At 42.6% G+C, this 243,793-nt stretch overlaps 5 protein-coding genes across 10 annotated transcripts in view; 1 reads left to right on the top strand and 4 right to left on the bottom strand.

The window, feature by feature from the left end:
- Positions 1-659: 659 nt before the first annotated feature.
- Positions 660-8,876, bottom strand: LOC306822304 (zinc finger protein ZXDC). The gene is made up of 10 exons (XM_079341223.1): positions 6,845-8,876; positions 5,564-5,716; positions 4,612-4,690; positions 4,389-4,519; positions 4,112-4,282; positions 2,799-3,565; positions 2,428-2,512; positions 1,826-1,977; positions 1,610-1,711; positions 660-1,400 (listed from the first exon to the last, which is right to left on the bottom strand). Exons 1-10 carry the CDS (start codon positions 8,757-8,759, stop codon positions 1,314-1,316), a joined length of 3,642 nt encoding a protein of 1,213 aa, XP_079197349.1. The 5' UTR covers positions 8,760-8,876; the 3' UTR covers positions 660-1,313.
- Positions 8,877-13,680: 4,804 nt separating this feature from the next.
- LOC306822988 (copine-9-like) lies at positions 13,681-149,094 on the bottom strand. Its single transcript, XM_079342326.1, is given in 21 exon segments — positions 13,681-14,422; positions 14,424-14,570; positions 15,557-15,630; positions 21,342-21,399; positions 22,563-22,665; positions 29,653-29,780; positions 42,207-42,388; positions 45,847-45,893; positions 47,041-47,102; positions 47,210-47,263; positions 47,548-47,623; positions 49,949-49,990; positions 51,514-51,618; positions 52,728-52,831; positions 55,820-55,883; positions 89,950-90,026; positions 94,326-94,365; positions 106,926-107,029; positions 121,717-121,763; positions 133,286-133,326; positions 148,757-149,094. Coding segments are annotated over 21 exon segments (1,719 nt in total). The 5' UTR covers positions 148,834-149,094; the 3' UTR covers positions 13,681-14,335.
- Positions 149,095-155,367: 6,273 nt separating this feature from the next.
- On the bottom strand, positions 155,368-175,992 carry mtmr14 (myotubularin related protein 14). Its single transcript, XM_079342324.1, has 19 exons — positions 175,147-175,992; positions 174,214-174,362; positions 172,470-172,578; positions 171,863-171,938; positions 169,132-169,192; positions 168,781-168,903; positions 167,341-167,414; positions 166,692-166,762; positions 166,529-166,603; positions 165,824-165,890; positions 165,258-165,343; positions 164,374-164,450; positions 162,963-162,999; positions 161,311-161,381; positions 161,074-161,132; positions 158,809-158,938; positions 157,701-157,877; positions 157,310-157,522; positions 155,368-155,662 (listed from the first exon to the last, which is right to left on the bottom strand). Exons 1-19 carry the CDS (start codon positions 175,279-175,281, stop codon positions 155,482-155,484), a joined length of 1,971 nt encoding a protein of 656 aa, XP_079198450.1. The 5' UTR covers positions 175,282-175,992; the 3' UTR covers positions 155,368-155,481.
- Positions 175,993-178,794: 2,802 nt separating this feature from the next.
- lhfpl4a (LHFPL tetraspan subfamily member 4a) lies at positions 178,795-208,171 on the top strand. 2 transcript variants are annotated; one of them, XM_079340575.1, is made up of 5 exons: positions 178,795-179,982; positions 198,792-199,028; positions 202,151-202,167; positions 204,686-204,718; positions 207,426-208,171. In XM_079340575.1, the coding sequence occupies exons 1-5, from the start codon at positions 179,577-179,579 to the stop codon at positions 207,477-207,479; spliced, it is 747 nt and encodes a 248-aa protein (XP_079196701.1). In that variant the 5' UTR covers positions 178,795-179,576; the 3' UTR covers positions 207,480-208,171. The 2 variants fall into 2 exon arrangements, with proteins under 2 accessions (XP_079196701.1, XP_079196702.1); XM_079340576.1 differs by lacking the exon at positions 204,686-204,718 and having other exon boundaries at positions 178,806-179,982.
- Positions 208,172-218,354: 10,183 nt separating this feature from the next.
- setd5 (SET domain containing 5) overlaps positions 218,355-243,793 on the bottom strand; it is a 31,412-nt gene continuing 5,973 nt past the window's right edge. Inside the window, exons 2-25 of one of the 5 annotated variants that reach the window (XM_079340567.1) lie at positions 234,168-234,435; positions 231,922-232,024; positions 231,263-231,525; positions 230,883-230,941; positions 230,511-230,698; positions 230,327-230,365; positions 229,952-230,242; positions 229,083-229,231; positions 228,881-228,998; positions 228,681-228,790; positions 228,314-228,563; positions 228,069-228,152; positions 227,791-227,952; positions 227,335-227,694; positions 226,983-227,243; positions 226,708-226,825; positions 226,005-226,234; positions 225,014-225,070; positions 224,403-224,879; positions 223,937-224,029; positions 221,500-221,801; positions 220,885-221,006; positions 220,723-220,805; positions 218,355-219,956 (exon numbers count right to left, since the gene is read on the bottom strand). In XM_079340567.1, coding sequence (XP_079196693.1) covers positions 219,408-219,956; positions 220,723-220,805; positions 220,885-221,006; positions 221,500-221,801; positions 223,937-224,029; positions 224,403-224,879; positions 225,014-225,070; positions 226,005-226,234; positions 226,708-226,825; positions 226,983-227,243; positions 227,335-227,694; positions 227,791-227,952; positions 228,069-228,152; positions 228,314-228,563; positions 228,681-228,790; positions 228,881-228,998; positions 229,083-229,231; positions 229,952-230,242; positions 230,327-230,365; positions 230,511-230,698; positions 230,883-230,941; positions 231,263-231,525; positions 231,922-232,024; positions 234,168-234,238 — 4,539 coding nt within the window. In that variant the 5' untranslated portion in view covers positions 234,239-234,435 and the 3' untranslated portion in view covers positions 218,355-219,407. The remainder of the gene's footprint in view (positions 219,957-220,722; positions 220,806-220,884; positions 221,007-221,499; positions 221,802-223,936; positions 224,030-224,402; positions 224,880-225,013; positions 225,071-226,004; positions 226,235-226,707; positions 226,826-226,982; positions 227,244-227,334; positions 227,695-227,790; positions 227,953-228,068; positions 228,153-228,313; positions 228,564-228,680; positions 228,791-228,880; positions 228,999-229,082; positions 229,232-229,951; positions 230,243-230,326; positions 230,366-230,510; positions 230,699-230,882; positions 230,942-231,262; positions 231,526-231,921; positions 232,025-234,167; positions 234,436-243,793) is intronic. The other 4 variants (XM_079340568.1, XM_079340569.1, XM_079340570.1 and 1 more) reach the window with 4 other exon arrangements.

Here is a 243,793-nt window from a genome sequence, read left to right as displayed (position 1 = left end):
CCCTTCATCACGCTGCATCGAGAGGATTAACGCCTGTTGTTTGTCTAAATAAGCTAAATACCCTCAAATATTCAGACATTTCTCACCAGCGCCACCAGTGAAAGAGCTTTGTGGAACCTGCAGTTAAACCAATGAGACTGTTTTTGAAAGTGTAGAATAATTAAGTGAAAACACAAAAAAAAAAAACATTTCAAAATGATCTTATCAAAGCACTCTGTAATAAAGCTTGTTTTGACTTTATATGTACTGTGTTCGAACCTGCTCAGTACTTAAAGCTTAAAGCTCAGTGTGTAGGGACGTGTGTCAGGAAGCGATCGAGAGATTGTTAAAAGACATTTTTTAACATATTTTTCATCTTGGTCCTTTAAAGGAAAACTACAAAGGCCCAATGACTAAACCCTGAGCAACCCCATATAAAGATTTAACTCAATCCTGGAAGTTAATTGTTTTCAAATATCATAGACGATCCAGTCAAAGTAGGATTAACGTTACGGTTCTCTGTACAGGCTCCTGGTCAGGTTGCAAACCAAACTGTTGTCCACACACCACACGACCCTACATGGCTCTGAAGAATCTGCATACACTGAAATGAAGTCATGATTAAAATATTTGTCCTGTGTAAAAATCAAAGTGAAATGAAAGCTTCTCCACACACACTGTTGTGATTGTGCTTTGATTCTTTAATTCATCTGCTTGGCTCTGCCAGTCTGTAAACCCACAGCTAAACAATAAATAACAGATAGATAACATTATTACAGGAAGGTGGTAACTCATTATATACCATTTATAAACTCATAGACAGACATGTTTTTAATGTGGACTCACGGCTGCCATACAAAAATAAATCTAACAGAAACAAAAGCGGGTAACTTTCCGATGGAGGAATGCACAGCGTGACGTGTCTGTAAGGCAACTGGAGCATAGACAGCACACTGCGTGTACATGTGGCACCATGAAATAGACACAACACTGTCAAAGCCCGCAGAGCAACAACAGCCTCTGGGACCTTCAACATGAGAATGCTCTCAGGTTCGATTTGGTACAAACTGGACAGTTTGAACTGGACTTTAGAAAGAAACATAATAATCATCTGGACAAATAATATCTCCTCTTCTCAAGGTGCAATATCTGTGGACTTATATCCACCCCCCGATCCCCCCCCACCACTTAATTTATCAAGTCTAAAAAAGGCTTTCAAAGTCCTGGGAAAGATTGGACATCCATTGAATGGAGTCCAATAGGTCTACATCGTCGATGTAAACTGAGGGAAGTCTGAGGTCCGTCGTGGCAGTAGACCTGCAGCTCTGTGCTGCTCACTCCAGGTCCTGAAGGTTGATTGTGCTTCCTGTGAACTGAGAATTGTCGGAGCCGTTGTCGTCCTCTGTCATCACGGACGGTTCCTGTTTGGAAAAAAAAAAAGAGGCAGGTTTTAAGTCTATCAAATAACTATATACATGTGTGATATCATTTTTAACATCAAATGGAAAGCACCTAAATCTCTTTTACTTGCAACAGATGAAATGAAAGGTCTTAGGTTGATTTGCCTTTAGTAAACCCTCCTTTACTTTGGCTGAATGTTCACAAAAAGACTTCAAAAATCTTTTCTCACTTGTAAAATGTTAACAGGCAGGTCGGCGGTGAGCTGCGAGTGGGAGCTGGAGGGCTGAGAGCTCAGCTGGAAGGCCAGGTCACCATCAGTGGCTGGGTCATCCTGCGTGGACACACAGTGATCACGTTTACACTACCTTACAGAAACCCAGGTGTTTTATTATGTCCAGCTTTATCAGATCTTCACCAAGTCTAGAGGTTTGTTTTGGGATCTCACCTGCAGCAGCTGGATCTGAACATACTGGGCTCCCGTCACAGGGTCACGAAGAGTCAGCCCCCCATTGGCTGCTGCAGCTCCTTCAGCACAACGAGCACCCAAAGTGCCCGCCTTCACCCCTTTAGTTTTCCTTTGACTGGACCCAGGGCTCCCTGGAATCACAGAGAACACAGTTTGATTGCTGCTGTCTGAAGAACATGCAGAGACATAAACAGCTAAAACGGCTAACAGCCTGTGGGTGACTTCCATCTAACAGCTTAGAAGACCCATTCTTTGAAAAGGTTTTTGAAGTGCATCAATGATTCCCATGAAAATCAAATCCCTGCCCAACAGCACAACAGAAGGAGAATACGAAATTCATTCTAAATAAAGAAACGCTCATGGAAACAAGCCGAGCTAATGTTGGTGGCAGCAGCACATTCAGACCCTTCGGACGTCCTGAATCATTATGACAGTATATAAGAAACTGGACTGTTAAAACCAAATGATAAAACATTATTAATGGATACTGAATATTGGTTTTCAAACTCAGTCTTTGCAGGTAAATAAAGCAGAATCTGATTCTAATGAGGAGCATTAACATGGGTGAGCGTGTGTCCTACCTGATGAGGTTGAAGGACCTCTTTGCTTCTTCTTCTTGGCCAGCTGGATGGCTCTGTAGTCAGTCCTGGCAGAGCCTCCACTGTCCTGAGAGACAGAGACACACAGACCATCAGATCTATAGACGCACATTCGCCACGCTGCTAGTACGTGTACATTTCCATACAACTAAAAGCAAACGTGCTGTCCTCAGACAGGTCTCCTTCGACTGGACTCGACAGACTGGACTGAATTCTGCTTCCTATTTCATCAGAAACATCAGCTCAACCTTTGATTTAGATACTGCTCTCCACAGTCACAGGTAGATAACATGTAATAGAATCCACTGATGAATATTTAGTGTCATGGCTGCTGCCTGACAATATGAACTCACCAGGAAGCTGCTTGGTGACACAGCGGTGACTTCCTGCTCTTTCTGCGTGCTGAAGCTGCTGCTCCTGGGGAAAACAAACTGAGTGAGGACTTTTCCTCCCTCCTGAGGGCCCAGCACCTCCACACAGCCCAACAGAGGCCCCGCTCCCCCCTGGCCTCCCACCTCCACCACCTTTGAGGGGGACGCCAGCAGCTCGGCGACGGGGGTCACGGCCAAGGAGGTTGTGGGCTCCACGCTCAGGGCGCTGGAGGAGCTGAGCGGATGCTGCAGAGGGGGGTCCACCGAGACACCAGCACCCTGCATGGCGAGAGCTGTGAGGGTGCTCAGGGCCTCTGGGGTGACAGTCTGCACATCGTCCAGATTAAGGGTGCCCTGTGGGGGCAGGACGTCGCCCACTGTTCCTTCTAGGCCGTGGTGGGGGCCCATGTCAGCGCTGGCGGCCAGGATCAGAGGGTCCACAGCTTTGGCCAGCATGGCGCTTGTGAGTGTGGGGACCACTGAGGTGGGGTCGATTGTGAGGATGCCTGAGCTGACCAGAGAGAGGTCCATGGTGAAGGTGCCGTTGGAGCTGCTCCCACTCACAGGAATGCCCACTCCGATGCCAGCAGTCGGTGCAGCGCCTCCAGGCACAGCAGAGAACAGAGAGCTGAGGTCGAGGTTGGGCAGCTGGTCGGCCCCTGGAGGCCCCCCAACTGCTGTCGGGGTGGGGCTTATGAGCTCGCTGCTTGGGGTCAGCGTGGGTGTGGTCTCCATCTGGCTCAGAACATCTGCGTCGGAGAGAGGGAAAGCGTGCATGTAATAACCAAAGGGTCTGAGGCCGATCAAACAGGAAGGACTTGGAGTCGGCACTCTGTCCAATCACCATTAAGGGTGAAGTTTGGAATTTCATGTGATCATTAAATAAGATGAGTGACTGGATGCTCCCTCAGCGAGCGAGGTAAAGGGTTAACGTCTCCATCACTGTCCTTCCTCCTGTCTTCAATGTGCTAGGTATTGCCTACTGGCCTAACGTTGGGATGAAAAATCCCAAGAACCATGCTTACCAGCAAAACTCTGACAGGCTACCTTTGAGCAAAGCACCACTAAAGCTCAACTAACAATGCTGTATTACATCCAGCCACCTTATAAAGTGTCAACTATAACAGAGACTATTGCTGTAAAACCAAACAAACATCAGATCCTGGAGAGATGAGAAGAACATTTGTTTCTTCATGAATTCAAGATAAACTTTGTGAAGACAGAGAGAAACAAGCGGGCCGTCCATGAACTACACCAGTTACAATATATCTAGACTTGAAGAAGCTAACACTGACCAGGACTGAGGTGGTGGTGTTTGAGCATGTGGCTCTTAAGGCTGCTGCGGGACGAGAAGTGCTTGGAGCAGTTGGCCACGGGACAGCGGGTCCTCAGGGTGCTGGCGTCCTGTTTATGCTTCTTGGAGTGGATGTACAGACTGCTGCGTGCTGAAAACCTGGCGGTGCAGCCTGAGTAAAAAAATAAAATAAACAAAAAAAATGTGACCACTGATAGCAGCTCAGAAAACATCTGAAGTTTAGCATGTTTTCAAGACATTCTGCTTTCTGTACAAACCTTCTGCGTGACACTGGAAGGGCTTGGTGCCCAGGTGGGTGATGCTGTGACCCTTGAGGTGCTCCGCCCGGGTGAAGGACTTTCCACACCCCTCTTCTGTGCAGACAAAGCGCCGGTCGTCGTCGTGTTTCCTGATAGAAAAGACAGTTACAAACAGTTCTCTCTCAAACTTTATGTTTTCATGGCACAATGACAGCATTGATAGATAGATTAATGTATTTACCGTTTATGTCGGAGCAACTTGGACATGCTGGTGAAGGACCAGCCGCAGCCCTCCGAGTCACAAACAAACGGCCTCTCACCTGGAAAAAGAAAAAGTTTATAACCTTCAACACCGACAGTGACTTTTAATCAGCAAACTCAGAGCTGAAACTGCACACTTTGTTATTCCTTGTTTTTTTAAAGCAGCTTTTTTAAAGAACACATCGGACATGATGCTGCTCGTGAAGCGTTCAGTCGAGCTGCTGGAGGTCATCAGAGGTCATACATCATTCAAAAGGATCCAGGGTCACCACAATTAGAGATGATGATGTTGGTAAGTGACGCTCAGTCATGAGCCGTTCACCAGCTGCTCCCTGTGATAAAGCTGCACATGCACCAGCTTCCAGTATCAAAGTATGACCTGCAGCGCCGACTGAACTCATGATGTCGATGTGACGAAGCACAATAAGATCCTTTTATTGCTCCCAAACAAAGTTCATGGTGAAGTAAAGGCCGACTGAAAGTCAGAGGAACTCTGATGGAGTGGAAAATCTTTGATTGATCAGGAGTTACATTTTTGAACTGCATCGGGACTTTCAGCTCAGACGGCCTCCTCATCACAATGAATCTGACAGTGAGAGATAACACCAATCACAGAACAATGCTCGGGGTTAGGCTTCTGGTGCAACCTTTACTGCACAGACAAACTGGCTCAAGAGTGGCTTCAGTTAGGAAGGTTCAACTACCGGTATTTATTTCATTTTCTAGTTTATTAAAATAAGGTTTTTAAATCTGCAGCATGCCCCCCAGAGGTCAAATGAAATGAGGGAACAAGGGGCCACACATGGCAGCATCATGTGACTGAGGAATGACTTCTCTTAGGGACAAAAAGTGCCTCAAACATCTATGCAGCCTGGATATTAAAGCGAGGTTTCATCAGAGCGAGCGCCGCAGCCTGTCCGACGTCAGCTCACCCGTGTGACTTCTCATGTGGATTTTGAGTCGACAGGCCTTGTCGTAGGTCTTGTCGCAGCCGGGGAAGGTGCAGGTGAAGTGGCCCGTCTCTCTGAAGTGAGTGCGGTTGTGGGAGAACAGGGCACTGAAGGTGATGAAGGTTTTCTCACAGCCTGCACAGAACAGAGGGGAAGGTTACTGAGAAGAACGGGGAGAAAAGTGAAGCTCAGACCGTGAACACGTTCATATCGCGACAAAAGACTGACGATGCACTGCCATATACGCTTCAGTGTTTACACTTCCTGTTTCCTTCCTCCTTTAAAATAAAGCTGCAATAACACACACACTTTAACTTAGCTCATGGTTTCACTGACTGTTCCACTGTAGCAGAGTCAGATGGTTTTATCTGAGGTTAAAAAAGCATCAATGTGACTCTGCAAAGGTTACTAAGAAGGCTGCATCATAAACTACAGTCTGTAACTACAGGACAGCAGGAGTTATCAACGGGTGGGTCAGTAAAGCTGTCATCAGTGGGTTGTAATTTAAGTGTCTGGAAAACAGATGGTGTCAAAAAGTGCCTTTTAAACAAAACTCATTTTGTTTTGTCACCTTTTTAAAACATCTGAGGTCCAAACTGCACCGTCTGTTCTTAAGAATAAACCTGATTGGTTGAAAGACATCAGAGACCAGGGTCCTGAGGTTTAACCAGTTGAGAACTACAGCTTAAAAGAAAAACCTCATCATGCTATTAGACATTTTCTACCAGCTCTAACATGTGGCCTTCAAGCTCAGCTGTGGTACTCTACTTTATCTGACTGCACACAGTGCTGAGATTCGAGAGGGGGGGGGGGGCAGGTCCATGGAGTATACAGTTAAACTCCACTGCAGTTTCCACATTGACTTTATGTTTAAACACTTGGTTCAGAGGTGACGGCTGTGTCTTTCTGTTCACAAAGACAATGAGGCTTCAGTGTTTGTTCTTCGGTCCTTATCTGTGCTCACATTTGACTTCCCCCATTTTGTTCTAAGGAGCTGTGACTGGTCCGCTACATGGGCGTGTCAGTGGTGAAACTTGTGTGGCACAGTTACAGGAAATGACTGAAGTGTAATGTCTGTTATATTGACTGTCTCTGCTCAAACTATACCAGTATTAACAGTCTCACTGTGCTTCTTGCAACCAGCTACCTTTTGGGATATGTTGCTTCATGTTTAATGTAAACAGAGTCTCAAGGCGCGTGTATACAGTAAGTTTAGTTTAGTACAGGCTACATTGAAAACAAACATGGTTCAGCCTGTGTTACCTGGGAATTCACACTTGTGGGGCCTCTGCGGCTCGAAGTGGACCCTCTGGTGATTGGTGAGTCGTGAAGCACTGCGAAACCTCTCACTGCAGATCTCGCACACAAACGCATTGTCTTGCTCGTGCACTTTGACGTGAGCCTTGAGGTTGTAGACCGTGGTAAACCGCCTCCCGCAGCCCTCAAACTGGCAGGAGTGCGGCCGCTGCTTGTCGTGGGACTGAAGATGCCGCTTCAGTTTATAGGAGGTGCCAAACGCCCAGCCGCAGCCCTCCACGGTGCACTGGTAGGGCCGTGGATCCTCAGCGTGGTTCAGAAGGTGAACCTTCAGTTTTTGACGCGTGTCGAATGTGGAGTTGCAACCTGGTTCTGGGCAGCCAAAAGAGGACGCAGACTCTTTCTTGGATCTGATAAGCTGCACAGACTGGAAGTCCCCATTCTCACAGTCTGGTTCTTTGGGGTGCGGGGTGACCAGATCAGCCTCTGTGACAGCACACAGCTCCCCTGCCTCCTGCTTAATAATAGGACAGGAGTCGAGAGAGGTGCCGAGCTCTGACAAGGTGCATTCATCCACCAGAGCCAGCTCAGAGTCACTCACAGACAGACCAGGTCTGGGCTCGTCCTGCTGGCTGGAGCTGGATACTGCCAGGGTGCTGATCTTCCCGATCGACTTAGTGCCACTGTCATAGTTCAGAAGAACAATATCCTCATGCTCCTTCATACCCAGGTGCTCCTTTAGACTTACCATGTCATCCTCTTTGTGTACATGTCCCTCTGGAGGGGCAGCCAGAGTCAGGATCCCATTTTCGATCGTCACTATGATGCTTTGGTTGTTTATCGTGATAGTTCCGGTGAAGGTCTCACTTGCAGGCGGACTAGAGGAGGCCGGGCCCGGGGTTTCGGAGTCCTGCATTCCGGTTGAATGTGAAATAAAGTCCGAAGTGTCCATTGTTTCAACGATTACAGGGTCCGCTGAAATCAAGGCACTGCCGGAGTGCGACGAAGCCTCCCTTACCAGTTTGCTCTCGTTGTTTTCAGTACAAATCTGACCACAAATCTTATCGCCATATTTGTTTGTCAAAACAACATCTTCGACGATATGCTGATAAACAGCCTGTTTGGAGGAATTATCGTTTAGGAAATTGAAAACATGTTCAGCCTTCTTTAAGACCTGTGCATCGAGACAGTTTATGTTTATGTCGTTATTAGATTCAAAGAGAATAACGTCGCTGCTGTTTCCTCTCTCCATGGAGCCACCGAGGCTTGTTTTGGAGCATTCCTGCGTCGTGTTACCTCTCATTTTATCGCCGATAAATACATCCGCTCGCTGCGTACTCGCCCCGACGTCGCCATCCTCATGAACGACATTAAAAACAGCATGTTGGTGGGGTTTCTTCTCCGTGCTGGAGCTCACCAGACTGCTAGCCTCCTGAAAGGCGACGTCCGTCTCACGCTGGTGCTGCTGCCGTAAAGCTGCAAACGGTAACGTCAACTGCCGCTGCGGAGACGGTTCCTCTTCCCCCTGCAGCGCCATTTGCATTACGCCACCGCCGCTTTCCACCTCGTATATCCAGGCGGTCCTCACACACATTTCATTCTCAATGGTTACGTTATGAAGTCCAACTCTTTGCCTGTTAACGTTACGACATACATGGCTCGCAAGGGCTGGTCGCGGTTTGACAGACGAACAAACCGCATCGCTGCCATTTTCCGCCAGCAGGTTGAACGCTGATGTCCTCTGCCCGCTGCTGTTGTTGTTGTTGTCACTGTGTGGCCTAGGCGAGTCCAACCTGCCACCCGCTTCAGTCTCGGTGGAAATAAAGGGTTGTAACGACAGGAGTGGAGATGGAGTGGTTCTGTGTAGGGCGCCATGATGAGAGTGAATGTTAGGGGCATCAGAAAGCCCCTGAATTTCCATCTTGGTATCCCTGTAGCAGCGACATGGAAAAAAGGCCCGCCCTAGTAGACGGAGCCGATCCAGAGATCTACATCACACTTTACAGCAGACCAGCCGCTGCCTTCAGGGCCAGCATGGAAAATCCACAACTCAATCTTCTCTTAAATCAACATTTTTTATTTGTAGTGAAAAATCCCAACATAAATTGTCTCGTTTTGCTTCAATTAAAGAGTAGGTCCAGGATGTGTTGTGGGTCGTCTTTATCACTGAAACACACGAAACATCACCGTTTATTTTTTCCATTTTGGGTCGTCCGCTAAAACACAAAATGTTTGCACTTTCAAGGGTTAAGGCTGATACATAAATACCGACATAAAACAATCCTATTTTCTCCATTGTGCACGTCACTACATGACTGTTAGGATAGTTGTAGAGGTAGAGTTTTCCAGACTGTAGTGTAGAATATATTTTGTACATCTTAAAAACGTAAACTACAAGAGTCCCTGAAGGCGGCAATGATAAACTACAGCTCAGTGAAAGTCTGGAGTGGATTCAGTGGCAGTGGAGGCAGCATTTTTTTTTTATCAATGAGTTGCATACAATTAGTGATATTTTCCTGCTATTATGTGTTCAACCAATAATGATCTGACTTCCGACTAAAAATGCAAAGCCGAATGTGCTTTGGATAACGTTGATTATGACTGTGTAATCCCAGGCAGTGTTTCTGCTTTGTCTTTCCACTGAGTGGCACTGTGGTACCTAAAAACAGTCATTTATCACAACCTATATATATATAAGGCACCAATGTGGGGTTAGGAAAAGTCATTTGAAAATTACACTTTGCTTTTTCAATTTTATTTTTAATTTTTCAGACGCACTGTAGCCTATGTAAACGCCTATGTTTAGTTATAGAATTACCACCAGGAACAAATTGAACCCAATGTGATGTGATTAAAAACATCTACAATGGGCTTACAAATGTTTTTAACTGGGAATTGTTGATTCAAAATAGGTCTATATCTTTCTTTTTTATTTAAGCAAAACCTCATTTAAGTTCTCGGTATACTCTGAAGAGTCTCTGGTTAAGTAGACAAAACTCATACGCCTTATAAAAACCGAATAGTCAAACTCTATTCCAGGGATATTAAAAAAGGCATATTTGTAATAATCACTTAACATTTAACAAAAGGGACAAATGTAAAAATAGCTTTAATCTGAAGGTGTTTGCGTATACCAACATTTATCATCATAATGTCAAATGCAGACAGATGTTCTTAATATGATAAACTATGAGCACATAGCCAACATAAGCTACATTTAGTCTCCTTAATTGCAGATTCTGTCACGTTCTCTCCATGTTTACAATCAACAGATGCTTAAAAATTGTCTCGTTGTCACATTGAGACATTGAGGAGAGACAGTTTCCTCCTCATTCAAACAACTGAAGTTGCAGACTGACTGTCATGATTAATGTACGTCTGGGTGAGGAAGTTGTGGGTCTGACATCACTTGTCTGTCGACTGGAAAACTTGGGATATAGTTCATAGCCAAGCTGTTGATAGATACATTTTAGGTCATCAAGAACTTAAGAAGCAAAGCATTAATGATATAAGCTTAAGGACACATATTAGTGTTAGAAAAACATGTTTTTCATATGTGACCTTTTACAATTTTTTAATTTAAACAATGATACCCATTCACATTAGGAGACATAAAGAAATTGCTAAATACCCCCCCCCCCCCCCCCCCAAAAAAAAAAAAAAAAAGTAAAAAGGACAAAAGAACCTGGACGATACCATTGTCTTTTTTTTTGCATATGGCAAAGATTATAAGATCATCAGCAATTAGGGCTGAAGAAGCATGAGACATTAACACCTGCCCTCCTTCATCTTAATGTGTGTTAAATCATCAACAAATCACACTTCTATAGACTGGGGATGAGAATAGCTTTATTTGGTTTCTGAACAAAAAGCTACAAAACACTGACAAACCTAAAACTGGTTAAAGATCAACACAAGCAGAGACAAATCAGTGAGCAACAAAATGGAAAAGACTGTTTACAAAGTGTCCTGTACATCACTTTACATTGTATATTTACACTTTTCCTGCTTACAGGCTGTACACAACACACTGGACGGGGGAGATGATGTGAGCAGGATGCAGTTTGTCAGTGTAATGAACTAATACTGTACACAATGTATAGAAAGCTCAACATGCTCGTACAAAAATATCCAGTAGGTTATGTGACTTTGGGTTAGTGTTCTCGTTGATCATTACACACGCTTGCATGCATGCTTTAAATACCGTGATACAAATCTATCCTACTATTCATATCTCCTATATGTTTTGGATTATAACATTGGCAGTTGCTTCAGGTATACTGTACACAATAAGAGTAGAAAGAGAAACACTCCTGCACAGTAACACGAGTCAACACACGTAGGAATGTAGTTTGAAGTCATTTTCAGATATGAATAAAGATACAGAGTACAATCATTGGCAGCGTATCAGCCAAATAAGCATGCAAAATAACACAGATCTTCAGTGTAATCATATAAAAATAGAGTCCTCCCTCATACACACTTGCAGGATTATGACAGAAATAAGGCCACATATCCATTTACCTTCTGATACAATGTGACACATGCTCAATAATCCAGATGATGGTGTGAGGTTGAACAAATCTTAGTTCTCCATTAAGCCTACAACACACATCAAATGTCAGGGACTAAAAGTTTTGATGGAACTACACTTTTACACGTTTCTGCTTATAAGGGAAAAGTATGGAAGCCCTGAAGGACAAATGAGAAAAAAAAATCTTGTTTCCTTTTATAACCGGATCAACATTTTTGTATCTCTCCTGTTTTTATTAAATAAGAACAGGTAACACGTTTTTGCCAGCAATATTTTTACACACTTATCTTTGTCTTCTTAAAGGTATGATATCTGAAAATGTTCATTCACATGAATCCCTCTCTGTCTGACTGTTGGCCATGCCACCAACGTTAAATGTGGACACTTTACATTGCAGCCACTACCATCGGTCTGTGAATGTGTAGGTGTAACATGCAGTGTAAATGCGCTTTAAGTAGAAGAGTAGAAAAGTGTCATATAAACTCAAGTCCATTTAAAATTCAAATAGATGTTTCTGTTAATGCAATCACATCGCGCAAAAATAAAAATCTCTCAATTTTCTTGGGTCACTTCTTCCTTTTTGCATTTGTTTTTTTTCTGGTATTTCCAGAATAAATGAAAATATTAAGTATTAAGCATACAGATTCGGATTTTTAATCTCTGAATAAACTCTAAATAGCGAGCTATGCAGGGTATTATTGTGAAACTTAGTTATCTAAATGTTTTCCTGGGCATTTTTATACATGAAACAACAAATGTATAAATAATGAGGTTTTTATTATTACATTTTATGTTGGCAAAATGTTTTACCTGCACCACAGTCATAAACCAAAAGAGAAAATATTTTGGATTAGACAAAAAATAAAAATGTTTTTTTCTCACTTTTCTCCAAAGGGCTCTCTGTAAATGATAGAAAGGCCTGTTTATTTAAATAAAGGTTTTCTACACAAGCTCACTCATGTGTATCCTTCATGCACACACAGAGCATAGCAAATAAAATCACAAAAGATGGACAAGTCTGGAAAAAAATGGAAAAATTCATTGCAAATCAGCCTGCTTATACATGAGCTGATGGGCCCTGACTGAAAGCCACCGGGAAAATGTAGCCAGATGTACAACCCCAGAGATGATGAGGGAACAGTGTACATACATTTCTAAACGCAACTCCCTGAAAACAGTCAGAGTGACTTTCACAGCAGCACTAAACACCAAACCCATTCTCAGTTTTAACTCTTTTTCTTGGTGTCTGGAGTGGAGAGAAGAAGAAAAGTAAATGTGACCATCATCAGACCTTTCACGCATGATGCTACATATAAAGTGTTCTGACCTGTGTAATGTGCACTGACCACCTCTTTTTATTTTAAAAAAGTACATGCACAAGGCAGCCTGACAACCGGAGGCCCTTCTCATGAAAGATTCAACCCAAATGACATGAATTACAATTTAGAGGAAGAGGGGGGCAGAAAACCACAAATACGTTACACATTTAGAGCTGAAATTGCAATCCTCCTGATATGGTTAAATTGTGCTGTGGCTGTAGGAAATGGACAAGCTGCAGAGGAGGGTCTGTTCTCCATCCCGAGCCAATTTCATGCCCTGATTTATCCTGCATCCAGGGGGTGCTTGCAATTGAGCCTCCCTTTGTGTCCACGTGGGATTGGTTTGGACTCCCAGATGCTCCATCTCTGAATGTTGGCCTTGAGCATTTACCTCCCATTCACATCGAACTAAAACATTTGAATTTCATGATCAGTATACAGTGATACACAACATAAATTTTCATGAAGCATAAACCGGTCCGTTGGCTCATAGGTGCCACAACCAACGAGGACAGGTTCTTATTCCTGCTTCTTTGTTTCAGACTTCCTGTGCTGCTGTCAAGCCTTTAAAATGCCCTGAGATTACACAAACAAGGAAAGGACGTCAGCCCCAGTGCTGTCTGTCATCTAGAAATGGATTGCCTGACGACTTCAGGATTTATTACTCTAATACATCCGACACTCTTCCCACTGTGAACTGGAGCAGTCATAGGGTTTTCACACTTGCAGAAAACTCCTGAAAAACTCCAGACATTTCCAGAAGGAGCTGTACAGGACTCCTCCAGTATGTGTGAACGCAACCAATCTAAATTCACCCGGAGTTTCTACTATCAGACCCCTAGAATCTGAGTGAGCTGATGTGAGAACGCAGCAGGATATTCTCCGGAGAATTCACCTGGAGCCAATGGGAGGGGGAGTGACGTATATATCCTGTGACTGCTGCACGGTGCATAGAGTGTATGCAAGCGATCATTACTATCTCCACACACATAATTAATCATCTGCATTATGTTTTCTGTTCGTCAGTATGTGGTTCTCTAGTCTTTTGTTGACATTGATTTTCCGCTAAAGTACACGTAGTGTTGATATAAAAGCAAATATTCCTGTTGTAGCATCGTATCCCGAACTCTGTCGATACATCCACTAATTTCGCCTTTTTTTTTTTTTTTTAAGGTCTGACAGCCAGGTCGGGAGAATGTGCAGAGCGGACCTCCTGAAAAGATCTGGATATTTTCAGGAGTGTACTGTATATGTGAAAACAGCTCTAGTTAGACTTGTGCAGGAGAACTTTCATTGGCAAGAAAGTCTGAAGTGACTTTTGTTTCTCATTTAGATTGTTAACATTTTAAATAAATTGTATTAGTATTTACAGAGTCGTGTGTTGCACCTGCAGAAGGTGGATAAAGACAAATGCTAACAAAAGTCAGCGCTACTCATTTGAAATGGATCCAGATTTTAATGTCACCACACTTTTCGAGGGATGTTTTCTCTCCTGGTGATGTCTATTACTCCCTCCATAATCCTGTTCATCTTATACAGCCCTGAAACCAACACACACACACACACACACAGACACACACATACACATACACACACCTCACATTGGTCGAATTTCCAAATACAGAGCCTCTTCACTGACTGCCCTCATTCAGTCCTGCATGCTGTGCTACTTTGAGGCTGGAGTTGTCGTTGTGGTGGTGGTTGAGGACATTGAGGGGGAGTCAGAGGTGGCAGGGAGAGGGGGTCGGGGTTCAATCCCTCGGCTTTTCATGAAGGACAGCAGCTGGTCAGGGATCTCTGCGAGGACGTCTTTAGCCAGGCGAGCCATGCTCAGGACCTGGTTCCCCGACCGATCGATGTAATCCCGGAAAGGGACGAACTGAGGGAGAGAAGCGAAAAGCGGATGAGGACGAAAACAAGGAAATGTACTTTACTTTGGTATGCAGCTCCTAATGGATGTTGAAAAACAGGAGTTGATATTGAACACACATTATCTAAGGCAGTTTTGCTTCTATAGTCACAGAAGTGTGGATGTTCTGTGGCATCGGCCACTCATGCGTTAAAGTCATTATTGTGCTCACAGTTTGGCAGGCAGGAGTAAGTGCCCCAATGTTTACTTAAAATTGACGAAAGATTTCACTTATTCAGAGGAATGGTGTCGGAGTCACACATGAAGGAAGCGTTTTGGTTTTGAGAAGATATTTAAAACTAGAAGATAAAGCATGACTCAATCAGAGCTTGATTTAAGAGTTAAGTCGAAATATGGTTTGGTGATTTATTATTCACTGTTTTTGTCCAAGTACAGAAGCACCTGGGGGGGAATCATTTGTTCGTCAGACTCCTCTTTGGCAGCAGCTGATATACCTCATGTGATCTGATAACTATTGGATCTTCTTCCGGTTGACCCATTACGTCACATAACAAACACTTCACGGACGCCAATCCACGTTGTCCTTCCACCCACGCTGAAGTCCTTCAGCTGACACAACGTGAACTGTGTCTTTGTCACACTATCGTTTGCCCTGTTGATAGGGAAGCTATATATTTCACGTGTTGCGTTGTTGGACTTCCAGGGTTAATCAACCTCCATCCTCCTTATCTAGGTGTGCTATTGTCCAACTTTGAGAAAAGAATCATAAATTGGTAACGATAAAAATGACTAAATCTGCTAGCTTTGTTCAAACACAATGTGGCTGCTCGTCTTGCTCATAAAAGTGTTGGTGTAACTGTCACAGTCTGAAATGTCTATTCGTTGTCGGAGGATACTGGAAAAAATAACCTGCATGCATGTTTTTGTACTGGTCACTCTTGTAATCCATCAAATGTGAGATTTAAAGGGCAGAATGTCTGCAGAGTAAACTTCACCTGGACGATGTCTCTCTCTGCAAAGCGTCCTCTGGAGGAAACTCTGACCTCATCCCCATCCAGCTCCTCCATCGCTGCAGAAAAACAAACACAACAAAATCCTCTTAAACAGAAATGTATTATTTTATAAAGCTTTTATGGGACAATTAGACAGATTGATATTTGTGTGGAAGGCTTTGGAGGGGTCTTTAAGTTCAAAAGAGAGAAATGTCATGGTTTTATTTTGTATTTCAGACTTGTGAATATTCTTGTTTCTTGTTTCCCCTGTGTGTAATGTTTTCTAGTGTGGTCCTTAGTGTTTTATTTAGTACATTCTTGTTTCTCTGTGTTCTAGTAGGTCTTGTTTTGTGAGTTCTGCCTCCAGTGTTCCTTGATTTTCTTTTAGTGTGATTATGTTGGCGCTCCCTGTGGTCAAAGAGGTTTGCTCTTGCTTTGCTGATTTTTTTTTTCCTACAGCAAATTTGTGAATTGTGTTTGATATTCTCCGCCTGCTTTCTTGTAACTGTTAATAGTGTCTCTTATTAAGGATATTTACTGTTTCTGCTTCATGTTGTCCTCGGACTCTAACTCCACAGCATGCAATTAAAGACACAAACATATCCTTTATAGAAATCATCAGTCTTCTTCCTGGTGGTCTTGTTGACTTTAGTAGGTCATACAGTGGTCTTAACATTAATGTCAGGATAGATCTTTACAGGTAATATGTACATGTGTCACAGTGAGAGAGCTCCCTCATTGAGTGTGGCGTGATCATCATCAGCGCAGTGTCAGGTGTGTGTTTGACTGATTGGCCCACATTTGGACCAGGTGTGTTAAGCTTATTTATTTCCTTGAGTTGTAGCGCTCTGTATTGACTCATTTCACCGTCAGAGATTGCACGAGTCTCTCCTTTAGGTTCTTGTGTCTTTTAGAAGTGTGTGCTTCTGCACAAGCACCACTTGACATGCTTAATGTATTTCCAGTAGCTCTTCAAGTGTAGCTTATTGATGCTGGGAATTTCTGACCTGCCTTTTTGTTTCTTTGTAAACACAGGCCGGGTGGCCTTTGTTGCATTCTTGAATCCAGCTGTTTGAGTTTCTGTTGTTCCAGTTTTTAATCAGCTGCTCAGCAGCAGCGTTTTTGTTTGTACATATCTCAGGGCTATTTAGACATGGGAGCCTTTTTGTTTGGGTTGTTACTATTTTAGTGACCACCCCCTCCTTCTATTTAACCAAGTAGAATCACTTGCAATTTTAGTGGTTATCCTCCTGGGATGACTTTAAGAACCCAGGCTCTGCAGTGAGAGCCACTCCCTCCCATCATCACAGTTACACAGGATCTACAAATCCTACTCGCTCTAAGTTGTGCATCATCTAAACATTAACCAAAGTCCCTGTAATCTGTTCAGTGCTCATTAAGTTCTTTTTCAAACTGTGGAGTTGCTGGCTGAGTGGATTGTCACAAAGGTCTTCGTTATTCTCCCTCCTAGAGTTATCAGTTAATGATGCTGTACTGGGGGAAAAAACAGTCGAAACCCCATCTGCTAAAAGTGCATTCTTTTTTCATGAATGTATCTTTAACCCAAATCTCTAAACGACAACTGAAATTGGACTTGAATTAAAAACACAACACACGCTCTTTCAAGATATCACTGATAACGAGCATTACTGGAACATGGGTGTCTTAGCAAGAGCAGATCTCTGTGCTTATTCTCTTTGAAAGGCTGTGGGAATACTCTATAAATCTATGCAGCAAAGAAGACAAGAAGTCGGCAGAAAACACTTTGCTCTTCATTTATAAATGTATAAACTTCAACGTGGTGCAAACTAAAACAGTCCTCAGGGATTCACACAGAGTTCAGACCAGAGACAGGTTGCAGGTCCTTCTGCACCACATCTGTTCCCTGCTGCTATCTTAGTGGGGGGAGAAAACAATAACCCCTCGGTAACCCAACCTCATTAGTGCTTATTTATTCTAGGAAGGAAGGTAAAGTTCCCGACTGGAAAAAAAAAACTGAGTTCTGCATCAGTCTATTTATAGGTTCCTATCAACACAGCAAACCTGATGCACAAGTGACAATCTGTGAGGAGCCCTCTGCATACTGGAGTTTAAAGGGAAAAGGAAGGGATGCTGAGGGAGGGGTGCTGATGGGGGACTGGTGAGGCTCCACATGGTGCACAGAGATGGCAGATGGTGTTGGGAAGCAGCAGGGGAAAAGAGGAGAAGAAGAGGGAAAGGAATAATTTGACACGCCTGTATGAGAGGGGAAATATTGGAATGGGGGACGGGGGATAGACCGGGGCAGTGTGAACAAGAGAGGGGAGGAGAGAAGGGCGAGAACAGAAATAAAATGAGGCTGAAAGAGATATCGAAGGGAGGTTCAGGTGTTGTTGTAAACCTTGGCATTTTGGGGGGAGGTCTGCTGAGACACTGAGCCTGAAAGAAAACCTCCTGCTGTCCTCAATCATATACTGCAATATAGACTCTCCAGTCTCAGAGGCAAACACTCAATGCTTGGGCTTCTGGCTCTGACACAGTCTGACACATAGGGACATATGTTCAGTGCATGGTTCAGGTGGAGCAACATGGAGATTCTTAAACATGACAACAGCGTTGGTAAAGTAAGCTTAAAGATAATAGTCCCTGAATAAATGGAAACATGTAGCTATAGTGATAGTCAGGGGTCATTAGCGTCATTATTAAAGTGTGTTTTCTCTCTCAAAAATGCATCTGGATTATTTACCTTTTAAAGTACTCTTTATGGTCAAGCATTTTTCAGAGTGGAAAAGGCCCTTCTCATAACCGATTTATGGAATGCCTTGTGTGTAAAGCTGCTGCTGATAGGTTTTTTTTCACTTGGATCTTCACACAGTAGGATGAAGCTTTTTTTTCCTCATTTTTATGTATTTATTTTTTATCATGATTACTATATTGGGTGGGGTTACCGTGTGGGATATTGACATTTCAATAAAGAGTATTAAAAAAAAATTATTTTCTCTTTCTCAAGAAGAAGCAATTAGAAATATTTCACACTTGTTGTCTTTGCCATTACTGTTTGCCTGACAAACGGAAAACCAACAGGTGTTGCAGTGATGGAAGCGAGCCAGAGAACTGCTTCAGGTAGAAGTGATTGTACCCGACCTAAAAAAGCCTCTGCATGTTTCTAATAAGCTCTACGAGCAGAAACCTGCTCAAACTAGGATCAATGTTGGAGATGCTTTTGAAATATGGAGAGAGGTTAGAACGCAGAAAGATTTACAGACTGATGCAGAGCCAGAGACTGACTGCAAGACAGCTCGCTAATGTTTTGAATTTAGACTGCAGTACCGATGTTAAACAGTAGGAGTGAGGTTTACATATTGCTCCCTTTGGTAGAATTACACGGAGCAAACGGCCCTGGCTGCATAGCTGTATAGCCTCTGTGCAGGCAGTACCTCATTAAATAAAAAACAACAAACTATCCCTTCAATGGAACACTGATGCAACAGAGGATGAAACGAGGGAGGACATTATGGGTTAATAAAATCACATTTTGAAAAGGCTGATCCCCACATGACACTCTCAGAGAGGCTCAGCTCTGATTGGGGTTGAGTGATGTGTGGAGCTCCAGGGAGCCGACCTGGGTGAAAACAGCAGCTGAAAACTTGATTTATCCTCTTGTGCAAACAACGAGCCTGCTTTTGAAGCTCTTAAAGCGTCACAGAGAGTAAATCAGACCCACATAAGGAGGTTTAGCATCTTGAGTGACAGAATCTGTTTAAAGTATTGTAGGAGAATCAAAGACAACGAAGCTTCAGAGGGTGTCTCTGAAGCCCTGCTTTTTTGGGCCCTTGCTGACCCAAGCGCTCTCGTACTTCAGACATGCCTGATTCAAGTGAAGCCATCCTCTTTCCAAACAGAACTCACTGATGAAATCGGTGACTGGGGTAGATGAAGCTGTGTATAAGCTCCCCACAAATGTACTGTCTTGATCTCTGCCTCATTACACTCACAGTCTCTCTCTCCTGTCATGCTCTCTCAGTTCCATCATCTCTGCTTTAATTTCTCTTCCTCTCACACTCAGGCGTTCACCCTTAACCCCAGCCTCAGTCCCGACTACTGAATAATAGGTCCCAATGAGGGCTTCTTTACTTTCTGCTTGAATTTCCATCTTTACCTTTCATCATGTGGTTATAAAACTTCAACCATTTTCCAATTAACGCCAGGCCGATAGCAATGTATTTAAAGAATGCAGATCTTTTTTTTATTTTATTGAACTGCTTGGATATAGGAGACTTCAGTGTGCACACATCAAACCATCTTGCTGGGAGGACCCAGCTGTGAATTCATCATCTGTAGAGAGCGTCACTAAAAAATCCATCAGGCTGTATCCTCCAGATAGGTGTAGAAGTAAGGGTTTATTCTTGTTGTGTATAATGACACTCTGATTGATAGTGAGGTTTCTTCAGGTACAGTCGGTCTTGTAGTCTGATGAAAGGGGTTTTTGGGACTTTGGTTGGGAGCTGAAAGGTTGCCGGCTCAAGTCCCAGGTACGGGCCGTGTCTGGTTCCAGTCCACTTCCTAAGCCTTGTCGAGGTGCCCTTGAGCAATGCACTGAATCCCCCTACCAGCTGGGATGGTATATATTGTGGTGTGTTTCCACACTTGTTCATGTCTAATGAAAAAGTCACATGTTAAAATGCTATATACTGTCATTGTATAAAACCAGGGAGAAGAGTGTGAGACTGCCGACGGGGAGAACGAGAGCGCACTTTCTTTCTCTGTCTTCTCTTCATTTTTTTGTTTTATTGTATTTACTTTATTAATCCCTGAGGGGACATTCTGGCTCTGTTATTGTAGACCTGTGGACATGCATGAATGGAGAGATACCACTGGAAGCGCCTGCTGAGCTGGTGGGGGTTCAGTGCCTTGCTCAAGGGCACCTCTGCAGTTCTCGAAAGGTTGTCTAGCACCTCTCCAGCTACCAGTCCATATTTTGGTCTGCATCAGGACTTGAACCGGCAACCGTGCGGTTCCCAACTTAGGTTCCTGTAGACTGAGGTACTGCCTTACTCTCTTCATCTTCCAGTTCATGTGTAATGAGGGGCTACAGCCCGAAAAGGCCAGGTCACATCTGACAATATATCACTATTATAAAACTATTTACTTTTATTTACTCACCTGCATGAAAACAATAGGTGGAGCCCTGACTTTATGCACAGCATATGCCAAGTCTCCACCTAGTGGTTGGTTGGTGAACTACACACACATGTAAAAACAATAAAAAAATAAAAAAATAAAAAAAACAGCCTTTGAGAAATCAGTGAGAACAGAGGAGGTAAACAGTGTGGTCTTTTTTAAAATCCTGTCAGCAGCTGCAGCATGTCAGGAAGTTTTTCTGAGATCTAGAGATATCTTTTGTGTTCGTCCTTGTGTTGACCTTGAGTTGTTTTGTCAGGTCATTTGTGTTTTGCAGAGCTGAGGTTGACATTTTCTGTCTGTGGTGTACAATAGTCCCCTGGTAAATACTGAAACACAGGGATGCATCCTGAATGACATTACACGATATTACAGGCATGTAAATGAGGAGGTTATAGAGACGATTTGCATGTTAATGTTGAGGAAGATTTGAGAGGCATTTAACAGATTGCCATTTGAAATGTTGATGATCATTGGAAATAATTTAGCAGAGGATCAGAACAGAATACATCTATTACTGACTCTTTGTACTGAAGAGATGATGTAAGCTTGAAACCTACACACACACACACACACACACACACACACACACACACACACACACACACACATATCTAGACACACTTACCATCGAACTCAGCAGGGCCTACTCCTACTATGATGATAGACATGGGCAGGGAGGCCGCCTGTGGAGAAAACACAGGAGGAGTGTGAGCCAAGCTACAGTTCCACTACTGTTTTTGAGTCTCCAACACGTGAAATGAGAGCTGAGTTTATGAAGGCTTTTTTTAAATCTTGGTTTCTCTATCCTGTTTTGCTTATCTTGGTTTTATTTTACTTCAATTTAGACAAATGAAGGGGATTTAAATATTAAACGATCCTTTGACTTTTAAATGGTAAAAGGTAGGACAACATGAGCTTGTATAGCACCTTCCTAAAAGTGTTTTAACACCAAAGGTCACACACAGTGTCTTACCAAAGGACACATCAGACATGTGGCTGCACGTTGAGCTTGGGATCGAACGGCCGACTCGACCAACTGATAATTAATCCCAGTATCACCCGATGACAATCGATTTCTTGACAGAAGTATGTCTGATTACTGCTACAGTAGGTAGCGACACTCCCCTTTTAGGAAGACACGACTGGTCCTTCTTCTGGTTAAACTTGATTACTAGTTAGCAAGTGGCAAACGGACTGCATCTCAAACTGATACACAACTTCACAGGGCTGTACACTCGTGCCTCCAGCTTAGGTGATAACAATGTTAGTGTTTTTGAAGAACTTTGATTTTAAGTATAATTTTAATTGCATGTAAACGCACCGATTTGAATTATGGACTTTAAAAATAAATGTATGTGATATTGCAGCCATCGCAATGGACAGTATTTCAGGGATTAAATCAGCTGGACTGTGTTTGAATATATAATTAATAATAATAATAATTAATATAATTTTACAGCCTTCCCCAAGTATTGAAATTCACAACTTGATGATGAACTCTTACATACATGTAGAATATGTCAAGCAAAGGATACACCTTTTAACAATGGTAGCACTATCAATGAAAGAAAAAAACACACTTGTAGCTTTAATCAAAATGAAGATATTCTCCAAATGTAAAGGCTAATTGTGTTCGACTGCGAGCTAATTCAGGGATTAAAACATTGTGAGGCCGATCACAGTAAGTTTGAAATATGTGTCTGACACTCACTTTTTGGTTACAGTGAAGTTTCTGTGACTGGATGTTGTTGACAGCTCCAGTGAGATCTTATTTTAAAGTACAGTTTAAGTTGATGCAGGATCCATTTGTGTGTTTCGTGTGCAGCGTTGTGTCGCGTGTACTCACATTGACCACGGACTCTTTGGTCTGAGCCATGTCTGAGATGACGCCATCCGTGATCATCAGCAGCACAAAGTACTGAGAGCCGTCCGTCACTTCTGCAGCACACCTAGAGTCAAACACACACACACACACACACACACACACACACACACACACATCATGTGACGTCTAAACACGCTTCACTTTGTGTTTTTCTACCAAATGGGATCAGTTCGCTGACCGTCACTAAACGAGCGTCCTCGACCTCTTGCCTCTTTTTCTCGGTTACAGTTTTTATTAATTCAGCTTGACCTTGTTTTTTCCCCTCTCCTTTGAAGAATGGAGCGGAGAGCATCGGGATGAACGGGTCCCAGTGGAGGCCGGGTCGCCCTGGTTGACTGGCCTCCTGTCCTACTGAAGCAGAAACACGAGGCTTCCTCTGCACTGCCTGCGTTTACCACTCTCCTCTGCTGCCTGCATCCGACTGAGTTAATGGAGGGTCTTTTTCACAGACCGAGCAAAAACAGAAATAGATTCAAAGAGTGTGTTCTCACATTATTCGTACTACTCTACGAGACAGGCTTTTAGGAGAAGGGATGAGCTGCTTTTAACCTTGAGGACTCCAGAAAGTCCCCGAGTGTTTGGACGACCAACTGAGCTGTCAGCTGAAACACAGCAGTCTGAATCTCAAACCTCCCGAGTGTGTGTGTGTGTGTGTGTGTCTCTGTATTTGTCCTAACTGAAGCTGTATGGTGCCAGTATGCTGCTCCTGCTTTTGCTGAGAACAAATTCTGTCCTTCCTTTTTCTCTGATGCGCTCTTGTCTGAGAACAGACCAAGTTAAATGTTACATTTTAAGAAATACAAACAGCTCACAGCTTTTGTTTACATCCAACGAGTCAGGAACTGTGCCGGAGGAACTGAACTCCCACTTTAAACCTTTTGGTTGTGAATTTGGGAAATCTCTTAATTGAAATGTCCAAATCGTAGTTCAATCAATCAATAACAATTTGTTTAGTGCTGACTCATAACAAGTGTTATCTCAAGATGATTTACAAAAGAGCATGAGGATTTATATGCAGGACGGATTTCGTCTTTGTATTCCTTGCGTTCCTTTTTTTCCACACGTCCCCGCTGCTGAGGTGGATGTCGAGGGCGGCGATGGTTGTGTGGACGACACAGTCTGATGGTGGTGGCAACATCAGCTGGTTGTTATTGTTATTACCATTCAAAGTTATGATGCTGCTAACTGTAGATGAGTCCTACAGTACCACACATATCCCACCTTACCTTAACTAGAGTCACTTTTTATGTTCGTCTTGTTGTTTTTCTTTTTACCTGTGTGCACTTTAAGGTGGATTTGTATAATGACAATAAAAGCCTTCTATTATTTTCTATTCTATTCTTGCACTTTACCTGGCATTAAAGATTTAGGGTCCTTACCTTGACCTATTTCCTACAATGTAAAACACAAGTGAAGTCACAGACTAACTTTAGTTTCAATGTAAGGTTAACAGTTCAGAGTTGGTGCAACAGGCCAGACATGCTGAATGCTTCCCTGCCGGCAAAGACTCGTCGTGTAAGATTCACATAAATCTGTGTTGTATTATGCACTTTTGTTATACATTGGCTGGTGTGTAAGTGTGTGTGTGTGTGTGTGTGTGTGTGTGTGTGTGTGTGTGTTAGCGGTAACACCAAGATCCCAGCAGGGAGACGGGAGACCCGCTGTCTGACTCACTGTTTGATTGGCTCACACACTCTCAGTCTGGCTCGAGGCTCAGAGGCGAAATGGCAAACTGTCTGTCTCTGCACGGCCTTCCTGTGGACTCGATCACTCTCTCTCTCTCTCTCTCTCTCTGTCCTCCTGCCCCTCTCAACACCTGGCCCTGATATTTTCTTTACTCTTTCTCTCTTTTGTCACATATCTTCTTCCCCAGCTCTCTCACTTTCAGTCTCAGCAGAACAATGGAGAAATGTGTCGACAAGTGAAAGTGAGGAACAAATTGCGATGTCATGTCTGAAAGCACTGCACTCATCTTCCCTGTCAGTTCAATTAACCTTCAGCAGCCTTTGCCCTTTTCATGTGCACTCTTTTTTTTCTTCTGTGTGGTCCTGGAAACTGCAAGTTTAGACATGTTGATGACACATAGATCCGACCTTTGTCATCACCAGCACCACAGCAACACCAGATGGATGTGTGAGGGATGGGCAAAGCTTCACTGGGAACATTTTAAGAAACAAGTCGACGAGATATTGATTCCCACAGAGGAGAAATCTGTGCTGACAGACCCTGAGTGTGTGCTGCTGAGACGCACCACTTTTTGATCAAGTTTCTTTGAATTGTCTGTCAAAAATCATTTTAGTATCAGCGATTGTTCAGAAGACATATAGCTGGTGAAAATGGCTCCAGTGTTTGTCATTTGGGGGCAAAAGGGGGAAAAGCATCCGCCCTCTCTGCTGTTAGAGTAACTAATGCTGAAGGTGATAATGTTACAGCCAAATGAGCAAACAGGTCTGATATCATGGACTGCTGGCAGCATTACAACATCCCTGTAAAAACACCACTGTTGTCAAAACTGAATGTTGAGGAAGAAATGATTGACGCGCTGACGTCAAACACCAACAAACAGGACAAAATAAAGTCAACAGGAAAAGCCAGGAGTGAAACTTCAACCAAACTATTTAGCTACAGAGTCTTTTATATAATCATTATAATTAACCAGAGTCATTGAAATAAAGCAACAAGCTCGTTTATACTGCTTTTACAGACAAGCTCATCAGAGTGTAATTTAAATGACGTTTTTATCAGAGCAGCACAGAAACAGTACGTCAGCAGCTCCTCCTCCTGAGCTGTCTTTAATGTAACATCTGGTGTTTCCACGGCAACAATAAACACTCCGTCTGTCATGGTGGCTCATCATGGCAACAACTATAAAATAAGTCATCAACACAACTGTTGGACATATTTGAGGTAATGTAGCTACTTAACAAACAAACAAACAAACAGGTTTAGTCAATAATTAATCCCATGTTTCAGATATGTTGCTGTACTGTCTGATAAGTTTGCACATTTTACGTAGTGCTAGTAAAAAGTAGTTTGTATTTGCTGCTCTCCAGGGACAACTTTGATCAGGAACATGTGGTTCAAACTGAGAAACAGTGGCAGATTGCTGTTAGTTGCAGAAGTTGCTTTGACTATTTTAAAATGAGCAGAAGCTTGTTTGACCTCCTCGTTTCCTCCCCGGCTCACAGAGCTGTCAGCGGGCAGGAGAGACGCTCTCATGGGAGCATCAATGTTACTACTCAACTCGGAAATGGAACACGTTTTTTTTTTTTACCCTGACAGGTTTAAAATGTGACTTTTCCCAAATCACTGAAAAATAATAAACAATAAAAGATGTAATATAGAGGCTATGACAGAAATGTAGTGAGGGGTCGCTGCTCTGCAAACAGAGGATGTAATAATATGTTTCACATTATTGTTGCTGAGATAAACTCAAAGTCAGGTTTCCACAGTCTGGGCATCATTCAGTCTGCACCGTGGTTTGCTCCATCCAACAGTGCAGGTCCGACCCCACTGGGTCTGTTTCTGAATAGATCTCAGGTTCACTTGGGAATAAAATTAACAACTTGCAAACAACAGGTTATTTTATCTTTCCGAGGTTTATTTTCTTTTATCTTTTATTTTGAAAATGACTCTTGAAGTTCCCTTGTCTGACTTCCTTTCTGGCTCTGTTCAACTTGATGCGTGCTTGAAGCGGGCTTTAGCAAAAAATAGACTTCGTATTTGGAGCAGATCAGTGTGTGTGTGTGTGTGTGTGTGTGTGTGTGTGTGTGTGTGTGTGTGTGTGTGTGTGTGTGTGTACTGCTTGTGGGTGACGGAGCTGTGCTGTGGGAACATAGACATAGATTAGAGAGAAAGTGATCAGCTGCAGAGTGCAGTATGGACGTTCTCCTGCATCCTGAACAAAATACACTTTTTAGCAGCTGTTGTTTTTAACGGTCCTTTTTTAATGACTGTACTTTGTTTTTGATGTAATGTAATATTTGAAATAGACAAAGGAGAATTTCTGTCTTAAAGTTCGATTGAGTCAGCGTTTCTATAATGGCAACGGCCAATAATGTGCTTTCAAAAAAACCTTCAAAAACAATGGTGACGTCACTGAGACTTTGTGCATGTTTATAAACAGTCGATGGTACTAACATGTTAAGAAAGAGAAGGATGTTTCTCATCAGTAGACCTCTTGAACAGTGCATTCGTTAAATAAACTACACAGAGAATCAATTGTTGTTAAAGGGGTACTTCACACATTTGCATTAAGTTTGTATCATTAGAAAACTGGAAGTATTTTTGAATGGTCGTGCATCCAGCCTTCATTTTGCCTTGAAGTGGGAAAGCTCTGTATTTCTTTTCTGAAAAGGGGCCTCCTATGAGACAAAAATCATCATTTTGGGACGAGCAGTTGAGGCTGATGGAGGAACAGGAGGCGGACTGATGGTGTCGGTGATCTCACTGTTTGCCTCTTGACACAGACATAGAGTCTGTTTTCTGCCATGAGCTTTCAGCATGCCAATTCCTTCTAAAATCTCAGAAGCAGTGGAAACAGTGGAGACTGTACAATAGAGCACTGTAGCTTCAGTTGGAGTGGCCTGCGTTGCTGTGCATTCTGGGAGTTGTTGTTTTTCGAACACATGAGCCAAAAAAGACACTTTCTGTCGTTTCTTGGTTCAAAATGTGTTGGGATCTATCGAAATTTGCTGCATGCTCAAGAAACTACAGGTGGTAGCACCTCTGTGATTTTTTAATTCGGACATTGACTCTTGATAATAACACAAAGAGGATTACATAAACAAGGGCATGAAGTATAAGGAGCGTGGCCTTTAAACAAATACAATAATGTGAATGTGTGCTTGATGAGAAACAGGGAGTCTAATTAAGAGGTCACAAAACAATGAAGAACTATAGTAGTGGAAGCATGGAGAGCAGATGGGAAACAACAAGGAAGGAGGAGGAGGAGGAGGAGGAGAGAGACAACAGGCACAAGCAGCAGGCAGAAGTGTAGAGGAAGAGCAAGGTAGAGTAATTGATGTGAAAGAAAAAAAAAAGTTGAAAAGAAAAAGGGAAAAAGAGTCTAGGAGAGACGTTTGTGATGATCTCAAAGCAGACAATATCTGGAGACACAAGACAAACAGAAGAAGAGGGAAGAGAGAGAGAGAGAGAGAGAGAGAGAGAGAGAGAGAGAGAGAGAGAGAGAGAGAAAAAAGTTTCGCGTTCTCTCTCTGAAAGGATGAGAGTTTGGAAGCTCTTGAGCCCACAACAGAACATTTCAGCACTGTTACACTCCATTTGGTTATGCAACCACAGTCACACTTAACTGGGACAGGATATTATTGCTATAAATACAATAGCAGGTAATAAGCAGCCAAAATCCATTAAAAACTTTAACACCGACTGCACTCCAAAAAGTTTTACTGGTGAAATCTAATTTGCTTTAAAAAGGAGCTTTGTTTGATGAAACGCCGCAGAGTTCAGCTCTGAGGAGGATCTTTGATAATGTCTTTGTGCCAAATGATGTTACATGAAGCACTCACTTGGGGATTGCATAGTTGTTCAATCATCAAATGATGAAGTGCACTTAATATGTGACACACAGGGTTCAAACACTTCACGGGTACGAACTGAATCACTTTTAAAATAAGTACAAATGTCAGAATTTGTACTTAAACTTTGATTCTTTTCCAAAAAAAAAAGAAAAAAGAAAAAAACAAACTTAAAGAAGTCAAAGGAACAACTCTTTGCATTCATGTATGGATTGATTGACTTCTACTGAGACATTAAGACTCCAAAGAGCCATACAGACAAAAATAAAACAGGAATGTTTCTGTCTCTTTGAGGTCTAGTTTTTTTTCTCCAGGCTACGTAGACATTAAGGTGACCAGGTGTCCCGCTTCGTGCAGGACTGAAGATACTCTTCATCACCTTTCCTCCATCTTGAAAGTTGTCCAGTCAGGCTCTAGTTTTCCAAAGTGCGACGGCCTGTTTCACATGTCAATTATTCAGCCCACACATGAAGGGCTCGCCAAACTGGCTCTATCCATGTTGGCCAACATAACTGGCACGAAACAAATACACAAGCCATCAGCTTGTTCTTTTTGGCATAATACTGTTTTCATACGCACTCCTGAGAGTATCTATTTCTCCTGACCTGGCTGCTCACATATGATCCTCACAGCGTCAGACGGGAGGGGGGTCTGCCTGAGACCGACGGGATAAAAAGATGACGGCAATAACGTCAGGGCGTAACTTTAAAAAGAATAAAGATCATTTTGCAACATGCATTCAACATAGGAGATATAGCGTTGTTTGTGAAGCAGCTGACACCCTTTCACTTCAACGAATCCACCAGCTATAATGGGTGGAGAAAGAAGAGCAATGAGTGTAATAATTAACGACATGTTTCACCTGACAAGAAGACCCAACAAGCAGACTGAATGGCAGGTAAAGAAACAAGGTAAGCAGTCAGAGCTTTCCCAGACCTGTGACTCAAACAATCCTTATGTGTTCAACTAGCTCAGACTTATCTGTTCATTGAATAAGCAATATGCAGTGTGTATTTATATATATTGAAGCCACTCATCGTCTTTGTAAGTGTTTAATGTGGATGGCAATGCAATCGTTAGTCCTTAAATATAAAAAAAAAAAACAATAATGCTGTATAGAAAAATCCACAGAAGGATTTGAAAATCTGATAATGACTACAAAGGCAGGGATGATTGACAGATCGAGATTTTCTTTGATATGCCGTCAAGTCTTCTGCACCGATATTTTTTTGTATTCATGAAATGCATACAGAAACAGCTGGCTTCCCATGATGGATCATGATAAACAACACATGCATATTAAACACATGGAAATTGGCAGAGTCTTTATGTAAGAGTGAAAGTATGTGTTGTGTGTATGTGTGTGTGTATGTGTGTGTGTGCTTTTATTGAAGTTATGATTACATGTATCTAGAACAGCTGTATATATGCATGTGTGTGTGTGTGTGTGTGTGTGTGTGTGTGTGTGTGTGTGTGTGTGTGTGTGTGTGTGTGTGTGTGTGTGTGTGTCTCACCGAGCCACCTGGTTGATGACAGGAGCAAAGTTGGTGGGGCCATACAGCTGAACAGTCCGCAGGCTCTGGAAGTAAGACTCCAGTACGCCATCGATGCCCACACAGTTTGGGTTTTCTGTATTTGAATTCTGCAAGAAAAAAAAACAAAACACTCAACTCAAAAGCTCAACAATCATTTTCATCAAACAATCAGAGACGATTTGAAGACATAATAAACATCCCTTCACACCAGGTGATGCACATCTGCAAACTCTCTTCATTTACATGTTTACACACGTTTTATTTGTATGCAAATCAAATTTTAGTACGAAGCTGTGAAACAAAAGTTTATCAGGCCAAAGTTGATCTAAACTAGGGTGACCAAACGTCCTCTTTTGCCCGGACATGTCCACTTTTTACGTCCTGTCCGGGGCGTCCGGGGGGTTTTATAAAATCATGAAAATGTCCGGGGTTCACTGTCTTTCATGGAATCATCAAGTTTGAACTTAAATTGACCGGCGCAAAATACTACGGTAGCTACTTCGTTGCGTGACGTAATTCTCGAGGCTGCTTTGTGGGCGGCTCTGCGACGTGCACATTCACAGGGAACAGCAGACAGCGGCAACACAGCTGACAGCGGAGCAGCATTGATGGCACACAAAATGCCGAAGCGTAAGTGCAGCTTCACAGATGAACTACAAAAACACTGTAAAACACTACAGCAGCTACACAGCAACAGCAAAGAGATGTCTTGCAAAGCCTTTTATGCTTATTTGTTGAGCAACTGGAAACTGCTGGGAAAGACCAGTTCTGCAGAAAATATGGATGGGCAGACAAGGAGGATGAAGAAGAAAAGCAGGATGAATAAGAAAAAAAAAAAGATTAAAAGTAGATCATGTTTGTTTAAGTTAGTATTTTCGTGAGCATTTCTTCTAATTTATTATTTATCTTGTTACCTTGAAAAGGGAGATATTAAAAGCTGGATTTTCTAACACAAAGAGTTCATATTTTTTCACATTATTTGAAAAGAGAGCTATTATTTAGTTACAGGTATTTACATATTTCATTTGATTTCATTACAGAAGTTACATTTGCACCATTGAGGCATAATAAATCATGATCATAGACCTCTGAGAAGCCTGAATTTGTCTGAATTTGTGTCTCATGGCCGTCCAGAGTGTCCTCTTTTTTGGAAATCAAAATATGGTCACCCTAATCTAAACAATATGCATCAACTTGATCAATAAAAGTACAGACTGGATGTTATTAACAGGTTTGAATGAGTTCAATCAATAGTGAATAAAGAAGATTAATTATTACAATAGAAGACCTCAACATGTGACTTGACAGAAGGTGCTCAGACTCTACGTGGTGGTTGATGGGCATAAAATAACTAATGTTGCATTCAGGTGCTCCCCAGGTGGTCCAAGTTTCCCAGTTGGGAAGTCATTATTCCCCTAAAGCCCCATTTCCACTCAGCGGTTTGGTTTAGTTTAGTAGCCTTTTTTTGAAGTTTCCACCGTAATGGTACCAACATTGTCACACTGAACCAAATGATGGACCCAAATGCAGGACTCAAAACACTAAAAAAGTTCAGTTCCTTCAATCAAGCAAAAAGTCTGAGTAATCAGAAAAGGCAGAGGTATCCGAATCAGGAGGCGAAAGGCAAGAAAACTATCCAAAAAACAACAACACAGAGACTGTATACCTAAAGGTAGTGGCCATAATGAGGTCGACCACATCAGGTAATCACAGACGCAGGAGACATTGAGGGACATTCATGAAAAGACAGACCTGAAGTGACACGCAGGCTAAGTAACCAACAAACACAAAGTGAACATAAAGATAACAGGGAAAATAAGCGCTCCGTACGTCTACCCTTCTGTTGGGGTGCGAGGGTACTGATCCGGTCCTTAAATTAAGAGTGGGCTACACTGTAATGGGCTGCTATGATGTCACACTATTTGGCGGCTATCTCCATCTGGCTTACACTCTACTTTCCATATAAGGCTGTGGAAATGCAAGAATGATCCAAGTTTACCGTACCAACCTGAACCAAACTGTACTGAACCAAAGCGGACTGCTTGGTGGGAACAGGGTTTGATTCTTTCCCGAGTGTCTGAGTTGTTGTGCTTGAGCAAGCTGTCATGTGCATTTTAGAACTTGGAGTATTGTTTTCCAGATGTGTCCGACACCGCATGAATGCACCGAATCATGTTTAAAGTGGAGCAGAATGATAATAGGCTGTCAGTGTTGGAGGAACGCTCTGCTATTGGTTGAAGATTACCTCTAACAAGACAGCTGATTACTAAATGACAGCAAGAAAGAATGACAGTGAGTGTGCACGAGATGGATGAAAACATATATATAGTCTTCCTGACTTTTTGTAAGAAGAATTTCACCTGGATTGTCACTCATGACCCTTCTGTAGCTGATGGAAGTTGCCCCCATCTGACACATCCTGACACTTCTGCTTTGTTCTGCCTGAACTCTTCAGCTCTTAAGACTGATCATTAAACTGTCAAACCTGTGAAGAGCTCTTTGATGCCTTCCTTCATTGCGAAAGAAAAAGAAAGCTACATCACAAGAGGGAAAAGATCATGTTTCACAGGTTCAAAACAAGAATGACTGACATCTCAAATGTCTTTTTGTTTCAACTCCTCAGGTATTCTTTCCTGCATCTCTGCTGGAAATGTGCAGCACATCAAAGCTCCAAGCATATTTACATATACAAAATCATTTTACATCCTACTTAACACGAAATGTTAATTATTCATTTCTGCTCTGTGGATTAACTCAGAGACACTCTCTCTGCATTTTTCATTTGTTTTAACACACTATACCTCTGTCATTCATATAAAAGTGGACTCAGAAATAAGCAAGTCTAAAACAGGTATCGAAAGCTGCGGTGAGATCCAACAAAACCAATAATGAGCCTTCTCCTGCATCACTCTGCATGAAGAGCTCATGATAAACTCTGAGAAGAGCTGTTTCTGTAAAATGTGACCGACGCAAACCAGACTGGAACTCGTCGTTTTTCACAGTTTTAAATACTGGGTACCCTGAACTGCTACCTTATCGTGGTGGGGGAGTTTGAGCACTCGAATGACCCTAGGAGCTATGTTGTCGGGGGCTTTGAGCCCCCAGCAGGGTCACCCAAGGCAAACAGGTCCTAGGTGACGGGTCAGACCAAAAGCAGTTCACAAAACCCCTATGACAGGAAGAAGATCAAGGACCGTGACGTCGCCCGGCATGGCGGAGCCGGGGCCCCACCCTGGAGCCAGGCCTGGGGTTGGGGCCCGCAGGAGAGCGCCTGGTGGCCGGGACTTTGCCCGTGGGGCCCGGCCGGGTTCAGCCCGAAAGGACGACGCGGGCCCGTCCTCCTGTGGACCCACCATCCACAGAGGAAGCCGTAGGGGTCGGGTGCAGTGTGGATCGGGCGGCAGTCGACGGCGGGGGCCTCGGCGACCCGATCACCGGACGCAGCTTCTGGCGTTTGGGACGTGGAACGTCACCTCACTGGGGGGGAAGGAGCCTGAGCTTGTGCAGGAGGTTGAGAGGTACCGGCTAGATATAGTCGGGCTCACCTCCACGCACTGCTTGGGCTCTGGAACCCAGCTCCTTGAGAGGGGCTGGACTCTCTACTTCTCTGGAGTTGCCCGCGGTGAGAGGCGGCGGGCTGTGTGGGCTTGCTCATAGCCCCACAGCTCAGCCGCCAGGTGTTGGAGTTCACCCCGGTGAACGAGAGGGTCGTGTCCCTACGCCTTCGGGTAGGGGACAGGTCTCTAACAGTCGTTTCGGCCTACGGCCCGAACGGCAGTGTGGAGTACCCGGCCTTCTTGGAGTCCCTGGGAGGGGTGCTGGACAGTGCTCCGACTGGGGACTCCATTGTTCTACTGGGGGACTTCAATGCTCACGTGGGCAGCGACAGTGAGATCTGGAGTGGGGTGATTGGGAGGAACGGCCTCCCTGATCTGAACCAGAGTGGTGTTCTGTTATTGGACTTCTGTGCTAGTCACAGTTTGTCCATAACGAACACCATGTTCGAGCACAGGGATGTTCATAAGTGCACGTGGCACCAGGACTCCCTAGGCCGGAGGTCGATGATAGACTTTGTGGTCGTGTCATCTGACCTCCGGCCGTGTGTCTCGGACACTCGGGTGAAGAGAGGGGCTGAGCTGTCAACTGATCACCACCTGGTGGTGAGTTGGATGCGCTGGCAGGGGAGGAAGCCGGTCAGACTCGGCAGGCCCAAACGTGTAGTGAGGGTCTGCTGGGAACGTCTGGCTGAACCCTCTGTTAGCGAGGTCTTCAACTCCCACCTCCGGACGAGCTTTTCACAGATCCCGGGGGAGGCTGGGTGCATTGAGTCCGAGTGGACTATGTTCTCCACCTCCATTGCCAAAGCAGCTGCTCTGAGCTGTGGTCGCAGGGTCTCTGGTGCCTGTCGTGGCGGCAATCCCCGAACCCGGTGGTGGACACCGGAAGTAAGGGAGGCCGTCAAGCTGAAGAAGGAGTCCTATTTTTTCACTTTTTTCTCATTCCTCATCTGCACTGCTGACCTCAGAGTCAGCCCCCAGCTGGACACTTTAATGCATATTGATAGTCACCTTACTGAGCACTGGTCACTTTAAAGATAATCACCCTAATCATGTCTGGTTTCATCCTACTGTTGTGTTATGCTACATCTGTAATGGCTGACATGATCACCCTAATTAGGTCAAGTTTCACTCTATTGTCTTCAACACTTAATGCTAATCTGCTCCCCAATAGTTGGGTACTCAATGATAATCACCCTAAGCACTCCTGGTTTCACCTTATTGTCTAGGACACTTAATGCAAATCACTGCTCCTTTAAGTTGGTGAGCCAATTTACATTCCTGCATTGACTGTTTAACGACTGTACTCACACCTCTGGCATAAGCTCAAACACCTCTGTACATGCACATGTAACTAGTTTCTAGAAGGTCAGCACTTTGTTTCTAAGGTTCCTTAACTGTTTACAGGTCTCTTTTAACCAGCACATGTTTTTCTCTCCTCACAGGTTATGTACATTATGCTATATAAGTTTTAAGTCTAATTGCTAATGCTAACTGCACAGGTTTAACATATAATTATGTTGATGCTTAGTCACATTGGGGCTGCTAAATCTTGTTTGGGGGATTATTGTATACAGAGGGGGGGGGGGGGGGGGGGGGACAGCGGGTGTGTATTGTAACTAATGTCTTGTGTCCTGCCTGTCTGTATACTGCTACTGGATGCCTTGAATTTCCCTCGGGATCAATAAAGTATCTATCTATCTATCTATCTATCTATCTATCTATCTATCTATCTATCTATCTATCTATCTATCTATCTATCTATCTATCTATCTATCTATCTATCTATCTATCTATCTATCTATCTATCTATCTATCTATCTATCTATCTATCTATCGGGCGTTGCTAGCGCATAGGACTCCTGAAGCAGCTGACGGGTACCGGCAGGCCAGGCGTTCTGCAGCCCGGGCGGTCGTGGAGGCAAAAACTCGGGCCTGGGAGGAGTTCGGGGAGGCCATGGAGGAGGACTTTCGGTCGGCCTCGAGGAAATTCTGGCAAACCATCCGTCGCCTCAGGAGGGGGAAGCAGTGCTTCACCAACACTGTTTACAGTGGAGGTGGGGAGCTGCTGACCTCAACTGGGGATGTAGTCGGACGGTGGAAGGAATACTTCGAGGATCTCCTCAATCCCACCTTTACGTCTTCCACTGAGGAAGCAGAGGCTGAGTGCTCAGAGGTGGATTCGTCCATCACCCAAGCCGAAGTCACCGAGGTAGTTGGCAAGCTCCTTGGTGGCAAGGCACCAGGGGTGGATGAGATTCGCCCTGAGTATCTGAAGTCTCTGGATTTGCAGGGGCTGTCATGGTTGACACGCCTCTGTAATATCGCGTGGAGGTCGGGGACAGTGCCTCTGGACTGGCAGACCGGGGTGGTGGTCCCTCTTTTCAAGAAGGGGGACCGGAGGGTGTGTTCCAACTACCGGGGAATCACACTCCTCAGCCTCCCTGGGAAAGTCTATTCCAGGGTACTGGAGAGGAGGTTCCGGCTGTTAGTCGAACCTCGGATTCAAGAGGAACAATGCGGTTTTCGTCCTGGCCGAGGAACACTGGACCAGCTCTACACTCTGCAGCGGGTGCTCGAGGGTTCATGGGAGTTTGCCCAACCAGTCCACATGTTCTTTGTGGATTTGGAGAAGGCATTCGACCGTGTCCCTCGCGGCGCCCTCTGGGGGGTGCTCCGTGAGTATGGGGTTCGGGGCCCTTTGCTAAGGGCGGTCCGGTCCTTGTACGACCGGAGCAGGAGTATGGTTCGCATTGCCGGTATTAAGTCGGACCTGTTCCCGGTGCGCGTTGGCCTCCGGCAGGGCTGCCCTTTGTCACTCGGGGTCTTGTTCACGAGTGGGGGGAAGATGGAGCGTGAGATCGACAGACGGATCGGTGCGGCGTCTGCAGTCATGCGGTCGCTGTATCGGTCCGTCGTGGTGAAGAAGGAGCTAAGCCGAAAGGCGAAGCTCTCGATTTACCGGTCGATCTTCGTTCCTACCCTCACCTATGGTCATGAGCTTTGGGTCATGACCGAAAGAACGAGATCTCGGATACAAGCGGCCGAAATGGGCTTCCTCCGTAGGGTGGCTGGGCGCACCCTTAGAGATAGGGTGAGGAGCTCGGTCATCAGGGAGGAGCTCGGAGTAGAGCCGTTACTCCTCCACATCGAGAGGAGTCAGTTGAGGTGGTTCGGGCATCTGATGCCCCCTGGACGCCTCCCTAGGGAGGTATTCCGGGCATGTCCCTCCGGGAGGAGGCCTCGGGGTAGACCCAGGACACGCTGGAGAGACTATGTCTCTCGGCTGGCTTGGGAACGCCTTGGGGTCCCACCGGAAGAGCTGGAGGAGGTGTCTGGGGGGAGGGAAGTCTGGGTGCCTCTGCTTAGACTGCTGCCCCCGCGACCCGGCCCCGGATAAGCGGTAGAAAAAAAAAAAAAATGGATAAATAGGATTCTGGGATAACGTCGATTGTGTGCGACAAGAAGTGAACAATAAGTTGCTGTGGCATCCTTAAGCATATTATTAAAATCAGCAAGAAGATCTTTAAGATGCTGATGATGAACCTGATAAACTGATGTTGTCATTCATCGTGGCGGTGATTCAACATCAGCATGTGTAAAAACAGGGCAGAGAAAAGAAGCAGAAAAACGTTCTGCAGAAAGATGGTTAAAGACAGGATCTGATTTCAAGATGACAGGGTAACATATCTCTAGAAACAACAGAATCAACAAACAATCCAAAACTAAAATCGAGGTCAAGCATATGCCCTCTGATGTGTGTGTGGGTGAGATTAAAAGATTCAGTTTAATTAAAAAAGTCGCAGGCAAACCTAGCAGAGGCATCATCAACATTAATGTTGAAGTCACCAAGAGCAATAAACTGAATAGTTTTAGAATAGAGGATTAAAAAAAATATATCACTGAATGCATTTAGAAAGGAGCTGTTTGGGCGGCAGACTGAAATGCCATAAAACAGGATGCACAGTCCTCAAACAGCAAAGGAAATGCTCTTTAAACCCAGCACCAAGTCCTCCACCTCGGCCTTTGGTCACAGGCGAGCTGCACATTGCACTATGTACAACAATTATTCATTTTTCCATTCACACAGCAGGCTTGAATAGAATTAGTGTGTCGAGTGTTAATTAGAGGCAGCTCAAGTGTTTGTTTACCACAGTGAAGGTCCCTGGTGCTTCTGTTATAGTAAAGACTTGATTTTCTTTGCATAGTTTCACAAATATTCCAACTGTAGGAAAACACTTCTGTGTGACAAAGAGAAGAATCCTCCGGCATGAATATATATCCCTATTATCCAAATGACACTAAAATGCACCCCATGCATGGAGGGGCTATGGTCCTCGAAGATGGGCGGCCTGGGATGGAACAGGGAGTTACAGTCTGTCACTAGTTGGTGAAGCTTTAGAATTGTCAAAGCTTTGTTTGGACAACATGTTTACCATTGCATGGTTAAATCGTTTTTATAATATTGATAAAATGATAAGGTAGAGATTTGTCAAATCATGCTCAAGCTTAAATGGCTGTCGGTAATCATGTATGTGTTTCCTGCAGGCGATCTGTGGTTTGACCTGGTTGCCGGTGGTGGAATATGCAGCTCAAGAATTACTTATTGTAAACTTGCTCAGAAGGACTCTTGGCATTTAACTCATGATGTAATTCAATGTGCACAAATAATATAACCAGGGGCGCTGCTTGTCAACATGCAAGGCAGGCAACCACTTGGGGCCCCATATTACTTTGGGGCCCCTGAGGGCTGACAAACTTTTATCCAAGTTTGCAATGACCGTATAAGAAACATCCCTGATGGGCCCCATCTTAAACTTTACTCACTCTGATTGCCCAGTTAAGTATACATGTTAGTATGGCACTGTCAATGAAAATCACAGAAAAAAATGAAGAGAGAAGAATGTTGGGACACTGCTCGATGTGATAGTTGCTGGGGCTTGATGATTTGATTCTATCCAAGCATCTTTATTGGCATCATTCACTGTAAATCTGAAACATGAATACCCCCATCTCCTGTCTCCGCCTCCTTAAATAGTTTGGTCTGCTCAGAGGGTCAGTCTTACACTCGGTTTCAGACCCATCGCAATTCAAGGCACATCATTCCCCACTCTGTCATCCCTGTTTCCAACTCTATCCAAGAAGGCAGACTCAGAGGGCAGAACAAACACCTAGCTGTGGGAGTGTCACCCACCTGGGGGGAGGGGTTGCTGCCCTTTGTGATGTCATGAGGGGGAAAATCTCAAAACGGCCTGTTTGAGTGCACAAAAAGTTCTGAAAAGTGGAGCAGGTTAAAGAGGATGGACTTTCTCATATCATATCGATGTCGGGTTCATAGACAGACGAGGGAGACATATTAGTGTTTGAAAAACATGGTCAAGTGTATTTTGTATAATATGTGACCTTTGAAAGGAGCTTTAAAAAGACCATACAGGTGAGTGTCTCACACTGTACTTACGATCCATTCTCTCATGGTCATATATTATGAGACAAGAAACTAAAACTTTTCATTTGACAAACTCGGATTTCTCTCCAAGCTGTTTTCAAACAAAAGATTTCTAATTAGAGTCGCCCTGGCATGACACAGCAGCAGGATTTGTCACGCTGAGGTGAACTCTAATTGGGAAAGCTGATTGAGCGGCCGCTCACAGGGAGAGGTGCAAAGTTGTACAAAGCAATGAACCTCGACAGGCCAGATGCCGATGCTCCCGTCACCACTGAGCCCTGACCGGGATGGAGCCTACAGGATCACGGCGTCGGAGGCAAAACTTGATTAAAAACGACAGTTTCAGGTAAGACTAAAAGTTCAGAGTAATAATGAAAGACTTTAACACGTGACATTGTGAAGGTTACAAAAAGGAAAAACTCCCACCAATGTTATCCCACAGCCTTTGAATAGCAACAGATGTATAAGACCCTCCTTCTCATGTTCCCTTCCCTCCCACTTTTCTCTTAATTTCCTTAAAAAAGTGACTGTCCAGGGAGATGCTCCTTTGTAAACCAACGATTATTTTTGCACTTTGCTGCTTTGCAGGTTTCTATTGTTGCCGTCTTCCTGGCTGACAAAGCAAAGCGGTTCATCATCAGATTTTCTTTGCGTGTCTGTCTGCTCACTATTCTCTCTCCATCACTGCCATACCATCAAACAGATCAACTTCTGTCTTTTATTCTTAACATGCAATGTGATTCACAGTGTTTTCTCCCTCCCACCTCTCCTTCCTTTCCTACGCCTCAGTCATCCACTTCACAAGACTACTCCATAATGCCTACAGCCTGCAGGTTTATGTAATCTTAACGATCATGAAATTAAAAAAAAAAAAAAAAAACGTGACGAGTTACATTGCTGCATGAGGCCATTGTGCATCCGCTGATCAAACAAAAACCAGGTCCCACATACGAGAACTCTTGGGATCACAGCTTTTAAACATTCAGACCTCTTCTATTGTCATCTGTAGGATTGTTGAGTGTCATTTAGAAATATGCATGAACAACAAACAATACAATCTGATATAACAATAGTGATGAAAACATAGACTGTAAATATGAATTAACGTACTCTGAGTCACGTCACCATCTGGTACTGCAGGGGGCTTTGGAGTCCCATCCATGGTGGACGCCATGCTGGGAATGGGACTCTAACTTTTTGTCGCCCTGACCACAGGCTGAGAGCTGGACCTGGGACGGGTTTTTATGGCCCTGACACACCAAGCAGACGGCAAAGAATCCTCCTCACGACGCCTTTGTCTTGGCCAAAAAGTTGCACTTGAACACACCACAAAAAACTATAGCCAATGGCCAACCACCTTTATGCAAATGACTGAGAGGAAATAACTGTCCATCAGCTGGCGGCAGTAATCTGTTGTACTATAAGAGAAGATACTTGTCACACCGCTGTCATGCACCACTCGTATTTCTAATCGAGAATAATGTCTGATGAAACGTTGTAAATGGCGCTGGCGTTGTCAGCACTTGGTTTTTTGTGGAAAAAAAAAAGAAGAGGCAGAGGGGAAAACTAAGGAGAAACCACATTAATGGGCATGGATACTACAGAAAAAAGGCAGACAGGCCGTTGTGTGTTAGGGCCCTTGAGCCTCTTGACAAACCGTCACATTGCGTGCACCTGTCAATCACGTCAAACTACAGATAAAACGTATCATTAATCAAATCAAAACAGATTCATCCCACCAAACGTGTGTGTCGATGTAGACACGAGCTCATCAGAGCAATTTGCTTTTTTGAACCGGGCTGTTAACATGTTGACTTCTGCTTTAAATCAGGCTTTTTGCATGGGTGTGTATGTGACTTTTGGTGCTTCTGCAGCCAGCCTCTAGTGGACACTTGATGAACTGCAGATTTGTGCACTTTCACATCTGCTTCATTTTTTAACATCATAGGTTGGCCCTTTGTTGAAAGTCTAATTTGATTGAAGGGACAGTTGCCCGACGTGTCCTCCATCTCGGCCCTCCTTCCTTTGAAATCAGACACCATCCAGTGGGTCCCATTTATCTAACTTCATTTGAACATTGTGGAGATAACCCTCATGTAAATCCAAAACATTATCAGAGAACATCAGGATCCATCCCAGTCTTCTGTCATAATGATCCAAATAAATATTTCTCAGACAATATTGATTGATTGATATGATTTAAAACATGTTAGATGATTATTCACAGAGAGAAGTGGCCATGTTTCATTTGTTTTGTTTGTTTGTGTCAGGTGACACTCTGGATGATTTTAAGTGTGCATCTTAAAGAGAGTCAGCGGTACACTGGCCCTCAATTAACAATAAGAAACAGGACATGTCTGTCATGTGCATCAGTGTGCCAAACAGGTTAAACTGTTCAGTATTTATCCTCACAGCTTTCTTCTACTTCTGAACATTGTATTCTCGATATATTACAAGTATTAAAAAATTGAAAAGGCACACTCTAAACTCTCTTTACTCCACAAGAAAGACGTGTAGCTCTGAGCAGAAAGATCTGCTGCTTTATTGTCAGACCTATCTTTTGTTTGTGTGTGTGTGTGTGTGTGTGTGTGTAGGTGTGTGTGTGTGTGTGTGTGTGTGTGTGTGTGTGTGTGTGTGTGTGTGTGTGTGTGTAAAGCATGATCCCGGCTGCTGCTGTGGTAACAGAGATGTGGGTCAGCAGTCATTGAAACCTTTCATACGACAGATGGACACGTCTCACATCCAGGCAGTGGTTTGGAAAGAGCTGCCAAAAGTCAGAGCAAAAATACACAATTTATAAAAAGATCAAGTTTAAGTTAGCTCACTTGCTTCCCTGCTATTGCAGACGTGGGCTTCAGATGGGAAAAAACATTGTAGATTGGATGGAAGATTCCAGTATCCAGTCCAAAATCAGAAGTACCTTTTCACTGGGTTTTATAATAAGGAAGCAGACTTCATTGTCTCTGATATTGCCTTTACACTTACAGGAAACTCCTGGTAAACTTCTATTTCCAGGACAAGCTGTGTGTGTGTGTGAACACAAACACAATCAGACTTCACCTGGAGTTTTTCATCTGCTGGACCCAAAGTATTTTTTTTCCGCACCAAGTCTGAGTGTGCTGATGTGAGAAGGAAGCAGGATGTACATTCAGCTCGAGGTGATAGGAGGGTGAAGTGACGTTTCCATGCTGCTGCACTGTGCATAGAGTGCCTGCACAAGACCAATTCGATTATCTTTTCTTTTTGTCAGTATGTTGTTCTTCACTCTTTTGTTGATAGTGTGATTCCGTTAAACTGCACGTAGCATTGACTTAAAGCCAAATATTCCCATCATAGTATGGAGTAGCGGACTCTGTTGTTTCAGCTGCTACTTCTTTCTGTCATGTCTTACCTCCGGAGACTCTCCGTCCTCCATCCTGTCTGACAGGGAGAGTCTCTGGCTGTGAGGAACATGTCCACAGCAGTAATCCTGAAATGGTTTAGATGTTTTCAGGAGTGCATATGTGAAAACGGCTTCTGAGTGTTCTTACCAGGGGGAAGGCGTGGGAAATTTTGCCGTCTGGGGGAAGTTTAGCTCCGAAGCCGTACGCTGGGAAGAGTTTGTCACTGTCGTAGTCCTGGATAATCTCTCCCACTGCCTTCAGCGCCATGGCATATGCATTCATCTGGTATGGACTCATGTAGTGTAGAGAGGTGGGCTGAGAGGGGTTACCTGAGAGAGAGGACACACACACACACACACACACACACACACACAGAGTGACAGGATGTTAAATTATTCAGGGATTATGAAAAAATGAAGGTGAATACATCTGAAGTCTTTTATCTGATATGGGCCTTTTTTTTCTCAACATCTCTGACGGATGAATACAAATGAAGACCACCGATGTACCTCCTCATATTTATGATCACTCTGAACGTTTCATACATTTATTGCTGATACATTTCCTTTTCATGGACAACAATAAATTAAGCCATAAAACAGGAAGCAATGTGTTTGAGATTTGGTCTGAATTTTCTACATTTTTTATTTCTGCACATTGCTTGTAGACAATAACTTGAAGCCTTAGAAGTGGCTTCACAGTGTAGTTTGTGTTTTTTTTCCTTTGCATGACTTTTGAGCAGCAGTTCAGGAGCGTCTTGCCCAAGGACACACAAACGTGTTTCTGCAGGAGCTGGGGATCAAACCCTCAACTTTCCAGATAATAAATGACCTGGCCCTACTAACTGAGTCACAGCCGTTATATTTAAGGCATCATTGTAAGCCAATGCTGTTCTTATTACATTCTGTATGACAATTAATGATGAATTGAGCTAAGGTAGTAACTCAGGTTGGAGGAAAACAGATTTCTGTCATCTTTCTTTAACAAGCAGGTGCTCACAGGTGAGGTGTTTGACAACCTATTGCCAGGTCAGTTCATTGTAAGGTTAGAGGGGATCTGAGGTATGAAGGTTTTACAGTGTGAAAGTCCTCTTGATGTTTGTGTTTGTTGATTTTTGTTAGCTAGTTTAAATATTCTGTAGTTTAGTGGCTAGTTTAGTGTTGTGCTGTTATTTGGTGTTTGAAGCTGCTGCAGGTAAACTGAGAGAACAGTGCCCCTTAAATACAAAACTTCTCATCCAGCCTTTGAATGCATCCTCTTCTTTATTCCTTTTATTTCTCCTGATCTTCTTCTTCTTTCTGAATCCTTCTTCTGTTTTCCTCCTCTGTCCTCTGTTGCTTTTTTTAATATTTTTTAGGCTTTCTTTTACTTCCTCGTTTTTATTTCCTGTGAGATGGGATCGTCTTCTTTATTTTTATTGTCATCAGCTTGTTGACTTTTCTCTCGTTTTTCATTTTCTTTAATTGTTTACTGCTTATTATTACCGCCGTTTGAGACCTGTCTGTAGTATCTGTTCTTGTTTCTTGTATTTTCATTTATATTTGGTCTGCAGACCTCTCTGTGTGTGGCCTGACTCTTGATGTTTGCTGTGTTGCTGTCCTGAGTTCATGTCTTTGCTATGTATGTCAAAGCACTTTGTTAACACCTGTTTTTAAAGATGCTATATTAATAAAGTTAGCATTACTATCAATATCAAAATTCTACATTTAACAAGTTTCTTCACTCATTTCGACCACCAACACGTCCAAATACTCAGCGGGTCTTTATCATTGAGATGTTAACTAATGTGCTTTTTATAAATGCTGAATTCAGATTACAGCAGAGTGGCTGAATGAGTCGACTGACGAGCGTCTCCCAGGTCTTTGATTGCTCATCTCTGCTCACACGTGAGCAGGTCTCCTCTGTGTGAAGATCTCTGCCACACTACTCTCCCTGTGTGTGTGTTGTTGAAGCTCCATGTTCCTGTTCCTTAGCATTCCACAGCCGGAGGACTTTTTTGTACTTGATTGATGAAAATCTAAGAGCAGCTCTATAACTCTTCCCTGTCGACTCGCATGCGTATAATGAAGTCTGCAGTACAGCAGAGTCATGGTATTAAGCAAGAAAATCACCATGAGGACCAAAACACCTGTCACCATGGATACTGATACTGAGTGCTTACTTATTCAGCTCATATATAGCCTTTTGCCTCATTCTCCTTTTGGTAGATTGAAGGGCTTATGTGGATGTGAGTCTCATTCTGCAGCTCTGTTTGAATTATGTGGAGAGTTTTCAACCAGCAATGGATCGCTCGCTGTTTAGTCGAGCGGTCTCTTTATGACCTGCAAAAGCAACCAAGCTGGCAGCCAGAATATGAACATATCATCAGAGCAACTTGATCATACTATAGAGTGCATTATGAGGAAGCAGTAAGAAACAGCCTGTGTACTGTTAATGTTTTAAGTTTCACATTGAGGGCCTGATTCACTAAGACTGAACATCATTAACCCCCCCATCAGAGTCATATACAGACTTTGTTTACAGATCATTGTTTAAAGTCAAGGGTGCAATTGTTTCCTGATCACTGCAAAGTTTGACATCCAGTGTAAACACTGCAGTGCATTTATCAACACATTAGTTATTTTGTCAGTGTGTGAATGTCACACTTGGGTCTGACACGCACATATCAGCCGATTTCCATACAAAGGGCCAAATGTTCCCCCAATGACATCATAATGGTCCATTTAAATATGTGTATGTATAACAGCACTGGTGCACAGAGACAGCTCAGTTATTGTACATTTAACCCTTTGCGTGTCTCTTTGACTCATTTACACAGGTTGAGGGCTCAAAAGCCTCACAGTGCTTTCATAAATCAGGCCGGGATAAGCTAGCTCAAAGAAGCAGGTATTGTGGGACATGTTGTACTCATTCTGGTGATCGGCTGGTACATAAAGGTCCCCGAGAATATTCAGATCTTAGAAAGACTGCTTTTTTCATTCGATGCTCCAGAGTGCTTACTTATTCAGCTCATATATAGCCTTTTGCCTCATTCTCCTTTTGGTAGTTTGAAGGGCTTATGTGGATGTGAGTCTCATTCTCTTTACACACTGACACTTTAAACTGTTTACAGTATTCTATGCTACACTTAGTATTTTTTGTAAAACTGCTTTTATTTTTTAGTTTATATTCTATTCTATGATTGCGAAAGTGTGTGTTTATTGTTATTATTGTTATTGCATGGCCTGCGGAACAGTCCTTACATTTCACTGCACATCTGTATGAGCGCGTGACAAATAAAAATCTTGAATCTTGAATTCTGCAGCTCTGTTTGAATTATGTGCCCTCTTATGCAGCCTTTCAGGATATAGTGACGGACCGTTGTGCATCCCTTCTGTTATTATATGTGTTTCTGCTGATTTTTAAAAATGTTACTCAGTTTCTTCTTAGTTGATTTACACAGGTTAAACTCTTTATTCTCGCTTTTATTTGTGTCCCCATATTATGCTGTGAGCTCTTCAACTCTGTAAATGAGGGAAACCTCAGTGTCTTCTGAGTCAAAATAAAGGTTTTAAACTGAGGACGGGGATTCTTCTAGTATTGTCCCAGCCGCCATGATGGAAACAAAAGTGACACTTTTCAGCTGCTTTAATTTTGACATCTTGATGGTTACGAGTTCAAACCAGTGACATTTTGGATTTTGGACCCCACAGGAGAGCACAGTTAAAATCATATCTGTGAAAAGCACAACACATTTCAGACGAGTGGACACTTCCTGCATGCAGAAAAGATGTGAAAGCTGTCGTACCGTTGGACGCTGTGAAGTCTATGGCCACAGTGAAATTGAGTTGTGTCCTGGTAAGAGATGGAGAACATCAGCATCATTCAAAAAAACAGAGATGTAATCACTGAGCCAGCGTCACCAGATGGGAGCAGATCCACAGCTGTTTAGACGAGACAGAGAAACTCATCAGCGGCTCACTGCTGTCACTATAAAGAACAAGGCAGGGGATCTGCTCACTGACTGAAACAATATGGCTCTTCATTAACAGTGCTATCTCATCCGATCATGTCTTTATTGTAGACTTCAGGATGAACGCTGTCAAAGTGTGCTGCTTTTAAATCGTATAACTAAACAACCTTTATTTTGTTGGAGGTTCTGATCCCTTGAAGCCGAGTACTTGTTGATTCGTTGGTCAATGGACTGTCAGTCTCATGGTGCATTCATGTGGTGTCGGACATGTCGGAAAAACGAGTGTCCGAGTTGTAAAATGCACACGAACACCTTCAACAACTCGAAAACTCGGAAACTCGGAAAAGAATTAGGTGTTTGACTTCCCGACTTGACTTCAGAATCGTGATCACATGGGGGGCAAAATATGTTCAGTCAATGTCAAAACTTTTTATTATTTCGCATAATGCACCTCAACCTTTAGCAGTTACATTTCACTGATCTTCTTTATAGCATCAGCACTTTTTTTGGGCCGTCGTCACAACATTCAGACTTTACAAACTGAAATAGTTAATTTTTTGTCAAACAGTTTCACGGATCTAATGTGTTTGGATTCAATCTTTTAGTGGATTTAAATCAAATCTTCAAATGGTGAGATCAAAGTGTGTTTGTTGCTGGTCTGACCTGCACACACAAGGCTGACATGTATCGTTATAAGGTCACAGTCATGTCCTACCATAAAATACATACATACATTTATTGACTCACATGAGAATTTGGATCAATAAGTGCATAAATCTAATGATCAGGCTTGACTATGTAAATCCTTTGTTCTGTACATGCAAGTTAATGATAATATCTATGTATTTAAAAGTTTAACCACTAAGGGAGGGGTGGGGAAGGAGGGAAGGCGGCGCGCTGAAAGGAAAGCTTTGTTTTGGTTTGAGCAGCTTCTGCAAATTCACCGTAAAACAGAAAACCTTTTAAAATCTGTCGCACTCCTGACTCTGATCTGACTGAGGGAAACATTACAGGACGCTGAGCTCTTACCCTCCTCTGATGAAGTCGACAAACGTGTATTCTGACTCCACTTTGAAGGACAGCAGAGTCACCTTGAGGACAGACGGAGACAGATCCTGATGTTAAATACTGCTCATCACTGATGCTGTGTCATCTGCATCCATCAGATGCTGATACAACAAACTCCCACAAGCCTTACCGTCCCCGAGTTGACATATTTCTTCTTCTTGCCTTTCTTTTTAGGGTTCAACACCTTGACCACAAAACAGGAAAACAAGACATTTGTTTTCAAAAAGTGTTTCTGAGCAGAAATGTGTCGACTATGCTCATGTTCCAGGTTGGTACTTGATGATATATGGTTCAAAGATGTGGGCTAGAATTCAAAATACAAGCTAATACCTGAATGAATAATATATAACACTGTCAGCGAGCTGCTGATGTTGTTGCAAGCTCCCCAAAAAAACGTTTGAATTTTTGATTTCCTTTACACATAGAAGAAAGTTTCTTCATTTGCTGATTCACGATGAAAACTTTTACCTCATAGACGTTGAACTGGCTTTGGCCTCTGGACAGTTCTCTGTAGCTGGTGGTGAACTCTCCGATAAAGTCATGGCTGGACAAGAGGTTGATCCGGAGAGCAAAAGGCAGAGACAAAAAGGAGAGGAGAACAGCTTCACTACACCAGCAGCATGTTTAAGACAACCGAAGCAAATACAGAGCGTGCTGCAGGGTTCGTGAACGCTAACAGAAAACGTGCAATTAAAGCAGCATTCATTAACACATTTGTCCAGCACTATTTCACAGCAGAACATTCAAGAAGGAGAGAAGGGTGTATGAAGAGTGAAAGGCTAATGAGGTCAAAAAAGCTTCAGCATGATTTTTTTCGATAAAAATGCTTTATTTTCAGATTGACCCCCCTGCCTGTTTATATTCTGTATTGATTTGATATTAATACAGCAAACAAAGGGAAAGTCTTTTTAATGAAGAGATCGCTAAATTTACTAAATGACCACATCTGCAATGCCCTCAGAAAAATTAGATTTTCATCCGCCCAACACATTATTTTCCATCTCAACATGGAAAAAAAACAACACCCTGTAGCATACGGTCTCACTGATAAATACCATCTCCTGCATGCCCTCAGATCATCTCTGCAGCTCAGCACATCACCTGAAGCAACACTGCCTGTTTAATGCTGGTATTTAAAGGGAAATCCTCAAGGAGCATCTCCCAATGGGGGGAAGGAGAGAAAAATATAACAGAGGGGGGAGGAGAGGACCCTGAAACAAAGCACTAATGAAGCAAACGTGTGGATGAATAAAGACAGAAAAGAGCACGGGAGACGAAAGAAGACACGAGTGTTAGCAGGTTGTGAGGGTTGTGAAAGATAATAAATGTTATCATTCCTTCTTGTATGTCTTAAGACATTGTCTTGTCAATTTAACAATTACTTTAAGCATTTAGATTCTTACACAGTAATTTCACACATCGCTTTCGTTTTATCCATTTATATCTGCACCTTATATTTCTATGTAAATACTGGCTGCTGGTTTTATCCTGCGCGACAACGAGCCAATGCAGCGAAATTTCGTTCTTATCTGCGCTGTAAAGTTCAAGTTTGAATGACAATAAAGAAAGTCTAAGTCTTAAAGGTTCTCCTCCTCTTCTTCAACCAGTTTTAAAAAAGCCTCAAAGCTCCCAAAACATGTGTGTGAAGTGTATTGTTGTAAATCCACTCTGATCCTGTATTTGATCACGTCTATAAACCCCTCTATTTCAGCCCAGCTCAGAACAGGCTGTTTCTGTGGCTGTAGCTTTAAATATGTAAATGAGCTGTGTCTGACCACGCCCCCTCTCTGGAAGGGCTCGGGTGTAGTCGGTGCTTTCTGGCTCCATGTCCTATTGTTTACAGTGAGAAGGCAGACTCAGAGGGCAGAACAAACACCTCACTGTCATGAAGGGAAAATCTCTAAGCGGCCTGTTTGAGCACACATTTTCTGAAAGGTGGAGCAGGCAGAAGCGGGAGGGAATGGACGTTGCTCATAATTAGGAGATTTGTAGACAGACTAGAGACACATATCAGAGTTATAAAACATGGTTAAGTGTATTTAGCATGATGTGTGACCTTTAAAGAATATTGACTTTATAATCAAAGGTTCATGCGTTTGGTATTGTAGTAGAGTTTATTTTTATTTTAGAGATCAAAACATATTCCACCTTAAAATTAAAGGTAAAGAAAGATAAAGAAGAAAAGGTGGCACATGTATGATGAGAATGTGGAGTTTGAGCTGTGTTTCATATCTTCTCACTGAGTTTATTTTGACACAATCATATACCAGTTTCAAAGTTAAGACCTTAAATCTCTTCTGATTACTTGCCTTTAGAAGTTATGTGCAATGTTCTCTACTGTACAAAGACAAAGCTTCCTTTAACACCCCCAAAGAGTGACTGACTGCTCAAATATGCAAAAGAATTACGGCCTGATGATGGGAGACTTTACTGGAACAATGAGAGACAAACATTTGCTTTGAGATTCCTCCTGTCGTGCAGATCGCAGGATAAGGAATTGGAAATCTGGGACTGGAGATTTATAAAAATACCACATTAAAATCAAAGGAACCTTAACCTCAATTTATGGAAAGAACAGACACACAAGTGCCACATGAGGTTTCTAATAAAGCCCACAAGTCTGTAAGAGGAAACCCCCGGATAGTAACCTGCTGTCACCTTCAGGTCAACTCCACTCAGCTTATATCATTTGATTCATCAACTAGTGCAGGCCAGGCGGGTGGAGCTCCAACTCTTTTCTCATATCTTATAATTTGACAGAAAAGCGGCCCCAGGACAGAACGAGGTGTGACATTTGAAGGATTCAATCTCGAGCTGAAAATGAATAAAGAAAAAAGTAAGTGAGAAAAGAGTAAGTGTGAGAATTTACCTCCCATCTCTGTCCCAGTCAAAAACGTCCACCTTGACCGTCCTGGAGGGAGGTGAGACGAAGGAGGGGGGGGGATAAGATTCACAGAAAGGAGAGAGGGCAGGAGGGTGAGAAAGAGAAGCGTCAGAGTGGAAGAGGAGAGACATTCACACAGGGACAGGAAATAAGGAGGATGACGTTTTGTTTTGAAATTCACTAAAGTTTTAGTGCAACACAGAGAAATGATATTAAAGGGCTGCCAGTAGCCGAAATAATACAAGTTGATAATGAGATACATAAAAACGTCTGAGGGTTTAAAGACTATTTTAGGTGCTGAGTATTATACAAACACAGACACACTTTCTATGATAATCCTGAGTCGTATGCTTTAGTAACTGCTCTAAGATATACGCTCCACAATCACACTGAGCTCTCTGTCATTTTCACCAGCAGCTCAGTGATGTAGTAAATCCCTTTTACTCTTGATGATATTGGCATCTTGAGGCCTGTGAGTGAGGTCTTTTAGTATCTGACAAAATTCTGAGTTGGTGTTTTTGGCTGTTGTCAGAAATTAAAAAAAAAAAAAAAAAAAAGGTGTAGGCTGAAGCTTGCTGGGATGGTTTACAGCCAGTGCAGGTGCATCAGTTCAGAGATCTGTGAGGTTGTTGCTGCAGCAGTGTTCCCATGTTGGTCTCAATAACACCAGCACTGGCCTGAGAGTGATACCACGGCCGACTGCTGGCATTATTCTGACCACCAAAGAGTCCAGCCGGTCATGATATTCAGCAGGCTTTGTAAGAACAAACTTTACTTCTGAAGACCCAAAAACATCTTAAAAGGAAGTATATTCAGCAGCAGATCACCCGTGGTTCACGACTGGTCCAGCCTCAGGACTCACCACAAACACCAACATGATAAATTGCAACCCAGATTTCTGATGTTTTTCAACCAATTTAATTTATTTAAGGAAAAAGATTAGATTTTGAGCACAATGGTACAAAAGACGATATAACAAAAGAACTGAAGAAAACAAACGTGTTTTAAAAGCTAACTTTTTTAGTGTTTTTTTCGCTTTTCGCCCTCTGAAAGCAGCTTGGCGACTCACCCGTTGACTAACACTGGTTAAGATGACAGGACACTCACAATAAACTCTGTCTAAGCTTGCAGTTTAAAAAAAACTCTGAGCTAATGTTAGCTGCAGCTTTGCTGGCTGAAAATTTTTTAACTTAATTTAAACCATAAAGTAGGTTTGGTGTTTTTTCGACCCGTGTGTTTCACACTGAAAGAACCTTGTTTTTCAATTTGAGGCAAATGCCCAGAAACACCTGGATCATTGTGAGCTGTAGCTGTATAGCTCGGCTCTCAGCCTTCTTAAGTTGTGATGTGTGCTGGAAAAAAACGGCTTTTTAACCATAAAAAAAATCTTTCATTCAGTGCTTCTTACTGCTTTAAATTATTATTATTATTAATTAATTAAATTGATATAGTTTCTCAAAGAAGAAAACAACATTAAAAATATACAAATATAATGAATGAGATGCTCTTGAAAGCATGAAGCATCTCTGACGCCTGATCTGTGTCCTCACCTGTCGTAGTCTCCATTACAGAGCGCTCGCACTGGGATGGTAAATGGCTGCCAAACAGGGTTCAGGTTGTTCTTGATCACTTCGGTCTTGTGGCAGATGGTGAACCTGAAAAAAACACAAAGAGACAGCTCGACATGGTGAGGACAGTTCTGGAAGTGAAAAATATATAAATACAATGGTTGGAGGGAGGGCGGACAGCGGAGGCTGTGAGTGTAACAGCTTCACAGGCGGCTCCTTCAGACACAGCAGCTCTTGAATTAAACCGCAGGAGGAGCAGCAGTCAGCAGAACAGTATCACGCAGGGTTTGATCCTGGACTCTGACATACTGAAGGCTGCAGTGTCTTTTTTCACTTCTCACTCTCCTTAAACTCAGACTATTTCTATCCATGTACATCTTTGTTTCAGGCAAGAACATCTGATCACTCCCATTAATGTAACATTCAACTATTTCTGATAAATTAAAGTGTCTAAGGACACATCACATCATCACCACACATAGAAATGTAGCTCTGGGAACGATTACAAACGTATCCCTAATTCCAGTCCAGCCAGCGGTGAGGGTTAAAAATGTTCCAGCGAAGGCTTTTTTCCCGTTATTCAAAATTAATGGAGTTTGATCCATAAGTAAATGAAAAAAATGTCATGATGACAAGACTAAATAATAGCAGTGTGTGTGCTGTGAGGCTATTTCTCCAAGTGGACAGCCCTGGTTTGAGTCTAACCTGTGGCTCGTCTGTCATTTCCTCCCATCTCTCTCTGCTTGCTTACTTTATACACTCTCCTCTATTGAAATAAAGGCAAAACACCTAAAAATAAATGTTTAAAAAAAAGACAACAGATCTGACTCATAAATTAATTTCTGCTCAACATTTTTAGCAGACCCCATTCTCTGGAGAGTTCACCAGTTTATGTGTTATGATCTTTACTAATGTCGCCAGCCTCTGATAAATAAGACTGACAGGATTTGGGATTTTAACTGCAGGACTAAATGTGCACATTAGAACTGTCAAGAGGGACACACACGTTAAAATCTTCGGTCTCTGTCAGAAAATCTAGTTTTCTGCATGACAGCCAAAAAGCTTGAAGACAGTTTATGGGACTTCATCCAACAGAGAAATCTAAGGGGTGAGTCTCACCAGAGGAGAGGTACGCTCACCTGAGCTGAAGGACAAACAGATGGACTGTCACTGATTTACATTTAACACACACTTACGTCCCGTCCTCATTGCTGCGGTAGAAGACGAGGAAAGGGTCAGACTTGCCAAAGAAATCCTTTTTGTCGAGCTTGTTGGCACAGAGCTGCATGGTGGCGATGTCCTAGGAGAAAAAAATAACACAACTTTGTTTGCTGAAAGCAAAAATAGTTTTCTCCTTAGTTCATTAGATCTCAAGCCTTTCTGTTTGAGACCTAACAACTTCCTCAAGGCCATAAAATTGCTTGATGGCTAAAGAGAATTGTGTCTTCAGGGCTTAAAGTACTCCAGCACCGTGCCGGATCTCCTGCATGAGGCCGTGAGGGGAAAAAATATACGTAGCCTAACAAAAATAAATACACATGGGAATGAATTGTGAATGCGCTCAGTGAGGTTTACAATAGTATGCAAGTAACTCTCGTACACGACCTAACTTTTACTAGCCAATCAGAAACACAGTAGGGCATCACTCGAGCTGTGGGAAATAGCGAGCGGTGCACGTTATGCTATGCCTGCTGTCTAGGTATATGATTAGCATTAAAGACCATTTAACTTGTAGGTTATCAATCTCCCTCACTCCGTTCCCCTCACGCATGTCACTGGACTTCATCCTCATAGTCTCTCCTTAATGGAGACACACTGACCTCATTCCATCAAAATAACTGACTATCCCTTTAAAACGGATTCCTCTTTGTGACAAAGGATTTTTGTTAAATTTCTCCAAACCATCGATGGGGCGATTCACTGTGTCCTGAGATCTTGAGCCGGAGCAACTCGAGCAGTTATTAGTTGTTTTTATGCCATAAATTATGTAAACCACACATGTCAAGGGGGGCAAAATGTTCAAAGGCGAACCTCCCTTTGAGATGAGACTGTATAATAAGGTGCGTGCGTCTGGCCACCTGGTCAGCGGCCTGAATTTCTAATGAGACAGAGGAGAGTTTTGTACTGGAGAAGAAGAAATAAGGCACAACAAGGTCAGGCAGCAGAAATGGTGATTTCATGTTTAGGACAGTTCAAGAGGTATCAGGCTGTTTGATCAATACCTCTCAGGTTGATTTGCATGAAGGATTGTGTGTGTTCTCATGTCTGTCTCCTCCTCCGGTCCGGATCAGCAGCAGGTGTGGTCACCAGGTGAATCTTATCAACTCATCGTCTCCAGTATATAACCCTGCTCTCGACTCTCATTCCCCGCCGGATTATTGTCTCCTACTGTGCATTCAACAAGACTCACCTGCTTCCCTGTCTACCTGTCAACCCGCCCGCCTGCTGCTCGTCAAGTCACTCTTCACCTCACGCGTTCGGGCTTCAGGATTGTCACGAGGATTGCACTCGCACAGCGCTCACGGATGAGCGAGAACATCACTCGTGTCACTGTCTTGTGTTTATTAAATTAACTTTGTTCACTGTGAAACTTGTCTCTGTGTCTGGGTCCAACAATCATACACATCGTGTATCATAACATTTTGTTTTGATTATTTATGCAACAAGAATCAGAGTTATTTCACTCATTTAAGACACCTCCGAATGATGTCCAATGGAGTGTTAAGTTTGGTTTGAAATTAAAAATGGAAATATCCACACTGTTATAATGTGTTTGATAGTGTTGTAGTCAAGACCACACAAACTGAGACCAAGTCTACCACTATCTTGTTTGCAGCAGACTTGTCTTGACCTTTGACCTTTTACTTACCTTCACTCAGTAAACACACTTGTCATGAAGTCACCATAATAGTCAAAAAAAGACATGAACATTGAGTTTTGCTTGACGTTAAAAGCTGAGCAGCATGTGGAGCAGTGACACCACTGACAGAAGGCTGCAGACGGCTTAGCAGCTTATTGGTCTATGCATGCATCCTATGGACAGAGGCTGAAGTCCTTGAAAGTAGACGGTCTGGGTTTGAATCCTTTGACAACATGTCATTCGCTACTTTCTGTCTCCCTGACGTCTGACTGTCCTGTCTCTCCAATAAAGGCATAACAAGCCTGAATGAACATTTTTAAAGTCAGCCAGGATTAATCTAAGATCACAGATATCTCCATCAGTGAGTCCAAGCAGACGACCTGGATAGTTTTACTCACACAGCAGCAAACACCACCAGTACTTTTTACCTCAGCTTCTCTGAGTGACATGATCTTTTCACAGCGGATCAGGAACGTCCTGTAAGTGTGCTGGCTCTCTCTCACTCGCTCACTGTGATCGTGTATTTATATCGTGTAACGTGTATATCCTGATTTGCACAATCAAATTGAATCCTGCGAGCGTCGCTGTACAAAGTTGCATTCGAACGAATACGTCATCATTTTAGAAGTGAACTTGTCTTGTGCAGAGTTACACTCCTACTGTCCGAGTGACATTTCATCCATGAAGATAAACTAACCAGCGATGTTTTTCCAGAGACAGACCTCATGAACCATAACTAACACATGTGAATGTAAACTGAGCCCTGGAGCCCTGAGGGAGTCCTCAGTATACCATCATTCTTGCTATAAAGCCTGCAATGATGAGGCCACCCTCCCCCTCTTTATGTGCATGATATATTATGAGGCTAAACTTAATTTGGTGTATACATTACAGGAAGCTGCTTCCTGAATATTCAAATAGTCACCAGCATGTAAGTGTGTACGTTTGCATGTGTAAAAAGCCCAGTGTAATAGCATGATGAGCATGTTGTGTGCTGTGTGTGCTTCTCTCTTTGATTGGAGCGTCTAATTATTTTGCCGCTGTGTTAAAAAATCGGGATAAATTATTCATGAGCCGCTCTCATCATCACTTTGAAGGAAAAGTACAAATTTACTCTCCGTCCACTCGAGGCGGGTGACAAAATTATTCTGACATCTGTGTGGTTATTTAAATTCACTGTGAAAAGTTTAGACGTGAAAATACACTGACTGTCATGGATTCACACCGCAGTGCTTAACTTTCTGACCCCTTTTTTCTGACTGTTAATTTAACCTCTGTGTGTGTGTGTGTGTGTGTGTGTGTGTGTGTGTGTGTGTGTGTGTGTGTGTGTGTGTGTGTGTGTGTGTGTGTGTGTGTGTGTGTGTGTGTGTGTGTGTGTGTGTAAGCCTGGAGGTATACACAGTATCCTGAGTATCATCAGACACTGACCCGACAGTTACTGAGCTCCTCGGCTGTGAAGATGATGGTTCCACATTTCTTCCCAGGAATCCCACTAAGAGAGAGAGAGAGAGGGTGGGGGAAGAGACTCATGAACAATGGAGAACTGTAAAAACAATAAAGACTTGCCCTGCAGTTCTTTGTGTATGCAGGAAATGATCATGGTAATTATCTGACTCAAAGCATTGTGTGAACCAAGAACTGAGGAAAAAAAAAACCAGACCTTTTTGCAATAAAGCAGTAATGCACCTACACTGTTTGTTTCAGCATAAGCATGTATTAAGAGTGTTGTGTCATTCATTTTCAAATGTGCACCCATACATGACGTGACTGTCAGAGCAAGAATATTTGCCTTTATGTCAAAGCTATGTGTCGTTTGAGAGAATCACAATAAACAACAGAGCGGAGAAAAACATGCTGGTGAACAGAAAACATACAGTAATGCAGCAGTTTAATTACGTGCAGAGATCGTCGCCTCAATGCAGCCTACATTATGTTTGTGCACAGACCGCAGGGAATAATAGGGAAGAAACATCGCCACCCTCTCCCACTTAATTCTCCTCAATATATCCTGCTTGGTGTTTCACAGATGCAGCTCATCCGGGAAAAAATCAGGACAACCAATCAAATCTATTAGAACTACTCACATTTAATGCAGGGTTGGTCATTTTTGAAAAAGTACCATGATTTAGAAAGTAGCATTCCCTCAGACCTACTCTCCCCCCCCTTAAATACAATACACAGGCTCCATTACTCCTCCTGAAGTGGACCTTAGCTCATCGCTTGCATTGTGTAGAAACTACGTCGTCTCATTCAGCCGTAAGTAAACACTAAATTAAAAAAAGGAATTATTTTACTACGGCTAACAACAAACTCACAGTATAAACTCTGTCATCGGTGACACGCTTTGAGTGTGGGCTTGTGGAGAACAAGCAGGGAGAGACGAAGGCTGTGATTGGTTCATCAGATTTGTACCTCATGGCAGACAATGAACGAGATGTTTACAGTCTTACAACTGCTGAAGATGACAGACTTCTTTCATTTTTGAGTTTTTAATTTTGGTCAGGACGTAAAGACGATGTCAACCAACATCTTCAAAAGTGTATCTGGAGAATATTACTACCCTGCCTTTAAACTATTGAACAAATGTATTTTCAGTTTACTAAATCATGAACCTGTCATTTCAGGTTCACCTTTGGCTGAGTCAGTATCTGTAGTAACAAGTCTGTAGACTGCGTTAAAGCAGATTAACAACGCTGGAAGCAAAAACAGTTTGCCCTTAAGATAAGGTTAGAAAAGGGGATCAGTGAGGAGATTAGAGGAGGGTCTGTGACTGTAAGGAAGGTTTTCTCCTCTTCCTCAATGTGAACAGGATGGACTCTCATGTTCTGCAGAAGGAGATGATACTTTGCTGCAAATGACACAGTTAGACAGTAACCTCCAAGCGTGACCCTTTTTCTCCCTCAGGTAATTATTTTTAATCTGCTGATTCCATTTGCAGCGAGTCACATTAGATCCCAGTGATTAATCACTGCAGCGGTGACATCCTAAACAAGAGGAGGTCTTCATCAGCTGCAAAGATCCCAAGATGAGGAAAAAGAGGACTTCTGCTCTGGACGCCTGAATCATCTTCTATGTGATTACAGCTCTGTTGTTGTCTCCTAGTTTCTCTTCAGGTCAGATTGGAAGTTTCAGTCACAGATGATTTATGGACCCAGCTGGATTAGAAAACATGACCTGAAGTAATTTCATGAAAAAAAGAAGAAAAGAGGAATCCCTGCAGCAGCACGGTTCTGGTTTAGCTCTTTGCTGGTGTTGTTCCTGTTTGTCCAGTCGCACTTGTAAAACTAAAATAAGAAAATCAACACATTTCAACAAATCCTCTGTCTGTCTGTCGTTCTGTCGTTCTGTCGTTCTGTCTGTCTGTCTGTCTGTCTGTCTGTCTGACAACAATGACAATGCGATTTAGGATCATCCTGGAGCTTAATCTTACTGGGATTAATGTGTTCATGCTGACAGCTCTATTCAAATTAAACGTTTGTCCAACACTTTTATTTATGCCACATTGTGTTTTTCTCCTTGTGGTATTACCTTGTCATTGGAAGGCTTATTTTTCATCATCACTGTTTGGGCAGTTGTCTTATCTTCGACCTACACAGGTCTGAAAACTAACACTCATGCGACCACATGTTCGGCTCTTTTCTATGCCCAGAACATTTCAAGCTCTGTGTGAGAGGGATTACAAATTAAAAGTTGTAAAGTGAAGTCTCAGCCTGAAAAAAAAAAAGTTTGAAAGCCTTTCTCATCATCGACTGGTAAACTCCCGGTGGCTGCGAGTCACACTCCAGCTCATAACATGACGAAGTGATTCGTTCCATCCAGTTGAAGCCGTGCTGCTGCGAGCAGTCGGCCCGATGCCGTTCTGTGATTAAAATGCCGGCTGAGATTCAAGAAGTTCGCCCGTAAAGAACCGTGACACATGAGCCGGCACAAACAAATCACACACACACACAATCTATTATGCTGCAGGGAACTACAGATGATAGTATTACACACACACACACACACACACATAACATCATCTCCTTGAGAGGCTTTTTTTTCCGTGACCTTGAGCCGTATATATCTCACTCACTCTATTGTCCATTTCTTAGCCTCGTTTGTGAACACAGTCACGTCACCCCGGCTGCTAGAGGGCAGGTAAAACCGAGACACCTTCACCTGAAACAAAAATCAATCCCAACACTTCCTCCCTCTCAGCGTGCTTTTCTTCTTAATCAATCTCCGCTGACCCTCCTACTTTACCAAAGAGCGCTAACAGTGATGTACGAGCGTCTGCAGGCTGCCACAACTCTCATAATGAGTTCTGCATGGTAACGTGGGGTGAAGGGGATACCTCTGCATGCAACACACACACCCACACACACACACACACACACACACACACACACAGGCATGCATGTTACGCCACCACTCGTCCCTGAGCATCCTCTTCACAGTCCTGCTGCAACTCCACTATTAAAGGCTCAGTGGTTGTAAAGCTGCAGCTGCACTTGACTGGAGCAAAGCAGGACTTAAAGAATCGATGCAGCAGAGATGGAGAAAAGTTCTCCAAGATGGAAGTCATCAAATAAAGTGTGTATGGATGTGAGTCGTGTGTGTGAGTGTCAGTCTTTGTCAAGTCCTCCAGCACAAGTTTCCCCTCACATTTCTTGTCCTCCTCCCACATCTTCCACAGCCTGATGTGGGTCCCCACTCCCACACATATTACACAAGCGCACACGCTCAAAGAAAATCCACCAAAAACTGTACAAAAAAACATTAAAACTCTCTTTGTTTGATTTTTAATTTGATGTTAGCGGCTTAGACAGATGAGTGACGAGCAAGAATCCTTCTTACAGGCTTCAATCTCGCACTCAGCAGATGTATAGGCCAGATGAGGAATCGTGGATGTGAGTGTAAAAAAGTGTCCTTTCCTGTTCACATAGCTGCCATGTAATGTTGCTCAGAGTAGAGCGGAGAAATCCTGCGTCTGAAAGGTCGCCACCAGAGGCTTCCTCAAACACCGGACAGATGATGTAAGATCTGAAGGGTAAAAGAAGGAACCTTGGATGGAACCTGCCGGAACTACATCCTACTTACCTGAAGAAATATACCTGGGAAAACTTCTGCTCCAGTTGTTTAACATCTGGAACTTTGAGCTAACAATGATACGTTTCATTTACCTGGGAACTCGGATCTCAGAGAAATGACGTCTGACCAGTTGTAAGTTGTCAGAGAAGAAACATGGAGAACCTTTGTTTGGTTGACTAATTCCAGGCGACAACAACAACACACATGATAATTTGTGCGGAAACAAAATCATCACAACAAGTTAAGAGAGAGTTTGCACGATTCTAACGGTGTGATTGATTTATTAATACAACAAGGTTTGAGGTACCTCATTATATCATGTGGTGTAAAAGATGCACTTTAAATACCTGCTGTATATTTTTCATCTAAAAAGTGCACTGCCTCCTTTACATCAGAGCAAACAATAAAATGAAGAGCAGAAACCAAAGTGCTGAGAAATGCACCGTCATGACTGCACGTGCCGCCACAAACATCATCCACTGCCTGCAACATGCAGCCATACACATTCAACCTTATTCATTGTGTATGCAAGCAACTCTTCAAAGTTTATTAGCCAATGTAAATGATTATTGTACTGTGTCTTTGTGTGTCCAGAAAGACGCTTATCAATAACATTTATTATTATTATTACTGTGTAAAGCTTGCTGGGACTTTTTCTTTTCTAACCAATAGGTCATAATCCTGCAGTTAAAGAAAGCGCTGATTAACAAACCTCATGCAGTCCTTCACTGAGGACAACAAGGGACCAGAAGAGGTGGAAAGTGCAATCAGGGGAAATGGATCTCGACTCATGGCTAAGTCTGTACTTCACAACTATCAACACTGTGTGCTGAGAACTCAATGGCCAAACGGGTAGCTGTCTGTGGTGCAGACTTGACATGGTTAAAACAGATGGTACTAAAGATAGCTGCACAGAAAGGTGTGTTGTGGACTTTGCTGAATGCAATGAAAATAATCACACAGGAGGACCTGTCTTATATGCCTGTGCAACTTCTTGTCTGGGTTTTACTGAAATGTTTTATAGTCTCTAATTTGACATTGACACAGTGATCATTGCAGTGACAGTCCTGTCCAACACACACTCATCTCACTTCACATTTGTACCGACTCAATGCACTGAGAAGCAGAGCTGAGTTTCTCAAATTATGTAACCTATAGGACATCAAGTGCTTGTGGAGAGTAAACAATGATGAACCAGGTCTCCCACCACTGAATGTGGGCAGCGAGCCATCAGCCTCCTGACTCAGCGCCTGGGGATCCCTGTGAGAACAGGAAACGGATGAATGTAAACGCAACACTTTAAGAGTCAGTGTGTCTGCTCGGCTTCCACCGCTGCTTGTTTAAGCTAATCGATGTGAAGTTGTATCCATGCAAGTGGAGACAAAGACTTTAAAGTACCATAATAAAAATCATTTCACTCATTTCCAGTGATGTGATGGGATGTCCACTTGAGTAACTTCTGCTCAGGCTGGGGTCACCTTTTTTATTCTGAAGGAAAAAAGGAGTGCCAGCATTTTTAAGTGAGATTATGAAGGACAGGGGAATTTGGATGGGTGATTAAGAATCACATCAGAAGGATCAATGTCAGCGTTGAGAGTGTTTCCCAATGGAGATGTTAAATAGTTCTGATTGATCAGAGCTGGGCACACATCCATTCATCCGTTTATTGTTCATTATCAGCATTTGTTTTATTCATGGTAACGTGGATGTTAGTTTAAAACATGATTACATCAGGGCGCTGGTATCCTCGTGGTTAGTGTGAGTGCCACCCTTTACAGAGTCCCCAAAGCCGGTGTCCCGGGTTCAGATCTGACCTGCGGCTCAATTCCTGCATGACATTCCTCTCTCTCTGACTCGATCCACTGTCCTATCTTGAGAATAAAGGCATAAAAAAACAAGCCCAAAAATGTATCGTTGAAAGAAAAATTTAACTTCTGGAGTTTTGTCTTCACATCTTCACATAACTCAAGTCAGCTGACATCATTTCCTCCCGACTCTTTTTTCAGCTGACACGTCTGTGTCGTGTTTAATGCCAGCCACAGAGGGGAGGGGAAAAGTCCTGTTTTCACTACAGCTCTCATTGGCTAAAGTAGCATAGGAAGTGTGTTCTGATTGGTCAATTGAGTTGTCAATCAATGACTGAATGATTTTGTGCAGAGAGGAATACGATTTTTTTGGAGGTAATGTGTTTGGATCAAGGGGACTCTTTGTGAACTCTTTACAAATGTTTTCCAGCAGTATCCTCATCTGAGGATATGTTTCTAGTCAAATTAAACATTTTATTATAGAAGTTATTAAAAAATCGTTTTGCTAAATCTCAGCTACTATCATCAGAGCTGATGGGAGCAGCCATCCTGCAATTAATACAAACGTAGCTATCTTAATCTTCAACTCTAAAACATTTGAGAAAAGGTTTCCTCAGCAGCTTCGCTGTGCAGCGACAGATTTGTTAAACATTTAACAAAATGGGTCAGTTCACACAGAGCGGGTTGAACAGTGACACACATTAGACAGCAAATCATTAACATTGGCATCTAGTATTTATGAGCGAAGATAAAACACAACTTCAAAATGTTTAAAACATGTCTACTTGCTGAGTTTTTTTCTTTTTGAATGAACAATTGGACGTTTTTCTTCTCTGAAAGAGAAAAGTTTTTCATGTTTAAAAAATAATTAACTACAGACCAGCTCTTCTTCCTCAAAGTCATCAGAGGCGTGTTCACAAAGTGTTGAACGTTGCTCTATTTTCGATGATATATTTGTGATAATATGTTATCGATCCATCAATCCATTTTCTACCGTTTATCCGGGGCCGGGTTGCGGGGGTGAGGGTAGGAACTCGAGAGCTTCGGCTCAGCTCCTTCTTCACCACGACAGACCGACACTGCGACCGCACGACTGTAGACGCCGCACCGATCCGTCTGTTGATCTCACGCTACGTCCTCCCCCCCCACTCGTGAACAAGACCCAGAGATACCTAGACCCCTCCACCTGGGACAAGGACAAGGACAATCCACCTTCTTTTGGTCAACAACCATGGCCTCAGATTTAGAAGTGCTGATCCTCATCCTAACTGCCTCACACTCGCTTGTGAACTGCCCCTCTGTTATTAAATTATATTGTTATTATTCTGTAGTGTATGTAAATCAAACACACGATGAGAGCTAATTGGTCTTTTTTTTTTTTTTTAACTAAACCCGGTAAATCCCGGTGAGGTTTAAAAAGAAAACCAGGTCAACCTATCACCATAAGGATATAATATATGTAAGACATGCAGAGTAAGGTCAAAGTGCATTGAATATATTAAAGTACACAGTCTTTCAACCTGTAGATAACTAACACAGAAATAAGGATGAGGCTGCACGGCAGTAGAAAACAGATTGGATAGCAAAACAGAGCAGGAGATCGGCCCTGCAGTGAATGATAAAAACATGGAGACCAGTTGATGGTCATGGTTTGTGTTATTTGTATTCTGATAAAAACATCCGGATTCTAACTCTTTAAATGGTAAAAGGACTGTTCTAGTGTTCTGACTTCTCAAAGCGCTTTTTACACTGCAGGTCACACGGACACATTTACACACTGATGGTAGAGGCTGCTGTGGAGTGTGACCATCAGAAGTAACTGATCCCATTCATTCACATTCATACGCCACCGATGAAGCAGCTGGGACTTGGGCTGACTTGCCATTAGACATGTGGCTGCAGGAGCTTTCCCTCAGACAACGACTCTACCAGCTAAGCTGCAGCCGCCCTTACAAATGAGTCTGTCCTAGGAAACACACTATGCCCACGTAACTCAAGTCAAACTTTCATAAAACACAGAGGTGATAAAAATATGAATCGAGATTCTAAAACTGCATATCGAATTTCTCACCTCTAATTTACAAAAAAACAAAATACATCAGTGTGCTTTTATTGTGTTCACAGACTAGAACTGCACTAGAACTAGAACTAGTTTTCACATCGTCCATGTGCGCTGCTTGCCTTCAGTGCCACGGTTTTGCGGTGAATTCAATTCATTTTAAAAACTATATTGTTCTGGCTCCTTTGAAAGTGAAGGAGCAGCAGCTCTACTCCAAGCTCTTCTGCCTGTCTGAGGCTGCTCTCAGCCACCAGCAATAGGAGACATATTTAAAATGGGACAGAGGTCTAAAAACGTCGTACATTAAAAAAAAAAAAAAAAAGGTTGACACATAGACAGGAAACTTACAAAAATGTTAGAGTTAACATTTGTGCACCATCTTCTCGATCTTAAATGGAAATCTTTTTTCTCAAGCAGAGGTCTTTAATAAACTGCATCAGAAGGCATTAGCTTTGTCATTAGCTCCCCTACATTAACTCTGCAAGACTAAAAGCTGTTGTTTTGAAAAAGCCAACAAAGACTGATGATGTCCTGGTAACTTCAACAACAACTTTTCTGAGACCAAGTAAATGAAGTCTAACTACAGTTCCTCAAGTGTTTATCTGAGGGGCTGCAAAAACCCTGTTAGTCAGAAGAACATCCATTCAGCCCATTTATACAGCAGAAATGCACGTTTACAGCCTGGTACAACAACAAAAAACAAAAAACATTTTGATCTGAAATGCGCATTTTTTACGATTTAGAATTGGAAGTAAGCATAATTTGGGGCGTGGCTGATCAGCAGGCAAGATTTGCAGTGCTGTTCATCAAGAGGCACAAGGCCCGACGACTGCAGCCAATCCGTACAGGTGAAGCGACTAGTGTTTTGTCTTCCCGCTGGGGGAGCTGTCACGTCACCCTACTTTTTATACAGTCTATATATGGTTTTTGTATTCCTCAGAATGTAGGTTAGTCCGAAGGTGCCTCCAATCACGACGAGCAAAACTGAGCCTCTTCTGCCTTGCTCTCCGTCACAGAGACGTGGACATGTCAGAGGAGTAAATCTGTGTATAAACGTGTGTGTGTGTGTACACACACAAATGCATGCAGAAAATATACATCGAGCAATCATGTGTCTGCCCTGACAACGCGTGAAGTTGTCCGTCTGTCAAAGTGTCTCTCCCTTGGGGCTTCCTGCAGGGGGGGGGGGTTGATGTTCATTTTGATTACGACGCAGGGGATTGGAGAGGCGAAGGCTGACAGGGCCAGAGGGAGGGGGGGAGGGGGGGGGTTGCTGGGTAATGTGGGCCATTGCCACACACACCCCGTGTCCCTCTCTTCGTCGTCCTGGCACCCGCTGATGGGGATGACAGGACGACAGGGCGACTGACAGCCTGAGCCGCTCTTTCAATTACACGGCTCTCTGATGAATAGCTTCATGTTCTCCAGGGAGCGCAGAGGATGGAGGGATGCAGGGAGGAGAGAATGGAAGGATGTGAGATAAGTGGGAAGCACAGAAAGGATTTGGGGTTGGAAAGAATTGAATAGTGTATGAGGCACTAACAGAAATTGGGAAACGATGGGAGCATGTTCACTGAAAGTATCGGCTTGTTTGGAAAGGGATCACAGATTGAACATTGAAGTTTGGTGTGTTGGCAGGTCAGAATGAAACTATAGGAACACGCGTTCCACCAAATCATGTTTCTCCCTTCTTTTTTTATTTTTTAACAAATTGCGGCGCACGACATGGCAAGCTATTTTTATTTCATGCATTAAATAACATGGGAAACAAAGACAAAGGATACCTGTTGCAACAACAAGAGATTAAGATGTACGTTTAAAGTAACATAAATGTAACACCCATTACTAAAGCAGAGATCAAATACTATATCCTGACTACATAAATAGGTAAGTCAAAGTCCCTCTGGGTTTGTTGAGCTCAGCTCTGTGTTCACACTGTAGATGAGATACAGCTCAAGTTATCTGCAAGTGTCTCACAGATCAACACAGAGTTACCTTTGTAATTATGATTATATGTTATGTCTACAATCATGCAGGGCTACTGTATGTCATCCAATACAACATCTGGGATATTACATGGCACAAAGGTAAGGACGTTTCTTCTAGAATAATGTCAGTGTTTGCTCTGTCTTTTGACAGCATTTTTGTTTTTGGTGTCATAAAAAAGAAGAAGGGGGAAAGGGCCCTTTTGTCTCAGCGCTAATATCACATAAGTGTTTGCGAATTCAGGAATACACTTTCAAGAATAACACTAAGAACTTGTGTTCCTGAGGCTGTGATAAATTACCAAAATTAAAATAACCGCCTCTGTCAAATACTGTCAAAGTGTCTCTACAGTGAGCGCTAACGCTCTGAAAATGTTGAACGTTATGGAGTCCCAGAAGTAAACAACACTATCTTCAGCTTGTTTCTTAAGATTGGGATCTGAAGAACCAAACAAAAGGTCAAATCTCTGCAAGCTTCAGAACAATTCCTAAAAAACAAAACAGTATGAGTTCATTTGATCATCACGAGTTAGAATGAAGAAGAACAGAAGAGAGGAACGATATTAAAGTAGTTTCTTCTACTTTCCACACTGATTTAAGCGTGTGCTTGACACAGACATCCCGCCTCCATGTCTCCTTTGTTCAGTTGCTGTCCCTGAAAGTAATTAAATAACAAGTGGCAACCTAAAAAAAGTATATTTATTCTTATTCCTCCCAGTATGTGCACATGCCTGAGTGAAGGGAAGACAGAGTTGCCTTTTTTACATCCTAAAAATAAAGGAAATAAAGTAGCTTCTTGTATTATAGAGGACATGCTCAGATCAAGAATGATTGGCTTGATTCAATATCTGCAGATGGAAATCTTTACCTGAAGAATCTGTTAATTATTAAGTTAACAAACATGACCTGAGGGCGAACAGAATCACTCTGAAATAAATCTAAAATTACACTTAATATTGTTTTAAGGTTGCCCAATTCTGGTGCCGACTTTGCACCAAGTCAAAGACCTTTCTTTTTTTTTCTTCTCGGTGTTTGGCGTTTTTACTCATTAGCAATTCATGATCACCCAGGTATCTTTCAGAAGTCTTTAACGACACTGCCGTTTTTAATCATGGGTCCAGTTATGAGCACAAGCAGAGCTTTTGTCTCAACAGGAGGTGAATCCACTTTGTGTCTTCATACAGAACTTAAAACCTCACAGGGCTGAGAAGTAAAGCCGGTCCAAACACTCCAGCTCCTTAAACAGACACACTGAGCTCTGCAGTCAAAGCCTGTTAGTAAATGGCTGTTGTGTCCCACTTAGCCAAAGCAGATCATGTCAACAACATGATACAAAGCCGTATAGATCATTTATCCATTCGTGAGCACTATATGGGAATTCATTTAAGGTTATTTTAAATAATTAATTTCTGTATTCTGTAAAATGTGGTCTTATATGTAAAATGACATGAACACCTGGAGTGACTGGTGGATGCTGCCAGCTGTCATCCAGGCGCAACCCTGATCTAACTCCAGACACTGAACTTAATTTAGAAGTTTTATTTGGCTTTTTTTTATTGAACCAGGTTAGTTTAGAGGCCTGTTTTGTTTTTCTTCACATTGCTCAAATCAGAGCAAAGAACAAGTTAGCTGAGTTCTTAAAACTGTCTCAGCCTTTTCAATCTGAACAACGAAAACTACACGTAAAACCCATCGACTGTATGAAAAATAGATGTCACCTACTAGTTATCAAAGCAGTGTTAAGAAAGCCAACAATGGCGGTCCCCGCGTTGGAAATCTCTCCTGAAAATTCAATCAGACTGGAAACAGGCAAAGAGGTGAACCTTACTCCTCCTGGCAAACAGCGCTAATTATGCAAATGAATGAATCAAAATGGAAGCGTCAGAAAAGAATTCAAGCTCCAGTGCAGTTTAAACCACGGCAGAAATGAGCTATTGATATCAAATGTGTTTTTTAATCCAGGCTGTCCAGGTGTTTATTTCTGTTTTGAAATTGGTATATTCACACACTCAAGGACACTCAAGGAACTGCAATCCTATGCACTTCTGCGATGGCTTTGTTATCCTACAACAGAATAATCCTCTTTAGTAGATCCTCATTCTCTGGGAAACACTCTTCATAACCACCTAGTTCGTTTCTTTAGATTATAGAATAAATAACTTAAAAAAAAATTCAACTCAACTCGCTCTTCCAACTCGTCTTCTTTTTCAACACTGCTTCAATATCACCAGTTATTTATCTGATTGTCGTACAAATTCTGAATGTCCATCAAGTTCAAAAAGAAAAAAAAGATTATTTGTTTTGATGGCTTAAATTCTCCAGGTTATGAACTTTGTATCAATCATCTTAAGTGCAGTGTTATAAAGTCACCTTTTGGCTTCAGGAAGTTTGTGGCTCCTTGATCAAACTTGTCATAAAAAAGGTTGCTGCATGTCGGGCTCGACAGGGGAGGAAGGTTAGAGCGGTTTGATATTTTACGACATAATTCAGAGTACAAGTAAAACAGTGTAATTGAAAATGGGTGGCATGTTTAAGAAAACTCTTTTGTAAAATCTTTAATACCAGCAGAGATGTGAGCGAGAGAGAGCGAGAGAGAGAGCGAGAGAGAGAGAGCGAGAGCGAGAGAGAGGCAGCAGGAAGACGTGCGCCCTTCTCCAGCCTCCCCTCTGAGACGGTAATGAAAGATAAAACACGTCCATTGGCCTTTCTCATAAAAAGGAGGACGATTCATTATGCATGTTTGTGTTTCATGCTTCCCACTTACCCTCCTGTGAAATGTGGCGAGGAATTTCATGCAGGATGAGAGAAGAGCTTTATAATTGGCAGTGAGGGGGCATTGTGGGTAATTCTCTTTACATTGGTTTTAAAGTGGATTATTGATGAGTTTTTCAAGCAGACGGCAACAAGAAGTGAAAAGAAAGGAGACGGACAAAATGTTGCTGTTGTCTTTCTGGAGGCTCCCCAGTTTCCTGCTGCTATGGCCTACATACAAACACGGGAGGAGAAAACACTTCAAACACAGGAAAATGACGTTTGAAAGAAAACCAGGTCAGAGTCAAGCACTTAAAAATCCCATGAAGATGCATGTTGAGCTGCTTTGTGAAGCTGCTTCCACTGACGATCACTCACACCGACATGTTGAACTGTTTCTCTTTAAGAACACACAAAGGGAGTGCAAAAATCACATTTCATGCTTCTGTTGTTTCACTGCTTCACTGTTTAGCTGTTTTTACATAAGCACTCCTGGAAATCATTTCAGGAGGTTCTCCTGACCTGGCTGTTCCTCACAGCAGGGGACTGGAGGGGGTGCGAGGGGTCTCCAGAGGTAAGACAAAATCAACATAGAAAGTTTAGAACAACATTTTGACGAACAGAAAACTTAATGCAGCCTTTTAATTATGTCCACGGAGACCGTAGCGGTCGTGTGTATGCATTGTATTTACCGTGCAGCAGTCACAGATATAAACATCAATCCACCGCCCACTGACTCGAGGTGAGTTCTCTGAAGAAAATTCTTCTATGTTCTCACACCAGCTCAATCAGACTTGCTGTAGAAAAAAATACCAGGGGTCTGGCAGGAGAAACTCTGGGGGAAGTCCGAGTGATCATGCTCACATATACTGTACAGCTCATACTGGAAAAATCAGGATTTCTTCAGAAGATTTCTGCAAGTGCGAAAGGCCTAATAATGTGATAGAGCAGAATTCCCTGACACACTGTTCTGCCTCAAGAGGAAACAATGAAAACTAGCAAAGCTTATCTTGACATAACATTTACATTGCATCTTAAAGTAAAGTTTATCAAAGTAAAAATAGTCTGAGTGTACATCATGTGCAGCATGGCCCTACATGGAACTGTTGTGTGCATATACACATACACTGATGGTCCCAAAAGGAGGAACTCAAAGCTTAGAGATTCAACACTTGTATGCAAACTTTTATGGAACCAAGAAAATCTCCAAATATAACTGATTTCATCTATCTGGATGTCCTACGAACATGTACAACCTTTTGGCTTTTGAATAGATCAAATGGAGTGACGCCTGTGAGCCAGTTCAGATGGACAACTTCCAATTTGACGTCATCATCGTTATTCACAACCACCTGGCAACACCTCGTCCCATTGGCTGTCCATTTAAGCTGCAATATTTCCAGTGTCCGCCTTAACTCTGCTGTGTAAAGTCTCCATCAGAAGGAACTAACCTCATATGTACTCATTACATACAACGCAGAATAAGCAGCAGGAGCAACTTGGGGTTAAGTGTCTTTCCCAAGGACTATCCAATGTAGCCGCAGGAGCTGGGAATTGAACCGGCGACCTTCCAGTGAGGAGACGACTGACTTGACCAACTGAGCCACAGCCGCTCATGAAGGGCCGAAGGAGCGTCATAGGGACGACTGGGAAGTCAGTATGCTCAGCATGTCTGGCTTTTTAATGGTTAAAACAAAGTTGAAGATTGAAATGTGGTTGGATTGTTGTGCAGTGTGTTAATGCAGCTGAAGATTTACTGTGTGCTTCAGGGTCTAATAAGTCCTGAAGGACGCCTCTAGTAACCCCCTGTCTGACTAGTCCAAGGAGCACTCTTTAGTTGAAGTAATGATTGTGAAGGTTCAGGAAGAATAAATGTAATAACCAATTCATCTCTGCTGCCCTTGGCCTTTTAAACAGCTTAATATGATTGTTACCGATTGTATTTCTGTTTTTTATGTATCAATAATATTATATTGTTTCCCTGTAGGTTACTTAAATACTGTTATCCCAAATGTCCTTCAGGGATAATGGAGATATAGGCTCATTTTAAACTGGCTCAACACTACTAGGCTTTTTCACTGACATTTAAAGCAAAGTGTCTTTGTTTCTAACTCTAACCCATTTCAAGCTTCCTTTTTGAATTTGAACTTCCAGGCAGCGGTTCACAATCTGTGTCAGTGCCGCAGCCACATTACTATTGTCTTATACAATATGCATGCTGTCATTTCAAGCAGTCTAGGAAGCACACTGGTTGAGACAGCATCCTATCTAGGTTAGACCCAAAGCTCAGAGAGCAGCTATTAAGTTGTTTTTAATAATAAATGCTCCACATAGGACTGGGCTTTAGATTCTAAAGGGGGCTGTAAAATACAGAGGAACACATTCATAAGTGAGAGGTGTAATCCCCGATGTGCTTATTACCCACTCCACACTACAGGAAACAGCTAATGGCAAGTTGCTGGTGAGTGTCAAGACCAAGGTGGGGAAAAAGGATCGAGGAGGTGTAATTAATGTCTTGATGTGGGAGGCTGCTTTTAGATTAGAGAGTTAGAAGTCTTGTTCAGACTCAGTTTATTTCATATTTAACTCTAATGGAGATAAGAAGTTGGCTCTGTGATTGCAATGATATATAGTAGCTGTGTGAGCCGAGATATTTAGACTAATTCACTCCTTGGTAAATAATCGATGGCTGGTTCAGTGTGCTCGCTGACTGAAGGGTTTTAAGAGGTGTTGGCCTGGAGCTGATGGCTGGATGTGAGGAAACAGACACTCTCCTGAGACACGCTGACCTCTTTTTTTGTGCTCCTGTGAAGTGTTTTGGGGTGGGGGGGTGTGGGTGTAAAAAAACAGGGTCTCCCAGTGGCAACGCCATGGACTACAGAGCCTGACTGGATCGACGTCAACAAACTTCATTCATTTCACACAAAATAAGACATCAAATGATCAAGCTCAGATAATGTTTCTGATTTTTTTTGTTGTATGTTTACTTCTGTGGTTACTTAAGGAGGTGCACCAATTTGACAGGTTGACAAAGAATTGTCACAGCACTGATTTGATCTAGCAAATAAGGAACATAAGTATTCTGACAGTATGATGATTTGTTTTTTTACTCCAGGCAGCAGATGCTCAGTCTGAAGGGATCTGTGTTGGGAACCGGAGGGTTGCAGGTGGACGTTAAGTCCCAGTGTGGACGGAGTCTGGAAGTTTTTTAGTTCTTTCTGTCATGGTTTGGTTTTGTTTCTGGTTCTTCTAGTTTCATTCTGTCCTTAGTGTACTTGTTTCCTAGTGTTGATTGTTTTCCCTTGTGTGCTTTAATGTTTCTTAGTCTTGTGGTTAACTTTAGTCCTTAGTGTGTTTCCCTGTGTCCTTGTGTTCTTCTATGTTGTCTGTAGGCTTGTTTTCCTGTTACTTGTGTTTTCAGTTTCTTAGTTTGGTGTTTAATGTTTCCAAGTCTAGTCTTTAGTGTTTCCTGTTTTATTTTGTATATCTGGTTTTGGTGGTGTCAGTGTTGGGTTTTACTTTGTACTTGTCTTCAGTGTTCTGGTCTTGTGTTCTTTGTTCCTTGTGTTTCCCACCTTCCTGATTACCCTGATGTTCCTCACCTGTCTCGTTAGTCTCACCTGCGTCTGATTACCCCTTGTCTATTTAGTCTCTGTGTTTGCCTCAGTTTCTTGTCGGTTCATTGTATTGTCATGTCATTGTCAGTGTCTTTCGTGTGTCGTCATCTCTGGTTGTTGCTTGTCCCTGCTCCCTGTGTTTTCTCCGTCTTGGTTTTTGGATTTTGGTTTTGCTAAGTAAGTTTTTGTTTTATCTTTTTGTTAAATAAATCTTTAGTTATTTTCTGCAATTGGGTCCTCCTCTCCTGTTTCCTGCCTGCTTCACCGTGACACTTTCTTGTGTAATTCACTTTTCTTACCTGAGCAGACCTGCACAGCAGCATTTCATCAGTGGGAGAGTCAAGTTACCCAGGTATTACAGCAGTGAACATGTTGAGAGAGTGAAATGTTGCTTTACACATTGAAACACTCAATCATGATGTTCTTCCGAGCTTGTATTTATTTACAAAGCTGGAAATGAATGCTGGACGTATGCGACAGGAACAAGACAGACTGAGATACTGCAATGCTGGTTTTAAGGAAACGGCTCACATTAGTCCATGCTGACCTGGCTCGTGTCTTATAGCTTATAGCAGACTGTTCCATTACACTTTTCTTTGATCTATTGTTAGAAATTTCATGGGACCCCATTTGGGGATGGGACCAGTTGGGGGTCAATCAAAACTTACTCCTCTTCCTTTTTTTTCCTCCTGTTTCATGTTTCTCTCCCATAGACAGTTAAATTCCTCTCCGTTTCCCTTCGGTGACTTTTAGTGAAAAGCTTAACAGGGCAACGGGAGCGAGTGCTGTAAGGTTTGGCCCACTTAAAATTGTGAGCCCTCAGACGCACTCACCCTTACTGGCCTTTGGCCCCAAGCAGTTGCCAAATGATGTTTGCCTCAGGCCCCAACAGACTCTAAAATCATCACTGTGGGACCCAAAGGTTGGGAAAGCCTGAACTGGATAAAAAGGACAAAATGACTGAAAAAGGGACTACAACTAAGAAGCATATTGTCTGAAAACTAAGACTTTATAATTTGGGCTAAAGTCTCTTCATATTGAGTTTGCATATTTGGTAAAAGTTTGTGACTTAACAGACAATGATGTGACAACAAATCTTTGAGATTTAAACTCTCAGTCTATGTTAAAAAGGGAGCTTCAGTATAGATGATACTTTGCTGATACTCTCAGAAACAAACTGCAGATTGAACACGCACTCAACAAAAGGTATCAGACATTACAAAGGAGCTGCAGTGATAACTGTACAAACATAAACAGCAAAACAGCTCCTTCATAGGTTTTCACTGACTCATAATTGCTACCTGTCTGGAATGACAAGTCCATTGTAGTCGGCATACAGTGTTAGTCACGAACAGTCACTGACAAGACATTATGTTTGGCCCTTACGAGAACCGTCGTCGAGGAAACAGATCAGAGATAAAAATGGAGAGAAGAGACGAGGATACGAGGCACGTCTGTGTGATCAGAAAGAAACAACACATCTCAAAGTCAAGGGCTTCGCACTTGGCACAGTATCTTTTGTTCAGATGTAGGTAGAAAGAGGCGAGAGCCTGGGGAAAGAAATATTACTTAACTTGGCAAAGACGCCAAGTGATGGCCTTATGGCAAGTTCTCTCGCTCTTCTCTCTTAAAACAGGTTTTGATTCACTTTTCTGAAACTTTCTCTGATCCCTCCGCAAATTGTCTTCCTTCATTAGTCAAACTCCGCTCCCGCTATTTTGTTCTCCTCTGGTGATTCATCCCTCTCGATCTCTTCAGGGACGGATGCACACGCTGATTCTGTGCATGCTCAAGAAATCAGCCACTCACTCCCTCAGCATGGATCCTCAGTGCTGCACAATCTGTTTGCATGTGTAGTCGTAACACACGGTAGGAGTCTGGCATACATAGCACGCGGAGAACAGGCCTGAGGCCAGAATACAATGTGACTGACAGGTGGGAGAAAATCTGAATGTGAGCTTTAATGAATGTGAGGATGCTGAAAGACTGTCAAGGATCTTACATGACAAAAAGTGCCACTGACTACGCAGTGCAAGCAGAGGTTCTTTGACGGGTATTACATGTGAGTATGCAGGTGTTGCATGTCCAAATACCGTATTCAGAATGTTTCTGTCAATCAAATCAGGATACTAATGTAATGATGCAGTGGTTAGCACACGCGTCCCCATGTATGGCGGCTTCAGTTCTCAAAGCGGGCAGCCCAGGTTCGAATACAGCAAGGGGCTCCTTCCCCCGCATGTCGATCCCCACTCTCTCTCCTTGAGTCTCTGTCCACTTTCCAATCTCTCCAATAAAAGCCCAAAAATAAATAATGTAACAGCACTTATGGGTGATGTTGATTATTGGTTTAACCCTTGGTTGTCTTGCTGTTTAGTATAACACTAAACATACTGAATTAAATAGTCGTTCAGGTGGTGGTAAGCAAAGCACGGGGACGACTTCTGCTGTGTGTCTCCAATACTTCGTCTGTCTGAAGCAAAGCAGGACAGACCGAACCTCAGCAGTGATACATCACTTGACTTAAAGCAACATCATGCCTCGTACCGTAACCATGAGCAACCTTAAAGGCAAAGTGCATCATATCAAATATATACCTATATATATATATAATATATATATCCTATAATATATATATATCAGTTTCTCTTACAATTGTATGCAGAGTACAAAATGTAAAATCCAATAATGTATGTCATCTCAACCTGAGAAAAATGAAGGTCTATAAAATAAAACTTCAAAAAAAGAATTTTGGTCACCATCTTACAATAACATTTGACCTCTGTTTTTTCACGTAAAAGCTTCCAGATTGGTCAGGTTTAAAGACAAAACAAATCAGAGGAATGAGAATCAGCTCTTGAAGATCTCACATTATCCTCATCTTTACCTTTCATGGTTTTGATCTGTGACACCTACAGCATAGTTTTGCACGATTTGCAGCTCAAAAAATGTTTGTGGAGTAATCCCAGAATGAGTCTGCAGAGGGCGCTAACGGGCCTGTTCTGCAAATAGCGATAGTTCTTAACTATGAGACCAAGAATTTCAGGAGACGGCTTCAAGCCTCTATACGTAAACCTTTTGAAACCTCTTTCAAAGGCTCCCTTCTCCAAACACTGGAGAGCAGCCATTCCCCGACAGCCCTGCAGCGTTCTGCTACATGAAGGCTTCCAGAGAGTGGGCCAATCAGAAGAAAGAGGGCACCAGGGGAGGGAGGCCAGAAAGAGATGTTGAAACGAACTATTTCAGGCAGAGGATGAAATTAGAGGTTTTCACAAACGACAGTGTGAGATAAATAAGGAGATTTTAGAGCTGCACATCCTGCCAAGCCAAGGGGAAAATTGGAGGTCTTTTAATTCTCATCTCATTGTCAGAGTAATTAGGCCTAAAATATGCCGATCACCTGCATGATGAAACATCTATATATAACCTAAACTTTCTTTCAGAACTCTCAAAAACTCATCAAGAGTTCTCATTTCAGGAATACCAGCGAGGGCGCACACAGCTGGTAACGACGCATGTTTTCTTTTCCAGCGACTCCTCACAGCATGACTATGACAGGAAGACAGTAAATGGCATGCTACGGATTCTCAAGCTAATAATTTATTCCAACAAAGATCAAACCCCTCCTACTGTGGATTTTCTGCTCATTGTTTATGCCAGTCTGAGCATTTAATGTGCCAAAAAGTCTGCTGGGGGAAAGCCCAGAAGAGACAGCTTTGAACGCAAGACAAGATGTAAAAATACTTTCAGTGACACAGAAAACTGATGAACATGACACGGAGTATACAACGCAAGCTCCCAAGATCTCATTCTCCTGCTGTTTGACTCGACTCATCAGGCCTGTTCAGTCTGGGGGCACAGCAAAAGATTCAGCAATTTTTTTTTAAATGTAACTCAATGCGTTCACGCAAGTTTTGAGAGCGGACCACATCTACAGAACTTTTTATCCACTTGAAAAAATGTCTGAGTGGCTATCTATCCCTATCTTCTCAGATTAACTCTTCACTGTAAACTACAAGGATCTTTCTGCAATTTGCATTTCTATAGATACCGATACTTTAACTTCACTTACTAAAATCCCAGTAGTGTAGAATATGCAATGACTAATATTTGATGAGCATCAGCCTGAAACATTTGATCTATACTCACTAATATTATGAGTTATTAATGTTTTTATACAACACATTTTGATAGCCAAAGGATGTTGGTTTAATACATTATTCAGTGGGAGTAAATGGCTAAAGGGTCGAGTTACAGACGAATAAATAATGTATACGAGCAGTCATAGTCTCAGTGACTTCACGCATTCTGAGGGAGAGTTTGAAAGTCAAAAGATGACAGCAGATGAAGTCAAGCTTATGATGTAACCGAAGCCAAGCTCTCAACAAGTAAATATTAAGGCCCATTAAAACAATCTGAAAAGTTTTCTCAAACTCACAGAGAGAGCCGCAGACCAAACTGCAAAATGGAGGTGAACCAGAGAGAAAGAAAACCTTTGTGGTACTTCATGGCGGAGCTATTTCTAATTCAGATGAATGGCAGACATCTTCATCTTATAATTAAATCCCAGCATTTACTCCTCCGGAATAATCAAGTAGTTGGAGTTGTTGTTGAGCTGTAAATGGCTGTCAGATTTGCTTTTACATCGCAGCTTTATTCTTTTCTTGTACGATTTCAAAAGTCGATGCTTGTCCTCCTCTCAGCTCCACAGTTTGTACCCACTTTTCTTTTTTGCCTCCTGTGTTTTATTATTTATGTGCAAAGATGTCATTCAATATTAAAATGAATCCTAAACGATGCACAGCACCGTCTGTTAGTTTGAGCATTTCTGCAACTTACTGGAGACTGGGAACATCTCAGACTGTAATCAGAGGTGCAGCCATTTGTTACAGAACTGGGGAAAGGAAAGGAATTAAAGATTGATCCAAACTGCTGTATCCGAGGTCTCTTAATCGCAGAGAGGCTACAGTTTAATTAAGAGGGTTAAACCGGTGGTCAGTGGAAAAACTCAGGAGGTAGGGAGATGTAAATGAGCGGGGTAAGTGAACACAGCACAACATATTTCATCAGAGTCTTAATCTTATCAGGGCTAAGAGGTGCTCATACTGTGGAACGTAATTAGAGGAATTTAAAATGAAGTGAGTTGCTACCGCGCTGCTCTGCAAATCCATGAGGCTGAGAGGAGAGAGAGCAAGGACGAAGCTGCTGAAAAAAAACAAAAAAACATCAAACATCCCAGACAGTTCGAGATTATCACACCCTGAAGTGATTCCACTTCCCATCACAGTAAGTCAGAGTAATAACTTGATTGATGGTTTCAGTCCAGCGGAGCACAATTTGATTTTGAACTTAAATTCATATAAAAGGGCTGATGAGAACCAAATGGTTTTCCCTACTGAGCCAGTCACCGGCTATATTTTAATGCCGTTAAGCGTGCTGTCAAAAGCACATGAAGTAACTTGGGGCGTGTCCGCCTACATCTTGCTAGTTAAACGGTGCACAGTTTAGGAAGCGAGCGAGGCGGCGGGTGCAGAGAGGGTGGTTTAAGTCTCTTAAATATACAGAAGTGTGTTTTGGGTGTAACATGAATAATTCAGAGTCAGAGTTTCATTAAAGAGCAGGACTGAATCCTGTCCCACTGACTTCACTTCATTGTGCCCCTGAACATACAGAACACAGGACAATCTGTTATGTGTTGATGGCAGACTAAAGATATAGTGCGCTGAACAACATCAGATTTATTAAATTCTCGGACTGAATGGAACAAGATCTGTAGGTTCTGTGATTTCAACAAACAGGCGGGCAGGTAAACATGCATTGACTCATTTTCTCTGCTAGAATCCTCGTCTTCAGTATGTTGCCTTACAGTGTGTGTGGGTAATGGACATTGGACAGGTATAAGAAGTATAAATCAAACTCTGTTGCATGAGAGCGTTTGTGTTTCTGTGAGTATTAGACAGAAAGCATCAGAGTTTGTGTCCCGAGGAGCGTGGAGAGCTTTCTGCTGGTCTCCATCTCTGTCCCTTTCAAACTCAATTTGAATGTATATATGAACGTGTGTGTGTCTGTGTGTGTGTGTGTGTGTGTGTGTGTGTGTGTGTGTGTGTGTGTGTGTGTGTGTGTGTGTGTGTGTGTGTGTGTGTGTGTGTGTGTGTGTGTGTGTGTAACAAGCTCAGTTGACGTGTGCAGTGAACTCATTGATGGTTGCCCATCTTTCTAATACCCCTTTAAATAGCAGAAACATGCAGGCTTTAGGCTTCAGGTGGTCGAAGGTGCAGTCAGTTTCTGTCCCATCAAGATGCAGAAAATGTCTGCCTGACCAAAACCTCATTTTAAATCACATTCCTGAATGCTTGGGGGCACATGTTCATTTTCTTTTTAATCAACTTCAGAGTCTGGCGTCAAAGGACAACTGCATCAGGTGGGGAAAAGGAAAGACACCTGCGCTGCACGCCGGCGTTCGATACATGTACGATAGGGTCCATCGTCTGTTCACACGTGACAAGCCAAAAGGTAATTAGAAAATAGAACATTTTATAATTTATTCCATACAGAGAAAAGAATGTAATTCAAGCACTATAAACCAGGTTTGTATACTGGTAGGAGGGAGAGTGGGAATGTGGTGGTGGGTTTTCCTGTCACCTTCCTCTGCTGATTTAGCCCGGACCCTCCAGCTCATATATCTCAATAAAGCACCTCGACAGCTTGTTCCTGCTATAAATTGATGTTTGCAGGATTTAATTTATTTTGGAAACGTGACTCCATCCTTGGCTCTGGAGGAGATTTAATTATGCATATATGATATAAATAGAGAGGCTGTGGTTAGGCATCATGGTGGCACAGTGACCTATGGATGGGCTAGGAAATATCAAAGTGAGAGGAAGAAGAACGAGGGAAAGGAAGACTTCCAAAGAAATTGCCAAAGAGAGGTATTTCACATCATTTTACTCTGTCTTAGAAACCGACAGAGCAAATATGTAGTTGGTATGAGAGCACAGGAGTGCAATCTCCTGCATCTCTGAGGAGTCGTTTAGAAATACATTTCAATGATGAAAAGCAATGGGAGGCAACAAAATGTGCAGGAGTCTTGTCTGATTTATATTCTGTGGGATAGCAGTGGGGTGGATGTCAATGACTTGCAGGATAGTTGTGATTAGGAAAATGGAGATGTCTGCAGCAACACGTGTGTTACTTCATACAACAGAGGGCGCACGTTGTGTAAAAGCTCCATTATGATTTGTCAAAAATGACACAAACAATGAAATAGAGCTCGAGTACATTCTGTAGTTGTGGCAAATTGTAAGCGAAGGAGAGCAAAGTTGCTAAGGGGATTTTTCGTAACCCTTACCTCAGAGATTACGCAAATTACAAGACATCGCTTAGATTAGAAGTCAGATGAGTTTCATGAACACACAGCCACAGATGTCTCTTCAACAACAGTTACATTCATCTGTGCTTTTCTAATTACCTGCAGTTCTTCCCTGACCTGACTTCAGTCCACACAAATGTGGTAATCAGAAGCACTGCTTGTCAACAGGCAAGGCAGAAAACTGCTTGGGGTCCCAGGCCAGTAAAGGGCCCCCCAATGGCATTACCTCAAAATGTGCACATTTTGCAATGACGGTAGGAAACCTCCCTAATGGGGCCCCATCTGACAGTAGTTACTTTCAATGCCTTGCTAAGTGTTGCATGCATTATTGCTGTGAAAATAATAATGGACGCTGATTGGAGGGGCCCCCAGTGAATGTTTGCTGAGGGCCCCAACAGACCTTGTGGTAATGCACTTAATGATATCTGGATGGATTTTAGCTACAGTAACAAAAGTGTTTGTGACTTGCATGTCTTGATTGTAACTCTTTCAGTCACATTGGTCACCAATACTGTAACTAGAGAACAAGATAACTGCTATAAACACAGGTAACCCTGACTACTGAAACTCTATGAAACAGAATGATTGGAGCTTCTTTCTTCCGGGCATTTTAACGATACAATCAGACGATCTGAAGACGGGAAGCTGTTCCATTGTATTCTTATTTCAGATGCCTTTGCAGCATGAGTTCAAACATAGAAGATCTTTCACAGACTGCTGACAGATGAAGTCATGTCTCTTGAAATCTGATTCCATCCAATCTCTGCGTCTTGATTGCATTTACACTAAGCTACCCGATGTTAGAGACACGAGTGCCTTGGAGCAAATAGGTTTAAGGTAACTCACTCACGCCTTTGTGCAGCTACCATCAGCCGCAACATCGTACACTATCCAACACACACACACACATGTATACTGATTAGCAGGTTTGGCTAGTTTGTTTGGCTATGAGCGTCAACTCAGAAGCATCAATAACTTTGTCAACAGAAATGTTGTTGGAAGCAGAGGACTTCTTTCCTCCAGAGTCACCTGCAGGACACGACCACAGCAGTCCAGAGCCATATCAGCTTGAACAGTTAGTGATGAGATGACGAGATGCTGAGGACAGTGACGTCCGGGAGTGGATGGAAGACGTCTCTTAATTGTTAATTGAATGTGGAACATCTACTGAAGCACATCGGATAAACTATGGGTTTCATTTGGATCAACATCTCTCAGGTTTGATACTAAAACAGTAGCATATACGTGTCAGAGATTAAACCATGCAAGTCTAAGTACACACAGCAGAACTTAAAAACTGCGAATGGCTCATTAAAATCGGGCATGGTTCCTTGCAGTACAATGTCAACTCTTATGCCAACTGTATGCCTTCTTATCCTCTGTGCAAACCAATAGAGAGATTTAAAAAAGGTGACGGCAATGAAATGCATGCATGCAATGTACAACGAGTGCAACGGACAACAGCTGTCAACATCCTGATGTTGCATTTGCAAAAACGTTCTTTACAACTTGACTTCCATGCAGCTCCTCTGCAAATGTAAAAGCCATCTAGATTCAATCTTATCTGCATTTCATAGAGCACTGAAGCTAAACCAGACCATGAATATAAGTAATGTCCTGTCAAGCTCCAACAAGGTTTTGTTAGTCGATCCTTAAACTTTGGTCTCCTCCCCTTTGGCTGCTACGGCTAAGTTTCTGCTTTAAAGGAGCAACATGTAGTTCTGACACCTAGTGATTTAAATGAGTATTGCAGTCTAAATACATAACGTCAGAGAGAGCGGTCTCCCCACACCCCTCCTCTCTAGAGTCAATGCTCACACAGATTGTCAAGTTGTGGACACTGAAGCTTCAGTGTTTAGCCAGCTCTGCATTGGTCTGTAAACCTTTCTGTTTCCCTAATATCTGATGAAATAGTGAGGTCATTTTATGATTTAATTCAGTATATTAGATATTGCTTTTTCAAACAATGTTACTATTGCTATGACTGAAGTGGACTAGTTGTCATTATTGGTGCATAAACTGATGTCATGGGGGTTTTTTTGGCAGCAGTCTCTAAGAAACAGCAAACCTAGGCAGGTAGTGCTCTGTTGTATTCTTTGTCGACTATCTGGGGAAAGATGTCAGCGTTTTGTGTTTAAGGGTTTATTGGAGGCCTACATTTCATTTCTACTCCACACTCTTCTAGTGGGTTGATCAAAGGCTCCACTTTAAGATCTGTCTGAGCTTTTTAATCCTTAAATTTTTACTTTTGCCAAAGGGAGCAGAAGGAAATAATTGCACAACTGAAAAAACCCCCCACTAGAGACGATGAAGATGGGGAGAGAAACATGGGAAAAAAAACTTTCAAGGGGACTGTCGAGGTTCATCCCCATCCTGAAACCTATCCCACACACTTTTCTCCAAAGAGCTCCCACAGGTTTAATTCAAAGGTCACTGGACTTCACATAGCTTTGTGTGATGTTTCTCCATTACAATCTAAAGCTCTGCCTGAGGTCAGCAACCACTGGCGCCGCCTCGCCAGGTAGAGTTAACAAAAAGGAACTCACGTCTCCTTTCCATGGCAACCTCCTCTCCAAATACCTCAAAATAAATATGACTCAGACAGGCACAAGGACGCACAGACGACAGGCAAATCAAAACACAAACTTCTCCGCTCTGTCGAAACTCATCCAACATATCAAAGACTAAACTCCATGCTTTGATGTAACTTTTAGATTGCAATCAGAGGCTTTCACAGAGTGAGGAAGCGTCAGGTCGGTGTCAGATGAACAGAGCTGATATTAAACGTTGGCTGGGACACAAGCAGTGGTGCCAGGGAGTGGAGTGACAAATCAATACGAGGGTCTGTTACCAGGCAAGAGTGAAGGGAATTGATCAAAGAGCTGATCTCTTGCCAGTGTGCTGTATCAGTGGAGGAAAAACATCAAGCATCCATCTACATATGGCTTTTTAATATTTAATCAGAAACACTGCCAATAGAAAGGGATTTACATCTGAGAGAAAAAAGAAACCTCATTAAGCACAAAAGTTAATGAATTGCGCCAGCCGATACGCACAGCGCTCATTAGGAGTTCTTTTGTCAAACCTCAGATGAATATAGCATGTGAAGTGTTTGATTTGGCTGAGATTAATGGCATAACTTTGTCAGAAATATGCATTTGAGGACAAAAGGGAACACGCAAGACGCCTTGTAGACCTGGACCCTAAGCCCAGGATGGACAGAGAGTGAATCAACTACCGCTCTCAAGGACTGCTGACCTCCAGTCCCCCCTCCTCTGCTTTTCACTCTTTCACATTTGAGAGCAGAGAGGATTTCAGAGTCGCTGCACTGTAAATATAAAACCATGGAGAACGGCTTGAGTTTGGCTCTCTCTTCACCATATTCAAAACTATTTGAATTTGTAATGTGTGAGAGCACAGCGGAGGAGAAATTGTTGGAGAGTGGAGGAGCCTCGGGTCCAGTGCTATGTCATTAAATAGTGAGTAAGATAAGAAAAAAGGGCTTCTTGATTGTACTCTAGCTGGGTCAGTGGTAGAAATAGTGTTAATATGCAATAATATCTTTAACTTGGAACACGTGGAGATAAACTCTCGTGAACTCTCAGCTTGTAAAAGTCAGAGTCTGCTTGGAATAAGAACACTGCATTTCACTGACCACTAATATAAAACAGTTCACGTGGTCATGACTGTCCTACTTCCACTTTCACAGACACCTACTTTCCTGGTTGCCATGGATACCATTCAATCATTGTAAGGCATTTCTTCTCTGAGACATCCCTTGATGTCAGCAGGCGGTAAAGTAAAAATAGCAAGAGTATAATTCAACTGCAATGACAACGTTACAGATTATAGAAGGCTTCACATTTTATTGTGGTACTGTGCACACAATTTTCACAAGTTTGATGTTTTACATCGATCTCAAAGAAAGATTTTCAAAACTATCCATTTGGATTCAAAGGTATTTCATGCCAGAAAGGCAACAACAAAGAAATGGACAGTTACTCCACCAGTGGTAGAGGAGGAGGCAGGATGTAGTTTATTAAATCTATATAATGGAGCGGATCACTTATTGTCTGAGGCTTCAGAAAAACTAATTTATCTTTGGACACATTGAAATCTTATATCTCCCCTAAACTCCAGTCTTCTGTTTAAACTTGCTTTACTTTAGTTATGAAACCCTGCACACTTATATTTTCTATTAGTTTTCTTATCAATGGAAAATCACATGTCTTAAATAGTATTTTTAGTTGGTTTATTTTGTTCTGTATAAATGTACAAAAAAATTGGGAAAAGAATCTGGGAATTTGGGAACTGTCCAGCTACGAGTAAAAAAATGTCTGTGAATTTGTGTGATTCCAAATAAAAAGTATTTCAATCACAATGTGTACACAGCTGCAGAATATAGACTGTTCTAACGAGGCCACATTCAACCAAATCTAGAATCAAAGCAGGCGACCAGTACTAAACAAAACTTTAAAAAAAGTTCAGTTGGAGGCTTTAACTCTTAAAGGTGTGGTATGCGCATGTTGTGGATAAAAGAGCTCAGATGTTGCATTCAATGACAAAGTCCTGCATATAAACATAGCAAAGAGTAAATAACCCTAATTATAAAGGTAACACTTCTTTGACCACCTATCTGTAATACACTTGCAGGTTAAATGAGCCATCCATATATTCCTAAAATAAGGCTTGAAGGTGACGTGCAACTTTCCATCTGTAGATGTCACATTTTAGTGCCAATCTCTCAGACCAATACAAAACCATCTCAGTGCACCACCTCCCCTCCATCTCCCTCAAGATGAGCCACACAGTCAGTCACATAGCTGCCATATTCTGTGTTCTCGATGCAGACTCGACCGCTCGTCCCTTCCCGCCAGAATCGAACCAAAAAACCGAGGTGCTAATTGAACCGTGGGCTGACTGCATTGTTGCCTCATGCACCCATTAGTGTCAGGATAGTTAATCAAACCTGCGACCGGTGCATGGTTGTCTGTGCGCCCTGCTCTTGTATTTTGATCCCCTACTGTATATTAACTAAGAATCTGTCCATTGAGTCTTGACCATGTGCGACATGTTGGCACTACTTGAAGCAGAACTTGATTGTGGAGTACATTATAAAAGCACAGGAGGCGGTTCACTTTAAGTCAGCAGGCGGTTGATTGCTTTTACAGATTCATAGTTCAGCGTGCGAGACGCCTTAGGTGTGTAAACAGTGAGTGTGTGTCGTGACTCGGTCCTCCAGGTGGGTTTCCCTCGTAATCCTGTCCTCCACGCTTTAAATGCCACGGGCTCTCTTCCTCTCCCCGCCCAACATCTGAAAATAGATCCAGTCCGTGGCTCTGATGTCATCTTAAGCAGGAGAATAGAGCAGTGTGGCGGAAATGGCTCACCCATCCTGATTTTGAAAGAGCATAACGTACACTTCATGCTGTCAGTTGCCTTGGAAACCCATCTGCCATTCAGGTGTACACATCTTTGCTTTGAGCTCTCCCATCACATTCCATTGCCTCCTTAAGGTCATTATTCCAGGCAGCTCATGTGATATGAAATATGTTTGAGTTTTGCGTGTCAGTGTGTTGGAAGCCCAGGAGGTCTTGTCCCAGCAGCAGAGGATGGACTCTTGAGTAAACCTTTAGTGCTACTACTACCGACGTCCAGCAACCACCATCAGACTGTGTCGTCCCCACAACCATCGGCGTCCTCATTCATGCACGGCCTGCTCCGACCTCCACCTCAGCAGTGAGGAAGTGTGGACGACAGGAATGCGAGGAATACAAAGGAGAAATCCTTCCTATATATTTTCCCATCTCCCCTCTGAGGTCTTCCGCCTGCTCTTTTGTAAAGCCCCTCAAGATTACAATAATTAGCACTAGACAAATAATGACTGATTGATTGATGTACATTTTAATCATTGTATGCTATTCACATTCTTGACTGTACAGTTAGTGTGTTACTGGAGCAGTCCTCTGAAGTGGAACTTATCTGTCACAAGCTATAAACGGGCACGTTTTTCGCTGTGCAGAGGCAATCACACAACAGCTCTGAATAATCACTGATTTGTTTAATCAGCTTGTCACCAAAACTTTCAGCCATTGTTCTGCTGATGGCCATGTCAATCTGTGTATTTACAAGAGGGATGAAAGTGGGCCTTCTCTCTCTCCCTCTTTCTCTCTGAAGCTCATGTGATTCTGCACTCTTGGTTTCGTTGCGTCTCCAGAGGGATTTTTTTTGGTTATATGCTGCATGGTGCGGCTCAGTGAGGTCCTCGCGTGCGCTCGCTCTCCCCCTCTGTCTCTCTCTCTCATGTGCACAGCAATTTTTTTGAATAAATATACAATACCATAATAATAATAAATAATAAACTTGGGCAACCCACCCTGGCATCATGATGTCATATGTGAGAAACATTGTACACCTTAAGCTTCCACAATGCTATGCTAGGCTAACACACCCTGCAATATGAATTGTGCACACAAAGTAATCTTTCTTACAAAAACATCTAACAGTACTCGCTGGCATTTAATCAAACGTTTGCATGAGTTTCTCAGAGAAGCTGTTTCTGGGTTTAATGTGAACATTGTCGCTGCTTCTTATATATATATGACTGTTCACCAAGAGAGAGTGTCTTCTCTCCAGGTCGCAGCCTCCTGAAATCAATAACCCTTCTCTGCTGCTAAACACAGTTTTACTTCGTAACACAACCCATGTCCCTCATATCCTCACTTGAGGAGACTCAGCCAACAATCCCACACACACACACACACACACACACACACACACACACACACACACACACACACACACACACACACACACACACACACACACACACACACACACACACACACACACACACACACACACACACACACACACACACACACACACACACACACACACACACACACACACACACACACACACACACACACACACACACACACACACACACACACACAAAGTTGCTCAAACCACACTGGCATCCAAGGGCACCCAAGCCTCTCCCTCTCATTGACAAGCTGTCTGAATTAGGAAAGGCTCCCGCAGGCTTCAACAAAGATAAATGACGGCACTGGAGTAGAAAGCTTTGACAAACACACGAGGCTCTCAGAATGAGAATATGATTCATAGGTGGCTGATTATTAACACTGTGCTCTATGGCCCCAGAGCCGTGTTTTACTTTCACTTTTGATGTTGTTTATGTTTTCATTTTAGCCGTTGGCTTTCACCAATCAATTACTTTTATGATAGCCAAAACACTTCCAATGTGGCAGAAGATTTATTTTTATTTTACAGCATGGTCCGGGCGAAGGCTTTTCAGTTATCGGCTGCAGGTTTGTCGAGAACTTCTGGGGAAACTGGTCAACTTTCTAAATTAGAGCAGAAAAACCTGCAACTACAAATCTTCAACTATAGCAAATCTGAACATTAAAGAATGTAACACACAGGCTGCAGCAAGAATCGTCTCTGAATTTGAAGTGATTCTGTGGATCACACGAGGCATCGTGTGGATTTTCTTTTCAACTCTAGACCTCAGGCTGCAAACCCTCACAGACCAATTGTTCATTATTTTTCCAAGAAACCTTTAAGTCGGGCACCATGACTTGCTTTATTAGGAAGGTATTCTTCTGTGTTCACTTTGCAACCACATGTAATGCTCTTGATTTAAAAAGGCTTACTATGAGGCATTAGGGGCAGACTTAAAGAAACGCATTGGGAAACACCTCCTTCATCTCTCAGCTCCCCTTTCTCCTCTTACCTCCACACTTCACCCCACCCTCCCTGTTTCACCACGAAGTGTCAGTGAGGCAGACAGCCACAAACAAGTACTGATGAATATGTCAAAACAAGATTCTGCAATCAATTCAAATTCTAGATCATCATCTCAAAGTTGATCACGTTGTTTTTCTTTTTTTTACCTTTAGATAATCTTTATGTAAAATCTTTACATAATTCGTCTGATGTTTCTGATTTATTAACTGATGTAATATTTGTTCATTGTCTGAAACTTTTGTGCTGCTTGTCTTGGCCAGAAAAAGAGCTCTTTTATCTCAACGAGATTAAACTCAAAATGGAATATCATCCAAAAAGTTTGTAGGTCTTTACAGTGACGATAAGAAAGACATTTTGTTGCAGTGGGCTCGTTGTAGTGGAGCATTAAAAAAAGTATTTACATAGAACAATACTCACAGATTTCTGTCATAATGAGATCTTATTGGTCAGAAGGCTTTTTTTTTCTTGTTCAAAACTTTCTCCAGAGCAGTATAGGTATTAAGCATGAGTTACCATGGCGATTTAAACCAGTAAGTGAACCACCTCAGTACATAAAACCAAGAGTTAACCCTTACGTTAACTCTGTATCAGATAATCCTGTTGCATAGTTCACCCAGTGTCTCTCATTGGTTTCCACCTCTCCTCCAAGGACTTCAAAATGATCTTCATACATCAAGCATACATACACAACCACACATACACTTATTCATGTGGCTACTCAGCGAATCACAAATGACGGCCCTAATTATAGATGGAGCATGCTGAATCCCCCGAGGCTCTCCAGCAACATAAACAAGAGGCTTGACGAAACGGTAGCCTTATCTGGTTTCATAGTGTCAGCCTCAGGGCAAACTCACAGCTCTCCCTCTCTGCTCTCACCACAGGGGAGGAAGCTGCCACTTTATCAAACCTGCTGTCAGAAGCTGAGGTGGTGACGACGCATCAATCAACGACAGGCAGGTGGTGCTCAGTATCTCATCGGAATTGATTCTCATTTTTCTGTAGAGTGGCAGAGTGATTTTTTAAAGTTTAATATCTCCATTATTGAATGTGCTCCTACATTTACACATGGGAGCATCCAAGTATACTTATAGCTTTCTAGTACTGGTCCAGGCCTGGTTGAAGGACACCTTAATGATATGTGAAGGAGCCGAGGGCTCCCTGTATACTCTCTCCACCCGTCCGTCGCTACTGCAGAGCCTTCTGACCTCCTGATGGAGAGAGGATGGGATCAGGTCAAGGTACCGGAGCAATTAATGCCATACAACCTGCAAGCAGTGCCATAAATGTCCATAATGACTTCCACAGTAACTCGTAAATCTGCATTAAATTCAAATCTCTGACAGGCTGACAGTTAGCCAGCTGATCCAACGGGCTCATCAAAGGAATGTAAAGGCTGAAGAGGGATGCAGGGATTGACAGAATGAGCTCCATCTATCTGGCTCACATCACTCACATATGCAGATATCTTATTGCCAACTTCCACCAGATGTGTGTTCAGTCCGTCTCCGCTGCGTTACTGAGCTGGTAGGTTTTAATTTTATTTCATGTGTGTGCTTCCACTTGCTCCGCTGTGCACGACGCATCAATTCAGCACAGAGAAGAACAAGCAGGACGGGAGGTCTTACACCCATACAACATCAAAATGTCTTTTTTTATTGTCAGAATAAAACACTATGTTTTGTTTGTTTATGCATCGATAAGGTTTATATAAAGTTTTATACATCATACACAGTGTTATCTCGTACTGTTGCGAGTGCATCTGTAAAATTACAGCAGGAATTCCTCAGTGTCTCCACACTCCAGCTGTAGGAGCCATAACGACACACGATGCACACGTGTCTGGTAGAAGTTCGGAGTTCAAGATACACAACCTGCTGCCAGCTGATATTCAACTATCTCAACTACGCACACTGCCATGTTCTGCAACACGTTTTTGATCTTCAATCATAACAGAAAGAAGTGAATTTGTCTCATGATGTACAGTTTTTTATATTTGAACGCAATTAAATATCATGAGTTAGTTATTGACAGAGCAGACAAATACACCGTAGGTATCCTGTTTGGTAACACCACAGCTCTAAACTACAAAACACTCCAGGAGCTCTGTCTATTGGAAGCTATGGGGTTGGACAACGGAGGGTCACCAGTTGTAATCCCAGTACTAGTACTGGTGTAGATATTGTTGCTGGGTGATGCCAGTTCCTTTTCTGAGTACAGAGTTCAGGACACAACACCCCAAACTGATAATGGTGCCCAGTGTGCCGCCCCCTCACCCTCAGATTCCACTGGATCCTTGAGTAACATGTTTGTTCTTTCCCATAGTTTTTCCCATCAGACGGCACAAGCCTTACCCTTCTGGATCGGATTCTGAAGCGTGGTGCAGCAGATTGCATCCACAAGAAGCTAGACTTACAGGTTCATAAGATCCCACAGGAATACACAGAACAACATGCCTTTCCAAGGTTGACTGTTTGGATGTTATGTTGATATACTGATGAAATAGACGGTCTGTACATGGTGTTTTATTTTGAAATTGTTTGCATGATTTGTGCCTTCCTGTGGCTGACTTCCTGTCTGGGCTGATCTGCTCTGCTCGGCTTGAAGCGTGCTGGCAGCGGACACCGTTATAAAAGACGCAGCAGAACAGAGCAATGTGGTGCTTCTCGTTCGTACCAGAGACGGACAATGGCGTGTCCCATGGAAACACGTTCATTAACTAGAGAGGCTGGCTCCAAAGTACATGGCATGGATAGAGCTTGGTACAAACGGAGACTGTGGAACCTTCTGGTCACTCTAAAAGGTCTCCATTAATGTCCTGTTTGTGTATTCTGGTTGTGTGAGGAGCATGTCTGCTAATCATAGAGAGTATTAACCTGAACTTTTCGCAGGGGATTAATTCAGTATTTAAATTAAAACAAGATTTTTTTTCAAGACCAGTGAAGTTCTGATGTACAAGTTACAAATTATAACCTATTAATCACTTGATGCACGCATATGGATTACACAATATGAAGAATAAGTTCGAACCAAAGAGCAGAAATGTTGGTACAAATGATATGATTGTTATTATTGAATCGACAGCAGAATAGAAGTACTATTTTATCCACAAATGTGATGTGCTGTACTTACGAGAGCATCCTCTCTAGCCTGCTCCCAGTCGAGCCGATTATCTCCCCCAGCGTACAGAACATCTGACCCAGGAAGTCCTGCACAGGACAAAACACAAAATCAGAAACTGGTCCGACTAAAAACATGCATGTCAACAAGGAGACAGAAACTTTGATACCTTGTGTCTTTATTTACTACTCAGGTTCCTTACATACATTTCATACATATTAGATACGTTTCAAGACAGTCATGTCATGTTTTATTTTAGCATTTTATTCACATTATTTTTTTCATTTCACTTTAAATCTGATCATCTCTCTTACTTAACAAATGTCCTCATCAATCAAATGTTGCACATTTTTTTTACCAAAATTACAGAAAATCCCTGACAGGAATATATCAATCCATAGTCATTTTTATTCAATACTGAAACTCATGCATACGTTTCATCTTGGACGTGCCTGTTTCGGGTCTGGTGCCATTAAACTGTTACAGGATGACGGGGTGACAATAGCTCTGTTCAAACCTCTCTCAGTGTAGGACCATGTGAAAACATGGATAGATTACCTTCCAGTTTATTTCACAGATTGATTTGAAATGGCAGAACAAATCATGTCTGCATCATTTATTATCAAGTTCTGTTCTTATTTCACGTTGCTGCATTTGACCTTTATAAAAAAAAAAAGCTTAACTGCATAAAAAAAAAAAAACAAGGACATAAAAATACTCTCACACTTTGCTGGTTCATTTCATTTTTCACAAACTCAGTGACTCACTAACGTCACCATGTAGGGCTCTGAAATCAAACTGGTGACATTACAAATACAATATGAACTCAACTTTGTCGGCATGATGAAGCTTCATCTCCCTGCACACATTTCCTGCCTCCACACTGACAAAATGTCAGACAAAGCAAAAACACCACGTTCTAAAAATATTTGCATAACTGTATTTCTTAATTTTGATATAAAGTATTAAAGAGCTGGAGGTGGAGGCCATGGGTGGAGATATGAGGGCAGGGGTTTTTTTTACAGAATCCCACTGTGACATCACAAGGAGAGCACATTTGAAACAGAACATTTTTGTTGAAACACTAATGCAGACCACAAACAAAAGACTGGACAGGTTTACTGTATTTCACATTTTGATGGTTTGAAAGACACAAATGTATTCTGTAAAAGTGGATTTTTCACAATATGTCCCCTTTAAGAAGGACTTGCTGATCAGTGCACTGCACTGGACACAATGCATTAACCAAACCTGTAACCTAAAGACTATGATCAACAAAATCAAATAGAAAATATAAAGACTATCCACGTAATAATAATTCTCAATTATTTTCAGATTTTAATCAAAAAGACTAGGTCGGGTTCAGACTACAAAACAGGGCCTGTACCCTTAACACAGTGGGGGTTGTGAGACACCTTGAATGACGTGGTTGGTGATTGGTGCTACTTGTGGACCCTGGGTCCAGTACATGTTTACAACACAGACAGAGATGCTTTTGGAGCATTTCAGGCACTAAAGAGCATTAAAGGAAAGTGGTTTAGAAAACAAAGACTACATTCAGTGGAGGGATTTAGAGCTCCATTTCTAGTCTCAGAGATGAGCCGGTCCACTCACACAAGCCAGCCCACGTGATCCACTATCTGTGCTACAATGTGAGAGAGCCTTCTTCTCTTTATTTCAACGAGTGAAGCAGTCACCGAAAACACTGTGAAAGGTCATCGGTCTGATGTTTAACACATTACTGCATGTTGTCAGCCTACCTTCTGCTCATCCAGGTGGGTAGGCAGTAAAGAAAAGGCAGACACAAGTTAGAGAGGAAGCTGAAAAGACAGTGAAAACAGCTCAAATAAAAAAATAACAATCTGAATATAATCCAATGATATTTTCCACATTAAATATTGTGAATCATTACATTAAGCAATCAGTGCGCATTGATTCTGAACTCAAACTCAAGTCACCCTGTTATATAATTTAAACTTTAGACGTCGGCATGCTCTGATAAAGACTTCATTTAAAATTCAATTCAATTAATTTAAGGTCACCTCAATTAACCGTGCACCAGATCAGTTTAAAGAGCCATGACACCGGTCCAATACCTCCAAAAATCAAAAGTGAAAATATCACTTCATATGATAATAGAAAAGTCTTTAAAGATGGAGTCAGAAGCCTTATCCAGTACAAATAAAATACAGACTTATACGAAAGTAATGATCCATTGTGGGCCGCCGTACATGTGTGCTGGTGTCTGTGTCTGCAGAGACTCAGACTTGACTTCACACAATAAGACTCATTAGACTCTTCCAAAGACTCTGCATATAAAAAAGATATTATCAAGGTCGCGTCACATTGAGCCACGTAGAATAATCTGTGATGTCTAGACGCTTTGAGTGAACAAGTTCTCCCGAACATCCCAGCAGACATCAGGAAGAGCTGTTGACACTCTCCTGTCTAAACTAAGCTGAACTGTCTCAGGTCTGACTGACATCAGGAACAGTGAACTAACATTACACATGTAATGAAGAAATCAGAGAAATTCCTCCATGCTGTCCTCTGACTGGATATTCATGCTTTGATTTGGTTGAAATAAATGGGATGTTTTTGTGGCGGCGAGTTGGCATTTTCCCCTCAGCCAATGACAGGTAATAGGCCTTATGCCAGCCGCTAGCTTTGTCAAGTCTCGAGCAGAAACACAGGGAAGGAGGACCCAATTGGAGCAAACAAAAGATTTATTTAAGAGGCAAACTCAAAATCCAAAAAGGCAAAAACACAAAACAAAAACTTACTCAAAACTTAAATCCAAAACGTCTCAAAAACTGAGTGGAGAAAAACAACTGAAATCCAGGAAAGCAGGGAACAAACGACAGACACTCATAACAGAACTCAGAACTGACAAGAGACTGAGGAAAACACAGAGACTAAATAGACAGAGTTAATCAGACGCAGGTGAGACTAATAGGACAGGTGAGGACAATCAGGGCAATCACACAGACAGGAAACACAAGGAACAATGAACACAAGACCAGAACAATAGAGGACAAGTACAAAGTAAAAACCAACACTGACAACCAGATATTACAAAATAAAACAGGAAACACCAAAGACTAGACTTAAAAACACAACACAAGAAATAAACTTACAGACAACAGGGAAACATACGAAAGACTAAAGTAAACACAAGACTATGAAACATTCAAACATACAAGGGAAACATGAACACTAAAACAAGACGAAACACAGAAACAAAGCCCAGTTTACATGTTGAACTGTAGCTGAACTGAAAAATGCTACTGACTCCACCTTTAAATAGAACCGTTACAAAATATAACAAAAGGACTTAAAATAGAAAAAATAAATTGCCAGTGTTCACCTAACCTCAGTCAGTTGGCTGAAGAAGAGCAAAGCATTACTTTTTTACGTTACACCTCAATTCATATGGTAACAATTTTTAAACAAATGTTTGTCTTTTTAGGCATAAGGACAAAGTTTTAATCACTGAGTTTATCTTTAGGGTTTTCTATCCTCCAATTTCACCTCGTATCTCACATTTCTTTGTTTCTTGACCTTTAAGTATCGATGAGTGTTTCAATGTATCTTTGTTTCTGTTTGAATCCATAGGCCGACATTAAGAATGATTTAGCCTTCATGCTCGGGAGTTTCTGACGGTAAATATTAAATATTGGACAATAGTGACGATAGCCATCTGTTCCTGCAGGCGGCTCCAGAGGCTCATCGGCAGCAGACGTCATGCTGGAAATCCAGTCAATCCAGGGTTTTTTGCCCTATTACAATCATATCAGCTACATGCCTAACTATGGATCACACATATTATTCATAAAATCTAAAAGAAGCTATTAAAAAAATTCACCCGCCATATATTGTGCGCCCATATTGCCAATAACTAATTAGATCCATTTTGCTTTTTGTACCAGGCTGTAAACATGTTTCTTTGTGCTGTAAAAATGACTTTTTTGGCGGTTGTCTATATGTGATTTCAGCCTCAAGCAGACACTCGATGAACTGCAGGACTCTGTACGTCTGAATTGGCTCCATTCAAAGTGTTTTATGAAAAAGGTATCTTTAGTTTTAGATAGCCAGAAAGGTTTGTGTTCATCGTATTATGCTCATGAGCGAATGAGCTAGCAAGCTGAATGCATCCCTCTCGTAAAAATAAAATCCGGAAACTATCATTGCACTGGTGTTCAAACTTTTAAAGCACGTCATATTGGAAGATGCAAATGAGCTGCTTCTATTTCAGATGGGTTTTTTTTATGAAATCAACACTCAAATTATTTGAGTTTCAGTTAAATTGAACCTCTTGAAGGTTTCAGTGCACCATACCAGTTGATATTTTACTTGGCATGATATGAATAAGAACAAAGGGTGCTCACATGTTTTGAGAGGTTGGAGCTCCTTGTGTCCACGTTGTACCTGCAATTTGACAACAACAAAAAGAGTGGGCTTTAGACAGTTTCTTCCTGGCACAACATGTGCTGCAATACATCATCGATAACACAAAGCAAACACTCCCAGAAAAGCAGAGGGCAGGACTTGAAAGGTGAACTCCAGCACAAAGACATGAAATAATGGACATATCTCCTGCGGGAACACAAAAGAAAACATCTTGTTCATATGTTCATAAAATAATTACATGCATTTTATATGGCAGGAATGAGTCATGAGGATGAAGAAGCTACACTCTGGGGTCACTCGTAGACTCGAGCCTCTTCCTCTCTGTTGGACGAGTTGCTTCTCCACTTTCTGTCTCCCAGAGGATTTCCTTTAACAGCGGTCACCAGGGGCTTCTTTGACAAGGATGAAGGTATATGACAAAAGGACATCCACTCATGAATGTGGAATAACACTACATAGATATCATGTATTCTTCCACTCCACATCTCTCTCTGGATCTCCTTCTCCCGCTCTGCTCCGCTTGTTCGCTGTCATTCTTGATTTCTGAGGTCTACAGAGAAGATGGAGGATGACACTGCCATCTTCTCACCTGTTTTCTGTTCTCTTTCTCCTCTTCAGCTTTAGAACCACATGTTTAACCTGCATGACAATCATTAACATCTTTTTTTTTTCTTGCAGGATTTTAAGGCTGCTGGGAGTAGAGGGAGCATGAACATACACAAAGAAGTTGGAAAAAGGAATCTTTTACACCCAGAGGAGTACCTGTGCTGTATTGCACTGAGATAGTGACTTCAACTTTTATATAGATATGCACTGTACATCTCAGTAGTGCATTATTCTCAGAGGAGCAGGCGGGCTTGTGGAAGATGAGTGACAAAGCCTCAGCATGGTGAAGCCTCTGTGGACCGGCTGCTCCACTCTCAGCCAGAGGAAAAAGCAAATACGATGATAAAATGTGACTTCCAGACAAAAACACATTCAACAGTCTACAATGTGCAGAACGCTTGGCACAAAACTTGGATTACTATTGATGCTTCTTCGCAGCCTCTACAGCAGTATTTGCATTTCAAAGTGAAATGCTTGTCAGGATGTGATGTTAGAGGACAGTTTGTTTATGTCCCACCGTCTTATTCTGATTTAACCACCACCTACGCCCTGCTTCCAAATATTTGTTTGTACTTCTTTCCCTTTTATTTAAATTCTTTACCGACACTAATGTCCTTAAAACAGCATGCATGTTCATGCGACTTATTTGCACTAAGCGTTCATTTTGGAGGAAAAGTAACATTGCTCAAGTTGGTGAAGTTTTAATCAACATAACAGGAGAAGGTTTGTAAGATGTGTGTACTGGTTGTCTACAATATGCACCATCCATTCATTTCTACACAGCTGGTATCTGAAGCATCATTAATATGTTGCATACATTTTGTCAACTAAAGGCATTTGGTAGAGTTTGTAATGCATCTACTCGTGTTCCTAGTTTTTCACTCAAGCAAAAAAAAAAAGCAAAGATCCCTCATAGACTCATGTTGTCAGTAAACACATTTCTGAATTCATGCCTTTGAGCAAGAGCCCTTTTATTCATTAACATACTCTATGCACCATGTTAGCAGAGGATATGTGACTCTGCTGTGAGAGACAGGTGGCGCGGCACATATCGCTAAACTTATGCCATGTTGCAAAACTAAGTGCACATTGCTGTAAGACTGGCATGCCCTTAACATCATTGACATGCCGAAGCAGCTGGACTTGATCGTAACATTATATACCATAAAGTTTAAATTTGTAGTTCTCAGTGAAACATCACACTAACCATGGATTGTTAGATTTTTATTTTTTTTTGTCAGATAACCGAACAGGTGTTGCAGCGATGGAAGCGGGCAGTGGAACTGCTTCAGATAGAAGTGATTGTACCCGAGCTAAAAAGCCTCTGCATGTTTCTAATAAGCTCCAGCAGCAGAAACCTGCTCAAACTAGGATCAATGTTGGAGATGCTTTTGAAACATGGAGAGAGGTTAGAACGCAGAAAGCTTTACAGACCGATGCAGAACTGGCTAAACACTGAAGCTACAGTGTCCACCACATTGCAACCTGTGTCAGCGTCCACTTAAGAGAGGAGAAACAATACAGAAATTCAAAACAATGTTCTGAATTTGGACTGCAGTACCCATTTTAATCACTAGGTGTCACAGTGACATACTGCTCCTTTAAGTTCATTAAAATTAGACAGCTGTGTGGTGTGCGTGTTATATTGCTAATGTTTACATAGTTTCTAAGAGACTGTTATTTTTCCATTACATTGTTTTCCCTCACACATATCCTGTGTGCTCAGTGTATTTACGGTTTTCTTCACCCCTGTACACGCCTTGTAGCTCCTTGAAGGACAGGTGATGGTCATGCGTGTTCAGAAAAAAGAGACCACAACGTTACAGTGTGAAGAAGCTGACAACTGTGTGACAAATGACCCAAAAGAAGAGGTGAGAGAGTATGTCACAGAATTTGTCAGGGGAAAAGATCTCTCACAAACTTTGTTTTAAGCTCGACCACGAGGAGCGAGGGAATATAATACTTTAATAGTTTCTTTACATAATAGTTTCTTTGTAAAATGAAGTAACTATAGTCCCCACAAAACACACTTTGATTGACTGCTACTTTCTATATTTCAGTTCAGTATACACTAAGTGTTCAGTTGAAGGTCTTTGAAGAGGGAGGGAAAAGCAGGGACTAATGGAAATCATTGAATTGAAGGGGAATATAAGAGAGGCAGCAGCTACATATACCACAAACCGCGGCTCTGCAGCTTGTCCAAAGTACTAGTTGCAGTGCTCTCCATTTAAAGCACCCCATCTCGCCCCACACACTTTCATTATATCTCCATCCATGGTGCATCAGTGCTAATCTTCAATCTCTCTGCTTCCCCATTTCAACGGAAATCTCTCTAACCCCCCCACATTCCCTTTGTCAAAACCTCCCTCTCCAGCGATGTCAAACGCGGCTCTTTGCTGAGCTTGGGTGGGATAAAATGAAATTACCACACAGTAGGATAAGCCTGTGAGCGACGGCCAAATGAGATTTGAGTGCGGAAGAGCAATAGAGTTGCTAAAAAAATAAATAAATCTAATGACCTTGATTTACATGGCAGGCGGTAGGGGATCCAGAGGGGGTTTCTAGTCAGAAATGAAGGTGAACAATGAAAACTGTTTGTGGTACGAAATGCTAAAAGTCACCTTCATGTTCTTCCCTTTGTGTTCCTTTGTGTAACCCACACTGTAAGAGTTAGACAATGCAGAAGTGCTCGTGTTTTCTGTGAACTGAGCGCCACAAATTAGACTCAATGTCGGGGATTAGGGGTGCAGCATCCTTTGTACAAGAGACTCCAGAGATTCTGGTTTATTAAAAAAACTTGGATTTCCCTCCTCTTCACAGCTTTATGTCGGGAGATTTACTGGCGCTTGAAAAACTCTGCAATAAGAGCATTACACGGTGAAAAATGTGCAGCAAGGTAATTAAAGCTGCTTCATACAGTAATCATGGTGGAGATTAGTGCAGTGGAGACCCATTTGTGTCAGCCATGTGAAAATCAACACTGTGATGAGACGTTCCAGTTTTAACACCATAATGGTCGTTCAGGTTCAAATAAGTTTAGAGACGCACGAAGACCCGAAAAATGTACATTGTGTATCACACCGTGTAGATTTGTTTGTTTTTTGTTTTTTTTTATGAACTTTTTTTTTAAGCTTACCAAATCAAATTAGAAAAACACCTTTGTAATTTGATATAGGTGCATAGGAGAGCAATGCGTCAATCCAAACTTAAACTTAAAACTCGCCCACTCCTCCTACCTCTCCAATTTATCATCAATGTTTGGGTACTAAACCTTCTACATCTTTACCCGATGAAGGTCTAGATCAGAAACGCTGCCTTTAAATGTTTGCAGTTTGCCTTTTCAGAAAGTTCACTTCTGTTGGTCACTTCACAAAGCAGACTCTGCCTGCAGGAAATGGTGTGACTGTGTCGGAGTGACCCGCAGTGTTGGGGTGCTTTGAGTAGTGAGAATACAAGAACAGCACCACACAAGCTTAAGTCCATTTACCATTCACCATCTATTGGGTCTTATCACTAATCCGTCTTGTTCACCTTTAATGGCTGACGACATGCTTCGAAAAAAACTCAATTCTTCATTGGATTTTGTTCACATCAGCAATTTTGCATAATTTTTTTATAATTGCTTCACCCTGAGCATTGTTTCATAAATTGTGAAGACTGCCTATGAATTATTTTAACTAAGTCTGTTTTGAAATGCTGATGTGATGTAGATTACTATAGCATGCATCATGCATGAGGCCCCTTTATTCCTCACAATCTCAGTTTGAAAGAGTGCAGCGTACATTTAAAAACCTAATTACACCTTTGTGTACGGTATGTGAAGTTAACGTCTGATTCAACCCTTAAGGCTGCAGGGAGAAAAATACACAACAGCCTTAATTACATTTTAAACAATCAGCAATGATTGCAACACCTGTGTTCTCAGTCTGATGGAATTCACTCTGTTATCACCGATGGCTAGGTTTTACTGTGTTCTTACTTTTACTGGTCACTCTGGGGTCTGTTTGGTGGGTCTTTAAAGATCCCATTACCTCTAAGGCTGCTAGTTTACTCTTTAATGTTGTGTTCAGTCGATTTTCAGTCCAGATACCCGTGACCAAAGTATCTGTTCCAAACGAGTCAATAGGATTTGGTAAATAAACTGCAATGATGCCACACTTATCTGTTTCAGTGTTTACATAAAGACCAAATAAGAGCGGCCTGTACTGAGACGCAGGACTTTTCTGCTCGCAAGGTAAAACAATGACTCTGAGAAAAGAGCTCATCAACATATTGACCTACTGATTGGTATTTCAATATTGGGTTCAAATCTAAAGTTGCACATTATTTCTAAGTCAGTGCATGCTGTCAGTAATTTGAAGGAAACTAAAGGTTCTTTTTCTGCATATTAATGATTTGTGGGGGTTTCTGACTCCATCTGAATTACATAATTAATGATTTGATGAAGAGAAAAAGGATACTAAGACGGTTGTTTCTGGTGGTGGGTTTTTCTCAGTGTCCCCAGGTACTCCAGATCGTTATCCTTCCATGTTAAATGTGTTAGTAAGATTTGGGTTAATGTTATGCTAATACACATTTCTCTACTGTAAGCTGCAACCCTGTTCTGTCTTTGTTATTAGCTTACATTCAGTCGCCTGCAGTGTATGGTAATCATCGTTAATTGGCCTCTGAGGTAGTTGGAATCTGTCATTTTCGCTCTCTGCATGTCAATGTATCCTCCTAACAAGTGCTATATTCGATCTGATCCTGTGCCTCAGGGCTCGTTTCTTGTGCAAAAGAAATGAAAAACACATCCTAGGAGAGGGGTTTCTGTAATAGGTGACATTTGGATAAACTGTTTTCTACCTCAGGTTAATAATAACCACTTCATCACATCCCTCTGAGTTTTATTCGGTATAAGACACACTGGGAATCTACCTGCTGCAATCAAAACCACTTGTGAAAATTAGACAGTCACGAATTCAGACGCTATAGTTATCAAACGAATACAGAGACTGAAGACAAGTCCCTTGTGTAAAAAAGAAAAAAAAACACCCTAATGTTGATTTCGCTATTTTAATCCAAATGATTAAAAAGGATTTTCGATTCATAAGGCAGAAGAATAAAAATTCCATAATGGCCATGGAGGTCTGATTCATAGAGTTCTTTGATAACATGGGGATTGGAAGATTTTTGCATTTCAACATGAAACCTTCATGTTTCCAGAGGAACGTAAGTTGATTAATAACGTTCCCCAAACAAATGCACTCCTACAATTCATGGCTCATTTCAGAAAAATCTCCTGGTGCTGACAGACTTCCATTTAAAGGTGAAACACTGAAGTCTCCATCACACCATGAATACAGCACGTAACACACAGTTGCAGAATGGTCGGGCGAAGTTGCTCTAACCTGATTGGCCATCGGAGGTAGTGACAGAGACAAAATGGAGTGAGAAATTGTGCATTGGCATGTGGCTCTTTACAAAACGCTATGAAGCTTTGTTTCAGGGAAGTCAGTGTGCCGCAAGGAGAAATAAAACCAGATAAACCATCAACATGGCGGTGTTATGTTTGTCTTTCATGCTGCTGTCAAACGGGACCAATCAACGGACCGCAGTGTTTAGCTTCACCTTTTAGGGTCGGATCAATATTCTTGAAACCCCAAAAAGTAGGACGGTACGGGTCAGTTTTGGGATCTTTCCCGGCTTTAGTCCATGGAAGTGCCACAAAATGTGTGTATGAGTTGAACCGAACTGAACCGCTCGGTGGAAACGGGGCTTTCTTGTACAAGTGTTCTTTTCCTCTAAAGCGTCACATGCACCATCAGCCTTACTGTGATAAGAGAATTTAGGAATTACACAGACGACCGTACAGTTTAATCTGTATTCATACATAAAAATAAAAAAAATAAAAAATCGCTGTGGATTTCAAGAGACAAGACCTCACATGATGTATGTCTTTTGTTGTCACCATCCATCTGCTCAGTTCATACATCTTCTTTTCTTCATAGAAGTCATACATCACTTTGCTCCACATCCATCTATTGTGATCCACGGGGCTAAAAATAATCTCCGCGTGGAGAGGTTTCGGTTTAATAATTGATTCCCTCTACTGGATGCTCACTTTTATTGGAATACCCTCCCGTGACCTCGTATCAGGGAGACCACATGCGCTCTCCTGGGACTCGGTATAATCCATATCTGGGCCACACTGGCAACACATTGCACAGCCATTTATTTCTGCCTCTGAGACGCTGCTTTATGCTTTCCTGCTCTGTGCAAATTTAGTAATGATCTGTGCAGGCAGAGGAAAAAGACACCTGTTTAAAGGATATTTCATCAGCGTATTATTGACCATAAACAGTCACAAGTTAAGTGTCCATTAGTATCATGAGTCTGTGAGGGGTTTGAAAAATGTCAACGACCATTTATATAGATGTTCATAACAATTTAAAAAAATGAAACTATTAGAAAAGGAGAGTAACCCATTCCAGACTGGAATCATAGGGCGGCTTTTTCTTGCTAATGATGACATGACTCCTTTTCCTGTTTGCTGAAATACTCGTACTAGCTGGTTGAGTCATTTTTACATAAATTGCAGTGGGCATTTATCCTCGACTTCAGATCAAAAATAGGCAACAGATTGAGGACCAGATAAGATCGCAGCACCCACAAACTCTATAAAGGTTTATTTTTTCCTATATGACACATGTTTCTGCAGATGGGTCATTCTTCTCATCTTTCCCAGGTGAATAACCTTGCAACACCTTTCAGTGATGACTGTTTGATGATTATTTCCTGTGACGGAGCTCGTTAACGCTCCACGTTCAGTACGTATACGGATGGAACCTTCTATCCATACTCAGCCTTTATTACATCCGCATTTCTGCACGTTTTCTGGAAGCTTAAACATTCAGACCGAGTGTTGCAATACCACTGGAAATTGTAGAAGCAGTATCGAGCAGAGTAGTCAAGAGTGCAAGCATGACCCGCTAAACACAAGAAAGAAGAAGGTTCTTAAAATGGCGTTTTCGAGGATGGATTGTGCACTGTGGTTAACGATATACTTTACCTGCTCTGGGCGCAGGGACAAATAACTACAACAAAACAGCTGGGTGGAGATTTGACAGGCGCTGAGTGACAGCTAGAGAACAGCAAAGGAGTGGATGTCCGTGTGAGACCACGCCTTCTAATGGATGCTATTTTTAATGCACCATCCCAACTTATTGGATGCATGGACGTTTATTAGTGGGGAAGCCTACACCCAAATTGTTTCAATACGTAAACGAAATATAAATGAAAAAAAAGCAGGAGACCAGTATCCTGCATTTCTTTTTTTTTTACAAACACAAATGCTGTGTGTTACAAGTCACGCTGTTTGCTTGTTGTGTCAAATCACTGTGGGGTAGGAATACATTACCAGGAAAAGCTGGCCAACAGAGAAAGTAAAGCTTTGTGGGAGCAGCCTAGTGTTAAATTCTAATGTCATTTATATTCCCTTAAAATGCCTTCAAGCTATATGGATATGTTTACTCCTCTTTTTAAATGACAACAAAGGACAGGAGGAACAAATGCAAGCAACATTATTATCTTTTGTTTTGGTTTGTGGTTCTAAGACTTTACAATTATTTGGGTTTTCAAAAATGCACATAAATTGTCTTTAAAAGCTTTCATCGAGGTAAAACCTGTTTTAAAGCTGACATATCAATGATCCATCCTTTAATAATGACCTTGTAGAATTCCATTAGTAGTACATGTTCCTGACTTCTCTCAAATGTTTTCTGCAGAACGTGCTCAAGGCAGGAGCTTAAGATCTCATCTTCTCTTCTTCTTCAATCAGTGTAAATAAGTCTCAGAGCTCCTAAAACACGTGTGTGAAGTGTCTTGTTGTAAATCCACTCTGATCCTGTATTTGATCATGTCTATAAACCTCTCTATTTCAGCCCTGTTCAGAACAGGCCGTTACTGTGTCAGTAGCTTTAAATATGTAAATGAGCTGTGTCTGACCACGCCCCCTCTCTGGAAGGGCTCGGGTGTCTCGGGCTTTCTTGCTCCCTGTCCTGTTGTTTACGGTGAAAAAGCAGACTAAGAGTTCAGAACAAACACCTAGCTGTGGGAGTGTCACCAACATGGGGGAGGGGCTACTGCCCTTTGTGATGTCATGAAGGGAAAATCTCCACACATTTTTGAGCACACCTTTTCTAAGCACATATTTTCTGAAAAGTCGACAAGGATGGACTTGTTACATCATGGGGGGGGGTTGAAAAATATGGTAAAGTATATTTTGCACAATATGTGACCTTTAACACAGCAACTAGGGACACAAAACACAGTGACGTGATGTTGCAACAAGGCAGAATACGGAGGATATGTGGTGATTTATGTTGTCACTACAAAGTGTGTGATTGTGTGTTTTGTGTTTCAGCTTTAATGATATTCTTGGTCAGGAGATTAAGCCTTCTCACTAAGGGGTGCAGCTGTAGTCTCAGGGGACAAACACTCAAATTTAACACTCAGCGACATGAACCTGGGCTGAATGCACAACAACAACATTGATAATACTGATTTGAACTATTTTTTGGCAGATTCTTTTTGACTAATTCAATTCCCTGAGCTCAGGCAGCCTTGAGTATATTCTCCACGTCTTTGCATCTAATTGTCATTTAGTTACAAAGTTATCTGAAAAATAGATGAAAACTTCATGGTTAAACAACACATCCCAAACAGACAAAGCTTTGTATAGACATTGTTTTCATGGACTTCTTTTTACAACAAAATGCTGCATCTTATCTCAGCTGTCAGCACGTCTTTGTATATTCATTTTGATTCCAGCCTGTGAATTCACATTGCATTTCGATGTTGCAGAAGCACAGTGCAGCTGGAGCTCCACATATACGCACACACTCAAACATGCACACACTGAGCTGTTCTCCCCTCGAGCTCTGCTGGAACTGTAACGTCTTTGGTACTAACTCCCAACATGGTACAAAGAGGCGATCACTTTATCCCCCATTATACCTCTGAGACATATACAGGGGCGTAAATATAACTGTCTGAAGAGCACTTTAAATTCTGTATCAGACAAACAATGCAGTACTACTGTTCCTTTGTCCCTGCAATAGACGTCCAAAATTCTGATTTTGGAACAACAGTCTCTGTTCCTGTTTCATCCAAGCGTAATAAACACAACTTTTACAGTCATGTGGCAGTGTGCAAAAAAACAACTAAAATAATCTTCTCTTTCCTTAACAGGTAGACCGGTTTCTTTCTAGACGCAAATAAATGCACTCCTAATGGTTGGACACTAGGGGGCATTATCAATATATTTGCGTACCTAGGGACACCAGTCATGTTTTCTAAGCGGAAATGAGGAGTTACTCTTTGGACAAATAAAATATATCAACTCCTCGTATTGTACCTTTAAGTCATAGGTCGTTTATAGTTGTATTAATAGTTGTATTAGTCACTTCTTAATGAACAGAGATTGGGCCTCCGAGTTTACGGTCCTTTACCTTCACACTTCACTTTGTGTCTTCATTGGACACATCGTCGAATGTGTAGCGTCCTCATTGATATTCAGAGTTTAACAAACCCATCACTTCTAATTCAAGCTTCTTTTGTTGTCGACTGAGAATTGGGATTGATTCGATGAGTGCTGCAGCCTGCTGTGCTGTTGATATTCACAGTTATTGATGACACAGTGACGGGCAGCTCTGATCAATACGTCAGGTGTGATGTACTTGACCCCATTCTGGCTCTTTTCTCTTTGTATGCAAAGAACGAAGGTGGAAAGAAGTTTTACCACTCCTATCTTGAGTGACTTCATGTCAAGTTAGAGTTTGAGCAGCTCTGCAGATCTGAGAATAAACAACAACAACACTGTTCTCCTTCCTCTGAATCCTCTGGGAGAGGTGTTGGCCTCAACCGGCAGCAGATCTCGTTGTGCTCATTTGGAAAATTCTGGAAGTATTTTTTTTTTTTTTTTTTTTTTCTTTCTGATTTCTCTTCATAAATCCTTCAGAACGTCTTGTTTTTTAAGCATTGAACCTCACAAAAAAAGGTTGAGCTGAATTATGAGTTTTCAATTCATTTTTACAGATGTGCTCAGTCCATTGTCAGTAATAAAGCCTGAAGTAATGAGTCCCTGATGGTTTGAATAATAGCAGTAATAATACAGCAGTACAAAGTGATGCCAAAGGTGGTTATGAACATTTAAGCTATGATTCAGCATTCAGATTCCAGCCTCTGGACAATCATCTTTTTATTCCCAAACTGTGAAACTAACAGAGAGCGAGACTTGATGCAGCAGTCGGGGTTTAATTACTTTTGCTCAAGGGCAGTTTGGTAATGTTTGAGAGGCAAGCTGTTTGTTTATTCTGCCCGACGTGATCATCTACAAAACTGTCTCAATATTTTATAGACACTGCGGATTTCACAATAAACTTGAGAAAATGAAAACATACAAAGCATGCTGACACGAGTGACTTTGTGCTTAATTGTGTCTGCGTGAGATTGAATGAAGCAGCAAATGTAACTGAACAATGTGAAGTTAGACAGATCTAAGATTTGTACTGATCTCTACAGTCTGTAACGCTACAGTCGTGTTACTGGTCCTTGGCTTGGGGGTTGTGCACGCCTCATAGACGGAGGCAGTGGTCCTACTAGTGTGCGTCCTTGGTTTGAATCTGACCTGTGGCATGATATTTCAACTTCTCTCCCCACTATTTCTGACTCTATGCACTGTCCCATCTAAAAAATAAAGACATGAAAAGCCCCTCGAAAATTGAATTTATACAAAATGTTGTTGGCTGAATGACATCGAGGGGTCGTGCAGTTACACCTGTCACTCAGCACTGTGGAAGTAAATGGAGAAAGATGATGCAGTATAGGGTTGTAAAAAAGTCGGCCTCTTTAGAGAGATTGTGTTTTTTCTTGTGTCTCTTGTGAGTCAAGTGCTAATCAATATTCTACTGAAACTTAAAACAATCTGTTTTCTTCTTATCTGTATCGTGTGAGAAAAGGAAGGATTAGCTCTGCTAGCTCATCAGCTGTCTCTGGACATGAGGATGACAGAAATGTGCTCTGCAAAATATCATTTTTTATTATTATCATTTTTTTTATTTATTTTTTTTTATTTACAAAACCAGACACTGTGATCCGATTCTAAATCGACACAAATAATTAATAGCATTAAGAAAAACACATTTCTGGAACATTCTACTAAACATGAATAGAGCTGATGACACAAATGCTTCTGTAGTCCAAATTCAAAACATAGAGACCTCCTCCTGCCCACTCCTCCCTTGAGTCGAGATGCACGCAGGTAAAACTGTCACGATGCAGACACAGCAGCTTCACTGTATCTCCTTTATCTCTTCATCTCCAACATTGATCCTAGTTTGAGCAGCTTTCTGCTGCTGGAGCTTATTAGAAACATGCAGAGGCTTTTTAGCTCGGCTACAATCACTTCTATCTGAAGCAGTTCTCTGGCTCGCCTCCATCGCTGCAACACCTGTTGGGTTGACGTTTGCCTCGCAAACCAACAGGTGAGGGTAAGACATCTGTGCGAGGGTGTAGGAAAACCTCCTACCTTCTCTGGTCCAAACAAATCCAGACCATTCAGGAGCAGAAGGAGGACATACCGGCTGCTGCATTGTTGCCAGAGAAGCTTCAACACAGCAGATTTCCTTCATGTCTGATCTGATGAGAAGCTCACTTTACCATTACAGTGAGCAGAAATCTTACAGATTTGGAAGTTAACCAGAAAGAGATAAAAACCCATTTTGAGCCAGTAAACTGCTGAGTCATCATCATTTTGGTGTTAGTCCTGTAGTCTATTGCTTCCATAGTAATCAGCTCTGACTGGGGGCTTTTAAGCCTGGTGGGTGTGTGTCAGTGGACTATAATACAAGGGGGGCTTGATTGAAGTCATTCCCTGGTGTAACAAAGGAGAGACACAGCAGAGCTTTAAAGGCAGAGCTGTTTCCACTTACACATCAAAGCGCAGGTTCTGCTTCTCTTCAAAGAAGAAGTCAAGGACAAACTTCCTCACAAAGTCGGGGTTCAGCGTGTTATCGATCACTTCTGTCCGACCAAACTGTAACAGAAAGGAAGAGAAGAGTCAGAATGAGAAACGATCAGGTACATGTGCTCAGAGGTGAAGCATCAAACATGTATGACTTTGACGTGACGTTAACCTCCAGGCAGTAATTTAGCGAAGTCTGCTTTGATAAACTTAATTTAAATTAGAATCAAGTGGCTCAATTGCAAGTTTGCCTAGTCTTTTCTATTTGTTTTTGCAAGTGACGAACTTTTTCCATTATGCATCAGCGCAGCAGGAACTGCACAGGTTTCTCATTTTTTTGGAACCAATTAGATGTCTTTGATGCAAAGTTGTGCAGTAGGTAAACAACATGTAATGAAGGAAAGAAACCAAAGAAATTTAAAAGGCGCTTTGTAGATCTTTTCACAGGCACACAATCATGACCCACCAAACAACAGTTTAAAGACCTACTTTTGGGTCCTGACCCACCAGTTGAGAATCACTGATCTACTACAAACATTTATGTGCGAGTCGGACACGAAAAATGATAAATGATAAAATAATGATAAAAAGTGTTAACTCATGTTTGCCATCAGAGACTTCTGTAAATAAAATGCATCATTTAGTGAAAACAGTTTGTTTGAAAGTCATAAAAGCAGCATAGATGGGGAAAGGACAATATCACATTTTTATAAGAATGTTTTCATTAAAATATCTATATCAATAACATATTGATAACCCCATGTCCCATTTATTTTTTTTGTACTTACATAAACTTCACTATTTCAAACAGTTTTCGAAGCCAAAGACATCCACAACAGGACGTGTCTTGTCAGAGAAGCAACATGTTTATCGTTGCCACGAAAACACCAGATGTTATGTCAATGACCGCTGCTCAAGGAAGCGTGAGCTGCTACTGAAAGCTGCCGTTCTGCTGCTGCATGTGCTGCACTGATAAAAAAACTTCAATTAAATCATACTTGAACACAATAACTCGTCAGTCAGCATATTCTCTTCCTCAGGTCGGCTTCGCCCGTTCATCTTTACTCAACTCGAAGATCGTTTTCATTGGGTAGGGTGTCTTGCCCAAGGGCACATTGGACACGTAGTTGCAGGAGCTGTTTGAACCCTCAACCTTCAGGTTAGGAGACGACCGGCTCTACCAAATGAGCCACAGCCGCCCTAATTTGGCAGTATAAATGGATTGAATGGGACATAGCTGTAAAGACGACCTGGGGGAATACAAACCTGTCTGCAGAGGAGGAACAGGGAAACAGGGAAACACTACATTACATCCTTATTTTTAGCACCTTTGACGACAGCGCACTAATATGCCAACACTTTGTGTCATACTGTGATGAACAATCAAAGCTTCCTCTCACACACAAGTGACGCTCCTGTAGATTGTTCTCCAATCACAGACTCATTCCTCCACTCAAAACACGAGGCTGTCAGGCAGGTGACAGTGATGAGCTATCGATTTGACAAATACCTACAACCACCACCACAACCACCACCACCACCACCACCTCTGTTCCTGTCGGGCTACGTCAATCAAACTGAATACATGGAGGGTAGTCTCCATCGGGTATACTCTCATCATCTTCCTGAAACCTTCAGGTTAACGAGGTAGTCCCAGCATGAAAAGTAACGTGACCAACAGGTATCATCGAGAAGTCGCTTCATTCTTACTTTGTCATTCGTTCATGAAGAATCAGGCTATAGTGTCTAAAAAAAGACATTGTCTATACGCTGAAAATCAGAACTTCTAATATAATTTAGTGTCATTTTAAAATGTGTTTTTATGTCTTGAAACATGTTTGATCATCAGACGCACATGTTCGGGCTTTAGGAAAGCATTCTTCATGGAAATGAGAAAATGACAGCTAAAGTGTTTGGTAATTGATTTGCAACCCAATTATGGTCAACGATTTGGTGGCTCCTTGCTTTGAACACTAAATCAATAAAAGAATCAATCAAACTAAATTGGCGCAGTGAATGTGGAAGAATTAAGACTTCATTTATGCAATTTGTAAAACTGCTGATTTCAGTCTAAAACAATAAAAAGGATATCGTTTTTAATCTTCATAAACTGAAGTGTATGAGAGGGAAGCATTTTAATGTCTGCTCTTCTTGTAATCCATGTAAACCATACTCTAATCCCATGGGTACATGACATGTATTTATATGTAAATGCCTGATGGAAAAAGGATCACGCACTTACATAGTTTGCGGACACATAAAATCTCCTCCCTCCTTCAGTGTATGATCTCTGGAAAGTCTCCTCCGCTGCTCTGCAGAGCCCTAAATTAGAGCCTTTGTTTCATATTTGCTTGTTAACTGTTCTTCATGGCTTCACAAAAGCCAGAGTCTGGATTTATGGGGCTGAAGGGGGGGGCGGACCTCTTGGCTTACTGTTGCATCACGATGTTTGATCCAGCTGTGACAGCAGCATACTGTGAAGTCCATACAGCCTGCATCCCATAAATAAGAATCCAAAACAAAGGAGCTGCAGGGAGTTCATTTTTCAGAAGTTGTTCCAAAAGCTGTCAGGTTTTTTGTTTTTCTTGGGTTATTTTTTCTTTGAAACAAACAGAACAGAAGTGTATTAAAAACAGACGAGAGATAAATTAAATCCTGAAGGAGAAAGCAAATAGAGATGTAATAGAACATTTTATACTGATAACAAATTATTTAAAATAGACTGTGGAGTCACCCGCCCGAGCCTTTCCCTTTCAGTAAGTAGCTCACAGTTTGGGTATAATGTAGTGTGTGTACAGGTCTAAGGTGTCTGAAAATAAATTGACCTGGTTCTGAAGTAATCCCTACCTCCTCCTGCTTTGTCTGCCAAATAAACCCAGACTGCTTCTTAGCATCCCAAACAAGCCAAGCAGCAGTCCAAAATACCAAAACTGCAAATCCTGATAGTCAACGAACACTGTAAGAATTTGTCATGATTTTTAGACTACTTTTTACTGAAATTTCCCAAATAAAAATTGACACTATGGATGGATAAAGACAAGGAGGCGGTGTGAAGATGAGCTGTCCATGTTTCTTAGGTGATGAAATAGAAGTGGAAAAAATGAGACTAATGTGGAATTGAGAACGACTGCAGTTTGTCGAGCGTCTGCTTGAGCTGCCTGCAAGAGCCACACTCACACCACATTCAGAAATGCCTCTTCTTACTGCTGATATGAACGTTTACAGCCGGGTTAAAAAACTATTGTCCTCCTTCACTAACAGATATGTTACGTCACTCAGGCTCTGTCCATTCATATTTACAGTCGATGATTTGCTGCAGTCTTTGTGCGTCCTTCTTTTAAGAGCACGTGCTTTGCTGCCCTCAGGTGACAACCCACAGAGCAGGGGGATCGGGTTGCAAATAATAAACAAGTGAAATATTTAGGATTTGAAAACAGGACGTTCCTGAAATCCTCTGATCACTCCGGATCAGAAGTAAAACCACATGTTGCAGGACAATCTAAGTGGCATTAAAAAAAATTGTCAAAGGGGGAATCAGATGTACTGTGTACCCCGCTCAACCAGGAAAGCTTATATGATATCAAGGCCCCCCCGCCCCCCATGGTCCCCCCACTGGCATGCAGTCACTCATTGTACCATGCCCAAGTGGGTCTGATAAAAATGTGCCTAAAGCACTTTCACAGCGCAAATCTGTAACAGCGCCATAACAAAGCTCCGCCCTCATCACGTCTTTGTACATTCATATTGATCCCTAACAGCCTAATATTGGTGCACCAGTCTGTGAATTCACATTGTGTTACGAAAGCTTGACATGTAAAGAAACAGCATGCTAAGGCTGCTCTCTCACTACGACACCTCAAAGGCATTCATAGTGAAGGTGAGACGTCTGCAGCCCACTCGGCTCCTGCATGTTGTCTCATAGTAACTGTTACAGCAGGAACAGAAGAAATGCTTTCCAACATGAGAAGGGGACCATCTGGTTTTCAAGGCTAAAACAGCTTTCCACCACAGTGTCATGGCTGACTAGAGCGTTTTCAACCAATTTAAAGTTCCCAGCTTGCCGGGTGTGAATGTCTTTGGACTTTGGGATAAAACTTAAACACACAGGGAATCCATGCAGGGTCACGACGTCTGAACCTCCCCAGAAAACTGCAGGTCTACTGAAACTATTTTTTAATTTTTCAATTCAATTAATTTTATTTGAATTATTTTTAACTGAATATATTTTCAGATTGAGTAATTTCATTGATTTTTAAATTTTCTATTTTAATGTTTCTTTGGTCATGATGCTTTCGATGTCTTGTGTGTGACAGGAGTACCGGGCAGAAGACAGGGAGGGAGGACTCAATTGCAGAATTAAAAAAGAAATGCTTATTTATTTAAACAAAAGCCAAAAACAAACTCACCCAAACAATAATCCAAAATGTCCAAAATCCACAACAAGAAAAACAAAGTAAATCCAGTGAGCACAGAACACAGGGCAACATCCAACTGTAGCACAGACCAAAGGACCATGACACAGAGGCAAACAAAGACAGAGACTAAATAGACATGAGGTAATTAGACACAGGTGAGACTAACGAGACAGATGAGGACCATCAGGGCAATCAGACAGGAGGGAAACACAAGGAACAAAGAACACAAGAGGACAAGTACAAAGTAAAACCTGACATTGAAAACACCACCAAAACCAGATATTATAAAATAAAACAGGAAACACTAAAGGCTAGACTTAAAACACAACACAGGAAATAAACTTACAGACAACATAGGAGGACACAGGGAAACACACTAAAGACTAAAATAAACACAAGGAAACATTAAAACACACAAGAGGCAACACAAGAGAATACTAAAACAGAACTCAAAACACTGAAATACAACACAAACCAAACCATGACAGTGTGAAGCACTTTGAATTGCCTTGTCGTTGAAATGTGCGATATAAATAAACTTGTCTTCATTCTGTGCAGCGATGGTGCTAACAACCTCCATGTGACGTCCACACAGTGGAGTCTGAGCGTTTTCTCCCAGACAATAACAACGATCTGCTGAGGAGCTGGGTGCGTACACATGCTCACAATCTACTCAGGAGGGAAACAGAGAAGCTTTGAGCAGAGCTGTGGCCTTCGTATGCAGCTCTATCTGCTTGAACATACATTCATATAACTAATTATTATCAAGGAATACGTAATGAGAGAAAACAATGCCAGTTCAAGGACATTTTGACAGATAAACTACTGACTATCATGGCATTGGATAATTTTTGTTAACACTAAGTTAGAGGGAAAACATATATTTTTCTGTCATGAAATCTAGCAAAATCTTTTTGTTTTTGTTATAGAACTGTACAAATATTATCAGGGAATGGGAATAGTATTATTAGAGCCATTTTCAGAAATAGACTCCTGGAAATATGTAGATAATTACTCAGGTACAACTATCCTCCTGACCTGGCTGTTCACATATGCTCCTCACCGCTGGACACTTTCCTGTCAGACTGTGGGGGGGGGGACCAAAAAAACATGCAGGGAGATCATCGCATAGACTCTGACTGTCGCAGGATATAAACTCCACCCTCTCATTTGCTCGAGCTGAATTCTCCGGATAATATCCTGCTACGTTGTCACGTCGGCCCACTTGGACTTGCTTTGGAAAAAATACCAGGGGTCTGGCAGGAGAAACTTAAAGTGATGAAACATTTATACGTATAGATCCTCCTGGAAATATCAGGAGTTCTTCAGGAGATTTCTGAGAGTGTGAAAGCCCTTTAGGATAGTCAGAGGTGTTTAACAAGTGTACCTGTGTGTGACTCTTGACTTTGGTTACTGTGTTATAATGATTCACGCTGTAGCTACAAGCTAACTCTGTGTGGACCAAGAGAAACAGTTCAATCATCCCCTCCAGCTGATCAGTGTGGAGGGAAAGAATTGGCTGTCTTGTAGCCGATGTGTGAACGACTTGTCGTCGTGAAACATGTCATCCTTGACATTGTGCGCTTGTGACAAGCAGGACGCATGTTGACTTGATGCTGTATTGATATTGACAGATGTGACTGGTTGTGATTGTTTAGCTTGGATAGGAGATTCGTTCCTCCGTCCATCTTGAAATGGTGATATTTCTTTTTAAGGAAACAATCATAGTAGCACAAATTGGAATCACTTTAAGCTTGCTATGACTTTCAATCCATTGTGCTGGTGTTTTCTCCCAATTTCCTTCCTTCTCCTTAAGCACAAATACTTATATGTAAATTTTTCAGAGCTGGTGCAACAAAGAGGATTACAGTTTTGAATATGCAAATGCCTTTTATGGCCTTTTTGCGGAAGGAAATTAGAGGGAAGACATATTTATTTTGTTTCATCATGCTACAGGGCAACACCTTAAGTTTATGTGATTGTTAAAAAACACATTTTTTTAAAACCGTGACATTGCAATACAATAAACAATCCCTTAATATCAATTTGTAAGCAATGTTAAGAGTTGTTGTCTTGACTTGTTAAATTCAGAGGCCAACAGGTGCAAACACTCAGCAATAGAAGAAACACCATATTATATATAATAATACAATATATATAATGCTGCACATTCGAAAGCAAATGCCAACGTCCAAAAAACAAATGCAGCCGTGAAAGGCACTGCAAATGAAACAAACATGCTGCGAAAATCCGAAAGAACTAATTTGCTTAAAATGTGCAGCAAAAACAAAACCATAGGAAGTCAAAACCCGTCTTCAGAACAGCTGCAGATCCAGCCTTTTCAGAAGTAGGGGGGCGCTCTGTGGGACAGTTTGTTATTAACAGGACAAGGTGAGGGAGATTAGCTTTGTTTTGACTAGATAAGGTCGCATCGTGAACGGCAGAGAATAATGTCAATATTACTGACAGTGGCAATTCACTGGGGCCCCCCCAATGTCCACTCGGTTACGCTGTGTTGCTTTATGTTTGTGCGCCCTCAGCTGCCCCCTACTGGCCTGGGGCCCCAAACAGTTGCCTGACTTGTCTGTTGATAAGCAGTGCCTCTGATTACAGCAACAAGGAGATCTAAAGGGAGTGCAGCCTGGATATTGACACCAAGGATGGGACAGCTGAGCAGGGCTTCTGTTGCTGCTGCTACGGGATGACTGCATCTGGATGATAGCAGGTTGGTGATATCAGCTGTGTCACCTGTACATGTAAAATGATCTCATCTTCCTGTGTAATAATGTCACTAAGGGGCCGGAGCTGATCCCATCTGTCATTGGGAGAGAGGCGGGATACACGTTAATGTTGCACCCAGTCGGTAACTAATCTAAAAGACAACAGTCATGTAATGTAAGTATGCATTCATCAAACTCTGATCAACCATCTTGAAGCTGATGCAAAGTAACCAGTAAACATGTCCTGGATGTTCTGGCTCTGTTCCTCGCATGCTGCTGAGTGTCCTCATGTTCAATCAAACATGGCGCAGCACAGGAGCAAAGGAGCCTGTAATGAGTTCAGAAGAAGCATTCTCTTTGTGTCTGAAGAATTAAGTGAAACTTGAGGGTTTCTGACACAGGAGAAGACATTAATTCTCTTTGGTGTGTTTGCATGTGTGTGTGCATGCCTCTCAGCAGGATAGTTGTGTGTACATGAATATAGAGAGGCATTCAGGGCGACTGCTGCATCTCTAATGAACTGTCTGCAAGTTGAGGAGAGTGTAGAGTTGGAAAGATAGCAGGACAGAGACAGACAGAGGGGTAGTTGTCCCAACGGATCAGGGATCCAAAAATGCACCCAATGATTTGGACACAAAATGTCAGTTAAAATGGGGAAGGCATCATTATTATTGTTATTCCCCAGAAGTTGTTGGAAAAAGTCGGTAAGCATGGCTGTGTGCCTTCTGGGGGGACAGGTTAGGCTGGCAGGCAGGCACTGTCAGAAATGAGCTAATAAAGCATGGGAGAGAGAGAGAGAGGCAGCAGTGTCGACTGGAGACGCTTCTTCAAGTAACACATTACAGGAAAAAAAAACAACTAATAACTTTTCCAGGGCCACACAGGCTCTCCTGGGGCCCCAGAAACTTCCTTCTTAAATAAACACAACTTTTCAAAGTATCATTCTCAAGGTCCTGAAGTGTGGCCTTTTGTTTATATCACTTCTTATGTTACGCATGCACATGAAGTGCTGTGACATGATCAACACGCTCTGATCTTGTTGACATGTGCACAGACAGAATAGTGAACTCTAATTAACCCGTTTTTTTCCTCTGAGCTGCTCAAAAGATGTGGAAGTAGGAAGAGAGACAGAAATAGGAAAAACATCCACACCATGGTACACGAGTGGTTGCTTCTTTGCCTTTTTGCTTTTTGGCCGATTTGCAAACCATCTTTCTGGACTTTAAATGTGTTTTCTGTCATGCACCCTCTGTACATTTTGTGTTTGTTATTATTCTTTATATTTGATTCTTTATTGGATATATTGGTCATTGCTTCTCATATTTTATTTTATTTAAGTACTTTATTATTTTAGCCTTGTTTTGTCTTTCGCACCAATACACCAAGACAAATTCCTTGTATATGTAAATGTACTTGGCATTAAAGCCGATTCTGATTCTGATTCTACATACTGCCACCTGCTGTATTGGACTGTGTACATATGCAAGTGTACTGAAAGATTTAACCAATGTGAACACAGACCAGCGCTGTAAAAAAAAAAACAACCTAGAATATTCCAAGTTGAACAGAAATAATCATGGGAACCTAAAAAGGTCCAACTGTCAGTTTATCTAAGGGGCCTTTTGGGACGACAAGACAGCTGCTTAATTTGTTTCTACCTCAGGACAGATTTTTTGCTTTTCACCAAGAACAAGTACCGCAGGAGAATACTAGTTTCATAACCCCAATTAAGTTCAATCTACAACGAATCTTGTGTATGTGCACAATAATTAACTTGTACTTAATGCTGTAGAAAAGTGGTTCCAATAAAACTTCTTTCTCCCTGGAGCGCCTCGGACCGTCACAAAGTGACAGCCACTTAAAATGGTTTAATATAAAGGTAAAACACAGCTCTCAAAAGAAAGTAGAACTCCCACAAACCAGGAAGTAACACTATTTCTGATAAGAGCAAAGAGGAAGAGGTGTTTTGGATAACGAGCCGAGCAAAGAGAGAAATGAGAGCTAGTGGGAGATGTGTTTCAGATAATGGAATATGAGAGTCTTTGTCTCTCTATACACACACTAACTCTCTCCCTAGCTCACACACACACACACACACACACACACACACACACACACACACACACACACACACACACACACACACACACACACACACACACACACACACACACACACACACACACACACACACACACACACACACACACACACACACACGAGGTATCGCTTAATGAGCTCTGTTTTCAACAGCTTCTCCTTTTGTTGGGTAACTTTCTTCTGCAGTTTATTCCACCTGAAAAAATTATCAAGTCAGTTTGTTTTTTGGCAGAGCTGTAATTATTTTTCTTCACATTAATGTGAGAATAAGATTTCTGCTAATTGCATCAAAAAATGCCGGAGGCCCAATCTGCCAATGTGTTCAGACAGCCCACGTACTACAAGCTGGTGACAATACATGTGCCGCAGGGACGCTGCTTGCTTCCTTTCGCTTGTTGACAGACATCTATATTACTGTCCAAGGAGACTGTAAACAGAGGAAGTGGGCAGCTGCGTGGGACCTGGAACCATATGGAAGAGCTCCAACTGTGGCTGGACTCCAACCTGGCAACCCAGGCCTGGAGAAAGCTCCTCTGTTCTTCAATCAGCCCGTATTTATAAAAATAAAGAGCAGCAGAAGGACGTTAACAGCCAAACGTGTGCTGCAGCGAAAAAGACCTGGTTAAACCTCGGTAAGAGGGCGAAAGATATGGCTGAGGCTGAAATAGAGACAGTAAGGGAAATAAAGTTTAGGGTGCTTCCATATCAACTCTTATCTTCAAACAGAAGCATATTATTTTCAAACTGGGATATCTTTGCTAAGATGGAGGCTTGAGAGTTTATCCTGCACAGTTTCTAAATAGGATTACTGATCTATTGCTCGCAGCAAAGTAAAAATGTTCCTCTCAACAGACTCTGAAGTTTCTAAAGTTTACCTCCATGAGCATTGCAGAAATCAGATTTAGTCAGACACTGTCAATAAAGCTGACTGTGAGTCAGCAGTAAAGCCTTCTTCATATATGCACTCCTCACTTTAGACTGCCCCTGAAACCCTCCTGACTTGTTTGTTCACACATGCACTGCATAGTGAAAGACAATCCCTGTTAGACGGACACATGCATGGAGATCACTGTGTGCATACAGCACAGTCTGCGGTCGTGTTCGGCGTTCGTGCACTAGTAGCAGGAAACAAACGTCACCACCCCTTCTTTCTCCGTTATAAAGAATACGAGGTGATTCCAGCCAGATAAATATTAGAGAAGGAGAAAAGTCATGAATCCAGTCTTTCTGAATGCCACAGTTTCATCTGACGATGTTGACTTATTTGTGTTGTGTGAGTTCGATTGTTTAAACTGTGTGTTGCTGCTATTCTTGTCCTGATCTCAATGTGACTAAACTGGCTGAATACAGGTGAAATAAAAATAATTAAAAATGTTCTTGCGGAGAGCTAAGAAGGTTAACTGGTTGGCTTGATTCCAACTCATCAGCTGTTCTTGATGTCTATAAAACTGATGTTTTATTGATCATTTCAGATGTTTTCATCTGCCTCTTGTTGTAACTCATGTAGTTTCTTAGTGTCAGCAATTAAAAAGAATCCCAGTGGTTTTCCATCTCATACAACAACTACAATACTTTACACCCCTGAACAACTACCCCATGCACAGACAACCTACAGACTTAAGTGCCAGTCGGCTGCAGAAATATACTGTACAGTTTAACTTAACTCAATATAGCCATTGATTTGTGAGGCTAGCTACCACTCTGCATCACTTAGCTGCGATTACAGTGACATGTTGCAGAGTCATTTACCTATCTCACTCCATAGGTGCATTGACTGTTTTACGGTGTGTTTGTGAATGTCAAAGAGAGTGTGTGCTCTCCTCAAAGCACCCTCTCCCTGTGAGACCGATGGAGGCGCTCTGAGATCTGTGTGTTTGTGTTTGGACCCCCACTGAGATGTGACTGACTTTCTTTGATAACAAAGAGCACAAATTACAGAAGAACAGCGATTTTGAGACACTGAGGCAGAAAGGAGAGAGACAAAGACAAAGAAAGATGAGGTTTTCTATATGTCGACACAGCCATAGCCACGGGTGATTTTCCAATTTATGAATTCCTATTTTCCGCTGCTGAGGCTTGACTGAAGGGCTTAGCTTTTATTGCATCGTGCTTGCTATAAAACACTCAGATTGCTCCATGTCTGCTTCGACACAAGTTTTTTATAGTTCACTTTGTCTAGGATGCTTTAACCTTTGACTACATCTTTTGACTACATTTGGGGCAGCTGTGGATCAGTGGTTAAAGTCGTCACATCTCAGTTGGAAAGTCAAGGGTTCGATACCTGCGAGCAACATGTTCGGTGTGTCCTTGGGCAAGACACTCAACCCCCCCCCCTGTTGCCATTTTGTTGAACAACTGTGCCTTTGCTTTTCATCACGACTGTCCAAACTTTGTGTCATCTAACCTCTATCTAAAACTCAACTCGAAGAGAACTTAGTTTTCAATGAACTCATGACGGTCAGGGCGAGTTGGCACAAGGGACTTTGAGGGAGTCTCAAAATCTCTGCCCAAAAACAAAGGGCTAAGATTAGCACAAAGCCACCAGAGCAATATCATGAGAGGTTGAGGAGGAGCTTTTGGTTCTGGGTGCCAATTAAGATTTCTTGGCTGTTTTGGCTAGCCTCAGTCCTAAAGAGAGGATCAGAATTTCAGACATCTTGAGGGAGCTTATAAGCAATTAGAGCTGCTGCTCCTTCACATAAGAAGTAGCCAGTTCAGCTAGTTCTTGAAACTGGTAAGATTGCCTCCTGGGTAACAGCCTGGATCCAGGCACCAAGTGGTAGAAGATCCTGGGGTAGAAGGAGAGCACCCTGTTGGGCTGACATATCGCATTTGGACTGGGAATATCATAGAACCCCCAAGAGGAGTTGGAACATGCTGCTGGGGAAAAGGTGGTCTGGACTAATTTGTTTAGCGAGATGCCATTGACACCAAGCCTTGAAGAGACAGAGAGATGGAGAGAGAGATGGGTAGGTGGGTGGGTGGGTGGATGGATGGATGGATGGTTCAACTAATAAAGACGGATAGGAAGGAAATAAGTCGGGAAGGAAATAAAACAGTTGCAGTGTGTAATAGATGTTCTTGGCTGATGGACCTCCATCTTACGGAGCCTGCAGCAGATGTGTTGCATTAGGCCTGTATCCAATCAGGATTCAATCCCAGCAAAACCACAACATCTGAATTGATTGGAGTGTATACCTCAGTGTAAGTGTTGATTGGCGGATGGTGATGAAATGTTTTCTCAATTGCTTATTACACACAGCAGGCACTGCTTGTACCTTCCTTTGCTGCAAAAGTATTATTGTGAATGCATGTGTCAGGTATTGTTGCAGAATAAATGATATGTATTCATATCCTTATTGTAAGCAGCACAGGGAGTTGATATCAAATATTGTTTTTTCTTTTCTTTTTTGAAAATACTTGAAATTTGTGTCAGATACCTTAGTGGGTATATCACATTTTAAAGTAGCAAGATGTACCTCTGATACGTAGTGTCTAAAATGGGTATTATAGCTAAAACATCAGAGAGCTGTTTCCCCCTGCACCCGTCCTCTCCAGAGTCAATGTGCTCGCAGTTTGCCATGTGGTGGACGCTGAAGCTTCAGCGTTTAGCCAGGTCTTTCTGCGTTCTAACCTCCCTCCAGTTTTCAAAAGCATCTCTAATAGTGATCCTAGTCTGAGCAGGTTTCTGCTGGTGGAGCTTATTAGAAACATGCAGAGGTTTTTTAGGTTGGGTACAATCACTTCTGTCTGAACCAGTTGAACTGCCTGCTTCCATCGCTGCAACACCTGTTGGGTTGCTGTTTGCCTGGTGAAAAAAGGGGCGTCTAAAATGGCTGTGTGGGGGGGTGCCTCGCAAACCTCCTACCTTCTCTGGTCCAAAAAAATCCAGACCATTCAGGACCAGAATCTAAAGTTAGAAGGAGGACATACTGGCTGCTGCATTGTTGCCAGAGAGGGCAGCACTTCAACACAGCATTTTTCCTTCATGTCTGATCAGACATTAAGTTCAGTTTATTATTACATTTTATCTCTTAGAGACACAATAAGAAACATATTTTCAGAAGATCATCTAAACAAGAATCAGACCAAAGCCCTCTGACTTTATATGTAAGAGAATTTCTTTTTAAAATGAACCCAAAATCCAAAAATCTTTAACCCACCCATGATTTTATTGACTCTGTTTTTACAATTAGGAGTTTGAAGCAGAACTTCAACATGAACAGGGTTTGACAGGTTTGGGCCTTACTGTACATTATTTATTTGGCTAATGTAACCAAACCAATTTCCATTCAAACTTATTTCAAGACATGTTTCAATCAACCTCACAAACTCGAAAGGTACCCCTTTGTAGCTCCAGTGTTTGTCTCCACCAACTTGAAAAATACCTCCTTCATCTTTTATTATGTTCGCACACTGATTTCTAACTCTATCAGTTGTAGACGCAACGTCAATGATCTTTAAAGAGCTTTTTCACCAGGGTTTAAAACTGTAAAACAAACTTAAAGAGACTTACAGGCTCCATGGTGCTGAAGTAAAGAGATCTGCTGAAGTTTAATGAGGTACCTCTAACACATACTGTAGCATTGATTGTGCAGTTTTAAAGATCAGTGAGGTGGAAGATCATTCATTCCTGCTTAATAGGACTCGAAGGGTAGTCCTGATATTAATGGTGTCGTTCTTATAGTTAAAGGCTGGATACATATAGTATAGAGAGATACACAGTTGTGTTTGTCGTACTTTCAGTGTGCAGATTTGCACATCGGTCATACATTGTTGTATCTGAAAACCCATCTGGATATACCACAGTATAGAAAATGACATTATGCAGACACTTGCTGCTATTCAGGGAATCATTTTGGATTGGTTAGTATGTACACAAGTAAAGAGGCTCATGGTGCCAGAAATAACGTACAGTATGTAAATTCTTCCCTCAGGGGACTCTCAATCAAAACAACAAAAGACAGACATAAACGTTGAGACTGGCGGGGGGAAATCATGGGAGTGATTCTCTCTGCCAACCCATCACTGCAGCACATAGCACATCAACAGTACGGCAGCTTTCAGTAGCAGTTCTTATGCAGCGGCCTTTGATCTAACATCTGGTGTTTCCATGGCAACGATAAACATGTTGTGTCTGTCATGGCAGCTGCCATCCCAATAAATTAAAATTAAATGCCATCCCTCCTACGAAAATACGGATTTCTCTGGCTTTGATAAATGTAATAAACAAATGTAAAATGTCACATAATGTACGAAATGTATTAATGTGACTACACAGCTACTTCAAATTGTACCATTATTTTCAATTTTTCTAATGCTACCAACACACACTTTTGTTGAGTATTCATTGTTAATGCAAGGAGAGTATTAAGCCATTAATACTCAGAGGTAGCCTTCCTTTGCAAGACCATCGAAACTTTCTGATCAGCACAGTCATCACTTTACACTTTGAGAAAAAAATGAATCAATCAATAGTTTGAATTCAAAACAAGGATTTATGATTTTAAAACGTTTCACTCACCTCTCTCCACTCCTTGGTGCCCAGGCCTTGCACGTACAAAACCACCACTGAAAAGAGACACAAATATACAATCATTGAGAATCCTTAATTCAAGGGCAAACAACGAAATCTAAAAACCACAAAAGATAAATGCAAATAATCACAGTCGCAGCTCTGCAACTTCTTGGCTTGAAAATGAAGCCAATAATATCAACCGATATTTATCCAATGACCATCAGTATCAGCTAACTTTATTGCAGAGATATTACTGGATTTATTCACCATATCATTTAATACGAATAATATTGTATTACACGAGCAGTTCTCTTTATGTCTGCCACCAGCAGAGGGCGCTATATGGATTACAACAAGCATTATCACTCATTACAAATGAGCAGTTACTTCCCAGTTGAGTGACCATCTTTTCATCATTAAACATGTTTTCCACAAGTGTTTAATAACTGCAGAGATCATCACATGTATGTGATGATGTCATGTGTAAATGAGTGTAAATATATATATATATCTTACTATCACTACAGATCAAAGACAAATCTGTAAAAAAGATTGGACGATATTTTCGTTATCAGATTCTTTTTCAGCCCCCAAATTCTCATACCGGTCGGGCCCTAGTTCCTTCAATAGGAAACAAAACATTGAAAATTAAATATTTATAAAAGGAACAATGTTCATAAGACATGAAATTCTGAACATTTAATGGAAGCAGTAAACACAAAGATGAAACTTTGATTGTACCTGGAAGGAAATTTGTTGTTGCGACAGAAAAATAATCAAGAATACCGAAGGCTGAATTCAGCCGGTAAACGGATTCAGACGCAAACTAGATAACAAATCCCTCCCTCTATCTCTCGTTCCCTTTCAGCAAGAAGTCGACTTCAAAACAAAATAATCTCTTTATATGAAGAAGATTGAGATTCCTGTGGACTTAACCAGGAGGTGTTTTGGATCACAATGAGTTAGAGCCTGACAAAAATGTAAAAAGTTCACAGTGGTGCAGAAACACCATGTGTGTGTGTTCAGGCCATTGCACACCGAGTCTGTTTGTTTTCATCCGAAATTGACACACGTTAAAAAATAAATACAAACTCATGATGTGTCAACCATATTTGCACAGTGTTTTCAAAAATGTGCTCCATTTTCTGCAGAGGTTTTTTTTTACATGAAGCTGTGAGTGTGTGCGTGTCGTGTCCCTATTAAACTAACTACCAAACATATTTCAGGATCAGTTGATTGGTAGAGAGAGTGAAAAGCAACATGTGGACATCATACAGCTCCAGCTTTAACACACACACACACACACACACCTACACACACACACACACACACACACACACACACACACACACTCTCACTCAGTGACTCTTTAGGCCTCCTGAAGGTTAAAGGCTGTACATCATTTCTATTAAGAATCAGTTTTAGGACATAAACAATGTGAGAATATAACACACTTTACACTTTGTGGATCTGCTTCAGTTTTTGATCCGTCATTAAAAAGATGCACAGAGGATGACTGATGCGTAAATGATGAGTAAGAAATGACATGAAGAGTGTTTAGTTCTAGCTCAGCAAGTTTATTTTAATCTCTCTACTCCTCCAATGTTTTTGTAATTTATTTCATCTCCTCTCCTTTATTTTTCTTCCTCCTTTCCTGCCCCTGTTTCCTTGTTCTATCTCCCAACACTTCCTCATCACCTTCTCTTACACTACATAATATGCCATCTTGTCCACTTCGTTTTTAATATAATCTCTCCTTGCTCTTTCCCCACAGCATACAAACACTCTTCTTCTCCTCTCCCTTTCTTGTGTCCTACCCTTCCCCCTCTTTCCTCCTTCTCCTCTCCCATCTTAGTTTGTCCACCTTGTTGTCGACCCTCATCCCCTTCTACTATATGTGTGCACTCCTCTCCTCCTCTCCCTTCCATCCCTCTCCTTTCTTCTCCCCTATTTACCCTTCATATCTTCTTTCATGATATCTTGGTTCTTCTCTCCTGTCCATTCCCCTCCTCTTATCTCTCCTCCCCCTCACATGAAAGAAAAGCAGAGAAACAGAAAAGGCGGGCAGTGCAGAGAAAAGCTTCATGGCTCTGCCTTAAGTATAGGACCGTAGGCCAGTCGAGCGGGACGACCCGGCCTCTGGGACCCTTGCATCCCGAATCTCTCTCTAGTCTTCAAAGGAGGAAAAAAGGGAGGAGGAAGAAAAACAAGGTCAAGCTAAATTAATAAATATGCAAACAGAGAAAAATAGGCAGAGGTCGAGAGTTTACCGACGGTCGGCCAACTGATCCCATTTGCTAGAGAAACACAAAGTGAAGCCTGTATGGGCATCGCAGGGCGAGTGTGAGTGCGCGGCTGTGTGTGTGTGTGTGTGTGTTTGGCAGGAACAAGCCACCATCCATTACAATCACATGCACTATGTATGTTCTTTACTTGATGAAGCCAGAACTCCTAAAACATTTACGCTGGATTTGATGTGTTTTTGTTTAGATATTTAGAAGTATGCGGAAACAATTGTGTTAAAGCAACAATATCTAACTAAATGGCCAACTGGTTCCTCGTGCACGGCCTAAACCCGTTCTCAGGTGTGCACAGCTGCTGGAACAAACCACAAAAAATAAATCAAAAGTCTGCGGCACTGAAAATAACTTCCCTATATATTATTGTGAGTACAGAGAGGAAGAAGGAAGCTTACAATAGAGTTTTTTAAATCTCGGAAACTGCCTACACTTTATTATGTTATCAAATGGAAATGACAGCAATTTGTGATTAAGATTGAAAATGCAGAATGGTTAGTAATAAATAAGGTTATACTTCTTACTACTCCTTTTCGGACATGTCTTTTTTTTATATATATATTTTGTTGATTATTTTCTTATTATTATTATTATTATTTTGTTGTCGTTCACATGTCTGAAATAAAACAATAAAAATAAAAAAAAACAATGTCTTCTGCCTACCCCAGGTTCGCCCAGCCTCTACAATATGTAACTTTCAATCTTTAAATATTCTTTTCAAACGTGATCTGTTAGTACAACATCCCAGACTTTCAACAGCCAGATTCTGTCCCTCTCCACACATCACCCCAGTCTACTGTCTGTAGCGTTATGTTTGACAGTGGGCCGTTGTTCTTTTGGAGTGTTGGTAATTTTCTCCATTTACACTTTTATAATAATTATTGTGGGACAGATTGGACTGTTTAAGAGACTTGTTTTTTTTTCAGCTGCTTTTTTTTATGTCATGAAGTTTCTCTCACATAAAAGGTTGTGGAACCAAAGATTTGTGAGCTGGATTATCGATATTAGGAGAAACCCATCTGAAAGATTCTTACCTGGTCAGAGCTGCCTGCCGTAAGCATGTGAGCAGATGATAGCTGCAGTCACATATCTGATCTCACAGACATCTCCACAGAGATGAAGGCACAGACTCAGCCTGCTGAGACTGTAGATGTGTCAGGGTTTTTTTGGGTTTTTTTTGTGGATATAGTTTAGATGGAAGCTTTTTAAAAAAAAAAGGGATGCTAAGTCAACCATCACAGTGTCATCTGGGTCACTATCACATAGAATAACAGGTAATCTGTTCTTCTGCATACATCCTACGTCCTATATAAAGGAACATTTCGTCTTGATCTTGAGTGAATATTTAAAGAAGAATGTGTGGCATTTAAACAGCAGAAGTCAAGGCTATCCTCTGTTAATGTCTCTGAGGCATGATTGTCGACAGGGAGTGAGAAGCTTGAGTTCAGCAAGCTGTACTGTTGTTGGAGCTGTGTTTACATCGTGAGAAAAGATGAATAACATGCTCATTGTTCTCTTTGGATCATGGTCATTCCGTGTCGATTAATGTGCAATGTGAAGCTACAAGTTAACGGAAGTGTGCTAACATTAGCATGCTAACACAACATCGCAAGCCACAGCTCGAGCAATAGACAATTGTGTCCACTGCTTGTGCCTAATCGTGCTTAATTATGGTGTATTCTAATTGATAACTCCTGGAAGGCGACTGGGGAGGAGTTGAAGGTTTTTAATCTTAGAGTGCGTTGAAGAAATTGATGTTGCATCATCATGACGTCAACCATTTGATCGTAACCCCTGTTTTTTTAAAGCCTGAAACTCTGTATTTTTGCTTATGAGACCAGATGGGGCCATGGACTGCTCACCTTTCAGTTTAGGACGTGAGTGAGAAACTACCAGGCTGCTCTTGTCAGATGGTCTCAGAGGTCTACAGGAAGCAATCAGATCCTTAAAAACCATCATTCTGTTTCCTGCCTCTCATTGTTACACAGGAAAAAAAAGGTTCCCCTAAGCATCTGCGTACGCGAGACACTAAGACTCAGTCTCACATCTTGGTCGGGCCAGAGGTGACGGAGTAAAAAGATTTATACAGTGGTCAGGTCTGAAGTGGATGGTTTGAGTTTGGTGAGAATAAAAGAAGGAAGTCACTACTTTGTTTTTTGAACAGAGTAATTGATTCCAATAAACCATGAGAAGCGAGGGAAACAGACCTTGGAACAAATGTTGCATTGTTTGTATCCAATAAACGAGACTTATTATTTAAAAAGAGAAGCAGAACTTTTTGCAAGAAATCATACAAATAGTTGTATTATGGAAATACTGACTCTCTTCACATAACACATATGATTCAGTGTTAATATATAGATAGAGATAAGTGCAGCTGTCCCTTTCAATAACTGGAGCAACAGGGGCGTCTGTTTCTTTACCTTCTATTTAATTATAAATGGCAACATGAGTGGTAAGTGCATGCTAATTAGCATGGTTACATAATTAAGAGTGTTAATGGTAAGACAATGAACAATTGATGGGCAAAATGGATGTTACTTTATACTGAAACATTAAACACATTTAAACATTAAAAATCATTTCATGGTCGAGGATATGTAGTAATCATGCTTTGAATAAATTCTTCATATTTATGATGTTTTAAGTTTCATCCTTTGTGATTAATTATAAAAAACTGACCTTCAGAGACTCTTGTAGTAAGAGAGACATCATTCGTTCACAGCAGAGGTCAGCAAGATGATTTAATTGTCTGTACATTAAAACAAAAATGAGCTTCAATATTGGGGGTTGGGTTGCTTGATTGCAGTGGTTGGCCATGATGCATGCATGTGCATGTGTATGTAAACTAATTTGGCTGCTTGTATCTGCAATCTTATTTGTTCTGTCTCTACCCATAGCTCATACAGGTGACGGTTCTGTACTGCGCATTCATTACTGCTAATGCTAAGCTAATCCGTCCGTCAATCTCAAGGTCCATCCTACCCTCACTCAAGAACCAGAGATACTTAAACTCCTCCTTTACTTGGGGCAAGGACTCCCTCTCCAACCCTGTCTTCGAAAAAACTTAAATATTAAACAATATACTGTATTAAAAAAAAAAAAGACCTGGGATTTTCAGAAATGTTGTTATGAAGTAATTCAGAGCCAGTATTTTCAATACGTTCAAAAAAAAAAAAGGAAAAAGCACCACGTCCTGTATTGATGACACAATTCTGGTACTTTAATTAATAGTAAAGAACTGGATAACAATAGTGTGAATGCTTTGAAGCATTCACACTAATTCTAGTGAAGAAAAGGAAACAGCCTTTTAGCTAAGGTTGCTAAGATTGTAGGGATATTAGGAATATAAAGATGACTTAACAAGAAGCAAAATGGAAAGTGCAAAGAGCCATAATAAATGGAACGACTGTTCAATCCAACAAATACCACTTATCAAGTTCTGAGTTATTATTGAAGATACGTTTTTCTGCTATTTAGTCCTCATCTGACCTCCAACATAGATCCACTGATCATCAACAATCTGTGCAGAATCAATACAGAATGTTAGCATGTATTGACCCTCTCGTCTTATCTCCGGGCGAGAATCTACCTCGTGGGCAGGTTCAGTCATTTATCACAAGCTGTCAATGCTGCGTGACATTCGCTGTAGCTATCGACCCCGTCCTGTTGTGGTTCAGATAGAGGCCTCTAAGCAGGGACATGAAAGAGCCGAGGGGGCATTGTGGTCTCAGTGAGTCCAGCTTCCAGCTTTCCACTCCTGGTGGGAGGAAGGGTTTGAAGTTCAGGACCCCTCTGACACAATCATTATGCTTTTCTCCACCTCCACCCAGCCCAGGAACAAAGACTAACGTATGAGCTGTGTGAATAAAGAGCTCCTGATCGGCTGGCTGACTGCCTGCAGGATGTGTGTGTGTGTGTGTGTGTGTGTGTGTGTGTGTGTGTGTGTGTGTGTGTGTGTGTGTTTCTTTAGCCTCCTGTCCTTACCTGAATGAGGGCAAACCCAAAGCAAATCTGAGGCTATATCTTTGTGATCCTTTAAACGCAATCAATATCACAGATACTATTTATTAACCTTATTCATGTAGTTTATATCACAGTGGTGCATTGGTTAGCGCTGTTGCCTCCCAGTGTAGAGATTCCTGGTTTAAATCCCTGTTGGACGGGTTCTCTGTGTGAGGAGTTTGCATGTTCTCCCCGAGTATGTGTGGGTTCTCTCGGGCGACTCAGGCTTCCTCCCACAGTTTAAAGACCTGCTGGGATCAGCTCCAGCCTGCCACAACCACAAATGGGAAAAGCGGCATAGATGATGGATGGATTATTATTACAATCATAAGATCGCCAGTATTTTGAATAATACCTTTATTAGGTTAGAACATCTATAAATGGATGTGCTAAGGTGATGTTAATCCTACAGCATGTTAAAAGGACAAACAGTTAAGCAGATGTTTGTCTGAACATGCCGACTGAGCTGATGGTCATGATTCATATCAGCACATTATAAGATATCTAATCTTTTCTGATAGCTGTGAGGAAAATCTCCTTCCTGTCTGCCTGTCAGTGTTTTTATAAAACCGTCTAAAGCATTTTTGATAAATGTTCAGATCAGATGAGGTTTACGTTTTTTTCATTCAGAGTGCAATTTCACAATTCTAGGAGGTTTACTCATGGATCAGCATTTCATGGGAGTTTTTTTTTTTTTTTTTTTTATATTGTTTGTTATTTAAGAACTTATTGACTCTAAACTGGAGTCTCAGATTGAACTGAAATTAATTCTCATATCAAAGATATTCTTTATTATGGAGTTTATGGGAGGGGGGGGCAGAGGTTGTAATGGTGCTTGGAAAAGTGTGTATTCTCTTCATTTGTGCTTAAAAATGTTTTAAAGCTATTGTAATTTCTACACAAAAATGTGAAAATGTAAAAGATTTTCCAACAGTTATCAATAACAAAATAAACTTTATAGCTGTAACGGGATGTGTCGGCCGTAACGGCCGTAACGGCCGCCGTCACAAACACGGCATGTTAACGTTGCCATGGAAACTTCAGATGTTACTTAAAGACTGGTGCATGAGGACGTGTGAGCTGCTACTGATAGCTGCTCTTTATACAAGTTTACAGCTGCTAAAGATGAAGCACATGAATTATTCATTTGTGTCAGGACCTAAAGACAATTTCAACCAAAATCTTACAAAGGGGATCTGGAGAAAATTACCTACACTGCCTTTAAAGCTACCTGTCTCAGCATAAACGACCTGTGTTATGAACAGAGGTATGAATGATCCCATTTGGATATTTTGTTCACCTGAAAAATTGGTCTTTAATTTTTCTACATTGTCACTTCACTTCCCATCAGGGAGTAAAGACATTACAAAATTAGCCACAGAAGAGGTGTAGATGAGGGTAACAAAACAATAGAGACAACTGTATAATTAGGCCTTTTGATTAAACTAGGCTATCCCTGACTCCTTGTGTGTCGGGGTGATTGCATCAGTGTGAATGTGTAGCTCAAGCTGGGCAAACATACAGATGTATTTTTTACAACTGCAGAAGTACAGTTTTAATATTTATGGCAATTTTTATGGATTTTTTTCTGGTGTGTTGGTACAAACTCTCAAAGTGTAAAAAAAAAAAAAAAATCTGATTTGGCTACTAAAAGGAAATGTCCATGTTGTGGGACAGACCGCCAATGTCCACTTATTAATTTAATCCATTACATTTTCATAACACTCAGCAGAAAGGCACAGGAAATTAACTTAACTGTTGTGTCTTTGTTATTATCATCTGACAGGCGTCTATGTTTCTGCTCCATCTAGTGTTTGATTGTATTGCCTGCTGCGGTGTAACCAGCACTTTTCCAACTAGCTTCCAGAGCCGCGACATAAACACTCTGCACGCTCTTTAAAAGATGCTGACTACAGCGGTTTCTCTCCTGATAACCACATCCTGTGCATTATATGTCTCTAGCGTGATTTTGAAAGCAACATTCCCTCAGTACTCCTTCTGCACCAACCCCCAAGTAAATGTTAAACTTTATCATAATACATAAAACTTGACAATTTAACTACTTACAATGACCAACGACAAACTCAAAGTATAAACTCTGTTGTCTGTGACACGCTTTGAGTGTGGACTAGTGCATGCAAGAGGTCGAGAAGGTTGGAGACAGAGAGCCGTAATTGGTTCATCAGGTTGGTAGCACATGGCAGACATTGGTCGAAGTTTTTACATGCTTAATTTCTGTCAGGACCTAAAGACTATTTCAACCAACATATTAAAACGTGTATTTAGAGAAAATTACCAATCCTGTATTCCTGTTAGAATACAAAAAAAGGCTAAAAAATGTTCAGGAAAAAGTAGGTTATTTTAAGTCCCTCTAACACCTTTGTTCATTCGCAGAAACTTCAAAAGATTTCCGGCCCATAACTTTTTCTGTTCTTCAACACGACTCTCATGTTTTCGGGTTATCTAACAAATAAGTGTGTGCAGCTCTGACTGATGCACAATCCAGCACACAGCACACAGAGCACCTCCACCTCAGGAGGATTAAAAGTTAGAGTGCGCCGCTTAGACCTGATTTGTTTTGACTCGACTTTCTGTTGTGTCCAACACAAAGAAACACAGGCTCAGACGGGATTCATTGGCTTGTACTGAACAACTAACGTTCAAAGAGAATGTTTGACTTTTCCTTTTGTGCTTTGACACCGAGATCTGAGCTTCCTTTATCTGTGCCACAAAGAAACACAAAGACTGTGGAAAACACAACCAAACAACACACACTATCAAACAACCCAACAAGAAGCACAAAGGGACACACTAGTTCGCCTACTAACACAACTACAAACCAACATGTCAACGATGAATTTATAGCTGCATGTCAAGGCAACAATCACAGACAGATGTTTTGTTTTTGTTCAGTCCATCATACTCTACTAATCCCTGAGGGAGATTCTGGTGTACAATCCCGTCATGGAGAGAAACCCTTCTTACACACATGAGCCGGAAATGCACACATGCATACACAGGACCTGTAGGCATGCATTAGTGGAGAGATGTCAGGAGTGTTTTAGTCAAGACCACACTAACCAAGACCAAGACCAGAGTGCTCCGAGACCAAGAGAAAACCAAGACATTTAGGGATCCAGATCAAGAACAAGAACATAATTATCAGTGAAAAATAATCATCTTGTGTAGAGGGGGCATGTGACTAATTTAGACCATAAATGGTATGGAAGGTAGAAATGTCGTAGCCGGGGGGACAAACCAAACTACAACTGAAGTTATTTAGTGTTTTAGAAAAGGTTTTTTTCCCCTTCAAATTCAAGTAATGACATGGAAAAAGTGCCAATGAGTGTCAGCCTCTACCTCTCTTGATTTAAAATCTGGAGTCTGTTCAGTCTAAGACTGGAACAAGACAGAGTAAACATGCCTTAGATTCCAAGATGAGAACAAGACCTTCAAAAATTTTTATTGTCACTTGATATCAGAGTGGGGCTTCTACACAAGGAGCGCACCCGAACTGTTTGAGGTTCAACCTTGCTCAAGGTCGTTTTAGGAGTAATCAGGAAGTATTAATATAACAGCACACACACACACACACACACACACACACACACACAGTTGTTGTCCAGTAGCATTTAATAAAAAGCTGATAAACGTATTCGTCCATCTGTCACTTAAACTGTTTACCCTGTTCTGGGGTCAACCCGAGCTGTTATTGTTGGAGAGGTAGAGTACAACCTCGACTGGTTGAAAGTCAATCACAGGACTTAAAAATGGAGACAGACTCCATTCACATCAACAGGTAAAGTATAGAGTCACAAACTAACCTACAGTATTAAGCATGTCTTTGGTTTGTGGGACAAAGCCAGAGGGAGCCGACATGCACCAGGAGACATGCCCATCCAGGGATTCAAACCAGAAGACTTCTTGCTGTGAGGTGACGACACGAACCGCTGCACCAGCTGGGACCCACGTGAGAGCCGGCTCCCGTTAGCCCAATTTTAGTCATTATTTCATACACATCATACATTATCTGCACACCGCTGGGCCACAGGCACACCTACATGTAGTGCTCAGTGGTAAACCAGCAAAATAAACATCATGTTTGGGATAATGACCATGAAATATTTCAAAATACATGCACTCATATTGATCATCAGATCTTTGCTAACATTGGATGATTTCATAAAAGCCAAGTCTGTACCAAATGAAGAGCAGGTTGGGAATATGTAGCTCTTATATCAAAATAATCCTGACGTTAAAAAGAGCTGAATTCCCCCCTCACCACAGCAGAGAAAGATTGAACTCACAAACCAAATAGGTCTCTTTTTTTTCGGCAGCTAATTGAGTAATTTTCTGTCATTCATGGTCACTGTAAACTGTGATTGTTTTTTTGTTATTTGACCTTTTTTCTCCTTTTCTGTCTCTAGTCATCTCGTCTCTCCATCAGAAGAGTTCAAATTGAAGATGTAATCACAGTGACTCTCCCTTTTCCATCACTTACTGCCCTTACATGGTGAAGCAGCTTTTTGATGCTCCATATATTTGGAACTCCACAAAAGCTGCAGGTCTGCTGAAACACTCAGTTCTTTTAAATAAACGTTAAAGACTCTCCTGTTCACAGCAAGGTTTTTTACAATAACACTGCACTGTTACTCTTTTATTTTGAGTCTATCTTACTAGAGTTCACTTTCTGTTTTTGACTCCTGCTTTTTCCCTCTGTCTGATTATATTTTAGCTCTTCTGTTTTTGCTGGTTTTAAAGTGTGGAAATGTGCTATATATAAATAAATGTACCTTGCCTCGGTTTACTGTGTTAGTGTGTGTGTGTGTGTGTGTGTGTGTGTGTGTGTGTGTGTGTGTGTGTGTGTGTGTGTGTGTGTGTGTGTCTGTGTCTGTGTGCATCTGCATATCTGTGCTTGTGTGCATGAGTGCGTGACTGAGGGGTTGTCATTAAGTGTCAGTGATTATTTGCTCCAATTGTATAAAGTCGATCCCTGAGCCCCAGGACTCAGACCTTCATTCGCTGGTTGTATTGTGTCGTGTCTGTAAACACTGAGAGAGAGAGATGATCGTTTTGTTACTGCTCACCGAAGCTTGCTGCACACTGATAAGTTCCATGAAGAAGTGGTTCTATAATCGTTTCTTGAAATGGTTCACAATCAGTGTTTTGAGATTAAAATGACATCCGGGAGATGAAATCATCCCAGAGCTGAAATTAAAAACATGAAAGTTGAATTTGATTGAATGAATTGATGAGAAAACGTCAGCACCTACCTGGATCTGACTTTGAGAAGGTGTCCATGTCCAAGAGGTTTCTGCAACAGAAGGAAAGAGATTATTACAGGATGTTTGTTTTTTTGTTTTTTTTATCAGGATATGTACATGTACAGAGTTTCTCTGTATCTGTTGATGTACATATTGTTGCTCGAAACAAACCAAGCTTTTCCAAAAACAGACAACTTATCAACTTCATCAATTTGTGTAACAACAAGACATAAAACATTTTTAAAATCAAATTTACTCCGGGACCAATTTACTATTATGTGTTCCGAGTCTGTCTACAAACCCCCCAATAATGAGAAGAGTCCATCCGCTCCACCTTCTGCCTGCTCCACTTTTTAGAAAAAGTGTGCTCAAACAGGCTGTTTGGAAATGTACCTTCATGACATCACAAAGGGCAGTAGCCCCTCCCCCAGGTGGGTGACACTCATAAAGCTAGGTTTTTGTTCTGCCCTCTGAGTCTGCCTTCTCACCGTAAACAATAGGACATGAAACGAGAAAGTCCAAGACATCCAGAGAGGGGGCGTGGCCAGAAAGCTCATTTACATATTTAAAGCTACAGACACAGAAACAGCCTGTTCCGAGCAGGGCTGATATAGAGGGGTTTATAGACATGATCAAATACAGGATCAGAGTGGATTTACAACAATACACTTCACACATGTTTTGAGGAGCTCTGAGGCTGATTTAAACTGGCTGAAAAGGAGGCGAATATGTGACCTTTAATTTAAAATAAGTAGCAGTGTAACGAGTATAGAATTTACAGCAAGAGACTCATTATATCCACGATCAACCTCTTCAGTATGAGACGGCATCCCCATGTTAAAGTTACATTTTATTAATAACAGCTTGTGAATAATTGCTTCCCTACCTGTTCCCCCCGTTGTGTATAACTGCTGACTAAACCATTCGTATTGCACTTTATATTCACAGAATAAAACACACTTCCTCATTAGGTCTAATCATTTTGACATTTTAGATGAAGTCTGGGATTTAAATGGGGGGGGGGGCAATGCAGCAAAAACGTTTCTTCTTCGTGTGTGTGGACAAAGAAGGAACACAGTTCTTCTTTCCAGCAGTGATTTATTTTGCTCCAGTCTCCAAGAACAGCTTCTCCTTCCCTTCTGAGTAACACAGCACTACACAGGCAGTAAGGCCTGGGTGTAATTAGTATAGTGTGGGCCTAATTTAAATGTGTTTCTCTTTATTTGTGTCATTGGAATTTCTCCAGTACAGCTCACTCGCCAACAAAACACAAACCAAGGTGCAAACTTTCACTCTCTGGTCAATCTAATTGAAAATGAAACATTCGAGGATTTTAAGTTTCCTCATTTGGTAGCAATACGACAAATTAATCCAAATACACACACGCGAAAAAAGAGTTTTGCGGCGAACAGACATTGGATCACTGCCAGAATTACAACCCAATTTCCTCCTAACAACTTGACACATTGGTGAGAATTGACTGTGATGTGATGATAAGCACGGTGTTCAGTGTCGAGCTGAGCAGTAAGTGACAGATTGAAACGCTGCTCTCTGGAGGGCTTGTACTGTCGCTGTGAGGGCGAAGACGAGCGAGTCAGAAGGACTGCAGGGAGCGGCACAGTGTGCGTCCTCATGTGTTCACGCTGGTGTAAACCGTGTTCTGTGTATGTTCATGTTCATGCGAGAGTCTCAGCTCTCTCTCTCAGCCCCCCCTCTGCTGTTAGAGTGACAGTTAGTATGACTAAAACACACAAGCGTACGAGCCGTGTGGAGTCCCAGCGCGGACGCTTTTGTCCTCCTGTGTAAACTATTTTTACTAAACGATCTTCACCCAATCTGGAAAAACAGACTGACCATCGAGTCAAAATGACAGTGGGACTTTAAGGGGAAGCACAGATGCAAGAAAAATACTAAACACTGAATCTAATTTAGCTTCAGTCGAACTTCCTCATAATATGAGTGCACACAACAAGAAGTAGTTTGTCCAGGGTTGTACAAAAAGCAATCTCATATTGTTGCTTGTATAATGTCTTTTTTTTTTTTATCTGCAGCCTTTTTATGAAGACCATTTTCCACCAGCCCAAGAGCTGGGTAAATATCAATAACTTGACGGACTGGCCAGTCGTGTTGTGAGAATAGACTCACAGTTTTACCTTATGAAAGATGTTCCCAAAGGAACAGAAAGATAAATAGAAATAGTAATAAAGGAGAGACAGGGTTACAATGTATCTTGTATGTCTAAGTGAAAAATTTTATGAGGCCAGTTGTTATTGTGTGATTAAAGCGGACACTTCAGGGGCTGGAAAATGGATGGAAAAAGTGGATTTATTGTGTTAAAATCAGAGACCGTAAATATGAATGGATGAAGCCTGAGTGATGTCAGCCATCTGTTTCTGCAGGGGGTTCACCTGGAGCGGCCGCCATGCTGGAAATCCTCGCTCGACCTAACTTTCAGTCAAGCTTACAACTGGCTTTTTAGAGCTGAAGCTGAGGTGGGTTAGACAAACTGTTTGTTAAAATAGATGTAAACATGTCAGTTGGACTGAAGCAACTGTAGCAGAGTCAGACAAACTTCATCTGATAAATCAATTCTTCTGCGGGATGTCTTTACTGGGAAAGGAAAGGAAAGTTGGGCAGTTAAATGGTGTCATCTTGCTACAGTATGAGCGTTATTCAACTTCACTTTGCATGTAAAGACATAATATGAGCTTCCTTTCAGGACACGTTGCATTTAAAATGGTTAATGGGTTAATTAACATTATAGAGAGCGGTCACTCTCCTGCCTAGAGTCGATGTGCAACATGGTGGATACTGAAGCTTCAGTGTTTAGCCAGCTCTGCATCGGTCTGTGAACCTTTCTGCGTTCTAACCTCAGAAAGCATCTCCAGTATTGATCCAAGGATTAAAGGTTAGAAAGAGGACATACTGGCTGCTGCATTGTTGTCAGAGAAGCTTCAACACAGCATGTTTCCTTCATGTCTGATCGCAGAGGAAGGTCACTTTATCATTTCAGTCAGTACATATCTTACAGATTTCTCTTTTGAAAGTTACACACCGGTTTCATTATATTGTCAGGGGACTAACTCCATGTATTAAAAATAAAAAAATTTATTAATGTCATGGCATCTTTCAGTTATCAATTAGCAATACTCCTCCTCCACATTAACAGCTGTTGACTGATGGCAATGTTGTGGTTATAGAAAACCTTACAGATGTGAGGGAGTGTGCGCTCCTCACACTGTTGGCGGATGCACACGGTGCATCTGCAGGGAACCGGAGACATTTCCAGAGGGATTTCCTGCCAAGTCTGTGCGCTTTCCTTTTAAGGCTCAATCACATCGTCCCTTCTTCACGCTCATCTGTCACTTTAATTCAGGGTTTTTAAACCTATAAGACATGATGCGTGTGCATATTTAATTGAACAATCCCAAACATGATAAGTCACATGTAAGGGGTTGAAGGTCAAGGCCTCATACAGATCTATAGAATGAGGCTCATATTTATGTAGTTCTTGTTAAGGGATTTTCGGTAAGCATTTGAATCGAGGGATTTATTAAAGCTGCTTGTTAGCAGGAGCTCAGCTCTGATACGGTGGCAGCTCCTATGTCTGTGAAAAACAAGGAGAAATGAACCACTGGACAAGCTGCGGAAACAAGAAAATAATCAGATATACAGTGCATACATCTGGGACTGTTGCCTGTCCTCTGAAAACTACGAAGGCGTCTGTTAAGTGCAGCAGATTTGTTTGCTGCTTCATCTTTGAAGCTGATTCTTCTCTGTGAGACAATCGCTTCATTTAGGGGGATAAAGGTTTGTTTGTTTTTTAGGTGGCCTTTTAGACTTGAGACCTTATACTTGTGGACATGATGTGGGGGAGTCAGGTATCCTATTGGAGCCCTTCCCTGCTGTGATTGACATTCTCCCACTGACAAGTCCTGGCTCCCTGTGCTCACTGGCCTACCTGGCATTTCACTCTGAAAGCACGGGAGCCACCGGTTTTTAAGCATCAGACCGACCGCCACACTGTTCAGCCACGACAGCCTCGACGCAGCTGACAGACATTTATATGGCAGAGAAATGAAATGCAGAGGAGTATGTTGTACAGCTCTCTTTAGATGTTCAACCAAGATCAAAAACCAGGTCACATAAAGTTTTAGAAAAAAAAAAAAAACAGATTCACAAAAATGTTTCCACAAACATTCACGATTCCTTTTTGAAAATGTCATCACTCCATATATCCGCCTAATCCTTTTAATCTTGTATTATTGTGGTGATGATGAGGGACTCTCTCTCTTTCTCTCTCTCTCTCTCTCTCTCTTTCTCCGTCTCCCACCCATTCGCATTAATGTTACTTCATAACTTGTACTGCTCTGGATTCATCAGTAACACACACATCACCTTTTTCACCAAGTTAGAGCTTTATATTTATTCATATGTAGTTGAAAGTCTGTTTTAAATGCTTATCTTTTTGCACATTTTCTTCGTATTTTTGTAGATTAATATTAACATTTGTTCACTATTATGATTTATCACATTTTCTGGATGTCTCGTATGTACGGCAAAAATGGACAACCAGACATTTTGGGCTGGTTGCTGCAAAAAATCTCGGACTGACAAAAAGCCTTTTTCACACATGCACCGCTGAAAATGTCTCAAAAAATCTTCAGGACAGGTCGCCCCTGAAGTCTTAATGATTAGTTTGTGCACATAATGTACGTCACAGCAGGAGACTTTAACCTGTCAGACCGGAGGGAGGGGGTTCTCAGGAGGCGGGGCATATGCTAAAAAATGATGCAGAAATGATGGATGCAGCTTCCAAGGCTGCAAAAGTTTTACACCTTTAAATTCACAGATGAGCGAACTTACAAGCAGAAAAAGAATATCACACCACTGCAATTTGTGCACGATTACACGAGCTGCTAATCGGCCACTCAATATAAATGTCACCCCCACTGCCTACTCGTCTTAGAAAATGTTCCTGAATATTACCTGCTGCAGTCACACAACGGCTGACCCTGACTACACACAGATGATTTCCAGGAGGTTGGCATGCACATCTGAATCGTTGAGTTCTGGGTGCCAGAAAAAAAAATTCAGGCAGCAGTAAGAGTGAGTTTTAGTGAGTTTTCGGTTTGTTTATCTAGTACACCTTACCAAAAAATAGTGCAAAGCCAGATGGGATTGTACAATAATCACAGACAATTCACATTTACAATATTAACAAATAAACATTTGAAAAATAAAGGAGAGAAAACACTAACATAATCAATAATACTTTAAAAAAAGAGAAAAGAAACAGGAAGAGGAGACAAAGTAAAAACAAATCATTACTGAGTGAAAGACAATGGAAACAAAATAATCATTGTCAATCCAAAGAAAATCAACAAGAGATTGTCATCATGGAAAAAAACAAAGCAGCATAAAATGTAAGACAATGTAGAGGACAGAAAGTGACGAGATGATTCATGAAAGGAAAAGATGTTTTATTTTTTAAAGAATGAGTGGGACGATATACAGACATTAGAAGGTGCTCCAAATCCCATTTAATGGTGGTGATGTATTTCATTAACTAGGATTTGGAGAGACTCCGTCTTGTCAACTCAACCCGAAATGTTCAGTTGTTGTGAGGCCCGTAATATTTTTTTATTTTATCATCTTGTCATACTGTTAAATATATCTGTTCAATGGCACTCTGATGTTTTTAGTTGGTATATGTGTGGATTGAAGAAATATGAAGTGTAACACAGGCTCAGGGCAGCACAGCGGGTCTTTGATGCCATGCGTAGCTCAGTCGACCCAGACGTCCGAGAGTGTACAGCCACGCAAAATGTGTTTGTGTCTCAGTGTTTCAGAGCGAATTAAAGAATCATCAAAATCCCATGCACACTTGGTCATTCGTGTACAAGTGTGCAACACTGTGCATATGTGAAAAAACAATTTCAGCACACAGCCACCAAAATGTGCCGCTTTAGAGTCCCCAGATAAAAAAGAGCAGGTCGACCCCACAGACAGGACACAGTCAGACACACACACACACACACACACACACACACACACACACACACACGACCAGTGTTATACTTCCACTGCATGGTCTGGCTCCACTTGACTGATTTCTGTACCAGGTACTTTGTTCTACTGGAGATTGTTTCCCCAGGCAGGATTATTTTGGCGTTCAAAAGAAAGCTTGAAAGTCCCAGATAAGATTTTCATCACAACAATAAAACAACTTCTCTTTTCCAGAAGAAGGGAAACAACAGACTCACACTGTGCAGCTGCACTGACAAACCCACACTGTAAATGTACTGCCTGACTGACAGCTTCAGCGCTAACCTTCCCCTCGCTCCGTTCACTTTTACTGTCACTTTCTTCGGCTCACCACTCAGAACACACCTTTAATTGAACTGTGCACGACTTTAATGATGAGAAAACTAAAGAAATCGAGTTAACCCCAGCTGAGGAAACATGTGCTTATACGTGACACTTGAAAGTTGTCACTCATAGTAACAAACCTAAAAATAGCTATACGGAGCATTTCCCTCCCTGTTGCTCTGAGCAACCTTCTTTCCAGAAGCAGCAGGGAGCTTTTTTTCAGTAGAAACTGATAAACCCATTGTCCACCTTCTGCCCAGCAACAAACAACAGACAAAGACCATAAATAAGTTCACTAATAAATTAGCAGAGAAAGAGACAGGGGTTTTTTTTTCTGAGTTGTTGGGTAAAAGTAGAAGAGGGGGGGCCGTAATGGAAGACAACAAGAGAGGAAATAGAGAAAAGAAATGAAGGTGAAAATATGAAATAATATCACAGGGCTTCATTCTTGCCTTTTGCAAGTTGTGTTTTTGTGTGATGTGATCTCGTCAGCACCAATCAGGAAGCTGCAAACTAGCAAACATGACAGGGAGGCGCAGGAACGAATCTTTCTCCTGGACTGTTGAAGAGGAGCAGAAACTGGTGGAGTCTCTTTGAAGGCTCTTCTCCTTCGTACCACGACAGAGTGAAGAGGGAACAAGATGGACAGAAATTGCTGCCGTCCCTGAAATCCCCAGTGAGTATGTTATATCTGGCTTTAACATACTGGTGACGATCCTTCAGGTTTACTTATGGAAACTGTTCATATGATTGGCTCATGGTACAAAGTGGAGGACACGTCAAAGAGGATCTCTCCACAACTCCACCAGTTTCAGCTCCTGTTCACTTTTCTGTTTAGAGTTGCATTTCAGCCTGCACAGCCGGGCCCTGTCTGTCCATGCAGGGATTTGAACCAGAAACCTTCTCGCTGTGAGGCAACAGCGCGCCATTGTGCATTCCCTTGTACTGCATCGAGGTCAGTGGCCTCACTGTCCCTCTAATGACTACGTCTATCGCAGCCGTCCTCCATGTTGGTTTTCAGTGAGTGCATGCCTGTCCAATCAGCGCCGAACTGACGAGTGTCGCTCAGATTCACATTAACTGCATCCCAGCCGGGCTGTTCACATTGAGGATGCTGATGATGATTTAGGACCTGTATCTTTTTTTTTAAGAAGTTTTGTCTTAATTGTTGCATGCTGTTTGTCAGTGTTAGGTAATTGTTCAATATACTGGGGTCAACATGTGTTTGGCTTGCTGAAGGAGGAGCTAATTTATTTTTAAATGTCTCATTTAAACAATGGCAGCTTTAATCATTTGCTGCCATGCTCAGCTCGTCTCATACGATGTCGAGGAGCAGCATTTGGGTGGCAGTCAGGCAGGCTGCCACTTATATAAGACAGAAGAGAAACTGTGTTTCCTTCCACCGTATCTGACTGCCTGTCTAACCCACATACACATCATCTGACAGAGCTGTTTACACACTCTGATACACTGTGCTTACACTGCAGCCAGCCCTGAGTCATCCCTCAAACCGGCTCTTTAAGGCCGAGCAGCCATATTGTCATTGACAAGTGATCATGGCAGATTTGTGTATTTACACAACAGAATAATTTTCTTTCGTCACAGATCTATTTTTCATGGCGGAGCACAGTCTGGCAGATTTGGACCCAGTACAAGCCTGTTAAGCTGAAAGAGACTCGCTCTGAGTGAAGCCGATAGAAGCAGATAGAAGAGACGTCTTTAACGCTGCCTTTAAGAGAGTCTGCAGCCAATAAAGCCGTCCTCGCTGTGAGCCCACTTATACACACGTTCCTGGAACTTTGTAGTATCGGCCGTCATGGGTAGAGCTGCTTACACAACACTACGTTGCAGCCTTCAGCAGACAAGGCTTCAGAGATATTTATGGCGTTGCTATAAACTCTAAAATGAGGACGCTTCACACGTCTACAACCTGCAGCACACAAGATCTAAAGCACACACAGCGGTCTCAAGGTGAGACGACAGATACATGTCGTAAAATAAATGTCCAACCACATGTGAAATATTATTGTCCACTTCGGTTTCGTAGCCACGGCGCTGAAAATGCACTGAGAGGGGTTTCTGTTGACCAAGTTGTCACAATGAAGTCGACTTTACAACTTTTGGATATAAAATCATTTTTGTCCTTTTGGCCAACACAACATTTGTGAGACATTGTCGTAATTAGCATACACATTTTTTTTTCATTCCTGGCCTTCTCTTTGTGACTTTTCTGACCAGCAGGGAAGTTTTACTTATTCTCACAAAGATTTCATGTTTTGCATAATTGGGGGTAAAACTGTGTAAAGAGAAAGGGGTTAGCTGCTAGCTGCTAATTCACTGAAGTTAGCCACTCAGTTGTGTTTTGCACCCTTTGTTAAATTCAAATATCTGACAAATGTATTTTAGAGCAACGGTAAAAACCAAATTTCCCCCGAGGATTAATAAAGTATTTCTGATTCTGAAAGGTCCAGTTCAACCTGCTATGATTGTGTCCCATTCTTAATTGATGTTATTTATATGTTAGCACTAAATAGCTGGTGTCCGTCTGATTTATTAGCTCTCAACAGTTTTGTATACATATTGAAGGAGGCCATGAATAAGAGCCAAGATTGTTGTTCACTTCTCTGCAGAGACGATGGCAGAGCAGTATGATGAGCAGAGCGGTTCCTCTTTCTCCTACCTCAGGAAGCTGAGAGTCATCCTCATCCTTCAAGCTGTCCTTTTTCAGTCTAATAAATAAACCACCACCGCTGATGGAGTCTCATTATTTGGGAAACACTGCAATTAAATCTAATTTAATCTAATTATCCAACTAATGAGTTAGCCTGAGGCAAAACTTTGTTAACTTGGCTTCTGCTAACTCAGCACTCTTTTTCAGGTTCACACTTAAAATATGGCCAATCGTGACCCCAAAGAATTAACAAGACATCCTGCAGGAACCAACGCTTCACTCCAGCAGTCCACAAATCCATCTTCCCCCACTTCTGACATGAAGTCTGTGATACTCAAACATGTTCCTTCAATTTCAAAATAAGAAATACAGAATCACATGGTTAATTATTTATTCATTATGATTCTGTGTTTTACATTTTATTATTTCCTTGTTGTTTTAGTTGTTCTGGATGTTGTGTGTGTGGTTGTTTATGTGAGGTGTTTCTCATTTTGTTTTTCTCTGTTGTAAAAAAAACAATTTGGCAAACAAAGTTATTATTTTTATTTTATATTTGTACTCTATCATTTTCCTATAAAAAAAGAATAATGTAAGAAATGAATTATGTTTTGTTGCTCAATAAACACAAAGTTGCAAAAAAAAAGATATTTTTATTTAATGAATCTAAACGGAAACATCGCTGAGCAGCAGTTAAACACTCCCTCTGAATCTTTCTCGCTGATACAAAAGATTGTCTCTTCTTCTTTCATGTCCTGCTGTGACGTCGAACACATGTCACGTACTAAATACTTGAAGCAGATGTGAGTGGTCAGCAGCAGCTGCCTGCCTTTCATCACATAAATATACTCACTCTGTGAAGAGACATGAATCATCCCAGCTCTCCCCTGATTCCTGTTTCCCTTTTCTACTCCTGTTTTGCTCATTTGAACAGTGTCAAGTGTCTTAACCTGAATGGGGAAAGCAATCCACCTCATTACCACCTGCAGAGGCTGAGGATGAAACCATTAAGAGAAAAAGAAAAGAGCGATGGGAGAGAATAGATCAACTCTGACACACAGAGCGAACAGATTTGTTTTCTTTTTTTCCCCCCTTCAGGCAAATCCTCCTCCTATTAGGAAACAATCTGACTGACTGTAAGAGGAAAAAGTGCGAACGAGCAGCCGAGTCAGGAAGAAATAAAGTCACATATTCACCTCCAGAACACCTGCTCCTCCTGTCGATGGTCACGCAGTAATGAGACTGCGTGGCTACATGGAAACGCTTTAAAACTATCCAAGAGTCAAGTATGTGTCAGAAAACATCTCGGTGTCAGACTGAGGAGGATGAAAGAATCGGAGGTAGGAGGCTGTTGATGGTGTAGAGGTTCTCCAGAGTTTAAGCTTTGTCATGTTTTGGAGAGGCAGAATAAATAACAAGATCAAGACGATGCAACAGCACAAGAATGTGACCTCAAATCCACCTGCACAACAAGGAAGACAGGTTCAACTGGTGATTCACTTCACCTTGAAGTTGATGTATGTCATACTCAAAGAAAAATCTTTTTTTTTTATTGTATCACTTTGACTGATACAGAATTATTGTTGAAGACCAAGGGATTCATAAAAACAACAAGTAATGCATTGAGAAAGCATCGATTGCATATGAAGACTGAAACAGCCACCTTGGAGGGAAGACTAAATATTTAAATCTCCCCCTGCTGACTGGTAACAGCAAAGGTCATAAACCCCGCCTCCTCCATGTTGACAGATGGGACATGGGTCACACTTCAAGTGTAGAATAAAGGTAAAAAAAAAAAGTTTTTAACCCAGGGCCTTTCACCATCGGGACTATCAGGCTGATCTATTTACATTTCTTTGAGTTTAGTTTTAATTATTTTTTAATGTAAAAAAATATATATAATATGCAACGTCATGCCGCTCTTTGCAGCGTTCTGAACCACATCGGCAGGAGACGAGGAAATATAACAAAATAACTAACAATACAGTTCTTTGACCGTCCATAAAGATGAGTGTTGTCTCCAAACTGATCCATGATTCTGTTCTGTTGGGGACTGTGCCGAGCCGAGGGTGCTTTTCCACTTAATTGGGGCTTTAACACCTGAAAACTCTGTTTCCAGGAGGAGCTGTATATGTGAACACAAACACACACACTTTTTCGCTCAGACTCCTCCAACAGTTTCTCTTGCCAACATTTTTTTTTTTTAAGCAGCAAGTCTGAGTGAGCTGATGTGAGAACGCAGCAGGATATTCTCTGGAGAATTCACCTCAAGCCAACGGGAGGAGGAGTGACCTTTGTATCCTGTTGCTGCTGCACGGTGCAGAGTGTGTGTACACGTAGCTCCTACGATCTCGTAACGTCACTAAGCATTATGCATTATGTTTTCTGTTGGTCAGTATGTTTGTCTCCGCTCTTTCTTTGATGTTGTCACTCCGTTGGACGACATGTATCATGTCAGGAGGAGATGCCCCGCCCCTCCTCCTGTCTGAAACTGTTAGTGAGGTGCATATGTGAACAAGCAGTCCTCCTGAAATTGTCTAAATATGTTCTAGATGTTGAAACAGCTTATCAGTGACTTTAACGTGTCCTTCGGTTCGCACATGTGCGGTTCCCTCACCGATCTCACTTATGCTCATGTCGTGGCTCCAAAGGTCTTATTCGTCAAAGCTGTTGTGTTTGTTTGGACAGCAAGTAGCGTGACACAAAAGTTATCAAAGAGCAAAACTTCAAATGTATGATTTGAAAAGAACTTATTTTAAAAGACGCTAATTTTCTGACTCACTCCATAAAGAGAATAAGATCACTGTGATTTGTTATGATATATTCTATTTATTGTGTTTAAACTTTCATGTGTCACTGCAGAGCCGGAGCTCGATTCATCCCAACTCTGGACCGGAACAACAAGAAAGTCGTGAAACCCTGCAAACTCTTTTGCCCGTCTCCAGCGGCTTCCTGAGGCTTTGCCAAAAAGGAAAAGTCAACCTTTTATTTACATCTTCATTTTTGTTGTTTTTCCTTCAGTAACTGTAAAAAGATGTACAGACTTTTCTTTGCACTATTAAGCTAAAATTATTTGGTCAACATTAATGTGCGTCATATCCTTCTTCATGCTAATATCACTTATGACTCCTGATTGATCATAGGTCAGTTTTGCCAGATAGAAAACACCTCAACACCTTGCTTCCCTTTCAGATTTTGTTATATTCCAGTAACAATCATACATTTAAATGAGACAGGCAGATTATGCTTGAACCAGCGCGCTTGGTTCTGCTGAAGACGTTTCCTGTTTTGCATTTTGGCAACAAATGACTGTGCATCATACAGCTACGTCTAAAATTAGAATTAACAATTGAATCCATAGTAATCATGCTGCGCTTGTTTCCATTAGCATCTTTCTGCAAAGCCCAGGTGTCACAGAGAACATTTCTTATTGCTCCTTCAGACAGCAAGTCCTTGAAACAAAATCCACTGGAGCAGGAAGTATGGGCGGAGACAGCTGAATTGAAGTGTTCAAATAATTAACGACACCTGTTTGGCATCATCACATTTTCAACTCTACAGTCCTTTAAATCTCAGAGTCCCTCTCTTCTCTCTCTCTCTATCTCAACCATTCACAGAGCGGATGTCCAGTTTTACTGCAGCATGGGACCCTCCAAGCAACCTCATTCTGTCAGTGTCATGGAGTGAAACAGACCCTCTCTCTAACCCCTCTGGACTGATGCGCTCCAGGACTCGGAGGACCAGCAGCAGCTTGTCACAGTGAGCCGTGTCTGGGTCTCTCAAATGAAAATAAAATTGCTTTTGTCTCAAGGGATCATTTCTGCTCATGCTGCAGGTGCCAAACTTAACTTCCTGGTAGCAGCATCGATGATTCTCCTTGTACATTTAAAACTAAAAGTCGTGTTCAGAGACTTTGCCATCCCCTCCCCAAAGAGCTACGCCTCGACTGCAGACAGATTTCTTTCATACTGATAAGTTTCAAAGTCACAACATGAAATGAAATCTAAATTCCAGACGTGCAGGCTGCAACAAAAGGATCACATCATCAATGTACAAATCATCAAATCAAACAACACAACTCAAAGTGTGCATATTTGGTGCACAAGAACAAATAGCAACCAAAAGCATCCTCTCCATCTTTGCTTTGTAGAAACGTAAACGTAGAAGTTCAGTTCATCACGCAGGTTGGTTTCACCTGCTCTTAACTCTGGAGACCTGATATAAAGTCGACCCTGCTGGGCGTTTAAAGACTCGTGTCTCTTGTCATTATGTTGATTGACTGTTAAAGTTTGTATCAAAAAGGTTTGGTATTAAAGTTATCAAACTGGTGATTACCACCTACATTGTTGCCTGGAAACTAGGACTTCAAAAATAAAACAGAATCTCGTGCTTAAAAATATATATTTTGTAGACTTTCTGTTTGCGGATTGTTCAGTGCAGAGGACTTCTGGGCCCCAATCAAGACATTCTCCACAGACACACCTCCATTTACATAACTAACCAATGAAAAGCTTTAAATTCAGGGTGTCAAAAACGTCCTCCTGAAACTCTTTGGAGTCCACACAATTGAAAAGACATTCTCTCTGAAGATCAACACTATAGAAAAGGACTGAAGCTGTGACTCAGTGTGTCGATTTCATAAGACAAGTGCGCAAGAGAAGAATGACTCAATTGATGTTGGCAATGTTTCAGCAAACTTATTTGTACAATTCAGACAGTGTGCAGGAGTTTGCTTGCACTTGTTTTGGTCATTCAAAACAACAGATGATATGATATCGAAGGCCTTGGATTTCTTTTCTGCCCACTGACCTCTGCTACAATAGTTTGGACTCTTATCTGGTAAAGATGAAGCAGTTCTGAGAAGATCAATCGTGGCGATATCTGAGGTTGTGGCTTCAAATGAGAGTGGATCAAAGATGACTGATCTCAAGGTCCTGCAACTTTATCTGACAGTGTCACAAATGTAAGTCAAGCTTCTTACAATGTCAAGCTTCTGCGATCTATGTGAACTACTCGAACGCAGCATGAAATGACGCACCAATCAGCTGGAACACGCAGGTGCCAGATGTGTACAATAACACCACGTGTTTCCACATCTTTACAATTCCACCTTTGTTTTTGTTTCTTTGCACATGAACACCAGCATCGTCAAGAGCTCGCTTTCTGCTGACCACCATGGCAACCTTAGCCTGATCAGGTTGATGCTCATCTTGAGGTTCACTATAGGTGCCTCATTGCACAGCGTACATGCATGTTGTACCTGATATTAAGAGCTCTGTGTCGCACAGGGTGGCTAACGAGAAACTCGTTGGATCACAAAAACATGTCTTTAGGAGGTTTTAGGGGAAATTAATTCATACTCCCCCCCCCCCCCCCCCCCCCTCCCAACACACACACACACACACACACGGATTGGATATTTAGCATTCAGTTAAATTGATAATGACATTCACAGGGTTAACTTCTACAATTCCTGTTCTGCATCCTTCTTTGATTCCTGAGTTGTGTGCAGAAACAGTCTCGTCCTTATTGACATTTTTGCAGAAGTATCAGCCGTCTAAAAACCAGGATGGAGCAATGACAGCACAGCAGCTGCCTGCCAGTGAGATTATTTCATTTCCTTTATTGTGTCTCCATTACCTCTGATTTTCTTTCACTTTGAGACCTGTCAATGAAGGCACACTGTGAAAAAAACATGTCATGTTCTCCGGACATTTTTTTAAATCTATAGTTTAATATTTTTCACTTTTTCACTCGTTAAAGACAGACTCGGCTTTTAAGTTCTGTGAACATCTGCATAGGTTAACATTTGCACTTCTACTCTTGCTACTGAGCCTTGCAGTTTGTTTTCTCTTGTGGTACAGTTACCATGTGCTAATATTAGATGGAGCTTATACAATAAATCGTAGTATTGTTAGATGATTGGTGTCCCTTCTTTTCTCCTCTTCTATAGGCCTTGTTAAAATAACAATTGTTCAAAGAAGAATCAGCGCTCCCCCTCGCTTTCTCTCTCTCTCTCTCTCTCTCTCTCTCTCTCTCTCTCTCTTTTCTGTATTGTCAGTTCTGCACATTTAATATCCACGCATTCATGTGATCTCAGAGTTGCGCTCTCCGGAGCTCTCCAAGGTACTCAGAATAAATCCTGGTACTGTAACTGCACGCCCACGCGCTTCTACACCCACAGCACATGCAAATTCTTCCTCAGGAAAAAGAAAAGAGTTGCTCCGTGCACGATAAAGACACATTACTGACTAGAGAAAAAAAAGCAGTAGAAAAGTCAAAGATGGAGAGAAAAAAGCACGAAATTACGCACAAGATTATCAGAGTCGCTTTAAAAGACCCACGCTGAGTTTAAAAGCATAACAAGCAGAGAAAATGTGTGATGTGAATGAAAACAATGACAAGTCATTCTGAGGGAAACATGAACGTGACGTGTTTACCTGCATGAGACGGTCACTTCAATCTTGGTCGCAGGTACGATGGAGTTGAGTGGATCGAAATCCCCGATAGTCGCCATGGCTGGAGATTTTTTTTTTTTTGTGTTCAATCACTTCTTCTGGATCCTTGAAGTTGTTACTTGGATTAGAGCACTGTTTTTCCTTCCAGGGCAGAACAAGAGCCAGAGAGGGACTCGGCCGGCTCCGGGAGAAGTTGTTGCTGCTGACGGTCGGTGGAGCGCTGTTGAGGGAGGTTAGAAGGCATACCTGAGGATGAGGCTTTCATTCATGGCGAGAGGGGGGAGAGAGAGAGGGAGAGAGAGAGCGAGCGAGAGAGAGAGAGAGAGCGAGCGAGCGAGCGAGCGAGCGAGAGAGAGATACGCGTATCCAGAAGCTCCTCATTTCTCTCCACCCATCGCCAGGTGGAGGCAGAGACCTCCACAAGTTCTTCAGCTCTGTGACTGGTGAAACTTGTGCTCCGTGTATGGAGGGTGATCAGTGCCCGAAGAGGACTGAGGTATGATGAAAAGAAGTCAGAGAACAGTATTTTTATAGCTCATGATACAGCATCTCTTAAGTGTACTTTGAGTTAAAGTTGTGTATTTATAGGTCAGTTTTTATGGAAAAGAGAATTTACAGTCGGTTGATCTTTACAGCAAAAATAAACCACAAAGGAGGAGAGTTACTGTTTGACACTGAGGGGGGCATTCCTGTCATGAATGATAGTTTTAACAGTTGTTCCTTTATCGAGTATTTTCACTTTCATCCCCGTCTTTTAATGATGTATTTTGCATTCTTTCCTTAAGCTCTGTTTGAATGTTTTTCTGTTTCTATGTCTGTAAAGCACTGTGAATTGCCTTGTGTCTGAACAGTGCTATATAAATAAACTTGACTTGACTTGACTTGACATGAAGACCCACGTGATTACCTCATACATTAGACAAATTCAAAAATTAGAACAAAAGGAGCCATAAGTGGATTTCATTAAGCTGAAGATGAAGATGCATCCATAACACTGAAGTCTAAAGCTGCGATACTCAACACACGACTCCTGACACGCATGCAGTTCTTTGAATTCACGGCCACCCTGTTGATCTTTAAGTTGATTGATTAAGTGCCATGCAAAAGAGAGAGGGAGAAATCCTTTGGTACGGGACGTCCCTCCAGTAAGCGCACAGACTGAGTGTAAATGTCAAATGTCTCCGCTGAAGCTCATCGAGCATTTGTTTCAATTCATTTCTGGAGCTTCCCGCTGCCGATTGTGAGATGTGTGTCATCATCATCATCAAGCGTCCACAAGCCTCGACTCTGACTCAAACGTTTCAAATTGTTTTCTAAATGTCCTCAGAAAACCCAACATTAATATACAGAATAACCAACGTCATATGAACCACCTCTCAGACAGATTTGCTGTTTTTGTTTTGTTTGTTTTTTTGGAGACTTTTGCGTTCGTTTTAGCTCGGGGTTAAAATCTTATGTAGGATGAACTTTGAAGAGTCATTTTCAGAAACTGTTGCTGTAGCTTTCAGGCTGACAAAAACTTTAAGGGCCAACATTATTTCTAAATTGTTCCAAATGTGCTTTAAACGGAGGTCCTCTAAAGGTTCAACACATCAACCCTTAGATTTTATATCAGACACAGATAAACGTTAAAAAAAGCAGGCGAGCTGTATGTGTGAGGAGGAGAGAAGCTCCAACAGAAGACAGTTTACAGTGTGTCATGTTTGAATTGGCATAAATAACCCCGCCCACATCGCCGAGCTCATTACACCCATAGAGCCGCCAGCAAGTCATCACCAGCACAATTTCAGCCCATCAAAAGTCAATCAGTAGGATAAATATTTTGCAGATGGGTAATTCAGTGAGTCAAGCTGACACAGCAGAGAGATGACTGAAGAGAGGGGTCACTGGGTTCAGCATGTGTTGGTCCATCTGAGGCGTCGCTGTGTGGGTTGACCTCTGACCTCAACATTTTAGGTGGAAAACACATGTTCACAGTTTGAATCCAGCGTTCTTGTAAGTCGATGCTTTATTCAAATACATTTTGCAGATAAATGATTTGTTCAGTAATTGTATGCCTGATGACTCGTCCTGCACTCAGAGGCGTTCACTCATTTTCCGACCAACCAAAAGCAGTTTTCAGCTAACGAGCCCGTCAATCATCCCTTCATTAAGTCCTGCTTCTTATCTTCTGATTTCTTCTAGTTAGAAATAGGTCTCGACTCTGCGGATAGACACTCTTGAAGTTCAGTTTTATGGGGTCTTTAAAGAGAAAAGCTGATGGCCGAGTGGTTCAGATCGCACCCCAGGGAGGCTCGTCCTCCAAACAGGTGACCCGGGGGTCAACTCTCACCTGTGCCTCCTTTCCTGAACGCCATTCCCCACTATATGCATCCCTCTACCGGTTTCCTACACTGTGCACTCCTGTCTGAAGAAATGCAAAAAAGCCCAAGAATCTTTTTCACATTTTGATTCAAAACTTTTCTGGATTTAAAGTCTACTTGAGCGTATACTTCAGGATTTAATCTGATTATCTGTGAGACTTCCTGAATTTCTTGTTGCTCTATTTGGCTTCTACTGAGTTAAAGAGCGAATTATATATTATATATTTTTTTTTTTTTCATTGCTATTTGGAAGTTATGAATCAATTTTGTCTCTATATATACCTTTGATGGATAGTAATGGGAATTCTCCAACACAAACGGATGATCTGATAAAGTCGATCAAACAGAAACTCAACAGAATGAAGCAAGTCACAATTTGTTTTAATTCAGAATTGCCACCTGCAGCTCGGTTCACTTTGTAGCCTGCCGACCGCCAACAATTAAGAAAACAAACAAAATAACAAGTGTTTCAATGAATTAAAATGAATCAGCTGTACAAAGAATATTCTTTACACAGAGAACATCCGGACAAGTGCAATGCAGCATTTTCATAAGAGACTCTGTTGTAAAAAAAATTTAAAACAAATAAAACCATTAAATGCTGCAATTGAGATAAAATTGAAAATTCATGCAAACACCAGTGAGTGAAAAAAAGAGAAGAATATGATTAAAAGTCTTTAAGCACCTTAAGATGAGGACAAACTTTGCAGCTTGAAACTGACTGTAATGCTTTTGGGAGATTCGTCCGCTCAGCAGCTTGATATTAGAAATACTCCTCAGGACAGACGGAGACCAAAAAAAGAAAGAAAGCTTAAGACATGAGAAGGAAGACTAGGCCACGCCCACAAGTCTAAAGTAAACCTTTTGTCAAAGCTCAGAAAGTGAACGGAAACATTTGGAGAAATGTTAAGTCTTGGAGTCTGATGTAAAAACTGATCCTACTTTAATATCGGTACGTCAAAAGTTGAAAACAGGACCTAGTTAGCCTAGCTTAGCAAAAAGACTTGGACCGAGGGAAAACCGCCCGTCTGCAAAATACACAAACTAAACACGATTCAAACTTGGGCCCCGTGTCCACCTAGCAATTTTTTCTAAACATCAGCAACTTTTTAAATTTGTTTTCAATGAGAGGAAAAGCGCAGTGCCCATCGAGCTTTCTTTTTTCTTTTTTTTCCCAGAAAGGCGCTGTTGATGTCATCGACGCTCTTTTCCTGATGTCTGATATTCTCTGGAGTTCTGCCACCTACAGATCGTGTCTTGTACTCACATCCTCTTTGCTCTGTGTCTGATTGAGAAATATATTATATATATAATAAAAAAAAACATACAGTGAAAAGTAACCTAGCTGAATGCAGCGACTGTTGTCATGGAGACAGGACAGATGTGCAGCGTTTTTCTTTTTTCCATGTGAGAGCGACTGAGCGGACAGCCAGCGTTCCTCTGATCGGACAAATCGCTAGGTGGACACACAGGACCTAAAAACAGTCATTTTAGAAACCCGATGTTTCATTCCAGTTTCATCACATAACCTCCAAATGATGTCAAACCGACCTTCTCGAATACACGTTTCCAACAGGGTGGAGTCAAGAGAATTCTTCGGGTTAGTTTGCATTTTCTTTTGACCTCTGAAAAGAACCTCTATGTTGGTTAACACGTCCTCGCAAAAGCTCTGCGACGATCCAAACATGAAACCAAATCCTAAATATTTAACCAATAAAACACATCAGGCGACAGTCGTCTTCAAAGGCAACATTTTCTGTAACTTGCTACTCTAAAGGGGTGGATGAAAACATGACGGATATTTCCCCTCATTAACCTCATCAGGGTCGTCTATAACACCTAACAGCTTAAAGCTACTGTGCAACCAATAAAGGCTCAAATCCTGCAACCAGGTGCACGATCCAAGCCGACACCTTCATGACAATTATTGCAAAGTTAACGCTGATATCGCTCTACAGCCCGACTTCTAAAAACAACCAGCTGCAAACACCCCAAACTCCTCAAACCATCGAGGAGTAAAATCAAGCAGAACGAGTGGAGCTCTGATTCAGCGTTGCTCATCAAAAAGGCACAGCTAAAAGGTCATGAGGTACAGCAGCTGGCAACACCGACGACTTCATCTCAAGTCGCATCTCTGCAGAAAACGCCGTCAAAGTAGCCCGCGTAGAAACGTCCCGTCTGCGGCCGGGCGACATCCAAGCGGCGGACTTCTCTTCAAAGAGCTCAACGAGGAAAAGAACGTCGGTTTGTAAAACATGCTACCACAACGCTCGGTGCCTCGTGTGCTACCATGCGAGTGCTACTGAAGGAGGAGATGTTTTCACAGAGAACGTTAAAGGAAAAAACCAAAGCTGGACGATTCTGCATTCACAATGATCCAAGCAGACACAAAGAGTCTGAGGGAAAGGCTGGCTGCTGTGTCGAGGATGAAGAATCAAATGCTATTAATTCAATAAATAAGTGCTGTGTCGAAACACGTGAAGCTTCGTCATCGAGACGACAGTTAGAAACGAGTCCAAGAGAGGACTCAACTTTATGTACAGAGTGATTTCAAGCTTCCGTCTGCGTGAATCGTGGGAATGCAGAATGAATCTTATGAAATCATTGCTTGGATACTTTTCTTGGCACCGTCCTGCTGGAGTAACATTTCACAAAGTCTGCTGTGTGAAGCCGTTTAGCAGAGTCCTCATCAGCAACACTTTTGATTTATGTTTTTTGGGGGTTTTTTTAACATGAAGGTGACAAAAATCTCTCTTTCAACTTGAATGATGTCTCTTTTGATTTCTTAAAAGAGCATGTGAGCTGGTCACTTTTTAAACTCCACTGTGCTAATAATCTTTCTGCTCATCCTTAAAGTGTGACTGACGCACTTTTGATTTTCAGAGCTAACCATGCGACACTTTAACGACACTGTCTGAAACACACTGACACCTTAAAGCCACCACGTGCTTTAGTTCAGGAAGAAAGAAAAAGAAGAAGTGCTTGTTGATTCACCAACGAGGCATGAAACCTGCTCTCTCTCTCTCTCTCTCTCCAAAGTGCATCGTTGCATCCGGCAATTTCTACAAAACACAGAGAAGACAACAAACCCAGGACCTAAACCTGTCTTGCAGCAGTGTGCACGCTCGCCCTCCTCGCTCTCTGTGATCAGCGTCTCTTCTCACCTGCAGGTATGATGTTTCAGAACTGCTGTAAACACCGTTCAGAGCGTCAACACTGCAGAAACTGAGCAGCTGTGTTTGTCTAATATCCAGTCAGAGACGTCTCCTTACACTTCAATATAATCCACATTTACCGGACCAGTACAGGTGCATGTGAAGGCTACAGATGAAAACTTAGTATGTTCATTTCAATGCTGCACAGGCAGATATTTTGACCCTTTACAAGCATTGCAGGCTTTTTTTTTTAAACATAAAATGCAGAAAGTTAGCAGATCCCTGAGTGGGTGCTGGATCCAAAAACACAAGTGACGCTTCGAGCCAGCAACAAATCCTTTAAACAGGAGCTCCCCGGTGTGCGGCTCTTGTGATATCTGAACATAAGATGTTTGTCTGGACTCGTCAGGTGAATGTGACTTGGACTCAGTGTGAGGAGATTTGATTTTACAAGCAACAAATTCAAAGATTCGAATTCAAAGAATTCAAATGCAGGGACTAACATTTGAGGATGTTTGTTTCACAGAGGACGATACATCCAGGCCTGTTCATTCTGACCTGACCATACACACGCACTGACTCCAATAGATCAAACTTGATCTCATGAGCGACGGCTGCTGAACGGTGTCGTCACACCACGAAGGACTCCTGTCACTGCTTCACTGAGTGAACAGAATCAATCCAAACTAGAGCGCTCCTCTCTGCTGGGATCGATACAGGATAGCAGCACGAAAACAAGAGAGAGAGAGAAAAAAATAAAACTATCACTTCCTGTACATCGGACGGTCGCTGCAAGAAATCTTTCACAATAAAAAAAAAAAGACAAAAGACAAAAGACAAAAAGCTAAAAGGAAGAACGGAGGACTTCTTTATGTTCTGCCTGTGAGAGGTACACGTCTCCACCTTTTACATTTAACGATCCCTTTTTGATACCGCGGCTGAAAGCGTCACCCCTCCTCCGACACATGATGAACTCGTTATTGAAGGCTGAAAGTCCAGAGAAAAGCTGCTGAAGCACAAGAAAAGAATTAATCCGGGCATGTACGATTTCAAAGCAAAATCAAGAAGAGTAAAATAATGCTTCACCCCTGACTTGAACAGAGATGTTTGGCACTTTATTGTACTGAGTCTAGACATGTTGATGGATGGATGGAAGCAGAAGGAAGGGCTGAAGTCACATGCAGCCGTCTCAGACGATGGCGTTGGTGCCCCGGAGGCCCACCCCGCGGGCAAACTGCTCCAGCAGCCCGGTGATGGCACCAGAGGGGCTGGGGGCCGAGGACTTGAGGCCCACGGTGGAGCTGTAGGCTGCCAGGAAGACTTCCCGCACGGCCTCCAGACGGGCCTGACGCTCCGAGGGGAAGGGACACCTGGAGAGCAGACAGGAAGGAGGGGGAGGACGCCACGGGGAACGAGATAAGAAGACAGGAAGAGAAAGGTTAAGGGAGGTAAATCACTCGAGCTTCAAAAGTGTGGTGAAGAAGAGGAGGTGGGCCATGGAAGGGAGAAAAACAGAATGACTCGGATCGACCCCTCAATGTGTCTCCATCTCCCAGGATTAAGACGTAGAGATGTTATTTTGCTTCTCCGGGACCCACAGAAATTAAAATGTCTTCCCTGCGGGGAGCAGAGAGTGGGAGGATGAGTCAGAGGAAGAACCCGGTGGAAAATGCGTCTCCCTTGAGTCTCATCCTGGGCTCTCACTCGGCTCATTGAGGAAGGACAGAGAGGATGCACGCACTCGACACGTCGCACGCTGATGGTCGAGGCTGTTAGACGCCACCGTGTTGCTTCAGGAAACATCGGACTCGCTGCAGCTGGGGATCGAACCCCCGACCTTTCATTTGAGAGACGACCGACTCGACCACTGAGGCACAGCCGCCCTCTATGTCTTATTATTGTGTGATTTTGGAGGCAGTTTTCGACTTCAGTATGACGTCCTGATTCTCCTCAGTGCAGCACCAAACAAACAATCTAACTAAACTGTTTTTATTTCACACGTCGCTGTTTTTGTTGCCAAAAAAAAAAACAGCAACAACAATTATAAAGTAATCTGATCATGGCTCATAGACTTGTTAACCAGGCAGCGGATCCCCAGCTGCTGCACTGCTGCTCAACTAATGGCTTCATGAAAATGACTGTTTGGTGCCTTGTGATTGGCTAAGGTAATAAAAGCTCTGTTTCATGAAGGAGACGCAGATAGAAGAAGGTGTGTGTGTGTGTGTGTGTGTGTGTGTGTGTGTGTGTGTGTGTGTGTGTGTGTGTGTGTGTGTGTGTGTGTGTGTGTGTGTGTGTGTGTGTGTGTGTGTGTGTGTGTGTGTGTGTGTGTGTGTGTGTGTGTGTGTGTGTGTGTGTGTGTGTGTGTGTGTGTGTGTGTGTGTGTGTGTGTGTGTGTGTGTGTGTGTGTGTGTGTGTGTGTGTGTGTGTGTGTGTGTGTGTGTGTGTGTGTGTGTGTGTGTGTGTGTGTGTGTGTGTGTGTGTGTGTGTGTGTGTGTGTGTGTGTGTGTGTGTGTGTGTGTGTGTGTGTGTGTGTGTGTGTGTGTGTGTGTGTGTGTGTGTGTGTGTGTGTGTGTGTGTGTGTGTGTGTGTGTGTGTGTGTGTGTGTGTGTGTGTGTGTGTGTGTGTGTGTGTGTGTGTGTGTGTGTGTGTGTGTGTGTGTGTGTGTGTGTGTGTGTGTGTGTGTGTGTGTGTGTGTGTGTGTGTGTGTGTGTGTGTGTGTGTGTGTGTGTGTGTGTGTGTGTGTGTGTGTGTGTGTGTGTGTGTGTGTGTGTGTGTGTGTGTGTGTGTGTGTGTGTGTGTGTTCAGACTGGATGCAACCAGTGCACTTTTATTGCTGGCAGCTACTCAGGCTCCAGAATCCCCCGAGGAGAGCAGCATGAAAAAGGGTTTTGAGTCGACAGAAAATCCCATTTTATGAAATATTTAGGTAAACTCTAACTCCTCCGACACAGACCTTGTATTACACAGGGGACTGAGTTCCAACAGAAAGCCTGGGTGGGTTGTAGCGTGTTACTTACATTCGTCCACTGGGTCCTTCATCCTGAAAACTGAAGGGCAGGGGCGAGTCGTAAGCGGCGGCGGCGGCGACAGCGGACGAGGTGGAGGAGGCCGAGGCCAGAGGTGGAGGGAAGTGACCGTGGTCATGGATGCTGCCACAACCAGAAACTATCTGCCAACTCCCGTACTCAGTCGAGAGCGAGGACCCTGACCGCGCGTAGTCTGCCGCTAACCTGAGAGAGAGGACGAGACGTCTCATTGGCCGAGGACGAGCTTCACTTCCTCTGAGCTCACTCAGCTAAAGCAGAGACGCTCTCATGCTAAAGCTCTGTGCCTCTGGTCTTCATCGAAAATTTACTGTACTGATGCTAAGTGTGTCTTTAAAAAGAGATGGCGTGCAAAGTCACTCACCTTCTCCCGGGGACAGCCAATGGGCTGCTACCAGTGCGAGTGACGCCATGTTCTGATTGGTTGGAGGATGAGGAGCTGGAAGACCTGGCCTCACTGAGCGGATGGGAGAGGTGCTCTTCCAAAGGGTTCGGTTTATTCCAAACGACCATCTGAGGAGAGGAGGCGGGGCCTTTTCTCCTGAGGAGAGACAGAGGACATCAACATCCACAGAAGAGGAAGAAAGGAGGAGCGTATAACCAGCAGTGATGCTTTATGTACTGGCCCTCTACACACTGCACTGTGAGCTGTCACCTCATGTAAAGGTCTGACCTGTTCATGCTTCTGAGACCACATGAACTGGGAGTCCTTTAGGGCAGAGACTGAAACCAGCAAGTGTTCCTATGGTAACTGTCTCAGGTTGTCTAAATCTACTACTGTGGAGTGATTGATTCATCTCTATAATCATCATACAATTTCTGATTTTTTTTTTTTTTTTTTTTTTTAAATCTGTGTATAAGATGCACTTTGAATTACTTTATTTACATCTAAAGGTGGGCATGCATCTTGCTGTGTTCTACTGAATGTACCGCTGCCGTTAATACACTGACACATGTGCAGTCCCGACCTCCATCACACATCGCACGCGGCCTGTCGTGATTGAAAATATTGCCCATATACGTGCTTCCCTCTGCAAAGCCTGCCTAGGTACATAGAGAGGCAGACCAGGAGGGTGGCGCCACTTTTGAACAGCTTTTCTCCTTCATGAGTTCACGATCCTGCATTTAAAAAAACACGGTGATAAACTGTTTAGTGATTTAACCTTCTGCAGCGCCGGTTTGATTGAAAAGATAACCGGCGGAGGTGACCGTAGGTTGAGAGCTCAACTACCGTACCGCTACAGCAGCGAGAAAGATTGCAGATTGGACATGGTGAACACACTCACAGATGGTAAGAGAAACAGCTGCACAGAAACGGCATGTTGTGGACTTAGCTGGATGAAACGGAAACCCATTTTCCCTTTGAAAGACCCCCCTCAAAAAACAGTCTGCGTCTGATATACCGCTGTGACTTGAAATCAGGATTTCCTGTTAAAAATATTTTTCAGTAAGTATTTGGCTGTGTAACTGACCAGCTGGCCTGGGGTTGGCTGGTGAACAGGTCCACGGTGTCGTTGGTGAGGCTGGAGGCGCCACCCGCCTCCTCGGTGATGAGGGAAAACTCGCTGCTCAGACTGGTCACACTGCCGCGATCCCTGGTCTCTGAAAACCAATCACAGAGCAGAGACGTTAGTTCAGGTTCCAAAGACAGAAGAACATTTTCATTAGCAGACCTCCGACGGCTGACACTCCCACAGCGAGGTGTTTGTTCTGCCCTCACCGTAAACAACAGGACATGGAGCGAGAGAGCTTGAGCCCTTCCAGAGAGGGGGCATGGTCATACAGCTCATTTACATATTTAAAGCTACAGACACAGAAACAGCCTGTTCTGGAGGATCAGAGTGGATTTACAACAACACACTTCACACACGTTTTGAGGAGCTCTGAGACTGATTTAAACTGGTTGAAGAGGAGGAGAAGATGTGACCTTTAGCAAACTGTCGGCCAGGATAGAAGCATGACAAAGTGTTTTCATGACGTTCAGATATGGTCAACTTTGTCTCCAAAACAAGATGGCTACTGTCAAAATGTAAAACTTAAAAACTGTTGTCCTTATATCAAGTGGTGATGTCACAGATTCTGTGTTTGCTTCTTGTAAACAGCTGATCATGTGGCAGTAGAAGTCGTTTTTGGGAGAGAAAAAAAAAAAAAAAAAAAACATATTACAGTTTATTTCACGTTTCTTCTCTCAGCTGTTTTTCACAAATACAATTTCCCATCAACCATGAACATTGGTTGGTTGACTTTCAAGCTGTAACACTGATACTTTAAACCTTCCTCAGGAGTAAAGAAGCCCTTACGAGACAAACTCTGAACATTGCATTATTCCTCTGAGTACAAAATGTGAAAACTTGAGCTCAAAGAAAAAAATCCCTTAGACAGATTTTTCCATCATTCAAGCAGGCAAACAGATAAACCTAAATCAAGGGTAATCTTTTAGGCACTGCTGTGACTAAACTGTGTGTGCATCCTGAATACTGAGTAGTGTTCTCTCACTTCAGGAAAGACTTACAGGATGTAACAGGAATGATAAGAAGCCATTTCCACCTGTGAAATGCATCAGCGTTGACATTAAACGGTACACTGATGGGAATGCCTCAGAGACTCCACTGAAGGTTGAAAGCGTGCACACATCAAGCTCTGTGATGCAACATGTTTTGGATTGAGGCCTTGTAACTCTCTCACGAGATAAAAGTGCTGTGTTATCACGGCCCTGCGTCTCTGTCTCTGCATCACGCAGAGTTGTTCCTCGTTGCATCAGAACAGAAGTGGCAGGCGCTCCCAAAGCTGCTCCGAGTGGAAAAAGACAAAAAAAGATCCAACGAGTCCAACTGAGACATGATGAAACTGACATAACATGATGACCACCAGCGCCATCCAAGGAAATGCAAGTTCTTCCTTATTTTCTGCTCCTCTCATGTATGTTAGCAGACATTAGGAACACCATGGATAATCCTACCTGGGCAACTGTAGTCACATCAGGTGAGGCAGCATTTAGACAGAAACCCTCTTAATCCCATCCTCTAAGTCTGAATGAGACTACGTTCCCGTCATGAGGTGTTTGTCCCGTTAAAGGATGCTCATGAAGGTTTGAGGGTGTTTTTTGTGACGACACAGTGGAAACAGAGCAGTCAGTGGAACTGCCTTCAAGGAATCGAAAGGAGGAGAAGCCTCATGTTGGCTTCACTGTCAGCCCTCGGTGCCACTTCTCTAACGTACCACACCTACGATGTTTTTGCATTTCATAAAAAAAAAGTTTACTTTATGATTGAACGGATGATTTGATCCGTGTTTTTTATTCTGTGTCTTTTTCCTCGTGTGTGACGTGCAGGTGGGGCGGCCTTTTTCTGTTCAATGAGATTTTTCTTTTTTTTTTTAATGTATTTTCCTGATGTCATATCATGTTGCTATGTGACACCACTGAATCTGCACACTCGATCATGTGTTCCCATACTGACCCAAAAACCTGAGCTGGCATGACCCGACCCTCTTGATCAAACTGAAATCGCCGCGCGCTCTGCTCTCTTCTGATTGACTTCTTTACATTAAGAAGAAACACAAGAAGTGAAGCTGCTTATACAGTCACAACCACAGGGTCAGTGGTGACAGTATAACACTTGCACTGCTTTAATAACATATTAATATGCGAGTGTATGAACCATCAAAGGTTTTAGCAGAGGTGTCCTGCATGTGGGCCAGTGCAGAGGGAGGGATGTATGAGGCACAACGTGACTTACTTAACTGGCAGAGGTCTTCCACAGTGAAATCACTGTCTTTGATGTGGGAGTTCTTCCTTCTGAAAGATGAAAATAACACCGGAGTTCAAAAGAAGAGAAAGCCTCCAGACGCTGGGGATTCACAGAGTTACTTCTCGACTGTACGAGCACTACTGTAACGCCAAAGACAACGGGAGCTTCTCCATGATGGTGAATGTGATCGACAGAGAGGAGAGAAGTAAAAGTGAAGGAACGTACCTCTGTTTCTTTACAGCTGAGAACTTCTCTGAGACAATGTGCTTCAAAAAATTGAAGCAAAAAAAGAAAATCTGAGGGGGGGATAAAAAAAACAAAACATGCAAATTAATAAAACACATCAGGCAAAAGAACATTACATTACTTTCTGTCAAACATCCAACCCACATGAGTTCATCACAGGGGCCGTGCGCAGGTGGTGGGTGGTCCCAGAGCTAAATATTTACAAGAACACAACAGCCCTACAGCGACAGCTTTCTGGAGCCAAGTGTGACCCAACAGTGCAGTCAGATAAACAGATCACATCAGGAAGCCTATCTTTATGAAAAGGCTTCGAACAATGTCCACATTTTATCGTCTCATCTTACAATGACACCGCAAAATGCAAAATGTCTTTCTTTAAGTCAAAATCTCAAAAAATCTGAAACAAATGTTTTCCTGCATATTTCCCCTGAAGTCCAGTCCTCATCCAGCTCAGGATCAGGAGGATCCTGATTTATTGGATCAGAGTAATCCTAATCCTATTTAAAGGTTTTCAAAAACAAAACCTGGAAGATATATCCGGATGACAGCAGGATTGGATTACCTGATCTTATCCAACAGTGCTGGCATATATCCTATGATTTGTTTTAGTTTATAATCTTTGGCCGCCGCCCTGAAGGACTACAGCCTCCGTACGCAGAGCACGCAAACTAACCGCTTGGCTACCTGCGCCCAATATATCAATTCTATCAAAGATTCTCAAAAGGAAAGTTGTTACATCTGATTCATTAAATAAAAGCAAACCTTTGTTCATCTACTCCAGCTAAGTATGTTTCACATTCAGTTAAACATTCAGGTAATGTTTAAGTTAAATCCTGGTGTATATATTGTTCTTATATTGTGTACATGTTTAGTGCTCTTCTACTTTGTATTCCATGCTACTGTAACACACAGTGTTAGTAACAAGACAATGTAGCATTGCTACATTGTCTTGTTACTAACACTGTGTGTGTGTTTGATGTCCTGCTGCTGTAACGCCACAACTTCCCAGCTTGGGATCAATAAAGTACATCTATCTATCTATCTATGTTTAGTAATCTCTTTGTGGTTCTTATATTTTATTTTAGAAGAAAAAGAAAAATCAGGAGATTTCTGTGTTTTAGGAAATATTACTCAGCCTTTCTATCTGCTGGATTTCAAGATTGAATTCGACCCAAAAACTTGAATCTTGTTGGATTACTTTGAAACAACCGGACCCACAAGATGTTCTCAGTATAAATGTAATAAAATCATTTTCACACTTGCTTTTGCCCTCAGAAAACACAAACATCGAGGTAATACTGCATCAGGGTTTATTCTAATTTTGTATCTTCCAATATTCCCTTTTCTCTTATTCTGACACAATTTTACTGTCTTCTGAAAAAATGCTGTTTGCTTGTAGCTTTGAACCAAGAGATCATTTAGTTATATCTGTTTAGTTTCATTCATAAAGGTGTCAAAATCTTTTCATCATCTCTGAGGATGAAATCTTTTTTCTTCTTTCTTTTTTTAATTTTCAGCTGGTTTCATCTCAAAGTTGAAAGTTTGGACCGGCTGCTACAACTCAACCCAAACCTCAAAACAAGATCAATCATAGAAAACATTCTTTGAGTATCAGTCAGCGATGAACTCACCTCCTCCCCTTTGGAGAGTCGATCTGGCAGCATGTGACTGAAAAGAGAAGAAGAAGAAGAATGTCCTGTGATATCAGCGTCACACTCCCAACAATCCCAACGAAACAAAGTTCATGAGGACTAGAAGTCACCGTCTTTTAGTCGTCCCTCGTCCTTCTTTCACTGTCCCTGCACTCGTTTCATTTAGACTTTCACTAATGTCAGGAGACATGGTCCGTCACTATGACAACCAGGCCACAAAAATCTTTTCCAAAGTTTATTGTTATTTTTTTCAGGGATTTCTAAGCAGCATGTCAGCAGGACTTTGTGAGAAAAGGTTGTTTTTATTTCTGAAGTGGACCCGGCGTTGCAATTCAGCCCACACACCCACACCCACACACACACACACACACACACACACACACACACACACACACACACACACACACACACAGTGTGTCCATCTTCATCATCGATCGTCAAACACTTCTCTCCTGCTCCAGATGAGATTTTTAAAAAGTGGTCAGAAGATGAATCAAAGTAAAGCTTTTTGTGGATTTGACTCTTCCCCCTCTTATCTGACCTTCACAACGTCACATAAGGTCAAAGTGACGCGCTCGGCTCAGGCTCCAGAATAACTCTGACTTTATCAATGTGGCAGACTAGAATATGGTACATTTCTCCTTTAAGTGTCCATGAGGAGGGATGTGTCCGGATGTTGTTTAAATGTGTCTGCTACAGCTGCTCATTAGTTTGAGCCTTTTCTTATAAAAGAAAGATCAGCTGACCGAGGCGTCTCTCAAAACTCCCCAACCGCCACTGGTTTGACTGGTTAAATCACAGAGGAGTCACAGGTTCCAGTTAGACCTGTCTATTTCATTTGCTGATTGACTACATACACCTTTGCTTAACTATGTGTGTGTGTGTGTGTGTGTGTGTGTGTGTGTGTGTGCGTGCGTGCGTGCGGCCTGTCAATCAAAAAGTTACATTTATTGTTCTGACTCCTCCTTTCTTTGCCTGGTGTGAGTTTGTCCCAGACGTTAACATCATCTTTAGTCCGTTAGGCCTGATTACTAAAGCTCGCCGGCCGTGAAAGTGATTTCTACGAGACAGTCTGGGAACATTAACGAGATGTGTCTGCTGGTTATTCAGAAAGAAAAAAACCCTAAGAGGAGTTGAAGATGTGGAAAGAGAGAGAGAGAGGGTAGATCAAAGAAGTGGTCAGGAGCGTTTGACTTCCCTCGTCTACTCCTGGCCTGCCCACTGCTTCATTAAGCGCTCTCCGTTCAATAATGCATGATGAACAAACACGGCCGATCTCAAACCAGATGGTGGCGAGACGCTGCGAACGCACCTCCGGTGTCAGCGTGAATTCGGACACGATGCAAGTCATGAAATAATGATAGTGGTGATGTAGACGATTATTTCTTACCCGAACAGGAACCAGTCGTAAGCGATGGTGAGATACAGGATCTCCGCTGGCTCCAGGCTGGCGTGCACGGCTCCGTCCTGTTCAGACAAACACACAGTCATCACACATATAATAACGGATAAATAGATATTTTATTGATCCCAAGGGAACTTCAAGGCATTCAGTAGAAGTATAAAAGACATTAATCCCCCTCAACTACATATGTGATAACCTGAAACAAGATTTAGAAGGCCTCCTATGAATAAACAAATTACACATCTAAAAATAGACTCGTACTTATGTACTTATATATATACTAAGAAATGTAAATGACCTGTGCAGGGAAGAAAATATATGTGCCATTCAAAAGAGACCTCAGAACAGCTGTAATTAGGCCTGTGGTGTTTCAGGTGTGTGTGCGTGAAATCCAGCTCCAACATGGAGCGAGCTTTCATATTTATAGCATTACTCACTGAAGCCCTCCGGCTCGCTCAGATCAGCTGATCAGCTGCTCCTGATGGTGCCAAAAACCAAAGACAAGCTCAGAGGGGACCGGGTGTTAAACAGACCTCTTTCCCTTCTTAAGACCCGTCTCGTTGTCTCGGCCTTTGACACCGAGTAAGACGTTGATTTTATTCCTTCTATCTCTTTTACTGTTTTATCTCTACATGTTTTCTGCCTTTTCATTTATTTTTCTATTTCATGTGTAGTTTTTTATCTAATGTGAGCCGGTCTGTATTTTATTTACTCTCCTGTGGTTGTTTTAAAGTGCTGGATTGGAGTGATAGATAAGTGTTAGTCGGCGAGGCTCGAGGTGAACGATACGGTTCAGGATTCGCTGCAACTGAAACTCGGAGGGAGAAGACGGGAGGGAAACCGAGAGAAAAGAAAAGCTGAGAACTTACTGCCCAAAGAGAGAGCCTGAGCAGGGAGACAAACAGAGGCGTCCGATCCCAGCCTGATATGCAGTGCACCAGGAGGCCGCTCTCATCTGAAACAACACAACAACGTCAAGACACCGGAGAACGACCGCGCACTGTGAGTAACGCACACGCTTATAGTGACAGAGTGGTGAATAAAAACACGAGTCATCAGCGGCATGAATCCGCCCGCGCTATAAAACAATACTGATTATTATTCACATATCAGGTAGCCAACAAGTAAGTTCATTTAAAGGTTTTGTTCGGCGTTTGCACAAAAATTTATCCTCGATGAATCAATTCAGTTTTTTCCCCCCAAGCACATTTCAATTAACCCTTTCTTTTCCAAACCAAGATGATAGTTAAGAGTCCAAAGCTAGCGTGAGGTAGAAATGGTCAGAAAATTTCAAAAAAGGTATCAGATTGAGAATCCATGAAAGTACACATAACCTTGTTTAACACCTGGATGTCTACATGAATAAAAAAATAATGTAAACATGTAAACATCCGTCCTCCTGCTTCCACCTCCAGTACGACAAAGTCCCACCTACCATCACTGTTGATGATGTGGAGCAGCAGCTTCAGATAGTTCTGGGTCTGTTCCACCAGGTCCCAGGACTTCACAACACACACAGACACACAAACACACACACACAGAAAAAGATAAATGAGAAGACTATTTGCAGAAGAGAGACATTAAAGGAATCTTTCTTGATTCAGATATCAAAGTGGTCCATAAGGGGGGTTTAAAGGGGACAGCAATGACACGGCGAGGGCTCAAACAAGGACTTGTTAACAGACGTGTTTCTGTTGGCTGCAGAGGCTGATGGAGCTAATGTTAGCCAGGAGGCTCGAGCTAACACTGATCGAATGTGCATCCCATAAACTCATTTATTAAGGATGCAGATTTCTTGTAATTGTTCATAAATAATAAGCAAAGCACTTCTCAGGTTGGACAACAGAGGGCAGTGACACACCACAAATATTTGAGAGAAGAGAGGCTGTTACAGTACGTAGAGCTGAGGGGAGAGGAAAGAAAGAGAGGAGAGAGAAGAGGAAGGAGAAATCGGAGGGGAGAGAGAAGAGAGGAGAGAGAAGAGCAAGGAGAAATAGGAGAGGAGAGAGAAGAGGAGAGGAAGGAAAGGAGAGAGGAAGGAGAGAGAAGAGAGAGGAGAGAAGAAATAGGAGGGGAGAAAGAGGAGAGGAAGGAGAGAAGAGGAGAGAGAGGAGAGGAGAAATAGTAGAGGAGAGGTAACCTGGTATCGAGTCCAGTCAATGTTCAAGTTCTGAGTAAAGCACAAAGGGATTGTCAAAGGAGCATCCACATAGTCCTGCAGGAGGAGACACAGTGAGGTCACATGAGTACAACAGAGACATGAAAGTGGATGAATGTCACAGCAGACATCACTGCGTCTGTACCTGATTCCAGTTGAACACCAGACCCTCCGCTGTGTAGTCTCTGTCTTTGTAGTCTTTAAAAAACTCACACCCTGAAACAGAGAAGAAACACGCTCGTACACTTAAAGACCTTCAAATCAATAAAAATTGTTCTGACTTTATAACTTTTGATTTTCAGCCTCAATAAAACTGAATGTTTTTATTTGATTAAAATGAGGAGACCAAACTCGAAATGATGTATCTTGATTTATCTCTTAAATGAAAGCTCTCCGTTTGGGGCTCGAGAGATGCCAGGGCATTTCCAGAGCACCGCCGAGGTGCCCTTGAGCAAGGCACTGAACTCTCCACAGGTTTGTGTGTGAGTGTATTTCGAGCCGATGTGTGTAAATCTCTGATTGTCTCGGAGGGATTAATAAAGAAAAAAAACACAATCTGTCCAGAAAGTCTGGAGCATCATGTCAGTGAAACCTGAGGTGGATTCTTTTACACTTCCCAGTTTATCTCCCAGTTATCTCTGCAGGTGTAACACTGTTTCTTCATACAGATCTTTGGCATTCCTGCATCGCTGCCTCTTTGTATCACCAACCTTTCCGTTGACTTTTACTGATACCTACATCTCTGTTTGATAGAAGTAAATATCTGTGAGGAGAAAGCCAGGAGCCGAGTTTACCTGGATAAGGCACAGAGAGCAAGGTGAAGTCAGCATAACGTTGGGCCTTGTCCGCCTTCTCAGAGGACGTCACGCTGCAGAGACAAAAGAAGCCGGGTGAGATAAACAACACGAGCATGTGAGCAGGTAAGAGTCCCTGTTTGCTCTCTGTGCTGACGAGAGCCTGAAGTCTGCTTCTGTCGACTGAACAAAGAATTCTTCTTCTACGTAAAAGAAATACAGTCGTGGAAAAGGAACATAGCAGAAAATATACAGAGAGACTTCCAAAACTCCTTCCATGTTCATTGTCACTAAACGTGTTTTGGGTGTCTCCACCAGTTTGGGATTTTTGTGGTCTCGACGTGTCAGCGATGGGTGCGGCTCAGTCAGATGTGTTCGTCACTGGCTCAGAGATATTTTAACTTTGTAGTTGTGACAAAGAAGAAGAGTCAACTCGCAATAATAATCCACATTTCATGTAGAAGAAATGGATGACCTTCAAACTTTGTCCTAAACAAATCCAAGTCATTCAGGTGTTTGACGTTTCATTGCACCCTTCTTAACTGTCTTTCCTGGAGTAAAGCCGCTCTGATCTTAAATGACTGACTTGGTCCTTACAAACATCATGGAGCTGGTAGAGTGGTGTGTTTCCCCTCCTTAAAGCTCCCATATTCTGCCCTTTATGGACTTCATATACATAATTTATGTGATTATGAAAGTATGTTCACAATCACGAATGTTTGAAAAAGTTTCATCAGGGTCCCCATGTGGGCCTAGTCTGATCTGATTGGTCGGCCATTGCGCTCTGTTGTAAGTCGTCAGCCGCTCACATTGGTAATGCTACAATGAGCCAATGGGCTTGGATCAATTTCATTCGGGGGGACGGACTGAACATTACATGCAGCTACTGCTACAGCTGACATGAGGACGTAAGAGAAGACTTTGAATTTGTGCACATAGATGTGACTAATCATTCACAAGAAGCTGGACAACACACTAAAGAGCATATGGAACCAGAAAAGAAGAAGAATATGGGACCTTTAAAGAAACTCTGTACAAACAGACTTATCACAGCTCATCACAGGCTAGTGCAGAGGGAGCCCATTATAAGTGTTTTTTTGTTGGGGCGGGACACTCTTTAATCAGTCGTCTCAGAATCCCTCTTTAGTTCGTTTATCTGTTCAGCCTGCTGATTAGGAAGGAAGATGTGACATTGATGCTTTAAGGTCAAAACAGAGCTGAGTAAAATGAGACTAAATCACAAGACTCGCCACTTTAAACATAATCACAGCCGCTCGGCCTCCTAACTTCATTAACAGCACGATCTGCAGAACTCTAAAGTGAAAGAAATAAAGCGAGCGAGCGAGCAGTCAGACGTCTCTGATGAAGTTTGAGTCCAGTGGAAACAGCGACCTAAATAAGAGCTGGAGTGAGGATGAACCAGTCCGTGCTGTTCCTTACTTCAGGCCAAACTTAACCTTCTTGTTCTCCACCATCAGGTCACAGATGTAGCGAACCGAGAGGTAGCGTAGCAGCTTAATGTCATGACCCCGAACCTTGTCAAAGAGCTGGGAGTCTCCGTTCCTGAGGAGGAGGAGGAGGAGAGGGAGACATTAAAAAGAAAAGATGTGATATGATACAAAAACCCCCCAAACAGAGAGACGCGTCACTTTGATGAGAAGCTGAATTTCAGCCAGAATAATATCACAGCCTCGCTCTCCCGCCTCGCTCCCTGGTGTGAACTATTATTGTCACAAGTAATGAATGTCATGCACCGATGTAGCCAGAAGAGAGAGCGCAGTGTTAGATTACCTGGCAGCACTCTCATCCTCTGGAACCTCCTCAGACTCCGTCCACGTGTCATCAGTGCCCCCTAAAAAAATAAACACAAGTAAACGAAGTTTAACGTCACTGAAACCAGGACGAGTGACAACAACGCTACTTCCTCTTCTGTTGATCCTTACAAGTGAAAAAGACAGATTCAAAACAAGCCACCTGACAGATTCAGAGTTGGGGAAAAAAAACTGAATTCAAATATTTAAAAGCCAACAGTACGAGTGTTTAAATCAAAAACAAGCTTTCAACATTTAAAGCAAACGTTTCCTTCTCAGTGCGTATTTATATGCAGTGTGCACCCAGCCACAAACAGGGCTTCATGTGTTGGTCAGAATAAACTCAGACAGACGGACAGAGTCGATGACACAGCAGGTTTGAGAAGTGACTCACACTCAGCTCCCTCTTCGCTCTCTTGTTGTTGTTGTTGTTGTTGTTGTGAATGATGATACTTTCTGACTACAGCTGTGTCCCGCTCTTATAGACGCTGGATGCACTTACTGTAAGTGCTTTAAGAGGACGATGAGGCCGAATGAATGAAGTTCGTGTAAAAAGCTCCATCAGCGAAACGAGACCACGAGCACGACTTCACCCGCTGACACCTGATTTACTGGAGGTGGGTTAAAAAAACGTTTCAGACAGGCTTCATCTCCCGCCGTGTCCTTTCTCTGCTTTAGTCAGGAAACTAAAAGTGATAAAAAGAGAAGTGAGCACTCCTCCAGGTCTGTGCAGCCTCAGAGAGAGAAGCAGACACACGTGCGTTTAGTGCGATAGAGTCAAATACAGGAACGTGACAGACAAGTCGACGCTTTCTTAAACTGCTAGCGTCTCATATTTCACTTTGCTCCTGTCTCTGCACGTCACCCTCGAAGCCCATTCAATCACAGCGGCCCTCCAGGTACAGATGTTCTGTCCCTGTGCCGTTTGGAAGCAGGTGAAACCGCCACGATCCCGTCTGTCAGCTTCACACCGACACTAAACTCACTCCGAGCTGCCTCTCTTAGTAAGAAACAGAGAGACAAAGAAGATGAAGACAAGTAGAGGTGGGGACAAAAATCCATCGAGATTCTTATCTTCTGAGATTTTAAATCCATTTTCTTTGGCTGATCAGTCACTCCCTGCTAAGAGCTAATGCTAGCTCTTTACCTCCGATTAACGCCAAACGGAGCAGCGAGAAAGTCTCACAGAGGACTGGAGTCGATCCTGAAGTTCATAAACAGACTTTGAATCAAGAATCCAGAATGGATCCAATCGTGAAACGGCCAAAGACTCCCAGGCCTGAAGACGAGCATGTGAGGCTGAAGGCTGTGGCGAACACAACAGACAGCGTTATTTTTTAAGTGTCCAAAGACGGAGCGTTGCGGATGTCCAGAGAGCTGAGACGCTTCAGGTCCAGCTGAATAAATGTTGGTGAAAAGCTAACAGGGTATCCAAAGGAGCGAGTGAGGCTGCAGCTTAGCTTATGACATGGCCTCCATTCAGAAGTGTTAATCACTGATAGGACCAGCATGTCTGATCCACAGACTTTTACAGGTGTCTTAGTGAGTACAGCGTTTTAACAACTCGTATGATGACTGTTAAACGTAGGGTTCAACATCAGCTGATTTTGATCGGTTCATTATGTGACATGAGCAGCCGACAGTTACACGTCGCGCTCGGGGATAAATCAAATGTATCAGTATTTGTGGGAATGAAAAAACAGTTTTTCTCTTTATCTGTCTCAGCTGCTCCCCTTAGCTTTCTGTAATCCCCCCACAGAGTTTTCTCCCCACAGAGCGGCTGATTGGCTCCAGGTATGAGCCATCCAGTCAGGTATTTTATTGAAGTTGTTTTGCCTCGTCGGTACGTTTAGAGATAAGTTCACAGCTCGCACTTTAACCCCCAAAGACGAACTGTCATTAATCCTTGAAGGGAAATCCAGTTTGTTTCTGTTAAATGTTATCAAAAAAAAGAAAAACTTGTTTTCAGTCATTTCTTTGCCACTTACAGTTTTGACTTTTTTTTTTTTGAAGAAAAAAAATTCATGAACAACTTTGAGTAAACTGAGTTTAGTGTGAGACAGATTTCATTTTCAGCTCTGGTTTAATGTTGGGCTCTATTCATTTAATGCTCACATCTCAAACATCTTTCAACTGATACAGAGAAGATGTTTTTTACCAGGCTGACATGTTTACATGGTCAAACAGAAGAGGAAAAAGGCGGAGTCGTGGGAGTCGTGCTCCTAAACAAGTCATGAAACAAACATTGCAATCGGCTAAATTCTTATTTCAAACATCAGTATCAGCCCTGAATATCTAAACTACAATACTCAGACGAGAGCGTCACAAAAACAGCATCAATCTTTAAAATAAAAACCAATCAGAGCTGCTGCGTTTGTTACTTCAAAAACTAAAAACAAAGTTTACATGAGACTGTAATCATCAATATATCAGAGACGTTTGATTTCAGCGTGAGTCAACATGTTCCCTTCATGGTCATTTTCCTCTTGATGTTTCCACCTCGCTCGAACAGGAACAGGATGTTCTCAGAGGAAAGGCTGACAGCTGTCTGACAACCGCTGCAACTACTCACAGGTCAGAGAGCACACATGCTACTGAGTCTTCTGTGGAAAATAAGAAGGCCACAACTTCCCTGTAAAGGCTAATTTAAACTCTAATGTGTGTGTGTGTGTGTGTGTGTGTGTGTGTGTGTGTGTGCGTGTGTGTGTTACCTGAGAAGATGTAGTTGTATCCTGTGCGTCCGTACAGCTCTCCCCACCCCGCCAGAGTGGACGACCGGCAAATATGCTGCGAAGGTGGAGGAAGAGGATAAATCACAAGACGGCTTTATTCGACTGTTAACGGCAGGATCCTTCTGCCACCTGCTGAGCTTTTACAAACAGTTAAAGGGGAAGCGGCGACGACAGAGAATCTGCTGGTTTCGTTCTTAAAAGCCACGACTACTGTCCTGGTTTCTGTGGGTTTCAATACACGATGCAATGACGCGTCAGTGGTTGAAAACTTCAGAATAAATTTACCTCACAGGAAGAGAAACTGCTTATTTTGATGTAAAAAAAAAAAGATAATTTTAAGCATATTTAACACAGGATTCAAAGCGGGAACATGTATCCGTCATTTCATGGAGGATTAAAGTTTATGAGGATTTCTAACTAAACACCATCAACACTGATTCACACTGTGTGAACCCACCACATGGCGGTGTCACCGGTCAGACCTGAAACACGACGTCTGGAAACGTGTGAGATTATACACAGAGGGGGAGTTGAATGTAAAGGGATGTGAAACGTGGAGCAGAGGGTTGCAGCTGAGCAGCAGTACCTTGCCATTGTAGAGGATGACGGGACAGGCGAACCTCCCTCTGCAGCGAGCCAGCTTACTCCTGTTCACCAGATCCTGCAGCTTACTGATCTGCACCGTGCTCTCGAACCTGCAACCACAGGGCACCACGCCTTCAATCAACCAGTGCATTCAAACATTTCAATCATGACAGAGAGAGAAAATGCACGCTGTAGGATGACCAGGACCAAGACCCACAAGTCCTCCTGATAAATCCCTGATCTCCTCAGATGTCAGTTAGGACGGATATACAGACTTTGTTTAGCAACAACACGTGACGATTGTTTCACATTCAACAAAATATCTGCAAATAACTTGAATGGCAGTTTTTTTATTTTGGTTTATGTGTAACAGAGTTCAAATATACTTCATTTTTTAGTTCAGTTTATAATAAATATTTGAGATTTAATTTATCATTTGTGTGTTTGTGACCTTTATCTTAATGAGTCATGTGTAGAAGAACTTTGTTTCCTTTGGGAGTTACTCTTTTTGTGCACCTGCGGCTTCTGTACCTCCTGAGCTTCCGTAGCTCCCCCCGTCTGTCCCTCACACTGCAGAGGTGCAGATGTCCAGAAGACAAATTATTTGTGTTTCGTCTTCTGCAGAAAATAAAGAGCTGAACAACAAAAGCTATATCCCGTCCTTCATTGCCTCGACCACATCTGTTACATATGCACGTTGACAGCGGCTGCTCACAGGAGCTGGGGTTCTTAAGTTGAGCTTCATATGCACCATGCTGAGAGCAGCTATGATTCTTGATGTTCGGGAAGAGAGCGTTTAGTCTTTGCTGCTCCCTCGGCACAAAACTTTCTCTGAAATGACTTGAAACTGAAGTCTTTAAAAGACAAAAACCACAAGACCACTGGACAGTGCCTGGTTGTGTTTCTGAATTGGAATCTGTGATCACGACTCAGCACTTTATCGGCGAGCCAATTTGCACATAGTGACGGCCGTCTGCTCGGGATTTATTGTTTGTAAACTTCTTAATCATGGAGTGCTGCTGCCCTCTCGGCCGGGTCGTCCTTCTGAAAGAGATCTCAAAGGGTTAATGACCTGTTTTTGTGCCTCTCAGTATCATATCTGGGTATAAAAACCCTTTAGTGATTGGTGCTGACAGCAACACTTCCTGACATTGAGGGTTTGGAAAAAAGATTTCTTTAAGTTCTGAATTGATCTGGATCAGTGAGATTTATCCCAGCTCCTGGCTCCAGAGAAGGGTGGCCTTTGTTTGACCAGACAGAACGAATAAAATTGCCAAGAAACCTTTTTGTAAATGTGTGCATTGTTTCCTGATCTCCGTTGCTGCAATGAATAACTGAAATGAAATTTTCCAAAATGTGCAGCAGGAAAACTTTTCCTGCAGAGATGTGGGGTTTGTTGCGACAATATCTTTGTGTTCAAATGTTGACAAAGAAGTAAAACGGTTAAAGGGGAATCTTCCATTTTAGTGGAAAATAACTGATCAACATCTGCAGCGATAATAAGGATTTATTGAATCACAGAGAATATTCTATTTTTTGATGCAATGTGACATCATGTGACAGAAGAGTCACAGTGTGTTCAGAGGGGCTGGAGGTCGGGGGCTGATCTTTGCTCCCTGCACTACGGTAAGGCGATGTGCAAGATTAGAGGAGTGACAAAAAAACAAACAGGAGAGCAATTGGTAACTGAGTGGTCTGGACTTTGAATCGGAAAACGATGGGCCAACTGAGCAGGGGGGACGTACCGGTCTCTCTCGACATCCGTGCATTCGTACTCCAGGAAAACTATCTGCCGGGGATAATGACCACACACTTCTCCATTGGCGTTGTGGATGATACTGTACTTGTAGTCTCTTGCAAATAACTCCAAACAACGCTTCTCTATCGCCTCCGTCTGAGGAGAAACACAAACAAACAAAGGATGCAAGATTAGATCTCAATTACAACCGATATTGTAACTAATAATTCCTCAAATTCCCTCAAAATCTTTAAGTTACTGGCTCTTAAACAATTTTTGTGATGCATTTTTTTTTCACATTTATATATTAATCTAATTTAATTTAGCACTGTGTGACGTTTCTTCTGCTATCCTGCTTTGCTTCTGTAACACAATAAATTTAAATAAAGACACCCATATCTAGATGTAAAGTGGAACATCCAGCACAGTTTAGTATTCTTGTTCTCTGTAATTAGCTCTTGTCTTGAATGACACATTCATTTAAAATCTGTTGATTTAATGTATTTTTGTAGAATCAGCATCACTGTGTAAATGATACAATTTAATGTGCATCGGTATTAATGAAGATAAATTAAAATAAACTGCTTTTTAGGGTTGTCCGGTGACTGCTGTGAAGATGAGTGGAGGCCATCAGGGCAGAACAGGAGTTCCACCTGCAGCATGACCATGCATCAAAACAAACCCTGCTCCATGACAGACATCTGTGTCTGTACATAATATTTTAAAATGAGAAAAACTGAGAGCAGCTTGAAGGGTCAGTTATAAGCCGAACTGTGCACTGGTAATTACAGATATTTAATTAGTCATATATCACTACGTTTAGCTTGTGTTGTTTTGGTTGGGATTGAACGTCCTCGATTCTGTAAAGAAGTTTGGTTGATCAGTCTTTCAAGCTATAAAAAGCAGACTTTTAAGTATTTAATTAAGGACAGAAACTTACCCGTGGAGTGAATTCCTTCGCTCTGTACTGCATCTTCGAAAACAAATCTATCAAATCCATTATTTCCTCGCTCTTTCTGACCGAAGGCGCGGTGGCCGTGAAGCCGCCGGCCATGGAGGGGGACCCGGCCATCATAATGCCTCGACCCGCGGTGGTGGCCTCTAGTCGAACTCGACCTCCTTCAAACACCGCAGAGCCTTGTCCTTGGGAACGGGAGGACCGACCAGGCCATCCTCTCCCAGCCAGCTTCTTCCTGACTGCCCGTTTGAGGGGGCCGGAGCCGGGGACTCCTCTTGAATTCAGGGCACCGGCGAGCTGCTCCACTCTCCGAACACAAGCCGTCAGCCAGCCCGCACAGACGGCCACTCACCCCGCGGCGGCTACTGCTGCTGTCGGAGTTAGCACCACTAGCTAACAGGCTAATTCTACTTCCCAAGCGTAGGTTTCGTATCTTCAATCACTCAAACTCTTCGTATACTTATTGCAGACGATTTTATACCTTCTGTTTTTCTCCACATCGCAGCTATTTGTTCCAACCAGAGATAGCTAGCCCGACCCAACTCCAGTCGGCTGGAGTCAGGAAATCCCGAGGATCCTTCCCGGCCTGCTCACGTTTCCCCAATGTCACGTCTTCATGTCTCCTTAGTAACCATATCCATGACGATAAACTGATAAAAGTGATTCAATAGCCGAGTCTTTGGCTGCAGGATCTCAGTCTTGCCTATGTTTTCCTGGATATAAACCCCAGCAGCTCCAGAGTGGTGTTGCAATCTGTGTACTACAGTCTGAAGGTACAACAGGCGGTAAACAGGAAGCTGACATGACCACGTGACTGACATCTCCCCCCCCCTTTAAATGACGTTTGTTGTTGATCAGAACCATAGACAAACCACAAACCAGGTCTCATGTTATGATTCCTCTGCAGCCACATTTGTTTACTCGCTGGACTTCTCTGAGTCTGAAGACCTCGTTTTAATGCACGAGTGTTTATTTCTGTGAAGCTGATTCAAATATATCCAATTTAACAATTGTATAACATTGCTTACTTTTACCTTCCCTAATCCCTAATGGTACACAGGGGCCATTCCAGTGTTGGTGGGGCCCTAGGTAAAGGATCATTGGGGGCCCCTTCTGAGGATTTTTCCTCTTTCTTTTTCCACCCACAGACAGATATATCCTTAATTGACGAATGTTGGTTTTCACAGGAACAATGTTGTGATGCTTAGCAGGTCATTAAGAGGGAGTGCTTTCAGATGGGGCCTGCTGAGGCAGATTTCCTACTGCTCTTGCAAAATTTGACCAATTTGAGCCAATGTTGTGGCGTCAAAGTTTATCAGCCTGTTGACAAGCAGCGCCTCTGGATAAGATCCTGATTGCAAAACCAAGATAGCGAGCTCAATAAGTTGAGACATAAAGAAAGCAACCAATATGTATGCGTTATCACAGGAAAATGGAGTAAAATAAAATGGATGTCTGTCCACCCAGGCAGTTTGTGTTCAGGCAGTTTTTAAAAGGATTAAACAAGTAAGAAAGTCACTCAAATCAAAACCTAAATTTAAAATGTCCTCTACTTACTCATCTTAGAGTAACAATGCTGCCTGTCATGTGATTCCCAGTGTATAGGCCTACCTCAGTATCTGAAGAAGAAGGCAACAACAACAGCGCTGTTAAGTTCCACCGTCATAGCACCCATACTTACATCCTCTGTAGCAGCTCAATATTGGTGTCCCAGTGTGTTATGACATTGCGAGAAACACAATGTGCTTCTGCCTGTAAAGCGCATAAAGTCTCCAATATTAGGGTGTATGTGTGAACAAGCAAGCTCTGAGGATTTCAGGGGCAGTCTGTCTGACCTTTTCTAGACATTTCCAGGAGTGCATATGTGAAAATGGTGATGATTAATAGCAAATTATTTAGGGCTGCGTTATGCACCCATGTGTGAGTCAAAATATTGGGATATTTAAATGATAAAAAAAGAAAATCAACTGCGCAGCATTTTCCGGCAATAATAAGGGTAAAGTTAGATTCAGTAACATTAGCAGGTTCACATTGCATTTTATCTGCTTATCTGCACACACACGTATACATCTGACGATATAATTTGAGTAGCTTTTACTCCAAGAGATGAGAGATCTCTTATTTCCTTCACCTCATGGAGCTTCGGTTGATTCCTGATTCTCGTTTGCCGTCACTTCACTTTCTCTGGTGAAATGTAGCTATGAATAATGAAACTTTAACTCAAAAATTGAAATGCATGAGTGGTGCCAGTGGCCTGATGGCTGTGGACCTCCTTCTGCAAAACTCCAGCTGTCAAACGTGTCCAGCACTCCTCAGTGTCTGTCCCTTTCACTTTTGTTGAGGGCTGTGTGTCAGCAGAGTCTAGGAAGAGTCTAGTAAAATGAATATAAAGTAAATAGATAAAATACAATACATCTTTTGATATGATTTAATATATAAAAGAGAAAGGAAGGAATGTGTCTATAATCAATCACAATCCTGAAAGCATTTAGAAACAAATTAAGACAGATTTAATCATACAAAGCTTGTCACTGAAAAGAATATAATTTTATTGTTATATCAGGAACAGCCCACCCCGGAGTGACACATCATATTTAACTCAGATTGTGCCCAAAGTCCCATGACAGTTTGTTTAAAATAATCGGTACCATTAATCTGAGCGGACAGTTTCTTCCAATGGGGTTTTGTTCTTTTGACATTAATTTATACATGAGACTGGTTAAAGTTAAATCCAGCAGTCAGTGTTAATATTGACCATTCAGCCGCTCTGCTGATGAATATTTTATGTGACTGCTCCACGCTGCTTTCACGCGTCTTATTCGGGCCATGTGTCAAACAAATACATCCCATAAACTCAATGTTATTTAACATTTATTCAATATAAGCTTCTCAAATGTGACATTTTAACTTTCTGTCTGCGGTATTGTTTTTTTATCAACACAATTTGAATAAATGTTCAGATATTAATAATTGCATGATTTATATCTTGCTTGGAGACAAACTAGGTCCAAAGTTCCAACTACATTGGGTGTTGAGTCTTATATTTGTGCAGCATTACAAAAGTCCAAGACAAAATTTCCCCCTGGGCAATATAAGTTTATTATATCCTTGAATATCTGATTGAATCATTTCATTAAATCGCATCCTGTTGTTGTCAACATGAAGGATTCAAGTTTCCTGATCACAACAAGATACAATGATTGGTATTGTATTGTGCTGTAATGCATCCAATCAATCAAATTGGATGCATTATAAATCAGTTAGTCATTTTGTATATGGTATTGTAACTTTTAATATGCTGAATCCAATGATACTGTATTTTATCGATTTGAATCAAAGTTTATTGTATTAAATTGTTTTGTGTGTTGTGTAATTTCATCTGTAAAACAGCAAGGTTCAGAAACGTAATCAAAGACAACTCTTTTATTAGCCAATTTGTTGATGACTGAAATTATCACATACTGGAAAACAACTTGGCCCGTTTACTTGAGTCTGATTCATTCATTTAAAAGAAATCATTGCTGGTCTCCTGGGGTTTAATACTCTCTAAAGAAAGCCTTTGGGTGTTTGATTAAAAAGTGTGTTTGGGCTGTCAATAGGAAGGAGATGTTCACATTTTGCAATTTCAAAAACCATCCACAAGTCGACGGTGTTCCTCGGCTGCGCGCCCGGACAGAGAGAGAGAGAGAGAGAGAGAGAGAGAGAGAGAGAGAGAGTGTGTGTGTCACAGCCTCCAAAACCACTGTCACAGGGTGGGCAGTATGTGTGTGGTGTGTGTGTTTGTGCAGTGTTGAAGAACTGATTTGTATTTTTTGTTCATTTATTCTCGGACATTCTTTTGTTATAGTCCAGTTTTGATTCTTGATTGAAGTATGTCAAAGGCTGCAACAGCGTCTATGGCTATTTCTTTTGGATCTTAGTTCGTTTTTGGAGGATTCGGCATCATCTCGGTGATAATTGAAGTTTGCATCCTACGGTATATCTCATCTGAAGCCTGTTGGGTCTGAATGCACAGCAGATCGTGCTGTTAGGTGGAGATGCTCGAGGAAGACTATGATGCTCACCCCGTCCATCGCTGGCCGCTGTTTTTGGCTCCGTGAGCTCGGCTGTCTGTTCTGCTGAGCCTTTACGCGCTGAGAGGAGCAGAGGAGAGGAGAGGAGAGAGGAGCAGAGGAGAGGAGAGGGGAGGAGAGGAGAGGAGAGGGGAGGCTTTCCCCGTCAGCTGAATCACGCTTCACCACTGAGTTGATTGACTGTTCTGAGAAGAAGGAGGGACGCGGGAGGAAAGAGGTAGACAATCCAAAAAATCAGAGTATCTAGAGCTGCTGACGGACTGAGCTTTAGAGGGAGACGAGGGGAGTCACTGGACAGTTGGATATTTGTGCGGGGGGGTTGGGGGGTGGGAGAGAAAAATGCTGCCTTCCCAGGAAGCATCCAAAATCTACCATGACACCTACATGCGCAACTCCCGGGCCATTGGGGTCCTATGGGCTATATTCACCATCTGTTTGGCCATCATCAATGTGGTGGTCTTCACACAGCCCTACTGGATTGGCGACAGCATCAGCACCCCTCACGCCGGTTACTTCGGCTTGTTCCACTACTGCGTGGGCAACGGGAACTCCAACAGAGAGCTCTTGTGCCAAGGCACCTTCTCGGAATTCAGCTCCATCCCGTCGGGAGCTTTCAAGGCGGCCTCCTTCTTCGTGTTGATGTCCACGGTGCTCATCATCACCTGCATCGGTTGCTTCGCTCTCTTCTTCTTCTGCAACACCGCCACGGTCTATAAGACGTGCGCCTGGATGCAGCTGCTATGCGGTATGGATGGAAGACACTAAGTTTGTTTTTTGCTTAAGAGAATGTGTTTGTGAATGGTAGCTCCTTTGGTTTAAGAGGACTAGAGCCAATCTATTCAAATCCCCATCCATTGCTTTAGTAGCACCTTTTCCCTTTATCAGAAATGAGTCCATCGGCTCAGTCCACCAGAGGATGAGCGCAGCGGGAGCGCATCGCTCATTCTGCGCACGAACACTACACGGGAGACTTGCTTCTTCTTATCAGCAGCACACTCTCAACCTCGTCTCCCGTGGGAGCGTACAGGGGCTCCCCTTATAGCTAACAATAAAGCTGACATTTGATCTTACACTTATATGAGGACTAAATCAATAGAAGAGGTCTCACAAATGTAAACCTGTCATGCCATGGGTTACTTGGTGACCTGCACGCCTGCCTTTAAAAATGAAAAGTCTGAAATCCTAATTATTCTTCATCAACCATCAGGAAGATGTTTTGCAGCCTTGATGATATACTCTGGGTCTTTCCCAAACACCCCATCATTCTGACACTGCCTGTTCAGTTTCATCCAGCTGGCTGAGATAATGTGTAATTGTATGGAATTATGATAATGAAGTGCCTTTGGCAGTGTTGCATCAAAGATCACAGCTTCTATTTTGGTTGCCATTTCTGCCTAAGAGATTAGCTTTCATTATGCATGATCTGCACATGCATTCCAGTAATGTATCCCCACTCAGCGCATTCATTCATCTGTGCAAAACTGGAAAACACTCCATGTAGAGGCTATATTGTGTCTGTAATTGTATTAGGGGGTGCAATACGCTGTCGGATAAGTTGATTAGAGATGCACATTGGAATTAAGATTTGTTTCTGAGTCGAGCAGAAAGTGAGAAGCTTATCAGTCTTTTCAATATTGATGTTTTTCTTGGACCCTTTTCCACAGCATGATCCCCAATGAACAGATGTGACCAGAACACAGCGAGGAAACCGAGTAGATGTGTTTCTCTTTTAGTCAACAGTTCACTTCATTTGCAATGGTTTCCTCACATGCAATATGTTCTTCTGCAATTACATCCCAGGCTAAAATCAGTGTCTTTTCACTCACACTGAGATTCCAGACTTTGGACCAGAATGAAATCTATTACTCCGGCTCAAAGCTCATTCAGATCACAGTGTCTGTCGTTGTTTGTTATCCCAACACGTACAAGGCTTTCTTCTGTCTGGAAATTCAAGAGTTTAGTCTCCAGCTATTTTCACTGTAGGCTGACACGGTGAGACTCATGCAGGTTAGTTCACATGGTAAACTTGAATTCCAAGGGAACATTACAGCTAGCAAGAGCTCAAACTTAGCAAGCATTAACTGAACCAAAACTATCATAGGCTGTGTCACCTGTAATTCACCTTACTTCTTATGTTACCATGGTATGCCAATATGATATCATTTTACTCAAGGAGCATTATTGCGTTATCTTGTGCTTCTAAGAAACTTGGCTAACCTGGAAAACTTGTAAACTGCATTCGCAAGTTCTTCTTATTTTGTTAAATTCAGCTTGGACAAGTCCCCAGAGGAGTAGAACCAACTACTGAGATTTAGAGAAAAATATATTTTAAAAAAATGACAACCAAGACAATGAGAATGTTCGTTTAGTTGTTTTGTTTTTTGTGCAAATAAAAAAAAAGAAGTTTTTGCATAAGCTCACGAATATGTATCTTCAAATGCAGAATATTATTTCTTTGTTGTGCATCCAAGACACAATTTCCCTTATTGTGCATGAGCTCAGATGTAACAGATGCATGTACATTTGTGTGTGTGTTTGTGTGTGTGTGTGTGTGTGTGTGTGTGTGTCCCAACACGGAGCCCTAACACAGATTGTATCAATTCAAGTGGAGCCAAAAGTGATTCCTGCAAGCAGAGTCGACATCAAAGAATCCCCTGGCGATTTCATAATCACACAAACTGCTAATTAGCTGGACGTGATGCAGATCAAACCGGTCCCAAGTGTGTTCAAAGAGGTGCACGGTGTTCTGGCGTGAGGGAAATGGTTTTCACTGTGTTGAATTTCGACATTTTGATGATGCTTTTTGTAGAACTGTTGAGTTCATTTCACACATCATCACACTAGTGTTTTTCACCGACAGCCTACGTGGTTTGTGTGTTTGCACGCGTATACGTGTGTGCGCATTTCTGTGTTGAGAAAAGGCGGTTTTAATGTGCATCATTCTGGAAGGGCTGACATTATCTGGGAGGAGGTATTGATGGGTAGAATATTTCATCCACAAGGCAGCTGTGTTGATGTTGATGCACTTTGGACCTTTTGAAATGGTCAACTTAATCCTGCACTCTCTGGCTATCAGTGTCCAAGACTAGAGGCGAGAATACAGTGAGGGTTTGACAAATACAGATGTGGATACAGATGAGAGGAGCTTATGGAGAGGGGAAGTGAAAGAGCAGAATTTATTATTAATTAAAATATAAAATCACTGTCTAATGTAGACAGATTTTCCACTACTGAACATACAGGTGAGTGAAGCATTGGCATTGATTAAATGTAGTAACAATGTAATGAGCACTGGCACTGAAACAATGCAGACATGGAGATTGGTTGATGTGTAATAAAGGAAATATTGTGATAGAGTTTAGTGTGTACATAGACTGTATTTCCCTACTGGTTAAGCGTTATACTTTTGTAAAAAGATAAATTATTCCCACCATAAGCCCTTCCCTGAATTATTGCAGTTTTCTCCTGACTGCCACCAGGCTCTCTGAGAGATCTGAAATCAGTTCCTTCTGTTGTGATGACAAAAGTTTTTGTTGTGAGTGAATTCATGGACCTTGTCATCTATTGTTTTTTTCAGCGTTGCGACATGTTCGTCCACATTTCAGTCGCTCAACGTTTCCAAATTTGTACAAGAAGGTGGATAAGCATTGCTGCCCAGTTGAAACATGGTTGAAACTTGTCAATCATTGGTAGCCACGCCCGTGAATCATACACCCGGCTCTTTGGTCTGTTTAACACATAGAAGGCCTTTTAAAGAAATGTTCACTGAAGTACTAAGTCAGGTAAGAAGCAGGGGGATTTTCATTTAGACTTCCACATAATGGGACATGTCTTTTGAGACGCCACCTATTGGTCATTAGTCTCCTGCAGGTTGTCATTGGCTTCACTTAAGGACCAGGAGGATATGTTTACTTGTGTACAGCCCTTTGCCTAATTCCTGCTAACATACGGTTTACATACTGGGGCGTCTGTAGCGCAGTATGTAGCGACTTGGGTTGGGAATCGGAGGGTCGTTTCTGCCTCCGGTATGGACCAAGTCCGGAAATTGGCCTGGTCGCTGGAGAGATGCCAGTCCACTTGAGCAAGGCATTGAACCCTGAAAACTGCTCTGAAGTGCTTGCTGCAAGCAGCCCCCTTCACTCTGAGACCTCTCGTTTAACGCGTGTCCATAGGATCCATGTGTGTTCATGTCCATTAGAGTGTAAACCTGATTTCCCCATCGTGGGATTAATAAAATATACATTATTTTTATGTTACATACAAATACAAAACACAAATAAAATGTTTGCTACCACAGCATGTTATTGATTGGATTGGCCAACTTGTATCTTTTAAATATTCCATTGCCTCGTAGTCCATGCTGCGGCGCTGCTTGTCAACAAGAACAGCAGGCAACTGGGGCCGCTGACCAGTGTGGGGGCCCCTGAAGGCTGAGAAACTCAAAGCCAAAGAAGTGGCCTAACATGTGCAAAACCTCCCCATCTGGCAGCACTCTGCTAATTTTCACATTATTACTGGGAAAACCAAAGTTTGCCAAAGACAGTCAACAAAGAAATAAAGAGTTATGATAAACAGACAAACAGGAAGGAGAGGAAGCATCGGCAAAATAGATTTTTCCTTGGAGCCCTAAGTCACTCTAGAATCGTTACAACTCTGTCCATCTTGCCAGTTTCACCGGCCTGCTTCTAATTCCTAATAACACATCAGATATAAACAGGAACTAAGAGGTGTGAAATTGTGAACAAACTTCATACATCAGTTTAACACTTTTCTTTTTTCATTTCTTTATGATGAAACATTTGAACAGTTTTCCTCTTGTTGTTGGGTTTCATCTCTGCCGTGTGATTCTGTGTCTGTGTTTGGGCTAAAGTATTGCAAGGGATGAAAATAACACATGATTAATCCTGTTTGAATATGTAGGGGATCACGATGCCAATGAATGATACTCTTCAGTGGTCCAGAAAGCTTCACTTCATGCTCTGATAACTCAAAAGTAAGGACTCATCCATAAAGGCTCTTTCTCCCTGTCTTGTTCTGTCCCTTAACTGGCAAGCAAATCATGTCGTGTTTTCTGACAGTTTTTTTAAAGCTGGCTTGAGCTCAGCTGTAAGTTCAGTGATCTATAAAAGATAGGCCCCATAGGTGGTTTGCTGGGTCACTGCGAAATAGTGCAGAGCAGACAAGTTCTTTGAAAAAAAAAAAAAATCGACTTTGTGCTCCAGAGGTGCCAGAAAAAAGTTCAAATGGACAATTTCATTCCCCAGACGACACATTTTTCAGGTGTTGACGATATAAATAATCCAAGTCTGACAGTTCATCATAAGGAGTTCATTAGAGGATGGCATGTTTTGCAAATGCTGAATTAGATATTTGATTTTACAGACTACAAGGGCATGTTTGCTCTGGTCATAATGATAAAAACTTTATTCCATCGTTGCATAGTTACGTTTGGTCACAAGGGAACATTTACAAGCAGAATGAAATGTGTGACACGCTCCATCATCGGACGGAAATCCCAGAGTCAGTCAAAAACAAGGACTAGTTGACTCTTTCCTGGCTGTGGCTCATCCAAAGATTCTTTCTCATTTCAAAGTAGACAGAAGACGACACAGATCAAAGTTGGCTCTGCTCATCAGTTTTTATATTGTTTATCGTTTATCGCTGGAGTCAAACGTCTGTGTTTTTGTGTGTTGTTGAAAGTTGTGAGCTTATGTAGCCATCTAACCAAATCTCTATGAGCAACTGCACCTCCTCGTAAATCCACGATTCATAAAACTGCTGCTGTGGTAATGAAATATATCATATCTGCTACACTACAATGTTAAAAAAACGTACATATTATACCTTTAATAACATCAGTGTAGAAATAATCAATCTTTGTGCTGATAGTCTTCTTTGTGTTTGTGAGCCAAACAGAGACATCAGTTTTAATTTTCAGTATGATTCATCACCAGATAAAACCTTTGACCTTCTTTTTCTTTGATCTCACATTTCATACACAACATCATCACAAAATTGATCAAAGATGTTGTGTTGAAGAAGAAACAATTCTCGACCTTGAGTGACCTTACATGATGTCAAAACGAAGCTGTGAACGTCAAAATGGAGACTAATAAGTTGCAACGTTTAGCTCGGTTAATGCTAACACAAAAGCAGAAGGCTCAGCGGTGGGAATGAGGAAATGATTTAGGAGTCTGTTCTTCAGTTAGAGCTTTCAGTTTTATTGTGTGTCCACAGAATATGCTAACCACAGTTAGCCTCAAGCACTTAAATGTTTACAGTAACACTGAAAGAATCAGAGGTGAGATTTGAACTGTCAGTTTCAATTCTCGCTAACAATAGCCTTCAGAGCTAAATGTTTACTGTTGCCTGGAAGTTCAGCAAACATGGGAGCTTATGTAAAAGTAAACCTGGAGCTAGTTCAGCCAGATAAAGTCCATCCAATTAATCACATCCATTGTATGTTGTTTAGTGTTGTACACATAACTTAAGCCACTTAAAGACCAGAGTTAGTTTTACATGGAGGTTTTCATTGGGCGGCTGTGGCTCACTCATAGAGACTTAACTTTATTTACTGAATATTTTACACACAACACAGTTGATCCAAAGTGCAGAACATCGCATGTACTGTAGATAAAACAACCCATCGGAAAGTAACCAGGACAACAAGTAACAGGTAACTTTTATGTACAGCAAAACACAAAACATACAGAGCTATGGATCCTTGAATTCAACAGGTTGTTTAAAATTGAAGGCAACTGAGTAGAAACATGTTTTGAGGTGAGTCTTAAAAATACAGACAGTGGTTGAGAGACCAATGTTTGGAGGTTCCACAGTTTTGGTCCTTCAATAGTAAAAGCCAGATCTCCATAACACCTTGTTCTGGATCTAAGGCATTGAGAGAAGGTTTTGATTGGTTGAGACGGCCGTCTCTTAATTGGTAGGTTAGGGGTTCGATTCCCAGCTCCTGTAGTTACATACCGATGTGTCCTTGAGGCAAGGCACCTTCACCCCAAGTTGCTCCCACTGCTTTATCAACAGTGTATGAATGTGTTTGAATGGATAAGTTACAGTAATAGTGATGGGCACTTTACATCGCAGCCTCTGTGTAGATGTGAAAAGTGTCAAACGAGTCCATCAACCATTTAATATGGGAGAGTTGATACTGAAGACTTCATATAAAAAATAAAAATAGCAGGAAACCTGTCCACAGAATATTTTGGTATTGTGACAAAGACATCCCAAAGTTTGAAATCAATACATTAAACTTTATTATAAATATTGTCAACATTGGAATAATCTATAAACTAATAAAAGAAATGTAATATGGGGGTAGGGAACTATAAGTTTTTACTTCTTCCTACTGGTTTTCGAATACGACTATTTTGTTTGTCTTGTTTTAATTTTATTTCGAAATAAACAATCAATTATGACTGAGTAATGCTCCACAGTGTCAAGCTTATCTTAAGGCTATAGTACGTCCTTTATGTACAAGGTGCCGTTAAAACCATAAGTCATTCTGGCCAGAATAAATAATGTTATTTGTGTGATTGTTGAGTTCTTTTCTATTATGCAGAGAGAGTGCAGTGGTTACGTCCTCCTGTTATCAGCTGCAGAGGCGAAGAGGAGGCCTGCTGCACACAGGCAGAAAAGTTTTTTACTTCATGAAAGACTGGATAGTTACATTAATTAATAAAGCTGCACAGTGCAACACCTTGTCGTGAAACCTTGATCTGTCTTTCATGTGACAGTATTTCACAGTAATGAAGCCTCATCACAGGTCCTTAAAATGAGCGTACGCTGAGGTCTACTTTCATATCTCCAGCTGTGATTGAGGGGAAATCCTTTTCTCTCCACAGCTGCTGTGACAAGAGCAGCATGAAACAAGCATCTTTATTTTCATCCTCATCAGAATCTCTACACAGAAAGGCACTCTGATTCTGTGAATTCAAAGCGATGTAGAGAAGAGTATCTGTGGCAAACACTGAAAGAGAGAGGGAGGATGAATGCTAACGGGCACGAAAGAACAAGATCAAATGTGAGTTAAGAAGATGGGTAATTAAAGAAGTAAAGGAATCCGACAGATAAGCAAAAGGATTGAGGATGTGCGTGGTGTGTGTGCTGCCTGCTGAGGCCCCTTTAATGCAGAGCTAATCTCCAATCAGATGGAGACTGCCTGGGGTATCACATCACAGCAGCCCTCTCTGCGTACCCATAATCCTCGGTTCCCTCCCCAGAGGTTTAGCCTCAACCAATTATTCTCCAAACCGTGCAAAACCCATCATCACTGACACATCAGATCATCAAGGCTCCCTCACTCAGTTATACCGTTCACCACCCAGAGATAGCAGTGGTAAGAACAGAGGGATGCTGGGATACGTTCAGTATTGTGACATGCAGTGTCCGTATCTACGCTAAGCTCTCCATCATCTTTGAAGCCAGAATCATTATGTTTCCGGGTTATCGGTTCTTTCATAATGTACATTTCAACGGTGTCCAATTTTTGTGTAAGTGGCCTCTCAGGAACCCCTTGAGAGAAAATCTTCACATTCGGTGTCTACATAGATTTTGAGTTAATAAAAAGCTGATTGGAATTTGTCTTTGCTCACTGTGATACCTGGGTCATAATAACCACATCCTTTTTTCTATCTTTGGCAGAATGTATCAACAGAAAAATCTTGAGGCTGTTTTTTTTTATGCAAAAAAAGACAATAGTTGTTTTGGTCTGAACAACATCAAGACAACTTATAACTGAGGGTTCCAGTGTGTTTGTGCCCAGCACGGATGTGTTGTAACTTAATCTGAGTTTTAGAGAATACTGCTGTCTGTCCAAAGCAAAAGTTCAGTCAATTTATCAAGCAAATGCTCGCTTGGGCAAAAGCTAAGATACCTACAATCTGAGTGGTGCAGCAGCTTCCTGCTTCATTCTTCAAGACTTAGTTCTCCCTGCAGCTGTCTTCTTCTCCCCCGCCTTTAAAGTCTCACAAGGGGAGGCATGGATTGCAGGAGTTTGTAGCAAAAGCATATTTACAGTTCGAGTAAGAGTGCAAGAAACCAGTGCAGCAACATGGACAAGAATTTTCAACATAAAAAACAACCTCTGGTTTCCTTTGGAGGCTCAAACAGTTGATGTTTTTTGTAGCTCTGCTCTCTTGTTCCCTGAACTTAAAGGGATACTTCACCCATTTGCAGGAAGCTATGTATCATTAGAAACATGGTAGTAGTGTTGAATGGTCGTGAATCCAGCCCTCATTTTGCCCTGAGACGAGAAAAATGTGTTTTTCTTTGCTTGAAAGTTTTCTTCATGTGATGCAAAAAGCGTCATATTGCATCACATGAAGAAAACTTGTATGAAATGAAGGTTGGATTCACGACCATTCAACACTACTACCATGTTTCTAATGATACAAAGCTTCATGCAAATGGGTGAAGTATCCCTTTAAAATGTTCACGTCAGATTGACCGTATTGATTTAAGGGCAGAATATCAGGAGCTCAGCTCTTATAGTATTTCTGCATGTGCATTATGTCTGTGTGTGGATGAGGAAGCAGCCTAATGGGATTGGAGCTGTGCCTAATACTCGGGCCGGGTGCAGATGATAGTTTAATCAGCTCTTTGCACTTGAGCTTCTCCTGGCCACTCTGCCCAGTGAAGGAGCTCTGTAGCTCAGCTGTATGCCAGCAGACTGCAGGACGTCCCAAACAGACGCCTGCACAGTCAGACACACCAGAGGGACAGCTGCTCTGCACCGCACCAAGTGACCACGCCAACACCTCCACTGACACAGAGCGAGGAGAGAGAACCGTGTTTGTCTCGTGAATGTTTACCATGTATTGCATCTTGAAATCGTGTAAGCGCAGAGACGATTCAAAGCAGAGCTTCAGCACGCTGTTCTTAGAAATGGAATTACACATTTTGTTCCGCGTGGCTTCCCCGACTTTCCTTCTTTTCCTGAGGATTTGCTGGACCGGCTCTGTGAATATCCTCTCCTGCTGATCTCAGCAACACAGCACTTCCATTAACACATGAGTTTACTTTCTCCGTTGTTCTCAGGAAGCGGATAATGAGAGAATGAAGGATACAGAAATAAGGACAAGAAGGGAAACTGCCACGCCTGCAGCTGGCTCGAGTTATTTCAGTTTAATTAGCCTACATTCAGAGAAAGCAGAGGCAACAAACCTTCAAGATCTCACACACACTCTTCTCTTCCCATAGTTGTAGTTACATGCTTCTGGTGTCAAACCTCTGAGCAGGGAATTGACATTGTTTTTGTTAAAGTACAGCCAAGATCTTGACAGGTGTTTGATTTATTTACAACGACCGTTTCTGCTTCTTTTTTATCTTTTTCTATTTCAAAGGAAAATACAAAATTAACTGGTACAATTTAAAGGCTTTCTTCCATTTTTCAAACCCACAGTGAATTTGCATCTTTTAGCTTCTTTTCTGGCCTTGCTTGTTTATTCATATTTGTTCCAGCCAATACTTTGAAGTTCTGATACGTTGAAAACATATTTATACCACGCCAAAAAACTTCCACAGACAGAGAGCTAGCCTGTGAAAAAAGTAATCTATCTAACAGATATATAGATGTTTAAGTCCGTGTTGACCAAAGGAGACATTTTACAGGTTGCTAGGAGCGAAAATTTAAATAGCAGCCAGTCAGTCGGAGTCAATCATATCAGGGTAAATCAATCATATTTACTAGAGCCTCAAAAATAACTTTGTTCCAACCTTGAAATAAATAATAATAATAATAATAATAATAATAATAATGTTGATACATGAATAAACGAACCGCACCATGATCTTTAAAACTCACACGTAATGGTGTTTCCTCGTTCAGTCTCAACAATATCAAACAGCAGGCACATCCCAAAAGTTGAGCGTTTGGACAAAAATCCTCTACAGACAGAGAAAGACGTCCGCACACCAGACTCTGCATCGGTTAACATTTAAAGGGGAATGATCACATTTTGGGCCCTTCATCAGACATGAACCGCCTCCTTCACTCTCACTCATCATCACTTTTTTAATTAATTCCCTGTGCATGCTGGAGGAAGAGCAACTCTGGTGACTTTCATGGGCAAATGTAGGTTTCAACGACGACGATAATGCATGCAACGCTTGACAGTACAACGAGAGTGAGTGCTCCTTAGGGAGGTTTCCATCATTTATAAATGTGCACATTTTGAGCCACTGCTGAGGTTTAAACTCGGTCAGACTTGGGGGGGCCCCCTACACACCTGGGGCCCCTCGTGGTTGACGGTTGACGAGTAGCGCCTCTGGTAAGGAGCAGCCTTCCTTCTTAGCTTTACGCGTGCTGGGAGATCATTGTCGAGGGCTCATGGGGGTAAATGCTTCTCTAAAGAGCTGTGTTTTGCAGTTTGTTAGAAATAATGTTCGGCCTATAGGAAGAGGATGTGTTTTATACCAAATGCTTTGTCATCTGTACTGACGCTGAGGGTCAACCAAGTTGAAAACCAAGAGACCAATGTTACGCAACTGACATGACGTACACTAAATTCTCATCTGAAAAGGCTCAAGTCGTTCTGCTCTAATGAGCCCTCGCTGAGTATTTATTCTGAGGTGACCCGAGACATTTGCGACGCTGACTGTGGATTCTAATCTGGTGTTTGGTTGGAGGCAGATGATGATACAAAAGCGAGTCGCTCTGTCTGTTTGCCCTCTTTGACTACAGTTCACTGGACCCACTGAATCCTAACATTACATTTTTGAAAAACCCGTCTCCCAAACTTAAGGAGCTATTTCAGGAGGCTTGCTCCTCTGAGAGATATTTTGTGTCTTTCTGAATAATCCCGTAATGTTCTGCACAAATGTATAACAAGACAGAAACATAGGTTATAGATCTAAGAGTGTGTGTCATCAGCTCAATCCAATATGTGACACATTTTGTCACGTTCTTTTATTCGGTTTAAATGTCCAGAAATTAAGTTGGAGCAGAAACAAAAGAAATCAGTCATCTGTCCCTGTTCATCTTTAAAAATAACATAATAACATCACTGACTGATAGACGAAGTGAATTTAGGTTTATACCTCAACAAGTACAAATCTTTTTTACTCTGGATCATTCACACAAAGTTAGGATTAAAAGGAGATCTATTCTGTTGATCCGTATTTAAATACATACATACATATATTGTTAAAACGTTACGATGTTGGATGTCCATACTAAACCTAGCACAAGCTACATCACATTTGGTGTAATCCCCTGCCGGTGTGTCCTGCTGCTCTCAGTAGAGAACTGTGCAGGACTTGGCCAGAAGAAGAAGAAGAAGAAGAAGAAGAAGAAGAAGAAGAAGAAGACGTCCGATTCTGTCGAAGTGTTACAGCAAAGCATAGAGCGTTTTTCACAGACACGCCCACCTAGAAACTCACTCAAATATCCCTGCGACTGCAAACAGAGCTGGCTAATCAGAGGAAAGAAGGCACAAGAGACAGCAGCTGAAATGAACAGTAGAATCAATAAGGAGGTGAGCTACACCTGTCTCCAGGCGGACATCATTAAAGGTGAAAGTGATAATAACAGATCTCCTGTGATGATTGCTTTAAAATCCAGGAGTAGATAAAAAACCAGACAGTGTCTTCGACGCCACCATGGACACCACTGGTTACCACTCATTGTGTAGAGACTACGTTGTGTCATGTCTCTGTCAGTATGAACTCTGCCATCGTTGAAGCGCTTTGAGTGTGAGGTAGAGAGCGAGCAGGCAGACAGGGAGGCCTGTGATTGGTTCATCAGATTGGTACCTCGTCGAATTTTTTACAAGCTTACAAACTGCAACAGATGACGGATTTTCTTTTTTCCTTATTCAGAGCACATGAATCAAAATGTGAAAATATGTATCTGGATTACATCATATTACATTTCTTAAACTTTAGTTAAACAAACAACTTAAAGTGGAGAAAATCAAAGATTTGTCGGGGACTGGTTGGCCTGTGGATTTATACTTTAGTGAGTATTTGGGGCAGCAGGACAGTGTATGTCAGACTGAATGAAAGTGTGTGTGTGTGTGTGTGTGTGTGTGTGTGTACAATAGAGCGTGCGTGTGCAAGCATGCATGCGTGGCGTGGTGCATGTGTGTGTGTGTGTTTTATTTATGGCAGTGAAGCAGCATGTCAGTCAGTGCATTTGATGTGTTTGTAATAGACTGGACCACTCGTGTTCACTGCCTTAAATGTAGGTAGAGGACAAGTCTGTTCCTGTTCTCATGTCTGTGTTCATCAGCAGCTGAAGCGTTTGAAGTGATACAGTTAAACGTGTTGGTCCGATGTACGACGTTCATGCTGTGTTCATTTCACGCACTGTTCTGCTTTCCTCTCTTTTTTTCATAAAACAAAATCTACACCGACGTAGTGTCAATGTTTCTAAGTAACACAGCTTTGCTTTATGCAAATCTCCAACCTCATTATGAGAGTGTGTTTGAAAAAGAGAAGAGGGAGTGTGTGTGTGTGTGTGTGTGTGTGTGTGTGTGTGTGTGTGTGTGTGTGTGTAACCATGCTCCTCTGTGCTTTATGAAGAAACGTGTATGTTTGTACTCAGAGATGGCGTGTTTTGCCGACTGCGGGTAGAAAGTTCGCTGGCGGTGACTTCCTGTCAATACACATCAGAGAGTTATGGACCATCTGTCAGCAGGCAGGCAACTGCTTGGGGCCCCTGGCAGACCACTAGGGGGCCCCCAAGAGCTGACAAACTTTAAAACACAGCTTTGGCTAAAAAAAAATGTTTCAAAGTTTGCAACGACAGCTGGAAACCTCCCTAAGGGGGCCCCATCTGACAGCATCCACTCATAGAATGGTTCATGACAACATGCTCACTGAAGCCCTCAATATGTGAGACAGACACCTGACTAACTTTGGGATTACACTACGGTGTTTGTTCTGTCTTTGAAAATAACTGAACTTTGGAAAAAGTTTACATTTCATTATTTAGTTCATGTCAGATTATTTATGACTTCAGGGTAACGAATGCTGGTTGGAGGAACCTCTGTGATTTTTTTTTTTTTTTTTTTACCAGGGGCCCCAACAGACTGGATCGCCTCTTTGTCTCCATATTATATAACTGTCATTACAAACACATGACCACACGCTGTCTGGTTTAGTGTGCTCCTGTCTCTTCATTATGTCGACATCTTTGTGCAGTCTGAACACAGACATGTTTTAGTTAAACCAGCCCCCCTCCACACACACACACACACACACACACAAAACCCCACCCCTCTGTCTCATAGGTCCAGCCAGTTGCCACAGCAACCCTGCCTCCCTTTCCTTCCTCCTCTCCTCACCCCTATAGCCCTCTCCTCGCTCTATCTCTTTCTGTCTCCCTTTCACTGTCTATTCTTCATCTCATTCTGTCAGCATTGTTTTCCATCCAGCAGACTCTGTCCTCCTCCTCCGTACTTCTCTTTGTGTTTCTCCTCTCCCTCCCTCTTGAAATGATCATGACTTGCATCTAATGTTAAGAACACCAATGTGTCTACATGTGTGCTGATTCATGATGAAGTCGTGTTGTGCTGACAGTTGCAGTCGCAGCGCTCGAAGGGATAATTGGTGTTTGTATCAGCCGCTGCTGCGTGACACTTTATTGAGAAGTGAAACATGCATGCAGATATGACACACACACACACACACACACACACACACACACACACACACACACACACACAGACACGCACACACACACCCTTCCACTCAAATCATCTCATTCCTGCCCACTTGGTCTAAAACAAACCTAATGCTCCTGGCTCTTCATCTGTACTTTTCCCTTCAGGAATACAAACGTTGATGGACACTAATCAATTGGAGACTTGTCAACCAAAGCCAACCCCGTCTTACATTTAAAAAAACTGATTTTTTTTTAATGTAGTCAGAGCTGTCACAATTTTTCTGTGCCAAATGGGGAGGCTAATAGGGTCCAGGCTTATTCTTTGTAGACGAGTGTTTCTCAGCAGATGTTCGCATAGAGAAATCTGCTGCAGGCTGATGATAGCTTGTTGCAAAAAGTCTAAAAAAAAACACTTGAAACCCAGTAATCAGAGCAGTGTGAACTCACGAGACTGACGTTTTTTATTACAGGATTGAACTCTACATAGCAGTGCTAATTCACTTTTATAAAGGTCTCTCTCTCAGAATCAAGAGCATGTTGACTCTCGTCTCAGCCTCAGACTGGATGGACTCCAGATTTTAAATCAAGACCAGTCAGGACGAACACTGAGAGGTTTCCACATCATTACTGTGATTAAATGCCTCTTAATAAAAGAACAATTCATTTCATTCATTTGAACTTTTTATCCCCTGGTTACGGCCTGAGTGACAAACCACCTCAGCACAAGTCAACTCAAAACACCTTTTTATATCAATCTACTACAACATATCATACTGACACACATTTAGTTAGGTGCAATTAAAAAAAAAAGATGGCTAATGTCCAAGTCTCGTGGGCTATAGTTGTTATTTATCACATCTTTGAGTCTGTGTCAGGACGCTGAGAACTGTGTTTGTCGTCTGCTTTGTTGTTTAGCTTTAAATTCACAGATTCAATGAAGTGTGTGAGCCTTATAATGTGCACAATCTGAATAATTATATAGCATGAAACCAAACAGACACTTTGTGAGTATCCCGTGGAGAGACGACTTCCTTTAACAGAACAGAGAAGTTAAACTCCCTCTGGATTTGTTGTTCTCAGCTCTGTGTTCACATCGACAGGAAGACGCTTCCTTCAGGTTTGTTTCTCTTTTCGAGTGAACCCCTCCCTCTCTTACCTTGAGCTTTATCCACACATGGGGGGTGAGAGACAGCCCCGCCCACTCAGGGACGCTCAGGGACGCAGCGTGCAGTCTTAAGCACATTGAGTCTACGCCTGTCTTCATATAAATACAGCTGACTTAAAAAAAGAAGCCAAGGCAGAAATATGAAATCAAGCAGCAAGTCGAGTGTCCGCTTGAGGCTGAATGCAAGAACACCAGAAGTTTCACACACACACACACACACACACACACACACACACACACACACACACACACACTCAACAGGCCAACAAGCTGTTTACAGCCTGATACAGCTCTGATTATTATAGTCATCACAGGCAGACACTGTACGAGGGGTGACTTTTTTTTTTTTACACGACTCAGTTGTGATTTTATGAACGATACGTGTGATCCATAGTTAGAAGCGTAGCTGACATGATTGACAGGTGTGCGCGATGTAACGGTTCATTAAGAGGCGTCAGCTCGCAGCCTGTTGTTTGGACGGGAGGGGAGGGTCAAGGCGAGGAAAGAGACGGAGACGGAAGCATTGTTTGTACTACCAACATACTTAATGTGTGTGTGGCTCACCGGCAAATACAGCCTTTCAACTCTGTAATAAGTGCACCATCATTTTGTGCTGATGGTCTGTTGTGCTGATTTTATAAATCAATGTGTGCCTGAGGAGTTTAGTAATGAGGCTGAGATTCACGTTTATTGAGGAGAGATAATGTGCTTATGCTTTTACTCAGGATGTTCTGCTGTTACTGCTGTCGGTTTATTTTTACAGCAGAGAGGAACGCTGAACCGTGAAGAGGGGAGAGTCAAGTGAGTGGAAGAGAAGCTACAAAGTACCTCTGCAAAGTATTCTGTCTCAAAAATGGGATCAAGTCAGTCACAGTTTGCTTCTCACATGAGTGAACTAACTCACAGACAATCCTGAATTCACTTTCTTTCACACACACACACACACACACACACACACACGAGCGCAGCGAGAAGTGTGAGCTGCCTGGCAGTGCAGCCGTCCCAGCCTGCCTGACACAGATTTAAACGAGGCGCGTTGAATTATTAAGAGTGAGTCTTGTTCACCTCTGTCTGACAGGCAGGGCTGAAAGAAAACCACGGGGGAACATAAACTCTTCATACCACACTAAAACTGTTGTGGCTGCTTTCAAACCACACTGCGGAAACTGTGTGTCATGTTTGCAGCGTGCAAGAGAAGACTGAGGCAACAGAGTTCAGTCTTGTGTTGTGTTTCGTGTGCGTCACGCAAAGAAAGGCTTTGTTCAGAAACGTTTCTGCCTTTATAAGATAGGACAGCTGAAGAGAGGGAGGACTGTGGGAGGAGAGATGCAGCAAGGGACCGAGGTCGGACTTGAACCCACAGCTGCTGCGACATTGACTACGGCCTCTGTCCATGAGACATAATCATAGGCTAACCAGAAGTTTGACAGTCTGTAGCTTTGGATGCAAGAAATGGACCCTTAAAGTGTCATGTACACACACACAAGGCGCAGCATCTGCAAGAAGTGCAAAGAGCTTTGATTAAACTCCATATTTAAAACTTCGACCACACGTTCAAAGTTCAGAGCAGCGTCTCTGAAAAAGCATTCAGGCCTTTAAGGTGCACGATGGCTGTTGGTTTGGAGCGTGGACTTGTCAAACACAGCTGGACTTTCACCCAGGAGTCCCGATGTAACCGATGATAGCACCAATGTTTGCTGAACGTGCAGTTATTGTGCTAAAACCTTCTCAGTCTGACCCTTTGAAATGACAGTTGGAAAAGAGAAACCCGGTGCACCTTGTTAAACTCTATGATGCATTGTTATTTTAAGTCCCAGACAAAAAGCAGAACACTAAGTCACTAAATGTTCACAGAATGCATGTAGAGCAGCAGGTGTGCATGCATATATTCCTGCACCCACGTGATGTGTGGAGTACGAGAAGCATCAACTCAAACACAGCTGCTGTTACGTCTGACTTCTGACAAATGACACTCGCTGTTTCTGTCTTTGTCTGTTTGTTGTTTTTCTGTTACGATGAGGTCCAGGTAGGAGACATGCTGCATCTATCCTCTGTATGTTCTGTACAAACGGCATAAAAACAGACAATGATGTCTTACAGTATGAGCCCCAGTAAGAAGCTGGGGCTCATGTATGTCTGCACACGTCAGTGTTAAACTCCATGGAGGCTTTAACGTCACCTCCTCAGAAGTCCTGCTGCTCACTTCCTGAGACTTTGGGGATTTCTTCTTCTTCACTATTCTTACATCAGCTGAATTTTACAGTCCTGGATGTCCCTGCTTGCACCCAGCCTCTCCATCAGCTGACTTTAATGCACTCTGATAACAGTTGCATCACTCTAGTATTTAATTAACCAAACATCAAAACCTTTACCACTCTGTGTCTATAGCAGCGTCAGTGCTCTGAATGCTCCTGTCAGGGGGATGAACAGTGTTGTTCTTCCTTCAGTGGTGTTTTCAGGAATGTGGTGGGAAGTCTCTCTTGCTGTCAAACTAGGTTGAAATGAGTGTGACTGTGTCCTATTATTTCAATGAGCTTTCCTGAAAAGTATTTTTTTCACACGTTTCTGCTCGTGCTGTTTGATAGGAGCCGTCGCACACTGATTCAGCACCATGGACAGAGCCTCAAATCCCTCCTGACAAAGGCAGGGAGAGTGTTTTCAGAGCGCTGCGGCTTCATGTCGATCATTTCTGAGGATGTTGAGATTTTACAATGACGGACAGTCAAAACAATGGCAGACACAGCTGCATCAGTAGTGGCATCAGATGCATCTGGACACAGGTTTGAATTACAATTCTAAATCTTGCAACCTTGCAATGGACGTGCAAAACTAAGTGTTATTTTAATTTGTTGTGTTCATGTATGGATTCACCTACAGTACATTGTGAGCTATGAAGGTGCTTACATGTGTATTTCAACTTTTGACACAACGTCAAGTTGGATGGTTTTTCTCACTGCTTCTGGTGAATTTTAAAATCGGACACTCGGAGGCCACTTTCCGGTTCGATGAAGTTCAAACAAATGTTTTTAATTTCATGGCAGAAGACAAAACAGGACATTGTATAAAGAGCCTGAAAGAGGCACACAGGGAGGACATTTGTATTGATACATCCATCCTCCCATCCAGTCATCCAACCAGCCAGCCTCCTCCAGTCTCTTGACCTTCTCACATAATTGAATTTAATTCCTTCATGTTTCCAAATCCAATCTTCAACCTTTTTGTCTTTGTGTCAGTTCAAATTTCAAAGACCTACCTCTACTGTAGAACAGAAAGTAAGACAACTAGAGCAACTCGAGATTGAGTTATAAGACAGTTTTAACCCAGCAGGCTGACAACCCAGAGTGAAATAGAAAACTAATACTCTCTCTCTCTCTCTCTCTCTCTCTCTCTCGCTCTCTCTCTCTCTCATCTTGTTACTGTCAATGTGACCCTCTGCCCTGCACGCTGTTTTACACACAAACCTATTTTCTCCCCTGACCTGCCTCGCCCTCCTGTGTCCGTGCCCTGATTTTCAATCTTGCTTTCTTGTACGATTTGTTTCCATATTGATTTTCTTTCCTGTGTTGCTTTTCATTGAACATAACCCTGGTGCCCTTGACCGATCGCTCTTTGTGTTATTACATACATCACCTGACAAATTCCAATAACACACAAACCTAATGCCATTACATCCTTCTCTATGTGACCACCAAATCCATCACTATTTCTGCCCTTTCTCTTCTATTGTCCCTTGATTCCTCCATCCTTCCTTCTGTATTCCCTCCAGCCGTGTGTTTGGTGCTCGGCTGTGTTATCTTCCCAAACGGCTGGGACACAGAGATCATCCGGGACATGTGCGGAGAGGACACGGGGAGGTACACCCTGGGTAACTGCTCAGTGCGCTGGGCGTACATACTGGCTATCATCGGCATCCTGAACAGCCTCATACTCTCCTTCCTGGCCTTCGTGCTCGGCAACCGGCAGAGCGACTTCCTGCAAGAGGAGCTAAAGGCCGACAACAAAGGTAAGACATGAAGAACAGACAAAAGCATAGGCACTTTGGTTCTACTTACAGGGCATGGAGAAATAGTGGCAGCATTTCATAAACGTTGCATTCTGTCTAACACTCATCATTTCCTGGGTGCAGATGGACTAGTGCTAAGATGTATGAAGGTCCTCTAAACAGGTGACCCAGGTTTGGAGTCAGACCCACTCCCAATGTATCGACAGTCCAATCAAATGAAGGCAAAAGGGAGAGATGAAAGCCCGAGTACACCCGAGCCCTTCCAGAGAGGGGGCGTGGTCAGACACAGCTAATTTACATATTTAAAGCTACAGACACAGAAACAGCCTGTTCTGAGCAGGGCTGAAATAGAGGGGTTTATAGACGTGATCAAATACAGGATCAGAGTGGATTTACAACAAGACACTTCACACACATGTTTGAGACTTATTTAAACCTGTTTAAAAGAAGCTCCTCCTTTTAAATGTACTAAACATAACCAGTTAATGCAACTTAAAAACAGTCACATGCCAACTACCAGCTTCAGCTTTAGCCTATCAAAGCTGTTTCCCCATTTTTGTCAGATTTGATCAGTCAATAAGGCAAATCGTTGAGTTTTGACTTGTTGAAAAAAGTGAAATCGGTTTTAAAGTCGCCAAGCAAGCTAAATTATTGATGCTGTGAAAAAAATCTTAAAATTAAAATCTTAAGATTATTTTAAGAATCTTAAAATAAGGACACGTGTTGGTTAATTGCTTTGCATGCATGATTAATCAGTTCATGCAGGATGTGACCTGAATAAATCAGCATGCTGTACACTTCAATTAATCAAGAAAATGATTTCATGTGAGCACATAACCGCATTTCACAACATTCACTCATGGTGGAGATATTAAAGGGGACAGTTCTACAAAAAATCCACTTTTACATTTTTATTTAACCTGAGTGTCTACCAACCACCAAAATGTGAAATAAACCCATCCAGCCTTTTGTTTGAGGTCTGCATAAATCCTTCTACACAGAGAAACATGCTCTGTTTCAAATGTGTTCTCCTTGTGATATCACAGTGGGATCGTGGTATAAAAAAACACCTTCCCCTCCCCTGGTACTCCACCATGGACTCCACCTCCAGCCGAGAGCAAAACGTTTCCTAGGGGCGTGTCATTGCATTTAAAGAGACGCACACACACAAACGGAGCGTTCTGAGAGAGCTGGTTTCTACAGGGTCACAAACCTCCTCTGCTGCTTGATTCATGTTATATTTGGACCAAAGCACAGCACAGAGGTTTCATTTAGACCACAGGGGGACTGTTTGAAAAGGTCAGAAAAGGGGATAATATGTTCTCTTTAAGCAACTTCTTTTTTTCCCCCCTCCATGACGACGTCCTCCCCATCAAACCTGCTCTCTTTAAAGCTGGAGTGTTACAGTAAATGTTTGTTCATGCTGTTATAAAGAGCACCATCAGACGAGTTCAGCCGCCTTAAGGAAGATAAAAATAAAACTCCCCCAGTTCCTCTGAGTGTGTGGAGGAAGTTTCCATGGTTACCAGTCGGATTGAGGCTCCGGTTTCCTCTCAGTGCATGCGTCTCTGTCTGTTTGTGTCCATCTCTGTTTCACTCTTTACAACGCAGTCTTTCTCATTCTCTCTGGAAGTCCTTTTGTTTTCCTCTCGCTCTCTCTCTCGCTCTCTCTCTCTCTCTGTCTCTTTCTCTCTCTCTCTCTCTCTCTTGCTCTCTCTCATTATCTCTTTTGTCTCTATCTTCATTCCTCTCTGACTTTTTTTCTGACCTCTCTGATCTGTGAAGCTGAAGGGTGTCGAGCACATACATTTGCATAAATGCCTGCCATCATACAGACATGCAATATTGGAGATAATCTCATTTTGTTATATAACTCAGCTGCACCCACAAGGTCCTAATTTCTTCCCCATGCTGCATTGATATCCTCACACTCAGCTGTGAGCTTCAGATGGTGAAATAGAGGGAGCTCAAATGAACTAAAGCAGAGCTGGTCAGATTAAAGCTGCATAAATGAAAAGATGCATCTCTTCAAAAGTTTCAGCTTGATTATTCAAATGTGCATCAAGCTTTTTTTATGTTATTTCAAAACAAATACATTTAGTTGTATTTGTTTTTCCCCAATATTTTTTATTTAGATAAATGAGTATCTTCTTGACAGTTGTTTTGTATTTTGCACACATCACTGCACATGGTGTATCATCCTTTCAGCACTGGAGTTCCTCGTTTCCTTCACACCTCATTGCACATTGTACATTTAGTAAGTGATTAAGTGTGTTATATTCAACAAACATCAACATGGTGGCTCGAGAACGTCTGTCTTTATTTTGTTTCTGTCAAGAAATTCGTCCTGCAAAAAACACTGTCATGATCAAACTCACAAAACTACATTACAAAAACCAGCAGGAGAAAGCACGCACTGCAAAAACTCAACCTCGAGTTCTAGTCAAAATATCTTTTAATGCTTAAAGGCTGGGTTGGCAATTTCCTCCAGATCCACTTCTGGTTTTGGTTGAAATGTTCTTTAGGCGCTGTCATAAATCAATAACTCGTGCGCTCTGAAAAAGAAATGAAAAAAAGTTTTAAACACGTAAAAACTTCAACTAATGTCTGCACTCAGTCCACGTTAGTGGACGCTAGTGCATGTAAGTGAGGGGCGTGGCTTTAGAGGGAGCACAGTGGGGAGGTGGTGGGTGGTGAGAACGGAGAGGATGCTACTTTTAAAATCATTTTCGAAAATGATCGACCCCACCTTTAAGATGATACCAAAAAATGATGCCAATAAATCAAGCAAAAATGACTTGTTAGGTATCTTGTATAAAGACAAAGTAAATTTAGTTTGTTGCATTGGCAGCGATTTCAAATCATTACAACTATTTAGGTGTTCATATTTCTTTTCTTTTCATATCTTGAACTCATTTTTGTATCTTTTTTTTCTTTAGCTTTTTTTTGGTTTATTGGATTGGACAAATGAAGAGTGCATGTGACTATTCTCCATAGAAAAAGAAGAATGCATTAAATTCAGAGCTGAATGAATCAGGATGAACTCGTTCATGCTGACAGCCCTTACTGAACAAAGAGAAGCACCTTTAATTAACCTCTCTCTCTTTTTGTCTCTTCCTCAGATTTCGCCGTGTCACGGGTAAGTTCACGCCATTATTTATTATTTGTGATTGTGCGTCTCATGGTTGTAACTGTGTGTGAACACCTTATAGCAGTTAGTATAGGCTTAACTAAGTACATTTAGTTTCCTAATTACTGACACAGACGCACTCAAAACATGAAGTCAGTTATTTTATCCAGTTAAACATCTGCTCAGGTTGGAGACGGATGACTTTATTCTTGGAGTAACAGATGTGAACATGTGAATACATCAACGTTAGCATGTCTCTTAACACATGGGAAGTCTACCTTCATACATACATACAGACTGCTGCTCACCACATGTGTCAGGGCTGTTTCCCCCTGAGCTCAGGCTGTCAGGCAGCTCACTTTGTAACGTATCGCACAAATCGCTCCAACGTTTTACATGCATTAAACTTTAAACTTCAATCTGAACGATCTTGGTGAGCGCTGGATTCTTCGTCTTTTGAAAGCTGTCTGTTCCTGCTCTGGCTGCAGCACATGGCGCCCATAGACTGATCTTACCTCATCATAGTGGGGGATGGCAGCAGTGTCGTGTTGTTTTTTAGATTTCCAGAAAATCATGTCATCAAAAGAAAGAAGTGTTTTTATCATCACGAAACAACGAGTGAAAAACTTGAGAAAATAACGGAGATGAATTCATTATTGTGTCGAATCTGAGTATTCAAGCTTCATGAATGTCCGCTTAGGGCTTCCATGTGTCTGTTAATGATCTGCATGCTTTTATATTTTATGTAGCATGAAAGAGTTCACGTGTTTCTCTTTGCAGTGGGTTGACGTGAATGTTTCTTTACCACCACACTATCACCAAATGTGATTTCTTGTGTCTCACAGTCCGTCACGTGAAAGTAATTCTGCATGTAGCTGCCAGTTATTGTTATTTCAAACATCACAGTCACTGAGTTCAGCTTCTCTCGGCCGACCTACCTGGTGTCAGGTCACATATCCTGCTCGGGTCCTCATGAAAACATGATGTTCGGCCACATTAGAGGCCCTGGTGAAGTGATAAAAATCCACACAGGGGACATGGCTAAAGGCTAAAGATCGGCTGAGTCGAGGTCGAGCTGCAGAAGAAGAGAAGCAATCGGAGGGGGAAACAAAAAGGTGGTTGCATGTTGTGGAAAACACCCTCAGGGACAATGTTTTCCCAAAGGAGCGAGGTTTACTGCGAGCTGAGAGGCGACGTCAAGTCGAGGAAGGACTTTGGGTGAGGAGTGTGTGTGCAGCGAACACCAGGCCCTGCAGCCGCTCTGTGCGTGGGTGTCAACATCAAACAAACACAGGACGGCAAAATCAGCTTAATCACAAGCCAAAAACCTTAATGAGATGTTAGCAGCCGTGCCACGCGGAGCATGAAAAGGACATTTGTTGAAAGCACCAGCACAAGGAAAAATATCTCTAACCTGATAGTGATGAGTAAGAGGAGCAGATGAAAAAAAAGTCTTACTGTGTCAGGATGTGATTTTTCAGTTTTGAAAGTCTCAAAATAGTAAAGGAACAATACTGGAGAGGGCTGTTTATATGTTCACGCTTCATAGTCTCTCTAGACAAACCTCTGCACTCCTGAATGTATGAAGAGGTCAAAGTTGGAGGCAGTGAGAAGGACTCCTGCACACTGTCTTGCTTTGTGCTAACTTATTCATGAGACCTATTGTACGATCTAATAAATATGTCAGGCTAAAGTGAGACAGTGTGCAGGAGCCTCTCTCTGTGCCCACCCTCTTCAGCCCTTCATCTCACACAGCGTGGCTCTTTGGAGGTAGATGAAGGGCGACAAAGGGGAAGGCTGATGTGTGCGCTCTTCAACGCATACAGAAGGAGTTAATTATCAGACTTGTTTTTAACCGCGGTGGCCCACCTGGAGCACCAACTCATGCAGACGTGGCATGACGTGACGTTTGAGGCGACACGCAAACTAATTCAATTTTTTGAGCCTTTCTATTCTCACTAATGATAAGTAAAATACTTTGTGTATAAATCTTCTCAGCTCGATTCATCAGAGACTCAAAAACAAAGATGTTTGTTTCACAATTTTAATTACTTAGAATATTGCATGACAGCTCTTGTACACTAAACAAATGATTGGACAATTAAATCCACTGCAAGTTAAACAGTGTGCATGATTTGTTTTCTTTGGAGTAGTTGATTTTTTCTAAAGTCCCACCTCTGATTAGGCAAATAGCCAATTATGTATTCAGATTTTGGGGCTGTAACTGGAGTGGCCAATCAGATTTCCAGGACATGCCCCTGATTATCAAGAGACAGGAAAAAAGCCGAGGTCAGATGTTGTTCATCTCTAGAGGAAAGGTTAAAAAGCCTTTTTTTAATCGGTGGGTTGTAAAAGTAACAGTTACGTTATGCTAAAAAACATGATCCCATCTGTAGAGGTGCATTTGTCCACCATGTCTGTGAACATGTTAAAAACAGTGATCGTCTTTAGAAAAGTCTTTAACCTTGACTTTTAATAGAAGGTCATTAAAACAAGCAAAGATGATGACTCTGTTTCCTCCTCACAGCTCCATCTTGGCTCTTCTCTCCGAATGGACGGAGTAAGATCTGTTTTTTGATTTGAGTTTCTATGACGTGCCGATGACCCCCTGCATGCCATCCACACACTGACCTGACCCACCTCTGTCCTGTTTAGACCTTTGCACTATGACCCCTCTTTAACCTCTCCTGGTGTTGTCTGTGTGCTGTCAGCTGATACGTTTAAATGCTGTATCTTCTTTGTTTAATGATTACACGCACGCCAATGTGAAAACAAGTGGTGGAGAAAGTCACCCACAGCATGTTCCTCATTATGACTTCATCATAGCCGCCCAGGCCGTAGCTTTCATGAGCAAGTTGTCACATAAGCAGTCCTTAACGTTTCTGGCGTTTGAGCAGGGCTGCTGCTTTTGAAATCTTCCTGATCTGCTTGTTCACACACGATCTCACACGAGTGGGGCGCGAGGGGTCTCCTGAGGAAAGACCAGAAGAAGAAAGAACAATGTGAAAGTGGTGCACGAAGCATCAGGGTTTGCTCTATGATGCCATAATGACAATATTGGTTGTTAAATCAGTGCTACGTGTAGTTCTGCAGAACGAGTGCATGACAAACAGAACACATAATGCAGTGGTTTCACTACGTGCACAGTGGTTCTTGTGCAGACAGTCTATGGTCGTGCACTGATTGATTCACCGCTCCCTCCTCATACTGAAGATGAATTACAGTATCTTGATTATGTCCGACTGCACTCTCACACCGGCTCGCTCAGACTGGATGTGGAGAAAATAGTCGGGTGCTGGCTGGAGAAGCTGCGGGTTTAAATCCAAGTAAAACTAAATCTGCTGTTTGCACTCACACATACAGCTCATCCTGGAAACTTCTGGAGTTATTCAGGAGGTTTGTGCAAGTGTGACAAAGACTTTTGTGACCTTATGTGCAATGATAAATCATCATGAAACTAAAAATAAAAACTTTGCGAATATGATGAATCTGTTTAAAACAAACCTAATGTTCTCCAGGAAAACTGCGCTGACAGAATGAGTTGTATGACGGCAGAGAAAATGTGTCACAGTGTGACCTTTCAAGCTTATTGCATTAGTACATTTATTTATGTTTGTTTCAGTCCTTTTCATTTTCCACATCTCGTCGGCTCCTTCTGACTCATATGTCAGAGCCCTCCTGCCGTCTCTCTCACTTCTGTCTGCAGCCAAACGGAGCGGAGCAGCAGGGGGGAGAGAAAGTGTGGAGACAACTGTCCAAAACCACAGACTACTAATCATTCTGTTTATTATGTTGCAGAGGCAAACAGTAGGATGAAAGAGCTGGACTCTAATAACGTAATCAACATGTCTTTGACTGCTGTTAGTATCTCCAACAAGTCTCCAAATGTCTGATAGAGAGATTATGGAAAAATAATCTACATTTTCCTGGTTGCAATCCAGCATTCTTGAGTTAAATCTTTATATATTTGAAAGTGTTCGTACATCTAAATAACTTTATTTTCTTTTCTGGTCAAATGTTTCAAATGTCGGAGGACTCATCCTGCACTCAGGGACGTTTAGAAATGTTAACAATCCAATCATATGCTCTCCAACGATATGTCCCGCCTTCTATCTTGTGATTGGTTCTGACCTGTTTCAGCAGGAAATGCACCAAGACAAACTCCAAATGCCGTTTCATGGGGACTCAAGGGAGCATGAACTACGATGCCTGTGTTTGAAAGTGTCCATGAGCTCTAATGTGCCCACAGAAGCTCGGCGCTCGAGTGGCAAAGAATACTTAAAACTACTTTCTCTTTCTGTTTTGTTTTTGGAGTTTTTAACGTTGCATCTTTATTAAGTAAAACGCCTTCATGATACCCATTTGACGCCAAAAGTTAAAATATATATTTCAGGAGAACTAATATGACAACAATCTTTGTTGCTAAAAAAATATCTGAAAGCGACATTAAGGAAGAATTCAGTTTGGTGCATTTTGGCGCCGACTGAAGGTCACTGAGTGCAACTGCACTTTCATGAAACACTGAATGCCGTTACGCCATCCCCTCAGAGACATCGAGCGTTTGTTGTCAAGCAGAGGATGGCCAACAGGTGTTCTATCAAATAGTGCCATCCAGGTGTGGCTCTGTGCGGTGCAGGGAGTATTTTATGATTGGAGCGTTTTGTGAATAGAGAAATGCTTCCTCATAAATCTTTAACAAAAGTTTTATTATAGAGAATCAAAAGGAGTTTTCTCTTTTCTTGCAGTGAAAAAGCAGCGAGTTTACTTGATTCCAGTCTGTCCCTCTCTTTTCCTTTCTTCTTCGCTCTCTCAGCCTCAGCCATCGTATCAAAAACTCTTTGGTGTGTGAACTAGAGCCGTAACGTCGTACGGCTCTCTTTCAAAGCTGCACAGTGCTGAAAACAATCGACCGGAGCGCTCTCTGAAAATGGGACTGGCACCATTAAAACTGGAAAAGTTACACATTGTTGCTGTAATGCCTTTAACTCACTGAAGGGTTTATAAGCATCATTTCATGGGTAGGATGTTTGCATTATATTGTAAACATGCGTTCATGGATCACTTGTGTAACTTTCTAAAACACACCTGAGTGATAGTCACTGACTGCACTGTGCAATGTGATGACAATGCATGAATGGGTCCTCTCCTCATCTCTCCTCTTTCCCTCCAGAATCTTGTTTGTCTTATTTTGTTGAGCATATTTTTACTGACGCCGTCCTGACTACGTCCCTCTCTCTTTTCTCTCTCTCTCTCTGTTTCTCCTCCAGATTGAGATCCGCGACTCAAAGGATCCAAGGTTTGCGGTCCATCGTTTCCACTGAGAGCAGAACTTCCTCTCCTCCTCTTAAAGTCCCCTCCCTCGCTCAGTCCAATCCCCTCCTCCTCTGAGTTCTTCAGGTTAAACCTTAATCTGGACTTGGATGCGGTCTTGGAGGCCCAGCAGTTTTTGAAAAAGAAAAAGGACTCAAGTGTTTTCACATCTTGACAGGACGTAGGACCGTCAGCTTTACCAAACTCTGGGATCAAAACCGAAAGTACAGAGATATTGTTGAAAAAAAAAAGTTGATATATCAAAGATTATAAGGTGATGTTTTGTGATCAAACGCTTGCAGCTGGAGTATTCTATGAAATATACATATTTTTACAGAGTGGATCATTTCCACCTTTAAAAGTGACAATATAAGTGCGTATAAAAAAGCACACAGGTGCTACTTCTATAAAAATATATATAATAAAAAGATGCACACAGGAAAAAAAAGATGATTTTGTACAGCCACAGTGTAATTTTTACATCTTTTTCAAGTCAATTTTCAACTTCTCTTTGTACAAGATGACTTCTGATCCAGTCAGCTACAAAAATAAATCACTTGACGTGTTTCTATGGAAACAGGGTGAAATGAAAAAAAAAAAAAAAAAAGCCCATGCATCTTCTCCCTGAACATGAAACATCCATGTGAGCTGTGGAGTAGTGCAACCTGTTTCACCATCAGATCATGACTTTAAAAAAAAAGAAGTGTGGATTCAGTGCGTCTTTAAACGTGTGTAATTCTCCATCTTCTCACAGCAGCCATATTCCTTTGACGTCACCTGCAGGGTGAGAAGCTCAAACGCCGTTATGGTGTCTTACTGTTCAAGAGGTGCAAATTGTATGAAGTTTACAGTTTGACACTTTAACACAAGAAGATAGCAAAGGTGTAAACGCCGCGCTAACTGAGCAGTAAGCTTGAAAATGTGTTTTTGCAAGAAATAGTTTGAACCTGAAAAATCGTTCAGTCAGACAGTTTACATCAGCTGGAGCACTCAGCCTGTCGTTTGGTTGGTGTAAAGTTAAGTTGAGATTGTCGTCACTCAGGCTTCATCCACTAAGACCTGAATCACCTGAAAGAAGAACAGTCACATTTTCTCAAAATAAAAGCAAGGTGGCGTCCAACCCTGAGCATACCGTCAAATAAAAATGACTGCTGTGAGGTGGTGAATTCCTCCGTCCAAACTACGCCATGGGAAGAGACTTTAAGTTGATTCTGTTGTTTTATATTGTGTGTTATTTCCCCATTCACTGGTGGTTTCTGCTTTCTCTCCGGTCATATGTACATCCTTCCCCCCAGGAAATGCCCTGCATGCTGCATCTATCTCAGGCTTCCTCCTTACACTCACAGCAAGGGGGACCCACGACAGATTTTCATTCTCTACTATCACACAGGAGAGCGGAGAGAGATTAATACTTTGGTACTTTAATGTTTTCATTTCTAATGGAAGGCACAAATAAATTCAAAGGCTGTAAAACAAGGAGAACGATGCGTTTTTCTTTTAACTTTAATATGATTTTTTAAAATTAATTCTGCTCGTGCTCATCCACCAACCCCTTTGATCTCGATGTGTTCAAATCTCACGAGAATATTAGGTTCAGGAACATATGCATATTTTTCTTGCCAGTTTTAGACACATCTTTTTATCAATAAAGTTAGTTTTTTTGGGTGGGGCTCTCATGCCTTTATTTAAAGACCAGACAGCAGATAGAGTCAAAAATTGTGTGCACTAACCGATTGGCTGTCTGCGCCCCAACTATTTCCCCAATACTAAGAAAACTTTTAGGAAGGATTGTTGTCCTCTGAAGCTCGCATGTTCACCATGTGAGGAGGATATTTCACTCTCTTTCTTTCAGGACACAAGATTTGATATCATTCATGTTGGTGAACTACGAAGGCGCGTTAGGGACACATGACGGAGGATCACAGTCATGCAATTAGAAGAACAAACTCAGAAATGTATGAGACAAAATATTAAGAGAAGAAAGTTGTACATTTACAAATAATGATTTTAACTTGCCTAATTTATCATTTATAATGATTTACGAATTGAATATGTTAAATTATTTTATCCTCGTAAATCTAGAGTTTTTTTCTTTAATTTTTTTTCTAAACATTTGTTTAGTAAAACTCTTCATGTAGTAAACTCGTAAAGAGCTGCCTCATCTTCTCCAGCCAAGTATAAAAGTTTAATTTAGACATTCAGCTAAAGATAGCGTAATAATAAATAACCCTCACCCTAACCCTTCCACAACGTGTTACTTTTATTAAACAAAACAATTTCTGTCAGTTTAATTCACAAAAAAAACATTTTAAGGATCAAAAACTTCGATCTTTGAACTGTTAAATAATCAGAGCACTGACACTGCTTTCCAGAGCACAACCAGATGGGGACATTTCTATGAAGACGGTTTTAAAAAGATTCTCACACTGTGTAGTTTGTGGTTGGTTGATTCTTGATATTTAAGCGTCATCAGTGGTACTGATGGTCCTGAATGACTCATATGTCAGGACAGAGCTCACTGAGGACACAGCTTCTTTTATTCATTTTCACATCCCGACACATATATTTGATATTCTTCCCCAACATTGTTATTCAGCTGTGCCAAAACAACGTATACATTTCTTTTCTATCTAAAGGTCACATATTGTTATTCTTTTCAAAGCAGTTTAAATAATTATCAGAGCTCCCAAAACGTGTGTGAAGTGTCTTGGTGTAAATCCACTCTGATTCGATCATGTCTATAAACCCCTCTATTTCAGCCCTGCTCAGAACAGGCTGTTTCTGTGTCTGTAGCTTTAAATATGTAAATGAGCTGTGTCTGACCACGCCCCCTCTCTGGAAGGGCTCGGGTGTACTCTGTGCTTTCTCGCTCCATGTCCTATTGTTTACGGTGAGAAGGCAGACTCAGAGGGCAGAACAAACACCTAGCTGTGGGAGTGTCACCCACCTGGGGGAGGAGCTACCGCCCTTTGTGATGTCATGAAGGGAAACAGCCTGTTTGAGCACACATTTTCTGAAAAGTGGAGCAGGCAGAAGACAGAGAGGATCAGTTGAGGATTTATAGACAGACTAGGGACAAATATTAGTAAAAAAAAAACATGATCCAGTGTATTTTGCGTAATATGTGACCTTTAAAATAGACTTTTTATTTAAACCTGGTTTTTTTTTTGCTTTGCTGTCGTTTGTGATATGATTTCTGTTGCTTACGGGATGATGGTGTGACCATTACAGAAGAAGTTTGAGCAGGTTTGACACGGAAAGTTCAGCCAGTGTCACACACACCACTGCCTCACCTCTGACAATGAATAAACTGATTTGACTTCTCATTTTGCGTCAGGATTTTCTATTCATTAAAACATGTACATGCCGATTGATTTCTTTATTGTCTATTTGTATTTATAAAGCAGAGAAATATCACGAATGAAATTGTGAACATTAACAATAAACTGTCTTAGTTTACTTGTCCAAAAGTGGAGAGATTGAAATGACGGTTAGCAACGGGCTAGCTAACATGACAGGGGAGCATCGAAATGAATCAACTATAACGATAACCAACTAAGCATTGGTTAGCATCGGTGCGGTTGGTGAGAGGAATCTCTCTGCTTCGTTGGTTCGTGACGCTGTATCTGTCTTTTCACCCATTAGTGCGGTTTCTCTTTATTCGCCTCTGCCTCTTCTCTGTTTCCACTAAAAGACAAAGTGCTGACAACATCAGTGCCATTTTTAACTTGTTATCAGACATAATTCTCGATTAGATACTTATAATAAGAGTGGTGTGTGACAGCGTCGTGAAAATGGTCCTCTCATGTCACAAGAGCGGACTTCCGCCCCCTGCTGGCCTGGAGAGTTATTTCCTCTCATGCATGCTCAGAACGTACGTGGTGGTTGGCCATCTTTGCTGAGTGTTCACATGCAACTTTTTGGCCAAAACAAAAAGTGCCGTGAGGGGACACCATGAACAGTCGGCATCTGTCGCCTCTAATTCGTTGCTCTAATCTGTTTGGTGTGTCAAGGCCTTTACTCGAAAACATTTTTTAGGCATGTTGCTTGATCCCTCTCTGGGAATCAAAGATTATGAAATAAATGTCTATGAACCGAGCTGCACCAAACCAACAATTCAAAAGAAAAAAGGTCTTTTTCTGCAGCCTCAGTGCTCTGAGTTCACTCCTCACTGCCCCTCCATTCATGCCTGCTCTGTGCTTATATAAGCAGCAGCAGGAGCAGCTGACCCGGAGCTCCTCGTCCTGCAGACTTTACAGGAGACATGACTGCTGGAACATGGGGCCCCGGGGACACAACACACTCCCACACTGTGTCAGTGCACATATCAGTGCATATCATATGCATCCATGAAAATGTCTTGTTCAACTGCACATGTGTCTAAATGTGTGTGTTTGGGGGGGGGGGGGGGGGGAATGCACAGGTCCCATCTGTTTGTGAGACAGCGATGCATTAGCAAGCAACTGTTTCTGATCACTCACACACACACACACACACACACACACGTAAGTCAAACACTTTCTAACATCTGTCCCTGTTAACTCCAAAAACATTGTACAGAGAAAAGTGGGGCTAAAATTCAAATATTTAACTAACTTTCAGTTTGCAAACTGAATCTTAATCATGATAATTTACAGGATCTGTCATAGTGGAAAAGCCGCTTTAACATCACCTGTTGTCTCCTGAAGTGACACAAAGATAAAACTGGAGAGCAGCGAAGCGTTGGTGTTAGTTATCGCAGTAATGCAATCTGTGCCTGTTTCTTTATCGTCCTTATTACTATGATAGAAAATCATAAAGAGGCATTTTTTATTGTGTTGAAGCCTTTCACAAAAAAAAAAAAAAAAAAAAGGTTTTGGTGTATTTGTGAATGCAAATGGCACGTTTTTTAACTTGACTTTCTCCAGTCCACCTCCTGATAAAATGTCGCTGAGGGTCGGGAGGTGAGTCGACGTGCAGTAAAGGTTCAGGGACATGATGGAAAACTGTCCATCGTGCCAATGGGTTGTATACGCATGAGGTTTGCGTTGATGTTTAGAGAGACATAGGAAAGATATATTGGGACATTACAGGCACACAAACAGATACTTACCTGGACTATAAATAGTCAGGGACTCAAGTTATCAAAAGATTAAGAAACAAGCATTCTAATAAATAAAGTAGGTCATGGACTTGGACACATTGAGTCCTTTGAGTCACGGGCTGTTTTGGCCTTTTAACACCAAACACCCTCATCAAAGGTGACCAGCTACAGGTTGATCAAACCTCAGCTTGTGTCCCATGTCCCATCATGAGAATTGTCCAGTTGTTTAACTGGTGCGGCTCATGGGACTATGCATTCAGGGGACGTCCTCTTCCCTGAGTCAAGCCGAGAGCTGACCGCATACCTACGAATTTGACATATTGATCATGACATGCTCTGGTCAGAAGTTTTATATCCTGCCACCTTTGCATGACCATGCCATGTGGATCTTCAGGCACAAAATGAAACTGTTTACTGTGTTTGAATCCACATAGTATTGATATAAAGTCAAAAACTCCTCAGAGCATCACACGCTGTTGCTTCGTCCACCATCCTAGGAAGGTTGTAAACATGACAGACTTCTGCTGCGTCCCTCTAATCTGCCCCCCACCTTTTTATCTGACAGGGAGAACTCTCCTGTTGTATGAAACATAATATGAAGGATCGACTCAGGAGGTTTCTCGGGCAGTCTCTCCTGAACGTTTTCTAGAAATGTTTAGGAGTGCACGAGTGAAAAGGCCAAAGATTTTTCCCAAAGCCCTCAGCCCTGTAAAGATAGCAAAATTATGAAAAACCAGATTTTAAGCCAGGTATGTGACAAGAGATGAGACAAAACCTACCAATTCACAAATATAAATAATACAAGGCTTCCTCTAAAACACTGGAACAGTATCTGATATTTGCAGGACTTTTCCCCAAAAGGCTCAAACGACACAAACACAGCATGGACGCATAAAGGTCAGTGAATCTATTAGCTGAATTTACCCCTGAAATGTGGCCACAGCACCTGCTGGCCACCCTCCAGTACTGCACCCTGTATTATGCATAATTTTACACTCGTTTTTTTTTTTTTTTTAGTTACAAGAAAGTGTTACTCTGCTCTTACTCTACTGTTTGGTTTCCTGTGCACCTGACAGAGACTCTGTTGATCAGCTGCATCACACTTTGCAACTTGTTTCTTTTTGTTTATTTCGTCAACACATTTCACATACTCCATAACTTAACCAAACAGGTATCGTTAAAAGGGATCCCTTTGCATCCTGAATTCCCCGCTCTTATAACACTGAGAAACACACGAGGCCGTTTATGGGAACACATGATCGTGTAACTGCATAAGAAGCCTCTCCTGGCACACCGCACAAACCTCTCCGCCCCTCTGAGTCTGTTAGCCCACGCTAACTGGTGCTATTTTTAGCACGGACAGAGCAGCTAAAAGATGGCCGGGGGGCAGCGGGCCGTGCGGTATGTCACAAGAGATTGGCGCTTTCTTTGTTGTGGTGCAGCGTGTCCGGACTGCTGGCTGGATTGGGGATAATAACAGAGATCCTCAGTGATGTGCCTCGCAGTCCTCTCCGCCTCCCCTGCTTTCACTTTGTCTCCTCGCTGCTTGTCTGTCCGTGTGCACGGCTCAGAGACGAGCGGAGACCTCACACAACTTAGGTGGGACTACACAAAGGTCAAAGGTCAATGAGAGGGGCTGGTAACAGGGGTTAGACTTGCTCATTCAGCTTTATGTTATTTCATTATAATGTCGCCTTCTGAGTGAATGTGGGCTGGCAGGATTATCTTCACACTGTCACAAGGTCGTTTAAAGGAATTAAAACTTCCTTTAAATTAAACAATATTAACCTCACTTGAGGCTGTTTTCATCGCAGGACTGTTGGATTATTATACACTCCAGGAACTGCAAGGAACCAAGCTGCAACCTCCGGTGTTAGAAAAAAAAAAAAAAAAAGGCAGTTTCTGGAGTGTCCGCTTGAGACTGGCTGCAAAAGTGCAGAAATAACCATCATGTTCATTTTTGAAGCATAAGTCTACAACACAAGCAAGGATCGAGAGAGGAGGACACAATGTCAGTAAGTGAAAAACCAACAGACACACAGGTGCCGACAGGAAGCGACCAGAGGTGCCGACAGGAAGTGACCAGAGGTGCTGACAGGAAGTGACCAGAGGTGCTGACAGGAAGTGACCAGTGCCGACAGGAAGTGACCAGAGGTGCTGACAGGAAGTGACCAGAGGTGCTGACAGGAAGTGACCAGAGGTGCTGACAGGAAGTGACCAGTGCCGACAGGAAGTGACCAGAGGTGCCGACAGGAAGTGACCAGAGGTGCTGACAGGAAGTGACCAGTGCTGACAGGAAGTGACCAGAGGTGCCGACAGGAAGTGACCAGAGGTGCTAAACAGTGAATCTATCATCATCCACAACGATGTCGATTCCAGAGAGTTCTTATCATCCTACATGTCATCATCAGTGAGTGTGTAGTTGTTCATAAAAGAGCTGAGTCTTAATAAAATATGAACATTCAGAACGAATCAAAACAGCACTTCTATTGTGATTAGATTTTTCCTGCCATGACAGAAGTAGAAGCTTTAAATCTTTCAAAAGTTATTCTGACATGTATAAATTATAAAACATCTGTTGCTTAGTGAAAACACAGCTTACACACAAATTATTCACTGGATTGATTTATTTATTCAAATGTGTCCCGAGTTTCATCTTTGCTGAATGGTCGGGCATACTGAATGAAAAAACAACAAAAAAACCCAAAACAGGCTTTCATTCACATTCATTCCTTCTTAACAAGTCCAATAAGTTGGGACGTGTCTGATCAGCTCATGTCTCGATCGATTGCACGGGGTGATTTCTTAATTACTCATCGGTTTTGAGTTGATGAAGGATAAGAGTTCATGATAAAAGACAGAAAGAAAAAGCAGAAACCACCAGGTGTCGATGCCTTTCAGTTCCTTGGAGAAATTATTCCCTTTAATAAAAAGTTATTGGTGCTTGTGGTGGAGAGAGGTAAAGAAGCAGCAGCAACACTTGAAGTGTAAAGAACAACTTTATTAGACCATCTATGTTTCTTTAGATTGTAAATGTTAGTGAGTGATGTTACCCACCTGTTCCTGCAGGGGGCTCTGGAGTCCTGTCGATGGTGGTTTCTCTGCTAGAAATCCAACACGGACAACAGCCTCAGCACATGAACACCAAGTCATCGGTGCATTTAGGTGCTGCAACATAAAAACCTCTGAAATGTTCCCCGACATGAGGCCACACTTCCGTTGCTCCTGGACTTTTGGATTGGATTTTACAGCCTATTATCTTTAAAGACCCTGGATTTAGTTCAACCCAAACTCGTTCCTCTAAAGGTGTCTGATCCCTGGGGAAAGTTCCTGCATTGGAAATGTTATGTGGTACTTTTGAGGCGAGCTATCCTCGAGTGATCTCTGATGTTACGACCGTGCATTGGTTGGCTCTGGTCTGCGGTGTATAAAAGCCATCTGGAGCTATGAGAATGAAGACGTCTTCATGCTGACAGGCCTCAGACCGGCCATCTGCTCTCCGTGTCTCCTCCAGTCAGACAACCTGTCGTCAGAGCAGCTCCCTTCAAATATACCTGGAAACTCACTCGCTTCACTAAGTGTGTGTGTGTGTGTAAAGCTGCCCCACCCCCCCCACACACACACACACGTTTGTTTCTGCACCTGCTCTGCTGAACTCATTCAGGTGTGTGAGTGTAATCTGCAGCTCAATGGGAGCTGTTCCAAAGTCTCTGTGTGACGTCATGTTGGGGAGGCGGACGAGTGTGGAGAAGTTTTATCAAACACTGACGGGAAAGAAAAAAAAAACCTGTTCTTTACTTGATCTGATAACTGAAATTACAAATGTCAGGCCCTGGAGTCGATGCACTTTAACATCCATACCTATATCTCTAATTGTTTCTCACATGTTTTTTTACTTATGATCTTTAATCCTAATCACAATGACTTTGATGCACATTTTAATAAATAAACGATAATGTGTTGATTTTACAAACATCTGCATCGCAGGAAATGATCAAATTTAAAGACTCTTTCAAGTTCTTAACAAATTGAAAAATGAAAAAAAAAAAACAAAGCTATAAATTATCTCTGAATATATAAATAAGAGTAACACACTTAAAGTAAACTACGTGTGATCCATGAGGTCAGACGTGATAAAAAGACGTGGACGTGGCGGACAAAGCAGCAGAGTCGCAATACAAACACATCTGTGTGTTTCATCATCACTTCAGGACTGCAGCTCAATCTAATCCAGAAAGGAAGAGAATAATTCTTCTGCAGCTCGATGTCTCCCTCTGGTGGATAAAAACAGAACTGATGCTTCATTTGGAAAACGGCATGATTAAGAAAGAAGAAAATACTTGAGTTGTTTGGACTAAAAACTTAACTTGATGTAATTGATGAAATGATGGGCTCCTTTAGCTTAACAAGTACTATTTGTTATCCTTGAACCTATCAGAGGTTTGAGACGATGTATTTGTCACAGACGAGCGGAGACGTCCAGATTTCCTGAAGCCAAAGAAGGGACAGAGGACGACGTTTAATTGCATTTGTTGTGAACTTGGTTTGGTTGCAGAAGGACCGGTTTGTAAGTCGGTCTGTCCAGGAAGGTCGAGGGTTCGATCCCCAGCTTCTGCAGCAACACGCACAGTGTCCTTGGACAAACTCTGAATTGCTCGCGCTGCCTCGTTGGCGGCGTATGAATGTGTGTGACTGGATTACTGGACCATCAGTGTGTGAACATGTAGGTGGAAACATACGAGCGACTCCCTCAAATCACACATCACAATGGTAGTTTCCAAAATACATTACCATCATGATTTGTTTTATTATCAAAATGCATTACATTTCTTGCTTCTTAAAACTTCTGAAGGGGGGAAAATGAAAAAAAGAATTTTTATGATCTGTGTGAAAATAAAACCAAAACTACGAGAGAGAGAGAGCAAAAGAGAGAGCGAGAGAAAGGGAGAAAAAAAAGAGAGAAAAAGAGAGAGAGAGAGAGAGAGAGAGAAAAAGAGAGAGAGAGCGAGAGACAGAGAAAAAAAAAAGAGAGAAAAAGAGAGAGAGAGAGCGAGAGAGAGAGAGAGAGAGAATGCAGCGTCCGGTGTTTGGGAGGAAATGACCCACAGTTTAGCTTCCAACCTACTGACACGGTTGGTCACTCAGACTCTAAAAACAAAAGTCATGCGTTAGTTCAGTGTTCTATATTTTCTCCATACAAGTCTATATCACATTTCTTTCTGTACACAGAGTCAAACATATTTTCCTAGTTTGTCTTTTGGGTTGTATTTCTTTCATTCTAAGGTGCTGGTTCAGTTTGGCTCATGACTTTATTTTGTCAAACATTCATGTAACACGAGGAGTTCCCTTCTGTGTTTTATGTGGACTTGGAGTTCGGAGGGTTTCTTGGGTCCTGCTTCATGATCCGGGGTCCCTTGCTCTTTGAAGCCTTCACACAAATGTGGTCTCCCCCCCACCACCCCGCCGTGCTCAGGGGGAGCCGGCTCCTTCTTACAAGTCCGTTTGAGAGGATGGGGGTTCAAAGAAAAGACCGGAACAAAGTACAGCACTGTGTGGAAAAAGGGAGGCAGCTCTCACAGGAGAACATAGCAGCTTTTTGTTTTGTGTTTTCCAACAATCCAAACTTTCCCTCAGAGATCCCTTCCCCTCGTCGGAATGAAAGGACTGGTCAGAAATAAAAACACTGATATTTAAAGAACACCTGCAGACTCATTCATCCCCACGGCCCGCCCCCATGACACCTGACCGCTATGAGTTAGCAGGAACAGAAAACTGATTTAATGACAAGATGAATGCAGCCGTATGTGGGGAACATAACTGGATTTCAAATTTATTGAAAAAAAACAAAACAAAAAGAAAAACAGAAAAAAAAAAACAAGAATGCAGCACCATGAATCATAAGACCTGTATGTCTCAAGTACAATATCAGAAGTCTACAGTGAAGTAGTCCTAATGTGAAAACAAAAACAGTCCAGTGGGGATGAGAGAACAGAAGAGAACCCAAATCAACAGAATCTCTGAACAGAGCTCGACAAACCAAACGGAGGGTCGTTTCCTGCGTTCGCTGTGGGAACACAGAAGCTGGTAATCATATGGAATGATCCTATCAGGGTGGAGAAGCCCCTCCTCCTCCTCCTCCTCCCCCGCCTCTCTAATGCATCTTTAAAACGGATGATTAACGTGTCGCATCATTCCCCCCCCCCCCTCCCCCCCTTCCAGAAATCAAACACTTGTTTACTGCAGCACAGACTCAGCAACGTGCCAAATCAGGAAATAAAATAAAATAATGGAACGCTGACCAAACAAAAATAAAACCACTCTTGCTTTCAGTTACATCTCAGCATTTATCCAACCTGGGTACCATGACAACAGGTACGACTTTTTATAACTTTGTACAGACATTTGTGTGGAAGTTAGTTAACGTTCCAGACATAATAGAGCCTGTTTGCACAGTCCGGCACATGAGGAAACTCGGGGGGGGGGGGGAATTTCAAGTTACATGTGATTTGTTGTTTTTTTTTTTTTTTCCTCAGAGTCCAAATCACTTTTTTCCCCCACTGATTCTGTAATGACGTCCAAAGTCAACGATCAGTTTTGAGCAGAACGTGGTCATTTTTTTCTTTTTTTTAAAGTTTTTCTGAAAATAAAGAAGGAAGAGACAGAAAATAAGAAAAGGAGAAAGCCATGAAGAAGTCCTTGCTTCTCTTCGGTCTGTACATTTTCCCCTCCCCCAAACTCCCTGAGCCCCATTTCATCGCAGCTTTACGGGGTCGAGGAGGAACACAGCGTCACACACACACTCGCGCTCGCACACACACACAGTAACACTCATACATACACACACTCGACACAGGTCCTAAAAGCTTCCTGACTGTGTCCTTACTCCGGGTCCCTGGAGGGGGGAGTGCTGGAACTGGCTGAGGCTCGTCCCTCTCTGTGGATAGTGTGTCTGTCCAGAGGCCGACAGCAGCCTGGAGCCGGCCTGCAGCGTCGTCTGTCCAGGGCTGCCAGACTTCAGGCTACGCGACGCCTGCGGCTGACTCCCTCTGGAGGCGCCCGAGTCTAGTTTAGTCTGCCCGTGAGCCCTGGGGCCCGGGCTGGGAGACCCCACCAGGCCACTGCTGTTCAAAAGGCTCGCTTTTAAGTGGCTGTTGCCGTATCCGTGGCTCCCGTCCACGTTACTGCTGCCGCTCGCCGGCGGCCTGGAGTCTGAGGAGGAGGAGGGCGGGGGGTGGCTGGGGTAGGAGGGGGGAGGAGGGTGGTCCTGGGATGTTCCTGGGTGAGACGAGGAGAGGCGCGGGTGGAAGCTCTGGCCTGATGAGGGACTGCAGGAACCCCGGAATGGAGAGTTGGAGGTTTGCTGGAGGAATGATGGGCTGTCGGTCTGACGGAGGCTTTCTGATGACTGAACACACACAACAAACACACACACACAGACACACACTCGTTTGTGACAATGACACCGTTTCTGAGGCTGCATGTTAGCTCACATGTAACAGCAGGAAGTGACATTTCAGATGACAGCATGCTGCAGGTCACTTCAGGACAAAGTGATAAACAGCATCAGTGGTTGCTCATAAAAGATGATTTAAATCATCAGTATTGTAGCGTAGCTCGTGACTTCGCCCCTCTTTTATTTTTTTTATCCCAGTACTTGTTTTTTTTAATAAGAGGGTTGCTGCGTTCGAGGCAGAGCGACCACGACATGAAAGGCTGTGATTGGTTTAAACTGACACTTTCAGTCGACAAGGTTTTAAAGGGAGACACATGATCTATCACCGAAACTAAAACTCTGTGATGGAAGTAGCAAAGCTGCTTCCTGAATGCTAAAATCCCATCTGAGCCTCAGTTCAGGTGAACGAGCTGATTTGATCTGTTATTTCACCGACGTGACGACAAACGGCAGCCTTTCACGTCTTCATGTCACGCATGCTGAGAGTAAAACATCTGGCTTCAGCAGATCTGATCTTTAGTCTGCACACACTGAGGCAGTGAGGAAGGCTAATGACAGGTTGGTTTACTAGCAGGAGAGGAGCTTCTCTTTTGTGTCCTACGAAAGGAGGATATTTAAAAAGCTGTGGGTCAGAGGTCAGGAGGCAGCGTGCACACTAATATCATTGTCACAAACAAACAGTCTGGGGATAAGGTGACAGGCGGTGTGTATGAGGTACCTGGTACACAGAGGGACTGTATCTATGAGGACTCTTCATGGGAGAGGCCATGGACGCCGCCGGCATGTCGTATCGATCTGCGTCTGGAATCAGTGAAGAGAGGGAAGGTGATGCACAACTTCAGAGAGTTTAAAGGACAGCACACTGAGTTCTTCCTCATACCAGACTCCTTCTCTGCAGAGCCGTCACCCCTCTTGTAGTTGCGCTCCATCTTGATGCTTCGAAGCACTCGCTCCAGAACCCCCTGACCTTCCCTGAGACGCTCGACAGTGGTGGGAACCATCCTAGAAGAGACGTGAAACTCAACATAAACAGAAAGTACCATCCCTAAGCTTTCAAATATGACTGAGTATCAACGTGTGTTCAGGCCGACATGAACTTAGAGATGAAACCTCGCTGAATAAATGATTAATTAGAAAAGTCTGAAAGTAATTTTACATCAATTAGTAATGCGTTTTTCTTTATCCTCATGGATGGGGGCCTGGGTATAATGTTCACACTTTAACAACAGCTTAATGCAGTGAGATGAAGCGATCTGACCGTTCAGTGGTGAAAAAAATAACTTTTTTTGGATTCATCTGGATTCAGGAGGATCATAAATCCTCCCTCACATAGTCATTGTAAAACTGAATTATGTATCTGAATATTTATCTCCTGCAGGTCTATTGTGTAGTTGTATAAAGCTTTCCATGTTCAGACAGTGTGTATCAGTGAAGTCCAGAGGGCGGACGTTTGGGTTCAGTCTGGATGTTAGCGAGCCGGCGCTCGGCCTCTCACCACTGGTTGTTGTTGTCCTGGCGTCTGGGCTGGCCTGACGAGCCCTGGAGGTCGGGAGGACTGAGCTCCTCCACCTGAGGGATGGAGGGCGTGTGAGCTGCAGAGCTGAAGGAGGAGCTCTGCGGGGAGGCCAGAGGCTGCATCTGCTGATGGGGGTGAGGGTGAGGATGGGGATGATGGGAGTCCTGGCTGTAGTGGGAGCTGGGCCGGGTGGGCGTGCTGCCCAGAGACGAGCTGTTTCCCACCGGCTCCAAGTCGCGCCCGCTGCCCTGCTTCCTCTTCCGGTACTCCAGCAAAGACACCTGCGGCCGCAGAGGGACGAGAGCTGTTGATGAGCTGGGACTGACACGGTGTGATTCAGCATTCACACCGATGCTGCGCTGCATCATTCACCAACAACTTGACTGAGTGATGGGCAGACCGCATGCACCACACCAGAGAGGACTCACCTGGAAACAGTGCTTACAAACATTCAATACCACAAACCTTTGTTACCATGGAGATAACCTTTAACATGGAGGGGGGGGGAAAGACACTATGCATCCCTGCTTCAGGTTCATTCCGTTAATCTTCTCCATCAAACTGTATAAAACTGAGTTCTGAATGTTAGTAACAGACAGCAGCTGAAGCTTCGACGACAGAGCAGGCAACTTTCAAAAAGCACCACGCAATGATGCAACCACGCCGAGACAACGACCACACAAACACGGATATCCACAGAGAGATCGAGCACACACACACACACACACACGCGCACACCTCCACTATTGACAATGAGAATGAAAGCACTGGTCCCGCTTTAATGCTGGCATGAGAAAGAAGATGTGGAGGATATGAAAGAGGCAGGGAGCAGGATCATGACAGCAGCTCTTTTCTGCATTCTGGCTTTATTCATCATATTTACAGGCGTATGCAGAGGTCATGTTGTGCAGGTTATCACTCAGGTCTGATGTGATCCTGCGGCTCTCCTGCTAGATTTGGACTTTCTGGGAAACATTTGACCTGCGTCTGAAACGCGGGGTCAATTTGTGTCAACACGACGGGTTCTGCACAATTTATTTCGAGTAAAAAGGTGAAACATCTGGTGGCTCCAGTTTCTTGAAAGTGAAGAAGAAGTGTCATTTGTGATGCTAACTCAAGAGTCAAAGGGTTACTGGAAATCTAAAGTAATCCTCAGCTGTTTGTTCCGTCACTTTGAACACTTCAGGTCAAAGTGAAGCTGCAGGATGAGTCGCCTCTCTGCAGCGATGAAATGATAACGCTACATCACTGACAGTAAAAATCAGCATGTCTCTGAGAAGGAGGAGCTTTGGCTGTCTCACCATCTGGTTCCGTTCTGGATTCATGATTCAAAGTCTGTTTTTGGATGAGTACTTCAGGATCTCCTGACACTTTGTGACTTTATTACAGAGCTAGCTTTAGCACTTAGCATGAAGTGACTGATCGGCCCACTGATGAGGTATGAATCAATTTAAAATCCCAAAATAAGAATCTCGATTTTTTTTGAGACCCATCATTTTTATGAAACTAGTGAACAGTCCGACGCTGCAGCTTGTTGATTGTGTAAGTGTAACATCGTGCTCCACTTCATTTGTTTCTGTTTAAATGAAATGACTGTTGTGTTCATGATTATTTCTGGTGTTTCATCTTCTTCTGTTCTGTCTTAGACTTTGACACATGGAATCAGTATTTTAAGTCCACGTTTGGACGAGTGGAGCCCGGGAACAGGAAGTGCTACTGATGTGGATCCAGATCCAGGAAGGTGGGCAGGTGGACAGTCCAAAGGCTCGAGGTCAGAATAAAAACAGACAGACTTCATTGTATCGTTTTGTTGTTTTTAAATTAACTGAATACTTCTCGGACGACTGGAGTTGATAAGGTACAATAAACGCTCTACTCCAGATCTTTGTAATGAGTTGTGGGTGTTCAGGTATTCCAGGTGCAGCCCTTCATTTGGGTTTAGGTGTGACATGGTTATTGTCCCATGATGTAGTGGAGCTGGTCTAGACTGATAAATCCTGCTTCTAGGAAAACCCCCCTAAACCTTTAGCAGGCATTCATGTAGCCCATCCTTCTCTGATGAATCAGGAAGTCTTCGACCTGCTTCCAGCACACATGAATGATCACAGTTTGAAACGAGCCATGGATGAGATGGAGCAAAGACACACAAGCTGCATCTCACGACCATCATATGAAGTCATGAACCATTGGCCTCTTGTGCTGAAGGCAATGGATGAACCTTCAACACTCTTTGATGAGTTGGACTGAAATGGCATAAAGAGAACTTGGACCTGCAGCGTTGTAACTGGATGTAGATACGTGGGAGAGGAAGGGGGGGCGGAGCCGTCGGTGCATGGCGTGGGTGTTGTATGCAGATGCAGAGAAACAATATTTACATGCACACTTCTAAAGATGTAGTTGTAGGGAGAATATTCACCATATTTTGTACTGGCTTGTATTCACTTCTTACAGCTATAGCCTGGTAATCTGGCTTCCCTGTCAGCAGACTAATGGTATGCTGGTTGGCCCTCTGCCTTGGAAGAAAAGTGGAAGAGAGACTTGGCAAAAAGTTTCAAGGAGCAAACGACTGAGGGAGAGGAGGAGGGGAGAGGGAAGAAGGAGGAGGAGGAGGAGGAGGAGGAGGAACGGTCAAAGCTATAAAGTGGAAATCATCAGGTATACACAGAAAATAGTTAAAATCGGTTTTTAAATGCTTGTCGCTTTTGGATTCGACCGGCCGACACAAAAGACCAATCATATATTTGAGACAAGGTCAAAGACAGAGCAAGGGGAGAAGCACATCATGAGGTTTGGCTTTTCAGTTTGCACAAAGCACACGGCCTGAGAGAACAGATACAAGGCGAGAACCTGTCACATCGTAAAGGAAGACGAGGACAACTTGCCTTCTTCTTTTGTGGCGGGTTGCTGGTGTGAGGAGGCGTGCCACTATCCGGGTAGCCTCCCCCATAATGAGGCTCGCCATAGGGTGACATGGAGCCGGGGCCTACGTCTCCCAGAAGCCCCTGGCCGCTTATAGAGCTGTGGAAGGACTCTGCCGGGGAAAAGCCTCCCTCGGACTGTGAGAGGCGGCGGTCTGTGGCAACAGGGTTCCCCAGGTTTGCGTTGAGGGGCGAGCAGGTGTATATGAGGTTGAATTCTGTCCTGAAGGACTGCTCCCTGTTCTGAGGGTTGAGGTCCGATGAGGGGCAGGACACTGGGTTTAGGGAACTGGCCCCGAGGGAAGAGGAATCTTGGCCCGAGTGGCCTCCAGGAAGGGAATAGTCGTCTAAGGTCAGAGCCACAGGACTCTCCAGGCTGCAGGGCAGGGACAGGTCCGGGAACTGGGGCCGAGGGACCTCAAAGTCCGTCTGCAGACACGGCTGGATAAAAGCCAACAAAGAACAAAAACACGAGAGGGAGAGGAGAAAATTAAACTGCCGTCCTTGAAGCGAAGGTGGATGGTATTGAACTGTTTGCATGAAGCGTCACAGAGAGAAGAGAGGCGTAAACAAACCTCGGGAGAGATGGACTCTGGTCGATGGACAGGAGACGCCTCAGGCGATGATATGTTCTAAACAGACGGGTGATTACAGAGCATATTTAGACCATCTGAACAGGTGAAATAACATTCATAACAAAGACGTCAATCCAAAACACATTCAATGATGTCGAGCCTTGAAGGTTAATCGGCTAACAAGCAGCAGTGTATCCTCAGAATTAACAATGTGATTTGCTTCTGTGTAATTAGAAACACTAATTATACCCAAGAGGACGATGAATCACCCGACCCGGGTCTCTAAGGCTTCGTTCAGACCGCCGCACAAATCTGATCAGAATCCGGTCTAACTGACTGACTGTCCACATCACATCAGATGTGATCTGGCCGTCCGTATTGACGTGGTCTGATCTACATTGATTTCTATGGTAACAGGAAATACAACAGCTAAATGGATGACAGAGAAGTGTGATTATTTCTGATGCAAACTATTTCCTGCTGTTTTCTTTCACTGACCTAAGTTAACTTCACAGATCTATGTCACTGTTGTTATTTTTCAATGGTGTCGCATTGAGTGACGCAGACGACACATTTAAGCGACCAAGACGTTCAGATTGAGTCGGACCTCCGTATGTGGTTTGAATCCGATTTGGAAAAATCTGATCTCGTGTGGCTTTTTGTGTTCAGAGTGGCAAAAAAAACAACCCACAGATGTGCTAAAAATCTGATTTGGAGGAGCAATGTGAACAAGGCATTAGAGCCCACGCCACAGAAAAGACCAGAAAGCTTTCTGGTGAAGGTCTGGTGCTGAAACGTGTCGATTGTTGATCTGAAGCTGCTGCTCTACACAGATAAAACTAACGAGCGTGTAGACGTTTCCGTTTCTTTTCAGTCTCGTTGCACTCTTACGGCTGACTGTACTCTTTGTTTTGCTGTTGTGTATTTTTGAATCCAGGCCCCACTGATCCACACGCGTGTATGACGGGACTTGATGGGGCTGGACCCTTACCTCAAACTGCAGCGGCGTGTTGCAGCGGCTGGCGGGCAGCGAGGGCATGGGCGAGTAGATCAGGCCGTTTGGCAGCAGGGAGCCACAGGGGGTTTGGAGCAGCCGGTGGAGGGAGTCGTCGGGGAGCGGTGGTGTGATGGGTGACAGCGGGCGAAGCAGGTGGTCCAGGGGTGCTGGTGTCGTCTCCGACATGTACTTGGAACGCCGCTTCTTGAAAGGTGCGCTAACCTCTGTGATAAGAGAACGATAAAGTCGGGTGAGCATCAAGAGGAAAATGGTTTTTCTTGACTGTAGTGACGTCACTTTTTTAAATTCAACTACGACTAGTTCTTTTAAACTTTGACTTATTTAAAAACAACAACAGGAAGTCCTTCATTAACAAGGCATTAACGCACACAACCACATTTTCACCCAGATGGATATAACCAGGGTACAACGTGTGTTGACGACTGTTCCCTGCAATCGTGCACTGTTCACGCGAATCTATGGCTGCTTTAAGTTTTCTGTTCTCCTCCGCTCTTTTTGTTTATATTCATGCTCTGATAAACATAAAGCATCCATATAAAAGGAAACATGCACATTAGTGTTTTGTATATCTGACGCTGTTGCTTCACTCTCCACTTCCTCGTCTGGCCTCCTCTTTGACGTGCACGTGCGAGCGACCAGATGAAGAGGAGAAAAAAAAGCAGACAGATGAACTAACCAGTGGAGAGGGGGTTGGGGGTGGATCTGCTACTGGTGCTTTGCTGAGAGGAGGTCGACTCTGTGCCGTCCTCCACACTGGCTGAGCAGCTCTCATCCTCCAGCTGTTTTAACCATCTCTGCAAGAGACAACAGCCATGTTAAAACAATAAAGACAGGTAAGATGCAACGCGCCGTCATGCTTTTCAGAGATTTTAAAGATTTCAAGCTTGTTTGAGGACACTCGGGCGGTCTTGTATTTCTCTGAAGTGAGCGCCTGGCAGTAACGTCTCTCACCTTTTTAAAGCAGCCGTAAGTACCGTCCATTTGGAGCGGGCGCGGCCGGCTTCTCTCGGGGTTGAAGGGGGAGCCGAAGCGAACGTAGTGTCTGGGCGTGGTGCAGATGAGCGATGAGTGGGAGAGGCCTGGCAGCATGTTGAGCGTGGTGGCCAGCACGGTGGGGTCGGTGGTTATCCGCAGCGGGCGTTCAACCGGCACCTCTTGGTGGATCTTGTCCCCTGCAGGTATCTTGTCGTTCAACCACTCTGTCACCAAATACTGAGAGTAGAAAGACAAAAAGGACTCTCTGAATAGGACCGCCGACACAACAACAAGAGAAGTAACGTCCCTCAGTGTGACGGCGTCCTACCTTCTTTGTCTTGGGGTAGCGCAAATTGCCTCTGTTAATACAGTTCAGAGCCTGACCGTCTCCGTCGAGGAGATGACCTAAACTGCTTTCTTGTTCGGCACCGTACGGGCCCTGAGATCCCTCTTCATCCAGAGCAGCACCCTGATCACCCGATGACGGAGTGGCTGCCATGGCGGCGGCTGCAGCAGCCGCCTGCTGGGCGAGCGCTTGACGCTGCCGCCGCGCACGCTGGGACGAGCTGGAGCGGTAGCGAGAGATTCGACTTTTGGGCCGGGGCTTGGCTGGTCGTGCAGGTTTCGGGGGAGCGGCTGGGGCAGTCAGGTTGTTTAATGAAGCCTTTTCTTCATTGGATGGCGGGTCCTGTGATTGAATATTTAAACATAACATGAACAAAAATCACAGAAGAACACCCAGGAGAAATCAAGAAATCAACAGACACAGTTTGATTTCCCTGACCATCACGTAGGTGGTGCGTCGGGTGCTGATCCCTACTCCAGCGTTGCTGGGAGCTGCAGTGTTCCCTGCGGGGTTTCCTGCCCCGTCCTCAGCCTCCACACCCTCTTCCTTTGTGTCTGCTCCTCCCGCTCTCCGCCGCCGTCTCTCCAGCGCGTTACACGTCTACAATGAGTCAGAGACACAAGAGGGGATGAAACATCTGAAACATTTAGGTCCCGGTCCCCCCCCCCCCCATCTTTTGCTTTGATTACGTGGAACAAATATCTAAAACATCGTACTTTTTTACTGGAGATTGCGACCCCGTTTTCATCGACCTCTCCTTCTTCACCATCTTCGCCCTTCACCTCGTCCAGCAGTCTCTCCTGATCGTAAAGAAAGGAGCATGTTAAGAAAAAGACTGAACCTCTGTCTGCTAAAAACATTCCCGGTTTGGATCATACTTTGTGGTCTCGTGTTTTTGGATGTGAATGACACTGAACGCTATCGTTAGACTTTATGATGGGGAACCATATTTCACACAGACCTCTGCGTCACTGGTCCCAATGCTGTCTTTGGCCTCCTGGATCTGGTCCGGGGTCTGGTTGCTGTCCCCAGAAGTGCTACCCTCGAGCTCTCTCCTCCGGGCTTTCCTCCGTCGGGTTTCAGCGCCGACCACAGAGGAGGGCGGCGGCAGGGAGGGGGGACTCAGCAGGCTCTCCCTGGGGCTCAGGTTGTGCTTTTGCACCGGGCAGTTCTGGTTGCCCTTGTGGCAGGCGCAGTCCACCTTGTAATTACTGGCAGATTGTGATGAGAGAGGAGAACATGACGTAGTGCTGAAAATATGCTTCCACACAAACATGGGTCCAAGTGATTCGTTAATGTTCGGGGGGAAAATATTGAGCTGTACTCACCAGCTATTGAACTCGTAGTCAAATCCGATGGTGACCTCGGCGTCCTTTGTAATTTGACTCACGGCGTAGATACAAAGATGGATCATGCCGTCAGCAATCATATGCCGGACCTTGGGAAGGAAACACACGGCGTGCAGATCTTAGTTTGATTAAAGAAGGGAGCGAACAACAGAAGCTTCAAAGACAAACACTCGTCTGACCTCAGCGTTGGGCGTACACGACCTCCTGATGAAGCGAGCGTCGTTTCCAAACGTTCTCGCATCGACACACATCTCGACGTCGTTGAACTTTGAGTAAAACAGCACAAAGGGGTACGGTCTGGCGAGGAGAGAGGGACAGCGCTCGTCAAAGTGATTCTACCACAGCGGGCGTGTCTCTGAGGGGAACGCTCGTATGTCTTACTTTTTGAAGAAGTGCCCGTTGACTTCAAACTGCTGCTTGAGCATGACCTTCCCCCGATATTCAATGATGAGCGTGTCCGCCTCCAGGGTCTTCGCCGCTCGGAGGATCTTCCGGTGTTTCTGCACCCGCGTTACCCGCCCCAACTGGAGCTACAAACAGCCAAGAAAAACAACACTACTCATTCAGAGCTCAAACATGATCAAATGAGAGATCTGGAAACATGAGCTCAACTTCAGAAACGCTAAACGGACAAATTTAGCTCATTTCTTGAAGCCACAGAACTCGACAGACAGAAACAGTCATTTCGCTCATAACCATGAAAACTGTCATCTAATTTAGATCCCCAAAGTCCCAGAATAAAAGAGACAACCCGACCCACTAAGACAGACAGGGACGTCCTGTAGTGTGATGGCTGCTGCTGGTTGAAAAAGAAAGCCCCTCACAGTAACAGAACGGTCTGTTGTCAAAAAGCTTTGCAGGAGAATGTGAGCGTTAGTTCATCGGACGCATCACGCTGCAGCCATTTAAGGTCGTCTCGCTGCTCCTGGCACCCGAGTCATTCCTGAACCGTTTGAACGTTTCAGTCACGTGTGTGAAAATGGAGCCAACATTCAAAGAGGCTGCAATTTCCCTTTGAGGCGGGAAAAATTCGACAGGGCGCTATTTTTGAAAAACCAGCAAACGCGTTGTAATCTTGTTAAACGTTGTTTTTGTTTTTTTTGGATTAGTCACAAACTAGTCTCAACTTTCAAGTTTCTTTCAAGTCGCTGCGGTGAGAAGTCTCGAGGCGATTCTTAAACGACTGATTGGCTTCGTCCTTACAGGCTGATGAAAGAAGCTGAGTTGATAACTCGTGTGACGGGACTGACCTGCATCTGCGAGCCCAGCACCGTGTTGTTACAGGCCAGCTCCGTGAGGTTGATGGTGTCCATGGTGTCCACAGAGGCCTGGATCTGTGCGTTGGGGGGAGGCGGTGTGGCGCCGCTCTCCGTCTTTGAGACGGCGTTGCTGGCAGTGCGGTGAAGCTGGAGAAGCGTCTGGACGTCGGCACTGTACTGGTTCGCCAGAGCCTCCTCGTACTGGTCCGTCCACTGGCGGATCCTGCTCTCCCACCCCTCGGCCGTGTTCTCGTCTAGCACGCTGGCCTCGGTTGTTGAGTTCTGAACGAGAGAGGGGGGGAAGCATGAAGCGAACAGAAAGACTAAACTCCGGCGTCAAACATGTCCGATTAACTTGGACGTTACCTTCATCCTCATGGATTTCCTTGAACCCTCTCTGAAAGCCTGAAAAGAGAAAATGAAACCACGTTGAGACACGGCAGCAACTCAAAAACAAACAAACGAAGTCAAGGTGTGGACGGCGTGTTACAGGAATGCAAGAGCTCCTTCGAGGGCTTTCCCGTGACTGATGCTAATCCATAGCTCTTACCTTGACTTTCTTGCCCTTTGGCGTTCCTCGAGCCTTCTCCGTGCTCTTCTTCCTCTTTTTGGATTTGCTCCTCTTCACCCTGTTGACGGTCAGTTTGATGCTGGTGGGCGTGTGCTGGGTGGCCGTGTAGGAGATGGTGGAGGGGGATACCTCCTCGTCACCGCTCTCTGTGGCACTGCTCTCTCCAGCTGCGATCATAAAAAGCCCCCCGTCAGATTCTTCATGTACATACTGCATCTTGGGAATTCACACAAAAAACAAAACAAAGAAGAAAAAAGAGAGAGAGAGAGAGAGAGAGAGAGAGAGAGAGAGAGAGAGAGAGAGAGAGAGAGGGAGAGAGAGAGAGAGAGAGAGAGCGAGGGGACAATGTACCTGAGACATTTTCTGTTTTTCTGTGTTGGCCTTCTGCTCCTTTCCTCCTGTCCAGACCGCTGCAACAAAAACACACAAACACTTCAGGACACCAAATGACAACAAGTCATGTGCAGTCAAGAGTTATGAGACGGCAGCACATCATGCTCGCCCGACAGTTTCGGAAAAACTAAGTACTTGCCCATCAAAACTAAAAAAAACAAAAGGCTTTATCTGATGTTTCACAAAATCAAAACCCTGGAACCATTTATTAGAATATTAATATAAAATCAAAGTGTGCTCCTACAGGAGACTCGTCTTTCTGTTTGCAAAAATGAATATTCCAAACTACAAGAAGTTGCAAACAGCTTCCTGACTGGGCGGTTTTCCCTGTCTCTCACCTGCAGTTGTCACACTTGATGAGCAGGCCGTCCGGCGTCAGGCTGCAGTGACACCAGCCGGCCACGGCCCCGTCCTCGTCTGAGGAACTGTCGCTGTCGGCTGAGTTGTCCTCAGCAGTGTCGTGGTAGCGGGAGCCGCGTACCACGCCGTTGAGATCCATGCGGGGAATGATGGTTTGGGAGAGCGGGGAGGCGGGTGGGGTAGGGGGAGGGGGCGCGCCATAGTTGTGATCCTGACAACACACAACGGAAGACTGTTGCATCTTCAAACAACGGGTGTTCAGGCAAAAAAAAGAAAAAGAAAAGGGAAACGGAAAATGGAGACGAATGAAAATGAGGGCAAAAAAACAGGTATGTGAAACAGTACAGCTGTTAATAACAGAAGTAGATTGTGGTTGCAGAAGACTAATAGCAGGATAGACATTCATGTACTCAATCAAAACTCGAGGCAAACCCAATCCTTACTTTTACTCTTACTGCTCTAATCTAACAGAACAAGCAACACAAAGTTAGGAAACGAGACGAGGCTGCTTCTTTACATCCAGCTCTGACTCCATGAAGCTACTCTTTAATAGAAAAAGGAAAGTTCCACTGATTTCATACAATTAGACATGCTATGATTAGAACTGGCGATTAGGTACGAGCTGTTTTTAACTCACAGCATATGGTAGTCCCCGATACCCATGACTCTGTGCGCTCCCACAGCTGTGGTTGTTGTAGTTTTTCTCGTTCACGGCAGGACTCGCTTCAACTGACTCAGGGCTGCAAAGTCAAACACAAAGAAGAAGCATGAGGAGAGGAGGCATCATCTTAAAACATGTTTCTAAAGCACAGCTACACTTGGGACAGAATCAAGGAAATGTTTTGAACAGGCTGAAGTCGGCCTGGTCAAGGATCAGCCACTAGATGGCGCCAACACCCTGAAGTTGCTCTCAAGCGAGGAGAGATGCCGTTTAGGAAATGGAATGCAGGCCGCCATTATGTTATGCAACTCCTTTTTTCTGCCCTTTAAAGTCTGGCCGGGCGTCATCGAAACAACCTTGTCTTCACCCCCCCCCAATCTCTGAACTCTCCAACTTCTTCAATCATGTTTAAAAGAATCCAAACACACACGACATGGAGCTGTGAGCATTGTGTGGCTTGTTTTTCCTGAGTTTCAGAAACGATCCTCCTGAGCGAACGTGGGAGGAAACTTTAATGTGGTGGACGAGCGAGAGAGAGAGAGAGCGATGCAATCCACATAAGCTGGGTCACATAAGAAGGCTTACTGTCAGTGACTGTTGGTACTGAGGCCGTCTTTGGTCCCTTCTTTCTACAAACGGATCCTGATAGAAAAAAGTAACGATTACAAGACCTCTGTAAGAAACTGTAACGACAACTCAGCAATTCAACATCAAAGTGACTATTTCATGAAGCATAATCAGTCACTTATTCACCATTCTGACATCACAAACAGGGAAGTTGTCGTTTAAAAATGAGGTCATAACTGCCTTAAGAAGTGCAGTGTAACATTAGAAGTGGCTTTCAGACGGACAACAGGCTGCTGTTTGAAGTTTCCCGTCATGTCCCTTCTAACTGTATTACCAAACAAGATGAAGGATTTAAGTGAGCTAAAGTAAGCAGCAGTTTGGCCTGTGGCCCCGCAATCCCGATCAGAGGGCAGCGTCAGAGGGACTCAGATTTTTAATATGAAACCGCTTCGTCTGCTGTGTCCGAGGGTCCTTTTGTTTTTGAGGGGAGGGAATGACATTGAACAGGGTGAGTTTGCAGAGTGCCCCGCCATTACTCCCACTCTGTGTGTGTGTGTGTGTGTGTGTGTGTGTGCACAATGACGCAGCTGAAACCAAACGATCAGAGAATTGACTGATGACCCTGGAGCTAACTTTGGAGTCTCCTCCTCTCATGTTTTTAAAATCAACAGCTTGCAGCAGACAGCTGTAATGAAGGTCAATGAAGTGAAGTGAGGATACTCGGCTCTTCATGCGGAGTGAAGAGGACATATTAACACGAGCCGTGCAGAGTGTGATCTATGTATGATCAGCCCGATGAGAGGATCACTGACAGACTGCTTCTTTTTTTGACCGAAAGGTAAACGTGGACAGAAAGGAAAAGGACGTGTCCAACCACTCGTTACATTGGGATAATGATTAGAAGCTTAGATCTGACGACGCGTTAACCAGAGCAGAGTTCACAGATGACTCCCCGTTTAACCAGCTTATCTACAAACATTAAAAACATCTGAGACAGTGCAGGGGAAAGAGTCTGACATCGAGTCTCTACACGTTACACTGAAGGTTATGAGAGTCCATTGAAAACATCATTTACACTCTTTAGATATTCATGAAATTTGACTTTTTACAGAACAAATCAAACTGCATGAACCGAGACTTTTATTAAAGCTGATTCAAACTGAACTTTTTAGTGTCGCACAGAAGCGATGCATTTTTGTTTGTTTTTAAGACTTTTGGAGACTGAAAGTGAAAAAAAAAAAAAAAACCTCCCAGTTTAAGGAATGAAAGCTCAGTGTTTTTTTTTTTAATTTGTTCCGTTGCAAACAATGACAGAATAATCTCCTGCAGCTGCTGGCTGGAAGCATCACCCTTGGGTTACGTTAATCTGCTCGGTAGGTCAGACGTTAGGTGCTGATCAGTCCCATGTGCCCTTTCTATAACTTTAAAACTCCCCTTTGTTTTCTCCGCCTGCGGCCTTCTCGGTAATGTTGATGATCAGGTTCAACAGGAAGTTTGTTGACAACCTGTGATACTGGCTTTGTTTGCATAAAGTTGACGCATCAACAGATGTCAACACGTCCGTGGGGAGAGTGAAATGTGTCAGAGGTGGAAGTGAAGGGTGAGAGAACAGAGATAAGGCCTGCGCTGTGAATCAGCTCGTCGGGAGTACTTACTCTGATCCAGCAGCCATATCTGAGTAAGACGTTTCAGGTGTGGTGACTCCCAGCGCGATTACTATGCTCATGACGTCCAGCACAGCGACGCGAGGGAGGGGGGAAGAGGGGGGAGGAGGGGGTGGGGGCGGGGAGGGACAGGATGGGATGGGGGAGGGGGAGGAGGAGAGGTGAGAAGAGGAATCACAGGGTCCTAAGTACAGCAGCAGACCACTCTAGAGGTGGGGCGCCGCGGAGCCGTAGCCCACGGCTGACGGTCATGAGGGACCTGGGGACGAGAGAGAGAGAGAGAGAGAGAGAGAGTGAGAGAGAGAGAGAGAGAGAGAGAGAGAGAGAGAGAGAGAGAGAGAAAGAGAGAGAGAGAGAGAGAGAGAGAGAGAGAGAGAGAAACCATCAGACACCGTCACAGACACAACCAGGATACAGGCAACAAACAGGCAGCTGCATGACTCATCATGTCATGTGATGTGATGGAAAAAACCCACACTTCCCTGGCAAGCACTGCGGTGTAAACATTTTGGATTGATTCCCCTGACAGCTGATTGTCTGAATAAAAGATGGCCTCTTTAATCACATGATAAATATAGTGAACACCTGATTTAATTAAAAAACATCCGAAGAAGGGAGCCTTTAACAGAAACGCTGATGCAACAGGATCAAAGAGGGAAGTGTTTGTAGACGGGTCAGGAGGAGTTTAAAGGCCTCTGACCTCCTCACCTGCCAACGGCTCGATAAAGGAGAGACTCTGAGGCCTCTTACCTTTAAAGGTAAACATTCAAAGTGACAGAGCGGCCTTTCATTTCATCTTTTACTGACTTGTTTTGTATGCGACGTGAGCTCCTCAAACATTTCACGGGAAGACGTTTTTCATTGTGATCATTAACAGTAAAGTTCAACAAAAGCTGCGAGCTCGGTGTGAGAGCACACAAGTTATTTGAAATGCACGGTCCACCTACAGGACGACAGGCACCAAGTCACTCCAACAACACAAGGTCACCTTGGAGACAGCAGCATGACTCAAGTGAAGGACAGGACTTATGGACGCATCCATGGCTCCTTCTTTTGAATTATTTCAGAGCGAGCAGGGGAGGGGAGCTTTGAGGGTTTTTTAAATCCTTGCACACTAACCACGAGGCTACCGCCCTTTGTTGTTAGCCAGGTCTCCCTTACCATGAATACAACATCCCTTACTGGTCAAATACCAATTTAATACGCAAAATAAAAATGCTAAATGTGTGTTTTAACAGTTTGTGCCAGTTAGGTTTAAAGCCTAACAATATTGCAAGTCAGCATCATTTATGAAAAAGAGTCAACTTAGAAAAGTTCTAGAAAGCACAGACACAAGTAAATAACCAACAAAGCCCCACAAACAGAGTCAATACTTTAATCTCAAAGAAAAGGAAAAGAGAAAGTCCACTCAAGGCAAAAAGAGAAACAGAAGAAAACATCTACAATCCCATAAAAGAGACGCGAAGGCAACACATGCACCAACCACTAAACACATGTTATACTTAAGTTACACAACGCACGGAGAGAAGTCCACTCAAATCCAGCACAGTGGACTGACTGACTAGTAAATGAGCCGTGTGTTCAAGAACAGCAGCAATCAGCGGCACCCTGAGCTAAACGTCAGCCTGAGTGGAACATTGACAGATGGTTGGCAGGCCATAAAGAAAGATCCTCTACACGGGGAAAACATCCTCCTCACACGCCTAATAAAGACTGAAAATGTGCTGAGTCATGTTGACGACGGCTGCTTACACTGGCGAGCGTTCATCCGCGCCTAATAATATAACTTGATATGGATAAGATGTGATAAGTCTTCCACACAGAGGAGGGGAGAAGAGGGGGCGATTCAAAGAGCAGAAAAACAAGCAGGGGCTTTACAGCTCTGCTCACACTGCTGTGTGCTAACACTGGGAACCAGCAGGAGGCGCCTTCCTCCCAGACGCCTGGAGGGGTGACTCATCCTACATCAGGCCCGACCCTCTCGTCATGTGACTGCTGAAACACTGACCCACACTCCTCTGCTTCTCGCTGCCTTCTTCCGCTCACTCGGCCTCTCGGTCGGGTACAGACGAGGAGACAGGAGACCCGTCCTCCGCTCCATTCACATGAGCAGGAGGACAAGTTCTCCCCGAGTCACCACACTTCACTGTAGAATAACCTCAGACGTCCCTCTCAGGGCACTGATCGACTGTACTCCAGCTTTACAAATGGATCAACACAAATCATCTGCTGAATGTATTCTTCTGAGGAAATGCAACCGAACACTGGAAAAAGTGAAGAAAAAAAAAAAAAAGAGGGACATTGGTACATACTGGAAGTCAACAGAAAGTATATGGTGCAGACAGCTAACAAATGCTAACAAACAATACTTAAGCTACATCTGCTATTACAATGTACGGTTGTGAACATGTTCCAGACTCGCAGACTTTGTGATATCTGAGCCGTCGATCGTATTTAAAGAAACTTTAGATCTTCTCTGAAAACCAAAATCAAAGTAAAAACATGTTCCACGAGTCCGACTTCATTTATTTCATCATTAAAAACAAGATATTCACCAACATTTGGGGTGTAAGACTTTAACTTGTCTTTCTGTGATATTCTTTGATGTTTTAAAATCTGGCATCACGACAACACCAATGCTATGTGGTTCCCTTGGTGATGCTAGCTAGGAGAGGTTGAAGCCTTGAAGCCAACACTGGCAGTTCTCCACTGTAATAAGATAACAGTTTCTCAAAAATGTTTTATTTTATTGTCATATATAGCGACGATTTAACGTCTACACTTTGAAAAGCGAGAACAGGAACGTTCAAACCCGGGCTGTGTGTTACACGTACAGAGCCACAACAAGTGGATGCATGACATTTCTGTCGCGGGGCCCCATGGCTACAGGGACTGCTGGCCCTCGCTCTCCGGCTCCAAGGCAACCACAGTCGGGCCGGGGACTTCCAATAATGTCAAGGTCAGTTCAGCTGTGCTCACTGTCAAACGGAGAATGTCAGTCCCATCCAGCTGGACACACACGGCAAGGTAGCAACACAAATGTCAGCCTGCAGCTGATTAACAAAGCAGAAGTGAAATGAGAACATGAGACGCAGAGGTGGATACGGACACACATTGGATTTTCCGATGTGTTGGGTTCAAGTGTTTGTCTTGAAATGCAGAGAAGAACGGCGTGAAGGGGCACAAAGAGTTCATATGAATGTGTCACATACTCAGATGTGATGGCACAGAGAGGATCCCATGGTGTCCCATACAGAGCCTTTTCAAAAACCACTGGTGGTTGCTTTATTATTCCAGTGGTTGATCACTGCCTCACAACAACACCAACAAAAAAAGAAAAGCCAACCCGCTCCTGACTAACTCACAAAGGGAGTCACTATTTGGGCCTCTTCCAAAAGAGCCAGACGGTGAACTAGGGAGGTAAATTCCATACGAAGAAGGAAAGCCTTTCTTCTACCTCGCTCCCTCCTCCCCCACCTCCCTCCTTTCCTTGTTCGTTCCTCTGGCCATGAATACCGGGCTCAAATTACCGGCAGGCTCAACAAAGTCTTTTCACTTCCACTAGAACAGAGGCCATTTTGGAGACAAGTCCAAGGGGGAGGGACACGCACACAAAATGAACAGCAAAACCTCCCTCTCTCCCCCTTATCATCTCTCCCCTCTTCCTTTTTATTTTAAACTAACAACAGCTCGGGCATATGGGCCGCTCTAAGACTAACTATTTGAGGATCCTTAAATATCTTAATGCGTCTCTTGGGTATTAAATTAATCAGAGCAAATGCACAACACATGACGGGCACAGGACCTCGTACAGAAGTCTTCTGTTTAATAACACAGCCAGACGTCATTGCTCTTATCGATGATTGCACATGCATTAAGATATGAAATTACAACAAAGAGCAGATTCTAAAGCATGTGTTATGACCTGGATCTGAAATATAGTCTCCAATTTATTTATTTTGATTTGCTGCTGAAATCACACATGTGAGGATATCTATATGGAGGCACAATCACAAGACATTTGAAAAGTGAACACAACAAGAAGAAAACCTAAAAACAACGATGAGCACAGCGAGTCTTTCCGATTCTGAACGTGTCAGAGAGGAGGTCGAAAATGTCATTTAAGTCCCCAAGAAACACAACACGGTGTGGGGTTAATCAACCAACCAACCAATCACAGGATAGAAGGCGGGACATGATGCTGCGATATGGACCAATATCAGGTTGTTAGATCTATCTTGGATCCTTAGACAGGAATAAAAACACAGGATATAAAGTGAAGACTAGATTTTTTTATTTTTTTTTAATGTTGAACTAAATCTTTTATTGGCCAGAACAACAAAGGGGCACTGAGACAAAGATTTTTACTTTGAAATAAACTATTTTAAATAAATATTTTTATTTTATATTGAATCAGCATCGGAGATGAAATGAGCTAAAACGGAGTCATGAGACATGCTCACATCGTCCTATGGTATCGGCCGAGTTTGGATGAATTTAATTGGTTCATAAGCTTCAACAAAGACTCATAATTGGTGGAAAGATGAGTCAACGCTCCTGAGTGCAGGACGAGTCATCAGACTTCTGAAAGGATTTACAGGAAGAGAAAATACAGACATGTTGATGTAAAAACACTCAGATAATGCTTATTGATATTTAATTGGCAGATAAATGAACATTTGAAGAAACATGAACATGTATTTTATGTTTGTATTTAAACAGAGTGTGGAGTATTTAGCAGAGCGGTATTGTGACTGGCTGAATGAGGGGAGGTGAATGGTTTGGTATGGTTTCATAAAGCGGTTGCTCTGTCACTCAGTATTGCAAACAACATGACACTGCAATCTTCGGCCATGAACATGAAGCTCAGCTTATCTGGACATTTTCTGCAGACTCGTGCAACTTCACAACACAAGAACAAATGCACTTCAGTTTCCTGTGAACACCCTCAGAGCTTCCTTCAGTCCACCTACAGGAGAGACTCAGCTCCCATGGTCATGACTTCACGACGAGATGTTAGCTCATAGACCAGCAAGCACAGAGTGAAAGGCTCCATCATGAACACTACGCAGAGGGGGACTGCTGCACAGACCTCAATCCAGACCTGTCCATGTTCAGAGCGTGTGGACTGGTTCAAAACCAGCTCACAGGGAAGTTCAGCCTCTCACGGGAGACTTCAAAGCAAGGTCAATGACGACACAGGGCATCTGTACTACTACTGAGAGGGCAGTTCAACACAGACTTTGTTGACGGATGAGAAGATCGATAGCGTTGTCATACCTCTCTGTTACAGGTAACCAAGGGAAACGGCTCACCTGGCCACACAGTGCTCCTTCATAGCCGCGTGACATTTTCTTCTACCGTTTGTGTAAAGAGAAAAGACGAGCTGAGATATCTGACAGAGCCAGTTCCAGCTATGTCGAGTGTGTGCAACACATTTTCTTCATAGCTGAGATTCTGTGGAAGGTGCTTTATGTCTCCTCAAAATCACTTGAACACAGGAATGTTGGAAAACGCTGAACATGAAACTGCTTTGTTCAGTCTTTTATAAGAGAACATTGTTCTACTGCCCTGTGGTATAAAGACTCTTTCACGTTCTATGTTCACTGCTGATCATTTATTTTGAATTGTAGGAGGAGGACTGCCCCTGAAACCCTCCCTGTCCGATCTGATTGTTTACACGTGCACCTCACAGTGGAAGACTATCTGAGACGAGAGCGAGGCGTAAATAACACAACGAATACTGGACTTGTTGCTATGAGCTGTTTGACAGAATCACAACAATCAACAACAACAAAAGAGCGACGGAGAACTAAGGTGACGCGGAGATGCTACCGCACATGTGCTGTCTACTCCAGATGAGCAGCGATCGCAGAGAGGTCACCTGCACCTCCGACCCGCTCCAGGTGAACTGTCCTCCGCTCACTCAGACATGTTTGTAGTCCCTCTCTCTTCCTCACTGGAACACGTCTTACACACTGCATGTGTGCAGAAATGCTCGTCCATGTCATGACTATGAAACCCTCTTCTCTCAGTCAGCTGTCAGATAAACTAGTGTGCAAGTATTAAAGTCATGACACAACAGACACACATTGGATATAGTGCCACATCATTGTTATTAAACAGGGTCAATATCAGCAGATCTCAATGTCCAACCCGTGCATCGCTGCACCTTTAGCTGAACATAGAATGATGAATGATTTGGGTTAAAAATAAATACATATGAGGGCATGACTTCACTTTCATCAGGAGGTAATAATATTCATATGCAGCTGTCAGTGAAAGAGAATTCAACAGTACCATGAGCGTAACAGCGTCTTCTCCAGGTCAGTCTGAGACTTAGTTCATCCTTTACAGACGGCTGGGAGTTTTGATTGGATGGATTTTGATTGTTGAAGTTTTCACTTCAAACATGATTCACAACACACGCCCTACTTATTACAAAGACATGCTCCTTTCCTCCTCCTATCTATTCTAGTCTGCTGTGCACGTCACGACTGGATATTTTCCATTAAAAAGTATAAAATATGTTCATGTTTGTTATGTTTCTATCAACTGAGTCTGAATGTAAATTCACAAACATGTACCATCATTTCCAAACTATTGAGCTCACCTGGACAGAAGCAACACCAGCTAAAAATAAGTAAATAAATGTATTTGTACATATATAGGCTGCACTTGACGATAAGCTGTGGGGGGTTGTAACATGAGATCACTTCCTCAATCTCTGTTTCGCTGTCAGACTTTCGTCTTGAGTCTTGTGCTGTCCTCTCCATCACGCAGCGCTCCAGCCCTTCCAAGCCCGTTGGTGATTTTTTTGACACAAGGCCAAATGTTTAGGTGGCATGAAGCTCGTTAGCCCCAAAAAATCCATAAATTAGCCGCGTCATTGTTCAAGCCGCAGTGTTCAAAGCTTGTGGAAAAAAAGGAGCAGCTCATAGTCCATAAATGACGGTGTTTCTACTTGAATATGAAAAGAGTTTCAGTAGATTATACTGTAAATCTGAAGCCTGCGTGGTGACCAGACTGGAGAGTCGATGCAGGTTTGTTTCTGCTCATTCTCAATCAGCTGCAGATCGGTAAAGTGACACAGTGTGAGGCTCTGCACTTGTTGTCTCTGGTGTGTGATGTGTGCTCGGGCATTTCAATCAAATACTTGCATTTTGCAGATGCAGCATATTAAAGACTAGGGGTCAGGCTTCACTAGAAACAGGACAGACTGGACGTCTTGTTGCTCCACATACAGTACAGGCAGTAGCTTATTGTGTTGGAGAGGCGTACATTAGTGATGCTGAGGGCTAGCTTGTGTTAGCAGCGCGACTGAAGAGCAGGCACACCTTGTGCTGCATCGTGTTCTGTTGAAGGGTGGAGAGGGAGCACGGAAGAAAATGCCAGCAGCGTGTGTGCCGAGCTCAAACTGGCTGCGGGTGAAAACTGACTTTGGATGACGAGACTGCATCTTTCAAAAAAAAGAAGAAGAAAAAGTCTATTTTTGGACGTTTTTAAATCAAGAAATTAGTCATTGTGATTCTGATGTAGATCTAATGTTTTCCACATTTCTTTCTTCAAAGACCAAAAACACGGCTGCCATATAAATGTGTTATCTTTATTTCCCGTGACAACATAACCTTGTACATACTTGAGTACATTTATTTAAATGCTGAGGTTGTTTGAGTGTGCATGTAAAGACGACAGAGATCACTACAAACAAAGGGCAAATATGAACATACATGTCAATATTCAATGAACATGGGTCGAGTCCATCTAGCTTTTAATCAGCAGTGACAGTAGTAAAATCACACACTGCAGACAGGCTTTGTACGAGGAGGTGTACGGCTTTTACAAACACACGTACGTGGATGGACACACAAACAATTTGGCTTTGAACATTATGTCCATACTCGCAGAGCGTCCACCTGTGCCTCGCCAAACCTCCACAACACATCCAGTCCAGTGAGATTACACCAGCCCCCTCAGTCTGCCCCCGCACACATGCTTGCTGTTCAAGGCTGGATATGAATATATGTGCCATTCCCCAGCACTGCGCAGGACAAGCTGCACTCTCTGAGCTACAGCAGGAGGAAACTGAAGATGAAAAACAGGCAAATCAATAGAGCCTGGCTCGCAGAGCAACGGGATACGTGGCCAGAAGGAAAGCAGCGCTCACTGCAGATCTTATTTCACACTCACCCAAACACAGATTACAATATCACGAGGGAGAAATATGCAGAAACATGCAGACACAGCCTTCGTTTGCTTCATATGATAAGGATGGAAATCAAGCTCGAGTGTAAAATATGAAGGAATTATTTTTTACATTTTATACGTGTGATTATGTCAGCCATGGAGTCACAGATGTACACTAAGAAAAATAAATGAAATCTTCATTAAAAAGGTCTTTTTTTGGTTTGTGACTTTATGGTATTCACCGTAATCAAAGCTCAGGTAACACGTGTCAGTTTACTCACAGCTCGGCTCTTCCACGATTACCTGAAGCAAAAACTGAGGAAAATGAAGATAGAGCATGATATTTTACTAAATGTTTTATAAAAATACTGAAGAATGAAATATCCTTAAATAAATGGTTTAAATTACTCTATAATAATACATGAATAAAATATGAAAGAGACAAAGGTGATAAAAGCTTCCTGTATGTCATACTTTATGAATGTTCCCTTTTCCCCAAATGTTACTGTACTATAATATTTCTGGGCTATTTTTTAATGAGCTTTCTTGTTTTTAATGGTCAATATCTATCGTCATGGAGACAGGATGGGCACGACCAAGAAGCCAACACGAGGAGGCACTCACACCACACTGAAACAACACGACTATGACACCATTTCAAGCAGCACTAGACTCTAAACTGTGTGATCTTCTAAAATCTCCCTAAAAACAGGCAGGCCGAGTGAAAAGAGACCGTGATGCAGTGGAAGAGACTGTTTCTCTCTGCAGCAGCAGCAGCAGCAGCAGCAGCAGCAGCAGCAGCAGCAGCAGCAGCAGCAGCACAACCTCAGAGCATCACTCCAGTCCCTCTGCATGCACTGGGATCGTCTGAATCCGACATGGCTGCAGGAGCTGCTTGAAAACACTCCTGAAGCAAGTTGCAATCAAACTGTTAGTCTATAGCAAAATGATAAACAGCTGTGTTAAGCCTGCACAGGCTGGACATGTGAGAGAAAGGAAAGGACATGCAGAATGAGGCTGACTACCTTGATAATATAATACTGTTAAACATTAAAATAAAGAATAAATGTAAGTTCAAGCTGCGGGTGTGAGCCTGTATTCAGCCTGTTACATTGGAGCTAAAGATAGATTACAATACTGCCATTAAGCAGCCACTGTTTCAATCAAACACATGTGAAAATGCATGCCTGTAACGTTAGCATATTCTCCATTTAAAAATAGTTGCAGGATTTAGGAGAATCCATGCGGCACTAAAAGCTGGATAATGCTTGCAGCATTGTCGCTGTCGTCAAGCATACCGGCAGAGCAGTGCACAGCCTGTTTGAACGCACAGGGAGCAGAATGGGAATGAGGGACACACGATGGAGAAACACTTTCTATTTAGGTCAAATTAAAGGGGTGTTGGGGAGAGCAGTCAACAGCGAGGTCTG

Source organism: Symphodus melops, assembly GCF_947650265.1.
Source record: "Symphodus melops genome assembly, chromosome: 4".
In the NCBI taxonomy this organism is placed as follows: domain Eukaryota; kingdom Metazoa; phylum Chordata; class Actinopteri; order Labriformes; family Labridae; genus Symphodus; species Symphodus melops.
Note: the sequence above shows the minus strand (reverse complement) of the source record. Positions and strands in the feature narration are given on the sequence as shown.

Excerpts from the sequence above, each read along its gene's own strand:
- LOC306822304 (XM_079341223.1), bottom strand. The coding sequence starts at position 8,759 with ATGGAAATTCAGGGGCTTTCTGATGCCCCTAACATTCACTCTCATCAT. Across the intron at positions 4,691-5,563 it reads CCACATGAGAAGTCACACGG|GTGAGAGGCCGTTTGTTTGT; the intron begins GTGAGCTGACGT and ends TTCTTTTTCCAG. Across the intron at positions 1,978-2,427 it reads AGGTCCTTCAACCTCATCAG|GGAGCCCTGGGTCCAGTCAA; the intron begins GTAGGACACACG and ends CTGTGATTCCAG.
- mtmr14 (XM_079342324.1), bottom strand. The coding sequence starts at position 175,281 with ATGATGGCCGGGTCCCCCTCCATGGCCGGCGGCTTCACGGCCACCGCG. Across the intron at positions 165,891-166,528 it reads TTGACTGGACTCGATACCAG|TCCTGGGACCTGGTGGAACA; the intron begins GTTACCTCTCCT and ends TGTGTTGTGAAG. Across the intron at positions 158,939-161,073 it reads GGAAGACCTCTGCCAGTTAA|AGACCAGGGATCGCGGCAGT; the intron begins GTAAGTCACGTT and ends ATTGGTTTTCAG.
- lhfpl4a (XM_079340575.1), top strand. The coding sequence starts at position 179,577 with ATGCTGCCTTCCCAGGAAGCATCCAAAATCTACCATGACACCTACATG. Across the intron at positions 179,983-198,791 it reads CTGGATGCAGCTGCTATGCG|CCGTGTGTTTGGTGCTCGGC; the intron begins GTATGGATGGAA and ends TATTCCCTCCAG. Across the intron at positions 204,719-207,425 it reads CTTCTCTCCGAATGGACGGA|ATTGAGATCCGCGACTCAAA; the intron begins GTAAGATCTGTT and ends TTTCTCCTCCAG.